This window comes from Symphalangus syndactylus, chromosome 10, assembly GCF_028878055.3.
Source record: "Symphalangus syndactylus isolate Jambi chromosome 10, NHGRI_mSymSyn1-v2.1_pri, whole genome shotgun sequence".
Lineage (NCBI taxonomy): Eukaryota > Metazoa > Chordata > Mammalia > Primates > Hylobatidae > Symphalangus > Symphalangus syndactylus.
Window position 1 is genome coordinate 110,144,669 of NC_072432.2, and position 288,358 is coordinate 110,433,026.

Here is a 288,358-nt window from a genome sequence, read left to right on the forward strand (position 1 = left end):
CGTTCCTCCTTTATATTTAAGATGTCTGTTGTATTTTTATATTCCTACTTTGTTTTGATTCATTACATTATTCCATTTTAGAATTCTTTAATACAGAATTAATTATGTTTTTATTCTCACTTTCTTATTAATGTATTATCTAAGAGATACATTTCCTTTTTAGTACATTTCTGCTAGCATCTCAGGCTATTTAAATTTGTTGTTACTATAGCTTTACATAAATTAATATGAAATATTTAATTTTTATCTCTGTGTAGATTTGTTTCTGTGGAATTCCATTTTTCCTGTTTAAGTATAATTATCTTGTCATATGAGAATATGGTTTCATAGGTTTCATGCTATTGTTTCTTGCATTAACTCAAGTGCATTTTTTCTCTCCCAGTATATGATTAATTTGTATAAGTAGAAAGAATCTTTACAATCTCTTGCCCTATGATTCCATGGTTTCCATAAGTCTATTTTTCTACTTTATTCCTAATATTTGTCTGCTGTAGTTTCTCTCTTATTTGAGCACAGATTCTGCCATTAAAGCTTTAGTACTGAGAGCAGTAATTATAATTCTATGAGTTTCTTTTTATACTTGGCCAGCTTCTCCTAGACATGCCTTGAACAAGGACTGGCTTCAAGGGTGACCCTTGTGGTCACACGGGGTCCTGCTCTCAGAACTCGGTTTAATGCTCTATTGTTACCTTCTTGAAATTCTTAATAATTTCTGAACAAGAGGCCCTGAATTTTCATTTTGCAAAGGACTCCTGCAAACTACGTAGCTGGTATGTTCTGTGACTATGCTGAACTCATTTTTATCACAGGCTGATTGGAGAGGATTTGTTGGGTTTTCTAGATAAGTCATTGCATCATCTAAAACGCAACCCTCTTCTAGCCAGGCAGCTTTGAGAAAGTTCCCTGGTGAGCTCTTCACATTTCCTCATCCCCAGGGTGAAATCGCTGCTAAAAGTTCTCTTCTTGTGTCTCCTTCACTTCGTGTCAAGTGTTCCTTTGTTGCAGTAGTCCTCCCTTATCTGAAGTTTTGCTTTTCTCAGTTTCAATTATCCATGGTCAACTGCAATCCAAAAATATTAAACTGAAAATTTCAGAAATAAACAATTCATACATTTTAAATTTCACAACATTCTGAGTAGCTTGATTAAATCTCTCAACATCCCCCTCCATCCATCCCACCGGAGACATAAATCATCCCTTTGTCAAGCATACTCACACTATATATGCTACCTTCCCATTAGTCACTTAGTAGCCTTCTCAGTTACAAGATTGAAAAAAAATGTGTTATATATAGGTTTCAATACTATCCGCAGCTCAGGCATCCACTGGGGACTTGGAACATATCCCGTGAAAATAAGGGAGTACTACTGTTCTTCCAGGGGAGCCTGAGGTCAGGTGTTAAACTGATGAGACTCCCCTCAGGCTCCACTAAGGCTTTTGCCTGGAGCAGCAGCAGGAGCAAAAGTCAGCTCTGCCCCAACCTCTCTCCCACAGCCAAGAATCCTCATCCCCCTCAGCCTCGTAACACAGAGGACTGGGTTTGCTCCTGTGCACTGCATTTAAGGCTTACGACCTTTTCTCCCATACTCCTCTCTGCCTTAGCTTGTCTTCACCGTGGTTAGATCTTGCGCAAGTCACTTCACCTTTCTGTGCCTCCTTAGCCTGCCCATCTGTAAAATGGAGAAAATAAAATTAGCTGTTTATCAGAGTTTCTGTCAGGGCTAAGTGAGGTAGGTGAAGCATGAGAAGCTCTTGAAATCGTGCCTGGTGCATATTGAATGTTCACTGATTCTCCACTGTGGTACATGGTTAACCCTCAAGGCTACCCCAAGATGGTGGTACTACTTGAATACTCTGATGTGTTTTTTTTTTTGTCTTTTTGTACAGTGACCTCAGGAAGAGAAGCAGAAAGGAAGGGATTCGTGGAGTGGAATTCTCCAAGCCCAGGTGCCCCTAGCAAAGGAATAGCTAACCAGGATGACTGAACTGGGTCCCAATCTGCTGAAGATAATAGAGACATAGAGGTGTTCACATAGCTACCATTCCTTTTGGGCTGAACTTTCCAGGAGGGTGTCCTGGCATTTTTTTCTCCTCAGTATTCCACAGTGGTAAAGTTAATGGACTTCGGAGCAGTACTTGGCCCTGAGCAAGTGATATAACTTTAATTATGCCTCAGTGCCTCATCTGTACAATAGGAATAAATATGTTCAACCTGCTCCTCCTTCTCATCTCAGCATGGCATTCCTCCTTGCCTCTCACTCACTGAGGGAGACAATCTGGCTCAGAAGAAGATGAGCGTTCTTTGTTATCACTGATAGACCCGATATCCCTTGCTTCACTTTTCTATCTTCAAACTGGCCTTCTCTTTTTTAGTATAGCTGCTGCTGAAGACTTAAATTACACTCACAGGAATCCCACCTCCAAATCCTGGAAACAGAATTTTGATGAAATAAGTCTGTGAAACCTAAATCTCAAAGCAGGCCCACCCCTGTGTACTCCCTCTGAAGGGCCTGCATTCAGGGATGTGAGGCTACATCTCTGATACTCTGCTTAGCTCATGATGCCCGCATGTCCCATCCTGAGGGCTGGAATTACTGTAAATTGACTCACACAGGGAAACAAAATAAGTTTTTGTTATTTCATCTCTGCCCCCTATTCCATGCATGCCAGAAACAAGTAGGGCTCCCAAGCCAACCACACAAGGGAAGCCCTAATTCTTCTGACACTTTCTTTAATTTTAATACTTATGAATAATCTTATTCCCAACCCATGACCTCTATTACTTGCCCACCTGTCTGGATTCGGAAATGGTTTTCCCCATTACAGTCTCTGGTTGCTGAGCTACCCCGGCTCTTTGTTGATGAGATTATGATTTAGGTTTTGTATTCTCGATGTTTTACGTTTCTTTCTCTTCAGAATTATCAGCTTGTATTTAAAACTAAGACGTTTTATAACATGCTGTGTGCTGAGGGGTGAGTGGGTATACAAACAATCCCCAAGTCAACATAATACACAGGAATCAGTTGCCAATAGCACTGCAAAGAGAATGTAATTTGTATGTTCCAACAAATATCCATATTCTGTGATTGAACAGACATTTTATTATATTCAGAATGGAAATAAGGGGGTCACTGGCTGGGGCTCTGGAAAGTGGGTGCATGGACATTTTTGTCATGAAATATTTATGGCACCCCAAACTCTTCTTTAATGGGACCAGGGAGAAGGGAATTACATTAAATATAGATGAGGCCGATACTTCCTGTGTATGCCAGAGATATCTTGTGGGTCTAATTGACCTTTGGGGAAATTATTTGTGAGCTCCAGTTGCTCTCTTTCCAATCAGCATTCATATTGTCCGTTAAGGTTTGCAAATGTTGGTCTGCATCCACCCTGGCAGGCAGATCAGCAGGCAGGTCAGGAGACAGGTCACCATTTTTATCCCTGTGTGACCAAGGAGGAAAACGAAATGGCTAAGGTTTAAAGGATTTGTCTTATGCCAAGCAATGACCAACTGGCAAGGGTTCTGATCCATACTCTCAGCTAGAGTATCTCGGGTCTGGGGGCTAAGTTACACAGCCAGGCTGCTTCCTAATACCCAAAGTTAGACAGAAGTTTTGAATTTCCCTACAAGTAAGAGTGAGAACAGTAGACTGCTGGAATGAAATGTTTACTCACCACTGCAGAGAAGAGAGCTTATGAAAGACTTAAGATTTAAGCTGAGTGTTTAAAAGGGAAAGAGAGACAGAACAGAGGTGGTTGAGATCATTTTTATGGCTGAAATGTCACTGTAGATTAACAAGGTCTTCTTAGAGGAACAGATGAATAAAATAACATAGAGATGGTTCAATGCACAAAGTATTTGTGGAAGCAATAATGCTGAGTTTGACACTGGAGAATATGATGATTAAAAAGAAAAAACCCAAACACTATTTTGGATACACCGTAGAGTTAAAACCCCAAGGCACCCATCATCAGAAATAGAGATTGAGGGAGATTTAAAATTTCTCCATGTACTCTAATAGCATTAATATTGTACTCTACCAGACACTTTAATTGCCCCTAACTATTACAAACACAGCAAGTGTACAGCATCAAAGAAGTTACCATGTTAGGAAGAGGGTCATTTTATAATTCTTCAAGTAGAAAATCTACCCCAAGCAGAGAACATCCTGAGATCTTTGGCTCCATGATAAAAATAAACTAGTGAACCTAATTTAAAACGTAGAAAAATGAACCAGCTAGATGAAACATGTGAACTCAAACTGCAGGAATATATGATTACAAAGATATTCCATTTCAAAACAGTAAATAGGCAATTGAACACCCCCGTGAGAAATAAGTGTTTGGAAGAGGGCTGAAACATTTCATTACACTACACCAAATAGTAATTCCATGAAAATGAAGACTAAGAAAACTGAAAAAAAAAAAAAAAAATTAACATCTAATTTGACTTCAAAACAGTTTTTAAAAATCTGTGATTAAATACCCAGAATCAGCAGGTCAAAGGGAGTCATTCATTATGACCTTTGCCTTCAGGCTGGAACTGCTTATACCATCCCTGTAGATAATTACCTTCTTAAGGTTCTTGTGAAAAGGAAATTCCAAGGCCTTGTTGGTAATGCATATCAGTGCCTGATGTCAGAGCAGGGACAATTTCCTTTCTGTGGCACCCAAAATCCCTGTGGCTACAGTTTATCCACTTCCTCTAGTTCTTGTCCTTGTCCCAGTTGAGTTCAAGATCCTCTATTTACACGGTCACATGATTTTAAAAGAACATTTAAGGCCTCTTCTTCTTCATCGTGTCTTAACTAAAGTTTAATAGTGCAAGAAATATTTGCATAGGGACTAGTGAGTAGAAGAGGAACTTGGATGTGTCTTTGCTTGGGCTGCCCATCTTCCCTGGAATGACCTTCTGACCCCTGTCTAGCAAGCCAGCTCCATCCCTTCCTCCAAGGCCTAGGTTTTCTCAAGTCTCATTGCCCTCCCAACTCTTCTCTTAGGTGTTTCTCTGTCTCAGGGCAGACATCGAGCCAGATTATAAAATCACAATGTGGCTCACAACCTCTCCTCACTTGCCCAAGCCGCCCTCTAAGGTTTTTTGGAGTAGGGGATGGAAGGGAGCCCCCCTGAACCTTGTCCTGCCACCTTCTGGGTAGCAAGATTAACCTGTGTTTTCTCTCTCATGTGAGTGCCATATGTCTCTGCCAAAAAGAACAGGGTGACATTTAGCTCATTTTTTGCTAATAAGCGTAAGTGGGAGCTGTCTAGGGAAGCTTCCTTTTGCCAGGTAATTTGTACATTTTAACAGCAACCTTCTGGAGATTGTGTCCTCTCTTGTGTTGTGTATTGTTGATGGTTAGAATTTCCAACTAATTAAGAAAGGAGTCGGGCAGTGTGCCAAGCTGAAGGGGTGATGTTTTCGGTCTGGTAAGGTTTTGTTAATCTTACGTCTCAGAGATAGGTCACAATTTTTACTAACCATATCAGGGCTGGGACTGCTCCCTTTATTATTTTTAACTACTTTAAAAATTGGAACTGTAATGCATACATAATGAAAAATAAGCCTCCCTTTTCCTACCCCAAACTCCCAGTCACCTTCCCCCCACAGCATCAAATACAGTCCTTTTCACACAATACATACATAATTCATAAATTCTAGCAACATGATGAACTAATTTGTATTAGTTAATAAGGAAAAATAGGAAGAAAAGTTGGAAGGCACAGAATAAAACATCTTCACTTGAACCAAGGAAAGAGGCCTTATGAAATAAGAAAGGGTTTTATAAGCATATGAAGGGCAAAGATGGATTTTAAAACAGGCTTCTTAATTAAAATCAACAAATGTATGCAAGATATATGATATGTCAGGTCCTGGGCTGCTGCAGAGAGTTTGAGGATTAATCCTATGTAGTGTCAATCTCTGATGAGTTCATTTAGTATGGAGAAAAGATTTGTAAGCTATGCTCTGCTGATCTCAAGCTCATGTGGGGAAAAAGACTCATACATAAATAATTGCAATATATTATAATGAGGGCCATTGTCGAGGTATGTACTAAGTGCTTTAAGAGCCTAGAGGAGCAATTAATTTTCTGGAGTCAGAAACATCTTATCAAAGGAGGAAGCATTTGTGTTTTCTTGAAGGATGCCTCTAAGTTCTTCCGATGGAGAGAGGGAAACAGGAATTCTAAACCTAGCAAACACCATAAGCAAACACACTGAGGGTGAGACTGCATGGCCTTTTCAGGGAAGTAGATCAACATGACTAGCATTTATGGAGAATATCTAGGTAGGAGACAATGCTAGAAAGGAAGATTGGGCCAGGTTATGATGGAACTTGTGCATCTCCTAAAGGGAATCAAATTTGTTTTAAAGTGAGCTGTTAGAGACTTTGGGGTTGAGCAGTGATCCTCCAGGACAATGCTTTGGTGGTTTGAGAAATAGATTGAAGCTGGGAGGGAGTAGAGGCAGGCAGGGTTGGGAGGCTATTGCAGAAGTCCAAGAGACAATAGTGCAATGAGACAGTAAAGCAGACCATTCTGGTGGGAATGGGTTTGAAAGATACTTCTCAGTTGATTTACAATGCATCGACGGTTAACTGGAACAGGAGGCCTTGGGAGTGGAAGTTGATGCTGAGTTCTTCATTCAGTTAGTCTACAGAATGGATAGCAAAACAAAACAGATGTATAAAGGACAGATTCAAGGAATTAAAATGAAGGTATGTTGAGTTTAAGATTCCTAGGGCACAGTCAGGCCAAGAATCTCATCAGGGAAAGAGAGAGTTTCAACAATAAAAGGAGAGTTAGCAATACTAAATGTTCCACAAATGCCAAGACAGGTAAAGACTAAAAAGTAGCCATTGAATTTGTTGATATAGGATTTTAACCATGATCTTTGGGAGGACAGTTTCCGTAGAAGGGGATGGAAGCCAGTTACAATAGGCTGGTAACAAAAAGAACAGTGAACATCAGAGAGAAAAGAATATTTTTTTTTGACAGAAATTTCAGTGTGAGGAGCAAGGAGGGTGAGAAGGTGTAGCTTGAGAAGGAAAGAGAGTTGAGGAAAGATTTTTAGGAAGGGATGTCTAGAATGTATGTGTATGTGGAAGTAAGCAAAATGCATAGAGAATGGACCAAGTGACGTGACAAAGCAAGGTAGAAGAATTGGAAGAACTGCCTCAGTGCTTCAAGGTTTATGAAGGAAAGAAAAGCTCCCTGAGGGGTTGGTCTACTCTGCTTACCACTTGCCTCTTTAACTCAGGGACTTACTTTCCCCTGGAATCTCACTCATGGCTTGCTGCAGCCATCACACTGGCTGTGGGGGTGAGAGTAGGAGTAGCTCTGTCTTTCAGAGGCCATCACTTTATCCATGATAGTACAGTTGAGAGGAGCTATTAATACTAACCCTTCTTTACTAACAACTTGGGGGAATTAGACCATAAAAAGCACATTTAAACACAAAGTCCCTATCCTCAGAGCCCACAGGCTCAGCCTCATGGGGTTTCTGATGAAGGCACCTTCTTCTCCTTCTGGCTCCTGGAGGCCCTAGTCTTCTCCTCACTCCCTTGGAGCACCCATGAAGACTCAAGGCACCAGACCCGAGAGAAAGTGGTCTAAGGCTGTCTTCCAAATCCCTGACTCCTTCCTGCCCTTGTATGATTGAAGTTGGGATTGGCCACTCACTCAGGGAAGACCCCATTCCAGCTTCTGCCAACTAGAGGGTAACAAAACCCCCTGGTCTTAAACGATCAATCACATCACAGCAGAAGAGTCCAATAAGCATAGAAAATATACATAGATGGTTTCTGATTCAGGGTTAGCCTTAGACAGCTGGGGTGGTGGGTGAAGTAAGGATAAGTGGAATGGAAAAAAAGTTAAAGCAGTTTATTTTTTGGTGCATTTTGTGAAGTAGAATCCTAGGACAACTGCTGAGATTGAGAGCTAGTGGGTTACTTGGGATTTGAAGAGTAACAGTTTGGAGAATAAAGATTTATGCCAATTAGCAAAGGGTAAAATATTGCTTAATATACCAGAGGCTCTGCTGAAGATGGAAATCATACACATGTAACACAGCCTAGCTATATGATTTTTTTTTTTTCCACAGCAGAGTGGCAGCTGGGGGCATGCATGGAGAAAGCCATAGTTAGATTTATGCAAAGCTGTATATTGTCAAGGTGGGCACAGCAGAAGGACAAGAATGTGAAGGATCTAGGATGCTAGTGAGAATGTGGTTTAATTGAAGGTCTTGGTCATAAGGCCCAGGCTAGGTCAGGGGAAAAAGTATAAAAAGGGGTGCTGATAGACTAAGGGATTGGGAAGGGGTGGAGGAAGTACAGGTCTTGCTAATACTGGCAGGTGGGTTTGGGGAAAGTAAGAGAATGGGACTGATGAAAGGGCAGAGTTTCTGGCTAGACAATGAGTCTCTGAGTTTCAGATTTCCGAGATGAAATATTCTTGGGGTTGGGATTTGGGAGTGGGTAGATGAAGGGAAGTAGGTTGGGTGCAACACATCACATATTGGGATGTGTAAATGATGTGGTCATCAGATATTCTGACTTCCTAAAACTCATGAAAATAAACATGCCAATAAAAAACAGATTGACAAGATCCAAAGAAATGCAGACTTTGGAAGACATTTGCTAAACTTTGCTTATCATGCCGTTTGGAGGTGGGATAGGAAAAAAATAGTCTCTCTGCAGACTTCATAAAGAACAATACGTGAAGACCTCAATTTGTGGATGTCCTTCCCTTAAGAGAATGAACTAACTAACTAAATAACAAGTTTTATGTTCCGGATTTCTGGCTTCTCTAGAATAGTAAGATGGTCTTGGCAGCACTGAGCCAAGATTCCCTCAAGGTAGCAATAAGATTTCCTCACCAGAGTACCTGAGTCTAACATTCCGTGTTGCCATACTACACCTGGCTGGGTGTCAGTTGCTATTTATCAGCATGTTCACACATCTTTTTTAGAGTTAAGAGGAAAGTGAAATATTTCTTGTATCAAGGCCCTATCAAAATTAGAAAGCCAGAAGTGAATCAGGAAGAGTATTACTCTGATATGCAAAGTATATCGTTGTTGAAAAACATGACGAAAAACATCATGAAAAAACATGAATTATGATGCTATTATGAAACAAATCCCTCCAAGTTCACTCATTACATTACCTACCTGGCCCCCGTACACATTTGAGTTTGCAGTGACTCCTGTAATAAAATAGTGGTAGACATACAATCATACACATGAGAGAGAATTTATAAAACCAGTGTAATAAGTAACAGTTATTTTTAAGGGACTCATATTAGTCTACAATATTGTATCCTTTTGCTGATAGAATGATCTTATCAAATTCCCACTGATTAACAGATTCCCTCAAAATGCTACCAATAGCCACTGAAAAAACTTAATGAACTCACAAAGTAGTTCCTCAGTGGCTGAAAAGCATAGCTGTAATTCCCCGAGTGCCTAACTTCTTGGCAGCCATATACACTTGTGGAAGATGGATCCAAGGAAAATGGGTGAAGAATCTTCAGTGTCAGAAGAGAGGAAAATATGGAAATGAAAGCTTTTGGCAGGGCTAACTTGCCACATTACTGCTCAGGAAAAAAGGCAATCAATCGCTACATATTTCTTGTTGTTGAGGATCATGATAAAATAAATATAATTTAAGCTGTAGGCGCATAATAGATTAAAATCAACCCCTTAGATTGACTCAGGAAGCAAATGAGTAGCCAGTGTGAACTAGTACATTGATATAATCTGCTATTTCCTTAAAGCATTTTGGTCATCTACTTTCTGCTCTAGTTAGCATTTATGTTAAGCATATGAACAGCAGTTGAATATGAAGGCTCAGAGGTTGGACTGCATCTTTGGAGAAATACAGGAAATAACATGTGATTGAGGTTTGGGAAATGAAAATTGTCATAATACATTAAGGAAGAAAATAATCTGAAGGCCAAGTACTCACTGAATCAGAAAAAAAGTTGGAGAGTCCTAATATTGGAGCCTGTGAACTGGAAACTAGATATGAATTCATAACCTACAAGGGTATAAATGATGGCAAGAAGTCAGTAAACTGAGTCAGTGTTATTTTGAGAGACTGAAGGAAGGTTCTTATGGAACAGGGAGTCTGAATAGTTCGAGTTCTGGGCATTAAATTGATGATACAAATAGAAGACAGTTTGGTGAAGAGCGACAATGATTAAAATCTGAGATGGATTGAAATATGAAGAAAATTTAAAAGAGATAAAGCCATGTATTGCTGGCATGATAGAATGAGATTTTAAAGGTATCTACTTTAAATATTACGAGCAGGTTACTCACCAGACTCCAACTATTTGCATATAGATAAAATAAATTGGCATAAGCATCATGGAGTTATTTAGAATGGGCATTTTACTAATGTCTTGCCTATCTTTTATTGCCCTGCTCTGAAATGTAATCTGAGGGAACCATTAGACAATATTTGCTGAGGAATGACTATGATATTTTGGCTTTTTCTAACTCCAACTTCTATGAATTTCAAAATGCCATGAAAACACTTCAGCAAGAATTTTGGCAAAATATTTACAATTTCTTCAACAATATTGCTTGTGGAGTATGAGGAATGGACAGCAACCACTTAGTGACTGCAGAGAAACAGGCAGGAATGAGGAAAAACAATTACTTACTACGCTATTTGTGATGAAAAAATCTGAGTTTAGCTTATTAAAAAACCTACTGGGAGCCAAGCATTGCACATGTCAGAGGAACATGCTGCTTCCCTTCACCATGTCTGAGATATGGTACCTATAGTTGGGCTGTTTGTGGGATGAAGAAGTGCTGCTATAACATCAGCAGGCGTGTGACCAGCGGCTTGTGGGAGACAAGCACTTATGGGAATAAAAAGGAACCTGGCACAGGCCTTGGGCCTCTGGCATCATTAGTTACAGGTCTGCCAAGATGCTTTGGGAAACATTTTAATTTAAATGCCAAGTCTATTTCAACGAAGCTCCCTGGTATGACCTGTTGGGAGTCCAGAGTGAGATGGATAGGTGCTCATTTTGGAGGGCACTGGTGAATCAGCTGGTGCTTCTATAAAAAGCATACTGGGGGTTGAACCTCACTAAGTCCCTACTCAGCCCAGGAAACTCACAGTGAGAGCCACGGGATCTATGGCTGTCATAGCGTTTTACTAGTGACTCGTAAATGCAAGAAAGATTAGATACTAACACACAAAAGGCAGAGACACCTCTGGGTGTTTATTCAAAATATCAAAATTAGAGACTTGAAGAATAAAGATCCTAGCATTCTTTTTTTCCTCTCCCGAAGCATACTCACAGGCTACCGACTATAAATTTAATAAAGCAGAGTTAAGAGCCTGATTTGAATTATTTCAATATTTTTTTCCTCCAAAACTATCACAAGACAGAAAAAATAAACATTTTGAAACACAACTAGAAAAAAGAAAGAAAAGAGATAAGACTGAATAAAACACTAAAGCATTGTCCTTCGATGTAAAACTATTTCTGTTAGTGTGTAGGCCCAGGTTGGAAAGAGATGTACAAAATCTTGTCTGATGGGTTACAAAAACACGAATTCAGAGGATCTGACGAATTAAAACGCCCCCAAGAATAACATGAAAGTATTTGATGTTGCTTCAGGGGCAAGGGCGAGTATGTATATGTACGTAAAGCCCATTTCCTCAGAGGCTCCTTGGCAGTCTGTTACAACACCACGCTAATGAAAGCCAGGTCTAAGTTCACCCCCACCTCCGGACTATTAGTTTCTCCTTCGCGCCCTGCGGGGACTGCATTCCTGGAAATGAAAGCATACGAGTTGGGGAAGGGCTTGGGTGCTAGAGAGGGTAGGAGGCTGGAGCCCACGGAGCCTGGGATGGAGAGGTGGGTGGGCCCAGGCCTGGGGCGTGGGGTGGCGCGGGGGTGGTGGTGGAAGGGCTGGGGTCTCACCCTTCGGAGTTTTGGGTCTTGTCTGGCTCCAGGGAGGGAGATCCAGGGGAGATATTTGCGAGCGGAAGCCACACGATCAGCGTGGACTTTTAGGCCAGTCACACCGCCTTAAGTTGGTGCGGGAGAACTAGCGGAGGGACTGGCTGTAGCGCTGCAAGTGGGATCCTGTCCCAAAAGATGAGCCTGACCTAGGCTGGGCCCCGCAGGCCATCAGGGCCAGCCGGCATCCCTGGTAGGGGAATCGGGAAGGTCTCAGTGATAAATCTCTGTGTGGAGACTCAGAGGGCACGAAATAGGCTCTGCTGATGTCCTCTGCCCCTCATAGCCTGCCAGCCACCCCAGCCCTCACCCCTGCCTCAGCATCCTTCCAACTAGTTGAATCAATCAGGAGCCCAAGGGAACGGAATTGGTCCCAGTGTATGATATAGATCTGACCCACTGGGGAAGCCAGAGACCAGCGTCCCGAACTGGGTGGGAAGGAAACGAGTTCCGTGCGCGGGGCTGGGGCAGGAGTGAGGTGCAGCGGCCAAGATCCTGGGCCCCGGGACCCTTGTTCCGGGCCCCGAGGCCTGCGCGGTAGTTGCCCCTCGGGGTTCCGGGCGGGTGACTGACAGTTGCAGCAGCTCGGGGGAGGCGAAGGATAGGCAATGACTTGGGGCTCCCGTCCACTCGGCTTTGAGGTCCCCGCGGCCCGATGACCCAGCCTCGGTGACAGCAGCCGCGACGGCGGCACTCTCGAGAGGGAGCTGGGCGGCTCGCAGTGGGTCAGGGGGCGATCGAGGAGGGACCACGCGGCCTGCAGGGGGCAGCGCCGAGCTCGGGAGGAGACAGCAGCCGGCGGGTGGGGTGGGTCTGGGCTGCCCCCTCCGGGAGCTGCCCCGGGGCCGCACAGCGATTGTCATACCCGGCCGCTCCTGGTCGCCCCTGCCCGCCGTGCGCTTCCTCTCCGCGCCGCGGGCCTTAACGGGGCTCTGAGGGGACGTAACAGAGCTCGGCATGCGGCGGCCTCTGGGGAGTTAGGGTCCGGAGAGACCCGCGCGTCGACCCCCGCCCGCCCGGGGCCGGGAGATCCTCGGGAGCCGCCTCCGCGTGGCCAGAGAGCGTCGGGGCGGCCGCCACTTCCCCTCGCCCTTCGCCGGAGGTGGGCGCCTTTTCCTGCGTGGCGGGTGCTCCGACCCCAGTTGCTCTGAGCCCCGGGGGAGCGCGCCCCGAGCCCCTGACGTGGGCGCCCCGTTACCTCGGGGTGGCTGCCTGGGGCCCCTGAGGTGGGCGCGGGTTGCCCCGGGGTGGGCGCCCGGCCCGCGCGGGTTATTTTTGGCGCCCGCAGAGGCGCGTGTGTTGGGGCGTGTTTTCCTTCCCCAGGTGCCGAGAGCCGGGGCTCCGCCGGCGCCCGAACTGACTGGTCTCTCTCTTCTCTCCCCTGCAGGAATCTTCCGATAATTCTGCCGCGGCGACTTTAACCGTGCGCAAGGCGAGAGCTCGAAACAAACATCACATCTAAATTAAAAAAAAAAAAAAAAAAAAAAAGCGGAAGAAGCGGCCGAGGCGGCGGCGGCGGGAGGAGGAGAGGAGGAGGGGCCGCGCGCGGCGGCCCGAGGCGGCGGCGGGGACGCGGGGACGCGAGGACGCGGCTTTGTGCAGGCGGGTCGCGGGGCGCCCATGGCGGAGTGCGGCCGGGGGGGCGCCGCCGGCGGGGCCCTGCCCACCTCCCCGGGCCCGGCCCTCGGCGCCAAGGGCGCCCTGAAAGCCGGAGTGGGGGAAGGCGGTGGCGGGGGAGGTCGCCTCGGCCACGGGCGGGCGCGCTATGACAGCGGCGGGGTTTCCAACGGAGACTGCAGCCTCGGCGTGTCCGGGGACGAAGCCCGGGCTAGCCCTGCCAGGGGACCCCGCAGCGTTGCGCTCGCCCCGACCCCCAGCGCGGTCGTCTGTACCCTCCCCCGGGAGAGCAAGCCGGGCGGCCTGCCCCGCCGGAGCAGCATCATCAAGGTAGGTGGGAGAAGGGCGCTCATCGCCCACCCTCAGCCGTCCTTGGGGTCTGTTTTCTCCCTGGGGGAGTGGTGGTGGAAGGAGGAAGCCCACTGCTAACAGGAACCACTGGAGCATGGGTGCTTGCGTTGGTTGAGCGGGGATTGGATGCAAATGGCATGTGGAAAGAATGGAGAGGTGATCCCTAATGTGCAGGGGGAGCTGTGCTCAGACATCCTCAGTTGAACTTGGGGCTGTCACCTCTTCCAGGATTGGTCTGGCATTAGGGCCTTGTACCTGCCTGGGTAGGGCATATTCTTATGTGTAGCCTAGTCTGGTTAACAGACTCCCTATAAGATTTCTATTGTATCTTAAACACAGATAGGGATTATGTGAAATGCGAGAACATTTTCTTAAAAATCCCAGGCGGCGAACAGAGGGTGAACAGAGATTATTTAATATGTTTCTTCTGATCTGTATATAGTTAGTTGGCTCTTACAAATGTTTACACTTCGAGGGTGCAAAATCTCTTAATCTCCGGTCACTCAGTCACAAAGAAAAATAGAGTAGATTTCTGAACATAAATGCAGATTTCCGCTTTCTTAGGCTCAGAAGCTCTTAGAGTTTACAGTTTCACACGATTTAATCTTTTTCCTTGCTTGCAGTAGGCAGGCCTCGTGTTCTGTGGAAGTTCTTTTGGGCAGTTTGCTTGGTTTTGCTTGCACAGTGTTAGCGGAAGAAAGCCAGCGATTGTTTTGAGCATTTTAAACTCAAGAAGTAATATTAGGAACTCCCGAGTTTGTGTTAGTTTCATTCTAATGTTACATTTTGGTCCGCAATGTAAAAATATTTCTCGTGACATGAAGTGCAAAAAAAAAAAAAAAAAAATAGTTGATGAGCTAAGAAGAGCAGAGCCTTAGGCAAGACCAGCTCATTTGGCTCGCTCAAGTTTGGAGCAAATGAAAACATTGCTTTCTGAAAATCAAGGAGTTATCAGGACAGGGAGCAGCAAAGCAAATTGACAGGCTGCACCCACCCTTCCTGTGGCTGATAACTGGTGGGAGAGAGGGCAGAACATGCCACAGTGAAGAGAGTTGGCAGTGGTGGTATCTGAAATTTTATTGGACCTACAGAAATCTCCCAAGTACTGTGAAAATGTCTGATGGTGTTATCAACTTATGCAGTAATCTAGTGAAATATACCATATTGCTACTCTATGTAAGAGGCAATTGTGAAACTGCATTTCCCTTTGTCATCTGTTTGCACAGTTTATGTCTGGGCAAGGACACAATTTGAAGGGCTTGGAGATCAAGTATATTAACTACCTGCAGCACACACTTAAGAGATAAACTAAGGAAAGTAAAGTGTCTTTTTGCTACATACATAGCTTTTAGTGACTTACGTTTTCTTTTACTCTGTAGCTTATGTTTCAATGGAAGTTCCATTCAACTGTGCATCATAATCCTATTGACAGAGTTATGTGACATTTCTGTTTTTGTCATAAAATATTTGTGGTGATTTTGCATTGTGGTGTTAATAAAATTTGAGGTGAAAATTGCAAAGAAGATACCAGCCTACCTAATTTTAACCCCTTTCTTTTAATTGTTTTGAATACTTGTTTTTGAATTAAAAACAATCAAACTTTATTAGTGTCCATAGTGAGATTCATAGTGTAACTTACTGAATTACAAAAACATTTGTTTTAATTTTACATTAATGGGCGATAAGCAAGAAGGATGATTTGTTAGTATTTCTGATATATGGAATTGGGAACTTGTCAATAGATACCATTTCTTCATTGAAGGCTCTAGAAGTACATGGGGGAAATGATTAATTGTTCAAAAATCACTGATTTTAGAAATGATATTGATACTTATGTTGAATTCTGAAACTTTTAAGGATATTTTGTCATTTTTATTCTTTGTAAAGAAGGCATTTGGCTTCTTGTTCACCAGTGTAACCCTAGATATAAAGTGCCAGGAATGTAGTAGCAGCTCAATAAATTGCTTATTGAATGAATGGAGAAAGTACATGTTATCTCTGAGTTCTGTTAATTTATATAACAATTGGTTTTGGGTTTATCAGTCCCATATTTTGTTCATTGTATTGTACCTCCAAAGAAGGCTTGACATGCTCCTTTTTCTTGCCTCTTTTCACTTTGCATTTTCTTAAACTTTCGAAAATTATGGAAGTAGTGCTGAAAGTTGATCAAGACTGGATTATAGGAAAGAGAGGATGCCATATTTAAATAGGCAACTACTTGGTGTATTTCCCCTTGAATTGGTGCCTTGAAGCATCAAGATTTTTGGAATGTATTGTGGTATTTTCTAAAGATAACTTGCAGCATCAAGACAATATCCTAATAGAAAACAAAGTCTTTTAACATCAAACTTCATAAAGCAACGAATACTGCACAGATAGTTTTGTCATGTGAATGGCAGAAATTGTTTCCTTTTTGTTTAAAAAAAAGAGAATAAAAAGCTAAAGCAGAAACACATGTGAAAAAGCACTAGTGACATCTTTTCTTGGTTTCCTTATTTTTTTTTTTAAATATAAGGGATGAATGCAGTCAGGTGGTCTCTGAGTAGAGGCAGGAGTAGATTAGTAAGCAAGGTGATAATTGGGGACTTGAGGGAATAGCAGGGAGTGAATGCTACCTGGGGAACTGAGGCCAGTATTTATGGGGTTGTATTAGTTGAAATGTTGGGCTTCTGAACTGTGCCTCTCTCCTAGTTTCCATCTTCATTACAGTCTTGACAGCCCTCTTTGATGGAGATCCTTAAATCAGAGGGAGAAATAATGGCCTAAATGTGTTATAAGGTGGGCAAAGAAAGGGGGACTATTGCTAAAGTGAAGGGCATATGCAGAAATGCACTGTCGGCTGACCCGAATCTTATTCCTCATTTAAAATAATTTATTTGGTGCTCCATCTGTTTTGTAAATGTGGTGTTGAGTAAGAAATTGTTGTAAAACAATATTTTCTGCCAAAGTAGATGCACAGATCTATACTAAAAGAGCTCTTTGGTTATGTTAACAGTGTTGATTAAAATTCAAAGTGAGCAGCCCTGTAGAACCTTTTACAAATACCTTGAGATGATAAATAAATCATGGAAATCATCACCAGACTTTTCTACTTTTCCTTAGCTTATTGAAAATAACGGTAGACTTTTGAGATTATTTACAAAGGCCCATTACTGGATTTTAGAGAAGAAGCCGTTATGTTTGTCATGCTAAGTAATCTAGTAAATGAAAACATCACTTTCATTTTCTCTTTCCATAATTCATTTCATCACTCTATTCAATATAATCTATGTTTTATTTTGAAACAGTTAATTTGGTTAATTGTTCAGATGGCATCCATTATTTGCAAATAGCTCAATCCTTTAATTCAAGAGCTTGGTCTAAAAATATGAAGTAGCATTTTAGGCCTTAGATTTCTGTTTAAGTTTAGAAAGAAATGAAGTTAAAATGTCTATTGCTGTGGATGATTTATTTTAGTCAGAACTAGTTAAATACTTTGGTTGATACTTTAAAAAATGAGGTATGATTTACTTACAGTAAAATTCACACTGGTTTGTGTCCAGTTCTGTGAACTTTGACCAATACATTCAGTCATATAATCACCACCATCATGAAGATATAGGGCACTAACATCACTTCAAAAAACTCCACCAGGTCTCTGTGGTCTTCCGCTCCCCTCATCTCCAGAGAATGGCAATCTGTGGTTCTTTTTTAATCAGTAGGAAATTCGGCCATTGCCTTATCTTGGTATTTAGAAGTAATAATAGTAGCCAACATTTATTAAACACTCACTACATGCAAAACACGTGAAAAGTGCTTACCGTAATTCTCTGACTTGGTCCTGTGCTAACCACAGAGACAGGAGGAAATCAGAGTTCAGAGAGGTTAACCCTGTGCCCCAGGTGCTGGAGCTACTTGTTGTATCCCGCTTGGGTATATGGCTGCACTCCATTGCTTCCCCACATTACAGTGGCAGTTTGAATTTTTTGTGTAGTTAAGGCAGCATCAGTGGTTTCAGACATTGGATTTGATTGTCCTCTTTAAATGTAGGAGATATTGGAAGAAGGAAAACAATCTCTGTTTCTGCTGGTGGAAGAAGTTGGCAGATAATACAGCCAGGAGGCTTAGTCACCTGTTGTGACTGCTTGACCAGGGCTTGCAGCTTCACAGGGACCAATGATCTGACCTTGCCCAAGGTGGCAGCCCTTATTTTTCTTAATATCATTATTGCCATTGTCATAGTATCATGTTGTGTAGGAGAAACACTTTTACTATCTTTATACTACTATGTTCACCTATGTCTTGACACTGAGCTCTCCAACATGGACAACAAGCAGCCTTTTCACATCTATTATACACATTTAAATGAAATAAAACTTTTATATGTGTCTTGACCCATGGTTTAAATAAACTAGGCTCCTTGCAGGCAGAAGTTGGGCTGTATTTACCAGTTCTGCACAGGTAACAAACACTCAGTAAACATTTTTTAATTGGATCTTAAAAATAATATCTGCATTTGACTTTAGACATTTTTTTTTGAATGGGGGGAAACAAAGATACCGCATGCCCAGCAAACCTGTGGGCACATCATAAATAATTAAACAGTAGCTGGATAACAAAGTGAATTTGTCTGGATAGATAGGGAACCTGGATCACTTAGGTCAGAAAAATCTAATGGCCAATCAGCAACTCCCGACTTTATTTTGTGCTAATACATTTTAGACCACATGAGATAACTATTGAAAGGCCAAAGCATGGTGGCTTGTTTTAGCCTGCTCAAAGAGCTTTTGTCACAATTCAGTTTAGGTTTTCAAAAGCAGAGTATATTAATTTTCATACCCTAACATCTACTTGCTCCCTTTGGCTTTCCTCCTCCTCCATTTTCCAGCCTCCCCCAAATGGTTGTATTTGATTTGCATTGTTTTTCATCAAATCCAAATAGGCAACTGACAGGAAATTGTTTATTTTATTAATTGCTGATATTGGCCACTTAAGTTATTTTCTTAGAATGCTCTATCCCAGAATCTGTTCACTTCCTTTTATAGTTCTTTGTGCTCTGCAAGGAGCCTAAACTAGAATGGTATTTACTTTCTTTTTTATGCTTAAGTTACCCAGGCTTCAATAGTCAACAAAATAGGGCAACATTATTTACAGCCTAAATGAAGTATGAACATTTTTAGTTTTTCTTCAGACTTCATACTTTTGTGTTCAAGAATAGTTTCTTTCTTCCTTCTTAATACTGTTTTGGATGCCAGTTATTTACTTATCTACGAGAATTCTGGATTACTTTAACTTCTTTTCTGTTCTATATTGGTGGGATTCAAATGTTTTTACCAGTGGGCCACAGGATCTGCGACTGTTATGTTTGTAAGCTGCCTGCTCAGCTTTTTTCTACTGATAAGATTGGTGAATTGAGAGGGTTGTGCTTAGCATGAGTGTCATTTGTGACTCAAACTGAAGTCAGAGCCACTAGAGCCAGCCACTATTCTTTGTATCAGAGTAATTCCATAGCTTTAGGGTGCCCAAAGTATATAACTCATTGCATTGAGCTTCAGCAACAATTATGGGAATGGTCCAGCCTTCTGGCAGGACACTTGGCACCTGCCCATTCCAGAATGACAAACCAGGGCAGGTTGTTAGGCCCTCTTACCACTAGCGCTTGGTCCCATGGCAGGGGTAATTAGGTAAAACGTGTTTTAGCTACTAATCTCAGCTAGGCTGCATCCTGGGGTTGAGGGCTGCCCCCAGGCCACATGTTGCATATCTGGATTATTCAGGAGGCAGAATTGTGGTGGGAACAATAGAAAGTCTGTAGTTAGGGGCTTGGATTAGATCCTGGCTTCCCTGGTTCCTTTCTTTATGGCCTTGGGCAAGATACTGAAGTCTGTATGTCTAGTTACTCCATCTCTAAAACAGGTAGAATAAAACCTCCTCTCATAGGATTGTTGTGAAGATTAAAGGAGATGATGTGTGAGCAGTGTGTGGCACCTAATAAGCATTAGTGTGTTTTTCTGATTTTTAGTTGAGCAGACTCCTTTAGAGAGGTGAGCAGACTAACATGGCCATGCTCGTTTTGAAAGTTTTGTCTTTTGAAATATGCAGAATGTGCCTAGGGAAATTTCTCAGACATGTTCCATAAATGCTCTCAATAATTGTTTTGGTGTCTTTCTAAATCTGATACCTCAGTACAACTGGGCACACATGTAAATAGCCCCAACTATGGGATCAAAGGGTATTGAACATACAATTTCATTGTGCCAAGCACCCACGTCTTGCTTTGCCCAGGACAATCCAGGTTTACATCTTTTGCTGTGACAAGATTATTAATAGCGCCTCCTTTAACTCTCAAAGGCATCTCAGCTTGGACGATAAATAATATGGTCATCTTACTTGTAATCTTCTTTTCACAAACTGCCTTACAACCTATGCTGGAGCCCCATGAGATTCCCCTCTGTGCCTAAACTTAGCCTTTATGGTGATGCCTCTGTTTCCTCAGGTTTCCTTCTCTCTTAGTCATCTTTAAGGTTTTCCCCAGTTAACCACTTCCCGGTTAGAGTAAATTATTTCTCCGCCTTCCAGCCACCACTCTCCCTGTATCTCCATACAGTCCTTCTGCCTCTTAGGCAACTACATCTTATTCATCCTGAATTTCTGAAAACACCTAGTTTAATGTCTTGTGAAAAGTTTGTGTTTAAGTATATATTTGTTGAATAAATGTGTGAATGGATAAATAAGGGGACAAGAATGAGTCTTAGGAGTTGGATGAAGATGTTATTTAGACTTAACTCCAACTGGTTTTGATTGGAATATAAAACTCACTGGGATGTGTGCTTCAAGAAGAAATTTATTCATGTACATAATTTTGAAAACAAAGGAAATACCTTCATTTAAAGTTGGATCTAGGAATTTGGTTGATTCTATAACTGTTCTGTAAGATGTTAATATAAATGATTGCTCCCTTTTGTGCCCTGAAATAAGAATAGGCGTTTGAAATTTTCTTTTGATTTATATTCTGCTGTCAAAGATTAGAAGGGATGGCAAGAGAGCAGTATTGTTTGCTAAGGGATTTAATCTCTTTTCTGGTATTTGGTTTCTTTAAGTGATATCTGTAGTTTTTGCTTAGTTTTTGTTTATTTTTGAGGAACTAAATTACTTAAACTTCTATTGTCATTAATATTTGCTAGTCACATGGTATTCATTGGAAATGAATAAAATTAATAATTAAAAAGAAAATACATAAGGAATCTGGAGTACTGATAGAGTTGTAGGAGTGCGATCTCTAATCTCTCAGCATGTTTTGTCATATAATGGTAGAAATTCTGCCCTTTGTTGTAGTGCGAGGATTGGGTGAAGAAGAGATACTAGGAGATGCTTTGTATGCATCATCTCATGCAAGTCTCATCAGAACCTGCAAGGAGACATTATCATTCCCCTTACAGACAAGGAAACCCATTCTACAAGGTTTGGGAATTTCCAGGCAAGGTTAGAGAGCCTGTAAGAGGCAAAGCCAGCATTCCGACCAGGTTTGACTGTCCACGTTTTGAATGGCTCCATCACCCTCTCTCCCACTCCATCCTCTGGATGACTTTGATTTTTTCTTTCTTCTCCTGCTTGCCCAAGCCATTCTGACTTCTTGATCTTAGCAGTTTCTACCAGTACTAAAATAGACAACTAATTTTTAATGAGAAAAGTTTGGCTTTTTGTGGCTGAATCTTGTGATGAAACCAATGTGTACCTAACCAACATGAAGCCATAGCCATAGTCCTGCCCATCGTGCCTCAAGTTTCTGTCTGATCCACAAACCAAGACCTTGTCTTTTTCCTCTCTGCTCTCCTTTGATGGATTAGAAATTCTTTTAGGGGGGTTAGTTTCCATTTTTATTTCTTTTTTAACAAAAAGTTGATTTATAGTTCTATGCATTTTAGGGTCCTGGAAGGTAAAGCAGGTAACAATTAGTAACGGTTTGTTTTTTAGGTGGGCTTCTTATAGTATCTATTCCTATTATTGTTTTGGAATTGTCAACTAATTATAGAATTTTAGAATACAATAATACAACACATTACTGTGTAGTCAATATTGAGTATATTTTTGGAGTGTGCTAAATGTACTGATTTGGATATTGCAGATATTAACATCCCAGAAACCAAGCAGCTGGGTTTCAAAGTGATTAATCATGGAGATTTCATGAGATTTTCACAGCGGAAAGAGATCATGTAAAATTCTTTTGTAGTTAGAGATACCCAAGGCCATACTGATTAGTACATTTAGCTCCTAGCTATGGTTGAATTCATTTATTTGCATATTAGCATAACAGAATTGGAAAAATTTGTTATGTAATACTGCAGTATGTGAGTATTAATAGAACAAGATGTGGTCTTCTAGATAAAAAAACAGCTATTTTTTGTGAATTTGTTTTTTGCTATAGATAGCTGCATGTGTACACATGCTATACTTGTGTATGCATATGCCCTGAAGACTGTTTATAAATAGAAAAGATGAAGAGCAAACCAAATAATGTAGTGCTAGGTTGACACAAATCCTGTGTCTCTCTCTCAGAGCAGGTGTATGCTCTTTAAATTGAAAATGCCCAGGAAGGGGTAGGCTGTTCCCCATGAGCATTGCTGATGAAGCCTCTGTTGCTTTTGACCAATTAGTGTGGTCATAGAGGGTTAAGTGACCTCATTTGCAGCTACCACCAGAATTACGAGCCATATGACTCTCTTCATATGGTTTCCTGCTACCTTTTATTTTTTATTCTAAACTCTGATATTCTGTAGGCATAGTAAATTTATTTTTTCAAGTTATTTATATGGTTTAATGTTTATTATTGAATAAAATAAAGGATATTTCTTAGATTTTTATTTCTTTCTATCAATCCATGCTAGTATATTAAATGCCAATATAATTATTCAGATGTTTTCATATTGAAGCTAATAAAATTCCTGTTGAAATACTGGTTTTGAGAATGTCTTCATCTGTGGAGTATTTGATGATTTGTTGAAAGAGATCTGTATGCTCTTTCAAAGCTTTCCCTGGTTTATGTATATTTCCAGAAATAATTTTCTATACATTAAAAATAATATTAGCAGTAGAATTACTATATCATAGGACAGACATGTGTATATTCAGCTTTAGTAGATACTATTAAGTGATTTTCCTAACTGGTCCAGCCAATTTACACACCTACCAGGTTATATGAATGCTAGGTGCTCTAAATGCACACATTTGGTATTATCAGTGTTTCTTTGTCTTTTTGCTTTTTGATTGTAACTATTGTGACGGTTATGTAATGGTACTTTACTGTGGCTTTGTGGCTGAATTTCTCTCATGGCTAATGATGTTGAGCATCTTTTTATATGTTTTTTGGCCATTTGAATGTTCTCTTTTGTGAAAATACTTGTTCAAGTCTTTTGCCCATTTAAAAAGTCGGGTTGTTTTTATTTTAAAAAAAATGGTATGTAGGACTTAATTTACATTTTCTGAATATGTCTTTTGTGACATACATATATATATTCAAGTTGTTTATATGGTTTAATGTTTATTATTGAAGAAAATAAAGGATATCACTTAGATTTTTATTTCTATCAATCCGTGCTAATAGCTTATATTAAATGCCAATATAATTATTCAGATGATATATATGTTTTGTGATATATCACAAAGACATTTTCAACATATATAGATATGTTGAAACATGTATCTATATAGTTATAGATATATGTTGAAAATGTCTTCTAGTATGTGACTTGCTTTTTCACTGTCTTAAAGGGTAGATTTTAATGAAAATTCTTAATTTTAGAGAAGTTCAGTTTATCAGTATTTTTCTTTATGGTCATTATTTTTGAGTCCTGTTTCAGAAATGTTTACTTAGCTTAATTCTATGAAGATAGTCATTTATTTAACCACTAGAGTCATATTGTTCTATTTTTCATGTTTAGATCTGGATTTTATTTTATGTGTGTTGTGTGAGGTAGGGTTAAAGATTTTCTTTCCATATAAATATCCAATTAATTCAGCACCATTTATTTGAAAATAAAATCTCTTTCCCACTGTACTGCATTGGTCTTTGGTCCTAGATCAAGTGGCCATTTATGTGTGGGTCTGTTTTTGGAGTCTATTTTGTTATATACACATAAAGTCCTTATGTACTTACCACACTGTCTTTCTGGCTAGGTATATACCTAACAGAAGTTACTCCATATGTATATTGAAAGACATTTCCAAGAGTCCTTAAAGCAGCATTAATTCTAACAGTCCCAAATTGGAAGCAACAACTCAAATGCCTATCTTATAAAATAGCATATCATACAGTGGAATCCTATGAGGAAAAGGAAGAAAGAAGAACAGAAACAGCAGATGACTGCCCCATGCACTGCTTGAGTCTCCCAAGCATAATGTTAAGGGAAAGAAACCAGCCACAAAAGAATACATATTTTTGATTATACTTATATAAAGTTCAAAAGCAGCTAAACTAATTTGGAGTGGTAGAAGTTATAATAGTGGTTACACTTGGGGATAATAATTTAGGGGGGAAGCAAGGGACCTACTGGCTGCCAGTGATGTTTGGTTTCTGCATCTGGTTGGTGATTCCAAATGTGGGTTCACTTTGTAAAAATCCATTAGGTTTTACACTTAGGATTTTTTTTCTGGAAGTCTATCATACTGCAACAAATTAAGTTTATTCAAACAATTAAATTGTGAACATTAATCAAACTCAGATACCAATTGGTTACTTCCTCCTGCACTGTTTAGGGCCGTGCCTTTTACAGTTTTTTGCTGTCTGTGGATCAGCATGTGAAACGTTTCTGCTGCTGTGGACACTTGTACGTGGTGAGACCTGCTAAATCCCTGTGCTGGTTGATGGCCTGGAGAGGGGGTGGGTGGAGAGAGGGGCAGCTTGCTGGAAGAGCCTGAGGACTGGATCTTCCTTGGAATATACTGAAAGCACAAAAGGAGCTGGGCCTGGGTGGAAAGTTGACACATTAGTGAAGAGTGTGTTGGTCACTGCAGTCGTCTTACCCTGCAGTCGTGATTGCTTGGAGTTTTTAAGATTTGTTTAGTGTAGTTTTGAGCCTCAGGGGCACTCCAAAGTTTTAATATTTGAAAATGTGCTGTTCATGATAAAACTTTGAGAACTACTCATTTATGTAGCACCTGCTCTTCACATAACAGTTTTCTAGATAGAGCTTTTTGGTCTTAAAAGCAGTTAACAGACCAAAACCAGTTATCCAGATATATGGACAAAATGGAGAGTTGTTTGATCACCACTGAGTAATGGCATACCTAGGATCTCAGGTGGTCGGTCAACAGAGAGTTTTAGTTCTACTGAACACTTATTCTGCCTAATCTAAATATTCTTTTGGGTAGGAAAGGACGAAGGGAAAATAATAAATCTTCAGATGGGTCATTTTAAGACACATTGGAATTACCTGGATTCTAAAACATACTAATGTGAAGACCCCACCTGGCTGCAATTGAATCAGAACCTCTGGGGGTTTCCTAAAGGGCCCTGGGAGATTTTAAAGTATAGCCAGGGTTAACAACATCTGTGAAACCTTTCTTACACGTTGGGTTCTCGACTTCCCTGTGTAGCTCTGTTAGATATGAGAGAACAAACAGCTCCCGGAATCCTGCAGATGATAGTTGGTGAGCATGTGGCTGGTGGGGTGTAGGGGGCAGGATTAAACCTTAACTTGCCTCAGTGGAGTTTTTCTTTAAGGGAGTCAAGCTGCCCTTTTTTGGAGGGGATATAAAATGTCAATGAAGAGGAATAATTCCTTAGTAAAATTTGGAGAAATAGATTTTATATGTGAAAATGACAGTCTGCCCTATGTGTCTTTTTTTGATCTAGGTAAAGGTGAAAATTATGTCAATTACAAAAAAAAAAAAAAAAAAGAAAAGGCCCTGGGTTGGTGCCTTAATCCCCCTTGATTAATCATTACTGTGCAGCTCCTAGTCCCTGTAGTTCCTGGCGAGTCCCTGGGCTCTTGTCCATCCCTCACAAGAGAAACTATTATCGGTGTACCCATGGCATTCTGCAGCACGAAGGAGGAGCCTGCCTAGGAGAAATTGTCTTTAGAAAGAATTAGTTTGACAGAGGCACGAGCACTATTTCTAGAGAGAGGTGATTGGATGTTTCACTTTGCTAAATGGGTATAGTAAAAACGCTGTTTACTCACAGAAGATTATAAATCTGCACTTGCCAGACAGGTGTCTGTTTGTAAGGGTGATTTATGCGGGGAGGATGTGAACCATCTGGTGATGCTCCAGTGCCCCTCCTGAGGGTGGGCTGACAGCCTGGGTTGGCACGTCATGACCTTTGCGTGAACATGTACTTTCTGAATGCTAGAACATTTTCCTCTTGCCATGCCGACCTTTGCGGTAAGGAGGAATGAACATTGAACTCCTGAGGCATCTATAAAACATATTTTATTGGTTGCAAAGCAGTAACATGAAGATTTCAGTCGTTACTTATTTGTAACCTTAGTTATACAGTGTGTACTCATTTTCTCCTCAACTGGACTGCACAAGTTATTAGAGATTGTCATTCCCATTTATTTTTTTAGGTCATTTTTTTTTCTCTTCCACATTGACAAGGATGAATCTTCTAGCCAAGAAGCTTGTGCCCCTCACTTGTCTTGAGTAGGCACCAAGGAAGAGTAGTGACCTGCAGGGAAGGCCAAGTCCTTGGAGACCCCTGTTTAGAGGCTGGAGAGGCACCAACAGTTTGGCAGCAGGAAAGTTTTCTCAAGCTGTCCCTATCTTGATTGTGACACAACTGTTAACACATATACCTTTGACAGGCAGTTTTATTTACGTATTCTAAATGGGAGGCATAGTAGAAATGAACTTTAATATTCTTTGGGGAGAGAAAATCTACAGCCTTTTTTTTTTGGAACATTCAGTACTCAGTAATATTTACCAAGTGAAGAATAAGAGAGGTTTCCTTTCCTACAGCATAATTAGCCAGATCTTCTTACCCGTCTTCATTGTTAGGAAAAAAAGTATTGTTGAAAAAGATTTTAAAATAGTTAAATAACCCGTATGTCCTAAAAAACAGCTGCCGGATATGAATGCTACCCGGAAGGGTCTGGAAGCAAGAGAGTGAAATAGTGCGAGAGAAACAGGCACATAGCCACATAGCAAGCGTTCAACTGGGCTCCTTACTGGAAAGTTGGTGAGATGTGTGGCCTCTGTGGCAGTGGCCCTGACCTGTCCTCATCATTACTGGTTGCCAGACAGTAAAGTAAGACAAGGTGGAGGATGGCTTAGAAGATATCACCAAAATAACAGGGCTTGATGAAGCTCCTGTCCCCAGATACAGTTTGGCAACTCTCAGGGCCATCATTCCTGGGAACAACAGGGACCACGGGATCTATTAATTATGTCCCAAAATGGCACTTAAACCTTTCCACACCAGGTCACACATGGAAAATGATACAATTGTTTAGATAACATGAGGAGATTGCTTGGGGTCAGGGGCCCCAACCAGCTGTGGCAGGGGTTGGAGGGTGGAGGGGGAGGGGGTTGCGGGGACCCATGCCTTGGCAGGCCAATTGGCAGTAATACTTGGCGATAACCACTAATGCTGTGCTGGGGCATGCTTGTCAGGAGGTTGTGCTTCAAAAGGTGGTAGAGAGAAGAACGGAGGAACAAGGAAAGGTACAGTAAGCTGCAGAGTGCTGTGTATCTGTCACTATCCAGGGGATGCCCTTCGCACCATGATTCCAGTGGCTAACTCACTTTAGTGGTGAGTTGAATCTTGGCCTCAAGGCATGTCATGGAGCTGTGGCCACTGTGGAAACACCACCAGCAGACAGGTTAGCCTGTATATGGATGGAGCGTCTCAGCAGGGAGAGGAACAGTTGAGCATCTACCTTCACAAGAGGGCTGCTTTCCTACATAGAGAGGACTGTTAGTCCAGCCTTAGGCTTTTCTGCTGTATCTAAACAGCAGACCATTGGGGTCATGTTTGAAAACAGCAACAACAGAGTATCAAGTAGGTACGGAGGCTGAATTCCCTGAATTTCTGTGCAGAAGTTCACACCAGAGACCTGGACACTAGTCGGGGAGCTGGCCTGTGGAGACCAAGAGCTGCAAGTTGAGAGTCGTGAGTTCTGATTCGGGTCTGCACCTCTGCTTGGTTAAAGTGTTAAATGTGTCAAGAAGACTGTGATTTCTCCTCTTTTTTCCATAAAAAGTGTGTGAAATCTTGTCTGCTTGATTTCTTGTATGTCTTTTCGGGACCAGGGCAAGTACTTTTTGCATGACTGACATGGTAAGTAAAACCTGTATGGATCTTAGGAAGAGATCTTGGTCTGAATGATTCAGTTTTTGCTATTTTACTGTTGATTTGATTATTTATGTGAGAAAGATCTGTGCTCTTCCTGAAAATTTGCTAATAAATCATCCATTAAAATATCCCCCCGTCAAAACACCCTAACAAGAAACTCTATCCTATTTTAGAGGGCACGTTTACTTTTTCCCATCTCTTATTTGAAATGCTGTTTTCAACATTCCCTGCTTTGCTTTTTTGAATATCATGTTTTAGTTTTTTATTTTTATTTTGGTTCACTCTGGCTTTGGTTTAATTACCCTTTTAAATGGAAACATGTAACTGCAGGCCCAGTCCATCATTTGTATTAGTTTTCAGCACTCTGAACTTGGGTGGGTTGGGCACGATTGTTTTAGTTGCTACCAGGATAAGACTGTTGAGATCTTAATCTCAGAGTCTTGAAGAATTCTGTTACTGAGGTAGCGGCGACTGTGTTGCTAAAGAAAATAACCTTCATTTTTTCTTCTTGACAGAGGTAAAAATTCAGAGAAGAATTCAAGAAGTCAGGGCAATAAGATTAATTTAAACAGTTATTTCTGTATGTTTAGTATTGTCACTAGACTTAAAGAGACAATAAAAATTTTAACCGATGAAATTAAAAATCATCCTTGTTTTCCTCATAGAGCATATCAGATTCAGAAGAAAGAGGATATAACCTTTATATCTAGCATGCATTTTGACTTTTAAGAAAATCAATTAAACTCTATATCTCACTGTATTCTCTCTACAGTATATTGAAATAAAGCTATATGTTGATTTGCTCATTTCATTAGGATTATTATCCTAATGTTTTAAAAGGTTTTTAAAGCTCCTGAAGCAAGATGTTATAAAAATGCAAAAAATTTCATAACCGAAAAAGTCTGGGAAAGTTAATTTGTGTGCTAATAACACCTCAAATTTGCATAGCTCTTTTATCCCTACAGGCCACCTTTAACATCAACTCAGTGGGCTCTCACAATGCTCCTGTTTGGTGGACATCATCAGTGGCCTCCATTTTACAGGTGAAAAAGTTGAGGCCCATATAAAATACACGTGGTCACACTAGACTTTGGCAAGCTTGGGCTTTGGACTCAGATCTGCTGGTTACTCTCCACACCACTTGGGTACCTTCTCACATTTTATATGTGTAAATTGGGAAGGTAGCAGTTCATTTCTCTCTCACTTCAAAAATAGAAACTCAGTATCATCAAAAGATAATCTTGGGGTGGCACTGTTTGAGGTGGTGAATTGTTTGCTAGTTGAGAAACCAAAGAGTTGTTTTTCTTCTGTGAAAGGAACTGAAGTTTAACGCCTTGATCGTGTGTTGCTGGCCCACTGTTACTTAGAAAAATTAGCTGCTCCACTGCTTATTTTGATAAGGCAAAGCATCTGTTTGTCCTTGAAGTTTCAAAAAATTATATTTCTGCACTAAATTTATTTGGCAAGTCAGACCTGTTTGTTCCAATAAAGCAGCAGTGTCTCCCCTGGCCATTCTGGAAGCCACCTGTTGCATTCAAGAGTTACATGGAAGGGGCTGCTCCTGAGATATTAAAGACTCTTCAGAATGTGGGGGCCACATACTGGAGCCATGTGACCCAGTGGGGAGCTGGTGCTGATGAGGTCAAGGTCCCAGGCTGTCCTCCTCTGTGCAGGGAGCTTTGCAGAGAGCAAGACTCCACTCCATAGTCCAAGTGTGCATCCTCGACTTGGGCAGTGCCCACACAAATGGGCAACTGTTGGCAAGGGCATCTATGTATGTCCATCCTGTCACCACCCCCTCACCGTCCTTAGCATACAGTCTTAACCACTTGTGTCTTAGAGAAACCCTTTAGCCTTTGTCTTGAGACCTGTACACTGGTCCTCTTCTGTTAATTAACAGGCAGGGAGCTGCCTCTCCTCCCAGTTGTCCCTGCACTCTGGATCGCATCCTCTCCCTCCCGTGTCTTTAACTTCTCTCTCTGTGCTGTGTTTCCCCCATCAGCCTGTAAGCATTCTCAGGTTCTAAAAAACAAGAAAGGTAGCAGTAGCCTCCCTCCACCCTTCTCAGCTCTCTCTTCAGCTGCCTCCTAAACTCTCTTCTGCCTGTTTTCAGCTGTATCTAGAGTGTCTGTGATCTCCTTCTCCGTTTGCTTTCCTTCCATTCACCCCTCCACCCTGCCCCGCTTATGAAGATCATCAGGGCTCTCTGTGCCACACAGTGAATAGGCCTGCTTCTCTCATTCCATGCCTCGTTCTGGACAACTGTTCCATAGCCATAGCTGCAGTTACCCATAGATTCACTGGTGACTCTCACATTGATGTTTCCAGCTCACATTTGCCGTCTGAGCCCAGACACTGCTGTCTGCTCAGCATCCCCTCTAGCATGCCCTCAGCCATCTCAGTACAATATATTCACATCCAACCTTCCCTGTCTTATCCTGCCCCCTTCTCCTATCTGGTCCTTTTCTGAAGTTATTTAGTTTGGCAAATGACACCACCATCCATTCTCCTTTCTTTATGGCCATTGAATCAGACTGGATGAAAGAGTATTTTTTTTTAAGGAATTGGCAAGGTTAAGAAATTATATCAAGCTCTTCTTTCATAAGAGAGTGCATTTACCTTTTTGAAGAGAAATGATCAGTTCTGATAGGGGCTGCTATTAAAATTAAACAGTTGCATGATTTCCATGCATTTACCTTTTTCTAAGAGAAATGATCGGTTCTGATACATGCTGCTATTAGAATTAAACAAGTGCATGATTTCTATAGCAAGAACATGGGCTGAACTGAATTAAAGTGACTTAACTCTTAAGTGTAACTTTCTCTCTAAAATGCTTTGGGGCCAGGCACGGTGGCTCATGCCTGTAATCCCAGCACTTTAGGATGCCAAGGCGGGTGGATCACTGAAGGTCAGGGGTTTGAGACCAGCCTGGCCAACATGGTGAAACCCTGTCTCTATTAAAAATACAAAAGTTAGCTGGGCATGGTGATGTGTGCCTGTAATCCCAGCTACTCAGGAGGCTGAGGCAGAAGAATCGCTTGAACCCGGGAGGCAGAGGTTATAGTGAGCTGAGATCATGCCACTGCACTCCAGCCTGGGAGACAGAGCTACACTCCATCTCAAAAAAAAAAAAAAAAAAAAAATGCAGTGCATATGTGTGTATGTGCTTGTGTGTTTGTGTGTGTGTGTGTGTGTGTGTGCATGCTTTGGAAGGAATCATACAAGTATGTAGGTGTTAGTCTGCCTCTACCCTCAACCTTCATTAATCTTTGAGTCTCTTACCATCATTTGCCATGCACTGGTTCGTTTGAAATACAAAGCAAATGTAATTGGGATCTGGCTCAGAAGCATTTGTTTTTCGTAGGAAAGGTGTTATAAGTTAGGAATTGGGCATATTTGCATGGCAGAGCGGGACGATTTTTAAGTATTTTGAAAAGGAGTATTCAAGTAAAGCAATTATTTTCTTTTAAGGTTTCAATTTCAACTGTGATCATCTTTAGACTGGGATATCAGTTCTTATCCTGGTATCCACGATTAACAATTTTTTCCCATTGACTTCTTTCTTGTTATTTTGAAGTTTATTTGAAAAAAATTATTTTTTATGCCAAAGATGTTACTAAGGTATTTTGCTGCAGGCGAGTATTGGGTAGGATGCATTGACACTATGCGTGGTCTGTAAGTTGCCATGGGGGTGACTTTCATGTTATGGAACTAGTTTAGTTCCTGTTCGATAGGCACTGAAACAGGCCTATCCTATCATGTGATCACAGACATCTGTCTCTTATATTGGAAAAATACTAAGAAAACAAAGTACACTGGAGCTCCTGCCCTTAAATTTCACTTTCATTGCTCAATATGATAAGGCACAAAAGCCCCTGTGCTGGTTTTACAGCAGGGCTCTTGCCAGTGAAAGTGTGGAATCGGTAGGAGTTCTGATGTGCCCAGCAGTGGGTGCTCAGGTGTATGAGAGGGCAGAGCCCCAAAGGTTCCGCAAAGTCGTGTGTTACATGGTCAAGTGGGAGAAGTCACACCTAATTGGAGAAACCCTGTGAAGCTTTATTTTTGGGAAATGGTCAGGTTGGTTTTGTGGCTGAGTGTAGAAGGGAAAGGTTTGAAGCAGTTTCTGGAACATGGTATCATACACACTCAAGGTTGCTGACATTTCTTCTAATATTCTTAAGCAGGTTTTGGCAGACAGGTCCCTTCAGCCTGCACCTAGATGAGCCCACTGGCATTCTTCATTACAACCACGTTAGTTTTCGTTAATTATGCGCATATGGAGACTATCAAAAAAATTCAGCTTTTGTGATCTTTTTTCAGGAAGTACAGTGGCAATGGATATCTTTGAACTCTAACATTGTGATGGTAAGAAAACTTTGGTCCTGTGAAGGAGGAGCACCTAGATGTTGGGCAGCTAATCTTGCTTTGCTGTTTTGGTGAAAAAAGTCCCATGTGTTGTGGCAACTTGGAGCCTTCTACATCCCTGCTTAGTTTTGTCAAGCCTGCTGGCCAGTAATCCTGAAAACATTTGATGCGTTGACTGCCCACACAGTTGTCAATTTGGCCAGAGTCAGAAACATGAATTTCACTCCTTAACCTTTTCAAGAGATCTTGACAAAAAAAAAAAAAAAAATAGAGCAAACTTTGGAGTTCATTTTGTTAACACTTAGGTTTACCGGTTTCCTAGAGAACCGGTTTGGGATATGTGTGTGTGGTGGGGGTGGGGAGAGAATGTGTTTGTGTTTTAAAAAAGGGAAAACTGTTTTCACAGGGAGGAGTTTACTGGTGAGTTGGCTTATTTGATGGCTCTCTGCCTTTGAATGAGGCCTGTCTTTCAGTTCAAGGCTTTGCCGTCAACATGATGTATGCTGCTGAAAAAGTAGGAATGCTTTTGCCTGGCTGCCATCCTGGAAGCACAGCCTGGAAGCAGACAACCAAGTACATCTGCTGGCCAGTCAGGAATTGATATGGTTTGGCTGTGTCCCCACCCAAATTTCACCTTGAATTGTAGTTCCCATAATCCCCACATGTTGTGGGAGGGACCCGGTGGGAGGTAATTGAATCATGGGGGCGGTTAGCTCCATGCTGTTCTCATGATAGTGAGTGAGTTTTCACGAGATCTGATGGTTTGTAAGGGGCTTTCCCTCACCTTAGCTCTGTACTTCTCCTTGCTGCCGCCATGTAAAGAAGAATGTGTTTGCTTCCCCTTCTGCCATGATTGTAAGTTTCCTGAGGCCTCCCCAGCCCTGCAGAACTGTGAGTCAATTAAACCTCTTTCTTCTATGAATTATCTAGTCTCAGGTATTTCTTCATAGCAGCATGAGAAAAGACTAATGCAGGAATGGTACAGCTCTGGCAGTCTTTTAGCAAGCAGAAGCCTGTATACTCCAGGAGAAACTAGAGAATGCTTTTGAGGGTTATTTTGGTTCTGACAGTCCCATTAAAACGTGGACTGAATCCTCTCCTTCATGATGCAGACAGCATCAGTGGTGCTGTCCTTGCCACAGAAGGCCCCAGGGTGTGTGGGCACAGCGAGTGATGCAAGTGATGTAACCAGAAGAGGTTTTGGGGGATTTTCACACTTCTTTACACATGCTTATCCTAGCCTGGCAAAGTGGTCTGTGATTCCCCACTCAGTACTACCTCTCTGTCTTTTATCATTAAAAGAAAAACTAGAAGTCAAAGCTGATTGGCTATCAAACACCAGGCTCCAGTTTCAACCTCTGTATCAAACCAAAATAGCAGCCTTCTAATGGAAATTTTCTTTTAGTATAAAATGTACTTTCTTTTTATCTGCGCAATTTACATTCATTTTAATTTTTTGGAAAGCAGCCAGTTGATTTTTGCATTTAAATGAGAGTGAGAAGTATAATTATTTACACAAATTTAAAATTTTCTATGTAAAGGAAATAAATTTCCAATGATGAAATTGTATACCAAAAAATTAATTGCAAAATTTTGTAGGTATGTGCATATGTTTCTGAGAGGTTTTCATCAAATTTTCAAAGGGATCTGAAATTAAACAAACAGCCAAACAACTGATTCAGAGCAAGCTTCTGCTGTTGCAGCAGCTCTAGCTCACTGTTTAGACCTCCTCAGAATAGCGACAGCATACAGGGAGCCTATTAGTTGTGTACCGCAATCTTTGGTGAGCCTAGAGGGAGGTAATTGAGAGGAAGGCAGGGGCCCTGAAAATGGAGTAGGTGTTGATGAGTGCCCATAACTCTCCAGGCCCAGTCAGGGCACCATTAACCATCTTCTGCTTTGGCAAGAATAATCCAGATCCACCTGGAGAGGCTTTTGGGCTAGGGAGGACTTTATATGCAGCAGGACTGCGTTAATGACTTTCAGGCCCTTTTCCTTTGTTGGCTCCTTCCTCCATTAAAAAAAAAAATTGAAAATTATATTTTATGACTGTGTTGGTCAAATCTGTTAATATTATATATTAAAACTTTTTATCTGAGCTAAAGGTCCTTTTTTCCCTTCTGATTTTAAAAGAAATTAAAACATTTGTGTGAGCCTCTAAAAATATTGTGGGGCTGTAAGCATTGTACCCAGTGAATAAGTTGGCCCTGAGGTATGCAGATCATCCCTTGATTTTTTTTCTAAAATGTAAGGAAGATGTGGAATATACAAGCGAATATGTTCTTTTTACTCTCAATCTATTATTTTTGAATAAAGTTGAGAGAAGTCATTAAGCATATTATTAATTTACATTTTGAAGAAAGAATTTTGAATTAGTTAATATGGAACTTATATCTTTGATAATAGATTTCTTGTATTGTTAATTTTTGCAAAGATACTCATTTTCAAAATTTTAATCAAATTTGAGTTTTTAAAACTAAAATTTTACTGTATTAATATCAATAATGAATATTCTACAGAGTTTGAAAAGATTTACTCTTCTGAGTGTATTTGCAATGAAAAATATTTTAAGCATTCTTTCCAGTTTATTTATTTTGTGAATATATGTAATACTTTTTACATAATAAATTATTTTTTAAAATAAAGCTTCATAAATTAGTTTTATGTAATAACTTCTATGTCTTTTCCTGATTCTGAGAAGTTTTCTATGAATTCTTTGAGTAAAAATCTATTTTAAAAGATAACAGGCAATAATTTGTGACTAGGAAATTTCATAGTGGCCAGGAAAAGCATGCTAAAAATAGAAACTGTTTGTTTACTCTGTGCTCCACCCAGTCTAAAACACTGCCATGTGGTTGCAGACTTGGGGAAGGCCCTGTGGTAACTTGGAAGGTGTTTTTCCCCCCTGAGTTGCAGAGTTTAAGAGATCATTCTTATAACTTCTGAATCCTGTTTCCTTTCTTTAGCAACTCAGATAAATTATTTTTGCAAGCTGTTATCTGAAAATGAGTTTGACCATGTTCGTTTAGTTTTTAGTTTCTTATCATCCTCCTTTCTACTTATATATTTAATTTAAGCCCTGTTTCATGAAAGGAAATTTTGAGATTGGAGGTTTTACTAATAACTTATACTCTCAAAATTTGTCAGTTTATAATTTAAACTTTCTGGTGTTTTTCATGATAGTCTAAAAATATAGCCACTTATTTGTTCATTTTGTTACAAAAGGGGCTAGATTATGAATTTAGTTCTTGGGTAGGCTTATCACCTAGGAACAACACAACTTTACAAGACTGAATGTTAACCAGTCAAGCCTGTGATTTGTGTGCACAGATAACAGAAACCGTAACCACCAGAAAGGCAGCCAAGTGATACCAGAGGACCACACATTTTATTAGTCAGATGCTTGGAGCACCTACCACTATTCAGGACTCCTTGCCCAAATGCTGCTGCTTTGTTAACTCTGTGCCAAGGTGTTAGGGCATTGTGATGCCCAGTTCCCCAGAGCACTCCATTAGGAGCTTAGGCTTTGGAGTAAGCTGGCTGGTGTGAATCAGACTTGGGGGTCACCTATTGGCCTTAGTTTCCTTATCTCTAAAATGTATATAATGACGAGATTAGCCTCATTAGGTTTTTGAGAGAATTAATTGAAGTCATGCAAGTAAAGCACAGCTTTCAATAATTATTAGCAATTTTTTTTTGGTATTAACGTACAGCATAGCAAAAGTTTAGATTGACTTCAGGAGTTGTGCCCTTGAAGTAGAATTTGGTTGTTTGCTTTACCTGCCTTCATAATGACTGCACCAAAGAAATAAATATCAGTTCATTTCATTGTATTCAATTTGTTTTATTCAAAACAAGTTAAATGAACCTTTAATTTTTTTCCAATGATGTCTATTCATGTCAATATTTTATTCCAGATGATGTTTAAGCAAATATAAGTGAAAATACTGTGTGGGCTGATTTGATACTGTTTGTCATTCCTATTGTATGTTTGACTCCCTACCTCCCTTTCATGGGTTTTCTGTCTCTCTGTTTAAACTTTTTATTATGGGAAATGGACACAAATAGAGAGAATAGTGTGGTAAACTCTTACATACACATCTCCCACCTTCAGCAGTTATCAGCTCATGGCTACTATTGTTTCCTCTGCATTCCTATCCACTTATCCCCATCCTGTGTTATTTTAAAGCAAATTCCAGATACAATATTATCCATAAATATATTTTTACCATCCACAATATTATTATATATGTAAAATAATAATTCTTCAATATCATCAATTATCAATAGTGTTCCAATTATTTTTAAGAGGCATAGCTTTAAAAAATTAGTTTGTTTAATTTAGGGTCCAGTTAAGATCCCATACATTTCAATTGGTTGACGTGTCTCTTTTTTCTTTTAATGTACCCTGGCCAGTTCCTCATTGCCTGTGGGCAGGAGGATATAACATCCCTGGATTAGCTGAGAGCTGTTAGTAGCTGCAGGGATTTGGACAGGGCACCCACCACATCCACTGGTTGAGGAGGTGGTGGATAATCTTCAGGCACAGGGAACAGCATAAGCAGGGACCCGTGAATGCACAGCACAGCATGTTTGGTGGAGTGACAAAGGTTGGCAGTCTGGGAGGTGGGCAGCTCAGGTTGGGGTGTTGGGGATTGAGGCTGTGTTCCAGGTGGTTTATTATACGTTTTTGATGCTGGGCTTAAAAATAGCTTGTTTATTCAGATGAAGATGAAATTAATAAAAGTGTGATATGAGTAGAGACTATTAGAAATATATAATGTATCAACATACATTTATTTTCTGAAGATGTGTAATTTGGAAAATTATGGTAGTATGTGAGAAGCATCGTGACATCTTAAGTTAACTAGATATTTGGAACAAAGTATGCTTCAGCCTTCTTTCTATTTTTTCCCTTATTATACAAGTAGTGTTAGTATATGATGACATCCCAGAGGGCAGACCGTGGTTATCAGTGTGTCTCAGGAGTAATATAGAAGAGCTTATGTTATCTGCCTGCTGCACTTATGTAAAAGAAATATTTTGCTTATTCAAGAGAGCAGTATTTTAATGTTTTTTTTCCTAGTACCTTTGAAATATTTGAAATTGTTATCCTTGTTTTGAGTTTCAGTTCTTGGTGTGGTAACTTAAAATGTACACTCTCAATATGCAGGTTTTTGCTGTTTCTTAATAGCAAGGACCTGTGTTCAAATTTTAGCTCTGCCACTTACTGTTTATTGAGCAAGTTACATAACTTCTTGTAGCTTCCTCATCTAGGAAAAGGGAATAATAATAGTGTTTCTACAGAGGACTGCTGTGCTGATTAAATGAGAGTGAATCTATTACATTTAGCACAGGGTTTGGCACACCAAAGCACCCAATGGTTTTAGATATCACTGTTTTTACTATTAGTGTTTTCTTATTAAATATATTTCAGGATCGTTGATTTAAGGTACACTAAGCAGATAATGACTAAGGTATCAGGAGGATTAGGAACAAGAATATTAACTTGTATGTGTCCTGGGATTGAAATTTGCACACCACAACCCAGATATTATTTTATTAATATATTCTGTAACTTACTTTCTATTCTATAACTGATATAATGTTTCTCTGGAGTCCCATTTCTGTTCAGCAAAAGCCAGAGAGATGCCAAAAATAATTCTGTCTTTTTTGATTTAAAACAACCTCCATTAGCTTAAACGCCATCTTTTTTGAATAATTCAGAAATTTAAAGATCAGGGTGGTTTCTTCGTACTTTAAAGGCTCTTCCCTTCCCATCCCTAGGAAACAATATAATTGGTCTGACTGATTACCATTATTGTTATTTGGCTATGGCCCACTATGATCACATCACACCCACAGATTCTGCTTTCTGTCACCTTACCAAGATGAACTAGCCTGAATCCTGCCCAAAGCTGGTCTCTCCATTCACACGGAAGGTCTCAATCCTTCTTCCCTCCTCAGCTAATTCATAAGCAGCTCTCCCCACCTCTCCTGTAGCACCAGTTTTCACTGTCTACTGGATTATTCGCATCAGCATCAAACATTCTGAGATTTCTTTCATATTTTCTTGATGCAACTTCTCCTGCTGGCTACTGCATAATTTCTTTGCCCCCTTTGCAGCAAAAAAGAATTAGTAGTGAGCACAGCTCTGATTTGAATACAGGTCTGTCAGGCTCCAAAGTTTTCTCCATGGTTTTGCATTAATATATTTTTAATTTTATATTTACAAAGTTATTTTTATTTTAATATCATAGCTTAGTGGGAGAGTAGGGACACTATTTAAAACTAAGGAGCAGAAAAAGAATACTCCAGAGTATCTTTAGAATTTACTTAGTCCTAGTTCTAGGAAATCTGAATCTAACTCATATATTAGATTATATTTTCTTTGGAACAAACCCAGATCTTTAAGAAAGAGGAGTTCAGTGCCTCCTTTCCCAATTAGGTAATCATCTATAAGCTTTACTTTTGTCATACAAAGGTGCTGGACTCCCAGAGTTCATGCAGTCACAACTCAAATGGTGAAGAGGAAACCTGAACTGTCTCTAGTTATTTTTAGGTGTTCCTGACAATCAATTTTCATGCAAAATACAAATTATCATTTATTTGTCCCTTTGTTTTCATGAATACAGGCTGAGCATCTGTAATCCAAATATCCAAAATGTTCCAAAATTTGAAACTTTTTGAGCACCAACATGATGCCACAAGTGGAAAATTCCATACCTTACAGCACCTTTGCTTTCAGTGTACATAAACTTTGTTTTGTACACAAAATTATTAACAATATTGTATAAAATTACCTTCAGGCTATATGTATAAGATGTATATGAAACATAAATGAATTTCTTGTACAGACTTGGATTCCATCCCTAAGATGTCTCATTAGGTATATGCAAATCTTCCAAAATCCAAAAAAATCTGAAACGCTTCTGGTTCCAAGCGTTCCAGAGAAGGGATCTTAATATGTAGTAGTATATGGATGCCTTGCCTCATAGTCACCCTCCCCAGTGGTTTAATGCAACCATTAAATTATTTTTGTTTTAAAATATTTGATCTGGGTTTGAATTTATGGAAATACTTCACATGTCAGTTTTTTTTTTAATAGCCAAATAGTGTTTCAAAATTGTATCAAGATTGTGATTGGTCTTTAACCTTAGAAGCAAAACTGACATGGAAGGATGAAACAAGCAGGTAAAATGGTGAATTTTGGTAATGATGTGTTTGGACGTCTGTGTCCTTATCAAAAGAAAGAATGTATATAGTTGGACAAAATTGAAGGTCCATGTGGTATATTTAGAAAATACTACTTGTTAGTGGTTTAACATGCGTATAGTGGTTTTACTTCAAGCACTTTCAAAGATTTGAGTTTGTTTCTCCCCTCGTAACACTTCAACAGTCATATTAGTTTGCTTTACCATTTTTCTTTGAAGGGAACTGAGACTGATTCAGTTGTGCAAGGTGATGAGCAACATTGCTCAAAAAGCCAGAAATAGATTTGTGGGCTCCTGACTGTGAGACCAGGTGCTCTCTCCACTGAATTATTCTGCTTTCTTTGACTGTTTTCTTTGCTTTAAAAAATATTAACGCACAATTCTGAATTACTATTGACTGTGAGATAAATTCATGTTAGATCTATAAGTAATGCACTTTCCAACCAAACCAGCCAATGGAACAAAACCCTTTTTGAGACATTGGTGTTAGAAGATGGCCTCCTCCCACCAGCTGACTGTATTCTCATCATCCCCCACATCTGTCCCATTGTTTCTGATGCTGGTGCCAGGCTCCTGTCTCCAACACGTGCTTAGATAATTACAAGAATTAACCTCCCTTCCTTCTGTTCTTCTCCCTTTCCCCCACATCCTTTTTCACAGTTTCCAGATTAGTTCTCCTACAGCACTACTTTGTGAAATTCTCTCAACATGTTCTATGATACCCTTTGCTCTGAGGCTGAAGCCCTAACCTTCCTCTTGGTTTCCAGGACCTCCCATGTATCATCAGTGCTCCTCTAGCATCTTCTCCTGCTTCCCACCAACCTCTGTCTTGGCCAGACTGGGCCTCGCAAGCTGACATTACTTCACCTCCCTTGTAGTCTTGTAATCTGTACCCTATTCCAGAATTACTCTCCCTCTCTTTCTGGTTAGCAAGCCCAGCTTTCCTCTAGGGACTTTTCTTACCCATTCACTGGAAATTTGGTTGTAGGTGTGCCCTGTATCTTTCATCTGGTAAGACTCTTCTGTGGGTTTACTAATTTTCATTTAGAAAGAGGATCACTACCTAATGATGTAAGGTGTGGTGTAAAATTTTTCTCAATTATGTTTTCAGATTATTGCTGGGATTCTGTTATGATTAGTAAGCAAACGAATTAATATTTTAATGGTTGCCTTCTGATATGTTTACCTCAAATTATATCATTTTAAATTACAGATTTAAATTTTAAGACAAACATTTACATTTAGTCAAAGATTTTGTGAAATGACCTTGTTTTGAGAAAGAGTAATGAAGTCCAATTACTGAATAGAATATGAATATATAAATATATTTATGTATGTATGTATATGTAAAAAATAACTGTCATGTAGTCATTATTTTTGTGACAGTGTATTGCTAAAAAATCTTCATAATAATTTTGAATAGAACACTGGGGGTGCCAGATTTAGAAATTAATGATTTTATGGAAGAAAGATCTGCCTGTAAATTTTGCTCCTATTATGAAAAAAAGGGAGACCCTTATTTCAGATTATCGAAATACAGGGACTGTAGCATTAATGTAACACCCACTATAAAGTGTTTCTTTTAAAAATGTTTTCTTCAACACCCTGTGATATATGACTTGCCAGATTCTCTGATCCTAGGACCTTTAGCAACCATGCTATGTGTTGTCATAATGTTTTAAATTTGTGGCTCTAAAATGCAATTCAATTGTGTTTAGCCAGTGTTGATCTTTTTCTTCCTCCTTGTTTAATTTGGGACTTTCAGTGTATGCCATTACTTATGAGAAATGCTTTAGTTATGAGTTGTGGAGAGAGAAAGTAGTTGGAGAGAAAATTAAGGTAACTCTAACATAGATCTTAATATAATCTATAAAGTTTTCATGAGGATAATAGAGTGAGTTTTATATGTGGAGAAATACATAGAACAGTGAGTGGAGGAATTAGGGAGCAACATATTCAATTTAATTGTCTTAAACACTAATATGATCTAAGAGAAAGATCATAAGAAAGCAAGTTTTCAAGTTTTCTAAAAGAAGGAAAGTTTTCAAAAGATGTATTTCTCAAATTCATCTGTCATTAAAATTAGTATGTTGAATTGGATTCTCAGCTTATGAATTAAAATATAAGTGTACTTACATGATAAATTGAATTTAAATTTCAAGGTTTTTTTTTCTCTTGGTGGTCCAATTTCATTGTATTAAAATATGTAGGTATCTATCTTTTTGAGTAGATTTGGTAAACTTTGGTTTTCATGAAGTTAAAATGAGTGATTAAAAATTTGTGTAGAATTTGTTAGAGTCTTCTTATTACAGGATTTAGGGGGTATGTGTGATTTAAAGATTAATTCATAAAATATTTCTTTATTTTATGTATTTTTTATTGTTTTTAGAGACAGGGTCTCACTGTGTCACCCAGACTGGAGTGCAGTGGCACTAACATAGCAGCCTCAACCTTCTAGACTCAAGTGACCCTCCCTCCTCAGCCTCCTTAGTTGCTGAGACATACAGTCAAATGCCACAATGTCCAGCTAATTTTTAAATTTTTCTGTAGAGAGGAGATCTTGCAGTGTTGCCCAGGCTGGTCTTGAACACCTATCCTCAAGTGATCCTCCCACCTCAGCTACCCAAAGTGCTGGGATTATAGGCATGAGCCACTGCCTCTGGCCTAAAATATTTGTATAAATTGAAAGACAATACTTTTGAGTTTAAGGAAATGAAGATTTGATCTGCTTATAAAGCTGTCTTAGTAGATGGATGTTGGAACAAATAAAACATATCTTTTATAATGTGGTAAAGAAAAATTAACATAAGTTGAGCAATGCATAACATTAGTGAACATTCTTCTCACTGTGAGGTTCATGCTTTTGATCAAGGTCTAGAAGTTGCTTCAGACGTCATTGAAATTTTTATATTTACCCTCACCTTGCCTATTTGTTTATTTATTTACCTTGCAGCCTTTTTTATTTTTAAGGTGAGAGATTCTGGGTACTAATATCCACACATTCACTGTATACTGATATTTAGCCAAAACATGAAATAGAAAAAGCTGGCATATATTTACTGTTAGAATCTTTGAAACTTTTCAGTGTGTATTTCCTGTTATAGTTATTCATGCTCCATAATTCATGGGTTTTCTTGGCACTGGCAACAGTTACTTCCCTGTGGTTTAGATATATTTTTTTGTAGTGTAGGTAGGTTTCTTTGCTGCTCTAATATTTTTTCTTTTAATTTTATTGTTTTTTTTCCTCTTCTTATTCAGATAGTGTTTCATCTCTGTCATTAGGAAACTACTTCTCATTGATTTATTCTGTTTATGCAGTTTTTCCTTCCAAATTCATCAACTGAACTATGGGAAACTTTGTTTCTTAAAAGGTTATTTTGACATTATTTGGGTCAGGCCAGGTTTGACATAGGGAAAAGGACAGTGCTTCTCCTTTGCCTTCCCATCCACCACTAACAGCTTTGTGAAAGGAGAGAGAAGTAGAAGGAAAGGATAGAGAGAGAAGGAGGGATGTCTCATTCAGCTTACATTTCAGAAGCAGGGAATGCAATAAATAACATGAAGAAAGTCCAGGCTCGACTCGCTCACACCTCAGGAGGTGATTCAGGAGCATGTAACGCAGCCTGCTAAGGTTTCCATTATTCATAATTAATTAAATCAAAGCATGCTTAGTAAGGGCCCATAATCTTAAAAAGCATTCTGTGTTTTCATCTGACTAAAAGTTTTTCCTTTGCTTGTTGCAGATGACAGCCTACTTTAATATTATAGCACCAGCACAGCACGGTTGACTCAGTAAACCTGCCACACTGTGGAACAGAGGTTTGGGGAAGAATGTGGAATGTGAAATATAAGATTATTCAGTCTCTTAAAACAATGACTATCCAAATGTTTTGCTTTTGAGCTAGTAGTTTCTTACCTATTTTGGTTAAAAAAAATTTAACATCCTTTGTTGGGTTATAGGTTTCACTGAGGCTGATGGGTTTCTGTAGTGAATTAGTCCCTACATCTACTGAGAGTATCTTCCCTCCAGCATTAAAGAAGGGAAATAAGAAAATGGCCCATAGCATAGAGGAATGGTCAGGTGGGAAGTAGCTTCTCCTTAAATTATTTCTGATGGAAAAATATATTCTGGAGCTTGGCATTTGAGTTCATTATTGCCAAAACTCCAGGAATAACTTTCTGCCAAGAGCACCCAGTATGTTAAAGAAAATATTCTGAAAGAAGTAAATTAATACCATCCATGTAAAGAATCAGTGGCGTTGTGGCATCAAATGAATGTGCTTCATATAATGCTATCGTCTTTTTAATTAAGAGGAAAAGTCCAAATAATTGATGATGAATGTTTGCAATTATTTTGATATCAATTACTTAAAGAGACTTAAACCATAAATATATTACAGAATTTTGAAAGATAAAAGATAAAGATAGTTAAAATCCTTGATTTTTCCTCTTTGGTATTCAAGGCTGTATGGTTACTTATATCTTTGGCTTCCTTCTCTCTTTTGTGGTCGTACATTATCCATGTGTCATCCTATACCTCAAAGGGTGGAGGAACAACTTGTGTGTTCTTTATCTCCCCCCGCCCCTTGCCTGTGTTCTTTGTCATACGAGCCCCTGGGAGACTCATAGTTTCCTCAGTAGGTTGCCTGGCAGTAACTGGAGAATGAGATAGCTGTGCTATAAAAGGCTCTTCCTTCCCTGGCCCAGCCTTTTCCTGGTACTTAGCCCCTTTCTGTCCTTCACATCCGGATGTACATAGGACACGGTCCCATTTTGTTAAGGACGCACATCCTCTGTGTAACAGTGGATTCCTCTTCCTTTCAATTAGAGTCACGTCTGAAGGATCTTTTTAGCTTTCTGGACTATCTGGTTACCTAACCAATAAATTAGAATAATTAGTCCTATTGCTATGTTCAGCAGTAGTGTAGAGTCTTAATAGCTTTTGTTTTAGGTCAAAACATGCTCATTTGGTTACCTACAAACTATATAACAAACCACCTCAAACTTAGTGGCATAGAACAGTGACCATTTTATTATGATCATCGATTCTGTGGGTTGACAGTTTCAACAGGACACATCAGAAATGTCTTGTCTCTGCTCTCTGATGTCTGGGGCTCCAGCTAGCTGGGGGTATTCTGATGACTAGAAGCTAGAGGGTTCACTTCCAGGATGGCTTCCATACTCATATGTTGGGTACCTTTGCAGGGATAGCAGGAATGTTGGGCTCAGCTGAGAGTGTCAGCCAGAGTGTCTATGTGTAGCCTCTCCACTTGATAGTTCCAGACAGTTGGATGTTCCCCAGAGTAAGCCTCCCAGGAGAACTAGATAAAAGCTGCACGGCCTCTTTTGACCTAAGCTTAGGAGTTACACTGAGTCACTTCGACTGCATTCTTTTAGTTACAAGTGATTCATAGACCAGCACTGATTCAGAGAGATGGAAATGAGACCCCACTCCTTGTTGGGGGAGTGGCAGGTGCACACTGAAGAGGATCATGTAGGGTGCAATATTGTGGCGGTCATCTTGGGAACTTATGCAAAAGGGAAACTCAGTCATCTTGATGTTTTGATTCCATAATGCCAGACTTCTATTTTCTTATGTGAATCATTCAAATGTCTCATTATCTGAAAATTTGATATTATGTAGAAAAAATGTGGATGAGTACCTGAATATTCCCCTTCTTACCTAGGTATATTACCATCTGACAGATAACTTTTGCATGACTGAATCAAAGGAGCACTGTTCAACACAGTCTTGGTCCATACCCTTAATCTGAGAAACTAAAGTTAGGCTATAAGATTGTGCCAGGTTATTATAAGGAAGAACAGATTATCACTGTGAACTTTACAGTTAGCAAGGCATTTAAACCAGGAAAATAAAAGGAGAGAGATGTTAAAACAATAGATAGTTTTTGTGCTTTATATGAAAATCTCATTTTTTTTTTTTTTTTTTTTGAGACGGAGTCTCGCTCTGTCGCCCAGGCTGGAGTGCAGTGGCGCAATCTCGGCTCACTGCAAGCTCCGCCTCCCGGGTTCACGCCATTCTCCTGCCTCAGCCTCTCCGAGCAGCTGGGACTACAGGCGCCCGCCACCAGGCCCGAAAATCTCATTTTTAAGTAGCTGGTTATTGAAAAATTATATATTTATGACAGAGAAGACTTCAACTATTAATCACAAAATTCAATTTGTGTCTCAGTGATAAAGTGATTTCCTCCTTTTCTCCTATTTATGATATATTTTTATATATGAAAATGCAATTAATTTCAAAGAATAATAGGTGATTCTGGGAACCAAATAGGAAAATAGTCTCTTTATGCAATGTATGGAAAGTCCCCTAATGCTAATGACTATACTGGCTCTAAATAGTATGCCACAGAGAGATGCATTTTGGGGTTTGAACAATAGCTTCATATTACTGTAATAGTTAAGGTAATGGGACAGAATTATGTTCCACAGGATGTAGAATTATCATAACTTTATGTGTTGAAGGAAAAAGTCTAAGCCAGTATAATGACCTGGGCAAGGACTTCACTTTGCCGGGTCTCAGTTTCTTCATCTATAAAGGGCTGAAACCTCGCCTAGTTATATAGTTGATTTTGTTGCTCTTTGTGCTCACATAGCACTGGAATAAAGCAGTCAAAGTTAATGTTAAATATAGGAGTACAAAGGTCATTCAGCTAAGTTTCAGAAAGTTAATAAATCCTAATCACTTTACACTTGACAGCATATATAAACTTGTATCCACTAATCCCAGAAGTTAAACAGAAGTACTTAAGGAAAACTCTGGATTAAATAAATTATTTAAAAATATATGGACATCATTCTTAAACTTAGAGCAGTTGTTAACCATAATACTTAGTTGTGAAATATTTTAATTAAAATTTTTAATTTTATTCGTTTGAACCAAAAAACTGAATTCACTCATTTGGAGCCAAAATTTAAATTACTAAATAATAATTTAATAGGAAATAGTACAGTTGAATTTCTGAAACTTGTTCTTCTGAGTTTAATAGTGCCTTTATATACTAGCTAGTTTGAAGTCTAGGCACTGCATTATTTTTGTACTATTTGGTTATAAGGTATTAGGAATTTGTCCATTTCACCTACGTTTTCAAATTTATTAGCATAATGTTCATCAAATTATCTCGCCTTTTTGCAACCCACTGCATATGTAGTTTTGTTCCTCTTTTCCTTACTAGAATTGTTTGTCCTTTTTTACTGATCAGGTATGCCAGAGATTTATCAGTTTCATAATCTTTTTAAGCATCAATTTGTGGCTTCGTTGATTTTATGTATTGTTCTATTGTATCCCTTTTCTGTTTCATTAATTCCTGATTTTATCTTTATTATTTCCATTATCCTTATTTCTTTACTTTTTCTTTCTTTGGGTTTATTCTTTTTGCTATTTTTCTGACTTTTACAGTTGTGTGCTTAGCTCTTTAATATTTAGCCTTCCGCTAGCTTATGAATTCTGCAGCCCATATAGTTGGCTTACAGAAAAAGTATACTCCTTATGACTGGCCTTTTTTGGAGTCTGGTTGAGGGGACACCTATTTTCTTGGAGGTGCTTCCATCAGAGTGAGGAAGAGTCACCTGAGGTATTGGCACATGAATAAGTGTTCTTCTTGGGATTCCTCATTGCAAAGATTCTGTGAACATGGACTTCTGAAATGGCATTTCTGTAAGCTGTGGGGTCAGAATTAACAAAGCAGTTGAAAATTCACTGAGGCAAATTATAGAATAATGAATATCCATATATGTACCACATACATGGCATCTGTCTAAAACTTAATCACTGGAGTATAATCTTGTCAACCCCAATTTTATTTTCCTGACTGCCTCTGAGAGTAGAAATCAGTGAGGCAAATATCCTGTGTGTTTTTACACAAATTGAAATTATTTTTCCATAATATTTTGTTAATGGTACTGTTTGTGTTTGTAGTTGAGTTACTTTGTCACCTCTAAAGCATCTTCCACACTGTAGCCTGTGAATGGAACAATAGTTACTTGAGTCACTTGATCATGGATTCCAGATTCTGGAACAGCCTCTTTAGAAGGCAACTGAGGATATTATTTACTGATTTGAGTGGCTTTAGAATATCATTTAACTTTTTAAAATTATATTTATTAGATATGATCTTAATCTTTATATATTTTTCTTTTATAGATGATATAATAATATGGCATTATTAGTATTATATAATTCTCAAGGGTATTCCACATAAATATTTAAAGTTAATTTATAAAAGTTAATTTTATTGCTTACTATGATTATATGATAAATTCTCACTTATTGAGAATCTGAACTGGAAAGGTCAACCAAAAATTTAAAAGCAGATACATAAATTAGGGTGAGAGATAACAAGAGCAAGTGCTTTGAGCCCTGTGAGTGGCTATTACACACTAGCATGGCTATTGATGAGGATGGAGAGGGCCTTTAGGGAGGGCATGCTTAAAGAATGCAGGAGTGAAAATGCTTGCATGGTGTTTTATTTCATTTTAAAACTATATTTTCTTCTCATTTAACCATAGGCCACTCAGTTCCTCAAATACTATGAATAAATAGGATTTTATTGGATTGATAACCACTGTATTACAACCACTACTACATGAGAATACAAGAAAACAGTTTGAATACTAATTTCTCGCACCAAATCATAATCTATACATGTGTTTTGGTAATTCCACATTTATAGCTTTCCTTTATTTTTGTCCTTTAAAGGAAGTTTGGTGTGGTAATGGCCATTAAAATTATTTCTCATTTCAATGAAAGTTTGAATTAGGAATTTTATGCACATGAACAAAATAGATTAAGGCCATTTTTTGAAAAGGTGCTTAACATTTTGACTGAAAAGCGTCTTTAAACATTACAAGCTTTATTTTATTTGGGGGCCTAGCTCATATGGTAAGTTTTCATAAGGGCATGGAGCAAAGCTCTCAGCTTCTTAAGTGTGTTTATAGCAACAAATACATGCTGCATGGTAGGGAGAGAGCTAGTCAGATATTTTAGCCATATATTTTTAAAATGGACTGTTCCAGAATAAGGTTGACTTTGAAAAGAGTCTTTCAAATAATTAGTGTCAAGTAGATTATTTTAGTTTTAATTTAATCATCTGTTTCATCATGTAAGAAAGCTTTCAATATCGTGACCAAGGGATTGGGGTGGTCTGATGTATTGGAAATGTGACTTACTTGCTCCAGACACTTTGAGAAAGTGTGAATTGGTGAATTTCACATCCATTCTTGGCAAGCTGATAGCGTATCTAGGAAAGGGTAAGATTATTGAACACATGAGCTGAGAATAATCTTTTGAGGAAAACAGTATCTAGATTTTCCTAAAAGGGGATCTTATTTCAACAGACTTTCAGCATTCTTCAAAGGTTGGGTGAGGATGTGGATGAGAAAAACAGGAGATGTACTGCTGCCTGTATATTACAACAATGTGAAATAGAAGTATGGCAGACTTTGAGGGAACAAGATTCTAAATTCCCAGAATATTACTAATTTATTTTCATATACAAGTGCAAAATTTTTTTCTAAAGACAGGTGTAAATCATTTTAACATGATCTTTATAACCACCGCCTTTCTATTAATCAGGCAGTCATCAAGAAAGAATTTGATTGTGAAGGGTCCAGATTGAACTGTTCTTTAAGTAAGGACACAGGAAATATTAAGATAACTGTATGGAAAAATCTCATCCAAGAAACTGGAAGCTATGGGAAAAAGAAAACTAAAGATTCTTTGATTTTAGTAGGTTGGTTGAGTTATACATATTTTTAGCAGAGCAAAAAAAAAAAGGAGAGAGAAAAAAGTTGCATGCAACTATTTAAAAAGAATGTGATACAACAAAAGCTATTTTTAATCTATGTCAGGGTAGGAGGAAAATTTATACTTTTAAATAGTTATGAACTTTTAAAATTCCTATGAAGCAGAATCTTTACTGCTAGAAGAATTTGGCTCTGCAGTTTTTGTTATGTTAAAACTTATTCAGGGTCAGGCGCGGTGGCTCACGCCTGTAATCCCAGCACTTTGGGAGGCCGAGGCGGGCGGATCACGAGGTCAGGAGATCGAGATCATCCTGGTTAACACGGTGAAACCCCGTCTCTACTAAAAATACAAAAAATTAGCCGGGCGCAGTGGCGGGCGCCTGTAGTCCCAGCTACTCGGAGAGGCTGAGGCAGGAGAATGGCGTGAACCCGGGAGGCGGAGCTTGCAGTGAGCCGAGATTGCGCCACTGCACTCCAGCCTGGGCGACAGAGCGAGACTCCGTCTCAAAAAAAAAAAAACAAAAAAAATAAAAAACTTATTCAGGAAGAATTTCAGTATTCAGAATTCAGCACTCTGATTTAGAGTTTTAATAGGAATGCTAAGTCAAACCTATTTTAAGCATATTACCTCCCTCAAAGCTTTAAAACAATTCTGAAATTTTATAAAGGTCTAAAATTGGTAACTTTAAAGATTTAAAATCACTTAATGCTTTTCTAACTGGATGGAACTTTCTTTGATGCATTGTGTCTCAACTCTCATGAAAGATTACTTCCTTTCTCAAAAGAAATAACTCCTAAGATCTCATAGTTCCACCATATATAACTATGGAGGAGGCCAAATTAGGGAAATATGTCTTCCTATGCATGTATGCGTTTATACTCTTCCTATGCATGTATGCGTTTTTAACAGAGGGCTTAGAAACAATATTAGGTGCTGTTGAAGATATCCTGTATGGGATATTTCTGTCAGTATTGTACCAAATATCATAATTGGGAATGAGCAAATGAAACTCTACCTGTGAATGGGCATAGAATACTTTCCTAGCCCATAGTAATTAAAATAAAAATATTATTAAGAAAAATATATTAAGAAAAAAATAATGTTAGAGACAGCTAAATATACCACCTTAAAAGAGGGTAAAGTACAGGATTTAATAAAAGACAAGCCTTCCCTCACCCACCCTCCATCAAGGCATCCATTAATACCTTGGACAAACAGAAAAGCTTCTGAAGGCAAAATAGTGCATATCAAACCTCGATTTCCCTATCAATACTTACTGTCAAGGTGAAAAAAAGGATTCATTTGAGAAAACAATAACCCCTCTATAATACATATTTAAAATACAGTAACCTCTTTCTAAGAATGAATTTAAAAGATCACTAAGTGTAATAAAATATTTTTAAGTGTCAAAATAAGCTCGGCTCCACCACAACCACCAACCAGCCATTAAAATGTGATTGTGTTGGAATACCTGAACAGAGTGACTCAGACTCTACAACATCTAGGCTAGGGGTCTCAGTCTTTTGTCTCCTGTTGGAGGGATAAGGGAGAGCTCTGTCAATAACAGTGGCTGCTCACCACCCTGGTGATTTGAGAGTGGAGGTGGGGGCAGGCAGCTGGTCAGCTGGAGGGCAGGTATCACATCAGGTGATCTAGCAGTGAGGAGAGGGGAAGACCAGGGAGGCTGCAGCACAACTGCAAAAGGAGCAAGAGAGCAATGACAGCAGAAGGCTGAAGACCAGTGAAAGTGGCCAGGGTTGCACAGGCAGAGGCTTGGATTTCTGCCTGCCATTTCCTCTTGCCCTCTTCAGAGTCTTTAGCACAGCACCCACCTCTCAATGGACTTTTATTGACAAGGAATTCTATTCTTTCAGACTTTCATTCTTCTTGTGTCAGAAACACCTGGTGGCATGGGGCTTGGTTCATTTGCCCTTCATAACACTCACATAACTGCTTCGGTTAATTAAACATTATTTTTCATTTGTCATCAGATTTGGGGAGTTTTCAGCCATTATTTCTTCAAATATTCTTTCTGTGCCTTTCTCTCCTCTCATTGTGGAACTCCTATTATGCATATATTGGCATAATTAATGGTGTCCTACCAGTTTCTTAGACTACTCATTTTCCTTCATTTCTTTTTCTTTCTGCTCTTCAGATTGGGTAATCTCAATCGACCTATCTTCAAGTTTGCTGATTCCTTCTGCTGTTGAGCCCTTCTAGTGAAATTTTCTTTTAGGTTATTATACTTCTCAACTCCAGAATTTCTGTTTGGCTCCTTTTAAAAAGTCACTTTGATCTATTTATTGATCTTCTCTGTTTGGTGAGACGACATTCTCATGATTTCCTTTGGTTCTTTGTGCATGATTCCCTTTAGCTCTTTGAGTGTATTTAACATGGTTGATTAAAAATCTTTGATTAGTGCATCCAATATGTGGTTTCCTCAGGCAGTTTTTAGTAGTTGCCTTTTTTCCTGTGTATGGGCAATACTTCATTCCTTTGCATACCATGTAGTTTTGTTGAAAACTGTAATTTTTAATATTATAATGTGGCAACTCTGGAAATGAGATTTCCCCCACTCCCCAGGGTTTGTTGCTGCTTATTGTAGTTGTTGTTTTTGATTTGGTTAGTGACATTTCTATACTAATTTTATAAAGTCTATATTCTTTGTCATATATGTCCATTGAAGCTTCTGTTCCATTAGCTTAGCAGTCAGTGATTGACAGAAATTTCCTTAAACACCTGGGACAAAATACCACAAACAACTCCTAGTCTTTGTACTTGGCTTCTGTGTATATGTTGAAACAGATTTTAATACTGAACCAGCAGTTTACAACTCTGCCTTAGCCTTCACTTCCTATTTGCACAGAGCCTGGAGGTCAGCCAGAGGTGAGAGTTTAGGGGTATCTCAGGTCTTTCCTGAGCATGCACTCGGCCCTAGCAAGTGAACCTTTTCTGCAACCTACAGTCACTCTCTGTTGGACTATACCAGTTAAAGGTCATTGGCAGAGAAAATGCGGAGTGATAGATTTCTCCTTTCACTCTATAAGGGCCACTGCCATGTTTCCAGCAGCAGCATGGAGGGTAGTTTGCCAGCATTGTTCAGTATAAGTCAGTGATTGCAAATAACCACGATATTCTTAAAGCAATGATTTTTACTAGGTATTAGAGTATACCTCTAGGTCAGGATTTTAGATTTTATTCAGCTTGATTCCATGTATATGGAATTTAAATCTACAGAATACAGGTATTTTTTTTTTTTGAGACGGAGTCTAGCTCTGTTACCCAGGCTGGAGTGCAGTGGCGCAATCTCGGCTCACTGCAACCTCTTCCTCACAGGTTCATGCCATTCTCCTGCCTCAGCCTCCCATGTAGCTGGGACTACAGGTGCCTGCCATCATGCCCCGCTAATTGTTTGTATTTTTAGTAGAGACGGGGTTTCACCATGTTAGCCAGGATGGTCTCAATCTCCTGACCTCGTGATCCGCCCACCTCGGCCTCCCAAAGTGCTGGGATTACAGGCGTGAGCCACCGTGCCCGGCCAGGGGTTTTTTTTAATGTAAAATGATTTAGGTCAGTATGGTTAACCAGCATGTACACTTAGAATTCCAAAATTCTGTTTGCACATATATTTATCTTAGCCAGTTCAAGTTACAAACATGAGCTCTATTGCTCATTTTCTTTATTGCTGCTATCTAATGTGATGTTTTTAATTTTTTGAGATGCAATTCTCATACCATACAATCTATTTTTTCAGGGCATACAATCCGTTAGTTTTATTGTATTTATAGTTATGCAACCATTACCACTATCTAATTGCAGAACATTTTCATGTCTCTTTTCATACCTTGCCCAATAACAGTTACTCCCAGTCCCTGGCAACCACTAAATTACTGTCTCTCTGAATTCGCCTTTCCTAAACATTTTATATAAATGGAATCATACATTATATAGCCTTTTCCAACTGGCTTCTTTCACTTAGCATAATATTTTAAAGGTTCATCCATGTTGCAGCATGTATCAGTACTTCATTCCTTTTTATGTCTGAATAATATTCCATTGTATGGATATGCCACAGTTTATCCATTCATCAGTTAAAGAACATGTGAGTTATTTCTACCTTTTGGCTATTATGGACTATGCTGCTATGATCATTAGTATACAAGTTTTTGTGTCGATGTATATTTTAATTTCTCTTTGGGTATATATCTAGAAGTAGAATTGATAGGTTCTATGATAACTCTAATTTTTTGAAAAACTGTGAGATTGTTTTCTAAAGCAGCCCAATCTGCTTTTAGGTGACAAGTTCAAGTTCACAAAGAAAAGGAGTGGGCCATATTGACTTATACTTCTATAAATGAAATGTTTCAGATGCTGACAATTTGCAAGGAGAATGTCTGCATGAAAACAGTTAAAATTATTTTTTTTGATCAGTTTCTCCAGGGCTTCTGAGTATTACTGCCATGCTCATCAGAATTAAGTCTTTTGCTGATTCTTCATGATAATTGACATTTCTATTTAATCAGCTTTAAGTTGCTCTCAAACAAACAAAAAAAGCCCATTATTCATAATCAAATGCTCCAGAATCAGACAGATGCAAGGGCTGCCTTTACTACTTCCTAGCAGTGTCACTTTGAGGAATAATGCCTTTTCTTGAAGAAAAACTTCATTTTCCTCCTCTGTAAAGTGGGATTAACAGTATCTACCTCTAGGTGTTCCTGTATTAGAATGAGGTCATGTATGCAAAGCAGTTGCCTGGCATTTCCTAAGTACTAAATAAATGTTAACTATTGTTATTATTATTAGTGTTATGTCATTATTTAAATGTAATTTTTTGAAAGATAAATAATGTCTTAAAATACTCTCTGAAACTACTTAGAGACAAAGCCTATTTTATGTAGTGATCAGATTTTTAATCTAGCAAACAAAATCATTTATAATCAAAAACTTTTTTTTTTTTTTTTTGAGACAGAGTCTCGCTCTGTCGCCCAGGCTGGAGTGCAGTGGCGCAATCTTGGCTCACTGCAGGCTCCGCCTCCCAGGTTCACGCCATTCTCCTGCTTCAGCCTCCCGAGTAACTGGGACTACAGGCACCCGCCACCACGCCTGGCTAATTTTTTGTATTTTTAGTAGAGACAGGGTTTCACTGTGTTAGCCAGGATGGTCTCGGTCTCCTGACCTTGTGATCCACCTGCCTCGGCCTCCCAAAATGCTGGGATTACAGATGTAAGCCACCGCGCCTGGCCACATTTTTTTTAAGGCGAAGGAAGAACGGGAAGTGGGTGGCTGAAAAAAATCAATTAAAAATATTTATTTGCTAGTTATTCATTTTGTCCTTGATATGTATTTAATGTAAAGCAATTTGTTTTTCTTTTCTTTCTTCCCTGAAGCAAATGTAATTTGAACACAGACTAATTTTTTTATAGCTAAAGTGAAATGTTAAACAAAATTGTCATCCCTTTTAGCACTACCTTTAAGTTATTCTTTAAGGAAGAACTGGGTAAACCCTTCACAGAATGTTTGCAAAACATCTGATTGCACAATATGGTGTAAACTGTCTCGTTTCTCTTTAATTTTTTAATAGTGACCAAAGTGAATTTTTTCCAGTGATTGCTCCATAATATTATGCTACAAATGTGTTGTAAATAAAAGATCGATAATAAAATACAAAAAAAATGAAATAATAGAAGACAAATATGAAAATAGGCAAGAATGGTTAGCAAACATTCTGATCAAACCTTTTTTGTTAGTTTAAAAGGAATGCGTCATTGCTTAGTCCTTGTTCTAAATGAGATGTCCCATTATCTGTATCTGGGGCATCAACAAGTTTTTATGGCTTGGTGGCATCAGAAGTTAGCTGGAAGGGACTTTAGTCGTAAAGGTTGGTTTAGCACAGGGTTTCTCAACCTGGGCACCACTGACAATTTTGCGTTGATAATTATTTGTTGTGGGGGCTGTTCTGTGCATTGTAGGATGTAGGCTCTACCCACTAGATGTTGGTAGTGCAGGGTTCCCCCTACCTGCCCTTTTTCCCCCACCCCCACCACACACAATGAGAACCACTGATCTGGGGTTTGCCAAAGTGTACACTCCATGGAGCACCACTCATGTTGGAGGGGCTGGGATACTCCAGGAAAATATTCTGTTGTCAAATAAGTTTGGGAAACCCTATTTAGACAACAACAAAAAATTGTCAGAGCTTTCAATGTGTTATCTAAAGTGAATTGCTAAGAGGCGAACATGCAGCATGTTTCAGCTTGACAGCAGCCCGTTTTTCAAAGGCAGCTTGCAGGGTGGAACATACTCCCATTCCTGTCCTCCAACTCTCATTTTCCAGGTGAGGAAATTGAGGTCTAGGGAGGTTGCATGACCAGCCAAAGGCTCTGCAATACCTAATTTCATAATTGCTGTGTGAGCATGTACTGCATGCTAGCTCCTATGTTAGGCACTGGGGAGGCAATGGTGATACACAGGATAGGCAGACAGATCCAGTAACTACAACACAATGTGGTTAGTGCTAGGAGGGAGGCCCTCCAAGAGGCTGAAAGAGCATCTCAGAATGGGCACTTCATTCGAATTGAGTAGATGAGCTGAGTCCATGTTGTACATGTTTTAGCTGAGGCATCTGTGGAGGTAGACCAGTTTGGGAGACCAGGCAGTAGACTGCCTACAGAGGCCGATTTTGCATTTCTGTGTGTAATAATTGAGGCAAGGGACTGTATGAGAGTCCTCCAGGGATGAGAAGCTGAGGGTAGAACCTTGGGGAAATTCATGTTTAAGGGTGCACCAAGGAAGAGCAGCCCCAGATAGAGACCAAGAAGGACATAGGAGAAAGTACAGAGCCAGGCAAAGGGTGCAGTCTGATGCTGCAGAGAGGAAGCCACAACCTGCAGGGTTGAGGGCCTGGGCTCTGGAGCTGAGCTAGTGTTTGAATCCTAACTGCCTAGCTTGCAGGTTGTGTGATATTTGTCACCTGTTGCATTACTTCGCAAAGGCTCAATTTATAAAAGCGTATAATTGTAAAGCCTACTTCATCTACTTGTTGTGAGAAGTATGGAGTACTGTGCTTGGCATATAAGAAATGCTTAGTAAATATTAGGTGATGCTATCCTTATTATTATCAAATGACATGAGGACTCAGAAACATTCATGAATTTGCTATCGTGGAGGTTGTGGGTGACCTTGGCAAAAATCCATTTCAGTGGAGGGACAGATGGTTTGAGAGTGAGTGGGAAGTGAAACAGTAGAGGCTGTGAGTTTAGAAATTTTCTCAAGGTTAGTTGTGAATGGGATTGGGCAGGGGGGTGGTGGTGATTGCTGCACAAGAGACTTGGAATTTGAGTGCTGGGTTAAAAGAGTGCCACAGGAGAGGCTTGAGAAGTTTAAATGCTGAGGGTAAGACACCAGGAGAGATGAAGATGGTGATGCTAAGCAAGGAGTGAGAGACGACTAGGAAAGCAAGGAGCTTGGGAGAGAGGGGAGGAGGGAATGGGGCTCAGGGAGGAGGAAAGAAACTGCTCTGCACTAGGACTTGTCTCAGAGCCTATAGAGGCTACCAGAGTTAAGATTCGTAAGTTCCTGAAAATGAGGGTTTAGTAGACCATTTTGACCTTCTCTCCATAATAACATATTTTTAAATACTGAAAGGCAAGAAAAGAGAAGTTTCCCGGAAAGACTTCTCGGAAGGCAGGCAGGAATCAGAGCTTCCTGGTGAAGTTATCAGACACTCTGGGAGTTGGCTTGGAATGCATACTCAACTCACTTTGCAATCATTCTTAACTTTTAGAGAAAGCCTCCCAAATCTAACTTTATTGAACAGCAGCCATTGGCTCTTTTCCTGATTTCTCTGTGCACAGATAGAACTTCCCAGCATCTCCTCCTTTTCTGCTGACCGTTGATGTGCTGTTTTTCTGACCAGGAATAGCAAACTTTCCTCTTTCCCCATCTCCTGTACTGGGCAGGAGGATTTCTCACCATCTCCAAATCTTGGAGGCCTGGGGAAGTTGAGTCCTTCTGAAACTTGAAGAGAGGAGAATGCTGTCTATATCCTGACATAGGAACTATTTGAGTATAAAGAAGGTGCTGCATGCATACATTCAAAGGAACTAGTGAATAGCTGGCATGCATTTTGATACTGTACTAATTGGTAGCCCTGAGGTCTTTGGGCTTTGTTTATAGACTTCTCCCAAGACCCTCCTAGTAAGGCCTGCATGTTACTTCTCACAGGCTCTCAGAGAGTCTTGGGAAGACAGAGGCCTCTCTTTTAGACGTGGAGAAGTATCGTGGGAGGTGAGTTGCCCAAGGACACACAAGACTCCTGTGACTTTCAAGTTAGAGTGGTATTGTGCAGCCAGAATTCGCCTGGTGTGGCTTCTGTCTCAGAACCTAGAACAGTGCTCTTCTGCAGTAAAGATTCCTAGTTTATTCCCTTTTCTCTTAGTATAAAAAATTTAATGTGGGTTAGAGTATGTTTTTTATTATTTCTCCATTTAACTTGAGAAAGCAACCTCATGGGTTCATATTTTTGTTTCCCTCGTTTTTTTTTTTTTTTTTTTTTTTTTTTTTGGAGACAGAGTCTCGCTCTGTCGCCCAGGCTGGAGTGCAGTGGCGCAATCTCGGCTCACTGCAAGCTCCGCCTCCCGGGTTCACGCCATTCTCCTGCCTCAGCCTCCGAGTAGCTGGGACTACAGGCGCCCGCCACCGCGCCCGGCTAATTTTTTGTATTTTTTTAGTAGAGACGGGGTTTCACCGTGGTCTCGATCTCCTGACCTCGTTGATCCGCCCGCCTCGGCCTCCCAAAGTGCTGGGATTACAAGCGTGAGCCACCGCGCCCGGCGTTTCCCTCGTTTTAAAGACAGGCGAGATTTCATGAGTAGATGAAAGAACAACCAAATTTGAGGGAGCGTTCCAAGTTCATAAATACTTGTGGCTGAGAGAAAACAATGGCCCTCCCTCAAATACTACGGGGAAGAACCAGCATTGGGAACAGCTGTGTTTGAAAGTCTCCTAATTGTTATTTATTCTCTCTGTAGATCTATAGTCCAACCAATGTATGAATAGGACCTTTGCTGATTATATCTCTGTTTTGATCAGAACTGCTATAAATAAAAGAGTTGTAGTGTACTGTTTTCTTAAACTCCTAGGGTTTTACCACAAATCAGAGTTGTTTCTCGTGATACCGCCTTCTTCAGCCTCTGTTCGTCTCTAAGAAATTGAACCTAGAGTAGTAAACAAGTGATACTTCTGTAAACTCCCTAAGGATGACTCCTCGGATCTGTGAACCCCATCATCCCTCCTAATCTCAAGTTGCTTATTTTCTTATGCTTTGTGGAGCTCTCCTACAAGCACCTGAACTCCAGCATGTCTCAAATGTTATTCATGATTTTCTCCTTGTCTGCTGCTCCTGCATGAGTTCCTATGTCCATTAATGGCATTCTTTATGACATGAGCAAGAAATCTTGGCACCATCTTTATCTCCCGTTTTGCTTACTCCCGTGTACATTTGACTACTCCATTTTCCAAGATGATATTGTAGGCATGTCAGTCTTCTATTTTTTCCTCTGTAAAGGCAGGTAGTAGGGTAGGATCCATATCTGTACCTCCAGTGCCTTCTGCTTGGAAGATAATGCTTCCTGCTGGCTAGTTCCCATTCTTCAGCCCAAATACTACATCCTTGGCAAGCCATTCCTCTCTGAACCTCCTTTCCAGGAAGATGCATTCACTTCTTCCTCTGGATTGCCATTTATTTTTTTTTTTTTAACTCTAATGCTCATGAAACTTTGTGGTAAATTTTTATTTGAAGGTCTGGCTCTTCTGCTACATTCTGAGATCTTTGAGAGTAGGAACCCAGATTGTACTTAGATCCATGTCTGGCACATATGTAAGCACAAAAGCTATTGACTATATTTAAGTGACATGAATTAGAAAAAGATGTATGAAATAGAAGAGGAACAATTAAATGCTTATTTGTATTTGATCTCATTTTAGTCTTTTTCTCTTCCCATTTCATTCTCTCCTCTCTCTTGGAAAAAAGCACGTAAATGTTCTGTTCCTATAAAAACAATTTAAATAGAGACTTTCTTTATCAGCAGACAGAATAACCTGGTTGCATTGTCAATGTTCTGTCTAAATGAAGTTTAACTAACAACTGTTGCCTTTAAGGGATAGAAAAGAAAACCTCACAAATATTATTTATAGAGAATAGGCATTGGTCTTGGAGTCTGAGGGTCCAGGTTCCAGTTCGGTTGCTGCCATTTATTAGTGAATAACCCCAGGCAAGTCTCTTTTTTTAAGGTTCAGTTTTCTCCCTTGCAGTGAGAATAATACCTCCCTGACAAGGTTATTTTAAGAACTTGATGAGGTATTAGATGTGAAAGCATCTTGTATAGTGTAAGACACTAAGTTCTGACACAGAATAAACTTATGATTGCATGTTTGTGTCCCCCCAAAATTCATACATTGAGATATAATCCCCAATGTGATGATTTGAGATAATTAGGTCATGAAGGAAGAGCCCTCATGAATGGGATTAGTGCCCTTATGAGAAGAGGCCAGAGAGCTAGCTCACTGTCTTTCTGCCATGTGAAGATATAAGGAAAAGGTGGCCATCTGCAGCTTGGAGAGGGCCCTCACCAGAATCCAACCATGCTGGCACCCTGATCTCACACTTCCAGCCTTCAGAACTGTGAGAAACAAATTTATGTTGTTTTAAGCTACCAGTCTATGGTAATTCGTTATGGCTGCCAGAATTAGGATAGCTCTTAATTTTTAGTTGAATCTGAATTTATATGTATTTCTTAGGCCTGGATTTGAAAACCATTCTGCTATGTGGTTTAGGTAGTATCAGCTGTTAGCATACGCATTGTCTCAAGGACTAACTTTTCAATATCTATCTTTATTTCAGGTAAGTAACATCCTTTGTTTGGTAATAACATGCATTTTATTTCACCTGATGTTTTCCTAAGACAATTAGATTGAATTTTTTTCTTCTCACTTAAGCATTTTGGAGTACCATTAGTCCTCTTCCAGGTTTCAGATACTATTGAATTCAGGGTGTACTTTTTAAAATCTTGGTAATTAAATTTAGCAGTTTTGTTTGGAGGTATTTATTTTCATCTTGGTAATAAGACAAGAAGTAAGATGTTTCATAATTATCATATTTTGTTTGGGATTTCTGCTGAATTTTCTCTCTCCATTGCAGTTCTCTTTTGGGAGAGGGCCTTCTCTCTACAGCCATATGCTGGTAGATAATGCATGGTAGCTGGTCGGTGCTAGAAAATACGGGAGATCCAGAGCATATTACTCCCTTGAACGTATCTTTTAGCTGCAGGGAAAACAAATCTAAGGCATGAATTACAACTTAGTTGTAGATGGACTCTGTAGCCCAGTACTGATTAAGAAGAAACAGCCCCACTCTGTCCTGCCATGTGGCTGTTCCAAGTCAAAGGAAAAGAAGTCTGTTGGAGAAGATTTTCTTTCTTTTTTCCTTCTTCTTCTTTTCTTTAGTTCATCCATTCATTTATTTTCTAATATTATGGGACACAAAAGCAGAATTTGTAGTTAGTACTCTTGGCTGTAGAAATTCGTAGTTTTGCTTTTCCTTTAAGGCTGATTCCAGTACCACTTTGTGAGAAGAAACTGTCATAGTTTCACATTGCGTCTAAGAAAATGAAACGTACCTAAGTATTATTGGACAGCAGGAGTATTTTACAGTGGTTGCTGCTCAGGAAATTTGAGTGAAGGACTGCAAACGAGGAGCAAAACAGACCCGAGAGAGAAGGCAGCAGTGCTCCCCTGTGACATGCTCCATCACCGGTCAGGGAAGACACCGCTGCCACCTCTCCACAGCCTCGTTCAAGAGCGCTGGAAATTGTAAGGTGTTTGTTTTGTTTCATTTTGGGAGTGGTGGAAGATTAGCCTTTGTGCTTCTCCTCTGAAGAGTTTTGTCTAAAACACTTACGACTACTTAGTTAAACAAAAATCCAGAGTAAGCTATCATTGAAATATGAAATATACTAACAAAGCCAAACAGTAAAAGATTATACAGGGAAAGGCCTTTCTCCCCATTTTGACTTCAGCCACTCAGTTTCTCTTCCCACAAGTGTGTCCTTCCAGAGGTATTTGACTTATGAACCAGCACATATATTCATGTGCCTGCTTTTTCATACACTGTAGCAGCATATTAGAATATTGTTCAGCATTTTTCTTTCTTTTTTTTAACCTTACGCTATTTCCTGATGTTTTCCAAGTAAATATTTTATTTTTTTCTTATGGTTGTGCAGTAATCCATTGTATAGGTGTGTAATTTATTTAGCCAGTTTCTTGAGGACTGTTTAGGTGTGGTGGCTCATGCCTGTAATCCCAGCTCTCTGGGAGGCCGAGGGGGACAGATCACCTGAAGTCAGGAGTTCGAGACCAGCTTGGCCAACATGGTGAAACCTGTCTCTTCTAAAAATACAAAAATTAGCCGGACATGATGGTGGGTGCCTGTAATCCCAGCTACTCAGGAGGCTGAGGCAGGAGAATTGCTTGAACCCAGGAGGCGGAGGTTGCAGTGAGCCGAGATTGCACCACTGCACTCCAGCTTGAACGACAGAGTGAGACTGTCTCAAAAACAAACGAACAAAAAAGGCTTGGTGTATGAATAAGGAAAGGAGCCCTAGATATTGGGCATGCAGAGGCTTTTGTGTTCTCTGAAAAGGTCATGCAATGATAGAAGTGACCTGAGACACCTGTAAACTAATGACCCACAGTTAAATCCGCGTAATGTGGCCAGTGCTGTGGTTTTGGGTAAGTGCAGGATGTTGTGGACAGTGGGTGCCTAAGAGCTACACTTCACTCAAGTGCTGGAGAAGCAGGAGAGGTTGACCCTGAGGAAGTTCCTGCTAAGCTGAGCCCTGGAGAATGTAAGGAGCATAGGTTAGGAAAGGGTAGGATAGTGTGAGGAACTGTGTTCTAGGAGAGGGAACAGCAGCATGCCCAGAGATCATCATGGCCCGTTTGAGCTTCAGAAGTGTGTCTGTTGGCGGTCCAGAGAGGAGACTGGCAAGGTAATCAGGCATTGGAATCACCATAGCTCTCCACCAGTGTCAAGGAGGTTGGACGTAAGGCTATGGGAGGCCAGCGAAGACCTTTATCAGGAGTGGGAGGTTATTTGATTTGTGTTTAAAAATCTCATTCTGCCTGCCAGGTGGAGAGTGAACCGGAAAGGGGTGGGATGCTATGTAGGAAGCTATTGCAGTAATCCAAGTGAAAGGTGATGGTGGCCTGACCTAGGAAATGGCAGTGCAAGTAGGAAGAAGTAGACATATAAGAGCTCTTCAGACAGTGGAATCAACAGGAGTTAGCAATTTTGAGACGTGGGCATGGAGGCAGAGACCCTCAGCCCTCTGGTTGTTCACTTTTAACAAAAAGATTATGTGCAATGCATTTAACATATTATTCTTGCATCTTTATGAAACCATCCTCATTATTTCTTTTAGACAAATCCTGGAAGTAGACTTGCTGAGTCAAAGGAAAGATCTTGAAATATTTCAATAATGTAGTCAAATTGCCGCCAGAAAGACTAATACACCAATTGTCCATTACCAATTAGGGCACTAGCTTCAGCCTCACTGAACATTTATCGCTTTGAATTGACACCAATCTGATAGGCAGAGAATACATACCTTTTCTTTATTTTAATTTGTATTTCTGTGAGTACTGGCAAAGTTGAAGTTTTTTTCATGCTTATTAACTAATTATATTTCCACAAATTACATATTCATATTTTTGCTTATTTTCCTCCTGAGCTGTTTATCTTTGTCTTTTTTATTTCTAAGAGCTCTACTACTATTTAGTTGCTTAACCCTTTGTCTTTTCTATTTGTTGCAGGATTTCTCTCATTTATTTATGCTTTTGTTTATGTTTTGTTGATCAGAAAGATTTTTTAAATGTAATAAAATATTTTGTTCATGCTTTATGCCTGTAGTTCAGTGTGAAGAAAATTCTTCCTCAACCCCAGGTTGAGGTATAAATATTGGGATTTTTATAAATATTCATATATTTATTTTCATTTTTTACCTTCGGGTCTTTAATTCATCAGGAATTTTCAGATATGTGTTGTAGGAATCTATCTCTTTTTGATCCGAATAATAATTTTTTTTTTTGAACCAAAAATCGGGACAACCTAGTCTATGTAACAAATAATTTTTATGCATTTGTGTGGCAGAAGCAGTCTTAGAGAGTAATAATATTGGAATTTCTGGGACATTTGATGTTATATATGTTGATAGATTATAGAGGGATAAGATTTAAGGACTAATACTTATACCTGGGCAACATCAGGGAACCTGTGCCATTGTTAAAAAATAAAAAAAGAAAGAATGGCTCCCAACACCCATTCAGAATAGAATGTTTGAAATCCAGAGCGCATGAGAAAGTTCAGGATCCAGATTGTAAAATATTGCCAATGGTTTATGTAGTGCAACCTGCATTTCACTGATAGCTCATGTTATCCTTCCTATATGAAACACTAGTTAACATCAAAATGACTTTTCAGGTCCGTGGTGGCTCTAATCTTTGTATGTTGGTAGGTTCCTTTCTATGCAGAACATCCAAAGACAAGCCATTCTCTTGAGGCCATCAGAACAAGACCAAAGGTTGTAGGGCCTTGACCACAGTACTAAAGCAAAGCCTCTAAATGACTTAAGGAATCTTAGGAAATAAAATGCCACAGTCCTGGACATTTATCATTTGGCAGCAAGCTAAACATTTCCGAAAACTTTTAGAAGTAACTTAGGTACCTAATGGAAATTTTTTGTTTTCAAATTCTGGAATTGCCTAAATTGTTTAGGAGAAATTTAGCTGGAGTCTGGCGATAGGACTGTTTATATGTGTTTGGCTCAGAGTGGCTGTGTTGTCCACATTAGCATGACCATGGGCTCCTTATCGAAGCCCTGGTTCCCAGTAATTGCTGTTTGCAAGAGTGAGGTGGAGTTTGGTGGCTTTCAGGCCACCCAGAGTGCCATGTGTATCTGTTTGATAAACTCTGTGGTTTGTCTGTTCTCTGTGTTTTTTGCCAGATTGTTTAAAAAAAAAGAAAGAAAGAAAAAGCAAACAAGCAGGCATCATATGTTAAAAGTTTATCTTTTTACATGAATTTTTGGAAAATCTAAGTGTAATTTTATTCCTGAAAGAAAAAAAGTTGTTTCCCTGGGGAGATAATTTTGGGGTGCATAGATATTTTTAAGGCTGTAGATATTAACTATGAAAATGAATATATACTTTGTCAATACTTTTTTCATCAGGCTAAGCCATATTTTTTCAAAAAAGCGAGGCTGGAATCAACTACTCTTGGCATATCAGAGATCAGGAAAAAATGGATATTGGAAGCCGTTCTTTTTTTTCTTCATAACAGCACAGGCTTTCTGATGTTGTCCAGGTGTACGTATTAACCCTTCAATCTTATCTTTATAGTCCAGGATTTTTCGGCCTCAGTACTACGAACATTTTGAGCTGGATAATTTTTGGCGGGGTGAGTGGGGGCTGTCGTTTGTGTTATAGGATGTTTAGCAATATCCGTGGTTTCTACCCACTAGCTGATCTCTACCCACTAAATGCCAGTAACACCCCCATCAGCCATGACAATAAAAAAGTGTCCCCAGCATTGCCAAATGTCCCCTCAGGAGCAGATTATCCCTGGTTGAGAACCACTGGCATAGCCAGTGCAGAGGAAGCAGGATTGGTCAGATCGGAGTTTGTATTTGACTTCTATATGGTCTATTTTCAAGTAATTTGTCTTCAGAGCAAGAATAGGCTACCGGGAGGAACCCTGTAACTAAACTTCATGAAAATATAATTAAATTTCATAGCATTCCAAGGCACTAACTAAATTTGTTATATTGAAATGAAATCAGTGAACTGAGACCTGAGGACAGGTTGAGAACCTGGGAGGTTATTTTCTAGAAAGACTGATCTCAGTTGATTTCAAGCAAAGGGCAGGAATCATGGTATTTCTATGGTGAGTCAGTTATGGTTGTTAAATTTAGTTATTTGCTGTGCTAATAGCACAAATCAAAGAACAGGAAACTTCCTTCCTAAAATATCCGCCTGCCTTTCTAGGTTGTGCTGGCCGCATAAGATTTGCTGTTGCGGCTTTCTATGGATGCTTGACCAATTCAGATGAAACACCCACCTGCTGTGGAAAATCTGGAAAATCAGCCAAAGTTTGTTTCAAAAACCTTACTTGACTACATATTTTAATGACTCCAAGTTATATACTTGACTAGAAATTAGTGGTGTGTGTTTTCCTCGCATATGGTGAATTTCCCCCTCCCTGTTGCCGATTTTAAAAAGATGTTTCTTTTTTATGAACACTGAGAGTACAAATCAAACAAAAGCCAAAGGAGCCACATCACTTACTCAGTCTCTAGCAGCAAATGTTGTACTTGCATTAATTTTGGATAACAGGTTACAGTTTTAAATTGGATTTTTTGGTAATGCAACAGAAATTACTTTATGAAAAGTTGGTTTGAAAGGTGGCAATTTATGCGTAATTTGATGTTCCATATTAAAATATACATGTCTTACATAGTTTTTAGTTCTGCTTTCAAGCATAACTACCTATATAGTGCAATTGTGTTAAATCATTGTTACATGTATTTTTACTAATTACTGAACTGGAGTGAATTATAAATCTCTGCCAAAAACATTGCCTTGCTTATACTGGGCAAGCAGTTAATCATGTTTAGATCTGTTCTTTAAAATTTTTGATGATTTTATAAAGCTTTTGGATAATTAAATTAAGATGAACTACTTCCACACTGTATAAATACCTTGTAATGCAGTTTTAAAGGGCTATAAAATAATAATTAAAACTTAGAATTACCAGCTTCCAATGATCATTTCAATAATCATTGCTGACAGAGGAAGAAGAGGTATTATAGAAAACAAGAAAGAGTTTGGAAAGAAATACAAGAAGCCTCAGCCATCCTCATTTTCTTTCGGTCCAGCCTTACCACGTTGTATCTGCAGTGGGAGTTGACTGGATGGTAGAAGGGGAAAGCCATAGGCTAAGGGAAGACAGTACACTTATGGAAGATTGTGTATTAACCATTTTCTTTCCCTAACAGATTTTGATTGTCCCTTATTTAAATACATTTCTATGTGAAACCAGGAAATAGTTATCTTTTTTTGTTGCATGTATAGTGCAAAGGTAGCTTGAGAAGCGGTATGATAGGATGGACACCAGGATGCCATAGCTGGAAGCCTTCTTGGAAATTCGGGGAGCACAAAATGTCTTTTGAGCTTCTTTTCCCTGTACCTTTTCTCCTTTTGTTTATGCCCCACCCAGGCATGAGTTCTTTAAATCAAGGATTTCTATTCAGTTTACTGTTTTCATATTTGTACCTGAAACAGAGATGGCTAACACTGTTACTCCAAAACTAGAGCAAAAGAATTCAGAAATATGAAGAAAATTTATATAAGTGTTTGAGGGAGGATATTAGTTTCGTTTCTGACTTTTATTCAACTTTAAAAACTTAACAGCTAGCTGTATAGTTTCCTTGAATCATCTGCATCTGACCTTGTCTTCACCTAAATATAGAGATTCTTAGAAATATTATTGTGAATCCATGCTGTATGTTTTGGCTTCCTGAAAATCAACTAAGGCCCATACATGCTGTGCAGATGTTGAAAGTACAATTCTCCCTGTAGATAGCGAAGGGTAAGCGGGTAATCGCACACTCTTTCTTGTCATATTTTCTTTTAGGGTGAGAGTCTAGTAGCCGTTGGAATTTGGACTAGTAGTCCAAACTACTAGTGTTTAGTCTTCTAGAGTTTAATAGGTCGATTGATATAGAAACAAATATAAATCTTTAGTCTGTGCATTATTATCTTTAAATGCTTATTTTAGAAAAATCTGTTGGTTGAGTTTATTGGGACATGGAACTATGAAAGTCATGGGTATGAGCTCTGCTACTAGCACTTAGCTTTGCCAGATTGTATGATTATATAGACTGCCTTGAAAGAGGTGGTCTTCAAGGGAGCAGGTTTAAAGGGAGAATCTTTCATTCCGCAGTTATTTGTGAATGTTGTGCTGGACAGACACCTGTAGACAAAGCAGACCACAGACACATAAATAAATGTGAAAACTATCAGATATGTGCATGCAGAGTATTAAAATTGGGTGAAACAATAAAAAAGTAGTTATTTCTAGAATAAAATCTATAAAGATGGATTAAGCCTCAGTGGAACAAAAATGAGGATAGAGTTGTAGAGCCTCTGAATATACAAAAATCCGGGTCTCATTCTGTTTACACTGCCCAAAATATTGGGGACAGCTTTTATTGGGGAGATCCTTTTCATTATTTCCACTCCATGTTTTCTTGTGAAGTAACATATTTAGAAAACTTCAGAAAAACGTTTGTTTCTAGGACAGCATAGAAGAGGAAGAAACAGTCTATTTTCCTTCCGGGCGTTGGGGGAACAGAGGGAAGACCCAGGCACATGAGTGGTGGGTGGTACCTGAGGGCTTAGGGTCTTAAGAAGAAGAGTCATACTATTTAAAAAAATCCATATTTGAGACAGTGGCATTCAAAGCCCTAAATGAGTGGGGTTTGGAGGAGACCATGAAAAGTAAGAAAAGGACACATGAAATGACAGGAAGCCATGAGATGTCTGGATTACCATCTTGTGTGAAGTTCCTAGGCAGCACCCTCCCTCGTCCAGATGTCCCTCCCGGCGGGCCAGCACCTCCATTGAGTTCTGACTCCTGCCCTTCCCCATTGTCCTTCCTGCCTCTTCTTGAAAAAACTTTCACTAGAATGACTTTCCTTGCAGCCTCTGAACCTGTTCACTTCTCACATCTGAAACCAGCCCTTTCTTCCTCTGTTTAGTTTCCCTCTTGTCCTTTTTCATCAAAAAAAGTTCAACTCTCTCTCTCCTTACTATCTCTTTTCCTGTGTTCCTACAACTGTGTAATCTTGCATTTGCTTTTGCAAAGGCCACAACTAAGTTCCATGTTGTAAACTGAGTTATTTTAAATAGACCTTGCAACAGTAGGTACTGGGGGCTAGTGGGTGGAAGAGGGGTGTGGGTTGAAAAACTACCTATCGGATACTGTGCTCACTACCTGGGTGACAGGATCAATCGTGCACCAGACCTCAGCAACGTGCAATTTACTCATGTCACAAAATGTACTCCCTAAACCTAAAATAAAAGTTGGAAAAATTAAAATAAAATAAAATATTATAAGTCTTGGCGTCAGATAGGATAGAGGTTTGAATCTTGGCTCTGCTACAAACTGAGTGATATCAGGCAAGTTATTTGACCTGTCTAAACCTCATAAGATATGATAATAGCTTCTTTTATTATAAAGATCAAATGTGATGAATATGTGATATATCATAAATTGTCCAATGCACTTAGTGTGGTGCCAGCCCACAGGAAGTGCTTCATGAGGGGTGGCTGCTGCTCCTACTTCTACTAAACAGTGCTGTTGCAGTTACTACTACCGGACCTGCTGCTGCTTTTAATTTTGTAGGCCAGCAGTCCTCTTTATGCTATGAGCCCTTGGCTTCCACCTCTGTACTCTGTAGGCTTGCTTATTCTAACCCTGCCTGCAGCTTTCCTCTCCTTCTGACCTCTTTGGCCTTTTCCTACTACTAAGAGAAGGGGGCTCCCGTGGATTCAGTCCATGGCTCCCTGTTCTCACCACTTTGCCGTCCATACTCACAGCCCTAACTCCCTGCTGTATGCTCATGACTGTCACGTTTATCTCTATTGCCTGCTGACATCATTACTGGGATATCTCATGTCTCCTTCACTCATCACAAGTTAAAAACCCCCATCACCTCTCAATTCCACTGTTGCATTAGCCTCTTGACCATTCCTTTTTCTTCCATTTTTGGCCCTTTTTAAACTAAGTTGCCCCATAGCCAGAGTGATTTCTGGAAAACGCCAATCAGATGATTCTCTTTTAAAAACCCTTCAGCCAAGCACCCCACTCCAGCCCCAGCCTCAGCAGCACCAGCTACAGAGTCTCTCCATGACAGTCACGACACCCCTGTCTACTTAGCACCCCATGTATCGCCTGTCACAGTATGTGCTGTGAAAATATCCATGCCAGTAAGACAACTGAGTATACTGCATGCTTTTTGCCTCAAAGCCTCATGATGTTGGCTCTGCCTGGAATATCTTTCCTCCTCTCTGCTTAGCTCACTTTGATTCTTCTCAGCACAAACTTCATCTTCATAATCTTGGCTGGGCTGAGGGCCCCTCCTCTGTTCTCCCACAGCACCGCAACTATCTCTGAGCCTGTAATTGTGACCCATTTTTTTAAGTTAAATAAAACCGAACAGTATAGACTAGAAGAGAAAATGCTGTTTTGTATGTTTGTCTGTACTTGTATATAGGTGTGGTATAAGTTTTTTTCAAGGTCACAGTAAAAAAAAAAAAAAGGCTTGGAAAACAGATTTGTGATGCTATACTGAGATTATCTGTTCATGTTACTCCATGAATTGTAAACTCCTTAAGAACCAGGACCATTCTTATCTTTTTAGCCCTAGTGTTAAGCAAAGCTTTAGTCAGTAAAAACTTGTTAAATGGAATCTGCTAATTCTTGAAAAAGCAAAGGTGAGGAGAAACCGTGAAGTATGTGAATTCCTAGGATGAAATAAATGATTTGTGAAAAGTTACTTCTCTGAGTCTAAGTGAGTTAATAACTGTGGGCCCCTAGACTGAGCCTCCTTGTCCAGTGGACCAATAGAACCCTATATAGGAAATCTGGAGTGAGAATCTGCTGAGGAGAGTGCCTTGTTCTCTTTTGTCAAATGTGTACGTGCAGATTCTGCAATTACATAGGCGAAAGTGAGCTCTTTTTTATTTGTTTAGGGAAACCAAGCTCTTACCACATTAGGCTATGTGAATGGTGAAGGAAGGAAAGAGTGGCAGGTGAAAGGTTTCCTATCAACTTCCCCTTACCTTTTCCTGCTGGCAGGCTAGAAAACAAGCCCTGAAAGAGAAGGAGTGCGTCCTTCCCTCCCAGGTGCTCACTGATGCATTTTCAGCACCGAAGCACATGGCAGGAGATGCAGGATGCTCCTTTAAGGGGTCACCACATTTCTTCTGTCCTAGCAGGGAGCCAGACATGACTCTATCATGCTTGCCACTTTTCCATTCTTCTCATTGTCCTACTCTTTTTCAAATTTTTATTTGTTCTTAATACTTTTATTGCTTTCTCTCATGTTTTCACTGCTACTATGCCTTTTTCTTCCTCATTTCATCCCATTCCTCCCTTCCACCTCCTTAAAAGCAAAGGATAAAAGAAACAACTGTAAACAACACTTGTAAAAGAGAAATTAGTTATCAAATGACTTCCACTTAATTTGGGGACCTCCACTTAATACAGGGAAACAAGTTTTAGTGTCATAGACCACGTATCTAAAAATGATAGTGTTCCTTAAGGGAGCATGCCTAATTTATCTTTATCCCTGTAGGCATAGCATGGTGCTGTGCATAGAAAAATGAGCTAAATAATTGTTTGTTGTCCAGCTAGATTGAATTAATAAAGATTAAGTGTGATGCTACAACTACATTCTGTTTTACTTGCCCTGAAGCAGTTTCCTTGCTCTCCCTTTCATGTCCTTATCTGCCTCCTTCTTTTAAACATTATTATGAGTGCTTTATTTTATACTCCTGACACATTGACATAAATGACAGTCTTGACAGATTTGATATTATTAAAAACACTACTGAATAATATACGTGTGCTTCTTAAAGTCAGACACTTCATTTGTGAAAAGTTGATTCTCTGAGTCTAAATGAGTTATTAACTGTGAGAACAATTATCCTCTGCACAAACTCTAAAACCCTTCCATTGACAAATGGCCTCCCGAGTGTTGCTTTAGGTATAGTCAAAGCCACCTAACAGGAATTACCCCAAGAAGACTTGAGTGCCAGCCTATCCTGAGAGCCCCAAGCTGGGAGGAGTTTGAGCAGCAAATTATAAGGGAAATAGTTTTCAAAGAACTTTCTCTATTGGCAATAGCATTATTATTTTTCAGATTTTACAAACAATGCATATTGACTATAAAAATCAGACTGCAGAAAGGCTTATAAAAGAAAGTGAAAATTACCTACTTTGTTATGGTCTGTCCTTTTTAGTCTAGAGTCATCTCTGTTTTTGCACATATACATAACATATGTGTTTTTAGAAGATTGTTCCGAAATGTTATTATCTGCTTAAAAAATACAACACAGATATCCATCCATGTAATCAGTGTAGCTCTGTATCATTGTTTTAAGGGTTGTATGGTGTTTTATTCTAAGGTTATTCCATAATTTTTACACTATGTTTAGGTTGTTTCTATTTTTTTAGCATTATAAAATAATTTTCTAATTAAGGTCTCTTCTAGGCAGCTTGATTCACCCTTTGGATCCTTACGTTCTGTGAAAGGTGGAGTTGAGCTTGATGATCTCTTGGGTATTATGTCTAAGGTCACCTTTTATTACATACGGTTTCATGCCTTCAGCTCATAGCTTTCCCTGGTAGAAGTGGAATAGGCAATGGTTAAGGGCATGACTGTTGTAATCACAGTGCTTGGATCCAAATTCTCTTTATTGCACTTACTAGCTATGTGACCTTGGGAAAATTGTATAACCTTGTTGAGCCTCAGCTTCCTGATCTGTATATGGAGATGATAATACTAACATTTTAATGATGTTGTAAGGATTCAATGAAGTGTAATGCACATAAAGTGCTTAGCATGGTGCCTTACATACATACCAAACACTCAATACAGGTTAGTCAATCTTTTTATTATTAGGATTTCCACTTCTAACTTGCCAGAAGCCTACCCATTTTTCAGTGGGGAGCCAGATGACTCTCCATCTTTCCAGGTGGTCAGGCCAAGAACATTGGAGTCATCGTTGACACCTGTTAATAGGCTGAACTGTGCCCCCTCAAAATTCATCTGTTGAAGTTTTAACCCTTAGTGCCTCAGACTGTAACTGTACTTAGAGATAGGACCTTTAAAGAGGTAATTAACATTAAGTGAGGTCATTGGGGTGGGCTCTAATCTAATATGTGTCCTCATAAGGGAGATTAGCACAGGCACACAGAGATAAACAGACCATGTGAAGACACAGAGAGGAGATGGCCATTGGCAAGCCAAGGAGAGAGGCCTGGGAAGAAACCTGGAGCACCTTAATCTTGGACTTGCAGCACCAGAACTGTAAGAAAATAAAGTCATGTTTTTATTTTTTGAGTACTTTAGTTACTAAAAATGTATTGTATTCCGGGTTTTTGTTTTTGTTTTTGTTTTTTGAGACGGAGTCTTGCTCTGTTGCTCAGGCTGGAGTGCAGTGGCGTGATCTTGGGTCACTGGAACCTCCACCTCCTGGGTTCAAGCAATTCTCCTATCTCAGCCTCCCGAGTAGCTGAGATTACAGTTGCCTGCCACCACACCCGGCTAATTTTTGTACTTTTAGTAGAGATGGGGTTTCACCATGTTGGCCAGGCTGGTCTCGAACTCCTGACCTCAGACTATCCACCCACCTGGGCCTCCCAAAGTGCTGGGATTACAGGTGTGAGCTACCGTGCCCAGCCTATTCCGGACTGTTTTAAAGCACGCATTGCTGTGTGCTTCCCAGTTCCCTCTGCCTGGAACACTCTTCCTGCAGATAGCTGTGGTGCTCAACCTCACCTATTTCAGGTCTTTACTCAAAAATCATCTTCTCAGCAAGGCTTTACCTTATCACCTGTTTAAAATTACAGACACAAACACACACACACACACACACACACACACACACACAGACACAGCACTTGTCTTCTCTTTCTTGCTTTTCTCCATAGTATTTATATTATATGTCTTACATGCCATGTATTTTACTTGTATTTTTAAATATTGTGTTGGTTTTTTATATAAGTGCCTTGAAGGGTGAAGTTTTTTTCTGCTTTGTTCCTTGTATATCCACAGCACCTAGAACATTGCCTGGCACATGTTCAGCACTCCATAAACATGTTTGGAATGAATGGACGTGTATTTTGACTCCCTTCCAGTCTCCTACTCTCACTTTGTGCTCCTATAGCACCACCTCTCTTGTGACTTTTCATATATTCTGGATTTACTATAGTGTGTTGTCTGCCCCCACCCCAGACTGCAGAGTCCTTGATCAGAAACAATTCCTCATATTGCTTCTACTGTCCAGTGGCACACTCTATATAGGAAGTGCTCAATAAACAGTCTAATGAATATGTTAACATCAGCAGTCAGCGGTCATATAGCCACTCCGTTTCCATTTCTTTCCCCACACACAGCAAATCTGTAGACCCTGGGGTCATGGTTCCACTTTATGAATGAAGTAGAGACCTTTCTGACCCGAGCACCATTTACCCATCACTTCCTTTTATCTTCTACATGTTTATTCACATCCTCTCTACCTTTCCCTCCTTTCACTTTCTCTTAGAGTTATGTCATACGTTTCACTACTTTTCTCTTTTCCACCCACACATCGGATCCCTTTGTTAGCCAACAGATGCCTATTACTAAAAAGAACAAGAACAGTGGCGGTCCATAAACATTAATCACCAGAGAAACAGTGTAAACTTGTGAGAGCAGCAGGCTTTGAGTCTAAGTCAAGAATCTTCCAGACTGAGGTAGCCTTTGTGGAAATAGAAAGACTTAAATTGAATATTGGAAATGGGAAGGATTTGGATAGAAGAGAAGAAGGGGAAAGGTGGTGTCAATAGCAGGAAATGAGAAGCAAAAAGGAGGCAGCGGAGAGCGCACCTTGTTCACCAGCTTTCCCAGTGCTTCAGTGGGCCTAGTGGACCCTTCAGAATTCCACAGAAGAGAGTTTCCAGTCTTCCTTCTCCTTCAGTTACTATTGTTTTTCTTCATATACTAGATGGAGTAGGAGGATCAAAATGAAAGCTTTAAATATTATTTTTAATGGAATTTAAATTGTTTTCTGTTTGGTTTAACTACTAGTATTTCAACAGTAATTTCCCCTTACTTTTAAGTTGTCTGCCTACATTATTTCAGTTACATCGTGGATTAAATAGGCTTTTCTGGGTTGGTCTGAGATTATAAGGACTATTTATATTACAGTTATTATGGGAGAGTGAATTCAGGGTTGTAAACAACTGACCTATGTAGAAACTTTTGGAATGCAACTTAATGGTGGACTGTCTTCTTATAAGTGTTTTAAATTTTGTTTTGTTTTTTCATTTTGCTTTTCTAGTCTATAAATGGAATATGGTGTGTCTTCTTTCCTTTGATTCCATTGTTACTCTGTGCAGCTAATTAGAAAGTTTATAGAAGTTATAAGTCCTGTCATAAGTCATTTTACTTCAAATTTCTTGTAATATTTTAAAATTATTAATAGTTACTTTCTTTCTGCCTTTTAATCAGATAATCAGGGAGAGCTTTTCTTTTATATTAGCTTTCCCACATAAGAGTAAATGAATGAATATAAAATTAAAGTTTTATTCTTTTTTTTTTTTTTTTTTTTGAGACAGGGTTTTGCTCTGTTGCCCAGGCTGGAGTGCAGTAGCACGGTCATGGCTCACTACAGCCTCAACCCCCTGGGCTCAGGTGATCCTCCCACCTCAGCCTCCCAAGTAGCTGGGACCACAGGCACATGCCACCACAACTGGCAAATTTTATGTTTTTTAGAGACAGGGTGTCACTCAGGCTGGCCTCAAACTCCTGGCTTCAAGCGATCCTCCTACCTCAGCCTCCCAAAGTGCTGGGATTATAGGTGCAAGCCACTGCATCCAGCTAAAGTTTTATTCTTATTAGTCATCATTATTTTGTGTGGGAGCACAACATAAACTGCTAAAAGAGCAGTAAATAAAGATTTTCTTAAACTCTTACAGTTGTGAGATTGGACAACAGGAGATTTGAACCCCTCAGGAGAAGCAATGGTGCAATTGTTCCTAGAACCACACTCAGAAAATGGGGCTGAAGGAATAATGATTCCTACTGCGACTGTCAGAAAGAAAGACTCATCTGCAAAGCCTTTGGGTTGACACTTCCTACCTGTTTGGTGTTTTGCACTTTTGGGGAGTATTTCATCACATCCATGGGGTGGAAGTGTTTTAGAAACAGAATATCCTCTGCTTTTCAACAGTTTTGTCTCTATTTATTTTAGTATTCCAAATAATTATAAAATTTACCCCAAGTCAGAGAAGAAACTACCTTTGCCACCAAAATGTTCATAATTACCTCAGTGACTGGCAATATTTTAATCCTCTACCCACCCCACTTTCCAGAAAGCCCTTTCATTCTTTCTCTTGATAAATTCTAATCAAAATATTAATTGCTGGTTGAGAGTATTTCTCCAGTTACAAAAACTTATTTCTTAAAATTTAGCATTTAAGAGAGGGTTAATTTGAAAGTTAATTATGGTTAATATGACATCAATAATTATTGTCTTTTCATTAGTTTTATAAAATAGCTCATTTGATTCATTAAGGATTGTTTGTTAGGAATGAATAAAGAAAAACACGTATTTTAATTGTCCTCCTTTCTAAATCATCCAGCAGATATTTACATTGAGTTGTTTTTCTTAAAAAGCATTTGAATTATGCAGGAATGTTCATAGCAGCATGATTGTTAATATCTCAAAGGTAAAAGCAGTCCAAATATTCATCAACTTATTAATGGATAAATAAAATGTGGTACATCCATACCATGGAATATTTGGCAATAAGAAGAAATGAAGTACTGATGCGTGCTACACAATGGTTAAACCTTGAAAACATTATGCTAAGTAAAAGAAGCCAGACACAAAAGGCCATATATTTATAAATCCATTTATATGAAATGTCTACAATAGGGCAGATCTGTGGGGCAGAAGGTAGATTAGTGGTTGGCTAGGGCTGGGGTTGGGGGTTGGGGGGACAAGGGGAGTGACTGCTAATGGGTGTGGAGTTTATTTTTAGGCTGATAAAAATGTACTAAAATTGATTATGGTGATGATTGCAGAAGTCTGTGAATATACTAAAAGTAATTGAATTGTACACTTTAAATAGATGAATTGTGTGGTGTGTGAATTATATCTCAATAAAAATATTGTTTTTAAAAAGCATTTCTTAGTATTCATTCACTACTTTCATTTAATGAAATGGATGAGACTTTAGAGGTACAGAGCATGGTCAGTGAGAAAGGTAAATACACAGTGAGTACATGAATTTACTAATCTGAGGAAAGTTCTCGGCATCTCTTTGAAACTCTATTGAGGTGGGAATTAATAGAGAATAGATTCCCTATTCCATTAATTTGAAAATATCATTGTGCTTATCTACCAGAGAGAAAATCCCAGAGTTCAAATATACTGAGAATTTTTATGTAAAACCTGAATGAAATGTTTGAAAAAATCCAGTATGTTTAATGAAGGTACATAAACTATTTCTGCATTTGATTTAGAGATGACCTTGCTATGCATTGTCTCCAGGTCAACTATAATATATCATAGTTTGCCATAAGTCATAAAAGGCAGTTCGGATAACACAACTGTTGGGTGCATTTTGGACTGCTACATAGCATTTGTTATATGCATGTATGACAAATAATATGTATATATCGTAATTTTTAACCATTCCCCTATTTATGGTCATTTAGGTTTTTTCCTAATTTGGGCTATTATGAGTGGTTCAGCAGTAGAATCCTAGTACATGACTCCTTGTGAACATGTATGTGCAAAGCTCTTCTCTATAACAGAAAATGAAAGATAGAATTGCTGGGTAGGTGTGTGCATTTCTACTTCGATACTGCCAGGTTATCCTCTCACAGGTGCCAATGTGCTCTCCCTCTGGCAGTTTCCCTACACACTTGCCAACGCTTGATATTGTCAAACTTTATCTGTGGTATAAAAAAAAATTATTTTGATTTGCAATTGCCTTTGCATGAGTATTCATGAGCTTGTTTAAATAGCACTTTAATTTCCTCTTCTACAAATTATCCTTGATCTTATATCCATTTTTAAATATTTGTTTATCTTTTTCTTGTTGATTAGTGGGCATTCTTCATATATTTTGGATATTAATCTTCTGTCTCATAGGAATTTTAAATGTTTCTTCCTCTGTGGCATGCCTTTTGACTTTGTTTATAGTATCTTTTGTCAGGCAGAAGTTTTAAATTTAGATGTAGTCAAATTTATCTTTTCTTGTGCTCAGAATCCCTTCCATCCTCCTCCCACTTTGTTTAATTCTCTGCTGTTGCCGTCTTGAAAGTCGAGCATTTTCATTTTTCACTGGGGCACACAAATAATGTAGTCATTTCTGCTTATTTGTTATTTTAGGCTTAGGTCTTTAATTACTCTGGAATATTTTGGGTGTGTGTGACTTTTGTGAAAAACAGATATAATTATTTTGTATTTTTTGCAAATGGACAGCCAGTTATTTCAATACCATTTGTTTCATAGTTAATCCCTTTCCCATCGTTTGGAATGCCACCTTTCTTATATTTTGAATTCCCTTGTATTCATTGGACTGTCTCTGGAATATGCATTTTGTTCTATTAATCTGGTCATCTATTCCTGTACCAGTATCATGATGTTTTAATTGCTGTAGCTTCACAAGGTTTTTCGATATCTGGTAGAAGACCTTTGTTCTTCTTTTCTAAGATTACTTCAACTATCTTATATTTATTTGCTTTCCTTTTTGGTATCAACCTCTCAATTCCTTGCAAATTCCATTTGGGATTTTGTTAGGGATTATATGAAGTTTATAAATTAATTTTGGGGAAAATAACATCTTCATAGTATTGAGTCTTCCCATACAAGGACGAGATATGTCTCTTCTTTAATTACCTTACGTCCTTCACTAAAGTTTTATCTATTTTTTCTTAACAGGCTTGCATACCACGCATTTTAAATTGTTATTTTGAATGGGATTTATTTCTAAGTTTTTTAAATTGGTGTATTTAAGAGCTAATAATTTCTGGTTTAGGTCTTGTATTTGATCTCCTTGCTGACATCCTTGTAGATCTACGGTTGATCTCTTAGCCTGTTGATTCTCTTAGCTCTTCATGTAGAGATTTTAAAATACTGACAGTGTTGTGCCTTTATTGCTAATATTTGTTTTATTTTGCTTTTTTTTTTTTTCGATACTGCTTTGGCTAGAATAAGTCTTATTCTTCTATTGGGAAGCTTCTACCATCTCATCATTAACTAAAAAGTTTACTATTGGCTTCTCATAGATTCTCTTTTTCAGATTAAAGAAAACTTCTATTTCTAGCATGTTGGAGTCTTACCATGAATGTGTTTTGCATTTTATCAAATCCTTTTCTCTGCAATAATTAACACAATCATATGGTTTTTATCTTTTAATTTGTTAATGTAGTAATGACCTTCATAGATTTTTTCTCTTCTAAAACCACCATTGTATTTCTGCTTGTTCTAGATATATTGATTAGCCTGGATTTTATTTAGGCCTTCTGAATCTTTGTTCATAAGTTTGGATGATCTGTGTTTTTCTTTTTTTGTTTTGTCATTGTCTGGTTTGTGTATGAGGGCTATGATAAACCAAACAATACACATGACAGCCTCTCTTCCACCCCAAATAATGATTCTGTCTAAAATGTCAACAGTGCTGTTTGAGAAACCCTGTGCTAGACTCAAAATAAACTGAGTGGCTTTCTGTTTATTTCCTGAGTAGTTTATGTAACACAGAATTTACCTATTCTTTCAGAATATGGTATAATTCACCTAAAATGACCTGAGCATTGTGCCTTTTTAAGAGGTAGATCTTTGAGCACCTTTTCTATTTTTGTTTGGATATCCATCTCAATGGCTTTCTTCTTGAGTTAATTTTGGTAATTATATCTTCCTGGAAAATTGGTTATCTTTTTTATTTTTTAATTCATTTATATTAAATTTTAACATATTATCTGAATTTTGAAAGTAATAATTCTATCCTTTTTCTTTTTGAAATTCATTTTGCCAAATATTTGACTGGCTTAGGTGCCTTTGAAATCACCAGGTTTTGGTTTTATTCATTAACTCTACTATTTTCTGTTTCTTGATTTCTCATTCATCTTTTTATGGCTATATTAATTTCTCTTTTATATATGTTTATTTTCTTTCTCTTGTTTTTAACTTTTTGAATTGAAATTTTTGGCGACTTACTTTTTATTGTTCTCATTTTCTAAACCAGCATTTAAGGCTATACATTTTCCTGAGTGCTACTTTTCCAGTAACACATAGGATTTAGTGTATAGTGCACACATATCATTCATTTTTAAACTGCTGGTGATTTTCATTTTCACTTTTTTACTTTGACCGAAAAGTTTTTGAAGTGTTTTTAAATTTCTACATGTATAGAATTCTTTGAGTTGTTTAGATCTGTCAGATAATTTGGCCTGTATGTTTTCTATTTGGGAATGTTTTTGAGTGCTAATCTGTGGCCTAATACAAGATCATTTTTTTTGTGAATATACAAAAAATTAAAGCTTAGTAAATTATTATTCAGATTTTCTCATCATCTGATGAGACCCTGGTGCCTGCTATGGCCTAAGCGAGAAGCCATCTATTTAGAAGGGGTTCTATGTAACAGATGATAGAAACCTGAGGACTTACAAATATATCATCCATTCATTTAAAGTAAAGAAACAAACACTGCATGTTCTCACTCATAAGTGGGAGTTGAACAATGAGAACACATGGACACAGGGAGGGGAACATCCCACACTGGGGCCTGTCAGGGGGTGGGAGACAAGGGGAGGGAGAGCATTAGGACAAATACCTAATGCATGCACGGCTTAAAACCTAGATAACAGGTTGATAAGTGCAGCAAACCACCATGGCACATGTATACCTATGTAGGAAATGTATACCTATGTAGCAAACCTGCGTGTTCTGCACATGTATCCCAGAACTTAAAGCAAAAAAAAAAAAAAAAAGAACCTGTTCTGTTCTAACCACTTTTAGGAACCTGTTTAACTCAAGGAAATAAAAATACAATCAAAGATGCTTTTATGCATTATCTGTAATAGTGAAAAATCAGAAGTAAATGTCTAGTGGTTAAACGAATGAATAAATATGTGGGCTTTAAAAAATCATATTTTAAAAAGAATATTTAAGATTATGGGGGAAATTATTCCTGGCATCTTTATTTAATAAGGCAGGATACAAATTTGCATATGGTATGATCACATGTTGAGAAAAACAATACATGTACATTAAGTATATGCATATAATAAAGGGTTATTTTTGAGTTATTTCTTGAGTGATGATGTAATTTAATTTTTTCTTTATATTTGTGTTTCTGAATTTTTACAATGATTATTTACTTTATAATAAAATATATGTAGTTGGAAGCATCTTTCGCGAAATAATTTTTTTTGTCTAGCTTGTATATAATGCAAAATTGCAACTTACGGGGGGAAGCTTAACAGGATGTGTTAAAATTTTGAGTATTTATATTCTTTGACCCAGAAAGTTCACTGCTATGAATTAATCAGAAGTTCCTGTAAAAGTACAGAATGATTTTACTATCTTGTTTATAATAGTGAAAAATTTTAAAAAGTGTAATTCTAATACTCAGTATAAACCTAGTAAAATAAAATTGCTTTATATTTATATATACTCAGTATAAACCTAGTAAAATTTATTGCTTTATAAAAAAGAAAACATTAAACAAGTCTTAAAAATAAATTAGAGCTTTATGGGTAATGACATGAAAAACTGACCAAGACGTATTATGTGAATGAAGCAAGGTGCAAAACACTATGCATAGTATGATCCCATTTGTGTAAAAATGGGGTGGTTGTGCATACATCACATGTAATGTGTTATAATTTTCTGGAGTAATACATAGGAAATAGCAATACCTACCTGTGAGCAAAGGGCTGAATATATATGATTTCACTTCATGTCTTTCTGTCATTTTGAATTTGTACAGAAAACATTAAACAAACTTTAATAAAAATTAAATTTAAAAGGTAGAAAATTATATCACTGTAATACTATTTATGTATTTCCTTTCTGTGTGTGGTAGTAGGCCCACCTGTGTAATAAGCATGTAAAATAGATAGGATCACTGCCCTTGAAGAGCTTGTTCTCTAAAAATCTCTTTTTCATGGATATAAGACATTAATGTTATTATTTTTGTGATGGTAACATGATAATTTGCTAGAAGTCAAATGGTTGGAATTTAGTCATTTCTGACTTCAGTGAACTAATGCTGATTTCACTGAAATTGATCGTGTACAAGCTGGATAATCCCAAAGTGGGTGTTACTTGTCTGAGAAAGGAATTAGATGGGTTAAAATTAGTACCATTAGTCCAGACGTTAAAAAACTCCGTAGTTTTTTTTTAATCAAACATAATAGAACTTGTTTGTACCATTGTATCTTTTATAGTAGACGTAGAAATAAGTTTTAGGAGAATTTGTTATTTATGATGGGTCATAAGTATCATATAAAGTTAAAAATATCCAGTGTAAATATTTCAATTTTGAGTCGATTTGATGTAATGTAACTGATGAACTTTAAAATGCCTGCTATTTCACACAATATTAAGATATAATTTTTACTCAGTGACATATGCATTTTTGAGCAGTACTGTTATCCTTTCTTTAATGTTTAGCTACCATAAAACTGTAAGTGAAAGCCAAGCTTAGAAAAGGATGAACAATGAACCATTAATTGTAGATAATTATGAAACTAGATTTTTAAAACAATGTTTGTAAAAATGTCATATTGATTCAGCTTATATACCCACCATTTGCATGTTTCCTCATTTTATTTCTGGTATCTGAAAATGCATTTTATGTACAGTAAATGTGGGTGGGTACAGCATTCAAAATAAGACTGTAATAAAGCAAAATAAAAGTGCAAGCAAAAAAACCCCATCTGCTATTTAACTTGGTAGATAGGTTAAAACCATTGTTTAAGATCATTGGCATGTAATTGAAATGAGTGACGTTTTGGATGACGATACAAATATTAGAAGAAAAAAAACTAATGGACCAATTTAATATGTCAATCTCTTATATATAACAAATAAAGTCACTGTGGGTAACTGCAAACCTTCCACTTTTACTCCCTTTCAATTCATACATTAGATTTTATCTGACTCTCTTTTCCACACCTGGAAGCTCTACATTGGTATTTGTTTTCTATAAGTGTTTGTTTAATAAACTGTTGAGAATGCACAACTGTTTCAGGAGCAATGATGAAGGCTGGGTTTGCAGAACTGCCAGATCAGGCTTCTGGTTCCCTTTGGCTTTGCCCTCCATGGAGCTGGATCCTATGACTGTTGTAGACCTTTCCCCCTAACTCGTGTCCCTCTTTTGGGATTAGTTATCTTTGCACTCTGTTTTCCACTACCAAACCTCACCAACACCTCAGACCATCTTTGGTTTTATATTATCCTTCCAGCTTCCCAGCCAGTCGCGGAGCAAAGGATGCCCCAACTCGGCTCCAGTGCTAACCCCTTCGCCTGTGTTTGACAGTGTCGCCCTTTTCCACTGCAACTCCTGCTTCCACATTTATCCTCACCCTCAAAGATCTCTGGCCCATTCCCTCTAAATTCTACCATACACCCAGGCTTCCCTGTCATAATATCATGTGCCTCTTGCCTCTTAGTCTCTTTTGCTCCTTTTTACTACAAAACATGTTGAACAGGTGGTCCACGCTCCTATCTCTGTGTCTCTCCAAACCAATTTTCATTTCCACCAATTTACTGAACAACTTTCTTCACTGTTACCCTTGATCTTTATTTTACGAAATTCAAAGGTCTCTTGTTCATTATTTCTTGCGTTGGCCTTTCCACAGCACTAATGTTGCTGACTCTGCCCTTTATGATAATTTTTTATTCCTTGTGGCTTTTCTTGCATTATCTGTCTCAGTTCTCTTCCACCTTTCATAGTCTTCCTAGCCTTCCTTGCTGGTTGCTTTTCCTTCTCTCTCACTGCATGCATCACAGACCTTCCCTTCTGTCCATGCTCTTTTCTATCAATATGTTCCCCCTTGGAGAGTTCTCACAAGCAGCAGGTATCACCTCTCGCTGATGGCTTCCTCATTGTGGTCCTATCCTTGAACACCTACTTGGCCATCAATACCATATCCCATCTGTGTTCAGAACTTTTTCAACCAGATGTCCCACTACAATGTCTCTTCCAGCTTGAGAACCTGTAATTCTTTTTTTTTTTTTTTTTTTTTTTGAGACGGAGTCTCGCTCTGTCGCCCAGGCTGGAGTGCAGTGGCGCAATCTCGGCTCACTGCAAGCTCCGCCTCTGGGGTTCACGCCATTCTCCTGCCTCAGCCTCTCCGAGTAGCTGGGACTACAGGCGCCCGCCACCACGCCCGGCTAATTTTTTGTATTTTTAGTAGAGACGGGGTTTCACTGTGGTCTCGATCTCCTGACCTCGTGATCCGCTCGCCTCGGCCTCCCAAAGTGCTGGGATTACAAGCGTGAGCCACCGCGCCCGGCCTGAGAACCTGTAATTCTTTAGGTGTAAGAAGGTCGGCCTGGTGCTATGGCTCATGCCTGTAATCCCAGCACTTTGGAAGGCCGAGGCGGGTGGATCACGAGGTCAGGAGATCGAGACCATCCTGGCTAACATGGTGAAACCCCGTCTCTGCTAAAAATACAAAAAATTAGCTGGGTGTGGTGGCAGGCATCTGTAGTCCCAGCTACTCAGGAGACGGAGGCAGGAGAATGGCATGAACCCGGGAGGCGGAGCTTGCAGTGAGCCGAGATTGCACCACTGCACTCCAGTGTGGGCGACAGAGCGAGACTCTGTCTCAAAAAAAAAAGTTCATCTTCTCCATAAAACTAGTTCATCAAAATTCCTTCCTTCAGCATATCACCATTATCATTCAGATCTCTGTAAAAAGGACAACCTTTATTAGTGATTTAGCTGAAAATCAAGAAGCCTCACATAAATCAGCCCACTCCATTGTCCTGTATAGAGTCACATGCTGATTTATGTCAGCTCCCCCAGCACAGTGCTGCCACACTGGTCCATCTTACCTTGCCTGGCCTTCTGCCTGTTAACTCCTGTCCCAGTCCCTCAGGGTCATCACTGCCTAGTGACAATTTCTAAACACTATAGGAAAGCACTGATCATCTAGCTGTTCCTTATTTGCTTTGACATTTGCTTAGCTCCTGGACCTGACTCTCAGGGCCCTTGGGAATTTGTCCCTCCCTCTGTCTCCCACCTACTCAGCACCACTTGATGTTTGGTCAGCTGCATTCTTTCTTTTGGTAATTTTAGTTACGTAAGTCCTTCTTGTTTGTATTGCCTGCTTCATGCCATTCTTAGTCCTACCCACCTTTCAAGGACCACCAAAATATCTCTGAATCAACAACATCTAAAGTCAGTCCTGTAATTGAGTATTTTTCATTTATGTCTTGTATGTAGATAAATAAATGGTCCCCTCACTTTGCCTCAGAAGCCTTTCCGTATACTACCACTTCCTAAAAAATATTATAGTCTCCATTTTCCTAACTGTACTTTAAGCTTAAGGGTGAGAATATATTTCATCCCCTTCTCTGTCTCCTGTGGTGACCAATAATATACAAAGAATAATTTCAATAACTACTTCATGGTTATTAATTGTTGAGTATCAGTTTGAATACTTAGCAAGTTGAGAAAATATAAAGAAAATAAGATTTCAAACAATCCAATCATCTATACTCAGCAAAACACAAAAAGTTTCTGTTAGATATGACAGGGCCTAGTGTTTATGGAATTAAAGCAATGTTTCCTAAATGAAGTATATGCTGTTGAGGTATATGTCCTCATGTTTCAGTGGAGATGGAGACCCCACACTTTCCTCAGGATAACCTTCTAACATTTAAAACATAAAACGACTTCATTGTATACTCGTGGTATTTAGTGTATACCACTAGCAAATGTTGAGACTGGTACTTGAAGTTGAAGTTCTTATATCAAATCCAAAGACCTTTCCACTGCACGTTTCCATATATTCGATTCACTCATTTATTTGTTCAGCATATACTTAGTGAGCACCTACTTACTATGTATCAGGCCATGCTAGGCAATGAGATAGAGCCTTCAAAGAGCTTAGTCTACCGATAGAGACTGACAAGTCAACATAAAGTTGAAATGCAGTGGGACATGAAGTGGAGGAAAACTTTATCTTAATGTTTTGTTTTCAGACAAGGGTTTAAGGAAGTTTAATCCTGAGGGAAAGTGCTAATAAGGGAGATGATAAAGATTCAGGTGAAGGGTAACTGGCACAGTGGTGTCCCTTTGAAGGCTGTGTGAAGGGAATGGGGCCCAGGGCACAGGTAGGGACATTAGCTTCCCACCAGAGAGGAATAACATTTCCAACCAGAATGGGACTCAGAAAGCAGCACCAGAAGCAGAGGAAGCATTCTCATTTGATGCCTTCTATTCTAGGCGAAGTAAGAGACAGGCTCATTGAATGAGAATGAGAGTGGTGGGATAGGGAGGAAGGTAGAGTATGTGAAACCCCCATGTAGGAATTAGAAGAGTCTTGACCTTCCCAGGACCCAGGAGGGGCAAAGGCGGTGAGGGGAAAGGGCCTGAGACAGCTCTAGTGGATACCCAGCAGAGGAGCAACACCAGGTGGATAAGGGGTTTGTTTGGTAAGAGGTGAACCCTCTCATGTTCGGAGCACTGCAGGGTGCCCAGCATCTCAGCTCCTGCCAGGAGGAATCTGGGACTGATGAGCAAGCTGAATGGCAGTTGAAAGATCCAATATCCACAGGGATTATGGGGAAGCTCAGGGAGCATGGAAGCCCAGGAGTAAGGTCAGGATAGCACCAACTACAGGGATAAGTAGACATTTTCCTCTTATGGCAGTGGATATGTAAGGAATAGACAGTTGAAAGAATAAAGAGAAAGGGATATTAGAGAACAGGTTATTTTTAAAGAGGTTTATTTTGAAAGGGGATGATCAGTTGATTTAGTATGAAATGGAGAGCTGAGCTAGCAGAGATATCCTAATAAGTTCTGGTCAGTACAAGATGCCTCTCCCCTTGAGTGATGACCAACCTTTGCTGCTTAGCCTGCCCCATGACCCACCTGTTAGGTTCTCTGGATTCTCACTGCAATCAGGAGCCCCATCCAGGAGCTTTCTTTTTTTTTTTCCCAAGGACCTTTCATGTTTGATTGTTATGCTATTATAGTTCTCAATATTAATAATTCAGAGTCAATTGTTTTTAATAACCTAACTATAAATAATTAGTGAAGAGAATTAAAGGAATGGATATACTCATTGATATTTTCATAATCCTTACCCTGCCCTGTGGCATTGTCTGTTACTGATAAAACTTGATATTGTTAAAATTTTATATGATGAAATTCAAATCAGAGGAGAGCAAAAGAATTACAACTGCTTTGAAAAATAAAATGAAGAGCACAAAAAGGAATTACTAGGGCCTTTCTAAACCAAAAAGAAAAATTAATGAATAAAAGATTTGGAAAAAAATTCCTCAGAGTATTAAAATCTCCTTCTTATTCCTAAAGATAATTGGAGCTAGTAGTGAAAAGCAAAGAATATATGTGTGTTTTTACATACACATACATACATATGTACATACACACATATGAATACGTAAACACACTTGAAAGTATTTGAACCAATATATCTTTTCAAACTTAAAAAAAGTAATGGGAAATTACAATCAAGATTAAATAAAAATAGCTTCTTTTGAATTAATAGTATATTGGGTAGATGCAGCTAAGATATTTTTTCAACCATGAAAAGCAGTAAGGAATAGTTTGGAAAATAATTGGTTTAGATTATTTTACATATTTATGTAAAGATTTTCATTATCACAAATTTTAAATACTATTAATTTGCAATATTAAAAAGTTTCGATTATTTAGTGGTAATGCTAAAAGATTTCTATTTGTCTTCAGATTAATTACATGAATTTAAAATGGATCACACATCTACATACATATATACATACACACATATGTTAGTATTTTAAGCAATATATTTTAAACTTTGAAAAATGTAGCAAGCCATCATAATCATGAAGATGAAAAAATAGCTTGAGAAGCTACTGAAATATTTAATAGCTTATCTTGAGAGAAAATGTATATTAGTAATTCATGAATTGTTAGCAATTCATGAATAGATATTATAAAATCAAATAATAAAATTGCATGTTCTGATCCTGTGCCAGCAAATATACATACCTGAGTGTAGCATTTATGACTTTCGATTAAAATTATGTTTATTAATCATTTTCTCATCCTTGTGACTGAATTCTTTGAAAGTAGAATAGAGAGCAATCTTATTTAACCCCCAGCATATACTCATAAAAGTACTCAAAAGGCCCTGTGATTATAATGCTTACACTTAGAATATCAACTCTTAGAATAACCTATGACCATACTTTAATTATCATCACCGTTCTACAAATGAGTTAATTGAGGCTTGAGAAGGTTAAGCAACTTTTTTTTTTTTTTTTTCAAGTCACCCTTCTGCTAAGTGGCTGGTCAGGAATTGGAACCTAAATGCTGGAACTCCAAAGCCCACACTGTTAACTACTGAGCACAGGCAGGAAATGTGTTTTTCACATTTTATTTTCTAATACCTGGCACTGTGTTCAGACACTGTAGTCAGTCAGTGAGAGTGTTTGAAATAAAGAATGTAAAAGTTATAATAATTTAAGTTACCCAGGATTAGCAAATGATGATGATGATTATTATTACTATTTTATTATACTTTAAGTTCTAGGGTACATGTGCACAACATGCAGGTTTGTTACATATGTATGCATGTGCCATGTTGGTGTGCTACACCCATTAACTCCTCATTTACATTAGGTATATCTCCTAATGCTATCCCTCCCCGCTCCCCCCACTCCACATCAGGCCCCAGTGTCATGTTCCCCTTCCTGTGTCTAAGTGTTCTCATTGTTCAGTTCCCACCTATGACTGAGAACATGCGGTGTTTGGTTTTCTGTACCTGCGATAGTTTGCTGAGAATGATGATTTCCAGCTTCATCCATGTCCCTACAAAGGACACAAACTCATCCTTTTTAATGGCTGCATAGTATTCTATGGTGTATATGTGCCACATTTTCTTAATCCAGTCTATCATTGATGGGCATTTGGGTTGGTTCCAAGTCTTTGCTATTGTGTATAGTGCTGCAATAAACATACGTGTGCATGTGTCTTTATAGCAGCATGATTTATAATCCTTTGGGTATATACCCAGTAATGGGATGGCTGGGTCAAATGGTATTTCTAGTTCTAGATCCTTGAGGAATCGCCACACTGTCTTCCACAATGGTTGAACTAGTTTACAGTCCCACCAACAGTGTAAAAGTGCTCCTATTTCTCCACATTGTCTCCAGTACCTGTAGTTTCCTGACTTTTTAATGATTGCCATTCTAACTGGTGTGAGATGGTATCTCATTGTGGTTTTGATTTGCGTTTCTCTGATGGCCAGTGATGATGAGCATTTTTTCATGTGTCTGTTGCCTGCATAAATGTCTTCTTTTGAGAAGTGTCTGTTCATATCCTTTGCCCACTTTTTGATGGGGTTGTTTGTTCTTTTCTTGTAAATTTGTTTGAGTTCTTTGTAGATTCTGGATGTTAGCCCTCGGTCAGATGGGTAGATTGCAAAAATGTTCTCCCATTCTGTAGGTTACCTATTCACTCTGATAGTAGTTTCTTTTGCTGTGCAGAAGCTCTTTAGTTTAATTAGATCCCATTTGTCAATTCTGGCTTTTGTTGCCATTTCTTTTGGTGTTTTAGACATGAATTCCTTGCCCACGCCTATGTCCTGAATGGTATTGCCTAGGTTTTCTTCCAGGGTTTTTATGGTTTTAGGTCTAACCTGTAAGTCTTTAATCCATCTTAAATTAATGTTTGTATAAGGTGTAAGGAAGGGATCCAGTTTCAGCTTTCTACATATGGCTAGCCAGTTTTCCCAGCACCATTTATTAAATAGGGAATCCCCTCCCCATTTCTTGTTTTGTCAGATTTGTCAAAGATCAGATGGTTGTAGATGTGCGGTATTATTTCTGAGGGCTCTTTTCTGTTCCATTGGTCTATATCTCTGTTTTGGTACCAGTACCATGCTGTTTTGGTTACTATAGCCTTGTAGTATAGTTGGAAGTCAGGTAACGTGATGCCTCCAGATTTGTTCTTTTGGCTTAGGATTGTCTTGGCAATGCAGGCTCTTTTTTGGTTCCATACGAACTTTAAAGTAGTTTTTTCCAATTCTGTGAAGAAAGTCATTGGTAGCTTGATGGGGATGGCATTGAATCTATAAATTACCTTGGGCAGTATGGCCATTTTCACGATATTGATTCTTCCTATCCATGAGCATGGAATGTTCTTCCATTTGTTTGTATCCTCTTTTATTTTGTTGAGCAGTGGTTTGTAGTTCTCCTTGAAGAGGTCCTTCACATCCCTTGTAAGTTGGGTTCCTAGGTATTTTATTCTCTTTGAAGCAATTGTGAATGGGAGTTCACTCATGATTTGGCTCTCTGATTGTCTGTTTTTGGTGTATAAGAATGCTTGTGATTTTTGTACATTGATTTTGTATCCTGAGACTTTGCTGAAGTTGCTTATCAGCTTAAGGAGATTTTGGGCTGAGACGATGGGGTTTTCTAAATACACATGTCATCTGCAAACAGGGACAATTTGACTTCCTCTTTTCCTGATTGAATACCCTTTATTTCTTTCTCCTGCCTGATTGCCCTGGCCAGAACTTCCAACACTGTGTTGAATAGGAGTGGTGAGAGAGGGCATCCCTGTGTTGTGCCTGTTTTCAAAGGGAATGCTTCCAGTTTTTGCCCATTCAGTATGATATTGGCTGTGGGTTTGTCATAAATAGCTCTTATTATTTTGAGCTACATCCCATCAATACCAAATTTATTGAGAGTTTTTAGCATGAAGGGCTGTTGAATTTTGTCAAAGGCCTTTTCTGCATCTATTGAGATAATCAGGTGGTTTTTGTCTTTCGTTCTGTTTATATGATGGATTACGTTTATTGATTTGCATATGTTGAACCAGCCTTACATCCCAGGGATGAAGCCCACTTGATCATGGTGGATAAGCTGTTTGATGTGTTGCTGGATTCGGTTTGCCAGTATTTTATTGAGGATTTCTGCATTGATGTTCATCAGGGATATTGGTCTAAAATTCTCTTTTTTTGTTGTGTCTCTGCCAGACTTTGGTATCAGGATGATGTTGGCCTCATAAAATAAGTTAGGGAGGATTCCCTCTTTTTCTATTGATTGGAATAGTCTCAGAAGGAATGGTACCAGCTCCTCCTTGTACCTCTGGTAGAATGCGGCTGTGAATCTGTCTGGTCCTGGACTTTTTTGGTTAGTAGGCTATTAATTATTGCCTCAATTTCAGAGTCTGTTATTGATCTATTCAGAGATTTAACTTCTTCCTGGTTTAGCCTTGGGAGGGTGTATGTGTCCAGGAATTTATCAATTTCTTCTAGAGTTTCTAGTTTGCAAATGATTTTTGTTTTTACTTTTATTTTAAGTTCAGAGGTCACAGGAGTTTGATGTGCAAATTATTTCATTACTCAGGTAATAAGCATAGTAGCTGTTAGGTAGTGTTTTGATCCTCACCCTCCTCCCACCCTGCACCCTGAATTAGGCCCTGGTGCCTGTTGTTCCCTTCTGTGTATCCCTCTGTACTCAATGTTTAGCTCCCACTTATAAGTGAGAACATGCAGTATTTGGTTTTCCTGCATTAGTTTGCTTAGGATAATGGCGTCTGGCTCCATTTATGTTGCTGCAAAGGACATGATCTTGTTCTTTTTATGGCTGTGTAGTATTCCATGGTGTATATGTACCACATTTTCTTTACCCATTCTACTGTCGATGGGTATTTAGGTTTATTCCGTGTCTTTGCTATTGTGAATAGTGCTGCAGTGAACAAACACATGCATGTGTCTCTATGGTAGAACAATTTGTATTCCTTTGGGTATGTATCCAATAATGGGATTGCTAGGTTGAATGGAATTCTGTTTAATTTCTTTGAGAAAACGCCAAACTGCTTTCCACAATGGTTGAACTAATTTACTTTTCCACTAGCAATGTATAAGCATTCCCTTTTTTCTGTAACTTCAACAGCATCTGTTATTTTTTGGCCTTTAATAGTAGCCATTCTGACTGGTAGGAGATGGTATCTCATTGTGGTTTTGATTTGCATTTCTCTAATGCATTTCTCTATTGTTGAGCATTTCTTTCATACGCTTGTTGGCCACCTATGTATGTCTTCCTTTGAAAAGTGTCTGTGTCCTTTGCCTACTTTTTAATGGGGTTGTTTTTTTTTTTGTTAATTTGCTTAAGTTCCTTATAGATTCTTGACACTAGACCTTTGTGGGATGCATAGTGTGCAAATATTTTCTCTAATTCTTTAAGTTGTGTGTTTATTCTTTTGATAGTTTCTTTTGCTGTGCAAAAGTTCTTTAGTGTAATTAAGCCCCATTTGTCAATTTTATTTTTTGTTGCAATTGCTTTTGGTGTCTTCATCATGAAATTTTTGCCAAGACCTATGTCTCAAATAGCATTTGTTAGGTTATCTTCCAGAATTTTTATAGTTTTAGGTTTTACATGTAAGTCTTTAGTCCATCTTGAGTTGATTTTTGCATATGGTATAAGGAAGGGATCCAGTTTCAGTCTTCTGCATATGGCTAGCCAGTTATCCCAGAACCACTTATTGAATAGGGAGTCCTTTCCCTATTGCTTGTTTTTGTCTACTTTGTTGGAGATCAGATGGTTTTAGGTATGCAGCATTATTTCTGGGCTCCGTCCCATTCCATTGATCCATGTGTCTCAAGACAGCCAGTACCATGCTGTTTTGGTTGCTGTAGCCTTGCAGTATAGTTTGAAGTTGGGTAATTTGGTGTCTCCAGCTTTGTATTTTATTTGCTTAGGTTCAACAATCACCTTGGCTATTCAGGATCTTTTTTGGTTCCATATGAATTTTAAAAGAGTTTTTTTTCTAATTCTGAGAAGAGCATCATTGGTAGTTTGATAGGAATAGCATTGAATCTATAAATTGCTTTGGTCAGTAGGGCCATTTGAATAATATTGATTCTTCCTATCCATGAGCATGGAAGGTTTTCCATTTGTTTTTGTCATCTCTGATTTCTTTGAGCAGTGTTTTGGAATTCTCATTGTAGAGATCTTTCACCTTCCTGGTTAACTGTATTTGTAGATATTTTATTCTTTTTGTGGCTATTGTGAATAGGATTGTATTCTTGATTTGGCTCTTAGCTTGGTTGTTGTTGGTGTATATAAATGCTACTGATTTTTGTACATTAATTTTGTATCCTGAAATTTTGCTCAAGTTGTTTATCAGATCAAGGAGATTTGGGACAGAAACTATGGAGTGTTCCAGATATAGAATGGTATGTCTGGAAACAGAGATAGTTTGACTTTCTCCCTTCCAATTTGGATGCCTTTTATTTCTTTCTCTGCCTGATTGCTCTGGCTAGGAGTGGTGGGAATGAGTGTCCTTGTCTTATTCCAGTTCTCAAGGAAGGAATTCTTCCAGCTTTTGCCCATTCAGTATGATGTTGGCTGTGGGTTTGTCATAGATGGCTCTTATTATTTTGAGGTGTATTCTTTCAAAGCCTAGTTTATTGAGGGTTTCTAACATGAAGGATGTTGGATTTTATCGAAAGCCTTTTCTACATCTAATGAGATGTTCATGTGGTTTTTAAGTTCTGTTTATGTAATGAATTGCATTTACTGATTTGTGTATGTTGAACCAACCTTGCATCTCAGGGATAAAGCCTACTTGATCATGATGGATTAGCTTTTTGATGTGTTGCCGGATTAAGTTTGCTAGTATTTTGTTGAGAATTTTTGCATCTGTGTTCATCAAGGATATTGGCCTGAAGTTTTCTTTTTTTGTTGTGTCTCTTCCAGGTTGTGGTATCAGGAGGATGCTGGCCTCATAGAATGAGTTAGGAAGGAGTCGCTCCTCCTCAGTTTTTTGGAATAGTTTCAGTAGAAATGATACCAGCTCTTCTTTTTGCATGTGGTAGAATTTAGCTGTGAATCTATCTGGTCCTGGGCTTTTTCTAGTTCATAGGCTTTTTATTACTAATTCAGTTTTGGAACTTCTTTGGTCTGTTCAGGGATTCAATTTCTTTCTGGTTCAATCTTGGGAGGTTGTATGTTTCCAGGAATTTATCCATTTCTTCTAAGTTTTCTAGTTTGTGTGCATAGAGGTTTTCATAGTAGTCTCTGAGGGGTTTTTTGTATTTCTGTGGGGTCAGTGATGATATCCCCTTTGTCATTTCTGATTGTATTTATTTGGGTCTTCTCTTTTTTCTTCTTTATTAGTCTAGCTAGCAGTCTGTCAGTCTTATTTATTCCTTCAAATAACCAACTCCTGGATTCATTGATCTTTTGTATGGTTTTTCATGTCTCATTTTCATCCAGTTCAGCTCTGATTTTGGTTCTTTTCTTCTGCTAGCTGTGGTGTTGGTTTGCTCTTTTTTTCTAGTTCCTCAAAGTGTGATGTTAGGTTGTTCATTTGAGATCCTTCTAATTTTTTAATGTGGGCGTTTATCTGTGTCCCAGAGATTCTGGTATGTTCTATCTTTGTTCTCATTACTGGCCAAGAATTTCTTGATTACCGCCTTAATTTCATTGTTTACCCAAAAGCCATTCATGAACAGTTGTTTAATTTCTATGTAATTCTATGGCTTTGAATGATTGTCTTGGCTTTGATTTATATTTTTATTGTGCAGTGGTCTTGAGAGTGCGGTTGGTATGATTTTGGCTTTTCTGAATTTGCTGAGGTTTGTTTCATGGCTGATTTTTGTTGTGTGGTCGGTTTTAGAGTACATGCCATGTGCAAATAAGAAGAATGCATATTCTGTTGTTTTGGGGTGGAGAGTTCTGTAGATGTCTGTTAGGTCCATTTGGTTAAGTGTCAAATTCAAGTTCTGAATATCTTTGTTAGTTCTCTGCCTTGATGATCTAACATTGTCAGGGGGGTGTTGAAGTCTCAGTGTTGAAGTCTCCCACTATTATTGTGTGATTATGCAAGTCTCTTCATAGGTCTCTAAGAAATTGCTTTATGAATCTGGGCGCTCCTGTGTTGGGTGCATGTATGTTTAGGTCTTCTTGTTGAATTGTATCCTTTACCATTATGTATTGCCCTTCTTTGTCTTTTTTGATCATTATTGGTTTGAAATCTGTTTTGTCTGAAATTATAATAGTAACTTCTGTTTTTTTCTGTTTTCCATTTGCTTGGTAGATTTTTCTCCATCTGTTTACTTTGAGCCTATAGATGTCATTGCATATGAAATGGGTCTCTTAAAGTCAGCATACAGTTGGTTTTGCCTCTTTATCCAACTTGCTACTCTGTGCCTTACTTGGGGCACTTTTCCCATTTACATTCAAGATTAATACTGATATGTGCAGATTTGATCCTGTCATCATGTTGTTAGCTGATTATTATGCAGGCTTGATTGTGTGATTGCTTTATAGTATCAATGGTCTATGTTTAAGTGTGTTTTTGTGGTCACCAGTAAGTCTTTCCTCTCCATCTTAAGCACTCCCTTAAGGACCTCTTGTAAGGCAGGTCAGGTGGTAATAGATTTCCTTAACATCTGTCTGTCTGAAAATGATCTTATTTCTCCCTTGCTTATGAAGCTTAGTTTGGCTCTGATATGAAATTATTGGTTGGAATTTCTTTTATTTAGGAATGCTGAATATAGGCCCCCAATCTCTTCTGGCTTGTAGGGTTTCTGCTGACCTGCCTTTAACTTTTTTTTTTTTTTTTTTCATTTCTACCTTGGAGGATCTGATGACTGTGTCTTGGGGATGGTTATCTTGTATAGTATTTCACAGGTATTCTCTGCATTTCCTGAATTTGAATTTTGGCCTCTCCAGTGAATGATCTCTTTAAGCTACATAAATTGCTAGAAATCTCTGTATTCCTTAAATACTTTAAAATTATGCTTTAAGATAGTAAAGTGGAAAAAAATGAGTTTTAAAGAGTGTTGCTCATGAAAACACTGAGAACCCTACAGTGTGATCAGGAAGAATCACCAGGGGAGTGAGAAGACTGCTAACTTAAATACCTCTGCTGCTGCTGTCAGTATTCTGTTGTGACCCTGGACCATTTACTTTCATATACTCATTCATTCAGCAAATTTTTATTTAGATTTGTCAGTTTTCATTTAGGTCTATACTGGTAAGTAGGAATAGTCATGATTTTGCTCTCAAGTTGCTTATAATCTAGTGGGAGAGACAGAAATTCATTATATAATGAGAGAAATAGATATAAAATTACAGTGATGGTAAGTATTACACAGAAGAGGTATATGGTATTGTGAGAACATATAGTAGGAGAGTTAGACCTTATTATGGAGATCCAGGTAGCGACAATTGTTCTGAAATCTGAAGACTGAGTAGGAGTTGAACTAAGCAAAGAAAGGAGAATAAGGAAAGGGCATTCTAGGCAACTAGAACAGAATAAGCAAAGGCTCAGTAGGTGATGGGCCTTGGGAATTATCAGGGAGAGTGGTGGGGAGAGTGAGGCAGGGCATGAGCCAGGACTTGGGAGGTAGGGCCAGTCCTTTCAGGGACTTGTGGGCCATCTTAATGAGGGTTATCTCTATCATGAGAAGGGAGGGAAAACGTTAAAGAGTTTTAGGCAGGCAGGAGTCAAGATCAGGTCCCACAGCTGCAGTGGAAAGTGGACCAGAGGGCAGGACTGGGTGACAGTAGCAGGCTAGGAGGCCATTGGATGACCTCAGAGACATAACGTGGTGGTGGAAAGGATAGAAGTGGATGGGTTTCAGCGGGATTTAGGAGGTAGTGTCAATGCAAGGAACAGAAGGAAGAGTGGGTTGGTCAAAAATGCGCCTAGGCTTTAGAAAAATGGATAGTGGAACTCATGCTGAGATGGAGAACTCCACCAAAGACCAGCTATGTCTAGTTTGCTACATCCTGAAATTGAGGTGCCTTTGAGACTAACAAAAAGAAATGTCCAGAAGGCAGCTTAACATACAAGTCGGATGCTCTTGAGAGCTCCAGACTTATGTTTCCCAAAGGGACATGATCTCTCCTGGCTGGGTCTTCACAGCACTTTGTATGTCTCTTGCTGCCACCATTAATGGTTTCTGTTTTGGATCATGATTATCTTTCTCTGCCATCTATCATTTACCAAGTGAAGTCTAAGTCCAAAAGTGTTTTCTCAATAGCACTAAGATTTAGTACCTTTGAAAATACAGTTATGTCTCACTTTACATAATAGATGAGTATTGGGTTGTCTTGAAATTGACCTTACAAAATTGAGTGTATGTAGAGGGGAAGGGCTTAAATCCATGGCCCAGACACTTGGAATTCCTCTGGAGTCTCCTGCTTCCGTTTAGTTTCAGTTCTGGTACTGGCCCTTTTTCCCAATTACAGGCTTCTAAGGTGAGCCAGTCTGCTCAATTAGAGGAAAGGGTGCTTACTTCGGGTCTGGCCTTTCTAGAAGGGGCAGTAAGGCATGGAGAATTCCAATCTGGGCTCCAAGACTATTGCCTTCCTCTAAAATGTCTCAAAGAACAAAAAAAAGGTTCTTCCCTTGAGCTTCAGATTACACTAAGGCAGAGATAGAAAGATGGACCCTTGACATACAGACTTGTCATAGGATTTATTTGGGGCCAGCTCCCCAGGGAAGTCTTGGTGATCGTTCCAAGTAATAAGGGAGAGTGAGTCTATGATTTGGTTCCTTATTCGCTTACTCATGGCATAGCTCAGTGAAGCCCAGAATCACTCAGATTTCAGGCCATTGCTCTTTTAGTTAGCAGGTTCAGCTGCTTTGAAATATCTAGCGTAGAGCAAAATAGCGCTTATTAGGTGCCTTTATTATAACAGTTTGGGACCCTTGTGAGGGATCAGAATTCCTAATTACAGAATCCAAAGGATGTAGCTTTCTTGACTGTTCAAACTGGCAGAAGGGTCTGAGAGGCCCAGATGGGATAAGACTTGTTGGTAGGGCTTCTAGGCCATGGTGATGCTCAGACACAGGCCCATACTGGAATTATACCGTGGTGGTTCTTCCAAGTGGTTGGGAGGTGGGGCAGCAGGAGTGTGTGTGTGAGGAGGTGTGCCGTTAGCTGAAAGGCTGGAAGACTGGTTGGACAGAAGTCCAGGATGACTGCATTGGGAAAAGGAAGTCGCTGGACTGAACTCCTCTGAGTGCATGGGGCATAGTTCATCCTGAGTGCCATTGTGACCTGCCTGAGACAGCAGGACTCTTCTAGGCCCCATTTGCCAGCAGGGAGGCTTCTGCCAATCTCTGTGGAGGCCTAGCACTCTTTGGCTCAGGTCTGGTGTGATGGGGCTGCTGGTGGTACTCTGTATTAGGTTGGCTGAGGCAGACAGTGCCTGCAGTGCCTTAATTCCCATTTTAGAAAGAACTGGTAGGACAGGGAGGGAAGAGTTCAACCTTGCCCATCCAGGTGGTTGCTTCTGAGAAGAAGTGGGCAAGGAAACAAAATGGACATCTCAAACAGCTATTGAGAAAAGAGGGGATGGCTCTAAACGAAGCCACAGTCCAGATCACAATTGTATTAGTCAGGGTTCTACAGAAAAACAGAACCAATATGATATTTGCACGTGTATATATGTGTGTGTGTCTGTGTATATGTGTGTGGAGAGGGGTTTGGGAACATGGAAAAATTTTTAAGAAATTGGGCCAGGCACGGCGGCTCACTCTTGTAATCTCAGCACTTTGGGAGGCCGAGGCGGGGGGATCACGAGGTCAGGAGATTGAGACCACGGTGAAACTCCGTCTCTACTAAAAATACAAAAAATTAGCTGGGCGTGGTGGCGGGTGCCTGTAGTCCCAGCTACTCAGAGAGGCTGAGGCAGGAGAATGGCGTGAACCCAGGAGGCAGAGCTTGCAGTGAGCCGAGATTGCGCCACTGCACTCCAGCCTGGGCGACAGAGCGAGACTCCGTCTCAAAAAAAAAAAAAAAAAGAAAGAAATTAGCTCATGCAATTGTAGGGGCTGGCATCTCCAAAATGTGTAGGGAAAGTTGGCAACAGCCTAGAGATTCAGGTAAGAATTGATGTTCAGTCTTAAATCCAAAGGCTGGAAACTCAGGCAGATTTTCTGGATTTCATCTGGAGGCAGAATTCTTTCTTCTTAGGAGAAACCTGTTTTTGCTCTTAAGGCCTTCAACTAATTCGATGAGGTCCCATCCACGTTTATGGAGGCTAATTTGCTTTACTTAAAGTCAATTTATTTACTGTAAATATTAATCCCATCTAAAAAAATACCTTCACAGCAACATCTAGACTAATGTTTGACCAAAAAACTGCACACCATACCCTAGCCAAGGTGACACGTAAAATTAACCATCACAACAACACCCATGGAACATTGTCATCTCTTAAAGGAAGAAGGGTCATTAGGTAATCATTTTACCCTTGAGAGAGTGGGAGATGGAGGGAGGGGCAGTGTTGTCCTTATTTCCTTATTTATGGGGCTTATTTGTTTCAATCTTTAGCTACTTCTTGAACTTTGAGTCTTCCATTGGCCCACACTAGGGTGGCATTTGGGTGGCTGGCCTATCATAGATCATTCCCTTCTTAAAGGCTTCTATCATTTGTATTAGCCAGAGTCCCAAACTCCTGGTCCTTGGTTGGGGCCCATCTATACACATGAAAACACCTTAAGGATAGAATCCACATCTGTTCATTTTGGTAGTCCATGTTGTCTAGTACCTCAGTACTGAGTCTTATATATAATGGACATTATTCATTAAAAAAATCAAAGTCTTCCAAGTTCACACAAGGCATTGTGATAGGTGTTGGAGTAGCCATTGAATACGCACACACACACAATACATTTACATATATATACACACATACACACATATATATATACACACACACTTATATATTTACTTATTGAGTGAATTATTTCACACCACTTTATGTTATGATTTGTATTTTCTTTTTCTCCTGAGTAGTGGGGAATGGTTTCAAACTAGTATATCCTAGAACATAGTCCTGTAAGTACTTACTCCCTGGCTGGCATTCATAGTTCCTGTGATTTGCCTCAGGTTACTTTTCAGCCCTCACTGTTCCCCTCCCACAGCCTGAACTCAGACCACACCACACTAGCTTCCCTTCATAGTCACTCTGGAAGCATTTTCACTCTCATGACATTCCTTTTACCTGAAATGCCTTTTCTTGCCTGTTCCTTCCTCTTTTAATCCATTCAGATCTATTATTCCATAGAGGAGCTCAGGTCCCCCACTCTGTCTGAATTCTGAACATCATAGCCCTTTCAGAAACCTCTTTTACTTATGGTAGACCACTTAGGTATTTCTTATAGCCTCTATAAGCTTCTAGAAGACAAGGTCTGTGTCTCATTCCAGATGGTAGCCTTGCCCAGTACTTTGTACTTGGCAGGTATTAATGAAGTAAAACTCATTGGAGCCTCCAGTAGTCCTTGTATTATGTTTGATACATGCTTAGTTTGCCCAGGCCACCATTACAAAATATCCTTGACTGGGTAGCTTATAAACAATGAAAATTTATTTCTCACAGTTCTCGAGGCTGGAAAGTCCAAGATCTAGGTGCCAATAGATTTAGCAGAGGTTAGGACTGCCCTCTGCTTCATATATGGCACCTAGTCTTGCTGCATCCTCACATGGTGGAAGGGGCAAACAAACTCCTTCATGCCTCTTTTATAAAGGCACTAATCCCATTTATTAGGGCTCTGCCCTCATGACCTAATCACCTCCTATAGGCCCCACCCCTTAATATTATCACATTGGGGATTAAGTTACAACATCTGAATTTTAGTGAGACATAGACATTCAGAACATAGCAATACGTAAGTTAGGAATCTATTCAGCCAATACATATAATTTTAGGCTGATTACCCAGTTTCTGGACTATCTTAAAGTTTGCTTTTCTTTGTGTATTTAAAATGTAGTAAAAGGACAGGAGAAGAAATAAATACCCTACCCTTTTTATTGTTGAGAAGTGGACAACTTACAAAAATTAATCAAAGATTTAAAACAAATGATGGCAAGACAGATTAAAAGATAATGTGAGTTATTTATCTGTGGTCCTCCATTTCATCAACACTCACAAGTTGATTAAGATGCTTTGCTCTGGAGGCTGGTAACAGCAATCCAAAACTTTATTTTTCTTATTACTCACAGTTCTGTTTCAGTTAGCTGCTACTTAGGAACTCCTTGTCTGGTGAGATGAGAGAAAGAGAAAGGCATATAATGGGAAGTAGCAAAGGGGTGGACTGAAGCCTGCCTTCATTTCTTTTGCAGTTCAGTGGGTTTGGGTCAGACTAGATATCACCACTGAAAGGGAGATAACTGTTCTAACTGTGGAGAAGTTCTGGTGTCCACAATGTTCTTGAGGATGTAACGACGTAAGGACATTCTTACAAGCTCATTAGTTTTCTTCCCATAGAGGCATTGGCATGCTCAGATGCCAGAGGATATTGTGTCAGCGCAACAAGCCCAGAATCCTGGCAACAATTTTAAATGTTGGAACCTTATTGAAAATGACTCTTTTCACATTAGGAAGTTTTGTTGGCAGAGAATGAAGCAGACTTTGCCCTTTGCCAAAGCATAGGAAAACTTGTGCGTAATTTTCTTTTAGTCAGCCCTTGTTGTTCTTTTAGAATCTTTGGTGGATACGGAGATACTTGCCCAAAGAGAATAATTGTGAAGAAAAGGTAATTCTAAGGAATGATGCCTTGTTTTTGGAATGTTTACTCATGCACAGCACCAGCAATTTGTTTTTGTTATTGTTGTTGCCTTATTGACTTTTGGATGGTAAGCCACTGGACCATTCTAAGCCCAAGTAGGGATCTCTAAATTTGATTAGTATTTCAAAATCACCTCATGATGTGACTTATGTATTATAGGCCACATGTATTTTGTGGTTAAAAGCCTCAATTAAATCTACGGCATGAACTGTCAGTTTCTTTTAATTCTCATGGCTATGTTCCCCTCATCCCCCAGGGTATTTTGCATATATGAACCCTATTTAAAATGTGGTTTAATTTGAACTACCACTTTGAAAAGTAAAGTTTATCAAATCACTTTCAACCATGATTGTTATAATTTATATTTACTAGAAATATGTTCATTAATCAATAATATATTGATCAAGTAGCAAAAATGGAAACAAGTACATTTTCCCCCAGGTTACTTTCCATTTTAATTTAAGTGAATTTTATATCAGTTAAGTTTTTTTGTTTCTCTTTCAAAATCACAACATACGTCAAAGGTTTATATTGATGGTCTAGAAAAAGAATCAACAGTGATCTAATGACTAAAATTGCAAATCCATCTTCATTTTCACTGACTAGGAGAAATGTGTAATGTCATTGTTAATGGGGCATCATATGGAGTTTAAAATAGTAATCAAGTTTTCTGTGAGTTTGGTTATTTGGTTCAATTGTAATTGTTCTATCTTTGTGTATGTATCTATAGGGGCATCTTCTGAAAAATTCTTATTTCATTTGCAGCATGGGCAAAAACTGTATTTGAAGATTAATTACTAACGTTCACATCTTAGGGTTCCCTTTCCTTAGTACAAAAGTAGTTGTGGTCCACTTTATTTCACAGTGCTTTTATACAAGAACCATGTGATGAATTGCATCTTGAATTTAGTTCCTGAAAGTCTCTGCAAGGACTGTTGCTTAATTTTGCTGGTCAGTAAAAGATGTGTAACCCTGTGTATTGCCATTTGTGACTTTTCTGTCACAAAAATTTAGTATCTGACTATTGCTGTTTATTCACATCAGGAGTATGGTGATATCTTATCCCAAAGCTCCTTTTGGATGTTCTATTTCCTTCATCTTAAATTATCCTCTTTTATATTATGCTGTGACCATAGGCCTCTTCAGATTCTTTGTAAGTAGGCTGGGTACATATTTCTAAAAATATGTTTTCTGGTTAATAGTTTGCTTTCTATGGAAGTGGTGCAAAGGAGAAATATCTGAAGCAGAGAATGCATTTGCTTTATATCCAAAAACCTAGAGTCCATTAGAAAAATGTGTGGCAGGGGGTGGAGCCAAGATGGCCGAATAGGAACAGCTCCGGTCTCCAGCTCCCAGCCCCAGCGACACAGAAGACGGGTGATTTCTGCATTTCTGCTTGAGGTACCGGTTTCATCTCACTAGGGAGTGCCTAACAGTGGGTTCAGGACAGTCAGTGAAGCGCACTGTGCGCGAGCCGAAGCAGGGCGAGGCATTGCCTCACTCGGGAAGCGCAAGGGGTCAGGGAGTTCCCTTTCCTAGTCAAAGAAAGGGGAAACAGACGGCACCTGGAATATCGGGTCAGTCCCGTCCTAATACTGCACTTTTCCAACGGGCCTGGAAAACGGCACACTAGGAGATTGTGTCCCGCACCTGGCTCGGAGGGTCCTATGCCCACAGAGTCTTGCTGATTGCTAGCACAGCAGTCTGAGATCACGCTGCAAGGCGGCAACGAGGCTGGGGGAGGGGCGCCCGCCATTGCCCAGGCTTGCTTAGGTAAACAAAGCAGCCAGGAAGCTCGAACTGGGTGGAGCCCACCACAGCTCAAGGAGGCCTGCCTGCCTCTGTAGGCTCCACCTCTGGGGGCAGGGCACAGACAACCAAAAACTCAGTGAGGACCTCCACAGCCTTAAATGTCCCTGTCTGACTGACAGCTTTGAAGAGAGTAGTGGTTCTCCCAGCACGCAGCTGGAGATGTGAGAACGGACAGACTGCCTCCTAAAGTGGGTCCCTCACCCCTGAGCAGCCTAACTGGGAGGCACCCCCCCAGTAGGGACAGACTGACACCTCATTCAACCGGGTACTCCTCTGAGACAAAACTTTCAGAGGAACTATCAGACAGCTGAATTTGTGGTCTCACAAAAATCCGCTGTTCTGCAGCCACCGGTGCTGACACCCAGCCAAACAGGGTCTGGAGTGGACCTCTAGTAAACTCCAACAGACCTGCAGCTGAGGGTCTTGTCTGGTAGAAGGAAAATTAACAAACAGAAAGGACATCCACACCAAAAACCCATGTGTACATCACCATCATCGAAGACAAAAAGTAGACAAAACCACAAAGATGGGGAAAAAACAGACCAAAAAAACTGGAAACTCTAAAAAACAGAGCACCTCTCCTCCTCCAAAGGAATGCAGTTCCTCACCAGCAACGGAACAAAGCTGGATGGAGGATGACTTTGATGAGTTGAGAGAAGAAGGCTTCAGACGATCAAACTACTCTGAGCTACGAGAGGAAATTCAAAACAATAGCAAAGAAGTTAAAAACTTTGAAAAAAAATTAGAAGAATGGATAACTAGAATAACCAATGGAGAGAAGGGCTTAAAGGAGATGATGGAGCTGAAAGCCAAGTTTCGAGAACTACGCAAAGAATGCAGAAGCCTCAGTAGCAGATGCGATCAACTGGAAGAAAGGGTATCGCTGATAGAAGATGAAATGAATGAAATGAAGAGAGAAGGGAAGTTTAGAGAGAAAAGAATAAAAAGAAATGAACAAAGCCTCCAAGAAATTTGGGACTATGTGAAAAGACCAAACCTACGTCTGATTGGTGTACCTGAAAATGATGGGGAGAATGGAACCAAGTTGGAAAACACTCTGCAAGATATTATCCAGGAGAACTTCCCCAATCTAGCAAGGCAGGCCAGCATTCAGATTCAGGAAATACAGAGAACGCCACAAAGATACTCCTCGAGAAGGGCAACTCCAAGACACATAATTGTCAGATTCACCAAAGTTGAAATGAAGGAAAAAATGTTAAGGGCAGCCAGAGAGAAAGGTCGGGTTACCCACAAAGGGAAGCCCATCAGACTAACAGCTGATCTCTCAGCAGAAACTCTACAAGCCAGAAGAGAGTGGGGGCCGATATTCAACATTCTTAAAGAAAAGAATTTTCAACCCAGAATTTCCTATCCCGCCAAACTAAGCTTCATAAGTGAAGGAGAAATAAAATACTTTACAGACAAGCAAACGCTGAGTGATTTTGTCACCACCAGGCCTGCCCTAAAAGAGCTCCTGAAGGAAGCACTAAACATGGAAAGGAACAACCGGTACCAGCCCCTGCAAAAACATGCCAAACTGTAAAGACCATCAAGGCTAGGAAGAAACTATAGCATCTAATGAGCAAAATAACCAACTAACATCATAATGACAGGATCAGATTCACACATAACAATATTCACGTTAAATGTAAATGGGCTAAATGCTCCAATCAAAAGACACAGACTGGCAAACTGGATAAGGAGTCAGGACCCATCAGTGTGCTGTATTCAGGAAACCCATCTCACGTGCAGAGACACACATAGACTCAAAATAAAGGGATGGAGGAAGATCTATCAAGCAACTGGAAAACAAAAAAAGGCAGGGGTTGCAATCCTAGCCTCTGATAAAATAGACTTTAAACCAACAAAGATCAAAAGAGACAAAGAAGGCCATTACATAATGGTAAAGGGATCAATTCAACAAGAAGAGCTAACTATCCTAAATATATATGCACCCAACACAGGAGCACCCAGGTTCATAAAGCAAGTCCTCAGTGACCTACAAACGGACTTAAACTCCCACACAATAATAATGGGAGATTTTAACACCCCACTGTCAGCATTAGACAGATCAACGAGACAGAAAGTTAACAAGGATATCCAGGAATTGAACTCAGCTCTACATAAAGTGGACCTAATAGACATCTACAGAACTCTGCACCCCAAATCAACAGAATATACATTTTTTTCAGCACCACACCACACCTATTCCAAAATTGACCACATAGTTGGAAGTAAAGCTCTTCTCAGCAAATGTAAAAGAACAGAGATTATAACAAACTGTCTCTCAGACCACAGTGCAATCAAACTAGAACTCAGGATTAAGAAACTCAGTCAAAACCGCTCAACTACATGGAAACTGAACAACCTGCTCCTGAATGACTATTGGGTACATAATGAAATGAAGGCAGAAATAAAGATGTTCTTTGAAACCAACGAGAACAAAGACACAACATACCAGAATCTCTGGGACACGTTCAAAGCAGTGTGTAGAGGGAAATTTATAGCACTAAATGCCCACAAGAGAAAGCAGGAAAGATCCAAAATTGACGCCCTAACATCACAATTAAAAGAACTAGAAAAGCAAGAGCAAACACATTCAAAAGCTAGCAGAAGGCTAGAAATAACTAAAATCAGAGCAGAACTGAAGGAAATAGAGACACAAAAAACCCTTCAAAAAATTAATGAATCCAGGAGCTGGTTTTTTGAAAAGATCAACAAAATTGATGGACTGCTAGCAAGACTAATAAAGAAGAAAAGAGAGAAGAATCAAATAGATGCAATAAAAAACGAAAAAGGGGATATCACCACCGATCCCACAGAAATACAATCTACCATCAGAGAATACTACAAACACCTCTATGCAAATAAACTAGAAAATCTAGAAGAAATGGATAAATTCCTCGACACATACACCCTCCCAAGACTAAACCAGGAAGAAGTTGAATCTCTGAATAGACCAATAACAGGTTCTGAAATTGTGGCAATAATCAATAGCTTACCAACCAAAAAGAGTCCAGGACCTGATGGATTCACAGCTGAATTCTACCAGAGGTACAAGGAGGAACTGGTACCATTCCTTCTGAAACTATTCCAATCGATAGAAAAAGAGGGAATCCTCCCTAACACATTTTATGAAGCCAGCATCGTCCTGATACCAAAACCTGGCAGAGACATAACCAAAAAAGAGAATTTCAGACCAATATCCTTGATGAACATTGATGCAAAAATCCTCAATAAAATACTGGCAAACCGAATCCAGCAGCACATCAAAAAGCTTATCCACCATGATCAAGTGGGCTTCATCCCTGGGATGCAAGGCTGGTTCAACATACACAAATCAATAAATGTAATCCAGCATATAAACAGAACCAAAGACAAAAACCACATGATTATCTCCATAGATGCAGAAAAGGCCTTTGACAAAATTCAACAACCCTTCATGCTAAAAACTCTCAGTAAATTAGGTATTGATGGGACATATCTCAAAATAATAAGAGCTATCTACAACAAACCCACAGCCAATATCATACTGAATGGGCAAAAACTGGAAGCATTCCCTCTGAAAACTGGCACAAGACAGGGATGCCCTCTCTCACCGCTCCTATTCAACATAGTGCTGGAAGTTCTGGCCAGAGCAATCAGGCAGGAGAAGGAAATAAAGGGTATTCAATTAGGAAAAGAGGAAGTCAAATTGTCCCTGTTTGCAGATGACATGATTGTATATCTAGAAAACCCCATTGTCTCAGCCCAAAATCTCCTTAAGCTGATTAGCAACTTCAGCAAAGTCTCAGGATACAAAATCAATGTACAAAAATCACAAGCATTCATGTACACCAATCACAGACAAACAGAGAGCCAAATCATGAGTGAACTCCCATTCACAATTGCTTCAAAGAGAATAAAATACCTAGGAATCCAACTTACAAGGGATATGAAGGACCTCTTCAAGGAGAACTACAAACCACTGCTCAATGAAATAAAAGAGGATACAAACAAATGGAAGAACATTCCATGCTCATGGGTTGGAAGAATCAATATCGTGATTCAATGCCATCCCCATCAAGCTACCAATGACTTTCTTCACAGAATTGGAAAAAACTACTTTAAAGTTCATATGGAACCAAAAAAGAGCCCGCATCGCCAAGTCAATCCTAAGCCAAAAGAACAAAGCTGGAGGCATCACGCTACCTGACTTCAAACTATACTACAAGGCTACAGTAACCAAAACAGCATGGTACTGGTACCACAACAGAGACATAGATCAATGGAACAGAACAGAGCCCTCAGAAATGATGCCGCATAGCTACAACTATCTGATCTTTGACAAACCTGAGAAAAACAAGAAATGGGGAAAGGATTCCCTATTTAATAAATGGTGCTGGGAAAACTGGCTAGCCATATGTAGAAAGCTGCAACTGGATCCCTTCCTTACACCTTATACAAAAATTAATTCAAGATGGATTAAAGACTTATATGTTAGACCTAAAACCATTAAAATCCTACAAGAAAACCTAGGCAATACCATTCAGGACATAGGCGTGGGCAAGGACTTCATGTCTAAAACACCAAAAGCAATGGCAACAAAAGCCAAAATCGACAAATGGGATCTCATTAAACTAAAGAGCTTCTGCACAGCAAAAGAAACTATCATCAGAGTGAACAGGCAACCTACACAATGGGAGAAAATTTTTGCAACCTACTCATCTGACAAAGGGCTAATATCCAGAATCTACAATGAACTCAAACAAATTTACAAGAAAAAAACAAACAACTCCATCAAAAAGTGGGCAGAGGACATGAACAGACACTTCTCAAAAGAAGACATTTATGCAGCCAAAAAACACACGAAGAAATGCTCCTCATCACTGGCCATCAGAGAAATGCAAATCAAAACCACAGTGAGATACCATCTCACACCAGTTAGAATGGCCATCATTAAAAAATCAGGAAACAACAGGTGCTGGAGAGGATGTGGAGAAATAGGAACACTTTTACACTGTTGGTGGGACTGTAAACTAGTTCAACCATTGTGGAAGTCAGTGTGGCGATTCCTCAGGGATCTCGAACTAGAAATACCATTTGACCCAGCCATCCCATTACTGGGTATATACGCAAAGGACTATAAATCATGCTGCTATAAAGACACATGCACACGTATGTTTATTGCGGCACTATTCACAATAGCAAAGAGTTGGAACCAACCCAAATGTCCAACAACGATAGACTGGATTAAGAAAATGTGGCACATATACACCATGGAATACTATGCAGCCATAAAAAATGATGAGTTCGTGTCCTTTGTAGGGACATGGATGAAACTGGAAAACATCATTCTCAGTAAACTATCGCAAGGACAAAAAACCAAACACCGCATGTTCTCACTCATAGGTGGGAATTGAACAATGAGAACTCATGGACACAGGAAGGGGAACATCACGCTCTGGGGACTGTTGTGGGGTGGGGGGAGGGGGGAGGGACAGCATTAGGAGATACACCTAATGCTAAATGACGAGTTAATGGGTGCAGGAAATCAACATGGCACATGGATACATATGTAACAAACCTGCACATTGTGCACATGTACCCTAAAACCCTAAAGTATAATAAAAAAAAAAAAAAAAAAAAAAAGAAAAATGTGTGGCAGCTGGGAGACACTTTGTAAATATCTGTCCAGTTGAAGTGAATATACCACATAAATCTTTCTTCAGATTTTAAAATTAAGACCTGTCCTGTATTGGTGCCTCTTTGCTTCTTATAGCCTCTGCCCTCTTTTTCATCTTACCAATTTTAAAGCAGGTTTTTAGGAACTGTTGTTCATGCCCCGGAGAATTCTGTGAGAGCTTCTGAGCCACAGTGTTCAAGTGACTTGCCATTTTTTTCTTTCCCTGTTTGGGGGTGTATGTGTTTTCAGGTGGAGGAGATGGTATCTGTCATCATCAGTGCAGCACATTCATCAAATCTCATTAATACAGCCCAAAGCCAAGACAGAAATACACACTTCTGTGTAAAGGACTCTCCAAGATTTTTGAACTGAGAAGCAAGTGTCAGAAGTAAATAGATCCTAGGACGGTGTGTTGCCTGGGCCTGCCTGATTTGATACAGTACGTAGTGTCTAGCGATTATGTCTCCTCTTTTTCCTCTTCCTTAAGAGCCCCTTAACATAGTGGGATATGACTTCCTTTTTTAACAGCATTGACCACTCTTGTGTCGTAGCCAAATTTTCTTCTCTTTCCTTTACTGAAAAGAGAGAGGCTGTTCTACAGCTACGTATTTTCTTATTTGAAAAAAAAGGAAAAAAAAGCTATATTCTTAGTTGTTTCGAAAAATTAAATCCCTTCTTCCTTCTTTAATGGCAAAAATAAATTTACTTTAATTCATGAGTATATTTTTATTTATATATAACTGTAGCCTCACCCATATCTACATTTCTGTATTTTATATAAATACTAATCTGTTATCTACCATTAGTGGGCTTTTGTTTTGAATTGTTTTTCCATGGCAATAGTATATTTTTGTCTTTAAGTTTTTTATATTAATTTAAACATGATATAAAGTATATACTAAATAACATTTTGAAGAAAAAATCCCACTAGGTCTAATTTCTCCCACACTGCTAATTTCATTAGTGCATATTACCTTGTACACATATTGAGCATAGTTGTTACTGAAGGATGTGTTTTGTTTTCTTTAGGGTTTGACTTGTCATGATTCAGCAGTCCCTAATACATTCTCCTTTGGATTTACAATGCCTAACCAAGTTTAAACGTCTATAATTTGTGGCCATGGTTCAAAGCAGAGCTAAGTGACTCTTGTGGGAGTAAAGTCACCCATATGGGATATGAGCTTCAGTGTCTTTAGACCTCTGCTTGAACTTGGGCCGGGCATGTGGCTCATGCTTGTAATCCCAACACTTTGGGAGGCTGAGGTGGGTGGATCACCTGAGGTCAGGAATTCAAGGCCAGCCTGGCCAACATGGTGAAACCCCGTCTGTACCAAAAATACAAAAAATTAGCTGGGCGTGGTGGCGGGCACCTGTAATCCCAGCTACTCAGGAGGCTGAGGCAGGAGAATCACTTGAACCCAAGAGGCGGAGGTTGCAGTGAGCCAAGAAGAAAACTCCATCTCAAAAAAAAACAAAAAGAGAACTCTGCTCTAACTCTAACCAAATGAGGTAGTGAGAATTGTCCACTACTAAGTCAATTTATAATACTAATAGTGACCAATTTAAAGTCAGAAGCCTTAAATAGGGACAGAGAAATTCTCATTGTAAAGACCCTTTCTACTTTATCTAGAAAAGTATCCTGAAACATTTGTAAGTTATCATTTGAGCACATTCTGATTGTTAATTAATGTGGAATATGCCTAATGCTTTCATTGCATTTTGCAGTCACATTTTCAAATGTAATGGTTTTGTACGTCAAAGTGGGTCAGCAGCAAATTGTATTTTACTATATATTATGAAGACAATCAAAATATGAAAGATACTTATTTTCAACCATTTAGGTAAATTGTTCTTTACACTCAAGACAGGAAATGGGATAATTCTATGGTTCTGCCAGAAGCTATGTTATTATGTCTTTTGGTTCATGAATGCGTGGAGGGTATTTCTTTACTAATATGCAAAGCTTAAATAACATAGCCCCAGTGACAGGTGTTGTTACTTGTTTTTAGCAGAAATGAGGAATAGCCTAAACAGAGTTAATTTGGTTTTTAAAATTCTGATATTTTTAGAGAAGAAATAAGGCTCTAACAATTCTAAGAATAACTTGCCACTAGCTATTTTCACTGGTTCTTCCTTTCCACTTCATTTATTGATTCTGCTTAGTAGACTTATAATTGGTTGTAAACTTCTGGAATTTCAGAGAAATAAGGTTTTATTAAGTAATAAATCATTTCTGTGTCTTTGATTAAAAGACTTTCAGTGTGGGCAGAATTGTTAGAATTTGTTGTTTTTATATGGATCTTTTCAGGATTTATCTCTTTGTATTAATCTGCATGGTTTCTAATCTCTGTAAATTAGAAAATGAGCTGATGACAAATCATAATTGACGTGGAAAGTCAGAAAAAAGAGGATGTCACCAATAGAAAAAAAGGATTATGACTTAAGGGTTATTATTTAAGAATCAGACCTGGCCAGGCACACTGGCTCACACTTGTAATCCCAGCACTTTGGGAGGCCCAGGCAGGCAGATCACGAGGTCGGGAGATGGAGATCGTCCTGGCTAACATGGTGAAACTCCGTCTCTACTAAAAATACAAAAAATTAGCCAGGTATGGTGGCGGGCACCTGTAGTCCCAGCTACTCGGGACGCTGAGGCAGGATAATGATGTGAACCTGGGAGGCAGAGCTTTCAGTGAGCCAAGATCACACCACTGCACTCCAGCCTGGGCGACAGAGTGAGACTACGTCTTAAAAAAAAAAAATCACTATTATTCCTAACACTAACAATTTCAGGAATAAACAGATTACTTGAAAGAAGCTAAGATAACTGTTTTCATGAAGTATAAGCACAAGAAGTTTCATTCCCTGATTTGTGGGCATAGGATTGTTATCATTTTCAAAGAGAACTGTTTGTGGAATTCTTTACTTCTCTTTGTTCAAGTACGTAGTAGCTTGACCTGTATGTTTTAGTTATTTTAAGGCTCAGGAGGCCCTGGGAAGCATTCTCTGAATTTTAAGGCTCCACTCTGGGTGCCTATAGCTCCCTGGGCATACCTCTGTATTAGCTTCTAATCACATGGTTTTGAAATTATTTATTTCTTTCATCTCCACTACATGCTTTTCAAGTACTTCCATAGTACGTGGCCCACAATGCTTACTCATTTTTTATTGAATTGAAGTAAACTAAAGGCCAAAACAGAAAACATAAAATAGGCTCTCTCATCTCTGAAGTTAACAATATACTTGATCAATGTGATATTCGATATTACACACATAGAAACATCAAAGGGTAAAAGAGAGGGAAATTTTTAGCTTATTATTCTTATCTGGTATCATTTTTAGTTTATTTCCTTAGGGAGCTGAGAGGCCTGTGTCTCTGTCTATGCTTGATTTGTATACTCCCTATACTTTTGTCTCCAAAAAGGGACTCTATGAGGAGGACATAGTGTTATTGCCTCTATATTACCTGTGCCCAGGCACTGCCAAGAGAAGTGAAAACTGTGCAGTGCCTAGGAGACCACTTTTCACTTTATATTAACTTATTCTCAGTAGAAGGCATAGGTGTACTATATTCACCTTTAGTAAGAGCACATGGGAATTAAGCATGGGATAGTGTACAGTCGTTTCCAATGGCAGCTGCTGAGGGCTAGGCAAAAGAAACAGACTGGTCATCAACATTGAGGGAAATGGGACAGTTCTCAATATTCCTGGCAGCCCCTTGGAGATACCAGGAGGAAGAGAACAAAATAACAAGCTAGTTAATGGAACCATGACGTAAGAAGCCCATGAGTCCGAGCAGCTTTGGGCATGTTATTGAGAGTGGCTAGTGGAGCCAAGACATAGGGAACTCTTGTCTAGGTGGGAGACACCTTGTCCAACCAATATGAACAGGCACAAGGAGCTGTAGGGGGAAAGCAGCCAGCCATCAACCCAGATGAGGAAAAAGAAAAGTGACTAGAAATGATATTGGACTATTTATAGCTTTGTCGTTGTGGACAACTTTCTTAGCCTCCCTGAGTATTGGGTTTCTTTGTAGAAGGTAGAAGATAGTATCAACATCTCAGAAGAGTTGGGTTCACACAAGGTAATGCATATGGTTCCCCTAGTGCTGGGCCTGGCACACTAATTATTCACTATGTTAGTTCCTTCCGGACCCTACAGTTCTAGGGTGAACCACCCCACAGATGAAAGGGCCACATCCCTAGAGGTTCTTTTTTTGTTTCTTGAGAGACAAAGTCTCACTCTGTCATCCAGGCTGGAATGCAGTGGCATGATATCGGCTCACTGCAACCTCCACCGCCCGAGTTTGAGCAATTCTCCTGCCTCAGCCTCCTGACTAGCTGGGATTACAGGTGCACACCACCACACCCAGCTAATTTTTTGTATTTTTAGTAGGGATGGGGTTTCACCATGTTGGCCAGGCTGGTCTCGACCTCCTGACCTCAAGTGATCTGCCCACCTCAGCTTCCCAAAGTGCTGGGATTACAGGCATGAGCCACCTCACCCGGCCCCCTAGGGATTCTTTAGCTCCTGCATTAGGATGGTAGAACTGCTTTTAAAACTCTAATGGAGGAAAGGCAAATGAGAACCTAACAATTGACCAAAAAGAGTGACCTATTAGAGAAACGTGGGATGGGGATCAAGCTGACGATAGCCCGTCAAGTGTACCAGGAGTCCTTGTTACATACAGCTCCTAAATATTTGGTATACCTAATACATGTTTACGATTTACAGTTCATCTATCTCTTTGGTTTATAAATAGAGAAGCCGTTTGATATAGAAAGCTATGTATTTTTAAGAGGAACTAGAGGAAGAAGTCTGGCACCCAGACCCCATAAATGTCAGACTTTTTTTTCCTGTACCTTCATTATTTTATTTGACTTTCACAACAACCTTGTAGAATAAATTATTATCCTTGTGTAATGGAAGAGGAAATCGAGGCCAAGAGAGGACAAATGAGGTCATCAGCTCCTAGCAGGCAGAGCCAGACGTGGACCCAGGTCTGTCAGGTGTTACTGACAGTGCTCTTTATTGGCTCACATTTGCTGAAGTTCAGAAAGGCTTCCTAGCAGGAGAGGTTTGAAGAGCAGGCACAGCAGCCCCTCTGCACTGTGAGTGCTTGGAAGGCCAGGGCTGTGTTCTGCTTGGTAACCCCAGAGCCCAGGAACATCTGGCACATGGCAGTCTTTTCAGTAAATATTTGCTGAATGAAAGTCACAAGTTAAGGTAGAAAACTATTTCAGACAGTGATAGATTGTCAGCAGTATGAAATTTATCATCTTTACAACATTGTTGAATTACTGAGAAATATGTGACATTTATTAATACAGGTTCTACTCAAGTGGCTCTAAAGCATTCAAAGATCTGTGTTTAGAATTGGACAATACGTGAAAAACTGACACTAAATAAGATTCAAAATATGCCAGTAAGTTTTCTAATGACTAAAGAGACAAATGCTGCCTTTGGAGAAAAGTAAACTGATTACAAGCCTAAAAGTGTATTTTAAAAAGTAAAAATCAACATGGCACATGGATACATATGTAACAAACCTGCACATTGTGCACATGTACCCTAAAACCCTAAAGTATAATAAAAAAAAAAAACAAAAAAAAAAACAAAAAAAAAAAAAAAAAAAAAAAAAAAAAAAAAAAGTAATGTGACACAAATTTTGATTCATGTATTCTCTTCTTTTCTCTCAAAGTTTAAATGTTTGAAAGTTACCATTATGGAGATTCTAAAAAGCATTATTTATCTTTTAATAAATGTAAAGGACAGCACAAACAACTTTCAATAGATGGAAAATTAAAGTAAATGTAATAATTTAAAAGTAAATATACTATGCCAGTTCTTAGCCAAATAAATGAAGCTATTAGCTGTGTGCTTTATAAGGATTTTGATGTTAAAAATATAAATGAACGAGCAAGCTGAACATTGGTATTTCGTTAGTAACCAGAGAACCGTGAGTTTGTCAAGCCCGGGATCCGATGGAAATTCTACTAGGCTAAAGAAACCAAGCTGTAGTCAAATGAAGATTTTTTGCTGAAAGTAAAAAGGTCATGGAGTGTCTCCGCTCTGCACAACTGTATTGGAATTTGTTGAATAACTCAGTTCCTCCTTCCCCAGTAGATAGGGGCTTCAACACAAGCCAGATACATTTAAAAGCAAAAGACATCTTTTTCTTTTAATTTGGTCGGGGTATATTTAGAACCAACAGAAACCAGTTCTGTCATGGTGAAGGAAAAAGCACTTTAAGCACCCTTCCATGTTAGTGCCTTTAATGCTAGTTGACTTTGCCTTAGAAATTCATTTCACAATCTTAGTGAAGATACACCAAGTATTTTGCAGTTTCATACAACTTTTGTTGAGATTGACCATTTCCTTTTCTTGAGGGAAATGGAATCCCTCTTGAGTTTTATGAAGCCATTGCTGATGGTGGCTGCGGTCTGGGTAGTCTTTTCAGTGGACAGTGGCATCGGTTGTCAAAAGGAACTTGACATTTATGATTTCTGTACCACAGGTTGAAAGAAGCTACCATCTTTTCTTTGGCTGTATCTGTATTGCAGTTCTATAAATGGTATAATGTTGTGGCCTTCAGGAACTACAAATTATTTTTTTTTTTTTTTTTTTTTTTTTATTATACTTTAAGGTTTTAGGGTACATGTGCACAATGTGCAGGTTTGTTACATATGTATCCATGTGCCATGTTGATTTCCTGCACCCATTAATTCGTCATTTAGCATTAGGTGTATCTCCTAATGCTGTCCCTCCCCCCTCCCCCCACCCCACAAATTATTTTTAAGTGGTTATCCTGACTGAGCAAGCTGATTTGTATCAACTAGGTAGCTGAAAGTGAAATGTAATTTGCATCTATTAAGCCTTTAAACTTTCAAGCAAAATATGCTTTTCATAACATGGAGGGAAAAAAAAGGTATTCATCATTTTCATAAATTAACCTGGTTGTAATATTAGTTTTTAATTCCATTTCAAGTTATGTTTGTGTCCTAGCATACATTATAGTTTCTTAGATACTATCAGGCATATGAGGTCATTTAAATAGTATTTGATGACTTATTTGGTCAATTATTATGGAGATCTATAATAGATCTCTATAATAGAGCTGTTTTTGTTTTCTCTCACTTTTTTGAGAACAGTTGTAACATTGCTTTCTCTTTATGGCATTTGGGGTGATTTGAGGTGAGTGAACACTGGGATTTTTAGCAATTATGTTCATTTGTAATTTTTAAAGGTGTAAGACCCACAAAATGTTATTCTTCCAAAAAAATTTATATTGGCCTCACTTACATATATGAATGATAGTCCCTCTTTCCAGATACTCATTTCTGAGTTCAATGAATATTTGGCGAGTGCTTTCTTTGGGCAAAGCACCACATTAGAAAAGTCAGGGTGAATTTGGTATTAAAATATGACAAGTCCCTGCCCTTAAAAAGCTTATCATCTAGACCTGCACTGTCAGATGCACTGGCTACTAGCCCCCCTCTGATTACTGAGCACTAAAAAATGTGCTTAGTCCAAATTGAGATGTGCTGTAAATGTAAAATATGGTGGATTTCAAAGACTTGAAAAGAATCCAGGTATCTCCATAACTTTTATATTGATTACATGTAGGTATGATAGTATTTTGGATATTTTGAGTTAAATAAAATAAACTATTGAAGCTTATTTTACCTGTTGCTTTTTAGATTTGTTAATGTGACTAGTAGAAATTTTCATTTACATATGTGGCTCTCATACATTTTTGGACACCATTGATGTAGACATTGTCTTTGCTTCCACCCAATACTGTCACTAAGGGAGAGTATTCATCTACCCGAAGATAATTCAGTGTCCAACCCATAAACACAAATGTTTATAACCATAACAAACAATAGCAATAGAAGCATTAGCCCTTTAATTGGCCCATTATTATGTAATGTAATAATGTAAATAATGTAAATATGTAGCTAGATAGCATAGTTTTTTTTTCACTGTATGATAAAAAATAGTAGTAATGCTGAAACCAAGGTTCGTAGGTGCTCAGACAGGATAGGAATAATAAGAAAGGAAAGAGGGGAAAGGATGGCCATTCTCATGTAATAATGATTGCCTGAAGCATGTACAGATGTCAAGGAAGCGTATCTGAGATTGTCACTCGACTGGGAATGACATAGACAGAGGAGATAGCTCTGATCAAATCCTCAGAAAATGCATTATAGGAGAGAATGATGATGATGATGATGACGATGATAGCAGTAATAATGTCAACCACATTAATTACACTTGACATTTATTGGGAGCATCAAAATCTTTAGTGGGCATTTCTACATTATCTTGTTTAATAACAACAACCCTAGGATACAGTACTATTATTGTAGTCCCTGTTTTAGGGTTAGCTACACAGGAAGGGCTGGTGCAGAAGACAGACCAGAGCCCGACACCCAGTCTTTTTCACTTAGGTGCTCTATAAAGGGCTGCCTGAGTTCATGCGTTTTAACTCCCTTCTGCATTGGTGGTCAGAGGCCCTGCAGAAGCATTAGAGGCATCAGCCAACCAACTTTCCTTTTATGAGAGAGCAAAGTGTTTGTAAGCTTGCAATGAGCTCTTAAAAGGCAACTTTGTGTAGTTTTTACTATTTAGGTCCAAGGGATTAACTTGGAAGTTAATTTCAGTGAACTCCTTTTTGCCTGTCCAGTAATTCCAGTAAATAAGACTTGAGGACTTATAATGTAAAAATCTTAGTTAGGTCAGCCTCTACAGCGCTTTCACATTTATTATCTCCTTTGTGCCTTATCAAACCCTTTAAAGTAATTAAGAACAAGTAGTTATTTTCTTCATTTTATAAAATAGCAGCTGAGGTTTGGAGAGGTTTATTGACTTCCCAAGGCTGCACAGTTTGAGCATTGAGTCACTCGGGGTCCAACTGGAAAAAGAACATTTAAAATAGAGATAATTTAATCTAAGGAATTATTACAGGTAGTGGAAGAACCAGGAGGCCAAATGAGATTGAGATTGGTGATGCCACCCAAAGGTTGTCAACAGCAGATAACTATCCCCACCCACAGGATAGAGAGACAGGGAGCAGGTGATGGGGCTTTGGGAACTCAGAGGGGATGTAGCCTTTGCTAGAGACACTCACCTTGCCCTGCAGAGAGAGGAGGAGGGAACCACCCATTCCTCGGCTTTGCCCTGTTTCTTACCCAGCCTTCAGTCTGCTGCCAGAGCCTCATGTGCATAACCCAGTGAGCATCCAGCTGAGTTGGGATCTAAAGAAGTCTTCCATGAGGGCTAGCCCTGTGGCTACCGAACAGAGCAGGGGAGGAGGAGGAGGAACTGACCTGCCTGGGCGCTATTTAACCTCTGAAATGGGATGATAGGTCCTGCTTCACAGAGTTGAGGATTCATAATAGTAGCTCAGTAAAGGTTAGCTCACCTCCCCTTTCCATGGGCACAACTGCACTTAATGGCAGATAGTAGTTACCATGTGGCTTGAAAAGCTGAGGTATGTGGTGGTGAGAATTATTAGGATTCTGATCACCTCTCTGAGTGCTGTGAGCTACTATGGATTTTTCTGGATCATGAGTTTTATTCTCCATACTTTATTCTCTTCATTCTTTTTGAAATGTTCTTTTTAATTCTTAAAGAAAAATTAATTGATAAAGAAAATCCATTATATCTTCTAACTCAAGGAACCTTCCAATTTTATCTGGAAGTATGGGGTAGTGGGCCACAAGACGAGACTGCCCCTGGAGAATGGATACAGGCCATGGAGAGGGTTGGTTTTCCCATATTCCTGGTTGTATCTTATTTTTTATAGCCTGTGTTTTCAAGTTTTAGTCTTATTAAATTAAAAACTGTTCTACAGCAATGCTTTAAAAAGTACAACTAAATTACTTGAAAAATAAATTTATAGTTGGAATAAAACATGGTTTAGCTAAACTCCAGCTCTTTCCAGAGGACAAAATGTAATTTCTGTGTTGCCATTATAATTTTCAGTAAACCCAAGTGAATTTTACCATCATATTTAGATTGAGGGAGGAGGGGAGATGATTCAAATTAGATTAAAAGATAATCTAATTTTTAGATGCATTTCTTAAGTGCCATGAGCCACAGACTCAACTCAGCAGCCCTGCAAAGAATTTCTGAACTTGAAGAGTTGAATTTTCAGATGATGGAGGTATATTAGAGAGTCCAAGATTGTCAGTGGTGACATATGTGATAGTAGTGATGTCGTATGTGTGTAATACATTAATGTTTTGACTTAAAATGAGAGGTACAATACACATGCATATGAACAGGGCAGAGGGATTGGGTGGTGATCGGGGTGGAGTGGTGATGGCCCTGATTCAATCATCAGAAAAACTTACCAGTGATCTCTTAAGAAGGTCACCTGGAACTGCCCAGCCATCAGCGCCTTCACCCTTCCTGGCACCTCACCTCCTTTCTTTAGCTCTGAGAACTCACCTTTAGCTTCTAACATCCCCCTTCTACCACTGTGTTCCCTTTGTGAAGGGAACCACTAACTGCCCTCCACAGTGCTCACCACACCTCCGTTATCACATCCAGCAAATAACCCCCATTTGCATCTCTTCCCCATTTGTGGGCTATGCAGGCATCGTGGTGAGATAGGTGAGAAGGCCAGAGTATGGGAGAGGCAAGAGCTGAGATTGGAGAATCTGAATTGCAGCATCCAAAGGTGTGTGGTGAGCACAGGCCAGTGCCTGCAGACTCCCCTTCCTGGAAGCCAAGCAAGAGCAGGATCCTGCATAGCTAAGCAGGTGGCCACATTGTCCTCCCCACAAGATCCATGCCCATCAGAAGGAAATTCCAGCCAAGGGCTGGGCAAGGACTCAGTTCTAGCCAGGCAGGCTAAGGATTGGATTAAGGATCCATGCCCATGAAGGGGCAGAGGGTAGGGAGAACTGTAGCCAGCCTCAGGAAATAAACAAAAAGCAGTCATAAGGATTCAGCCACCATGCCCAATGATACACATGGCTGTTCATCTCCTGGGTTCAAGGCAGCAAGACTAAGCCAGACTTCACAAGCAGGTAGAAGTGGGTTCCTGGCCTGGGTAGCATGGACTCCCAGACTGGACAAGGTGAAGCCTACAGGTTGAAAGATGAGGAGACCTTTGGTGAAGCCTACAGGTTGAAAGTGTCCAGACAGACTAGAACCAGGAACCTGCCTGACTGCCAGTCAGGATGAGAATACTCCTGTAGCTGAGATTATACTTTGATTGTACCTGCATTCCCAGTGCCTGGAACTTAGAACTTAACACATTATTAATAAGGTCACTTTCAGGTAGGATGATCATACATTTCAGTTTGCCCAGGACAGTCCCTGTTGATGTGGCATGTTTATTGACACCCACTTTCACTCTTTTTAGCTGTCCCACTTTAGATGTCATTCTACCTTGGGGAATATAGTTCACCAGTTGCTGGTGGTTCCAACCATTCCTGTGGTTTGCAGGTGCTGGGGACCTCATATGTTCCCTCCTGTCAGAACCTTCTGTTGGGACACCATTTCATTCCCAGTGCTCTCTCTCCAAAGGTCTCCTCTCTAAGTAGCTTGAACTTTAGTGAGTCAGGATAGAGTTGCGTAATGGACTGAAGGGTCAGCTTCAAAACTCTGGAATTAAAGCCTTTTTAGAATTGGTAATTGGTATGGCAGGCTGACTCTTGGAATAAGGATAGCATCCTGCTTATTAATCAGGGGATTTGGTAATTAGCTTGCAGGTAGAATTTGTCCATGTTTTTACTTCTGGATAACTTTAATGAAATAAAATACAGTATAATTAGATGTGGCATTTTAAGCTTGCATTATAATACTTTTATGTAAAATCTAAGCATGACTTATAAATGCCTATATTTTATTCTCACAACAGCATCCATATTAATGCAAGGCCCTTCCAGTTCCAACTCTCAAAACTACTCTGCAGTGTGTACTTTGTAGGATTGCCTGAGCTTCTTGGTTTTATAGTCTATACAAAATGGTATAGAGACCCTCTTAATCTTATGTTCTGTGCCATATTATTTAAAACATGAGCTAGGTTCAGGAAGCTGTATTTAGAATGAATTTGATGCCTGTGTGAAATTAATTGTACATTTACCGCTGGTAATTTTCTCTCAGTAGTTGGGACTTAACAGCAGTGAGGCCTGGTAATGGTGACACAAGATTCATTGAAGCAGTTAAATTGCTTTAGTCACTGGCAGCATATGCCATTTAAAATACATTAATGATGAGATTTTGCTGGTTTTTAAAACTGCTTTTTATTTTAGTTTGATGAGCTGATTAATTTGGAAGGGACTTGTGGTTTTAGAAAGGTATACAGTGATTCAGGAAAATGGCAGAACTGGACCTTCTGCAGTCCAAATTCGCATTACTCTATTTTGCAAATGCTTTAGATTAATCACTTGAGTCTTCTGGATTTGGGCCATGCAGATATTGACATTTTTATTGATTTCTTAACCCAAGCATGGCTTTTAATAAAAAAAAAAAATGGAGCTTACTGTTGCTCTCTGCCAAGTAGATACAAAGACTGTGAGGCATGTCTGTGCCCCTTCAGCAGATGTTTGTGTTAGGAAATCTTTCATTTGCATATAACACCTCTAAGTAGAAAAGCAGTGGATTTGAGATTTGCTGCAATTTTTAAATTATTTATTAATTTTGCAAAGTGGATTTACAGCAATGTATATTGTAACATTTTGAGATAATTGTAATTATTTTAAAACTTTTTAAAATATATAGATTTCTACTTGGTGTTTGAAATGGTGATCCTACAAGTGGTACTCTTTGAGTTCCTTCATTCATTCATTCAGGGGATCAAGAGACTTGATATTTAGCTTCTAACATCCCCCTTCTACCACTGTGTTCCCTTTGTGAAAGGAACCTACCTGCTCTCCACAGTGCTCACCACAGCTCCGTTATCACATCCAGCAAATAACCCCCATTTGCATCTCTTCCCCATTTGTGGGCTATACAGGCATCGTGATGAGATAGGTGAGAAGGCCAGAGTATGGGAGAGGCAAGAGCTGAGATTGGAGAATCTGAATTAGAGTGTCCAAAGGTGTGTGGTGAGCACAGGCCAGTGCCTGCAGACTCCCCTTCCTGGAAGCCAAGCAAGAGCAGGATCCTGCATAGCTAAGCAGGTGGCCACACTGTCCTCCCCACAAGATCCATGCCCATCAGAAGGAAATTCCAGCCAAGGGCTGGGCAAGGACTTAGTTCTTGGGAAATTAATCCCCTGCATGAATTGTTCCAGCCAGAGGCTATTTAAACATCATATGTCCTTTAGTGTAGCTTATTTAGGGTGTTAAGGCAGAAACAAACTAAATGCCTACATGTATAAGCTGGTGATTCTTAGTGTGGTAAAACAAAAGAGACTTCTTCCGTTTGTTGACCTTTTAAAACAGGTGGTGAGTTGTATTTGCACACAAAGGGGAAATGCAGATGATTATCAGTCTTGTACATATTTGTATTTGTTCTGCCTGCAGCCCAGGAACGTGCATTCTCAGGCCGCAGAAGCCTTCTCTAAGGAGGTGCTGGCTCCGCTCACGACAGAGGCAGGCTAGCTGTGCTTCGCAGTGTTGCCCCGAACTCATATCCAGCCTCCTTTTTCCTGATCCTTCCCCCAGGCTCACGAGCTTCTTCTGACATTGCAGTCTCTTTACTACCTCAAATCCATGTAATTGTTCTCTCTGATTGGCTTTCTCTTCTCCACATAACATTAAAATCTAATATTTTAAGTTTTGTATTTTAAACCATTTTGATTTTAGCATTTTAGCTGTAGACTTTGGATCGCATTACCAAAATTGGGCTTATTTTTTTTTCCATTGACAAGTATAATTCTACTCTTTTTTATGATGTATTAGACAACTCTATGTGTATTGTGGCCTTAGGATCAGTGGAGGATTCAATAAGCCAAAAATAAATTTTTTCAACGTGAATTCTGCTTCTTAAAAGTGTATGCTCTGGTTGGGAAGGTTTACAGATTTTACAAACACGTGTTGTCTCTATGGTACTGACTTTAAGCACAAAAGGATTTAAGAGAGGTTAGCCACACTCAAGTAAAGTAAACCCTTTCACCGAAGGCCTAGGGTTTCAGCAAGACCTCTAGGATGGGGCCACATTTGGAGATGAAAGGATAGGACAGAGAATAATATGGGCAGGGAAATCAGCACTGGCCCCAGAAGTGGCTGAGGAACGTAGATGTCCTACTCTGGGAAGCTGCAATCTAACCTGGAACATGAAGGTGAGCACACCTACTGAGTTGTTTTGAGGAATAGAAAGAAGCAAAACACTGAGTCCCAGGCTTAGCACATGGAGAGCACTCAAGAACTGGCAGAAGTAGCCATTGTTACAGGAATAGTTATAGTGAGAGGAGTGGGCTGCGACTCAGGGCATGAGGAGACTTAGGCCTTCCCGTGGGCGAGACTGACACCATGTCCTGCCCTGGACTCAGGGCCTTCCCGGGTAGACCACTCTCTTCCTTCCAGCCTCCAGCTGGACACCTGTAGGCAAGTTACCTTATCTCTCTGGAACTGAAGATCTTGATAATACTCATGTTATAGGATTGTTGAATACATAATAACTGTGTAATTAATAAATTTGAGCTATATATGATTCCAAATTCCCAGGCCAGAAGATTCAGACAGTGGGACCATAAGGGAAATGGGCCAGTGACGTAAGGAAGCTGGTCAGGGAGCCAGGGTGAATTTGGTTTTACAGGAATTTGAGGAAAGAGCTGAAAAAGAGATATGGTAGAGACCCAATTTATAAATCAGAACACAGAGGATGCTGTTATAAAAAAAAAAAAAAAAAAGTTTTCTTAGCAGATTTATCTCTATGTGGCCCTTTGGTAGGCAGTGAACATTTTGTTACAGAAATAGTCATTTGAACATTGACTGGTATTGCTATAGAATTGTAATTATTTGTTTTTAAATAAATATTATAGATAAAACAGCCAAAGTTGAAAAATCTTGAAATTTAATCATTTACCTATCTGTCCTTGTACTATCAACTTTGTCTTTATACTATTTTACATCCAAAAGACCTCTTGTACTGAGATGTTTCGAAAAATTCTTTTGAAGATGCTTGGTATAAAAGTTATATGATCTGTCACCCCTCAATTGAAGAAACAAAAAAATGACTTACGCTTCTTTTAAAAACACATATACTTTTCATAAACAGTCATTTTGATAAGTTAAAGAATTAGCTTATTTTGTCTTTCTGTTAGTTCCAAGGCCATCATTGGCTTTATGAAGATGACCAGTTCATTGAAAAGAGTTTCTATTCTGACTGTCAAAATTGGTCTGGCCAGAGGCTATAGAAGATAAGGCCCATTCCCTTTAAAAGTTTACCTTCTACTTGAGGAGATAAGACTGACCCACATAAAACAATTAGATAACTGAATAACACTGTAATTAATTATGCTAAATTACAGGGTAGACACTATAAATACTGTAAGAGTTTAGAGAAGAGAGAACGCTGAGGGCTGAACCAGGGTGGCTCAAGAATGGTTTGGAACTTATGAGTGTTTTGTAGAAAGCTGAGTTTCTCTTTTATGTAATTCAGTAATTCATTATTTAGTTTCTTTTCTTATTTTTCCGATCTAATTGTCCCCCTTCACACACACATTAATTTCTTTTTTTTTTTTTTTTTTTTTTTTTTTTGAGGCGGAGTCTCACTGTGTTGTCCAGGCTGGAGTGCAGTGATGCAGTGGCACAATCTCAGCTCACTGCAACCTCCACCTTCCCGGTTCAAGCAATTCCCCTGCCTCAGCCTCCCAAGTAGCTGGGATTACAGGCGCCTGCCACCAGGCCTGGCTAATTTTTTTGTATTTTTAGTAGAGACGGGATTTCACAGTATTAGCCAGGATGGTCTTGATCTCCTGATCTCATGATCCACCCGCCTCGGCCTCCCAAAGTGCTGGGATTACAGGCATGAGCCACCGCATCCAGCCACGCACATTAATTTCATATGCAGATAAACCATTCGGTTAAAAAAGGCCCTAGGGAGAAGTTACTTTCCTACAAGACAAGATAGGAAATAATAAAGTGATCACATAATAAATTGTCAGTGGGGCAATTCTCCTTAATTTTAAAATAATTGTGGAATTATTAAAATTTCTGACTAGAAGAGTTACTATTCTTTGTTTGCTCTGGTGGATGTGATGTGTCCTAGGGCAATAGCTTTGCCCCTGCATGCTGATGGATCTCTAAGAAACTTTCCTTCTAACTCCTGCATCAACCCTTGGATTGCATTTTTTCCCTCAACCCCAAGCAGTGCCGGAGTTAAAGATTAAAAAATGAGGAAAATAATTTTTTTCTTCAAAGTTATCCTGAAACAGTGAGGAACCAGCACAGTGTAGGGGAAAGAAAATTAATGATTGAGAAGTTACTCTTAGAATTGATCATATTTTTCACATTATGTGATTCAACTTGCATATCTTTTAAAATTCAATGCAATTTACTAGACAGTTATTACCAATTAAAGTTATATAACTACATCTTTAAATAGCTCTGTAGTATAGGAAGTCAGCAGGCTCTATAATGTGCTGAATGTGAAACTACATATCCACAGTTGAGAAACACAGTTTTCACACCAAATTTTGCCACTTAAGTACCATTATAATAAATCATAAATTAAAATTTATTACCATCATTATTTTCACTAGAATCTAAAGGATCACTAGTGTAATTTATAGGAGCTCAGTGCTTACCATTAGGTTTTTCACTACTGGAGAAAACTGATGAATTTTATTGCAGTTTGCATTGGACACAGATGTACATTGTGGCTTTATATATTTACTTTCAGGAAACATTTTGGTAGTAGTGAAAATACTTTGCCAAAAGAGTGTTGTTGTGAAAGCAGTATTGTATGTCATTATGGTCCTATGATTTCACAATTAGAGACGCCATTGTTTTAAAGGCAGATGTAACCCATTACATTGAATTATTTGGAACCTTTAACCTGACTTTGAAAGCTTCATTTTACAGAAATTGGAAATTTGTTTTCTTCACATGTAGCTGTTTTGGGTGCTGTAGGTTTATCCACATTGCAAATAACAGGAGAGTGTGAAATAGAAGGAATCATCTGAATAATTCCAGTCACAAAGTGCTATGAGTGAGGTCATTTGATCATTTTTTAGGTAAAAATATTCTGGAGATTATGGGGATCATTGCTTCAAATTTGTACTCTTATGTGAATACTTATACAAGACTTAAATTATCATTTTAATTAAATTGATGGGCTTTAAAATTAACACAAGACTTTGAGAAGTGGTTTTTTTCCCCTATGGGTGTGGGGATGCAGCCTTCTGAAGCTTTTTGAGAGGGCAGCTGGCTATCTTTGACAGTTTCCCAGTATATCTTGGGCATCACATACGTTTGGTCGTGCATCAGTTAAACAAGACTCAGAGAGGGTGATGTTCATTCTGTTTCTTCTGTGATAGGATTATCTTTCGACAAATCCTAAGTGTTTAGAGTATTGCAGTGACACATTTATGATGGTATTTGTCTTTGTTGTTCTTCCATGAAGAAATAATTTCAGCCTGAAATGTATTTATTGAACAGGATCTAATGTAAAGTGTACAAAATTCCAGGCAGTGTTTAGAGCAGTTTTCAAATATGAACTCATCTTATCATTGTAACAACCCTGTGATGTAGGTACCATAAATAACATTTGGGGAATAGGTATTATTTTGATGGCTATTTTACAGGTGAGGAAACTGAGGCACAGAGGACATGCAGTGCTAGCTCACATCTTGTGGCGCATAGTATTTCTGTGGGTGATTCCTAAACTAGAAAGTTGATAAACTATTGAATTATTTTGTTCTACTCTGGTATAAAGAAAACCATTTCACAGCTATCAATAAAAGTTCTTTGTGTGCTTGATTTTGCTGTTTTTATTAATAAAATTGTGTTACTTATATCTATAAATTATGTAGTTTTCATTTCTTCCCTGTTTCCCAGATTGTCATTTCTCTTTTGGATAGCCTTAAAATTTCCTTCACAACTCTGTAAAACATTTATCCTCTGCCTTTACTCTGGCATTTAAGGTTGACATTTTCTCTTAGGAAGTGATAATCTTCCTCTTTGTCTTCTAAAGTTTATGTTAATAAGGCCATGATTCTAAACTTCTTAGAGGAAGGGAGGTGAGTTTGCAGATCCCTTGGAGAATCCAATCACAGTCTTGTAGAGCCTCTGAAACTCACCTGTGACTTTTCAAAGACTAACATCTAAGTTAGAGATGCCTTTGTCTTTGAAAGCACAGGTGAATTTAGCGACTACAGTCCTTTAAAAGAGAATCACTTTTCCCATAAAACTATCTATTATACGTAGTACATTTGCAGGCTTGTAGAAATAAGTGGATCAGCTGTAATCCATCTGAACTAGAATTATCTTTTATTTTTTCAATTGATACATTATAATTGTATATATTTGTGGGAGTACTTGTGATATTTTGATATATGCATGCAATGTAAAATGATCAAATCAGGGTAATTAGGACATCAGTCACGTCAAACATTTATAATTTCTTTGTGTTGAGAATATTCCAAATCTCCTCTTTTGAAATATACAATAAAGTATTAATAACTATAGTCAACCTACTGTGCTGTCAAACTCTAGAACTTATTTCTTCTGTCATTTAGTACCCATTAACCATCTTCTTTTTATTCCCCCTCCTTCCTGCCCTTCCCAAGCCTCTGATAACCACCATTCTACTCTCTACCTCCATGAGTTTAACTTTTTTAGCTCTCACATATGAGTACATGTGACATTTGTCTTTCTGTGTCTGATTTATTTCATGATGTCCTCCAGTTCCATCCATGTTGCTGCAAATGACAGTATTTTGTTCTTTTTATGGGTGAATAATATTCCATTATGTATACTTACCACATTTTAAAAATCTGGTCATCCATTAATGGACTCTTAGATTGATTCCATATTTTGGCTATTGTGAATAGCACTGTGATAAACATGGGTGTGCAGGTATTTCTTCAATGTACTGATTTCCTTTCTTTTGGATATATACCCAGCAGAGGGATTACTGGATTATATGGTAGTTCTATTTTTAGCTCTTTTGAGAAACCTTCATACTGTTTTCCAAAATGGCTATACTAATTTACATTTCCACTAACAGTATACCTTTCTTCACATCTACACCAGCTTCTGGTTTTTTGGTTTTCTTTGTCTTTTTGATAATAGCCAATTTAACTGGGATGCGATGATATCCTCATTGTGGTTTTGATAAGCATTTCCCTGATGATTAGTGATGCTGAGCGTTTTTTCATATACTTGTTGGACATTTGTCTGTTTTTTTAAAATATCTATTTAGATAATTTGCCCATTTTTAATTGCTTTTTTTGCTGTTATTAATGCCTCATTGGACAAACAGATTGCACATATTTTCTCCCATTCTGTAGACTCTCTCTTTTCACTCTGTTGTTTCTTTTGCTGTTTTTACAAATGTAATCCCATTTATTTATTTTTGTTTTTGTGACTTGTGCTTTTGAAATCTTATCCTAAAAAAAAATCTTGCCCAGCTGAATGTCTTGAAGTATGAATTGTTTCCCCAGTGTTTTCTTCTAGTAGTTTCATAGTTTCAGGTCTTACATTTAAGTCTTTAATCCATTTTGATTTGATTTTTATATATGGTAAGAGATAGGGATCTAGTTTTATTCTTTGCATGTGGATATCTGGTTTTCCCAGCACTGTTTATTGAAGAGACTGTCCTTTCCTTAATGTATGTTCTTGGTGCCTTTGTTGAAAATGAGTTGGCTGTAAATGCATTGATTTATTTCTGGGTTCTCTATTCTGTTCCATTGGTCTATGTGTCTGTTTTGATGCCCGTACCATGCTGTTTTGGTTACTATAGCTTTGTAGTATATTTTGAAGTCAGGTAGTATGATGATGCCTCCAGCTTTGTTCTTTTTACTCAGTATTGCTTTGGCTATTTGGGGTGTTTTGGGATTCCATATGAATTTGTTTATCAGTTCTAAGAGTTTATTGATGGAGTCTTTAGATTTTTTAAAATATAAGATCATGTCATCTACAAACAAGGACAGTTCGACTTATTTCTTCCCAATTTGGATTCCCTTTCTCTGTTTCTGTTGCCTAATTACTCTGGCTACAACTACAAATACTATGTTGAATAAAAGTGGTAAAAAAATGGACATCCTTGTCTTGTTCCAGATCTTAGAAAAATCGACATCCTTGTCTTGTTCCAGATCTTAGAAGAAAGACTTTCAATTTTTCCCCATCATCTGAACTAGAATTCTTATTGATATTTTTCTATATGTGACTTTCTTTTTTCTTTGGCTGCCTCAAAGCTTTTCTCTTTAATTGGTTTTCAGCAGTGTAACTATGATATATCCAGGTGTGTGTGTGTGTGTGTGTGCGTGTGTGTGTGTTTGATCCTGCTTGAGCTTCTTATTCTTGAGCTGCTTAACTTGGAAAATTCTAGGACATTATCTCTTCAAATATTTTGTTGCCCTATTATCTCTCCTGTTTTTCCTGCAGTGACTTTGTTTTCACATATGTTAGACAACAGCTCTTAGATGCTCTGTTTTGTTTTTCTAAAAAAATATATGTATATACTCTTCTGTTTCCTTGTATTTTCATTTGGATAATTTCTGTTGACCTATCTGCAAGTTTACAGATTCTTTTCTTGACTGTATTTAGTCTGCTTATTACCCTATCAAGGAATTCGTCATCTCTGATGTGGGTTTTTTTTTAATAGTATTTCCTTTGGACCATATTTTATCATTCCCATCTTTCTGTGGAAATATACCATCTGATCATGCATATTGTCCACTTTTTCCACTAGATCTTTTAACATATTAATCATAGTTGTTCTAATTTTCCTATTTAATAGTTTCAGCATCTTCTAAGTCACTTCTAGAGTCTGGCTCTGTTGATTGCTTTATCTCTTGACAATGTTTTTTGTTGTTGTTTTTGTTTTGTTTCGTTTTTCTTTTTACTTTTTTGGTATGACCTGCAATTTTTATTGGATACAAAAATCATGGTTAATAGAGACTGAAGTAAATGATATGCTCAGAAATGGGCATGTCTCTTCTTCCAGGTCATTAGTGTTGGGAAGATTGAGTCAGTAATTGAGCCAGGTTTGGGATTTGTGTTGCCATTGTTACCTTCAATGTACCACTGGCTTCAAATTTCTCCACTGGTGGGCCACTGTCATGTTGTGTTTTGTGTGAAGGAGGCAGGTAGCGTACTAGAGGGTTTACTCAGAGTTCCTGCTCTGCCCTCAGCTCTCAGCTGTGAATGCCTGTGTCAGAAAGGGTCTCTTCCCATGTTCTTGTCCCTGCTGTAATGGTAGACTGCTTGCATTTTGGTGCTAGGCTTCTGGTGGGGTCAGGAAGAATTTTTGGTCCTGCCGATCCAGTTTCAGCCTTAGGCAGCCCTATGCACCTGGGCCTCAGGAATGGGCCTTCTCACCTGTCCTAACCTGCCCTGCTCCCTGTGGCAGCCAAACTCTGCCTGTATCTGTTTTGAATTTGGGCAGGTGATAGTTTTCTGCCACTCTTCTGGTCATAGCAGAGCTGTGCTTTTGTTGATGCAGGCTCCTGATTACAAGAGGTTCTGCTACCCCCCGGGGCAATGGATCTTTGCCTGGTTCCAGAGGTGGATGGGTTCTGCTTCCATCCTTTTCCCAGTGGCCCTGCTTTACCCCCAGTTTTTCTCAGGAGCACCAATGGAGAAGATTTACAAATGAGTGCAAACTCTTCCTGTGTCTGGCACTCCCGGTTACCCTAGATGGATATACTGGGCCACACTTGGCTTTTAGGAATTCCTTAAAATTTTATCTGATTTCCTCTCACGTGCTTCCATGGTGGCCACATCTTCTTCCCATGCTCTACCAAACCCAGAACAGTTTCTTGTGTCCTATTTCTCCTTGGAGGGGCATGTCACTCTTTGAAATTCAGTTCCCTTGGTTTCTATGTGACCGTGGCTCTCTGATGGATACAAGAACAGTTATGATTTTATAGATTATTGGGCTTTTTCTTGTTAGGGTAGAAGTGATATTCTATTTTGGCTTTCTGCGTTGTAAACCACCATCTAAACTTTACTTGCCCCTACTTCATGACTTTTTAAGTCACCCATAGGCTCCTAAGCCATTAGCAGATCTGAGCCCTCATAGACTCTGCCAAGCTAGGGCAGGGGTGAGCTTTTGGGATACAGAATACAGTAGAGGGCATGACAGAAGAGGAGCGCCCATGGAGGAGAGGCATCCACAGGCCAAGGAGTTTTTGTTACTTGCAATAAAGGGCCTTTCCACATGAGCAAGAAGCAGCATTTAACTGTGCCTAGCTTTCCTTTATGTTATTTTATTCTTTTTCATTTCATTTTATTTTATAAAATGACCTTCAGAGTGACTGTCTTGCTCCAAATTCCCCCTTTTCTTCTTTTTTCTCATCTTGGAGAGCACATCAAAGTTTTAAAGAGGTGTGAAAAACTTTGCAAGGTAGTCCTTATGTGCCTGGCATGACTTATTCTTTCAATTCAGAGTTATTGTTATTGAGCTGAAGAAAGGTCAGGCCTTGCTGTGCTCGTTTAATGGACCTCAAGTTCTTTCTTGGGTTTTTTTGTTTAGTTTTGTATTGTTTTGTAAAAGAGAAATTTTTCTAACCCCCAGTTTCTCAACTTTCTAATTCTAGATCCCCCTTGATAAACATGATGATCCTCTGCCTTTCTTTAATGTTATTTATATTTCAGATTAAATAACTTGATTCAAGCAAACCAGACAGATAAACAGCTACTTTGTTTTCATACTACACCCTCTCCCCATTCTGAGCCACCCCATGCCCACACCCTAGCCCCACACCAGAATGACTGCTTAGACTTGATGACTGTTTTGCCTGGATATTTGAAACACCTGGATATTGAAACATCATTTTCTCATGATGTTTTTTGAGGAATAATCAAACAGAAAATGGGAACAAATGAGTCTTGAAAGGCAGGAGTCTTTCAAGTGGAAGTCTTTCAAGTCTTTCAAATGGAATAGGAAACAGGAGGTAATTTTCTTCCAGCAGGGCATTAACTATCTGTGTGCCCTTAGACAAGACTGCAACTCCACAACTCGGTTTCTTGTTCCTCTTCTCCAGAGCGAGCTAAATCGATTGAATCAGTGCCAGACGCTTTGTTGCCAGCAGAAGAAATGAGGTTCACCTATTCCTTATCCCATTTCAGGATGAGAATTTATGAAATTACCCATGCCCATTTATGAAATTGCCACTACTTAAGTATCCCAGATGGTAATTTTAGTGGCCTCCTATTTTTAGTGACAGCCTTCTATTAAGGCTATTAAATAAAGTAGGCAGTTATGTTAGAAAGATGTATGTTTTTCCATAGGACTCAAACTCAATATGGCTATTTATATTTTTAATGTTAAATATGAATTCTATAAACATTTTTATTTTTCCTGAATTTGCTGTGGTGCAGAATGTTTCCCTAGCCTCTTTCTAGTTCATTGCTTTACCTAAAATCATTCCTGGTATGAAATTGTTATTCTGTTGGCTAATGTACAAATGAACCTTTGTTTCTTTCTAGTTCTAAATTTTATGATTGTCAAGAAATGCAAAATTTCAGGGTTGATATGGAGGTAGGTTCTTTGGAAGCTGGTTTTCTTCCAGTCCGGACATTGTTTGTGTGTTCTTTCTCTTGAGGTTACTAAGTGCTAATAGAGTAGCAGAATTGCACCAAGTTTCCCTTCTGTTGTATTCACCACTCAGAAGCTTTGGGTGATGAGTAATCTTCACAATATAACAGCCAACTCTGAGAAATAGTTTATACTATTTTTTAAAAGTATTTTGAGGCACAAGTGTCTCAGCAGAAACCTGCATTTTTTCCTGTGGTTTTAGATGGTTAATGCATGTGAGTATTATGCATTTAGTGTTCTTCCAGTTAAAAAGGTATATGTATAGCACATGTAGGTTGAATAATTTTCATTATTTAGTTTAAACTAACTTGCATTACAAGGCAGCATAAATAATAGATCCCAGCTCTCTGCTTCTGACCAGCTACTTAGCTTAGGCAAGTATTTGATCACTGCCAGACTGAACAATGAAAGCCAAGTTGAAATGAGTAAGAGTGGGATAAGGATTCCAGGAATTAGGCAATTTGGGGCTCAATCTCCTGCCATTGAACACCAGTTCTCCTTCCCTCCCACACAAGTGCTTCTGTCCTCCCCTTCCTTTTCTCCTGGCTGTGGAAGACCATTTCACCAGCTTCTCCTGTATTCACATCCACTTGTTGCTCCCAGCCAGAGATTCTGGTCCACCCATTAAGGAGTGCAAGCTCACATCTGTTCTGTTTCTTATTGGTCTCTAAACAAGCATACTCCTCTATCGGTGTTTTCTGAACACTTTATCTGCTAGTGAGGAAGGAGAAGCAGATTCAGGCCTTGGTGTGCTATGGAGAGGACAGACGGTTCTAGGCGACAGCAGATGGAGGGAGAGGAAGAGACAGGAAGTCTCTGCTAAGGGGTGTCCTTGATGTCATTATATCTGCCCGTGCTTGGGTGGTCATCATGTTCATGTGTCTGCAGTTGATGACCAGAAGTCTCCATTCAAAGCCTGGGCTGGTTTGTGAAAAGCATGGCAATGTTTTTAAAGCCACAGTATGGTGTTTAAGCTGCTGCCTGTTCCACATACATGGGTATGTGAGCATGTGGATATGTTATTAACTTACTTTGCTATTAGGCCTTTTCCTTCTTAATGAAAAAGAAACCTATTTATCTGAAATGTATCATTTATAACAAATTAGAAAGTGTAACAGAATATTAATCAGCCCATAAAAATGAAAGAATAAAAGATTACAATGTTGAGAAAATACTACATATTTCTTAATGGATCAGTGGATAAACACCTCCATATATTTTTGTAATTGTTCTACTAGTGTCATCGTTGAGACACGATATATAAAGATTATAAAATTCCCTAACTGAATCAGTATGTTGCCTTTATCAAAGGTAAATGTGTCTCTTAAAAACTAAAGACATCGGTTGGGCGCGGTGGCTCACACCTGTAATCCCAGCACTTTGGGAGGCTGAGGCAGGCAGATCACAAGGTCAGGAGATCGGGACCATCCTGGCTAACATGGTGAAACCCTGTCTCTACTGGAAAAAAAAAAAAAAAAAAAAAAAACTAAAGACGTCATTCTGAAAAATAGAAAATTATACATTTGTTTCATGTCCTTATGCATGGCTGATTACAAAACTGATTTCATGCTAACTCACTCGAATTGATATAATACAATCTATGCTTTAGGGATTTGAAATGACTTTAATATAATGTATCTTACAGATACAATTACCACAGTTTTTATGTATTTTGCACTTTATTGTTCTGAGGATATAATTATAAAGAAATATTCTACCTTGTGGCTTTTATGTTTTGTCTTGGCACTCAGATCACAAGAGCTTCTATGGTTCGTTTTGAAACTTTGAGGAAAATAATCCCCATATGATTTAAAGTTTAAGTTTAATTACCTTCTGCAAATTGCTTTTGGAAGTATAGGTAGTTAGAAAGTAAAAGTGGTTTTAAATTTCAGAGATAGAGTATAGCATAGTAGCTTTTTAAAATATAGATATTTTCTATCCAGAGCAGGAAAATTAGAATTGCCTTTGGATAATATTCAACAATGTTCTTTTCTTTGTCATGAAAGTGATATAATTCTAACTCCCATCCCTATTTCTTATTTGTGAATACAATGAATACTGAAAATTTGTCATATATTTTATACACATACTGAAAGGCAGTATCATCTTTTAGGTTTAAAATTGTGAAAGATCTTTTGAGGTAATTTGAGCATTTTTTTCAAATAATAAAGGTCTCCATACAAGGAAGGACTTAAATACACACACAGATGTGGATGTCAGCCCCTTAAGATGAGAACATGTTACCTTAAGCAGTAAAGTTGAACAGTGCCTTATTGGTGATGCTAACTTCTTTAGAAATAAATGCTGCCTGAAGTTTTAAACTTAGTCGTTTTAATAATCTATTAATATTAAGGTACAAGGTGACATGGTTCTAAGCATTGGGGCATAGTAATAGGTTTTAATAAATCCAACTTTACGATTTTAGGAGCTCCAACAGCTATAATCTAGCCCTTCATCTCAGACTTACATGTCTATCTGATGTATACTGATGACTGATCTAGTATGAGACTTTGGAGAGAGGAATTTCTGCTGGAATTCCCATTTAACAGATACTTAATTGGTTTGTACTTAGCTATTTCTCATCGTTTGGTGCAAATAGTTTCCAGAAGTAGTCTAGACGTCTTAGCCCAAGTAGTCAGGAAATGGTTTTTAAACTTTAGTGTACATCCTCCATCACATGGAGTGCTACCTTGATGTAAATTCCTGGGCACCAGCCCCAGGGAGCTGGTTCCACGGGCCTAGGAATCTGCATTGTAACCAGGTAACCCAGATGATTCTGAGGCAGGTGGTCTGGTGACAAGCCTTTGAGAAGTGTTGGTGTAGGAGGTGTACATAGAAACAGGGCCTGTTTCGTGGTATATGACCTGTACAGTTGCACAGGCTTCACACTGACTCAGAAGAGCCCTGGTCTTCACTTAGCTCTTCTGTCACCTTGAAATTCTTAATAATTTTTAATCAAGGAATCCTGCATTTTCACTTTTCTCTGGGCTCTGAAAATTGTTTCTTTCTTTCTATTTTTTTGAGACAGGATCTTGTTCTGTTGTCCAGACTGGAGTGCTGTGGCAAGATCATAGCTCATTGCAGCCTCAATCTCCTGGGCTCAAGCAATCTTCCTGTCTCAGCCCCCTGAATACCTGGGACTACAGGCATGAGCCACCATATCTGGCTAATTAATTTTTTTTTTTTTTTTAAGACAGATTCTCACTCTGTTGCCCAGGCTGGAGTGCAGTGACACAAGCTTGGCTCACTGCACCCTTTGCCTCACGGATTCAAGTGATTCTCCTGCCTCAGCCTCCTGAGTAGGTGGGATTACAGGTGCCCGCCACCATGCCCAGCTAATTTTTGTATTTTTAGTAGAGACAGGGTTTCACTATGTTGGCCAGGCTGGTCTCAAACTTCTGACCTCGGGTGATCTGCCCCTTCTTGGCCTCCCAAAGTGCTGGGATTACAGGCATGAGCCACTGTGCGTGGCCAAAAAAAATTTTTTTTTGTAGAAATGGGATCCCACTGTATTACCCAGGTTAGTCTCAAACTCCTCGCCTCAAGCAATCCTCCTGCCTTAGCCTCCCAAAGTGCTGAGTTTATGGGTGTGAACCTCCGTGCCTGGCCTGAAATTGTTCTTCTTGATAAATATGAATTGTAATTATTCAATAATGATTTCATACCTGTTGGTATTAGGCTGTCAACTCCAAGGCCAATTCTGAGCTTTAGAGATGAATGAGTATCATTCATCACAGGAGCCTAGAATAGGAAATCTTAATAGTATGATTTTTTTCAAGGAAATTAAATTTCTATTCATAATCTTGAACATAGAAACCTGTATTTATGTTATTCTAATATACGACCTTTTTTTTCTCTCAGGATGGTACAAAACAGAAGAGGGAACGGAAAAAAACAGTCTCATTCAGCAGCATGCCAACAGAGAAGAAGATCAGCAGTGCAAGTGATTGTATTAATTCAATGGTTGAGGGTTCAGAACTCAAAAAGGTTCGCTCCAACTCTAGAATTTATCATAGGTACTTTTTACTGGATGCCGACATGCAGAGCCTAAGGTGGGAGCCATCTAAGAAGGATTCTGAGAAAGCCAAGATTGATATTAAATCCATCAAGGAAGTGAGAACAGGAAAAAACACAGACATATTCCGCAGCAATGGCATTTCTGACCAGATATCTGAAGATTGTGCGTTTTCCGTCATATATGGAGAGAATTATGAGTCACTGGATTTGGTTGCCAACTCCGCAGATGTTGCAAACATTTGGGTTACGGGACTGCGGTACCTAATTTCTTATGGAAAACATACGCTTGATATGTTAGAAAGTAGCCAAGATAACATGAGGACTTCTTGGGTTTCACAAATGTTTAGTGAAATCGATGTAGATAACCTTGGACATATAACTCTGTGTAATGCTGTGCAATGTATCAGAAACCTCAATCCTGGTTTAAAAACGAGCAAAATTGAGCTTAAGTTCAAAGAATTGCATAAATCAAAGGACAAAGCTGGTACCGAGGTCACAAAGGAAGAATTTATTGAGGTTTTTCATGAGCTTTGTACTAGACCTGAAATTTATTTCCTTTTAGTTCAGTTTTCAAGCAATAAAGAATTCCTTGATACCAAGGACCTTATGATGTTTCTTGAGGCAGAACAGGGTGTGGCACATATAAATGAGGAAATAAGCCTTGAAATTATTCACAAATATGAGCCATCCAAAGAGGGTCAGGAAAAGGGATGGCTCTCCATAGATGGGTTCACTAATTACCTTATGTCACCTGACTGTTATATATTTGATCCAGAACATAAGAAGGTCTGTCAGGATATGAAGCAACCTCTGTCTCATTACTTTATAAACTCATCTCATAATACATACTTAATAGAGGATCAGTTCCGAGGTCCCTCCGACATCACAGGATATATTCGAGCTCTTAAAATGGGTTGCCGGAGTGTTGAATTAGATGTATGGGATGGGCCGGACAATGAACCTGTAATTTACACAGGCCACACCATGACCTCTCAGATAGTTTTCCGCAGTGTCATTGATATTATTAACAAGTATGCATTCTTTGCTTCAGAGTATCCTCTTATCTTGTGTTTAGAAAACCACTGTTCCATTAAACAGCAGAAGGTAATGGTTCAGCACATGAAGAAACTTTTAGGAGACAAGCTCTATACAACATCACCCAATGTTGAGGAATCTTATCTACCATCCCCAGATGTCCTGAGAGGGAAAATACTAATTAAAGCAAAGAAGCTGTCCTCAAATTGCTCTGGGGTAGAAGGAGATGTTACTGATGAAGATGAAGGAGCAGAAATGTCTCAGAGGATGGGAAAAGAGAATGTGGAGCAACCCAACCATGTGCCTGTGAAGCGATTTCAGCTTTGTAAAGAACTGTCTGAACTGGTCAGCATCTGCAAATCAGTTCAGTTCAAAGAATTTCAGGTGTCATTTCAGGTTCAGAAGTACTGGGAAGTCTGTTCCTTTAATGAAGTGCTTGCCAGCAAGTATGCCAATGAAAATCCAGGGGACTTTGTAAATTACAACAAACGTTTCCTTGCTAGGGTTTTTCCCAGTCCAATGAGAATTGATTCCAGTAACATGAACCCTCAAGATTTTTGGAAATGTGGTTGCCAAATTGTAGCCATGAACTTTCAGACACCAGGACTGATGATGGACCTGAATATTGGCTGGTTTAGGCAGAACGGAAACTGTGGCTATGTCCTCCGGCCGGCCATCATGAGGGAGGAGGTCTCCTTCTTCAGCGCCAATACAAAAGACTCTGTCCCAGGGGTCTCACCTCAACTTCTTCACATTAAAATCATCAGTGGGCAGAACTTTCCCAAGCCGAAAGGATCAGGTGCCAAAGGTGACGTGGTGGATCCTTATGTCTATGTTGAAATCCATGGAATCCCTGCTGATTGTGCAGAACAAAGGACAAAAACAGTGCACCAGAATGGAGACGCTCCCATTTTTGATGAAAGCTTTGAATTTCAAATCAACCTGCCTGAACTGGCCATGGTGCGCTTTGTAGTGCTGGATGATGACTACATTGGGGATGAATTCATTGGCCAGTACACAATTCCCTTTGAATGTTTACAGACGGGCTACCGCCATGTCCCCCTGCAGTCCTTAACTGGAGAGGTCCTTGCACATGCTTCTTTATTTGTCCACGTGGCTATTACTAACCGAAGAGGAGGAGGGAAGCCTCATAAAAGGGGCCTTTCTGTGAGAAAAGGGAAGAAATCCAGGGAATATGCATCTTTGAGAACATTGTGGATTAAAACTGTGGATGAGGTATTCAAGAATGCCCAACCCCCTATACGGGATGCCACAGATCTGAGAGAAAACATGCAGGTGCGTGCTTGTGTTTAATTATTTACTCAGTGGTTCTCCTACTTAGTACACGTCCATAGTTTATAAATATATTGGTTTTTTAATAATGGTATATTTAAGTAGTTTTTAAATTCCGATTAGTTCTTAGAATGTTTGCCACTAGTCTCTTTTTTATCATTTAAATTCCTAAAGGTACAGTTGATATTGAAAATGTTGATTACATATTGGGAAAAGTAAGTCTCGTTGCTGTGTTACACACCTTCGTCCCAGTCCCTGTTAATGACTGCTGAACAGCTCCTTGTTTTTTCTAATAGTATACATGGGAATCTCTGGGATTTCTGAATATTCCTTACCTGGAACACAAATTGATGATCTATTAAAATAAAAAGGATATAGGTCAAAGTAAAATGAATGTGATCCAGTCCTTTCTTAAGGAGCTGTAATGCTGAGGAGATGGGAAACCTTTAAATGAGCCATAAATATATGTGTATGCATGGTGAGCCTTCTCTTGATTTGAGAGGTTAGCTAATTCTATAAGTAAAAGAGATGTCTGTATTTATTAGAAGTTTAAGATAATGATTATCTCTGAAATATATAATGGCTAAAAGCAATCAGTTAGGAATTACATATTTAATTAAGGATCGCCCACACATCTAGCCATATACTAGGACCCCTGAGTGACACAGAGCTAGACAGCAAGGGCCTGCCTCATGCAGACAGCAGCCCTAACCTGTCATACTGTGTGAGAAGTGGTATGTGTGTGATAAGTGCTCCATGTCTGCTTATTTTATATTTAAAAAATTATATTTTAAAATGACCAATGAGAATGATGCCAACAAATAAAATCTGACTGAGAAAATTCAACATTTTTTCCCTATCAACTAATTCTGTGTGTACTTCATGAATAAAAAGACCTTCCCACAATAAGGAAATTTGTTTCCTTTCTCTAAAAGTAAAAGCATAGCAGACATATGAAGGGCTTTTCCCTGTTTCTGAGGGTGAAAGTGGTTTGGTAAACCCTCAGCTCTGAGCAAGCGCATTGTCCACTGCCCAGTGGCTGCTGTGGTGTGTGTGACACAGAATTCCTTTGAGGATTTGTCAGAGCTCAAGCATTGTCTTTTTCAAAGCCTCGTCTGCACTGAACCTGACAAAGCAGTCGATAGTGATACTGAATGAGCACCTGCCATGCACAAACAGTCTAGGCCATGAAGATGCAGTGGTGAACAAACAGATTGACTGACTGCCTTCAACGGGCTTCCATGCTAGTTGGGGGCAGGCAGTGGGAAGGGGAAACAGACAGGAGGCAGGCAGATAAACAAATAGAACAACTGCAGATATGAGTAAGTGGTGTAATAAGAGTGACTGGGGAACTGCACTTTAAATATCACAGTCATGATTGATTTCTGTAACGTCAATATCAAAGTGATTTGAGCCAATGATCTATATTTGATGTCCATATTTAAAGCAATATTAATAAAAATGAAATGTTTAAATTTAAAACTAAAGTGTTGTTCATTCCCAAGAAGCTGCATTATTTGAGAGCAGAAGGCACAGGCCTGCAGGGCCTAGGTCCACCCCCTCTGCCCACATGCCCAGCCCAGACCAGGACCCAAGTGTGCCTCAAATAGCCCACCTGACTCTTATTATGATTATAATTGGCCTATTATTACTCATGGTGACTCAAAGCATGGGCCTTAACATCAACAGCTTTCAGGTAAAATCTTGACTCCTTCACTTACTAGCTGTGTGACCCTAGACAAACAGAGAGGGATTATAGCTAAGGCTCAGTGTTCTCATCCATAACATGGCTTGCTGTGTGGATTAAATGGAAGTAATGTGTAATAAATATGCCTAGTATGGCTTAGCACTTAGTAAGTGTTCATAGAAGGCCAGCTCATGGCATTTTACAGTGTTGAAGGTTTTTCTTTAATGGATATTTAAATGGCATATCTCTGGTGATTAGAAAAAAGAGAGAGAGAGAGGAGGCATTGAGATCAGCAGTGACACTAATAGGGGAAGGTCACAGGTAACCAAGGTCCCTGCTGGGCAGACTCACCAGAGAACAGTAGCATCCTCAAAGGTTCTTTAGATTTTGAGCCAGCAGGCATAAATAGATGAGAGATTCAGGTTTCTACCTTGCAAATATTTCTTTCCCTTTTGTATGGCTGGCATATTTGATACTTATTTTAAATCAGATTTGATTTTTTTTCTCCTAAATCTTTACCCTCTTTGAATGCAGAAGCTATTCTCTCTGTTTGCTAATAGTTGCATATCCACATCAGCACTACTATGAACTTTGGGCTGAAAAGAGGCCTTACCCTTCAGAAGAATTTGACTTATTTGCATTCTCAGTACTTTTGATAAATTGGTGTTACAAATGTCCATAACAGTATTTACTTTGGATAATAGCCATTTTTCCCAGGATAAAACAATCGTTAGCCAATTCTGTTATAACACTGCTAATAACTGTTGTACCAGGTGGTTCAAGCATAATCAGATATATCAAATATAATATCCATGAGAAATTAAAATCCCTAGTTAATTACAAATGCTCCTTTCATTCCATTTAACAGAATGCGGTGGTGTCATTCAAGGAGCTGTGTGGCCTCTCCTCTGTGGCCAATCTCATGCAGTGCATGTTGGCGGTGTCTCCCCGCTTTCTGGGGCCCGATAACACACCCCTAGTGGTCCTGAATCTCAGTGAGCAGTACCCCACAATGGAGCTGCAGGGAATTGTGCCAGAGGTTCTGAAGAAGATCGTAACAACTTATGACATGGTGAGTTGTCATTTGTCCTTTTACATAGCCTGGGTGAGAGAGATATCCTAAGACAACACAGCAGATGTACTTTGGAGCTTTTGCTGAAGTGCGCTTTCCTATTTCATGCTTCATTCACCTATGCTGGAGAAGTAATTCCCCTGACCTTGCTGTATTTGAAAGAGATTAGTGTTTTGTTGTTTTTGAAAGCAGAATTCAGAGACACTCACCTCAGTTGGATTAAACATCAGTTAGCTTCTCAGCTATATCTGAATTGATTTTTAAAGGATGCACTATTTTCCACACAGATATAGGAACGAGTTTTTAAAAATCTTATCCTGTAGCCAGTCATTGATTTATTCGTTTTCATTTTATTTTCATTTTTTCAACTGGTAAGGGCAAGAAATTTAACTTAAAAATGTAATGCCATGAGGGACAGGTGACTGTATCACATGACTCCGCTCTAGGCCGTGGTTTCCTTTCTTACAGGAGCTGCTCTGTGATACCCGTATTTGTAATCAGCTTAACCCTAATGGGGTATCCTCAGGACACCTAGAATATTACATTTTTCTACTTAAGATTTACCTTGCATTTTCTTAATCACATCCTGCTCTTACTGTAATTTTTTTATTTATCATAACTCTAAGAGAGAATTTATTGGGTGAAGGACACCCATTTCAAGTGTATGATGTAGTTGAAGCTGTCATTGACTCTTCAACCTATCAGGGTTAAGGGTGGTGTTGAACACTCCCCTCCCAGATGGGCCAGGCTGTCTTCCAGTACTATTTAGAGTACTTGGGGGTGAGTACCTCATCTGCTACCTCCTCCACTCCAAAAGCACAAGCTAAGACCACGAAACTCTAGGCTTCTTCTGATGTAGCTTGCTGTGCTCAAGGGCAAAACAGGATCGGCATCATAAACCTAAACAGAAATATTTTTGACTGTTTCATAAGTTGTCTGAAAGCTGTAATTTAGAGGGATTTATGCAGTTCAAGGGAAAGAAAAAAGACGTTGGGCCAGCACTTCTCAATTGTGACTACTTCGTAGGTTTCTTAGGATGTTAGTAAATATCACACAGGGGAAGGGTTTCATAGGATGTTAGTAAATATCACATGGGGGGAAGGTTCCTTGATTAAATAATTTTGGGAAATACTAGTTTGAACAAAAGTAATCAGATATCTTTACTGCTTAAGTAAATAAAAGGTTCTTAGAAACTTTTATTTGCTATCACCATGAGTTCCAAGATAGTGATAGAGTATTTCCAGTTTCACAAATTGACTTGCCCATTGGAATACTATTTCTAAAAACAAAGATTCTGAAGAATATATTTTGGAAAATGCTTCTTCAGTCTTTGTATGAATAAGTCTATCTTCAGTCTTTGGATGAGTAAGTCTAGAAGTACAAGTCAGAAGAATGCAGTGTTTTAAACAGCTTATGAGTTCATTACCTTAAAAAAAGTGATTATTTGCGCATTTCGTAGATTCCTATGAAGTAGTCACACATTGTAGTGGGGGCTGTTTCCTTCTTAGCATTCATGGTAACCTTAAGAGACACCAGGAACTGAATATTGGACACTGCAAGCAAACTACATAGAGTGGCACCCTCCTGCAGAGAGGAGGGAGGCCAGGGTCAGGTGTCTGATGAGCCTCAGGTGCTGAGTGCCACTGTGCTGAGTGCCAAAGGGGGCCACAAAGACTCATATGAACAGCCCCATCCTCGGGGAGCCATGAAGTCCACTAGGAGAGAAAACGAGGCTGGGGACCAACATCAACACAGGAAGCATGCTGAGATTCCTTTGGTGGGGAAATAGAAAAAGGGGTAAAAATGGAAAAGTCTGAAGATCTTTTACATGCTATGACCCAGACTGCCTAGATAGTTCTTGACTTAAGTTTTATGAGACAAAGCCAAAAAAAGTAGCTGATATTTGTAAATGCTTTTAAAGCATAAGCCACAAATAAAATCACATACCTATTTCACTGACCAAAATCTAATATGATTTACCCCCTAAGACATTTCCTTGATTTCTGTGACAGTCATACAGTGACATTTCTTCGTGGCGAGCTTTTTAACAGGGACTTCTTGAGAGTGGGGTGGTAGTCCCCCGTGGAGGTGATAACAGCATAACAGGGCAGGCCAAGTTCAGGGGCTGATTTCTGCTCTATCAAGAGTGTGTGATCATATCTGGTTTCTCATGGTCTATGTTAAAAATCCTTATGGCCACCAGCAACCTTTATGGCACTCACAGCAATATTCAGCTCAGGAATGGCTCATTGCTCCTTGGTTCCCTGCCCCTTCCTCTTGGACTGGTAGATGCTAGCACTTAATATGTAACTCTTATTTGCATCTAACTGTATCATTATATTGTTATAGAATTGACAAGACAGAATATGCTAGCTTGCTTAAAATTTTTAAATTATAAAATTACTCTTTTATAATGTATAATTGAAATAGCTGTGCAGCCTTATACCGCCTAATTTATCGATATGTTCTGTTAATTCCATCTGATAAAATAAGCTAATAAAATATTTAAAATTAAATTTAAATTATGGCTGCAGCAATATTATAACTCTTGTAATATTTTACAGTTCTTTTTAGTGACTTAATGGTTTCTTACCTTGTGACAATTTATTAAAGCTAGCCAGAATATATTAAATATTGATGGGAAATGTACTAAAGGTCTCGGACAGCCCGTAACTCTAAATACAGCTCTTTATTTTTGTAATGTTAGGTTGAGCTTGACCCAAAATTAACCTTAGAAATAAGATCTTATTTCATTCTGTTGACTTCCCGTGTATAATGTGTGGAGGCGAATGAGAAGTAAAGGCAAGTTGAGAAACTCCTCCAGAACTCCTGTGTCATGGCCAGTCTACATACCTAAAGTGTGTCTTCCTGTGAGGACAGTGCCATGGTACCTCCTAAAATGTACAGATGTGTATTTATGCTATCAAGATTGTGATTACTTTTCAATATCTAGACTCTATTAATAAAATAGTATTTCAGAAGTGTGCCAGTTTCTTTGTGAAAACGAAGAATGCAGATTGTTGTCCTAATGGCTGCTATGATTACTACCAGCAAACAAGCCTTGAAAACTGCCAGAATTGTGCTTATGGTGCTCTCATGGCTCCTATGGCAGGGTGAGCCTGGGACCTAGCTCAAGAAGGCAGGTATCAGAGCCATTCAGGAGTGGAGAAGAAGAGAAATTCACAGACCTACTTAGACTAGGCAGATTAAGGGAGTTTTAGTAGGAACTGGACTGGGATGGAAAGTGGGAATGACCCTGTTAGCAGTGCTGGAGTCAGAGACATGAGTGTGGGATAGAAGGCACCTGCTGAACTTGTGCCTGGAGGCCTGGGGCACACAGATGACCCTTCTTCCTCCCGATGGTGAGCAAGGGCCCTAGAGTCCTCTCCCGCTAGAACCTAGAGCACGAAAGCTGCACATAGCAACCCTAGGTAGGGAAATTGTAGCAGGGGTGGAAGGAGGCCTCATGCAAATGGAGGCTTACAGGGCCTTTAAATGAGGCATCTTTGTCCCCTTAAGCTCAGTGTCCTTAAGTACTTCATCCCATGATTTAGGGGCTCAACCTGTGAGGGCTCATCTTCCTCCAGTCAGCTTGTCCTCTCTGCCTCTCTTAATGGAAGTGACCCTTGAGTCCCTTTTTTCATACCTATCTACTTTTTTTCAACAGATGGGGGCTGGGCTCCATTATTAAGCCATGTGGTTGGGCTTTTGCTCACAACCCATTATTTATTGCATTGAACAGCATGTATTATTATATCATACATCATGACCATAAAGTCAGAGGGTCAAACTTTTGAACCAAATAATTGACTTGCTTTAAAGATGTCACGTTTGGTTGTTTTGAAGTGGCATATAATAGAAATTTAATTGGTTTATTTCAATAAAACAGATACAAAATAAGTTACTGCATTTTTGGTGATGAATTCAACACCCATTTATAAGCTCTTAGCACGTGCACTGCTCACTCATCAACAATAAGTATTTATTGATTGCCTACTGTGTACCAGTGACTATTCTAGGCAACATGAGGTAATATAAAGATGAAAAAGACTTTTTTTTTCCCTTGAGGAGCTTACAATTTAGTTGAAGAGATGCTGCAGTATGTTTATAGATAACTGATGAGATGATAGACAATAGATAGTACATAGATATTTTAAAATATTTAAATGAATTATTTGAATCTTCAAAGGAGAGAATGGTTAGTTTCAGGTTCAGAGATTAGGAAGACTTCAGTGAAACATCAGCCTTGAACTAGACTTGTAAGAATGAGTTGGAATTAAACTGGTAAAGAGGAGGCTATTGCAAGATGAGTTCATAGGGTGAAACATGCTCACAGGTGAAATATGCTCAAGCACATATTCTGGGAAATCCAGGTTTGGACTGTAACAAATAGTAGGGAGTCCTTGCACATTTTCGAGCAAAGGGCTATGCTCAGAATTAGGCATTATGGACTCTGGGAGGCTTGGAGTGAAATAGAACTCAGAGACCACCTATTGAGCACCTTTATTTTGCAGGTGAGAAAATGGAAACCCTGTAGCACAACAAATTAATGGCAGAACCGGGGTTGGCACCCAAGTGGTATCTCTGTCCAATTTTTTTCTGCAATCCAGATCAGAAAAATTAACTGTGTAGGATGTGTAGATGAATGATCAATATAGCAATAAAGCCCAAGTAACTGTAATAATAATAATATACAGTTATTCATGTGGGGCTCTTGAAGTCACAGGCACCTTATTTTTCTTGTGCCCCATAAAGGTAGAAAATTCTTCATTTTGCATTACTTAACATATATTAAAAGGCAGATTTAATGCACTTAAAGAAAACTGTAATCAGTAGATCAAATTCCACTCAGAGAAATTCGATCATAAATGTCTGAACACATTGTTTATAATTTCAGAAAACAAAAGTTTAAATGTTTTACTTAAAATATATATAAATGAGCTTGAATACACCCACTATTGGCAATGAAGATCAAGATTGAGCTTGTTCGCTCATGTAATTAAGGGCTGGTAAGAGAAATAAGGAATATGTAACCTGAGTTTAAGAGATTCTAGTGAATATCTGGATACTCGTCATAGTACACAGTGTTCTTAAGAATGGATTTGCACTGGCATTTCGGTGCATCTCCCCTCCCCCATCAATATAAGTGATCTAATTCATCTTTTTAAACTGAAGTGACTTTTACTGTCCTTTTTATGTTGAGAGTGATAATTCCATTCTCTAGCTATCTTTATTAGATGCAGATTTACCACCTGTTTTAAACTTGAATGTTTAAAATTGTTATGAGACCTGTACTAACATATAGAGACCAAGAAGTCAACATTCTTCCTCTATAGAGAGAAAACATTGAACATTTAAATATTTTCTGACGTATTACATAAAAAGAAAATTCTTTTCTAAAGTTTTTTGTTAATTTTGCTGCAGTTTTTCTGTCATGGACTATGCTTTAGTCATTGTAATTAAATTGAAGTCGTAGAGAGGAAAAAGGAGAGAAGAGGAAAAAAATAAAGAAAATGAAGCCCATCTCTCTCTTACAGGCAGTACAGTGGTTCATATACACAGCAAATGGGCAGCCCCCACCTGTTCAGAGATTATACATGAATTCATTCTTGTCATTGCAGTTCCATTCTCTGTACTTTCCCTTTGAAATTAATTTTTTCAGTAATTTTTTTGCAACTTCACAAAAGTCTTGATTTTAATTGCCTTCAGGTTTAATTAAGAAAGCATACTCTGAGGAATCCATTTCCCCAGTAGAGAATAGTACTTTTTAAAGGGAAGAACAAGATGCTTTGTCTGGGAGGATATTATTTGCTGTCTATGAGTGTTTTTATATAAGTTGCTGAGTAGTCTCTTCTAACACGACTTTAAATTTTTCTTAAATAAAACAAGGTTATTTAAATAAAATATGTGAAATGAAGGTTTTTTTCCTTACACAGAAATGTTGGCAGTTGACATGCAGCATCATGAACATTCTGGGTTAAGTTGTTGGTATGGTGTCATATACTTTTTCTTGTTACTTCTTAATTAAGTGAAGAGATAAATCACACTTCGTAATTAATGGAGTCTGCTGGTTTGGACCAGCCAGAGATGATCTGTAATAAGGTTACTATTGATCCCCATCTCCTTTGTGGCTTCTTTTAATTAGAGGTGTCGCCACTACCAACTTTTATAACTGTAGAAAAAAGACCAGATGGAATATTGTGTTTTGGGATAAGAATAAGCTAAAAATGAATGAAAGAAGGAAGGGAGGGTGGAAGGGAGATTTGGGAAAGGTAGATGCATCCTACAGAGTGACGATTTGAAACCCAAAGGCTATTGTTTAATTTGATGACTGGAGAGGTCCAGCCAATGTTTCCAAAATCAGTTTATCTGAAATCATCAAAACCATTGATGAGCCATTTTGTAATGGTTCAAGTTACCAAGCCAGTGGAAGTGAAAATAAATGTTTAAACGATACAGTGTGCTGGTAGCATCACATGTATCATCAGATGAGAAGTACCAGGCCGCCACACAGTAATCAGGAGCTGGGAGATTGGGAAACCTTTGGGAGATTGTGCTTCAAGCATGTAAGTAGCGGTAATTGTAAGATTTTCCTTCCGATCCAGTTTTCTAGCTTAACATGTCTCCACAGAAACCACTGAGGAACACATATTTTAAAGTATTCTTACACACACACACACACACACACACACACCAGATACTAAGCAAGGAACAGTTGAGGAAAGAGTAGCACTTTAGGGGATGGCAGTCCCCTTGAAAGAGACTTCATCACATAGCTCACAGAGCAGCTTTTATCCATTAAGTTTGATATCCAGCTCTAAACTCTCTGGGAGGATGACTTTAATAGAGTTCAACGTGTTGTCAGATGGTGTCCTCAGACAAGAAATGATAAATGCTATTAAGCAAGCCACTATGTCATCTGACATACTAACAGTCTGATTTAAAATTGCCAAGTAAGCAAGGAAACGAGCTGGGGTACCGTCCAGCCCTATTGGTGAATGAGAAATGGGACCCGGCTGTTAGCGTCACTTCAGTTCCTGGATAGATTTCATTTGAGCCATCACCACCTAGAGAACTGTTAGGGGGCAATGGTTTAGGGCCATGTATTTGATAGGGTCTCCATGGTTTTACTTTTCTGTTTAGACCATTTTTATTGTGTTTTAAAGGGGCAAAGGCAGATTGCTTATTTTTCAAACACTGTATTTCCCTGAATCTGGTAGAAAATGTGAATATATCTGAAACCCAAAGCTCAAGAAAAGTTAGGGAACTTCTTTGTAAACCTATGCTTTATGCAAAAGAATACTACTACATTTTTTATAAAACTAAGATATTCGAAGTACTGTAGTCTTTTTTCTTCCTATGCGAAAGTAGAGGAGTTACTTCCTATGTTCCCATCAAATTCCACATCAAATATTGGATTTTGCTCCTGTATAATTTCTTCAAGGCTATTTTTGATACTTTTTCGATAGTTTCTCTGTGTTTCTGTAGTGGCTGAAGGTGCCTCCTAAGTTCTTTGCTAAGTTCTTCTCTCTGTCAAGGACCCTTATAGGAAATTTAAAAAAAAAAGAAAGAAAGAAAAGGATTTTATATATCTTTAAAATTCTGCTGGTGCTCTGGAGATAATATACACAGCTCTTTTGGTCAACTGGCAGTTTCCAAAGCTGTGAGGAAGCACTTAGCTTCCTTACCCCCCCATTTATTCAGTAAACTTTTTGTCATTACTAGACTTTGAATAAATAAACTTTAATTGAGTGGAGGAGGCAATGCTGGCTGACTTCCCATTTCTGTGGCCCTAATTCTAGTTGAGCCTTTCATCACCTTATGCTGTATGGCAGAGTTTGAGTTCAAACTTCATACTCATCCCAGGTGAAAAAGAAAATGTAACTTTCTTACCTCTCTTATGAGGGAGATAGATGTCCCTGGATTTTAATTCTGTTGGTAAACTTCATCTATTGCATTCATTACATTATTTGTTTTGGACTGTAAATGCTCAGCTCTTTAGGTAAAATGCTCAGTCTTTCTGACTTTCTCTCTTTCCCCCTCTTCCTTCACAAAGCGGCCACTGGTTGCCTGGAGAGGGTGTGGTTGCAAAGCCTTCTTTTTGTGTTCTTGGCAAAGAATGTCTAAACATCTAAAGCCACCATCCTCCCCTCCACTTTCTATTCACCTTGAGGTGGGTGCATAGTGGGGGATTTCCCAGCTCCAACATGAGTCACTCAATACTGCAAGAGGCGGTATTTCCTCCTCTCTCTTCTCTCTGTCAAGAAAGCTGCAAGAGCCAGCTCCTTTCCTCCTGCCTCAGAGCTGCAATTCCCTTGACTCAACCTTTGTATTTGGAAGGAAGTCTCCACCACCTTAGGGGATAACACTCTGTGATCTGTGGGTTGTTTCTCCATGATATGGTTTGGCTGTGTCCCCACCCAAATCTCAACTTGAATTCTATCTCCCAGAATTCCCACGTGTTATGGGAGGGACCCAGGTGGAGGTAGTTGAATCATGGGGGCCAGTCTTTCCCATGCTATTCTTGTGACAGCGAATAAGTCTCACGAGATCTGATGGGTTTATCAGGGATTTGCACTTTGCTTCTTTCTTATTCTCTCTTGCCACCACCATCTAAGAAATGCCTTTCACCCTCTGCCATGATTGTGAGACCTCCCCAGCCATGTGGAACTATAAGTCAAATTAATCCTCCTTTTCTTCCCAGTCTCAGGTATGTCTTTATCAGCAGCATGAAAACAGACTAATACACTTGATATGTCAAAATAATTTAGAACATAGTTTGATAAATCCTGATTTTCAAATCTATCATTTTGGTGGGAACCTGAGCAAAAATCTAATTTGATCTTTAAAACTGAGAAATGTCTCTGTGTTCATAAGGTAGTTGCTCCTCATCCAAGCTCTGAAACTTGTCCTTTGAATAGGTGGAAAGCTCCAGGGAAAACATGATTCATAAACTATGGCAGCATCTGTGAAAAGAAATAACTTATTGACACCATCCCCATCACACTTCTGAGACTGCTGAAGCCACCCAGCCTGCAGCCTTTCCCTCTCTGCTGCAGTTCATCCTCTGGTTTGCCTTAAAGACATTCTTCCTGAAATATCACCCAGAGAAAAGCCTAGGTATTTCTGGGAGGGTCCAAGAGGTAGAGTTAGAAGTATGATGTGATAACTTTAAGAACTATGCCAGCTGGAAGGATTATATTATGATCATCAAGAACAGTGGAGCCAAATTGCTCTGTTACCTTGACTATTTTTGTTAGGTGGATAACATTTTTTCTTGGAGCATCCTGGAAAAGTGGCATCCCTTTGGTGTGTTGAGATTGATGAAGAATTTGAGTTAAGCCTAATAATTGCCAAGAGAGAGAAAAAGGAGGGTGAAGTGTGAGAGGAATAAGTTTAAGAACATACACTTCATGTCTATTTTCTTCTAGCAATTGAATCTTTCCAGCATCAAGATTTTTTATTTACTGTTGATACGTGCATCAAACACTACTGGCAATAGTGTAAAGCCCTTTTTAAAAAAAGTTTTTATAGCATCTAGGATCTGTGCAATATCTTAAATTGTGTAATTATTTTTGTAGTATTCACAGAATAGTATTGTCTCTACGTTCAGTTTTATGGATTGCGATTGTCCTCTTTGTGGAAATTCAAACAGAAAAGCAATGATCAAAGAAACAAAGAGCTTAATTGGCTTTCCATGTGTGGTAATTTGTATGTCTTTATGCAGTTTGTGAGTTCCAAATCTTTTCAGATTGATGAAAATGAAGACTAGCTGACCTAGAACATGTGACTCATAGCTCATTAATGCATTCAGCCTTCTTCTCCCTTTGAGTTGGGAACCTCCTGCTCCCCGTTACTTGGGACCCAGAGGAGAGCTATGTTGCTCCTTGATCCTTCAATCTGTGCTGTGGGCATAGAGGCGGCTGTGCCAGCTTGTGCTGGCTACTTTGAAAGAAAAAAGATGTGTTCATCTTCATCCATATGTTTACGGAGACTAGTGATAGAAACCTGGGCACTTCATGAGTGTGGGCACCATTTGAAACCCCAAGTACTCCTTGAGCCACACCCTATTGGAGGGCACGGGACACACACCTTTACTGTTGAATTTAATTGGTTGTCCTAATGGTGGCAACTTCTGACCAGTAGGATGATGTGAGCCTGTCGTGGTTCTTCACTGCACCTGTGAATGAAGGTGGAACATATTCAGTTTAGAGTTTAGAAAGTGTGTAAGTTGCAGTGATAATACAATTTTATTGTTTAGAATCTTTATGTTCTTGATATCCTTCCTTGGCTCTATAAATGCAAGATCCATTCATCAGGAATTAACTCAATCTATTGCCACCCATTCTTATGTAGTTTAGAGAGGTACATACTTTTTTATTTAGAAATTTGTCAGTGTTACATGTCCGGTGGAGCTGAGTTGGGAAGACTGAAGTTATATCAGACACTTACATCAAATTGTTAGTGGTGAGACATGGGTTTGTTTGTAAGTGCCATGATGAGCTGCTCTGTATTTGTGGACATGAGCTTTTGGGATGTACAATCACATTTTATAAGAAAAAATGGAATAATTTGGATGGAATATACTCTATAAAATGAAGCTATTGAAATAACCAGTTTATATGAGAAATCAGATAATTCAGAATTGTTTTGTAAATGTGATTGTTGACACCTACTTGGGCCACCTTCTGGCAGTAAGGTGTGCTAATTTCTGACCCTTTTTTCTGTCTGTTATGTCCCTGGTCATGACCAGGAAAAAAATTCTAAGGTATTTCTTCACAACCTTTTGAATAATAAGGTAGTGATTTTTCTCCACAGCTGATGTATTTCTATAAATAACATTTGACATTTCATAAGCTTTGAAGCTCATATTTTGTTGTTATGTTACATTTGACCTCTTGTTCATAAGAGATGCAATTCAGCATTGCCTCTTGTTTTCACATGAGTGGGAAGACTCACCGTCACCCTCACCAAACCTCTCAGAGCAGCGCACGTGTCTGGAGGGTGAGTCCCTTCGGCACAGTAACTGTTCTGTCAGTGGGGACTATGGGAACTGTCACTCGTTAGTTTATTTAACAGCTCCTGTTTTTCATTCTCTTCACTTCTATTCCTCCAGATTGCTGTGAAATAATTAATGCCACTCACCCCACCAAAATAACTACTTTTAAGACCAGTAAGCTGATTTTACTACCAGACAAATTTATCAGGAATAAAAATAGCATTTAATAATGGTTTTAAGCCTTTTCTAACTTAATTAGGGCATTTAAAATTCTGAGCCATAAGAAAATTACTCTCACACAGTGGATGGACAATATGATGTGTTAAGAGTTAAGTTTAACTCTACAAGCTTAATTACCAATTAGCTTAAAACTAACATGTTAAGTAGTTTAAAACATTTGTTTCCCTACCACATTAGTATTAGTCAGATCTTTAGGGCTAAATGTTAGGGATTTTTATATGGAGATTTTATATGAGATTATTCATCTACTTACAGAAATATTTAATTCAGGTATTTTCTTTGAAATCAGTCTTGATCATTCTGGTTTTCTTTGTAATTATATTCTGACACTGGAGAGACATCAGATGGAGCCATACCATCATTTATGTAATTCTGCGGCATGAAATAACTTTAGCTTTTAAATCACTTGTTTGGGGCAGATTACTCATGCTGTAATCCCAGCACTTTGGGAGGCTGAGGCAGACTTAATCTAGGAGTTTGAGACCAGCCTGGCCAACATGGTGAAACCCTATCTCTACTAAAATTACACAAATTAGCCAGGCATGATGGTGCATGCCTTTAGTCCCAGCTACTCAGGAGGCTGAGGTGGGAGGATCGCTTGAACCCAGGAGGCAGAGGTTGCAGTGAGCTGAGATCACACCACTACACCCCAGCCTGGGTGACAGACTGAGACCCTGTCTCAAAAAATAAATAAATAAATAGATCATTTGTCTTGTATTAGAAAAAAACAAAACAAAATAAATTCCATGTTTGTGAATAGAAACACCTATTTCATTATTTAGCTAAATATAACTGGGATGATATGAATTTTAAGCTGTTTTCCTAAAACTAAGCCCTGTCTTTATTGTTAAACGTTAGAATTCTCCATAGCCAAAATTTTTTGGCCAACATATATCATAATATGTGTTTATTCTTTTAAAATACCAACTACACTTGATTTTTCATGTTCTTTCCTAAAAAGTGCATGTCGCATATCAAACTATATTATCTCAAGTACTTTTAGTCCAGTTTTACCAAGTGATGCATCATGTAACATTTTAGAGCAGGAGCTGAGAAGCACATGTTTTTGTATAGTCTGAAAGCTGAGAATGGTTTTTACATTTTTAATTGATTGGAAAAATAAAAAAAAAATCTTGTGATATGAAAGTCATTTGAACTTCAAATTTTGCTCTCCATAAATGAAGTGTTTTTGGAGCACAACCACCTCCATTAAATACTATCAATGACTGCTTTCTCACTACAGTAGCAAAGTTGAGTAGGGTAGTTGTGACAGAAACTAAGCCTAAGCCTAGCAGCCTACAATGTTTACTGTCTGGCTCTGTATAGAACAAATTTGCCAACACTTCCAAAAGTGGATTGGGTAAAAGTCCTTAGGGTATTTTGATACAGTGATTTTCAAAGTCACCTTTGCCAACCTAAATTATGACTTTCTCTTTCTTTCTTTTCTCTTTTTCCTTTCTTTTTCTTCCTTCCTTTCCTTTAAAATGTACTCACTGCATTTTGAGTTTTGATCCATAAGAATGGGATTCTAATTGTTAACCTGGAGGGAGGAGAAGACTGTTATCATTGCCTGAGCACTCCTCTGCTGGAAAAAGCAATGAGCCGGAATGTGGTCCTACTAATTGTTACGGTCAGAAACCTAAAGAAACAAGAGGTGGAAACTAAAAGGAAAAAGCCAGTGGAAATTAATGTTTGCTCTGATTTTTATAGTGCCCGTGAGGCAAGCATGCTGTCAGTGGGAAATGGTGACAATCCACCTGAGCTGTGTGCTATAACTCAATAACATTTGTAACTGATTTAACCTCACACATATTTAGTGTTTATATATAACCATGGTTGTGCTGCTTGATAATGACGTATTAAAAATGAGCCAGTCCAAGAATTGAGTTTAAATAGTACTCCTTCTCTCAGCCAAATCAAGCATTTCTTGCTGAGGGGCTGAAGGGCTGGGTGGAGAGAAGGGAATTGGGTAGAGTTAGTGAGCAGCTCTGCGTCGTCTCTGAAAACCCCTCGTTTCCTCTCACCCTTTCCTAAGGCAAGGAGGAGGACTTTCTCTCAAACCGTAAAATCCAGGCTGTGCTAACCACACTCAATTTAAAGGAAGGGATTATAAAAGTGCTGGAGGTGGAGACTAATCCCATGAAACCCTCTCCCACCTGAGGAATGGGAAAGATACTCTGAAGCCTCTGTGGATTCCCACACCTTACTGTTGTTTATGCTATTCACCTCCTTCTTACACTCGTCACAACTTATAATTATACATTCATTAGCTTGATCCTTTTTTTTTTCTTTTTTGAGACAGGGTTTTACTCCTGTCACCCAGGCTGGATTGCAGTGACAAACTCTTGACTCACTGCAGCCTCTGCCTCCTGGGGTCAAACAATTCTCCTGCCTCAGCCTCCTGAGTAGTTGGGACTATAGGTGGGCACCAGCATGCCTGGCTGATTTTGTGGTTTTGTTTTTTTGCAGAGTTGGGGTTTTGCCATGTTGCTCAGGCTGGTCTTGAACTTCTGAGCTCAAACAATCCACTCACCTCAGCCTCCCAAAGTGCTGGGAATTCCTTTTTTAAAAGTACCTCTCTTCCTCTCCCTGAAATCTGAGCTCCAGGATAACAGGGCCCATGTGTCCTATTCAACATTGTGTTCTCAGCACCGACCGCAGAGCCTGGCACACAGCAGGTACTCAAAATCCATTTTTAGTGAATGAATGAAAATAACCTTGATCTCCAGGACACAGATATCAGGTGCCCTTCTTACACTACATGTCTTTCCCATATGTCCCTGTATTCCCCGAGCTTTGTTTTTATTTCCATGCACACAAAATGCCTCGGGGCAGGGGGAGCACAGGGTGGAGTGGCTGCTCTTCCAGTCTTAGGTCTGTATGGAAGCACTCACATTCTAAGGCAGTGAGGGCTGGCTTTGCTGGTCCAAGAAGAGGAGGATGCCTGAGGTGCTTGGACAGCTCCAGAGGCAGAAGAGACCGGTCCTGAGAAGGAAGATCTGAGCATCCCAGCTCCTGGATCTTTCACCTCTTGCTCAGACCCTAGATGTCTCCCCAGCTTTTATCAGAGGATCCTTTATCCTATCTGAAATTCCCTCCTTAAAGATTCGTATGCCCTTAAAAAAAAAAAAAAAAAAAAAAACTATATAGAAGAGCTTAGTGCAGAAGAGAGGAGGAGGAAAATGTGAGGGCCCCTAGTTATTCACCTGGCTACGATAGGAGAAAAACTTGGTTCAGTTAAGCTGCCTGAGGTGGGAACATCCCTCATATGTGTACAGTATTTTATGATTTTTTCCCAAGCATGCTCATAAATCAATTGTTACATGAGCTAATAGTCAGAGGCTGTGGTGTACAATGATGTTAGCACATGGACTGGGGTCACATGAGAAAAGGGAAGCCTTGGTTAGGGATAGGCTCCATTTGAGCTGAGCAGAGAAATTCTTGAAAGCCAGATAGCCACTTTCCCCCAACTGCTACAGGCCCCCACTCTCCAACACCTACTGACCCTGGTGAGTGAGCCAAACCACATCTCCCAGGGAAGAAAGCCTTGGCTCCCCTTCCCCTTAACCACACACAGCATCCACCAGCTCCAGCTCCACCTTGGGAAATCCTTGTCTTCATCCTTATCTCACCTGCCACCATGAGCTGGCTCCCAGGGCAAGAGAAGATATGCCGTGGCATGTTTTGCAAAGGGCACATCTTAATAAGAACAGTGGTGTATTCACAGACTACCCAGGTAGGTATGCATGGAGTATGAACACATATGCACAAGACTGCACCCTGGGAAGTAGATGAGCCCCTGCTAATGAGCTAGCTCCTGCACTAGTGCTTACTTGTGTGACTGGGGGCAAGGCTGTTTCTCTCATTTTTTTAAGAAATGGGGTCTCGCTATGTTACCCAGGCTGGTCTTGAACTCCTGGCCTTAAGCGATCCTCCAACCTCAACCTCCTAAAGTGCTGGGATTACAGGTGTGAGCCACTGTGCCCAGCTCAAGCCCATTTTTTAAACTCTACAATGGGCATTAGATCACAACCCCAAAGGATTATAAGACTATGTACCTGTAAATAGCCTAGAACATAATAAATATTCAATAAATCATAGTCATTATGATTGTCATTATTAGTTTTCAAAGGCTGGATGCATATAGCTCCTAAAGCTTGAAGACCTTTGTGTGAGTTTAACATCACTCCAAATTCCAGAGCAGCACTTGTCATGCCCCACTTTGTTATTTATACAGAGCATGGTTACTCCATTTCATAAAGTCAGGTTTAAAGCTCAAAATGAAAAGCAAAAGGTAAGTTCTCCCATCATCTTGCTAAGCAAGTTGCCTCTCTGCTCTGAAAGGGGAAGATACCAGAACATGTGAGTTATGCGGTCAACATCAGGAAGAACGCCACGCCTAGGTTTATACAGTAAATACTCTAGTAGCTGCTCAGATGCATTCTTCCAGCTCTGTTATTCCTGGAGAACTGTGGACACTCTGCTGTGTTTAAAAAAAAGTATTGCTTTTCATCACAGAGAAGTCTTCAATTGCTTTCCTCTTTTAACGAACATCTATACTTAGTTATCACAGACTTGAGAGAAACTAATGATACTTTACAGTAAGACTATGATTAAATTACCTTCTGTTAATTAGGAGTTTCTAAATCACCTTCATCCCCTTGGAGAAAAGACTTCATGTAAATAGGCAGTAATAAAAGTGGTACTATGTTTAATTCAAATTGTATCTTTTTAAATTTAATTAATTTACTAGTAATAGTTTTAAATGAGCATGTCAGAACTAAAGGGTCCTTAGTGACTTGAAAGAGTTAATGTAGCATCCAGAAGTTCCTAATGTACTCTTCAGAAGTAGCTTGCTCACTGAATAACTGGGTTTAACCAGCTCAAGTTCCCCTTTCCTCCCACGGGAATGATTCAGAGCAGGTTTTGAACCATTCTCATCAGTTTTTTGGAGACACTACCCTCCATTCAGGATGTAGCCTCTGAACTCACTATCTTTAACATTTCCAAGACCAAGGGAGAGACAGTGAGGCCCTGGGCCCTCTTTCCAGGCACTTACTAGAGAGTAAGCCAGCAAAGTGGCTGTGGACTACATCCTCACTGGACTGCACCTGGCTGCTCACAGTACCTGTTGAAAGTTCCTTCTAAGTTGCTAAATCCCTTCACCTACCCACATCCCTTCCTCCTTTCATGTCCGTAGAGAATACTTGAGCACAAGGCACACATAAATTTCGTGCTGTCTGGGATGGGATAAGGATGTCGTGTAAGCACATCATTAACGTAGCTTAGAAAAGCTGAAAAGTGGCTGGGAGAGGATAGGGTTTGTGTATGAGTACATCCTTGAGGTGACCATGATGCAAAGCAATTTATCATGTGCTATAAAGTAGATTGTTTAATGTGAGACTATTGTATAAGGCTTCCCACAGTAATCATGTACAAAGTGATGTATAGCATACCAAGTTCTCCCATAACAAGACTTCTGGTCATGTAAGGTTGATAATGAACTAGAGAAGTAAAAGGATTATTATCATTTAAATGCATGTGGACTTAGTGTGTGCATGCTGTTCATATAGAAAAGTATAGCATAATAAATTACCACATAAACTGGTAGAAATTATTATATGGCTTTTCTGGATAGTTTTATAATTGCAGCAGAGTTCCTTTGCAGGGTAGTTTAGGTTCTGTTTTGTTGCTCAATTTTCACGTTTTTTTTTTTTTTTTTTTTTGCTTTTCCTATGAATATCATATTGTTCAGGACCAGAAAGTAAAAGATCAAATTCAGAACTCCTTCCATTTTTTGAAATTCTGTTTATTTCGTGAAATAAGATTAAATAACTTACATTTCTTAACTTAAAGTTTTGGTTAAAAACTAAAATTTGAAATTTAGAAATTTTAAACATTTTCCAAAAATTTAGAGTAGGATAAGTATTTAAAGTATATTCATTGACTTCATAACCAATCTTTTGGTACAACTGGAACCCCTCCAGCGCCCTTTTCAAGCTATTGCCTCTGGTCTATTTAAATGTATTGGGGACCACATGGAGACTTCTGGTAATGCTAAATCTCAATTAATCTAGAAATAGTAGTGAGTGCCTTTTAAATCTAAGTTTGGTTGTGACTTTATGGCTCATTCACTTGTCTGCATAAAAATAAAAATTTCTTATCTGATTTAAAAGCACAGTTTTTGGTGACATAAACCACCCTAGTGCATTCATTGTTTTGATTCACCCTAAGCTCTGCCTCTGTGATTTTGTCGATTTTTTTTCTTTTAATCCTCTAGATGTGCTTTTTTATTTTTTGCCCACTGTCCTCTTTGTGCTGTTTTTCCTTATCTTTGCTCCTTTTTCCTCTCCTCCCAGCCTAACAAATGTGTATTACTAAGGACTTCTAGTGGCTAATGTGGGAAGTGCCTCTCAGAAATACCCACAACTGTAAACAGTAGGTCCATGCAGTGCTCATCGGACACACAGCACCTGTGGAAAGTAGGAACCAAAGGCAATAAACTGGTTCTTTTGACTACATGATACTATTTATTTCATGAATGTTATGCTGAATCCAAATGGTTATTGAGTGAATGCAGAAGACACCCATATTACACTTGTATATGATAAGCATATGCCTGTATCTTATGTTCGTATGGTGATTACGTTCAGAAACTGCACTTAAAGTTTAACCTGTGAAATATGGCCCCCTTCTAAGTGTGTGAATATGATTATGTATTAATTTAGGCTGAGAAGTGATAGAGACATTGATTGTGTCAGAGGAGGCTTTTTATAATTTGAAAATTCAACTAGATACCTACAGATAAGATGGGATGTTATTTTATAGGATTTTATCTGAAATGTAGTACAGAAGAGGTTCAGACTATATCAGGGTTTAGATAAAAGTTATGTAACAGGAAAGACACATTGATCCCTTAGGTACTACCCTAGCTCTGAAGTGAGCTTTATGAAAAGTTAGAGTATATTGGAAAAAGTTAGAGAATAGTTAGCTTCCTACATGTGGGCCCCGGGTCACTCTTAATTCATAATTCATTCCAGATTTATATAGCATTTGGTATCTGTTCTCTGGCAAGAAATGATCATTAAAATAGTTGAATACAGTGTTCAGGCAGACTTATATATGCCAAAACCATGCTTTGAATGTGGTAGAAACTGAGAGTTTAACTTAGACTTCAAATAAAATTGCATAGAAGAATTTTGTAAACAAATTTTTTGGAAATATTTTGAAGTATTCTCCCTTCTATAGTAAGTTCTACTACAAATACTTGTTTTGAAAATTCAAACTTGCTTGAATGCAGTTTATATGTTAGGTAACAATTTGAGCATACCAAAAATTTTGCATTTGCATGTGCAAAATTTTGTGTGAACTGAAATTACACACACACCCCTCAAACATCCACCATATTCTTCAATTCACAAAATGTGTTATGAGCTACACCCTGTATATCTTGTGTTACAATTTTCTGTTAGATTTCAGATCACCCTCCTTCCACCACTTCACAGTGACTCACAAGCTGCAACTCTTCCAACACCCACTTCCACCAGCAACCTTCAGGTCTTTTTCAAGGTTAAGTGCCGTGTTTATTGTAGTATTTTTTCATTCTTTAACCGTTTAACATATGCAGAACTGTGATGTTGTTTTTATTTGATGTCTTTTTTTAATGTGTCACTGCAAAATTTTTTAGTGTTGTGCCCCTAACCCACTTTCCTTATAAGCCCTGTGGTTTTTATTGCATAAATTTGTATAGTGAGGTGAGTTTTAGGATTGCAGAACTGTCATACTGCAGTTACAGCAGGTCCTTGAATAATGTCATTTTGTTCAGCATCATTTCGTTATAACACTGAAGAGGAAAAAACAATTGATTCCCAGCTGGGGCCACTTGTATGGAGTTTGCATGTTCTCCCCACGTCTGTGTAGGTTTCCTCCAGGTACACCAGGTACACCAGTTTCCTCCCACATACCAAAGATGTGAACTTCAGATGAGTTGGACAATCTTCAGGGTCTCAGTGTGAGTGAGTGTGGATGTGTGTGTGAGTGTGCCCTGCGATGGGATGGCATGCTGTCCAGGGTGGGTTCCCCCTTGTACCCTGACCTGCTGGGATAGGCTCTGGCCACCTTTGATCTGGAATAAGTGGGTTGGAAAATGAATAAATAAATGAATGAATGAATATAAGTTATTGGGAAATAAAAATTTATCAGGTATTTGACAATCATCCAAATGCGCGGCAATATTTGTTAACTGTTTTTGAGCTGTGTGGTAGTAGGAGGTTCCTCTGAAAATTTTCATTTTGCAAACATTTGTTGATTTAATACACCGCCACTATGACTACTGTCACGAATTCACCACAAATTGAGTAAATAATGATCTTACTTGTTTTCATTAATCTTTCTTAAATGTATGTATATTCACATTTATTTCAGCATTTAAAATTAGAAGTGTTTTGATCTTTGTTGAGAAGTTTGATGACGTTTTTGTGACCAGAAATACGCTGTGGAAACTTAACCCTTGTTTATATCAGTTAGCCTAGGGTAAAATTGGTTTCATTGTACCTTGTTCACTGAAAGTCACAGTTTCCAAGAACCTGTCCATGTTAAGAGAAGACTTACTGTATATTCTCCACAATTACTCAAGACCACCAAATGAGCAGATCTGCAGCTTCCAATACTGTGGACTCACTCTCCTTCCAGCACCTCTCTCTGTAGACGTCTGTAAATGTTTAGCATCCTTGTTCTTTTCCTGCCCTCTGACCACTCTTGCACCTGTCATTACTAGTTATTATTCTCTCTGCTTATTCCAGTGATTCTGGAGCATCATGCAATGTTCATTCATCTTTAAAATTCCTCCCTCAGAAATGTAGACATTCTTTCATCTCAGCTACTACCTCTGTGCAGAAAATTTTCGATTATCCAGTGCCAGAACCAAGCTGTCACATAATTTCTGGTTGCTACTCGAGATTCTTAGACTTCCCTACTGTAACCACCAGTTCAATTCAACTAAGCTGGAAGTTCACATCCTAAATGCGTTAACATACTTAAAGGAACTGTAAAGCACTCTGGAACTGTGGGGTGTGTAACATGTTTAGCTGTAAACTGTAAAACACTCTGTAATTGTAAGGTGTGTTACAATTTTTCTTATCCTCACCAGTTTTCATCTCTTATCTTGGCTCTTCCTTCTGTGCCCACAGCAAATCAGCCTTGGAGTCATCCTCCATGTAATGTCTTCATGTCATCCTTTCTTTCCCAGCCCCTCTGCTGCCTCTCATGTCTCTCATATAGCAGTGGTCCCCACCTGCTTCCTGTTCCCACTTTTGTGCCCCCATCTGCCATTTCTTCCTCCATACTAATGCTTGCTTGTTCATGGTTCTGAAATTTTACTTTGTTCATAACACCTCTGCTTAAAATTGTCAAGGGTTTGTGATTAAATTCAAACTCTACAGTGTAGAAGTTCATATCTTACCAATCTGGCCCTCACTCCTTTTCTATCCATGTTTCCTTACATTCTCTAATATGAGTTGAGATGCCTAGAAAGTTTAACAATATCTTACATGATTTCAAGTCCTGGCCTTCTGCATCATGCCTGCAGCGGGGTCCTGTGTGTGGCAGCACCCAAATATGCTCCTCTGTATGTTTGTTAACAGTTGAGTAGTGCTTTTTATCAAGCACATCTCAGGTTCTTTCTATAACTTTCTTTTATAGAGAGCTTTTCCCCCCTATAATTTGCGTAGTGGAAGATGTGGTAGTGGAAATGAAGTTTCATAAGAAACCTAGGACAAGTTACTCTGGAAACAGTTTGTTATTTAGAAAGTGTTTTCATAGTGACCTTGCTGGAAGGGAGGATGACCACAGCTCTTAATGATATGGCAGACCTCGGCCCCTGGATGGGCACCAGCTCTCTGTCCTCCCTGCAGTGAACTGCAGCCACAATGCTCCCCCCATGTGAGATGGAAAGGGGAGCTGGGTTTAATTGTAGTGCACAGCTGGCCAAAGACCTCTACAGCAATAATCTTTTCGTATTTCAATTTAAATTTGTGACTTATGTTCAAGTATTTAAAAGTACGTTGTGTTTTCCAACAATAACTTTATAAATGGTGCCTCTTCCATTAGTTCAACTTTGTAACATTTTTCTGTACTTGGAAGCTTTAGTAAAGGAAAAACTTACCTCTGGATTTCGGTTGAGAAGTCTCAAATCCCAATGTTTTAGAATCAAACTAAAATTCTTCACCCACACAGTAATAATTATTTTAAAGTGTTAAAAAGAGAGATTATATTGTTAACTCAGAGAGGTGTTTATTTCAAGAGTGCAGAAAAAAGCACCAAAGCTTACAAATTCCTGAGGGCATCTTGATCTTACTTTCTGCCCCATTCACAGCATTAGTGAACTAACTGGCTTTGCAGGGCCAAACAGCACAAGGCTGACCACACACCAGGGACGTTGAGCTTTAAGAGGCTGTTTTAGTCCATTTTGTGCTGTTGAAACAGAATATCACAGCCTGGGCAATTTATAAAAACTAAAATTTATTTTCTCACAGTTCTGGAGGCTGGGAAGTCCAAAATCAAGGCTCAGTATCTGGTGAGGGTCTTCTCACTGGCTCCTCACGTGGTGGGAGACAGAAGGGCACACTAGCTGAATGCTGTGTGAAACCTCTTTTATAAGGACCTTAATCCCATTGACTAGGGAGGAGCCATCATGGCTTCATCACCTTTTAAAGTCCCTGCCTGTTAATACAATCACATTGGCAATACTTGAATTTTGAAGGGGACACGTTTAAACCATAACAGAGGCTGCCATTCAGAAAATTCTGACTAGATGGGAAAAAATTACTTTGGATTGAATGAGTTCCTATTTTTTGAAAACCTTATCCATGATCACATTTGCTCTTCTGTATTCATCCCTGGAGTCCAGAGAAGCAAGTCCTGCTTTGGTCCAATCCTCCCAAGGTCATCCTGAGCCTGGTGCTGCCTGAAGCCACATCTTGCCACCTGGGCGTTTACTGGTCCACTGAGGCCTATCTTGGATCCCCAAGGTGGTCATGGCAGTTTGGGGGCATCCAGTGGTTAGGGCCAGGTGTATACTGCGTCATTTTTCTAAGTCCATTGGCATGTTTGAGAATGATAATCTTTACATTTTTTGAGTTTGGAAAGATACTTCCCTGTTATGTGTCAAGTAATCATAGAATCCATGTGAAAGAACAAAGTTGTTTTTACTATCTAGCCTTTTTCTTTTATAGCACCTTTAAGACTTCTCAGACTTTGTAACTTCATTAGAAACAGCTACAACAGAAGATGCTGCACATCTGTGTTGAGTAGGACAGGCAAAGAAAGGAGTTTAGAGGTTGGGATTTTCTATCTGAAACTGAGATTCAAAACAAGATAAAGGGGAAAAAATCTAGAATTCAGAAGATGTTATTACTAAAATTTATTTCACCCAAGTATTTAAAATTATTGACAAACTACTTTTATAATTATTAACAAAATCTGTGTTCTTAAGATGAAGGGCAATTCAGTGAATTGTCTGAAATCAGACACAGGGTCCTTATATAAAACCACAGACTTGCTTATTCTGAAAATGGAATTTTCCTAGTTGATAAGCAAGTTTCAAAACAGAATATGAAAGAGCAGTCTATAGAAATCTAGTAATATATAATATATTTATATAATAATAACCCTTCTCATAGCTGTATCTATAAACAGAGAAGTTGACTTTACACTAACATGGGAGTTACTTTCAAAACATAGCACTCTGATGAAAGGCATGTCTGGTTTCTTTCCAGCTTAATAAAATATAAATTTTAATTTTTACTTTGCCTTTAGTTGAAATTTCCTGCTTTTCATCTGCTCAAATTCTGTATTAAAATCTTATATTAGAGGTGATCAAATTTATGAAATAGATTTCTAGGCTATGTTACATCCATAGATTTTCCAAACACTTTAGTTCCAGAAATGTAGGAGGTACTGGTAACAGGCCAGTGATATAAAATCCATTAGCAACAACTATATAAAAGCATCTTGCCCTAGAAAAAACAATATAAGCATCCATGTGGCGAGTTACTCAGGCTGGCAGCAGAGTGTCTGATTGCTGTGCCAAGACTTACACCTGTGTGTTTATAGGGGCTTGATGAAATTCATGCATTTGCATTAATGCAAATAATGCTTATATAATTAACCACTCTACTTGGCCTTGCGTTGTAGTGACATATCAGTGTAATATACACAGAGAAAACAAGATAAAGTAGTTTTTTCCTTTGGCTCATTCATCGACATCACTACCCGCACATCTGCTTTTGTCTAATCTGAGATGCTTATTCTAGTAGTTTCACATTAAATATAAATTATTTATTATTTATAATAATGAATTGTAAAATAGAGCCAAGTAATTTATTGCTGTCATTTTAAAATGTTTTCTCAAAGTGCTTTATAGAAACATTATTCTAAAAAACAACTTTGGGTCAATGTTAGTAGCTGAGATATTACTATATTGTATGTAGCACCTTTTAGGAGTTACAAAATTTCCTCTGCTTTTGTGCTTTCTTCGGATTGGAACGGTCTTTCCTCTTCACTTGTGCAATTGCCACTCATGTGTCAAGACCTATAATGGTTCTGTGGGAAAAGCAGAGGCTTCAAGACCAAACAGAATACCAGTTTCATGACTTACTAATTACAGTTATTTTGCCTATAATACCAGATTACCTTGAAAGGTTGCTTATGTTTCAGGTAGGTCTTCAGTGTTCACGTCTGTAAAACTAACCTCATAATTACTCACCTCACATGGATAATGTGATCAGTAAATAAAATAGAAAGCACCAGGTACATACTGATGCAGAGATGTTGAATTACTTTCATCTTGATTCATTCAACCAACACTTGTACTATTTATAATCACAGCTTGTTATAAAGTAGCAGACCCAGACAGAAAGTGGCCCCTGCTAGATCAGCTGGTGGCCCCACGTTGCCTCTGCTGCATCCTCAGTGCCATGTGCACTACATTCAATCATAATTGACGGCAGAATGAAAGGGAAACATCAGCTTGCTGAGTAGGGGCCTGAAGGCCCATCGCCTAACCTGTCCTCTAAGCCTGCTGGACTCTACACCTGGTGTTGCTATAGGAGCCCACAGTCCTGAGAGCTTCCTTAAGAGCACCTAGAGGAGCTCTTAGACTCAAGGAGAATTTATGCAATACTACAAAAGTTGAAGATTAATATATGCCTGTTAAGAACAAGAGCTATAAACTGTTAACCATACATTAATTTAATTATAAATATGTACCCCAAAACTATAAAAAGATACTTCCTTCTGAAGCAAGTAGTACAAATATTTGATAACAGGTGTGACAATGTGAATCATCTCTGCTGAGGTCTGGATATGTTTTCTGCCTGCCTTGTCTAAGCTTTGCTCGTTGTTTACTATGGGCCTACCTTCTCCTAGGCTGGTTCCCTCTGGAATTCCCCTCTAATACAGTCTGCAAATGCCTCCTGCTGTTAACTTTCAAACCTAAGAGGAATGGCTTCTCACTATTTGTGTTCTCCACCCTGATGTGTTAGTCATCTTCATATTTTATATACTACTCATGAGTGGGGGGACGATAGTCACTGTCATTATCAGCAGAGGAACTTCCTGTATTGAAATCTAAGCCACAGGCAGATCCTTCTGTGGGTGTCAACATGGATACCATTACACCACAAGTGCTTCACCATTAAATATCCCGCCAAAGGGCTGTAGCTTCAGAATATTGGATTTTATCACATCCAGTAGCTCACAGGTTACAATAGCAATCCCACCTTTTTAGTTATTGTTTGTGCATCTGTTTTATTTCCGTACCATAGTCCCAGTGCAGCAATTGTTCTTTTTTTTTATATATATACTTTAAGTGCTAGGGTACATGTGCTTCATACTCAGCCCTTAGCTCAGGGTCCCACACATAGAGGGCCTCAGTAAACGATTGTCCCAAGAATAAACAAATGATCCTCCAAGTGTTACAGAGTTTAGGAGGCAGATGAGCTTCTATATCTGGACTCTTGAGATGGATGTGCATTTATTCAGCCTTACGTATATTTTATAGCTGGAAGATGCATAATTATTTATCCTTTGGTGATACTTAAACTGGAAGATGATTCTAAGAATCATAATGCAACTTGTTTCTCTGAGCTTCATCACACCCAGCTTTTCAAGTGGAACTAAAATTAGTCATGAGTATTGGAAACATTGCCAGTGAACATATGAAAAGAGGGCATTCAGCTAATTTGGGGCTACCAGAAAATGCTCTGCCAGGCCTCCTGGATAAATGGGGAGTCAGCCGTGACAGCTGCCACTTGCAAGTGTCTTCATTGCGCCAGTCGCTTCTCACACATCCTTTCATTTAATGCTCACATTATAAGGTGTAATGTCTTTAATAAGCTTATTTTATGGGTAGGAAATTAGGGTTATGAGGTTAAATATCTTGTCCTAGATGACAAAGCTAATGAGTAATAGAACCAGGATTGGAACCCATGTAAATCTTTGCTCTTTCTGCCGCTACACCACTCCCAAGATGAGTTTCTCATCTGCATGTGTGAGCCTCTGCTTAACGCTGCTGTTTTGTTCTCCTCCACGCCTTCTGCTTTTGCTCCTGTCCTCATTTGTTTAATGACTGGGTTCATTTCCTTGATCATATTTTTTTTTCCTTCTCCTGTTTGAATGATGGGGGCACAGTTGGCCAGTTCTTTGATACTAAGCTGTAACAATCACCATCCTTGCTTGAAGAAGTCCTTGCTTCTTTGTATCTCTCATTTGGCTTGACATCAAAGCTGAAAAAGGTTACTGATGACGGTATGAACCTTTTCAATATGCAAATTATGTAGTGGTACAAACGACTTTATATCAGTATGATAAAGTTATTAACGATTCATTTTTATCACTGCCTGTTCAATATGTCAAGCTGTAAAATAGAATATTTTAATTTACAGGAATGACTCAGATCTTGAAGAATGAATGTGAAAATACTGAATTCCAAAGTGCAAACTCTGCCATAGGCTGTGGACTTCTTGAGGACAGGGGTTGTATCCTGTAGGTCAGGTATACCTGGTTTCCACACAGGGGCTGCCTGCAGTAGACCCCAGCGATGATTAAAGATACATTATGAAGGCGTAAATAAATGCCTGCCTTGGCCTTTAAACTTTTGATGTTTACCGGGTTTTTAGAACTGTGCAAGTTGATAAATACTATCTGACTAACCTTAAGAAGCTAATACACTTTTTAAGAGACATGTTATTATATTTTAAATAAGTGTAACTTACCAAAATATGGTGGTTTTTGAATTACGCAAATAATCCAACCTACATGTATTTAGTTACTATAAAATAATTACTATGGCAATTAGTGATAAATGCTATAAAGAAAAATAAGGCAGGCCAGGTGCAGTGGCTTATGCCTGTAATCCCAGCACTTGGGAGGCCAAGGTGGGAAGATCACTTGAGCCTGGGAGTGTAAGACCAGCCTGGGCAACACAGCAAGATCCCATCTCTACAGAAAATTTTAAAAATTAGCCAAGCCTGGTGGCACACACCTGTAGTCCCAGCTACCTGGGAGATGGAGGCTAGAGGATTACTTGTGCCTAGGAGTCGGAGAGTGCACTGAGCTGTGATTGCGCCACTGCACTCCAGCCTGGCTGACAGAACAGACAGTGTCTCTTAAAAAAAAAAAAGAAAAAAAAATGAGGCAGAAATGAAAGGAATGGATGGGTGTTTATTACTTAAAATATGATGGTCATGTAAAATAGATGAGTAATATTATAATGCAAAATATTTGAATATTTAAATACAAATATGTAGAATTTATACTAAGGTAGATATCATAATTGTACCCATTTGAGCCATGAGACTTGTTTCTGGTTATCCCATTTCCTTTTCATACTGATTTTAGAGCCAACAAGATTACTTCAGAGGGATCTTTTCCTAGCATTTTGGTGAGTAAAATAATGGATCAACTGTTCACTGATTCTTTCTCTTCTTCAAGCTTGGGCTCTTAAAACAAGCACATGCAATTTGGAACAAGAATTAAAATTTGAACATTTTAAAAACCATTAATAGGAACATAAAAATACTAGTTTTAGAGGTACTATTAGTGATGAATGGTATCAAATAAATGCTATTTTTTAATTCTCATTGTATGTTTTAAACTGAATTTCAGATGAAGACATTTTGGCTGAAATGAGTGAAGTGTGTAGGTGTTGAAGTTTTCTATAAGATGAAGTTGAAAATTTTGTTAAAATGGATAACCAAAAATACAATTTAAAACTCAGATCAGATTTGCACACATATTTGTAGCTTTTCACACTGAAATGAACTCAGTTCAGTATATTAGCTCAGGGTTCAAGTTCAGTGTTGTACTAGCCTCACTGCACTTGGAAAGTAATACTATTCACATCTTGTTTTAACCATTATGTGGGGATGCATGATTTTATCATTTTCACATGCACATTTGAAGTTGAGTAGTGGAAAGTCAGATAAAAAAAGTGTTTAATATCATCACATCAGCCTGTTTTAGGAGAAGAGCCTTGTGCATGAATGCAGGAGGGGATCTAGTTGTCAGGTATAATCTCATGTCTGGATGTTCCCTTTGCAGATGATTCAGTCCCTCAAGGCGTTGATTGAAAATGCAGATGCTGTATATGAAAAGATCGTACATTGTCAGAAGGCAGGTAAGTGAAAGTTTGTTTCCTCTCTTTCAGATAAAATTAATGGCATCATATACTTTGCCCCAAAACTATTTCATTTTTTGGATGCCATATCAAGAAAATCAAATAAGAAAATTATTTTTCTACGGCTAAAGAAAATACCAATTCAGTGGTTCTCAGCCTTAGGTAACAAACTCACCTGTGGGGACCATTCAAAGTACATCAACATTGGTCTGAGGTGTGGGGCTGGGAATTAATAACTATTTTAAATTCCCAGGTGTTTCTAATGTGCAGCCCAAATTGAGAAACTCTGCACTAATCTCTTCTTCAGTGTTAACTGTGTTGCCAAAGCTCCTGCTGGTCACCCATGACTCTGGTACACAGTAGGATAGGTAAAGCTTGAGTAGAGGGAGAATGGCTTCTTGTAAAGGAGACGGGTACCAGTTACAACCTCCTGACACTTTTTAGTACACTGGCATTTTCACGTGTTGATAAATTCATTAATTTAACATCAAAATGTTATACCAGATTATAAAATTCTTCTTATATAAACAATCATCCGGTTAATTTTAGCTGTGGTAAAAACCAAAAAATTCAGTAGTCTGCATTGTAATAAAAATACACAAAATGGAGTTATTTTAGTTTTCTAATTTTTTGAGTGTTGATTTGGGAGATTCTAATATGGAGAATATTTTCAAGTCATAAAAAAAAACTGTCCTGACTTTCTAAGGTTTTTTTGGTTGCTGTTCTTTAAAACCAAGAAACTATATTGCCTACCCTGAAAAAAAAAATCCCTTATCTCAGAAATGAACTTGTTTAAAATAGATCGAAGATAAGGATATGTGTGACTTTTTTTTTCTAGTATCTATTGAAAGAGTATTCATATTAGTGACTAATCAACAAACTCCACAATCCCCATCTTGTTTTACTCATCTTGTCAGCAAATGTTGTTAGCAAAGTGGTCTTTCTACTTCTAGTCCTTTCCAAGCTAACTCTCCCTACAATCTACATTTAATTATTCAAACACAGTTTTTATCTACAACACAATCTACAAATTATTAACACAATCTACAAATTACTGAACAGGAGATATGGAAGTAAACACAGTAAATATATTGAATACTTACCGTGTGTTGCTCAGGAGTCTCAAGTTGGTGTGTGAGGCACTGGGGAGACATTGGTGTTTGTGTAGAGCAAGAGAGGGACTGAGCTTTCAGGTACTGACCATAATAGCTGTGTGCAGAGAATGTCCATGGGCAGACCTGATGGGAAGCAGCTGGCAATAGATAAGGAAGGTGCTTCTGGAGAGTGAGGGAGGAAGGGAAGGGATGGTGAGCCATCTGCCCTCTGCTTCGGGCTGCCTGTCCCCATTCCCTGTGTTTCTACATAATCAGATTTGCACACACCACTCATCTGCTGAGACTTCTATCTCTGCCCTCTCTGCCAATCTGTACTTTCCTCTTTTTCAATTATCTCAACAGTCTTCTAGGAGACCTTTCAAGATTCCAGGATTTATGTTACCTAAAGCATTCTATTCAGCCCTTTAAACCTTTAATTTGCTTCAGTTGGTAGGGCTTCTTCAGTTATTGTGTATTTTATTAATGCATTCCATCTTGTAAACAGGATAATAACCTCCTAAAGCACAAAGATTATATATCAAGTTGCTCTCTGTATCTTACGCATGACATCTGTTCTAACATTCTGCGCAGAGTAGTTGCCCAAATATTAACTAACTAAATATGATTTGATTTTAATTATTTGATTCCATTCAATGCATGTATTGCTATGAAAATTGTGGACTTTGTGGAATTTGAAAAAAAGAACTGTTTATCAGAAAAAAACTATTCAACAATTTGAGTTATTGTCAATTAACTGGTTTATGAAATTTGATAATTTTGAGTATAATGTGGCCTTCTGTTTATGTTTATTTCAGTAAGGGATACATGTGCTTGTACTTAAAAAGCTGAAGAATTTTATCTATTAGGGATTTTGATTAGGATGGGGGGAGAATAACCACTGTGTAATAGTTCAAGTTCCTCTGGGTTTAAAGATCTTTAGAAGCACGTAAAGATTATCTTTTGGTTTCACAGTTACTGCTGAACGCCTACACAGCCCTTCTGTTATCCCAAGTACTTATTTTAGAGTCCCTTGATCTTTTGTTTCTCATGTTTACAATTATGGTAAGGACATATAGTCATTAGTCATATGAAGAATTGCTAATTTGTATTGGGCTCGAAAGACATTTGCATAAGATCTTACTTTTGATAAGTAATTGTTATTCTGCTTGCCAACAGATATAGGTCAACAAAGTGCTGCAAGAGAGGATTATTTTAGATGTATTTCAAATTTTAAAGCACAAACGTATATTTTTATTAGTTAAAACCTTGTTTAAATAATTGAATGGAAATAAAGAGTCAGACATCCACCCCCAAACACATGTTAAAAAATGTCGCCAGTTCACAAGGGTTCGGGCTCTTGGCTATGTAATCTATTTTTTACATAGGGACATGCTTATGCTGATGTTAGTACTGGGAAGAGGAAGCATGGCAGGAGAGGAATGCTGAGAAGTGAAGACCTCCAACCAAGGTAGGCTAGGAACCTATGCATCCCAGCAGTGGAGGACCCAAAGGGACCATGCAAAGAGCAGTGGAAACAACTCGGAGATGCGCAGTTGGAGGCAGTCTGCCTGCATAGTCTTCTCTGTTAAGAGAATGCAGTAGCACGGAGAATTGGGGTAAAAGAGAAATTTTAATAACAAAACCATGTTGCTAGGAATATATAAACGACCCAGTGAAGAGGAAGACATTAATAGATGAGACAGAGATTCAGGATGAAGGATGTGAGGTCAGGAATGAAGTACAGTTGTGAAACACTTGACCTTAGAAAGGGAGAAAGGTTCCTCGTCTGAGATAATACAGAAAGCCGTGACATTTAGAAAAATTCTGACGCATTAGGAGATACACCTAATGCTAAATGACGAATTAATGGGTGCAGGAAATCAACATGGCACATGGATACATATGTAACAAACCTGCACATTGTGCACATGTACCCTAAAACCCTAAAGTATAATAAAAAAAAAAAAAAAAAAAAAAAAAAAAAATTTAAAAAAAAATTCTGAAAAAGAGAGGAGTGTTTTCCATTGACGAGGTAAACAGGGAAGTAGTGTCATAGGAGAACACCAATTTTGGGGGTGAGGAAGTGAAAGCGGGGATTCAAGACAGGGGCAAGAGTATGGGGACTTTGCTCAGAGTCAGAGATCAGCAGTGCCAGTCAAAGGGACTGATTAAATATCAGATCCTGCAGGGGTGATATGGGATGCGTGAGTCTGGGCCGCCATGGGAGTGAGAAGTGATGTGGCCGTTCAAGAATGGGTCTCTATAATTCATAAGCCCAGGCAAACACATGCATACACATTCTCAAGTAGGAGATTGGTAAGGAACACCAGCAGCAGAGCTGAACAGGAGTCTGCAGAGGGAGAAACATCATAAAAGTTAATTTGTTAGAAATGTATAAAAGTTGGGAAAAGATTTGTCAAATTCTTTCAGGGCCAAAGTCTTTTCCAATTTCTAATATCAGGGCAAAAGTCTTTTCCACTTTCTAATGTCTATGTTTTTGTCTCTTTAAATGCCAAAACTGTAAACCATTTTTGAATTATAATTTCTTTCTAGTCACTGAATTGGTATGCTTAATAAAGGATAGGAAGATGATCAAGAAGGAAACCCAAACTGCTTTCCCTCAGTGAGCTAGGTGTTTCTATCAGGTAATTTTAAATGGAAAATAAATTGTTCTCTGGAGGAGGAAAAAACCAAATCAATGACATCCTGTTAACGATGGTGAATTAACAAATGCTTTTAATCTCTACTCTAAAACCGCATTAAAATGACAGTAAAGGGTTTGTTTTTTTTAAGCCACAAACCCATAAGGACAAAGAAAACGGGAGCAACAAAATTCTAGAAACTGAGTAACAGCTGAACAAGTGATAATTGGCTTAGCTGCCCACTCAGGAACCTGAATTTGAAGCTGGTCTTGGGGGGCCTGACACAGCCTGACTCACAGACCAACCACCAGCTCAGATCTAACCTGGTGACCAGGTACCTCTGCGAACTGGGGTAAAGCTAGTGATAAAAGAGAGGAACTGTCTGGAAGCTGGATTAATTAACACTTAGATCTCTGTGTCCTGACAGTGGGGAGGTTAAAAATAGCAAAATTCTCGTTCTTCATATGGGGAATTTAATAGATGATGCTTGAAAAACAATGCTAAGTAAACAATGTAAGCATGTTACTTGGAAATATGAACATAAATACTAAGGAAGGGAAACAATCAGCTAAAGGCATTGAATGTGACTGCTTCTGGGGAGGGAGAATTGTGGACGATTATTTGGTTCTTTATGTACGTGCATAATTCTAGAAAAATAAAAACTAAATTCGAAGAAAAAAGAAGGAAGGAATCAAGGGGCAAAAGCTGCCACAGGAACTGAGGATGTTCCCAAAGATGTGATCCCACACCCACAAGGCCTGGGACAGTGTTAGATTGCAGAGGCGCAAAGAGCCTGCATAGGACCCCTGCTGGCTTCCCCACTTTCATGGGCGTGCCCCAGGCAGAGGTGATGCCTGCATGCCTGGGAGGATGAGAGCATGTTTCCTCTTCTGGCAGGAGAATCTGTTCTGTGCACTTTCAGAATGACTGTTAGGAGGGAGGATCAAACTAAATGAAAGATGACCCAGCCCTCTCCAGACCTCTTTAAATGGAAGGTTCTTTGCTAAAAGCTCCAACGTATTTTCATGCATGGCCAGGGTTGCATCATCACTGAGTAAAGTGGGATCAAAGAAAATAACTTTCCAAATAATAAAAACTGTAATTACCCTTTATTTTAATCAATTTAATGGGAAATTTTCAGTGGATCTTATCCATCCCTGCTTTCTTACATTAGATTTGCCAAAAATAATTTGAACATTTGTTTTGAAGACCCAGGGTCATCTTGAGATGCTGCAGTTTAATGCAGTGATTTCTTGGAGGCTTTAAGTTTGGAGGCCCCTTAACCTGCACACACAGCAGCCTGCATGCTGTGACTGTTCGGATCTGGACGTGGTGTTAATAGTTTAATTCCATCTCCTTTCATTAAACTCTCACTTCCTACTGCTTTGTACTGTATTTCCAACTGTCTGTTTGTATACCACTCTTTTTTTTCTCTTATATTTGCTGCTTCCAGTCTGCTGAGCAGTTGATATCTCCCCTGTGACCAAGCGATTTAGCCTAAAAGAGGATGAGGCCCCGACACACTCCTGCATGGGGAAAACCAGCAGAATGTCAGGCCAGACCTACATGACCTGGATTTAATTGCTCAGAGACTTTTTTTTTTTTTCAAACTCCTCAGATCTCAGTGTGCTCCTAGCAGCTGAGGTTATCAGATAAGTAAGCCATCACACCATCTGTCACTTGGTTCATGCACATCATCTTGCCCAACATAGTAAAGAAAATCATCTGCGAGATTCATTCTTAAAGCACTTCACAAGTGTTCTGTTTGAAAGTACAGTTGACCCTTGGACAACACAAGTTTGAACAGCATGGGTCCACATATATGTGAGTTTTTTCAGTAAATATACTGAAACATTTTTTGGAGGTTGGCAACAATTTGAAAAAAGACAGATGAACCATGTAGCGTGGAAATATCAAAAAATTTAGGAAAAATATAGGCCACAAATGCATAAAATATGTGTAGGTACTAGTCTATTTTATCATTTACTGCCATAAGATATGCACAAATCTGTTATAAAAAGTTAAAATTTATCAAAACTTATGCACACTTAAAGCCCATACATGACATCATTCACAGTTAAGAAAAATGTAAACAAATGTAAGATGCACTATTAACTCATAACTGCTAAAATTAACTCCAAAATATACTTTGCTACTGTAGTAATTTCATAGCCACCTCCTGTTGCTGTTGTGCTGAGCTCAAGTGTTGGGAGTATCTGCTTAAAACGCTGTGTGATGCTAATCATCTCTGACTGAGCAGTTTATCATTGCAGTAAATTGCATTCACAGTAAAAAGTGATCTCTCACAGTTATGGCATATTATTCATCATGTTTAGTGCAATACCATAAACCTTGAGTAACACCATGGGACCTATATGAAGTGCCACTGGTGATACTGTAAGTGCTCCCAAGAAGCACAGAAGAGTCATGACATTACAAGAAAGAGTTGAATTGCTTAGTATGTACCATAGATTGAGGTCTGCAGTTGACTGCCATTTCAGGATAAAGGAATCCAGCATAAGGACTGTTCTAAAAAAAAAAGAAAAGAAAATTAATGAAGCAATTTTTGCAGCCATACCAGCAGGTATGAAAACCTTGCACTTCTTGTGCAAAGTTTTTTTTAATCTCACATTGAAAATACAACTTTTAGGTGGGTACAGGATTGCTATACAAAAGGCACACCTGTAGACTAATATGATTCAAAATAAAAAGTGAAGTCATTATATGACAATTTAAAGTAAAGGATCCAAAGCTGGAGAATTTAATGCCAGCAAAGGATGGTTTGATAATTTTAGAAAGAGGTTTGGCTTAAAAAATGTCAAGGTAATAGGCAAAGCAGCTTCTGTCAACCAGCAGGCAGCAGACAAGTTCCCAGATGCCATTAAGAAAGTCATTGAGTCAAATTATCCTTGTTTGCAGATAATATGATCTTATGTTTGGAAAAGCCCAAAGACTCCACCAAAAATCTGTTAGAACAGATAAACAAATGCAATAAAGCTGTAGGATACAAAATCAGAATGCAAAAATCAGTAGCATTTCTATATGCCAACAGTGAATAATTTGAAAAGGAAATTAAAAAAGTAATCCCACTTAAAATAGCCCCAAGTAAACTTAAATACCTAGGAATTAACTTAAAGAAGTGAAACATCTCTACAATGAAAACTATAAAACACTAATGAAAGAAATCAAGTAAACTTAAATACCTAGGAATTAACTTAAAGAAGTGAAACATCTCTACAATGAAAACTATAAAACACTAATGAAAGAAATTAAAGAGGGCACACATAAAAAAATGGAAAGATATTCCATGTTCATGGATTGGAAGAATCAATATTGTTAAAATGTCCATACTACCCAAAGCAATATACAGATTCAATACAATCGCTATCAAAATACCAGTGACATTCTTCATGGAAATTGAAAAAAAAATCCTAACATTTATTTTTATTTTTATTTTTTTTCTTTTTTTTTTCTTTTTTTTATTATTATACTTTAGGTTTTAGGGTACATGTGCACAATGTGCAGGTTTGTTACATATGTATGCATGTGCCATGTTGTTTTGCTGCACCCATTAACTCGTCGTTAAGCATTAGGTATATCTCCTAATGCTGTCCCTCCCCCTCCCCCCACCCCACAACAGTCCCCGGAGTGTGACGTTCCTCTTCCTGTGTCCATGAGTTCTCATTGTTCAATTCCCACGTATGAGTGAGAACATGCGGTGTTTGGTTTTTTGTCCTTGCGATAGTTTACTAAGAATGATGTTTTCCAGTTTCATCCATGTCCCTACAAAGGATATGAACTCATCATTTTTTATGGCTGCGTAGTATTCCATGGTGTATATGTGCCACATTTTCTTAATCCAGTCTATTGTTGTTGGACATTTGGGTTGGTTCCAATTCTTTGCTATTGTGAACAGTGCCGCAATAAACATACGTGTACATGTGTCTTTATAGCAGCATGATTTATAGTCCTTTGGGTATATACCCAGTAATGGGATGGCTGGGTCAAATGGTATTTCTAGTTCTAGATCCCTGAGGAATCGCCACACTGACTTCCACAATGGTTGAACTAGTTTACAGTCCCACCAACAGTGTAAAAGTGTTCCTATTTCCCCACATCCTCTCCAGCACCTGTTGTTTCCTGACTTTTGAATGATGGCCATTCTGACTGGTGTGAGATGGTATCTCACTGTGGTTTTGATTGGCATTTCTCTGATGGCCAGTGATGATGAGCATTTTTTCATGTGTTTTTTGGCTGCATAAATGTCTTCTTTTGAGAAGTGTCTGTTCATGTCCTCTGCCCACTTTTTGATGGGGTTGTTTGTTTTTTTCTTGTAAATTTGTTTGAGTTCATTGTAGATTCTGGATATTAGCCCTTTGTCAGATGAGTAGGTTGCAAAAATGTTCTCCCATTCTGTAGGTTGCCTGTTCATTCTGATGGTAGTTTCTTTTGCTGTGCAGAAGCTCTTTAGTTTAATGAGATCCCGTTAGTCAATTTTGGCTTTTGTTGCCATTGCTTTTGGTGTTTTAGACATGAAGTCCTTGCCCATGCCTATGTCCTGAATGGTATTGCCTAGGTTTTCTTGTAGGATTTTAATGGTTTTAGGTCTAACATTTAAGTCTTTAATCCATCTTGAATTAATTTTTGTATAAGGTGTAAGGAAGGAATCCAGTTTCAGCTTTCTACATATGGCTAGCCAGTTTTCCCAGCACCATTTATTAAATAGGGAATCCTTTCCCCATTTCTTGTTTTTGTCAGGTTTGTCAAAGATCAGATAGTTGTAGATATGTGGCATCATTTCTGAGGACTCTGTTCTGTTCCATTGATCTATGTCTCTGTTGTGGTACCAGTACCATGCTGTTTTGGTTACTGTAGCTTTGTAGTATAGTTTGAAGTCAGGTAGCGTGATGTCTCCAGCTTTGTTCTTTTGGCTTAGGATTGACTTGGCGATGCTGGCTCTTTTTTGGTTCCATATGAACTTTAAAGTAGTTTTTTCCAATTCTGTAAAGAAAGTCATTGGTAGCTTGATGGGGATGGCATTGAATCTATAAATTACCTTGGGCAGTAAAATCCTAACATTTATATGGAACCCCTAAAGACCCAGAATATTCAAAGCTATCTGGAGCAAAAAGAACAATACTGGAGGAATCATATTATCTGCCTTCAAATAATACTGCAGAGTTATAGTAATCAAAATCGCATGATAATGGTATAAAAGCAGACACATAGACCAATGGAACAGAATAGAGAACCCAGAAAGAAATCTACACACCTACAGTGGACTCATTTTCGACAAGGGTGTCAAGATTATACAGTGGGGAAAACACAGTGTCTTCAGTAAATGGTGCAGGGAAAACTGGGTATCCATATGCCGAAGAATGAAACTAGACCCCTATCTCTCTCCTTATACAGAAATCAAACCAAAATTTAAATCTGTGACATCAAACTGTGAAACTACTACAAGAAAACACTGGGGAAACTTTCCAGGCATTGGATTAGGCAACGATTTCTTGAGTAATACCCCACAAGCACAGGCAACCAAAGCAAAAATGAACAAATGGGATCACATCGGGTTAAAAGGCTTCCACACAGTAAAGGAAACAAACAACAAAATGGACAGATAACACACTGAATGGGACAAGGAGTTAATAACCTGAGTATATAAGGAGCTCAAACAACTCTGTAGGAAAAAAAGTCTAATAATCCAATTTTAAAATGGGCAAAAGGTTTAATAGGAATTTCTCAAAAGAAGACATACAAATGAAAAACAGGCATATGAAAAGGTGCTCAATATCATTGATCCTCAGACAAATGCAAATCAAAACTAAATGAGATATCATCTCACTGCAGTTAAAATGGCTTTTATCCAAAAGTCAGTCAATAACAAATTCTGGCGAGGCTGTGGAGAAAAGGGAACCCTCATACATTGATGGTGGGAATGTAAATTAGTACAACCATTATGGAGAGCAGTTTGAAGGTTCCTCAAAAAAACTAAAAATAGAGCTACCATATGATCGAGCAATCCCACTGCTGCATGTATACCCAAAAGAAAGGAAATCAGTATATCAAAGAGATACCTGCACTCCCATGTTTATTGCAGCATTGTTCACAATAGCCAAGATGTGGAAGCAACCTAAGCATCTACCAACAGTTGAATGGATAAAGAAAATGTGATACTTACACGCAATGGAGTGCTATTCAGCCATGGAAAAGAATGAGGTCCTATCATTTGCAACATGGATGGAACTGGAAGTCATTATGTTAAGTGGAATAAGCCAAGCACAGAAAGACAAACATCACATGTTCCCAATTATTTTTGGAATCTAAAAATCAAAACAATTGAACTTATGGAGATAGAGAATGGAAAGATGGTTACCCGAGGCTGGGAAAGGCAATGGGAGGTCAGGGCGGGGGAGGTGGGGATGGTTAATGTGTACCAAAAAAAAAAAAGGAAAGAATGAGTAAGACCTAGTATTTGATAGCACAACAGGGGTGCTGTGGTCAATAATAATTTTATTGTACATTTTAAAACAATGAAAAGAGTATTATGGGATTGTAACACAAACGATAAATGCTTATTAAGTGGATAGATATTCCATTTTCCATTATTATGCATTACATGCCTGTATCAAAACATGTCATGTACCCCATAAGTATATATACCTGCTATGCACCTATAAAAATTTAAAATAAAAATAAAATTTAAAAAAACCATTGAGGAGAAAGGATATCTGCCTGAACAGGTGTTTAATGCAGCTGAAAGTACCCTAGTACCCTGTTCTGGGGGAAAAAAAATGTCACAGAGGACTATTGTTAGTAAGGAAGAGAAGCAAGCACCAGGATTTAGGGCAGGAAAGGATAGGCTAACTCTACTGTTTTGTGCAGATGCAGTCAGGTTTATGGTCAGGACTGCCCCCATCTATAAAGCTGCTAATGCCCAAGCCTTAAAGGGGAAAGATAAACACCAGCTGCCGGTCTTTTGGTTGTACAACATGGAGGCCTGAACAACAAGAGCTTCTTCTATATTAGTTTCATTGATGCTTTGTTCCTGAAGTCAGGAAGTCCCTTGCCAGTGAGGGAATGCCTTTTAATTTTCTTTTGATATTGGACAATGCCCTTGGTCACCCAGAACCCCATGAGTTCAACACTGAAAGTGATGAAATGGTCTCTTTTCCCCCAAGCACAGTGTCTCCAAGTCAGCATGTAGATTAAAGGGTATAAGTACCTTTAAGGCTCATTACAGAGGACGCTATATGGAAAGGATTGTTAATGCTGTGGAAGAGAACCCCTGATAGAGAGGACATCATACATGTCTAGAAGGATTCAAAATCCTGTTGAAGATACCATTGTTGCTACAGAAAAATCCGTGAAAGTCATCAAGTCCAAAACAATAAATTCCTGCTGGAGAAAACTGTCCAGAGGTTCACAGGATTTATAACAGAGCTGCTGAAAGAAATCATGAAATAGATTGTGAATATGGCAAAAAAATAATAATAATAATAATTGTGGGGGGTGAAGGGTCTCAGGTTACGGATTTTGGAGAAAATCAAGAGCTCATGGACACCACACTAGAGTAATTAACAGAAGATAACTTGACAGAGATGAGTGCTTCCAAACCAGTGCCAGACAATGAAGAATATGTAGAAGAAGCAGTGTCCCCAAACAGGAAGAAGGGTTCCTACTATTCAAGACTGCTTATGACTTCTTTTATGACAAAGATCCTCCTATGATACTGGCACTGAAACTAAAGCAAAAAGTGGAAGCAGTACTGGTACTTTATGGAAGCATTTTTAGAGAAGTGAAAAAGCAAAAAAGACAGAAATTGCAATGCATTGCTGTAAAGTTACACTGAGTGTGCCTGCCTCCCCTGCCTTTCCTTCTGCCTCCTCCGTCTCTTCTGCCTCTGCCACCTCTGAGACAGCAAGACCAACCCCTTCTCTCCTTCCTTCTCCTTAGCCTACTCAGCTAGAAGATGATGAGGAGGATGAAGACCTTTGTGATGATCCACTTCCACTTGATAAATAGTAAATACATTTTCTCTTCCTCATGATTTTCTTAATGTTTTCTTTTCTTTATCTTACTTTATTGTAAGAATATCGTATATAATACATATAATATACAAAATATGTGTTAATCAACTGTTTATGTTACCAGTAAAGCATCCATCAGGTCCAAAGTAGGCTATTATTAGTAAACTTTTTGGGGAGTCAAAAGTTACATGCAGATTTTTGACTGCATGCAGGGTCAATGCCCCTAACACCCCTGTTGTTGAAGGGTCAATTATATTTGCAAAAGGAAGCCCAAGAGCCTTATAGCTTTTGGTTTTGTATTAGTCTGTTCTTGTACTGCTATAAAGAAATAACTGAGACTGGGTAATTTAGAAAGAAATGGGCTCATGGTTAATTGGCTCATGGTTCCACAGGCTATACAGGAAGCATGATGCTGGCATCTTCTCAGCTTCTGTGTAGGTCTCAGGAAACTTACAATCATGGCTGAAGGTGAAGGAGAAGCAGGCCCATCTTAATGGCTGGAGCAGGAGGGTTGGAGGAGGTGATGCACTCTTTTAAACAACCAGATCTCATGAGAACTCAAAAGGGGGGATGGTGTTGAACCATTCATGAGAACTCTGCCCCCATGATTCAGTCACCTCCCACCAGGCCCCACCTCTAGCACTGGGGGTTATGTTTCAACATTAGATTTGGGTGGGGACACAGATTCAAACCGTTTATTCTGCCCTGGCCCCTCCCAGATCTCATGTCCTTCTCACATTTCAAAATACAATCATCCCTTCCCAATAATCCCCCAAAGTCTTAACTCATTCCAGCATTAACTCAAAAGTCCAAAGTTTCATCTGAACAAGGCAAGTCCCTTCCACCTATAAGCCTGTAAAATCAAAACAAGTTACTTACTTCCAAGTTACAATGGGGATATAGGGATTGAGTAATAATCCCATTTCAAAAGGGAGAAATCAGCCAAAAGAAAGGGACTACAGGGAGCAGTGTCCAGGGGCTGTACAGAGCAGCTGGGCCCTGGACCTGGTCCATGAAACCATTCTTCCTGCCTAGGCCTCAGGTCTGTGATAGGAGGGGCTGTCAGGAAGGTCTCTGAAATACTTTTCAGGCCTTTTCCCCATCATCCTGGCTACTAGCATTTGCCTTTTAGTTATAAAATTTCTGCAGCCTGCTTGAATTCCTCCTCTGAAAATGGGCTTTTCTTTTCTACCACATGGCCAGGCTGCAAATTTTTCCAACTTTTATGCTCTGTTTCCCTGTTAAATATAAGTTCCAGTTTCAGGTCATTTCTCTGCTTGTGCATATGAGCATAGGTTGTTAGAAGCAGCCAGGCTACATCTTGAACACTTTGTTGCTTAGAAATTTCTTCTGCCAGATATCCTGAATCATCACTCTCAAGTTCAAGGTTCCACACGTCCCTAGAGCAGGGACACAGTGCAGCCAGGCTCTTTGCTAAAGCATAGCAAAAGTGACCCCTACTCCAGTTCCCAGTAAGTTCCTCATTTCCATCTGAGACCTCCTAAGCCTGGACTTCATTGTCCATATCACTATCAGTATTTTGGTCACAACAATTTAACAAGTCTCTAGGAAGTTCCAAACTTTCCCTCATCTTCCTGTCTTTTTCTGAGCTCTCCAAACTGTTCCAACTTTTGCCTATTACCAGTTCCAAAGCTGCTTCCACATCTTCAAGCAATGCCCCGCTTCTCAGTATCAGTTTCTGTTTTGTGAGGCTTCAGGAAACTTACAGTCATGGTGGAAGGCAAAGCAGGAGCAGTCATCTTCACATGGCCCGAGCAGGAGAAAGAGAGTTGGGAGGTGCCACACATTTTTAAACAACCAGATCTTTTGAGAACTTACTATATACTACCAAGGGGGGATGGTGCTAAACCATTTATGAGAATGCTACCCCCATGATCTAATTACCTCCCACCAGGACCCACCTCCAGCATTGGGGATTATATTTCAACATGAGATTTGGATGGGGACACAGATCCAAATCATATCAGTTTTCATTTATGTCAGAATGTTTCTCAGCTCCGTTTTACAGAAGTGAAAGGTTCTTTCCTGGGAATTCAGAGACCCATGTTCTGGTGCCCTCTGTACCATGTCTTGCTGTGTGACTTTAGTTTAGTCACTTGACCCCTCTCTGCCTCATTTTCCTTCTTCTAAGTGGCAGTGGATTATGTGATTCCCTGATGGCCCTATGCCTTCTAAATTGCAGTGAACTAAGATCAGTTACATAAACAGCAATTTGGGAATGGCTGGATTACAGTTACTGAAAAAGATTAAAAGATTAAACAAGTCATCCCATACAGTGTTACAGGACACATAAATTGTAGCCCATCATCATTAGTTTCAAGGAGGAAAGTTAACACTTTGAAGATGAGACACAGGAAACCTGCATCAGACTCCCAGGCCCCATTTGAAATCCACAGCATCTTTTCTCTTAAAGACTGGATATTGAACCACCATATCTTCTTCTAGGCATTTACTAATTAATTAACTAATAATTAGTGAATTCAAGGGAAGAAAAGAAGTAGCAAGGTCCTCAGTGGCCTCTTTCTCATTTTAATTCCCTCACAAGGGACCTTCATCACTGATAAGGGATGGCAGAGGAAATGACCACAAAGACAACAACTAGGCCAACTCATTCAGAGCAAAAACTTCAAAATAAGCAACTGGTCTCTAGAAACCCCTGTCTCACCACACCTCAACCGTCCCTGTAACCTTCACCCTAATTCTGCTCTAAGATTCCCACATCATATATTCACAGTCATGCAAAGAAAAGAAGGATTCCCACACCAACTTTCACATTAATGGTATTTTTCATACGTGTGGTCAGAATCTCCTGGGAATGCTTGTTGAAAATGCAGTCTGTTTACTTCATTCCCAAAATATTGACCATCTGGGAGTGAGACTCAGAAATTTGCATTGTGGTGAGCACGTTCAGGTTTTGAGAACTTCTCTTTTGAGGGTAGAGCAGAGCAGGCCCTCTTCTGAGTTCATGCTCTTTCCCTAAGCCTCTCTCCTCTCTCTCACAGGGACAGTGTGAGTGACTGCTCAGACTCAGACATGCACCAGCTGTGTGATTGAGTTAAAGCCAAATTATCTTTCTAGAGAAGCATAGAACATAGCTTTCACCAGTGACATTTCCCCAGTGCCACAAATGAAGGGGAGGGAAGTTTGGGGGACACTTGCCCTTCCTGGGGTACCTGTTCTGTGATTAAATCCCAACACTGTGCTCTCTTGTCACATCTTCCTCCCTTCTTGCTTTGTAAACCCATAGAGTCTCTGAAAGCATCCCCTTGTATTTAAATAGCAACTCTCAGGGTCATCTCAGCAGTTGTTCTGCTGAAGAGGGGTCAGGAGTAACTCTCAGGCTGTTTTTAACTCTGGCACTTGCATAAATAAACCACTTGGTTATGAGAATTCCCATTATAATTGCTTATTAAAGCTGAGAAGAACTACAATTCGAGTAAAGTCCACAGACAAAATGAATCACCTTTCTCATACAAATACCAGAAAGTTATATATATACACACATGTATGTGTGTATATTAGGTATCCTTAGGTTTAATATAAAGTGATTTGGCCCAGATTATCTCTAAGGCTTTTCCAGCTCTCAAATTCTATGCTCTACACATCCTATACTATATTATAAATATATAAGGGATTGTAAAAGGGAATATATAAATAATTGAATAAAAGTGAACAAATGCATTCTAAGAATGTTTTAACAGTATTTAGAGGTAAACGTTCTTGTAAGAATAAGGAATATAAAGCAACTTTAATTAACCCATGTTCTTTTATTATAGGTCACTGTATTCTCATTATAGGTCAGTGCCGTGTCAATAACATATTAACATATTAAAGAAAAAACACAGTCATGCATTTGTGGAATTTGTTTCATGACAAGTTATTATACTAATTACTTATTGGAGATGGAAAAAAAGGATGAAAATGTCTGTACCATCATGGAAAGTTATAATAAAACACAACCAAGTGAGTGGTATAGATAACAGGTATAAATGAAATTTGAAGAAAGGAGCAGTCTCAGAGGCTTTTGTTATTAGGAAAGGAGGCGGAGCTTGAACTAGGGGCTTGAGGAAATGCAGGATTTGTGTAAGTTAAGCAGAAGGAACAGGGCATTTTAGATGGGCCAAAACTAAGCAGACTTTATCATCAAGGTGTACTTTCAGTGCACATGAAATATGTTGTCCTGGCTGAAGGGAAATATTTGCTTCAGGAAACAGTAAAACTTAGGGTTGGAAATACAGGCTGGGCCCAATGATGGAAGCCTTTTAATTCAAGTCTAAAACATTTGGGATTGATTTTTTTTAAGCCAACATTTTCTAAAGCCTAATTCATGCAACACTAGTCATGTTCCTTGGGCAAAGGACTTCATCATCAAATTTTTATAATGCAACTTATCCCCTTTGGAGATTCTCAGTACACATTAGCATGCTAAATATCCTTCATTTTTAACTCAGCATTTCTCAAACTTATTTGGTGATAAAGCCCTTGTCTCAAGTTCTGTCAGTGTCTTAAATACTTCAGGAAACTGTTACAAGCAGTGAGGTCACTAGATAGTTTAGGACTCCCTCGGAGACTCAGTGACTGCTTCTGTCTCCTCTGCCCTCCATGTTCGTATACTACTCCCAGCAACAGAATGTGAATGCCTGAAGTATTCGTTTAGGAAGAAGTTGATTGTGAAGATCTGTTTCAGGTTTGACACATATGAGATCACAGTAGGATGCTCAAATGGAAATAGCTAGTAAGTTGTCAAAACAATTATAGTGAAGCTTCGGATAGAGATGAGGCCTACAGATAGAATTGGCTATCATCCAAATAGAAGGGCCACTTGAGTGGATGAGTTCTCTGTAACAATTGTTTCCTTGTAACACCCCATATAATTTACTTATGCCCATCACTTGTTGTCTGTGTTTCTCCTACTAGACTGGAAACTCCTTGAGGGCAAGGGACCTTTGTTTGTTCATAACGTTTCCCAAACACCAAGAACAGTGTTTGGCACAAAGCCAGCACTTGATAAATATCTGTTGAGCTGAATTGAATACAGAATGCTGCATATTTATTTGTTCAACAAACGAGCTCTTACTCTCCATCTGACCAGGAGCTGGAGATTCCACAGAAAAACGGGATATGGACCCTCCCCTAAGAGGGCTCCTGGTCAAGTATTGGAGACAGGCGTCTAAGCCACACATAAGTGTAAGTGCAGCCTAGGTTGTAAGTGCAGGAGTGAGTACGCACTGCCCTAGAGCCCTGATCACACAGAGGAGGGGTGGGGAGGTCTGTCTGTGGGGATAGTTGAATCAGACTTTAGGGCAGGAGTTAAGTCAAGAAGGTGGTTTGTCTAAGAGCCAAGGCAAGTGGGCACAGACATTCCAGACAGACAGAAGAGCATATGCAGGGCAATACAGCCCAGGCCAGCAGCAGCGGTGAGCAACATGGAGTATCACAAGGGAAAGACAGGAACAGCAAATGAGGTGGAGATGCAGGCCAGGAACTAATACAATCCCAGAAGCTTTAACATAATATTAAGCAAACAAACTTAGTGTTAGACTGCATGTAAAAGAATTTCGTATGGCAAAAACAAACGTTCTGAAGGTTGTGCTAACAGTACTTATTGATGGATTGAATGTGGCATAGGAGGAGAGAAAGAGATGATTTTTGGCTTCATCTTGGAAGGATGGAGCTGCTATTTACCAAGATGCTGAAGACTGGGGCAAGCCTGGTCTTGAAAGGGAAGATCAGGGGTTTGTTTTTGGACAAGTTAAGTTTGATATGTCTAGTTGACCTCGAAGTCTAAAGTTTAGAGGAGATATCAAGACTGGAATTATTAAATTTGGGAGCTATCATTGCAAAGGTGATCTTTCAAGCTGGGAGACTGAGCTCATCTAAGAGATGACCATAGACATAGAAGAGGGATCCCTGGCCCCTAATGTTTCTATGTCAGCAAGATGCAGAAGAACAAACAGGAGGTTAAGATATGGCAGCCAGAGAGGTGGGAGGAGAACACTGATCATCTGGAAGTCTAGTGAATGAGGTATTTCAAGGAGATACCATTTTTCAGATGTTTGTATTGAAGACCCCAGAATTCCATCACATATAAATCATGATGGATTGGTAAGCATATCGGGGAAACTGATAACTCAGATTTGGGGGAGGGAGGGCACGTAAATTGGGTCCATATCTAGGGAAGCCCATATTGCAGTAAATTTCAGAATTTCAAATTCTGTACTTTCAACCAATAATTCCATTGTTTCAGAGATTATTCTATAAATATGATCAAATACTTAGGGAAAATCGTATGTGCAAAGGTTTTTGTTGTAATATTGAGGACAACTTAAATGCTTACCAGGAGGGCCCTGGGACACACATTATGATACATCCTTATAATGGAACATTATGCCACTGTATAAAGAATAAAGAATTCAAAAATTATCCAGCTGTAATGGCACGTGCCTGTAGTCCCAGCTACTAAGGAGGCTGAGGCATGAGAATCGCTCGAACCTGGGAGGCAGAGGTTGTAGTGAGCCGAGATTGTGCCACTGCACTCCAGCCTAGGAGACAGAGCGAGAATCTGTCTCAAAAAAAAAAAAAAAAAAAAAAAAAAGAATAAAGAGGTATATATATGTGTATGTGTGTGTATATATATATATATGTGTGTGTGTGTGTGTATATATATACTTGTGCATATATGTGTATATGTATTTTTGTATATATGAGTGTATATATATTTGTGTGTATATATACACATATATACATATATATACTTGCCTCCAGACATATATATATGAAAGATCTTACATACATATATAGATATATAGATAGTTGTAAAAACAAGAGAAACCATGTGTGTTATTTGCTAACATTTGCTTTAAAGAGGCAGGGAGAATATGCCGTTTGTGCTGTGTGTGCATCTCTCTGGAAGGATACCTAAGAAGGAATAACAGTGGTTGCCTGAGAAGGGGAGGGAAACAAGGAGGCTGGGAGATGGGGAAAGGAAAGACAGTTCCCTGTATTTCAGTTTATACTTTTAAAATTGTGGAACCATATGACTACATTATCTGTTGAAAATAAAAATCGGAAGAGGTGTCAAAAAGAAGGAGAAACATGGACAGGCTGCAGTCTGCAGTCACGAGGGCCTTGTGTGTTATGGTAATCATGCCAAACTGTGGGAGAGCAGGAAAGCATTGATGTGAAAGTGGCGATCCAAACAAAAATGTTCTAGGTCTAACAGAACTCCTCTGTGCATAATTGCGGTGAAGAAGACTCTTTATTTCTCAGTGAAATGAAGTGAAGAGGGTCTTGCTAAGCATATTATTCTTCGTATTATCCCACCCAGGTGAGTCACGTGGTTGTGTGTTTAGAATGGTGGCGTGGTAATTAGATTCCACAAAGGGCTGAAAGTTATGCAACTTCATCTCACCTAGATCTACCCAGATGGAAAGTGCTGGCGAAGAAGAAAACCTCCCTCATATAATTCATTCACAAATTGTACTGCTGTGGATTTGGCATTGCAAGGATCTTGTCATCCATCTGGGTTTCAGGCATATATTTTAAGAGACCTGATTTGTCTTTTCCATCTCATGTGGAATGGGATTTAACAGTTCAAAATCCATCTTAAAATAATTTGGCTTTTGTTAATGCCCAGATTGTTTGGGAAGAAGGCCAAGAAAAGGAGGCTACCAACTGGAACTATCTGAAAAGCAATTAGGCATTTCCACATCTCCACAAGGATTAGGATGTAAACACCCACAGGTCGGCCGCACACCCAAACTTCAGACCTCTGGAGTTTTCAGGCAGAGCATATAGTTTACAAAGGCTGTACATTTAAACAGGTACTATATATAAATTATACATATTCTTATAAAATTACCAGATATCCATGTTTTGTTCTCTAAGTAGTGTGATATCATACCGTAAGTCATGTACAGACCATGTTATGTTAAGGTACTTTTAATACTGTTGATATATCTACCTCTTGAATGAGGTCCCAAACACACCTGTGTTATGTGGTATTCCATCTTTCAGGAAATATTCCACTACACCTAATTTGGGGAATTTGAAATAAATTAAAAATATAAATATATATTTTGTCACCATTTAAAAGATTTTAGCTTTTGCTTTTAATTTCTGTTTTTTAATCTACACACAAAAATTTTTATACTGGTTGTGGTTGTGAGAAAAGAGGTTTTTGGGACAGCAAAGTAAATTTTCAGTTGAAAAACTAATCTTTAAGTGTATCCGTTTAAGATCAATATGTCTCCTTATGAAGAATTTTTAAAACTATATTTGCTTCTAAAATTTTAGCCATGTGCTACATGCTATATTTTATTTTCATATCATTTAGATTGGTAGAGAAAATCCCAACCAGAATGTTTGAAAGGTCGTCTGCTTTACGTTTGGCAAGAATAAATGGCATTCATTTCATCGAAAAAGGAGATGATGCCATGTTTCTGACTTGGCCCTCACTTCCTTGCAAAGCAAAAGCCTCTTTTTGATATCTTTTTATTGTATATATCCTATTTTTATTTTTAGGGCTGTTGGGTTTTCATCTAAGTTTGTTATCTCTGATGGGAAGCAGAAAACTTGATAGAAGTGGAAATTTCTCTTCACTATATCCCAGTATAGTTGTATGCAGTTGTGCTAAATATTCTGGGGTTAATTTAATTATGCCATCTTGAAAATTTTGCACCCATTTATTAATTTTTATAAAACCTGACATTTTATCAGCATTATAATTCATTTTTTGTCATTAAGCTTTTAAGCGCTTCAGGAAAAAAACTATTTAAAATATTTAAATTATAAAGTATTTTGAAATAATAGTTGGAAAATTATGTGTAATCAACACGTACACATATTAAAAATCCTAGCTGTTTAGATTTTAGAGATAACACGACAGAAGCAATAAATTTCTAAAATCTGTTTCTTTATATAAAAATTCAATAATGTAATTTTGTGTGGCCATTCCAATTTTTAAAATTTAACATTATAGCTATAAAGCAAAGGTTACATGATTTGGGCAGTCCTCACCATGAACTGATGGCTTCATTCTGTTCTTTGTTCACACAGCCTCTATCTTCCATTCCCTTTCGACCAGAACTGAATTAAACTCTCATTGACATCACCTAAGGATTTTCCATGTGTCCTTTCTCTGCTGCTTGATGACCTACTATTTATACCCTTAGTTCTCAAGTTCATTATCACAAAGAAATTGCGGCAGGTTTCCTCGTGGTTAACATTCCAGAAGAAAAATAACCCACTGCTTTTCCCTAGGAACAGAAACTTGGGGTCATGGAGTCAAAGCAACCTAAGGGTTGGTTCTTTGGAACAGAGCAACTGAGGCTCAAAGACAATCATTTTGTTGAAAGAGCAGCCACACCAGGCCAGCCAGGTCTGTGTATGAGACACTGATGATTTGCTGATCTCTGAACATAATTTACCCCTAAGCATTAATCGGTATTACTGCATGTTTTATTGGATTCATGTAATATGCTCACAGCCTTCAAACTTTGATGTCTTTAAACATACTGCGTATTCTGACTGTGAAATATATAGCACATAGCAATTGTGTCACACTTCCAAAGGACTGTTTACCTACTTAGTGTTGGTTTTCAAATGAAGTTTTTTCCATTTCTTTGGCTAGAATTAACTGTTACCTCTTGTCTTACTTGGGTGGCAACATGGTTGTAGAATCAAGGAATCCAAGTTCTTTCCCCTCTGTCTTTAATAGCTGCCCCAAAATGTTACGTTTCACCTTTAAAGAAAACATGGATGAAGCCATACTTTATTTGAGACTTCTATAGTGCCATTTAGTTTAAATTAGACTGGTATATGCGACATTGGCTAATAGAAAAAATACAATTATTTTGTAAAACAATTAACTTCAAGATAATGTGAACAACTATACTTGGCTCTAAAATATACAAATTTAGGATGCAAATGTGTTGGTATAGTATTTGGAAGATATTGGAAACATACAGGGAATGGAACTTGTTTTTGAAAGAGAAAAAAATCCTACTTCTTATTCTCTCATTATTATTGGCCTGGTTTCTATTTCTGAACCGGAAGATTGTTTTCACAGTGGGAATTCTTGTCACTATCCCTAAGGAGCAGCGGCAGCAGCAACCTTGACACCATCCTGAATCTGATGCCTTCCTGTTTATTCTCCCCAGTGTCTGCCTGGTGGCTTTCCATAGGTCCAGCAGGCAATGCTCTGGCCACATAAGCTAAGAGCCACACTCTGTAAGAATATTAGGACTCTTTTGGCTTAAATCCACAATTTAAAAATTTCTAAATATGACCTTCTAAATATGCAGATGATCATCACAACAGAAATTTTCTCAGGATCAATAAAATTCCAATTATTTTTATTAAGTATGTAGGTTTTTCTTACCTATAATTCATCAATGAAAAACACTTGTCTCTTTCTCTCTTCCTTCCTCCCTTCCTTCCTTCCCTCCCTCCCTTCCTTTCTTCTTTCTTCATTCCCTCCTTCCTTCTTTTTTTTAGGATAGACAGTCTTATAGTTCTTAGATTTTCTGAAATACCCCTCTAATAATGACCCACTGATACTTACTGAACATGGACTTTGCATCTCTCAGTCCCATCTCCCCATCTTCCTAATCGGATTTTCTTCAAAATGATCCCAAGTCCTCTTGCATGGAAATCTGAAAATGTCTGTGGCTGGGCCCACCACAGACCTCCTGAATCAGAACCTCCAGGGAGACACAGGAGCCTGCACTTTAAACACACACCTCCAGTGATTCTGTTACTCGTTGAGGTTTGAGATGCACTCTGTAGCCTCCACGTGACTTCTCTGTACTGCCTGTCCCCACCATTCTCTGACAAGTTCCCCCAGACCCTCCCCACATGCTCTTTAAATTATCTGGATTACTGTAACAGTCTCCACTTTTGCCTGTTCAACTGCAGTCACAGGTTCACACAGCTGCTTGCCCACCCACAGCTCTTCCCAACACTGGGTCATGCTCCATTCGCATCCCCATAGTGGGAGTCCCACATCTCTTCTCTTCCTGTAATTAAAGTGCAAGGAGTTTTAAAACAAAACCAACTTGACTTCTTGGGGGAGTGGAGAGGGCGTGTGACCTAGTCTTAAGCTTTTTACTTCTTACCTGATTTTTGCCAGCTACTTTAAAATTCACTCTATCTAGTCTTTAGACAGAATAGTATGACTTACAGAAGGAGAAGAGATGCTACTCTTCAGCTTTTTAATAAGAGAAGGACTTTTTCATTGGGCTAATGTTTCTTTGCTGAAAATAATTTGAAAAATGAGGTGGTTACTTAACTTCTAACCCAGAGAAGTTCTTTATACACCACTGTTGTTGTAAAGAACTCTGAAGACTTCCTGTGACATGCTAGGAGTAGATTTCCTAGTAATTTAGTTCCAAGGAAATAATGCAATTTGCATCTTAGATATCTTAATGGATTTCTTTTGTTTTGTATAGACAGACTGATCCAGTTCAAATGTATAATCTCATTCTCTCTCTCTCGCTCGCTTCCCTTATAACTGGTACCTATGCAATAGCCCTTACAATGTTCTGCCCACAGAATAATTATTTTACACAGATGACTATATCAGACAAACCAAGATTAAAATCCTTCTTCACCACTTCCTTAGGAAAGTGCTGTAGCCTCTGTCTGCATTTCTTACATAGTGTATGTGAATTGCCTGCAAGTTGCCTTGTGATTCCCTTGGTTGTGTTATCTTTCATCCTTGCCCTGGCCCTCGCATGTCACAGGGAGACAGTGAAAGGTCAAGGTGAGAACCCTTTTCTTAAAAAAATAAAATCAATATATGCTTCAAATTAGTTGATTAGCAAAATCCACTCTGGTGGATTTTGTCATTTCTGGTGGATCAGTCATTTCTTTTTTTTTTTTTTTTTTGAGACGGAGTCTCGCTCTGTCGCCCAGGCTGGAGTGCAGTGGCGCAATCTCGGCTCACTGCAAGCTCCGCCTCCCGGGTTCACGCCATTCTCCTGCCTCAGCCTCTCTGAGTAGCTGGGACTACAGGCGCCCGCCACCACGCCTGGCTAATTTTTTGTATTTTTAGTAGAGACGGGGTTTCACTGTGGTCTCGATCTCCTGACCTCATGATCCGCCCGCCTCGGCCTCCCAAAGTGCTGGGATTACAAGCGTGAGCCACCGCGCCCAGCCTGGATCAGTCATTTCTAAGTTAATAACACAGAAATGTTTAAACGACCAGCCTGACCAACATGGTGAAACCCTATCTGTACTAAAAATACAAAAATTAGCCACGTGTGGTGGCGCGTGCCTGTAATCCCAGCTACTTGGGAGGCTGAGGCAGGAGAATTGCTTGAACCCAGGAGGCAGAGGTTGCAGTGAGCTGTGATCACACCACTGCACCCTCACCTGGGCAACAGAGTGAGACTCTGTCTCAAAAGAAAAAAAAAAAAGACATGTTTAAAAGAAACGTGTTATGCAGTAAATCAAATAATTAAATAAATGACAATGGGATTAATAGTCTCAGTCACTTTTTTGGATTCTGAGTTTTTTATTTTTAACTTAGTATTTCCAGCGTTCAATTTGTCACCTTTTTGCCTGTTTTTTCAAAGAGCTTCACTAATAAAACATTTTACACGGCCCTGTGAACTTTTATTGGGCTAGAGGTATTTTAAGAGGAGTAAGATAAGGGAGAATGGTCTTATCTCATTTTTTTAATAGACTTGTAAAATATGAGCTTTTTAGATAGCAGCCACGTATGCAGCTACACCTGTTTCTTTAAATGTTTCCCCATTTCTTCCTTATCTATATCATTTTTTATCCTTTCAACTCTGTTTCATCTTCAAGTCCCCAATCCTTCTCAAGGCAGCCTGTTCTATAACAGCCTCTGGCCCTAGGCTCATACTTTCTGAAGTTTCTGAAAGCTGTTTTCTTAAGACCTAGAGTAGCTGTTTGTCTAAGCTCAGCATTCCCTTCTTCTGCTGTTCCATACTTACATTATGTGCGTTGGAATTAAGCCCAGTATACCAGTTCCTGTCATTGCCTCATTACCTTACAGGTGATCAAATATTCAGCAAGGCACCATAAACAGTTTGCCCCTAGCAGAATGAGGCTTCCATGCAGATACCTTGATGTTAGAAAAATCCCCCACTATTATTGTTGCACCTTTTGCCAGTTTTGAAATGCCATAAAAACCATTGCGAAGAGTCCACATCCGGTCAAGCAATTGTAATATGTGGCCCTGCGTTAGTTGACATCACTTCCATTTTTCCTCCCAGTTTCTTTTCCTGTTCATCTTGCAGTCCATGGAGTCATATTTCTTGTTTGTAGAGAGCTGCCCCCTCCCTCCCACTCTTGTGTCTCTTCCCTTTCCTACAATTCCAGTCATGGATTCCATTCTGCAAGCCTCAGTGATAATTATGAGAATATGGTACCTCCTGACTGCCAGAAACATAATGAGTATTAATTATTCCTGTTTGGAAATCCAGAACTCTTGCTGAAGTCCAATATTAAAACTTAGAAAAGCCAAGCACATCAGTCTTATCATTAGGACCCCAATGGGTGGATCTGAGTCATGCAGCACACTCCAGGGAGTCTCCCGGATGTGAAGAGTGGGGAAAGTGTGTGTGTAGCATTGGGGTGGAGGGGGCTTATTCAGTTAACCAAGTTGAGATGTTCTCAGGTACTATCATCAGCAAAAGAGAAGTTGGAGAAAAGGGGAGTGGTCCATGGGTTAGTTCCCTGGAGAGTGGAATGAATCTTACTAGTTACTGTTCTTTCCCAAAACCATCGAGGCTCCCATACCTTATTAGCATAACAGGGAGTAGGACCACAGCTCCTGGTTAGGTAGGAAAAAGAAACACGAAGTAAAAAGACTGAATTGGCCATTTATTGTGTTTATCATATGTGCGTCAGCTTTTGCTTGATATTTAAAGACACTAAGGAATAAAGTTGTTGTCAATCACCATATAAAGAGTTGCTTCGAAATGGTGTTGCATAGAAATTGGAATGCCCAACTGAAGAGTAAAAGTGTGCAAAAGAATGTACAAAATGTCTTGTAAAATTTACAACAGTTCTAAATTATATGTAATAGCAAAAGTTTTTAAACAATGCAACGTCCTTCAGTAGGGGACTGGTTAAATAAATGCTAGTTCATCTACACATTGGAGTCTCTGTAGCTGTCACAGAAAAGAGTGAGGAAGAGCTCTATACACTGACATGGAGTGAACTCCACTATGCAATTGTGTGAGAAAAAGAGAAAACAACCAACATGCAGGACACTGTACATAGTATGCTACTTTCATGTAAGAAAGGAAGATTATGAATAATATGTACACATTTGATTATATTTGCAAAGAGAAACAATACAATAAAAAACTAGTAAGAACATATAAGGAGAAGAAGGATCAAGGTAGAGAAGACCATAAAGGAGGCAAGACTTATCTGAATTCACCTCGATATGTAGTTTAATTTTGGAATTATGTAACATTTTGATATAATCCGTAAAACAAATTACATCCAAAAAAAGCACCCCCCTCCACCACACACATGTAAAATGAGAAAAAAGAAACACATGACCTAATTGTACATTGTCAGTAACATAACCACAGAGAGAAAAGAATTATTCCGGCTGACCCTAGAACATCATATTTTTCCCTGAACATTCTCAATTACATATACTCTTAAGGACAGAAATATGCTAAGAATGTTTAAATTGGATTCAGCAGTCTATTAGCGGTTATGTTGGTGTGATTAGGAATTAAGATTTTTCCACTTAATGGAAAAAAAGCATAAAATTTTTAAATCTGTATGAAAACCCTGTAAACTAAATTTGAATTAGAGGATCTACAGATCTTGCAGAAATTATTTTGAACAGCAGTAGGGAATATTTATTTGTTATATGAATTCTGGTGTAGAATTATAGCATAAATGCAGAGTTCGAGTTCAGGGTCTTTCTCCACTCCCATCCTTGTACTTTGGGCTTGGCCTCTGACCTCAGACTGACCCTTTCTGTGACAGAAAATCCATTACTTTGCGTTCTTTCTATCCCTGGTCTCCGCTGTGTCCTCAGTGGAGCTTAAATCCGCCTTCTGAGAGTCCAAACCCAGATGCTGGCCCCAGCACTTCTTTCTGCTCCCTTGCAGCCTCCTATCTCTGAAGCTTGCTGAGCTTCCCTTCTCTAAAATAAGAATAACAATGATCATAGGTGCCCTGTTTCCCTTCAGAGCAATGAGGAACAATTGCCGACTTCGAAGATGCCTTCTGCCTTGTTGTTGCCATAATTTTTCAGTGTTTTGTCCCCATTATTACATTCTTACATGGACACATTTATGAAATTCCACTGGAGGTTGGAATCATTTTAGCTTTACCTAGAAAAAGAAATATTTCCAGTTCATTACCACAGATTGGATGGGAGGTAATATACTTTGTCTTTTTTATTTCTTTCAGCCATGGAATTCCATGAACACTTGCACAGCATAGGCACCAAGGAAGGTTTGAAGGAAAGAAAACTACAAAAAGCAGTGGAGAGCTTTACCTGGAATATTACCATCTTAAAGGTATCTACAGAGTTGTTTCTGATGCTGGTGATTTTGCAGTCTTTTTCAGCATGCCTGCCTCTCTTAGTATAACATTTCCTGCATGGTACATGGTCAGCCACTGATATTGTAGAATGGATGCAGAAATCACATGAAGAATTCTGCCCTCCTAGAGTCTGTAGGCACAACAGTTTGACATTGCGGATCAGTTGAAGAACAGGGGAACTTCTATGATTGGCACATTGTAAGTTCTGATAGACAAAGGACTTTGTCATTTTATACTTGAGACATTTTAAAGTTCATAAATGCCAGTTGCTATATGTAGAATAGAAAATATTGATTACAGAGGGATGATTGGGAATTTAAAGATTCTAGTTACTCAAATTTCATTTAACACTTTAAAGTATAATTATAGCTATAATGTTCATATGATCCCAGAAATAAATAGAAAAGAATTATATGGAGCATAATCAAAGGAAATACATAAAAGAATTGCTATTGAAAGAAATATTTCTTGAAGGGAAATGCCATCTCTATGCATATCTATTTTGGCGTAACAGTTTTTAAAAATTAACTTTTTTTATTATAAAAATAATATATTTTCATTGTCAAAAATGTCAAAAGAGCAATAATCAAAAGTAAACACAGTCCCATCATCCAGAGACAATTACTGTTGGCCTTTTGCTGTGCATTCTCTCAGGCTGATTTTCTATTTTATATGTAATGTGACATAATTTTAAAAATAATGCTATGTATGTAGCTCGAAACTTTTTTGAGCTTTACCTCAATAGTTCTTCTCAGTGTTATTCGCAGAGCATAAATAATAATAGCACAGAGGTTATTTCATTCCAGGTCTTGGACAATTAATAAATGTAAAATTACTCTCTGGTGTTTGCCTTCCAAACTTTATGCTCAGCTAATTTGTAGGGAAGAAAGGAAGGCTTCCCTTTCACCCTCTGAAGCTGCCTTGAAAACGACCTGACAATTGACAGATTAGCAGGCATAAAAAGGCCTACATATTATATTTATTTAAGGTGCAGAAGCATGGGGAATGGCAGGAGGATGATTACCTAAGAACCCAGTATGGTCTTGATGCTTACAAACCCTTCTTCATAGTGGAGGGACATCAGGGAAATGTGGCCATTTTTGAGGGGTAGTAAATGAATTTTGGGGGAAATGAATGGGCCCAGTGCTCAGAAATGGGATAGTAAATGATTCTCTTTGGGAACTGAAGGGTCTGAGAAGGAAAAATAGTTTGGGAGGAAGTTCTTCTGTGCTGTAGTTGTGGTGTTTAATTTTCAGTCTCCTCTTCTGTAAATTTTAATCTTCTCTGGTTAATGAAATTTCAGAGAGGAGATCAGAGGCATTTGGAGGAGCCTCCTTGGTGGGTCCAGTTTCTAGTTAGATAAGGGAACTTGAACAGCCTCATCTTTGGGAGACAGAGGACTGAGATATGTGGTGGGGGAGGTCAGAGAAACCGTGAGCCTGCTTCTTTGGTTCCGCATATCAAAGTGTCATCTTTTGGGGTATTGTTTTCTGAGCCCCAACAGGTTCAAGACCATAAAGACATTATCACAGCTGCCTTTTTAAATTTCCTCATTCCCCCTCAAGTTAAAAGCTCCATCCCTGGAGCTGACAATAATTTTCAGATTTGATGTAATAAAAGGTGTCTTCCAAAGCTAGTCACCATTTGCATTTTTCTCACGTTAAACCTCTACTTATTTTTATAATTAAGATCATTTTCTTGACTTCTTCAGACATTTCCCTTTTTACTTATGTACTTTTCTTATATACCTATTTTGCTTAGAATTTAACCCTGATTGTTTGCAGATCAGTAAACAGCAGACATAAAAATTTACAACGAAAAGGGATTTGGCTTTACAATTTGCTGACTCACTCCTGGTCAGAGGTGGGGGGTATACTACAAATTTCCTGTAAGCTCAGGAAAATATAGCACAGCAGATTAAGCCCTGTGGTAGGAACAAATGCTCACTTTGCTTTAATTTTATTAGAGGCAAATATAGACATAGGGACCAAACTTTGGCCTGTCAAGTACCCTTGCTACTCATGTGTGGTCCGGGAACCAGCACCCTGGGCCTCAGGGGGGAACTTGTTAGAAATTCAGAATCTCAAGTCCCACCCTAGTCCTGCTGATTCAGAACCTGCATTTTTACAAGATCCCCAGGTGATTCTTAGGCACATGAAAGTTTGAGAAGCACTGGGCTGAGAGCCACCAAAAATGGGAGCCTGATGCACATATTAATGAAAAACAGCTGACATAAAGCAGTGTGCCATATTTTAGAAGTAATTGGACCAAATAGATACACTGAAGAAACCTACTTTCTTTTGAATTGTGTCCAGGAGAGAGAATTAACACCTCAGACTTATGTTCATATGGAAGTAAACGTATAGGATGGGGTAATAGGTCTTTTTTTAATTTCCAGGATAATATTTGCTACAGATGGTGTTTAAGGATGGTAGAACGTAAGTGAGGGATGAGGAAGAATTGGAGAGATCTGTGTGTCATTTCTGTAGAATGGGGGGCTTTTTTCATTCCTGTATGTCACTGGTTTAAACTTTCTTTAGAAGAATGAGTGCTGACAGGGAATCTTGAACGTGAATTTAGGTCTGAGTTGAGCTATCAGTATTTTCCTGGCGGGTGGGCATGGGATCTGAGTTCCTCCCATCACTTTTTCTTTGCAGTGAGCTAGGAGAGGTGGCAGCGCTCCAGGCAGATGGCCAGCAGTAAACACACAGCAGGAGGCTCCCAGTAGCACAAATGCTTAGGGAGGGTTTCAGATGACCCTGGAAATGCAGAGAAGAGGAAATGAAGGAGGAAGCCAGGAAGACTGCTGAAGGAGCTCTGAAACAGGCCAAGGCTTGAGAATTACCTGGGATGCTTAAACATGCCCTCTCCTAAGCCTCACCCCAGACTTCCCAGACCAGAATCTCCAGGCTTAGAACCCAGGAATCTGCTTATTTAACAAGTTTCTTGGGGGATTCTGAGGCACACTAAAAAAAACATTATTATTATTGTCCTAGAATCAAAAGCTTTCCTGATGCATCACCATAGTCATTTAAACCATAAGGAAGTAGGGTGGCCAGCCATCCCAGAAGCAAGACATTCAGTGCTAAAACCAGGACAATCTGGGCAAACTGGGACCATTGATCACCCTGAGAGGAGTTCCTGCCACTAAAAATGTCCTTTCTTTGAAGGACGTCTGTCCCAGTTTTTATGAATCTTTACTTGCTTAGTTTGGTTTTTCTTTTTTTTAATTTTGAAGGTTCTTTTAAAATTCAGAAATGAACAAAGAAGAAATAAAGTCATCTATGACTGCCACACCCAGAATTATCTACTATTAACATCTTGGCGTACTTACTTCCAGTCATTTTTTTCTTGAATAAAAAAGCATTCATTTGTTGTTATAAATCTACCTTTTTTAAAATAGAAAAATGTTTTTAAATGACCCAAGATTCTCCCTCTGATAAATAACCATTATTAGATGTAGGTAACCTTATTCCAGGAACCTTTCTATATGAATATATCTGGATGGATCAGTATATATTTTATTGATTCTAAGTCATACTATTTTTCACACTTTTCAGTATCTTTGAAATTAGCGTATATCTTATAGTCCGTGGCATCTTTGCATTATATCCTGGTTAGATTGGCAATGATTTTTCTTTCTTAATGCTACATAAAATGCTGGCACATCTCACAAGCACTAACGTCTCAGATATTATGAAATAAGTTATGGCAGTAGATATAATTCTTGTTTTTTTTCTTTTTTGAGATGGAGTCTCGCTCTGTCACCCAGGCTGGAGTGCAGTGGCACAATCTCAGCTCACTGCAACCTCTGCCTCCTGGGTTCAAGTGATTCTCCTGCCTCAGCCTCCCAAATAGCTGGGACTATATGCATGCGCCACCATGCCCAGCTAATTTTTGTATGTTTAGTAGAGACAGGGTTTCACCATCTTGGCCAGGCTAGTTTTGAACTCCCGACCTCAGGTAATCTGCCCACCTCAGCCTCCCAAAGTGCTGGGATTACAGGCGTGAGCCATCACGCCTGACTGATAGAATTCTAATATAATTGTTCTTTAAAAATTTTTTAAGAACTAAATTTCATTTTATTTAACCATAAAGATGCTAAATGAATTGGTGAGCAATTTCTACCATAACAAAGATTTATTTCCATTTCCCAAAAGATCCCTTTGAGGTTAAGAAAAGGGATTATGAAAAATGTTAATAGAAGTCATTTTGTCGGGTATTTTTAAAGCTACATGTTTTAGTTATAAGTATTGTTGGTTGACCTGCTATGAAAGATGACAGTATGGGCCGGGCATGGTAGCTCACGCCTGTAATCCCAGCACTTTGGGAGGCCGAGCTGGGTGGATCACCTGAGGTCAGGAGTTCAAGACCAGCCTCGCCAACATGGCGAAACTCCATCTCTACTGAAAATACAAAAACTAGTTGGGCATGGTGGCGGGTGCCTGTAATCCCAGCTACTCGGGAGGCTGAGGCAGGAGAATTGCTTGAACCCAGGAGGTGGAGGTTGCAGTGAGCCAAGATCGCGCCACTGCACTCCAGCCTGGGCGACAGAGCGAGACTCTGTCTCAAAAGAAAAAAAAAAGAAAGAAAGATGACAATATGCGCATTCTCTAATATTACTAGATAGAGCATATTGTTATTTTTTAATTGTCCATGTTAAAAGTATTCATATTTGGTCTTAAAACTATAATTTCCATGTCACTTGGAGTTCAGTATTTAAATTGGTTCACTGTCACCATCAATCCGAGAAGTCACCCATGCTTTCCTGCAGCCTACAGGAATAGCAGGGAAAAGAGATAAAGCAAGCAGGTGTCATTGCCAGGCTTCTTATGATATTGGACCTAGCCTTCTCTTCTCAGAGTTTGTAAAATGTCCCATTCTAGGGTTTCTGCTGCAAACTAGGGAGAGGGTGTAATCCATTCCCACAGGCCTCCAATTGCTTCTTTGATTTAGAAGCCAACTTTCAAACCTCCTTCCATTAGATAGTCAGCATCATTCTTTTTTGTGTGTCAACTTTGAGACATAATGTTTGTAAAATAAAATTCACCAATTTTGAGCGCAAAATCCTATGAGTTTTGACAAATGTATATACAGGCATACCTTGGAGACTGCTTGTTCAGTTCCAGACCATGGCAATAAAGCAAATATCACAATAAAGTGAGTCACATGATTTTTTTGGTTTCCCAGGATATATAAAAGTTATATTTACACTATAATGTAGTCTATTACGTGTGCAGTAGCATTTATGTCTAAAAACCAATGTGCATAGCTTAATTTAAAAATACTTTATTGCTAAAAAATGCTAATAATCATCTAAGCCCTCAGTTAGTTGTAATCCTTTTGCTGGTGGAGGGTCTCGCCTCCATGTTAATGGGTGATGACTGATTAGGGTGGTGGTTGCTGAAGGCTGGGGTGGCTTGTGGCAATTTCTTAAAATAAGACAATGGAGCTTGCTACACTGATGGACTCTTTCTTTCACCACAGATTTCTCTGTAGCATGCAATGCTGTTCAGTAGCATTTTACCCACAGTAGAACTTCTTTGAAAATTAGTCTTCTCAAACCCTGCCATTCCTTTATCAATTAAGTGTATGTAATATTCTAACTCCTTTGCTGTAATTACAGCAATGTTCACAGCATCTTCACCAGAAGTAGATTCCATCTCAAGAAACCACTTTCCTTGCTCATTCATAAGAAGCAACTCCTCATGCATTACTGTTTTATGATGAGATTGCAGCAATTTAGTCACCTCTTCGGGCTCTAATTCTAGTTCTCTAGCTATTTTCATCCCATCTGCATTTACTTTCCCCACTGTCATCATGAACCCCTCCAAGTCAACCATGAGGGCTGGGATCAACTTCCTCCAAAATCAGCTTCTTCCAGACTCCTGTTAATGTTGACAGTCTGACCTCTCCCATGAATCATGAATGTTATTAATGGCATCTTAGAATGGTGAATCGTTTCCAGAAGGTCTTCAATTTACTTTACCCTGATTCATCAGAGGAATCACTATCTATGGCAGCTATAGCCTTATGAAATGTATTTCTTAAATAATAAGACTTGAAAGTCAAAATTACTCTTTGATCCATGGGCCGCAGAATGGATATTGTATTAGCAGGCATGAAAACAATGTTAATCTCCTTGTGTGTCCTTATCAGAGTGCTTGGATGGCCAGGTACATTGTTGATACGCAGTAATATTGTGAAAGGAATCTTTTTTACTGAGCAGTAGGTCCCAGCTGTGGGCTTAAAATATTCAGGAAACCATGCTGTAAACACGTATGTTCTCATCTAGGCTTCATTGATCCATTTATAGAGCACAGGCAGAGTAAATTTAGCATAATACTTAAGGGCCCTAGGATTTTCAGAATGGCCAATTAGCATTGGCTGCTACTTACAGCCACCAGCTGCATTATTCCCTAACAAGAATATCAAACTGTCCTTTGAACCCTTGAAGCCAAGCATTGACTTCTCCTTTTGAGCCATGAAAGCCCTAGATGGCATCTTCTTTCAATAGAAGGCTGTTTCATCTACACTGAAAATCTCTTGTTTAGTATAGCCACCTTCATCAATGATCTTGGCTAAATCTTCTGGGTAACTCACTGCACGTTCTACATCAGCACTTGCTGCTTCGCATTGCACTTTGATGTGATGGATATGGCTTATTTCCTTAAACCTCCTTAAACCTATGACCCAACCACTGCTAGCCTCCAGCTTTTCTTCTGCAACTTTCTTACCTTTCTTAGACTTCATAGAATTGAAGAGCGTTAGGGCCTTGCTCTAGATTAGGCTTTGGCTTAAGAAAATGTTGTGGCTGGTCTGATCTCCTATTGAGACCACTCAAATTTCTCCGTATCAGCAATAAGGCAGTTTTGCTTTCTTATCGTTCATGAATTCAGTAGAATAGCACTTTAAATTTCCTTCATAAACTTTTCCTTTGTATTAACAACTTGGATAAATATTTGGTGCAAGAGACCTAGCTTTTGGCTCATCTTGGCTTTTGACTTGAACTTGGCTTTCCTCAGTAAGCTTCATTATTTCTAGTTTTTTGTTTCAAGTGCAACTCTTCTTTTCACTTGAACACTTGGAGGCCTTTGTAGGGTTATTTTTTTGGCCTAATTTTCATATTGTTATGTCTCAGGAACTTTTCATGTCATTAGGGAGGCCTGAAGAGACAGAGAGAGATGGAGAGTGACCAGTGGAACAATCAGAACATGCACAACATTTACCAATTAAGTTTGCTGTCTTATAAGGAAGGGCACACTTTATGGTGCCCCAAAATAATTACAATAGTAATATCAAAGACCACTGATCATGAATCACCATAACTGATACAATAATAATGAAAAAGTTTGAAATATTACAAGAATTACCAAAGTCTGACACAGAAACACAAAGTGAACACATGCTGTTGGAAAAATGACACTGTAGACTTGCTTGACGCAAGGTTGCCACAAACCTTCAATTTGTTTAAAAAAAAAAAAAAATATGCGGTATCTGTGAAGTGTGATAAAATACAGTATGTCTGGAGTCATGCAACCCCCAGCACAATGATGATAGGGCATTGCTGTCACCCTACTCCTCCAAATTGCATTGTGCCCCTTTGTAGTAAAATCCTTTATCTTGGCAGCCACTTATTTCTATCTCTATAGTTTGACCTGTTCCAGAATGTCATATAAATGGAATTACATGGCATACAGTCTTTTCTGCCTGGCTTATTTCATGTAGCATAGTGCTTTGAGTCATACAAGTTAATGTAGGTTTCAGTACTCCATTCCTTTTTATTGCTAAATAGTATTCTGTTTTATGGATATAACACATTTTATTTATACATGCACCAATTTATGGACATTTGTGTTGTTTCCAATTTTTAGCTATTACAAATAAACCTGCAGTGAACATTCACATATCAGTCTTCGTATGGACATGTTTTTATTCTTCTTGGGTAAATATGAGTGGGATTGCTGGGTCACATGGTAAATGTGTGTGAGACTTGATAAGAAACTGCCACAGTGCTTTAAAAACAACTGATATTCCATTTTGCATTTCCCCAGCAGTGTTGCAAGGGTTTTAGTTGCACCACATCCTTGTCAACACTTGGAATTGTCAGTTTTGTCATTCCAGTAAGTGGATGGGGGTTGAGCATCTTTGTGTGTATGTGAGTTTTAAAAAATATCTGACAGACTCTAATGTGGTTTTCTTTATGTTTCTTCTGCTTGGGGTTTGTTGAGATTTTTAGATACGTGAATTTATAGTTTTTAACAAATTTGGAAACTTTTTGGTGATTATTTCCTGAAATTTGTTTCTGTCTTACCCTTTCTACCATTTCCTCCTGTAACTCCAATTATATGTATAAATATACTGCTTGATATTATCCCACAATCACAGATGCTTATTCATTAGTTTTTAAGTACTTTCTTTGGTTTAAAAAAAATTTTTTTTTGAGGCAGGATCTCACTCTTGCCCAGGCTGGAGTGCAGTGGTGTGAACACTACTCATTGCAGCCTCAACCTTCTGGGTTGAAATGATCCTCTCATCTCAGCCTCCTGAGTAGCTGGGACCACAGGCACGTGCTACCATGCCTGGATAATTTGTACATTTTTTGTAGAGACTGGGTTTTGCCATGTTCCCCAGGTTGGTTTCAAACTCCTGGCCTCAAACAGTCCTCCCATTTCAGCCTCCCAGGCTGTTAGAATTACCACCCTCAGCCGTTTCCTTTTTGTTTTCTTTTTAATTCTTGATATTTTTATTGCCATGTCCTTGAGCAATATTGCTATATTTTCAAGCAACACTTCTGTCTTCTGTAATATCTAATCTGCCATTAATCCTATTCAGTTTTTTAATTTCAAATTTGTCATGTTTCTGTTCATGCTAATCATGTCCTCTACCTTCTTGAAGACATGTCATATATTCACAATAGCTGTTTTCCAGCTCCTTCCTCTCCACTCTTGGCCCCTCATGTTTTAGCCACTGTTGGCTCCCTAAACTCCACACTCTTGTCTTCTCACCCCAGTGGGACTGCTGGGCTCTGTTTGAGTTCCCCTTTCCTGCACTGCACCTGGAAACTGCAAGCAGTAAGCTGGACATGGTTGTTTGTATTTCTTCTCTCAGGATCACTGTGTTATACTATCTGAAAGTCATTGTTTTCTGCATTCTGTCTGGTTTTCTAATTGTATGCCAGCCACATTTCCAACTTTTCCTGGGTCATTTCTTTCTTCCCACCCTCTGCCCCATCTGCTACTCCATGAAATAGAGAGAATATTCGCTCCGTTTGCATCTCTCTGGTTTGGTTGTGTTTGAGATAGAACTTTCAGGACTTTTATGACTTGCCAACATGAGTTCTGTGAGTTTTAGTTCACAGAATGATTATACCCTTTTTTGAGTTTAGTTGCTGTTTGTGGCTTTTTGCTTGGCTTTATTTTTGCTCATTTCATCAGGAATGTGGAATGGAAATTCTGTAATGCATTTTCAATCCACCAGCTTAATCAAGACTTCCTCTACCTTTATTTTCCAGTTGCCAAAATATTCACTGTACTGGTGGTAATTTTCACTGTGTCAATTGATTGCCATTCCTCAAATGGTAGAATCTCATACTAGAAGAGTCCTGTTTTCATTGGTCTGTTTTGGTTACCAAGAGTAGAAACTCACTCTGGCCAGCTCATAGAGGAGTGGCCACAGATGCTGGCTCACACAAGGGATCATGAGAGCGACAGGGACCTCAGGGAACTTGGAGACCGGAAACTGCAGTCCAGCCTCATGACAATAGCAAGCTGTTTGAAAACGTGGCAGCCCCCGAGGTAGCTGCTCCTCTCTGTGGAACAGGGGTCTTTCTGCTTATCTTTCTGACTCTTCTCCATTCTGCTTCCTCTGCTGGCTGGCTCATTCTGTTCACTCAGAGTTTCTACTGCTTTATAACTTTTTCTGGCCTTGGTCTGTTCTTTACCATATCCTCTAAGCATTCATTTCAAGTACTCAATCTATTTGTATTTCCTACCTCAGCCTAGCCTTTTAGCTCCAGACCAGTGGTCCTGATAAACCTCCTCTTGTATTAAGTGTCCTTGGATCAGGTTCTCCCCCTGCTTTAATCCACTTTGTCCAGGAAGATATTGTCAGATGGCACAAAATATGGCTCCCTTTAGTGGCTGTTTCAGTTATCTATTGCTGTATAACAAACCACTGCAAAACTAGTGGCTTAAAACAATGACTTCTGATTTCTCATGATTCTGTGGGTTAGCTGGGCTCAGCCAGATTGTTTTCCTGCTCCATGAGGTATTAGCTGGGATCACTTAAGAGATTTTCTTCTGCTGGGAACTATAGCATCTATATCATATCTTGGACTTGAATTAAGCTTGTTACAACCCAAGATGTTTTCCAGATGAATGGCTGCCAGGCTAGCTCTCGTGACCTATGCCACTCTACCATCAGAAACAAGACTATCAATAAACCCTAAAGGTAATTAGAGATTCATTCTCTTTAGGAACCTAAGACTTCTGCCAAAAAATAAATCAATAAACCAGATGGTTTTTGCACCTGGTAAGACATTTGTCTTGATTTTCTTCATTTTTACCTGAGGTACAGTGCTTATCTTGAAGACTTAAAGACTGGCATTTGTTTCCTTTTTGAAATTACCATGATGGTTGATGTATGACTCCTTTTACTGGGGCTCACATCTCTTAGTTATTTTTATTTATTATAGGTAGTATAGTATGTTGTCTCTTTTCCTGAAAAGATATAATTGACTGAAAGCCATTTCTCTATTTAGTGTGTGAAAATTTCTCAGAATGGCTCAGAAAATCAAACTACAGTAGCGTTTATCATTAGGCAGGCTGTTCTTTCTGGTCCATTTGAAACACAGTAAAACCTCAAACATTAGGACCCCACTCATGGAGTTTGTGATTACTCAGCTAATGTTTGACTGTGTAAATGGTGTGCTTGAAAGATTAATAGTGCGAGGGAGGTGCTTACGTGCGCGCTATTTTCCCTGGTGTTTCCAAGGGCTCTCACGCCCATGACCCAGCCCCACTTGCCTCTCAGTGTCCCCTCGCTCTCTGCGTCCTCTCTCTACACAGCTGGGCCACCCTCCGCTCCCCTCTGGCCCTGGTCCCTGCCTGGAACCCTCTCCTGACACCCCACCTTCTGTGCTTACGTCATGGCTCACCTCCACTGTCTGGAGACTCCAAAGGCTGCTCCTGAACGCTCACCCTACCTCTGCCACCAGAGTGGCCAGCTCTGTGCCAGACGAGGCCACTGTCCTACTGCATGGTGGACTTTAGCCCCTCCCATGGCCAGGTCTGTAGCAGAGGGAGATGTAGTCAAAGTCAGAACCTAGAAAGCTTTGTAACATAGAAATCATGCTGCTAAATGGTTGGGCTCCAGAGGCGCCATGTGTTGGAGTCACGGTCACTCCTCTGTGGCAGGCAGCATCAGCCCCTGGGCCTGCTGCCATCCTTTCCTGCCCCGAGTTTCCCCAACTCAGACACCGCCTCCTCCGTGGTGCTGCTGAGGAGCCCCCAGCCCTCCGTCTTTGGTGAAGGAAATGTAAAATTGTTTCTAAGGAGGAAGGCATTCATTCTGAATTTAATAAATTGAATCTTATATTTAAAATTATTAACTTTTGTACAAACCTCCGAGCACAACCATGGGAAAATTGGAGACTAACTGTAAATGTGATGACAGCCCAAATACAGGCAAAAAGTGTGGCAGGCAAAGGGAGCCTCATGGATAGTCAGATCCATGCAGCCCACTGTCCCTTCATCATCAAGACACTGCCTCAAACCACAGAAACATCTCTTCGGATCCAGCAAAAACCAAGGGCGGGAGCTGTGCTTAGAGGGCTCTCCTTTCTGCTCCTGCACAGAACCCTTCATCCCCCTCCGGCAGCTTCTTTGCACCCTTTGGGGTGGAGGTCAGGGTGGAGGGAAGGCGGTCTTCCTGCTGTGGAGAGACAAACTGATTTGCAGCTCATGTTCCATGCCCATCAAACATGTGAGCGCACATACAGGAAGCCAAAAGGACAGAAAACATCACGCACTCTTAAAATGAGCCTAATGTCCTGTACAAAAGCCTGTGTCCTGTTGCTGTAGGTTTAGGTGACTCTGATGATTAGGGAGTCTTTTCTCAACCGTAGGGTTTATTGAGACCTCAGTGGGAAGTGGACCTGACCAAGCTAGGAGGCCTTCCTTAATTCTGATGAATGTGCCGCGATCTCAGCCAGCCACAAAAGAACTCTTGAAAGGGGAACTATCAATGTATAATAATGAGAGGCGATTTAGAATCCGTAGCCAAGACTCCTACAATCCATTCATTCTTTTTTTTTTTTTTTTTTTTTTCCAGACGGAGTCTTTCTCTGTCCCCCAGGCTGGAGTGCAGTGGTGTGATCTTGGCTCACTGCAACCTCCACCTCCCGGGTTCAAGTGATTCTCCTGCCTCAGCCTCCCAAGTAGCTGGGATTACAGTCGCCCGCCACCATGCCCAGCTAATTTTTGTGTTTTAAGTAGAGACAGGGTTTCACCATGTTGGCCAGGCTGGTCTTGAACTCCTGACCTCAGGTGATCCACCCACCTTGGCCTCCCAAAGTGCTGGGATTACAGGTGTGAGCCACCACACCCGTTTCATTCTTTTGTTCACTCATTCCTCATTCAACAAACACACATTGGAAATCCATATTTCTGTTTCTGCTTTTAATCACAGGAAGAGTGAATTGTCTACACAGTTGTTGATGTGCTGGGTACATGAAAAATGTAGTGGATGTTTCAACCTGCTTACTTTAAAATATTGCATGCAGTCTGTGGGGTTCAACTCTTTATAGTTTTGGCCTCACAGTTTAGTTTATCCAACAGGAAAATAAAACAAACATACCAGAGAGAAAGGTGTGTGTGTTTCAGTTTGATTTGCTGTTCAGACTCTACCCATAATCTCTCTAAACTCAGTGTCCTTTTTATGAAACGAGAATGGTAATAGCACTTCCCTTGCATCCCCTCTTTGTGGAGCAGGTGGTATCAGTGAAGGTACCTAAATTCTGCTGTGTTCCTCTCTGCATTCCCAAATAGATAAGAAAGACAGGAAGGAGGAGTATTTTTGTGCCTCAGACTCCCATAATGGTATGAGTACCCTCCTTCTTCTCCTCCCTCACACTGCATGTGATTTGGAAGAAAAGTGTCTGCTGACCCCCAGGGAATGGCAGGTGCTAATCTTTGCTCTCTTCAACATCCAAGCATGTGGCCATTACACAGGTGGCAGAGGGCAGGGGAAGTCTTAGCTGCCGCACTGGATCCCTCACCTCAGAAGTAAGACAACTGTTTTTCTCTAATAGATAGTTGAACAAAAGGACTTTGAAAAAATTAGCCAGATGTAGAATCCCTGTTGTTTTGCCCCTAGGTCTAAATAAAAGCAATGACTTGTGATTGTTAATTTTGGCTCCCAAAATGTAGCACTAACAGATGTGTCTTGAAATATTTTTAATATATTAAAAACTAGAACATCTTTTGTGGTCATACAGAATGTATGGTGATTAGCCGAGGGCTGAGCACAGCTGGGGTGCGGTTCTGGCATTTGGAGCTGCCATCATTCTTTTCCTGGCTGCTCCGGCCTCTGATCCAATCCCAGGTAAGCCACAGGCTCAGCCAGAAAAAGCACAGTCACGCCAGACTCGCAGCAAGAGCTGCTGGGATCCAGCCACTGCCCTTAGTTACATCTTTTAAAGATTACTTTCTGGGCCTAAGTAAGAACCTTAAATATTTTGACCTAAGGTTGTTACAACTCTTTCAAGATGAAAACAAAATAGAATAAGTTAAAAAAAATTCAAACCAGAATGTGTGAAATCAAATGACATTTGAGTTGTTCAACTGAAAACATTGCAAAGCCAGCTTTGTGGAAGGAGTCTTCAAAACCAGACACCCTGTGTCAGTGGGTGGCAGTGTTTTAAGTAACCTTTGCTCTTTTCAAGTCTTTTGAAGCAATGAAATATGAACACTGCTACAACGAACACCCCCACCTCTTTCAGAATTTTTTTTTTTTTTTGAGACAGTTTTGTTCTTGTTGCCCAGGCTGGAGTGCAATGGTGTGGTCTCAGCTCACTGCAACCTCCGCCTCCTGGGTTCAAGCAATTCTCGTGCCTCAGCCTCCCAAGTAACTGGGTTTACAGGCACCTGCCACCATGCCAGCTATTTTTTTTTTTTTTTTTGTATTTTTAGTAGAGATGACGTTTCACCGTGTACTCCTGACCTGAGGTGATCTGCCCGCCTTGGCCTCCCAAAGTGCTGGGATTGCAGGCATGAGCCACCGCGCCTGGCCAGAATTGTTCTTCACTCACGCTACATGCCTTACCTCCAAGACATCTTAAACATGTAGTTTTAGACACATAGAACAAAGTAAAAGTGATGTGGACAAAGTTGAGCAGCTCCTCAAGCCCAGATGTATTGCCTTTGGGAGTCCTTTGTGTCTCGCCTTGGTAATGTCCAAAGGCCTATTCTGTTCAAGATACCATGATGACTTATCTGAAGTTGAGAAACATAAGATTCAACCAGATGAAGAATTCTGTTATTACCACATTAATTATCGTATGCCATCTGGGGATTTTTGTTTTTAAATATCTGGTCATCATGTGGTAGATCTATATATGCTGACACGGAAAGATCACTAAGACATAACTTTGTGAAGAAAAAAGGAAACCAAAGAACAATATAGATTGCTTGATTGTATTTACATTAAAAGTAAAATAAAATACCTATTTGTAATATATATATAATGCCGAGAAAAAGACAAAACTCATTGTTTAGGGGGCAGCTGTGAGATTAAAGGGGAGACTTTCACATTTTACTTTAATTACATTACTTTAATGGCATTCAACAGATGGTGATGGAGCCCTTACTCTGTACCTGGCACTGTTCTAGGCACTGAGGATACAGCAGTGATCAAAGACAAAAATTCCTGCCCACGTGAAGTTTACATTTAGTGGAAGAGACAGACAATAAACCAAGCAGTAGAGTACGGCAATAAGTGTTATAGAAAAAGCAAGGCAGAGAAGCCGTAAGGAGAATTATGGACAGGAAGTGGGAGTTCTAATTAGACAAGATGGGGCTGTCAGGAAGGGCGCTGCTGTGAAGAGAGCATCAGAGTTAAGATGGCATCAAGGGGAGGGGAGGGAGCTAGCTAGGTGCATTTCTGGGGCAAGGGCATTCCCTGCAGAGGGGAACAATGAGTACACAGACACTGAGGCTGGACTAGAGAAGACCTGATGGGTTTGAGAAACATTTAGGAGCGTAGCATTTCAGAGGTTAAGTGAACAATACAGGGTGGGTAGGTGGGTGAAGGAAGTCAGATGAGGCTGTGGGCAAGGACTTTGACTCTCATTCTAAGTTATTTGGGGAGCTGCTGAAGGGTTTTGAACAGAGGGAAAGGGATGTCCTGTGTTTTAATTTGAGCTCTCTGGCTGTCAAGTTGAACATGGAGAAGGAAGACCAGTCAGAATAAACTCCAAGAAAGATTATGGTGGCTTAAACCACATTGGCGGCAGTGAAGATGGTAAGAAGTGGTGAGAAACTTTATATATATATGTTTTGAAGATTGTGACAATAGGACCTACTGACAGGTGGGATGATAGATGGAAGAAAAAGGGAAGAGTGAATAATGACACCAGGGTCCTTGGTCCAGGTCACTGCAAGAGTGGAGTTGCTTTGACTGAAGAGTAGCTGGTAGCAGGAGTAGTAGCAGGATATCAGAAACTCAACTGGACATGTGATGTCCGAAAGAATGATGCCTAGATAGGCATTTTGGTAGGTACTAATTTTTATTAATAAAAATAAGAGCACACATCAATGAAATTAAAAACAGAAAATGCATAGAGAAAAATAATTAAAACCAAAAACTAGTCCTTTGAAAACCTTATTAAAATCAATAAGTCTTTAGTCAAGCTAACTAAGAAAGAGATGATACAAATTACTAATGTCAGAAATGAAATAAAGGATATCGCCACAGATTTTATGGACACTAAAAGGATAATGAAGGAATATTATGAACAATTCTATGCCCACAAACTTGAAAACCTAGATGAAATAGGCCAATTCCTTGAAAGGTACAATCTGCCAAAACTCAAATGAGAAGAAATATACAATCTGAATAATTCTGTATCTATTAAGGAAACCAAATCAATAAGTAATAAGCCTCCAAAACAAAAAGCACCAGCCCAGATAGCTTCACTGGTTTCTGCCAAACATTTAAAGAAGAAATGATACCAATTCACTACAATCTCTTCCAGAAAATAGAAGCAGAGTGAATACTTCCTAACTCATTCTACCCAGCCAATTTCATCCTAATACCAAACCAAAGACGTTACAAGAAAACAATAGACCAGTATCTCTCATCAACACAGATGCAAAAATCCTTAACAAAATATTAACAATTAAAATCCAAAAATGAATAAAAAGAATTATTCACCATGATCAAATGAGATTTATACTGGGTATACAAAGCTGATTTAACTTTTGAAAATCAACTAATGTCATTCATCATATCAACAGGCTAAAGAAGAAAAAGCTCATGGTTATATCAGTAGATGCAAAAAAAATTTGACAAAATTCAGCTCCCATTCATGATAAAAATTCTCAGTGAACTAGGAATAGAGAGGACCTTACTCAACTTGATAAGGAACATCTACAAAAATCATACTGCTTACATCATATTTAAAGGTGAGAAACACAAAGCATTCTTGATAAGATTAGGGACAAAGCAAGGATGTTCTCTGACACCACTGCTTTCAAGATTGACCTGGAAGTCCAGTCCTAGCTAATGCAAAAAGACAAGAAAATAAAATAAAAGGTATATATCTTGAGAAGGAAGAAATCAAACTGTCTTTGTTCACAGATGATATAATCATCTATGTAGAAAATCCAAAAGAATTGACAAAAAAATCTCCTGGAACAATATAATAAGCAATTATGGCAGGGTTGCAGGAAACAAGGTTAATATACAAAAATCAATTGATTTCTTTTTTTAAGAAAAAAAAAAATTTTGAGGCAGGGTCTCACTCTGTCACCCAGGCTGTAGTATACTGGCATGATCATGGCTCACTGCAGCCTGGACCTCCCTGGGCTCAGGTGATCCTCCCACCTCAGCCTCACAAGTAGCTGGTACTTCAGGTGCACACCAACATATCCAGCTAATTTTTGTATTTTTATATAGAGATGGGGTTTTGCCAGGTCGCCCAGGCCAGTCTCAAACTCCTGAGGCTCAAGCCTTAGCCTCCCGAAGTGCTGGGATTACAGGCATGAGCCACCACACCCAGCCAATTTCTTTCTTTTTTTTTTTTTTTTTAGGTGGAGTCTCGCTTTGTGAGACAGAGTGTCGCTCTTGTTGCCCAGGCTGGAGTGCAGTGGGGCCATCTCAGCTCACTGCAAGCTCAGCCTCCTGGGTTCACACCATTCTCCTGCCTCAGCCTCCTGAGTAGCTGGGACTACAAGCGCCCGCCACCATGCCCAGCTAATTTTTTGTATTTTTAGTAGAGACAGAGTTTCACCATGTTAGCCAGGATGGTCTCCATCTCCTGAGCTCGTGAGCCGCCCACCTTGGCCTCCCAAAGTCCTGGGATTACAGGCGTGAGCCACCATGCCTGGCCCAATTTATTTCTTATATACCAGCAAAGAACAAGTGGAATTCGAAATTAAAAACACATGACCATTTACATTAGAACCCCAGAAATAAAATACTTAGGTATAAATCTAACAACATATATATGACTTATATAAGGAAAACTATAAAACTCTGGTGAAAGGTATCAAAGAATTAAGTAAATGGAGAGATATTCCATATTCATGAATAGGAAGACTTAATATTGTCAAGATATCAGTTCTTCCCAACTTGATATATAGGTTCAACATAATCTCAATCAAACTTCCAGCAGGCATAAAAATAAATAAATAAATCCACCAAGTTATTTTGTGAATATTGACAAACTGATTCTAAAGTTTAAAGAGAGAAGCAAAAGACCCAGAATAGCCAACACAATATTAAAGGAGAAGAATAAAATCAGAGGACTGACTTTATCTGACTTTAAAACTTACTGCAAAGCTACAGGAAATAAAACAGTGTGAAAAGAATAGACAAATAGATCAGCAGAACAGAAGAGCCCAGAAATAGACCCACATAAAATAGTTAATCAATCTTTGGCAAAGGGGCAAAGGCAATACAGTGGAATAGAGACTTCATCTTTTCAACAAATCGTGCTGGAAAAACTGGACATCCACATGAAAAATTCAATCTAGGCACAAATCTTAAACCCTTCACAAGAATTAACTCAAAATAGATCATAGACCTAAAGATAAAACACAAAACTATAGAATTCCTAGAAGATAACACAGGATAAAATCTAGGTGACCTTGGATATGGCAGTGCTTTTTCAGATACACCACCATAGACAATCCATTAAAGAAAGAATGGGTAAGTTGGACTTCCTTAAAATTTAAAACTTCTGCTCTATAAAGACAATGTCAAGAGAATGAGAAGAGAAGCCACAGTCTGGGAGAAAATATTTGCGAAGGGCACGCCTGATAAAGTACTGTTTTCCGAAATATGCAAAGAACTCTTAAAACTCAGCAGTAAGGAAACAAACCTGATTAAAAACTGGGCAAAAGTCTGAACAGTCAAAGAACTCTTAAAAAATGCAAAGAACCCTTAAAACTCAACAGTAAGGAAACAACCTGATTAAAAACTGGGCAAAAGTCTGAACAGTCACCTCACCAAAGAAGATATACAAATGGAAAGTATATTAGCATCACATGTCACTAGGGAGTTATATATTAAAACAACAATGAGATACGAATACACATCTATTACAGTAGCCAAAATACAAAAGTAACATCACCAAATGCTGGTGAGGATGTGGAACAACAGGAACTTTCATTTATGCTGGTGGAAATGCAAAATGGTGCAGACAATTTGGAAGAAACTGTCAAACTTTCTGTAGTTCTTACAGAACTAAACCTACTCTTACCATATGATCCAGCAATCATACCCCTTGGAATGTACCTAAATGAATCGAAAACTTACGTCCACACAAAAATCTGCATACAGATGCTTATAGCAGAGTTATTTTTAATTGCCAAAATTTGGAAGCAACAAAGATGTCCTGCAATAAATGAATGGATAAATAAACTGCAGTGCATCCAGACAGTGGAATATTATTCAGCACTAAAAAGATACGAGCTATCAAGCGATGAGACGACATGGAGGAAATTTAAATGCATATTACTAAGAGAAAGAAGCCAATCCAAAAAGGCTACACAGTGTGATTCCAACTATATGACATTGTCGAAAAGGCAGAACTGTGGAGACAATAAAAAGATCAGTGGTTGCCAGGGGTTGGGAGTGGGGAAGGATGACTAGGAAAGCACAGAGGAATTTTAGGGTGGTGGAACTATTCTGCATGATCCTATAAGAGTAGATAGATGTTGTTATACATTTTTCAAAACCCATGGAATACACAAAACCAAGGGTGAACCCTAATTTAAGCAATAGACTTGAGGGGATGTGGCAACATAGGTTCATTGATTGTAACAAGTATACCACTGTGGTGCGGGATGTGGCTACTGGAGAAGGTTTGCGTAGGGAGACAGCATAAGGGAACTCTGTAGTTTCTGCTCTGTTTTTCTGTGAACCTAAAACTGTCCTAAAAATTAAGGTTTATTAATTTTAAAAAAATAATATTTGGAGTTTTAAAACACAAAGACTAGTTACAGTCTATTAAAACTGTGAATGTGTGTAGCAATTCCACTTGTGAAGGGAAATACACTATTTAACATGAAATTATACTTCTGACACAATATGCTATATATACAAAGACCTCATAACTAGTAAATTTTAAACATGTGAGTTCAGTGACTAGTAAGAATGAATAAAAATGAAGCTCCTTTAGTTAATCTACGCAAGGGAACATCTATTTATAGTGACTAATTAAAGGACTCTGTAAAGCAGGAAAACCATGCATGGTAAGTGGTAAGCAGCAAACTGTTCTGTGGATTTGGGCCTCATGATGGTTTAAAATTGCCTTGCAATTTGATCTCACCAGTGGCTGACATTTGACTATAGTCCATTTGCCAGCCAAGGTAAGTCCCTACCCATTGCTCTCTGCAGCTGGCGCCAAGCTCTTGCTGGACAGGAATGCCTTAAAGGGGACGCACACTGGCAGGCAGTTCAGAAAGAGGGAAAGGGGGAGGAGGTGTAAGTAGGACAAAGGAAAGTCAAACTACAGAGGAATCATAAAGAAAATAATAGAATAAATTGAGAACCCAAGGGGATGGGAAAAAAATAGCAAGCAAGGAGAGTAAGAAAGAAGAAAAGGTGGCCGGGCGCGGTGGCTCACGCTTGTAATCCCAGCACTTTGGGAGGCCGAGGCGGGCGGATCACAAGGTCAGGAGATCGAGACCACGGTGAAACCCCGTCTCTACTAAAAATACAAAAAAATTAGCCGGGCGTGGTGGCGGGCACCTGTAGTCCCAGCTACTCGGAGAGGCTGAGACAGGAGAATGGCGTGAACCCGGGAGGCGGAGCTTGCAGTGAGCCGAGACTGCGCCACTGCACTCCAGCCTGGGTGACAGAGCGAGACTCCGTCTCCAAAAAAAAAAAAAAGAAGAAAAGGTAATAGTGTAAGTAGAAAAAACTGTTAGTGGAAGGCAGGTTAAATTTGGAAGGAAAAATAGAACAAAAAAGCAAAGTAGGAGTGTTGGAATTTACAACAATAGAGCACCACATCATCTCTTCTGCTTGATAATTTTGGAATTGTTGGCTGATGCATTAGCCCAGTGGTTTTCACCTGGGGGTATCTCACCCTCCCACTCAAGAGACAGTTAGCAATGTCTGCAAACATTAGGGTATGCTAGGGGTGCTGCTAGATATCTGAAAATACACAAGACAGCTCCCCACCTCCAAAGAATTCTCTGGTCCAAAATGTCAAGAGCAAAGAGGGTGACAAACTTCATTGGCCCATTGTCAGCACCAATTCCAGACTCCCAGTGACCGTGCTTCAATTCACCCACTGTTTTCTGACCTACATCGTGTTATACTGCATATAGATCAAGTTGGTGGTCAGACCTCAGAAAAGAAATTAAAATTTGGCTGAGAAAGTATATCCAGAGTAGAGAATCCTTTGCTTCACTCTTTCTTTCAGCAACTGCTCAGTGAGGACCTGCTCTGTGCCCACGGCTGCCAGCACTTACCAAAGGCTGTGTGGGCTTCAGAGATGGAGAACAGGTTAGTGGTTCTTCAGAGATGGAGAACAGATTAGTGGTTGCCAGGGTTTAGGGATGGTGGAGAGGAGGCGGTGGGTGTGACTTCCTGGTGGTGCTGGTGCAGTGCTGTGCCTTGGTTGCCATGGTGGTTACGTGAACCCACACATGTGATGAAGTCACACAGAAGCATAGGCACACTTTGTACCCCTGTCGGTGTCTTGGTTTTGATACTGTGCTATAGTTATGTGAGACATAACCATTGGGGGAAATTTGGGAAAGGGTATACAAGACCTCTCTGTACTATATTTGTATCCTTCTTTGAATTTATACTTATTTCAAAATAAAAAGTTTTTTTTTTTTAAATCAAACCTTAAAAGAGAAAAAACAAGATTGGCCAAACAACTAATGAAAGATATAATTTTAACTAGGATAGACAGAAATAGTCCATGCACACAGAACCCCATGCAGATCTATAAATAGAAAGGGCCAGAAAGGCAACATACTCTTGGAGTGTGGTGTTGAAACTGGGAAAACAAACTCACTTTTTATTAAAATTGACCTATTCAGATGCAGTGCCAATAAGAAATAATTATGCCCTCTTGTGGAATCAGAATACTTCTATTTCAGTGAAAGGTATATATTGTTGAAGTGTAACACTAAGTTATGTCATATCTAATACTGTTTAATTGCATGTTTTGTTATAGGGACAAGCAGATCTTTTGAAATATGCTAAGAATGAGACGTTGGAGAACCTGAAACAAATCCATTTTGCTGCTGTTTCATGTGGACTGAATAAACCAGGCACCGAAAATGCTGATGTCCAGAAGCCACGCCGGAGCTTGGAAGTCATACCTGAAAAAGCAAACGATGAAACTGGAGAATGAGGAAACTTAACAATAAATCATTATGGAGTTTATAACTCTAGGACCAATTGTAGTCAGATGGGACATTTGCTTTGCACTCACTAATGAGAATAATATTCGGGATTTTAAAGCACAACTGGAATAGCTAATTACAGTCTATTAAAACTGTGAATGTATGTAGCAATCCTGCGTGTGAAGGCAAATAAACTCTTTAACAAGCAATTATATAGCTGGCCAAAATATGCTATATTTGTATACAAAGACATTCTAACTCAGTTCCGGTATGAAGAAAAGATTATTCACTTTAGCTCCATTGAGAAACATTTTCCTAAGTGAAAACAATTTCTTAAGATGGAAATGGATTGGATTCACAAATTATTATTTATTGGAGAAAAAAACCTGATCTACGCATTTTTACTTACGTGGGGTTGCCAGAGTCTCTGGGTTCTAGATGATTTTGGTGGCATGCTTGCTGAGCCATAATTACTAAAGAGAATGTAAGTGGACAGGTTCCCTGAATCCCCGGGGTCCTTGGAGAGCCGTCGAGGAGAATGTGCAATTGGACTGAAGCTCCCTGGCTGAAGACACATGCCGAGTCAGCACATGGGTGGAGATGATGGAAAAGCAGCCAATCTGGAAACAATACATTGTAAATAGTTTTTCATTGTATGAAGTAGTGTTCACATTAAAAAGATGTTTTATGATATTTCTCCAATAGCAGTACATGTGTTTAACGAAGCCTTAACGTTTAAGATTTCTAGTTCAAAATATTCTACTCTTAAGTGTAGCCACTTACTTGTTGAACAGCTTTGTCAAAAATAAGCTGCTTGTCGGGGCTGACCTTATTTTGCTTTTGGTAAGGTTTCAACAGCTTTAAGCAACAGCAGCTGACTGTAAAATGAACCGAGATACCCACAGCTGCCCTCTTGATGCTTCTGAACTAGGTCTGTAGTGATGTGCACCTCAGAATCTGGCAAAGAGTGAGTCAAAAGTGGTTAGAGGGGTAGGAGCAGGTGTAGCTTTCCTCCAGTTCTACTGGCAACAAATTCCTTCAATTTATGTTTGTCTGAGAAAGTCTCTGTTTCTCCTTCACTTTTGAAAGATAATTTTCTGCCAGCTGAGTTTTTAATCCAAGCTTTTATTTTGCAAATCAGCGAAACTTCGTGCTTTCAAGATACTGAACACTGCAGCCTAATTACTGCTTCTCTCAAACCAAAACTGCTTTCAAATTTTGGAAGGGTAAATATTTAAATCTTCAAGAATCCCTTCTTTTCTATTCAGTGACTCAGGTATGCGAGCCAGATAAGTATATGTAATCTTCAGCTGAGTATCTTATTAGTGATTTCCTCACACTTCAAGAGATGCTTAGGTGCTGATGTTGTTCATTTGTTTCTGCCCAGTCTCCTCAATATCCTCTTAAAAAAACAATTCTTTGCTCCGTTCTTGTCATTTGCATTCTAATAATGTGCTTAAGTTAAGGTACCCATCTCCACTGTCCTTCTCTGGGTATAATTCGTTAGAAAATAAGCCTGTTACTTGGATAATGGTGCTATTCCCTGCACACCCAACTAACCACCAGCCAGTAGCTTAGGCTCTTAGCTCAGAAATGGACTCTACATGGGGTAAAAATGAATAGAAAATAGAGAACTAAAAGTAAACTTACAGAATGAGAAATGAAATAATGTGTAACTTAGATTATTGTTAAAAATACTTAGCTGGAAGTAAATAGCAATATTCAATTTAAAGTGAAAAATCCAGAAATGAAAAATTTTTATCTTTTAAAGTATAATGAAATTGGAAAAATATTTCTACATTTCTAGTAATGACAGGCATTATCTAATATGTGATTTGAATAACTGATAGCAAGACACATGTAATTTATTGTAGTTTATACAGGCTTAGAATCAACAATTTTACAGTTGAAGGAGTCTGAGAGATCATTCAGTCCTACACTTTCTTTTTCAGATGCCGAAGTTGCAGATGAAAATAAAAAATGCATTGCCTGATGTCAAAAAGTCTGTTAGAGGTAGTGTTGGTGCTGATCCCAGCCCGGGGTTTGCTCCACCTTTCCATGATAAAATGTCAACCTTTTGACCCATCTCATCAGAGGAATAAGCCAAGTGATGGGAATAGCAGGCATGCCTGTCGGGAGTTGTTCCCAAAGCCTCAGCGTTTCTCCTGTTTATCTAGATCCTCCCCCAGTAAATGCACCATCCTTCCTCGAGGATGATGACTCGTATCAGCAGAGCACAAATTCACAGCCAATTGAGGTATTCTGTTCTTTTTTCCCATTCATATGGAAACAGAAAACATTCATTAAACTGGCAAGGGCCAAGGTTATGATTTATGGACCTTTATAAACAGCTTTTTCTTACAAAGGACTGACTGAGCCACTCTGGACTGAACCTGTGGAGGCCTTATTATAACCCCCGCAGTTCAAATAATAGTGAGATCCCTGCTCCTGGATTGCATAAGTTGTAGCAACAGCAGGGGTAACATGCTTGCTTCCTCCCATTATCTGCATCCCATAAATGGGTGGGGGGGGCATCCATATAAGTTACTCATTGTAAATACCAATAATTCCTTGTGCATTTGACTAATGCATACATAGGGCATACTATAGACACACACACATTCACACAAACTGCATTATTCCCAATTAGGAATATATACAATCAGAGGTAGCATGAAAACAACTGGTAAGTCTCTGCTGAGGACACAGGAAAATTCAGATTTGGACAAAAATGCACAGAAATCATGGAAAACACCTGGTCAATTCAGTAGGAAATGAAACATCACACTGCAATCAAGCCCAGTGTCACATTTCCAACAGTTATGTTGATGTCAGTCCCACAGAGTAAATCCTGAGGCCTCTAGGAACACACAAAGTACATTCTGCTTCCTCTTTGCGTATACATATTCAGTGTATCCTCTCAGCTACTTAAACTCTTGCAGGCATTGGTCTATTTTCTGCCTTTAGCAGGCATGGCTTCTAAACAATGGGAAAGAAGCCATCTAAACACAAATGCTTACCATCTTCGGGCAGGTGTGACCCAGGAACCAGGGCATGGGGCAGAGTGCTTAGGCAGGGTGGTGGGCAGCCCCTAGGGAGGCTGCTCTTCCTCACCCACATGGAGTTGGTCTGTGAAGCACTGAATGGGAAAAGCCATCCAGCTTGCAAATGTTTCCACATGCAGTCTTTGCCATGTGGCCTCATTTAGTATGTTGTGGTACTTTGAATTTGTTGAATCTTCAGTCAAGCATTTTAAAAAGTTATAAATGCAAATTTAGTGCAGTTACAGCATAGTTCTGATTTACCCATCCAATGAGGAAGAATACTTAAGCTGGATATATCTGTCTACAGGTTCAGTGGTTGCTCATGTCTCGGCCAATATTTGCTGTGAACAGACCTAACATTTGCTGTCAGTTGTAAGAATTTTCTATTTCTAATATTTGACAGTGGGACTCTTTGTTGGGGCTGTGAGCCGAGGACTGTGTCCAAGACACTTTGTACATACCATTTCATCTTCTCAACAACCGGCAAAGTACTTGTCTGATGTTACAGATGAAGAAATGAAGACTTTAGACAGGTTAGTTAACGTAACTAAGGCCACGGAGTGCTGAAGTCAGGCTTTAAACTCAGCTTTGCCTGCTCCAAAGCCTCTATTCCCAACCATTCTTCTGAATTCCAGATATATATATATATATATATATATCCTCTAAACTACAAGATGGGTACTATCTTGTAAAGCATAATGAGGCAGTTGGCATTTTCTTCTTTTTTTTTTCGAAACAGTCTCGCTCTGTTGCATAGGCTACAGTGCAGTGGTGCAATCTCAGCTCACTACAACTCTTGCCTCTCAGGTTCAAATGATTCTCCTGTCTCAGCCTCCTGAGTAGCCAGGACTACAGGGGTGCACCACCACTCCCTGCTGATTTTTGTATTTTTAGTAGAGACGGTTTCACCGTGTTGGCCAGGCTGATCTCGAACTCCTGAACTCAAGCGATCCACCCACCTTGGCCTCCCAAAGTGCTGGGATTACAGGCGAGAGCCACTGTGCCCAGCTTTATTCTTCTTAAATGCGATACATGAACTCTCTAGAAGCCACTGAGACTCTGATTTTATTTAGCACATTTTAGACACCAGGGATTCACTCTGGATAAAAACAGGCATGGTCCCAGCCCCCATGGAACTCACAGTGTAATTGGGAAGAGAGAGACATTTATTCAAATAATTCCAAAGGTATAGGTGCAATTAAAACTATGGAAAGTGCTATGAAGAGGCCCCACTGAGAGGCTGCCTGGGTTCCATCCCATCACTTCATAGCTGAGTGCTGAGGGGAGGTGTGCTTAACCTACCTTACCTCTGTAATTGTGGAATTATTTTGTTTAGTGCTGCTTTCCTTTACAGGGTCTTATGAGTTGTTTGTAAAGCACTTAGACCAGCACCCAGCTGGCAGTGGACTTGTTGTAATGTTGCCATTCGTTATTGATAGGTGGGACCATGAGGGTGTTTAACGGGGCCTCACCACTCTTGAGAAGATGGAGGGAGTATTTAGTGCTCTGTAACCCAACCTCTATAACCTGAAACAGTCATTTGTTCTCATGTCTGGGGCTTTGTGTGTCGACTGGGCTCACCTCAGTTTTCTTACTTGGGGTCTCTTGTGCAGGCGCTGGCAGATGTTAGCAGGGGCTTTGGTTATGTGACTGGGCTGAACTGCCGGCTGGCTCACTAGCTAGTACAGCCACTGCAGGGAGCTCATCTGGGGCTGTGGACCAGAGCATCTGCATAGGTCTCTCCATGTGGCTTGGACCCCTCACTGCAGGACACTGCGTTCGGAGAGGGATTGTCCCAAGGGCAAGCATTCCAAAGACCCACGTGGAAGTAGCTTTTCTTCCTGAGGCTCCTGGAGGCCTATCCTCAGAAGCCTCGGCATGTCCCTGCTGCTACATCCTATTGTTTAGGCAAGTCGCTAGGTCCTGCCCAGGTCCAAGGGGGTGGAGAACTCGACCAGAGGGTGGCAAGGTCACATTGTGGAAAATGATATGGGATAGGAGATGTTAAGACTATTTTTGGAAAATACAGTCTACTGTGGAAGCTTCCCTGAGAAAGCGGTATTTGAGCTGAGACCTGAAGGCAAAGATGCTCTCCCTACTTGCCCCACCCCAAAAAAAAAGGGTCAGCAGTAGGGGATAGAAGAGTGGAAAGCAATTAGGCAATTTAGACCAAGAGCCCAGCATTCTGCAAAGGCCGGAGGCAGGAGGGAGCGCAGCCTTGCTTGAGGACCTGAAAGGACAGTGAGACTGGGGTGCAGAGAAGGAAAATGAGAGGGTGTGGAGGGAGTTTCAAGGGCACGGGGCCTCTCAGGGAGGGCTTGGCAGTCCTTGTTAGGGAGTTTGTTCTTGTTTTCCTAAAAGATTAGTGCCAACCATTTAGTTGTATTATATTTAACCCACTTTGCATTCATTTTACTTAATTACAAAAGAAGTACATGCTCATTGTTACCAAAAAAAGTCAAATGCTGACAAATGTAAATATAAAAAGTGCATGTGCCCCCTCACACTGCCCTTCTCCCACTCCCCATGGGAAACAGCATGGCCAACGCCTCCTTACATGGCGATGTTCAGATGCCACCAACAAATGCCCTCCTCCTCTCCCTGAGAAGTTCTGACTTTTACTGTCAAGGAAACACTTAGCTGTTTTTAAGGATCAGAGAAATCAAAGCATAGAGTACTTAAGTAAAGGCAATGAGCAATTCAGCTTTATCAACTAGAATATTTATGTATTTATTCAAAGCCACAGATGTTAGATGTTAGGTAGAAAGTAGGGATCAACAGTTTAACAACTTATGTTTAGATGTTACTATTCAAATGTATAAGAACAAGTGTCTCCCCTCTAAAAATATTTTTAAAATCTCACACGAGACTCTAAACCAAAAACCATTGTAAAAAATCCTTTGGAAATGGACCATTGTAGCCATTGAGATGACAGGTAAAGGTGAGCATTCTGAACATATAACAAAATATAAGATAGGTAATAAATATTCAAAGCATGAAGGAGGTATAACATGAAGAGTAAAGTCCTCCCCTCATCTCCCCAAGCCTCAGTGCTAAGAACTTATAATGTGTAATTTCTGGTTTTGATTCTTCTGATAATTATCTCACAAACTCTGGACCAGTGCTGTAAAAGAGAATTTTCTATGATGATAGAAACATCTAAATCTGTGCTCTCTAATATGATAGGCATGAGCTACATGTTGCTATAAATTTAAATTTTAATTAATAAAAATGTAATACAATAAAATATGTAGTTTCTCAGCTGCACTTGCTGTATTTCAGTAAGTCAGTAGCCCCATGTGGCTAGTGGCTACCACAATGGACAGTGCAGTGATTGATAATATGTTTATACCTCTGCTTTCTGCTTTATCAACTTTAAAAAGACATAGTGACATCACATGAAGGGAGATGAAAAATGTGGCTCATTTCACTACCTCTTCTCTTTGCTCTCCTTCCATTCCCAATCCCTATTAAGAACATTTTCATTTTAGTTCTACTGGATTACCTTAATAACTTTTAATAATATAATTAAAATTGCTTATTGATGCATCAATTGTTGACTTTCATACTTTGATCCACCACCATGTTAAATCAGAAAATTCATGTTCTCTATTGTTTCCCTCCAAAACTTCTGCACTTTTAGCTCCCAACCACCTGCTACTCTACTTGCCACATCGGCAGTCTCTAGATAGCATTAATATTCTCTTCTGTGACTATAAACTCTCCATGCTTCTCTAAGATTGGTTCTAAAATTGGAAAGTAATAACCAGCCTTTATAATATTATAATTGCATAAGAATTAATTTGTTACACAAATAGTGTGGCCAAACCTGCAAAAAAGGAGACATTTGTGATCCTGTGCCACCAAACTTGTACCATTCAAAAGTGAATATGCTAACTTCCGCCTTCAGCCAAGGTAGAGAACAGATTTTCCACATAAAGCAACCCAAAGCAGAAAAAATATATATGAAACAATAGTTTTCATAACCCCGGACCCTTAGCATAGAAAGACAGTGATGACTTAGAAAAGGGAAACAAATGGGGTGAGCTCTATGATTGCCCCAGCTTATAACGTGGAGTTTCCAGGCCACAATGCAAGAAGGAGAAAGCCAGGCAGAGCCTAGAAGACCCCCTGAATTGAAGCAATGGAGGTGAGATACCTGGGAGACCAAGGTGGCTAGAGTTTTCAGGACAGAGCACCCAAGAGGAGAGAGCCACACAAAGAAAGAGCAGGCATCTGTAGAGTGCCCCTCTGGCATCCAGCAGAGTACTGATCACCACACCTGTGAGAACACTACCTGAGGCAAAGCACAGAACCACTCAAATAACTGGAGCAACAACCAACCTTTTAACAATTATCAACCCTCATGGAAGTCATTTTAGACATTTTCATAATCATTCTCCCCCATGAAATTTTTATGCCATGCATATTAATGTATATGTGATACATTATGTATATGATATATATATGATACAAATATTATGTATACCTTTGCTTTATGCATACACAGTTAAATTTTTTCCCTAAAAACTTAATTTTGTCCCTTTGGGAGCAATATTGCCATCTTTGAGAATGTATGGATTAGAGAGAACAGTACACAGTACATAGGGCCAGGATAGAGTCAATCAGAGATCCTCATACTTCAGAAGGGTCTTGTCTCAAGTAGGTAATAATTGGCCCCAAAATATACACTGCCCTGGTCCTACCTAAAACGTTTTAAAGCAAGACCTGAAAAGATCAAACTGTTTTTCAGTAACTAAATTGCTTGCCTGATCAGGACCCAAAATGGTAAAATTCACAAATGTTTCCAAAAGAGAATTACTAAGCATGCAAAGAAGTAGAAAAATATGACCTATAATGAAGAGAAAATTAAAACCAACCCAAAACTGGCATAGATGTCAGAATTAGTAGACAGGAGTGTTAAACCCTTACTATAGCTGTATTTCTTATGTTCAAAAAGTTGAGTAGTGACATGGATAATATTTCTTAAAAGGCCGAAATCAAACCTCTAAGGATAAAAATTTCAATATGTGAGATAAAAAATACAATGGATGGAATTAATGACAGAGTAGATTTTGCAAAAGAAAAGATTAAACCTGAAGACATAGCAATAATACAAAGTATCCAAAATAAAGCACAGACATAAAAGAAAACATAAAACAAAAAATGAACGACCATCACTAAAAGGAAGACAAGAAGGAAGGAAAGAAGGAAGAGAAGACCAGAAAACAAATAACAAAATGGCAGGCATAAATCACTACTTATCAATAATTACATTTAATGCAAAATGGACTAAACTTTCCGATCAAAAGACGTAGAGTGGCTGAATGGATGAAAAAATAAGACACAGTGATCTGTTGCCTACCAGAAACATGCTTCACCTACAAAAATACACAGACTGAAAATAAAGAGATGGAAAATGATATTTCATGCCATTGAAAACCAAAAAAAAGAGCAGGAGAAGCTATACTTATATCAAAAAAGTAGATTTCATGACAAAAACTGTAAGAAGAGAAAAAGAAGTCATTAAATGATAAAAGGGTCACTTCAACAAAAGGATATGGATATTGTAAATATATACACACCCAAAACTGGAGCAGCAAGCTGTATAAAGCAAATATTATTAGAGCTAAAGACAGAGATAGACCCCAATATGATAGCTGGAGACTTTAACACCCCATTTTCAGCATTGGCCAGATCTCCCAGACAAAAAATCAACAAAGAAACATCAGACTTATTCTACACGATAGAACAAATGGACCAAATAGATATTTACAGAACTTTTCATCAAATAGCTGCAAAATTTTTCTCTCCAGACCATGGATCATTCTCAAGGACAGACCATATGTTGGGTCACAAAACAAATTTAAAATATTCAAAAACATTTAAATAATATCAAGCATTCTTCTCTGACTACAAGGGACTAAAACTACAAATCAACAGCAAGAGGAATTTTGGAAACTACACAAACACATGGAAATTAAATAATAGGCTCCTGAATGACAAGTGGGTCAATGAAGAAATTAAGAAGGAAATTGAAAAATTTCTTAAAACGAATGATAATGGAAACACAACATACCAAAACCTATGGGATACAGTAAAAGTAATACTAAAAGGGAAAGTTATAGCTGTAAATGCCTACATCAAAAAGGAAGAAAAACTTCAAATAAATGACCTAATGATTCATCTTAAAGAACTAGAAAAGCAAGGGCAAACCAAATCCAGAATTAGAAGAAAAAAAGAGGTTTTAGTAAAGGTCCGAGCAGAAATAAATGAAATTGAAATGAAGAAAACAATACAAAAGATCAATGAAACAAAAAGCTGGTTTTTGAAAAGATAACAAAATTGACAACCTTTAGCCAGACTAAGAAAAAAGAAAGCAGGCCAAAATAAATAAAATCAAAGATGAAAAAGGAGACATTGCAACCAATACTGCAGAACCTCAAAAGGTCATTAGTGGCTACAATGAGCAACTATATGCCAATAAATTGGAAAATCTAGATGAAATGGATACATTCCTAGACAAGTACAACCTACCAAGATTGAATCAAGAAGAAATCCAAAACCTGAACAGAAAAATAACAAGTAACAAGGTTGAAGCTATAATAAAAAGTGTCCCACTAAAAAAAGTCTGGGACACGGTGACTTCACTTTTGAATTCTACCAAACATTTAAAGAAGAATTAATACCAATCCTACTCAAACTATTCCGAAAAATAGAAGAGGAGGGAATACTTCAAAACACATTCTATAAGGCCAGTATTAACCTGATACTAAAACCAGACAAAGAGATTTCAATAAAAGAAAACTACAGGCCAATATCTGTGATAAATATTGATGCAATCATTCTCAACAAAATACTAGCAAACCAAATTCAGCAACACATTAGAAAGATCATTCATCATAACCAAGTGGAATTTATCCATGGGTACAGGGATGGTTCAACATATGCAAATTAATCAATATGATACATCCTATCAACAGAATGAAGGACAAAAACCAAATGATCATTTCAGCTGATGCTGAAAAAGCATTTGATAAAGCTTAACATTCTGTCATGATAAAAAAAAAAACCCTCAAAAAACTGGGTATAGAAGAAATATCCCTGAACATAATAAAAGCCATATATTACAGAGCCGTGTATTACAGTATGGCACTATCTGTTAGTGCCAAAAAATGGAAAAGTATTCCTTATTCATGGATTGGAAGAATCAATATTGTTAAAATTTCCATATGGCCCAAAGCAATCTACAGATTTGATGCAATCCCTATCAAAATACTACTGACATTCTTCACAGAAATTGAAAAAAAAAATCCTAACACTTACATGAAACCACAAAAGACCACCCAGAATAGCCAAAGCTATTCTGAGCAAAAAGAACAAAACTGGAGCAATCACATTACCTGACTTCAAATTATACTATGGAGTTATAGTAACCAAAGCAGCATGGTACTGGCATAAAAGCAGGCACATAGACGAATAGAACAGAATACAGAACCCAGAAACAAATCCACATACCTACAGTGAACTCATTTTCGACAAAGGTAGTAAAAAAACACTGGGGAAAACACTGTCTCTTTAATAAATGGTGCTGGAAAAACTGGATATCTATATGCAGAAGAATAAAACTAGATCCTTTTCTCTTGCCATATACAAAAATAAAATCAAAATGGATTAAAGACTTAAATCTAAGGCCTCAAACTATGAAACTACTACAAGACAACATTAGGGAAACTCTTCAGGATATTGGTCTGGGCAAAAATTTCTTGAGTAATACCCACAAGCACAGGCAACCAAAGCAAAAATGGACAAATGGGATCACATCAAGTTTAAGAAGCTTCTGCACAGCAAACAATCAACAAAATAAAGAGACAACCCACAGAATGGGAGAAAATTTTTGCAAACTATGCACCTGACAAGGGACTAATAACCAGAATATATAAGGAGCTTAAACAGGTCTGTAGAAAAAAATCTAATAATCTAATTTAAAAATGGGCAAAAGATTTGAATAGACATTTCTCAAAAGAAGACATGCAAATGACAAACAAGTATATGATAAATTTCTCAGCATCATTGATCATCAGAGAAATGCAAATCAAAACTACAATTAGATAACATCTCACCCCAGTTAAAGGTGTGAGGATAAAGGACTTTATCCAATATCAGACAATAACAAATGCTGACAAGGATGTGGAGAAAAAGGAACCTTCACACACTGTTGGTGGGAATGTAAATTGGTATAATCACTATGGAGAACAGTTTGGAGATCCCTCAAAGAATTAAAAACTGAGCTACCGTATGATCCAGCAATTCTACTGCTGAGTATATACCCAAAAGAAAGGAAATCAGTATAACAAAGAGATTTCTGCACTCCCATGTTTATTGCAGCACTGTTCACAAAGGCCAAGATTTGGAAGCAACCTAACTGTCCATCAACAGATGTATGGATAAAGAAAATGTGGTACTTATACACAGTGGTATACTATTCAGCCACAAAAAGAATGAAATTCTGTCATCTGCAATAACATGGGTGGAACTGGAGGTCATTATGTTAAGTGAAACAAGCCAGGCACAGAAAGACAAACATCACATGTTCTCACTTATTTGTGGGATATAAAAAAATCAAAACAATTGAACTCTTGGACATAGAGTGTAGAAAGTTGGTTACCAGAGGCTGGGAAGGATAGTGAGTGGGTGTTGGGGGAGGCGGGGATGGTTAATGGTACCAAAACTAGACAAAAGGAGTAACATCTAGTATTTGATAGCACAGCAGGGGACAATAATAATAACTTAAATGTACATTTCAAAATAACTAAAAGAGTATAATTAGATTGTAACACAAAGGATAAATGCTTGAGGGGATGGATACCCTGTTTTTCATGATATGATTATTATGCATTGCATACCTGTACTAAAATATCTCATGTACTCCATAAATATATACACCTACTAGATGCTCACAAAAATTTAAAATATTTTTTTTTAATGAACAGAGTATTGGTGAGCTGTGGGACAACTTCAAGTGGCCTCACGTAAATGTAATTGGAGTATCTGAAGGACAAGAGTGAGCAGGACAGAAAAAAAAGTTGAAAAAATAATATCCAAACATTTTTCACATTTGGTGTACATTGTAAACCCACAGATTCAAGAAGCTCAACAAACCCCAGGAATAAGATGCATGAAGAAAACTACACCATGGCACATACCATAGTTAAATTGTTTAAAACCCATAGTGATAAAGAAAAAAAAATTGTACAGGAAGCTAGGGGAAAAAAAAGACATTTCATATAGAAGAGCAAAAATAAGGATGGTAGCAGTTTGTCTTCAGAAACAATGTAAGTGAGAAGGTAGTGAAGCAATATCTTCAATGTACTGACTCCAAGAAAAAAATTCTTCCTAGATTTCTATACCAGCAAAAAATGTCTTTTAAGAGTAGAAAAATGAAAATCAGTTTGTATGTACAAAAGCTGAAGCAATTCATTACCAACAGACTCACATTAAAAGAACAGTTTTCTTAAGTGCTTAGGAAGTAGAAAATGAAACCAGATAGAAATATTGATCTGCTCACACAAAAAAAGAAGAGTACTTGAAATGGTAACTACATATATATTAAATAAATGCATTTTAATTTTTTTCTTATTGCGTAAATCTCTTCAAAAGATAAGTGACAATGTGGGCTTTATATGCATACATAGTATGACAACGATTGCACAAAGTCCTGGAGGGGAGAAATGAAAGTATATTATTGCAGGGTTTTTATGCTAGGTGTGAAATGGTATAATTGCACTTAAAGTAGGCTACTATATGTTAATGATGTAGACTATAAGCCCTGGGAAACTACTAAAATAACAAAATAAAGAGTTATAGCTAATAAGCCAACAAAGGAAGTAAAATAGAATAAAAAAGTACTTAAAGCAAAAAAAGAGGGCAAAAAAGGAGCAAAGAATACATGGGACAAATAGAAAAATAGAAAACAACTGGCATTATTAAATACAAAAACTTCATAAATTTGATTTTAAAATAAACTTCTGACCTTCAAATGACACTATTAAGACAAAACTCAAGCCACAGACTGGGAGAAAGTATTTGCAGCACTATATTTGATAAAGGACTTGTTTCCAGAATATTTAAAGAACTCCTACAACTCAACAGTCAGAAAGCAAACTCATATGATAAAAATCATAGATAAAGGACTTAAATCTAAGGCCTTTTATATTGTTAAAATATAGCAATAGCCAAAAAGCACTTGTAAAGATGCTCAACTGCATAAGTTATTAGGGAAATGGAAATTAAAACCACAACATATGTCACTCCACACTCACTAATATGGATAAAATTTTAAAGACTGATGATATGGTTTGGCTGTGTTCCCACCCAAATCTCATCTTGAATTTCCACGTGTTGTGGGAGGGACCTGGTGGGAGGTAATTGCATCATGGGGGCAGGTCTTTCCCTTGCTGTTCTCATGATAGCAAATAAGTCTCACAAGATCCGATGGTTTTATAAGGTGGAATTTGCCTGCACAAGCTCTCTGCCTGCTGCCATCCATGTAAGACGTGACTTGTTCCTCCTTGCCTTCACCATGATTGCAAGGCCTCCTCAGCCACTTGGAACTGTGAGTCCATTAAACTTCTTTCCTTTGTAAATTGCCCAGTCTCCAGTATGTCTTTATCAGCAGTGTGAAAATGGACTAATAAAACTGACAATACTAAATGTTGGTGAAAATATAATTCTTATACATTACTGTTGGAAAGAAAATGGTACAACCACTTTGGAAAATAGTTGGACATTTTTAAATATTGTTAAACATACACCTGACCTATGAACTAACAATTCTAATTCCAACTTATATCTACTGTAAGACTCACTCAAGAATATTTGTAGTAGCTTTATTCATATTCATAGTATTCAAAAACCTTAAACTACCCAAATGACCATCAATACAAAAATGGAAAAATGAATTGTGCTATATTCAGGAAATAGATGTATGTTCAACTATAAGAAGAAGGTGGTACCTGCAACAAACATGGGTGACTCTATAAAACCTCTTGCTGAGTGAATAAGTCCAGACACTACAGACTACATACCACATAATTCCATTAGTTCTAGAATAGGCAAAACTAAGAGATAGTAATAGAAATCATGTGAGTGGGCCAGGCGCGGTGGCTCATGCTTGTAATCCCAGCACTTTAGGAGGCCGAGTCGGGCAGATCACGAGGTCAGGAGATCGAGACCACGGTAAAACCCCGTCTCTACTAAAAAATACAAAAAAAATAGCCGGGCGTGGTGGCGGGCGCCTGTAGTCCCAGCTACTCGGAGAGGCTGAGGCAGGAGAATGGCGTGAACCTGGGAGGCGGAGCTTGCAGTGAGCCGAGATTGCGCCACTGCACTCCAGCCTGGGTGACAGAGTGAGACTCTGTCTCAAAAAAAAAAAAAAAAAATCATGTGAGTGGTTTCCTAGAGTGGGGTGGGTTGTAGTGGGAGTTGACCCCAAAGGGAACTTTCTGGAGTGACTTACATGTAATATAGATGTAGTAAGTCAAAATCATGATTGGTGTAGTACACCTGGTTGCAACTGGTATACAACTAGTACAAATAGTACAACTAGTGTACCTAGTTATACTTACAATGTACATGACATCTGTCAAAACTCATTGAATTGTACATTTGATATCTTTACATTTTATTGTATGTAAATTATACCTTAATAAAGCTGATTTTACATCTTAAAAAGAAAAATATACCAGAAAAAATAGGAGAAAAACAATTGGAAGTAGGAGTGGAGTGGGGAATATGCTGTATTATTATTACTATTATTTCATGCTTTTCCCTTATCAGTAAAATTTTCCTTGTTTCTTAATCATATAACATGTTACAACTTATTATTATTATTATTTGAGACAGAGTCTCTCTCTGTCACCCAGGCTGGAGTGCAGTGGAGTGATCTCTGCTCACTGCAACCTCTGCCTCCCGGGTTCACATGACTCTTGTGCCTCAGACTCTGGAGTAGCTGAGATTACAGGCAGCCACCACCATGCCCAGCTAATTTTTGTACTTTTTGTAGAGACACGGTTTTGCCATGTTGCCCAGGCTGGTCTCGAACACTTGAGCTCAAGAAATCCACCTGCCTCAGCGTCCCAAAGTGCTGGGATTTCAGGCGTGAGCCACCACACCTAGCCTACAGCTTATTTTCTTTTGAAGATGTTTTCTTCTCTGAACCTTCTGATTTCTTGTTTTAATTTGGACAAATTACTTGTTAGGCATGCTGCACAGGTTTAATTTTGGGATTCACTTTTAGTTATTTCCATGCTGACTTAATTTGAGTATATATTGCTCTTTCTTGCATTCTATTTTCTTCTTTTTTATTTTCTTTTTTTTCTGAGTACATTTGTGAGTCATTCTTTCATAAAGTGTTTATAGAAGGCAGATTTTCTGAGTCCACATTCAAAACTTATTTACTGTTCTCATATCTGATTGAAAGTTTGGCTGGGTATCTAATCCTAGGCTCAAAACCATTTACTCTTGGAACCTTGAAGTAGCATTACTTTTTTTTCTAGAACTAATATTGCTTATAGGAAAACAGGTAGGTTTCTGATCTTGTTCCTTTGTAAGTAATCTGTTTCATTATCCTGGGAACTTTCTGGATTTATTCTTGCTTTTTTGCTGTTCTAAAATGTTGTGATGATACATATAAGTTTATTCATTCATTCAACAAATAGTTATTATAGGTATTGATTGCTAGGAACCCTAGAGGCTGGGAATGAAGCCATAAGTTTCCTGTTCTTATGGAGGTTACATTCTAATGTGGGAAATAAACAATAAAATATGAACAAATAAGCAGATGAGAAACCTTCAGATATCAGTAAGTACCAAGAAAATACAACAGGAGAATGGAATAGGTCACAGTAAACTGGTGCAGGATGAGGGGGTGATTTCGATGAGGTGCTTAGGGGTGGGGAGCCTCTCTAAAGTGACACTGAAGCAGAGCTCTGAATAATAAGAAGGAGCCACGTAGCAATCTGGAAAGGAGCACTAGCAGAAAGGGAACACGACCCCAAAGGACCAAGGCAGGAACGGACTGGATGTCTGGAAACAGAAACATGCCAGGGTGACTGGATAATTTGTAATCAATGCTTGAAAGGGGTAGGAGATGAGGTCTGAAAGCCAAAAAGGAGATAGACCCTGCAGAACCTGCAAGGAACTCAGATCTTATTCTGGATAAACTACGGAGGAATATGATCTGATTTCCACTTTAAAGATCACTCTCACTGTTGTATGGAAATTGGGATTATAAAGGGTCTAGAGGAGGAACAGGAAGATCTGTTAGGAAGCTATTGCTGTCAACCAGGCAAGCAATGATGGTGGTTTGGAATAGAATGTGGCCATAGAGATGGGGAGATGTTATCAGATGTGGATCTTAATTGGATGCAGGAGGAAAGGAAATGAAATCAAGGATGGCTCCTTGGTTTTCACCTGAGCAACTAGGTGAACAGCATGCCATTCAATGAAAGCATCAAGACCTGGGGGAAAGCAGGTTTGGAGAAAAACGTTAAAAGTGCTGTTAGGACCTATCTAAATTGATGTGCCAGATAGACTGATGGAGCCAGTGTATAGTCAAATGGTCTAGGCAGCGAGACGTCAGGGACACAGGTTTGAGAGTCTTCAGTGTGTCAGTGATGTTTAATGTCCTGCTTGATCACTGATAGGCCCTTTTATTATGAAATCTTGTGTGTCAACTCTGGAAATATTTTTCTACTGTTTATTTAATTACAATCTCTCTATTCTGACTATTCTTTCTTTCCAGAATTCCTATTACAGCCAGCCTTTTGTATCCATGGAATCCACATTTATAGGTTCTACTAACAGCGGATAGAAAATATTTTTGTAAAAAAGATGTACCTCTAATTAATGGTGTCCAGCAAAAAAAAAAATTAAAAATAAAAATAAAAAATAAATGAACAAAGGATGGTTGTGTCTGCACTGAATGCGTACAGACCTTTTTTTCTTGTCGTTATTTCCTAAACAATAGAGTATAACAACTATTTACATAGCTTTTACATTGTATTAGGTATTATAAGTAACCTAGTGGTTATTTAAAGGATACCAGAAGATGTGCGTAGATTGTATGCAAATACGACACCATTTTATATACAGAACTTGAGCATTCATGGATTTTTGACGTCTGCGGGGGGGTCCTGGAACCAATCCCCCACAGACGCCAGGGGACGATTGTAGATGGATGTTAAACCTCCTAGATCAATCCACAGGGTCCCTTAACTGTCCTTCATTTTATTCATCTCTTTTGCTTTTGCTCCATGTCTTAGGAGACTTTCTTGATGCTTTCTTGTTCAGTTCTTAGATTGATTCATATGATGCTGGCTTTAATATTTCCTGTTTTTAAGACCTTTTTTCTGGTGATTACTTCTTTTTATGGGAACTATTCCTGTTTTGTGACTGTAATTAGGACCCATTTAGATCCTTCTAATTTTTTTTCTCTCCATTATTACCTCTGTGGACAGTTGTTCTGTGTGTTTTTCTTGGTCCTCCTCTCTTTTACACTAGTATTTTTCATGGTGTGTCAGGAAGTCCATAGAACTCTGTTCCTTTTTATGAATGCAGAACTGCTTGCTTGATGTTCATGGCTGGGAAGGTTTTCATGCAAGTGTGTTGTCCTCTGGGTCTTTCCCCTGAATTGGGGAACTGGTGTAGAGGATAGAATGTGTCTACTCTCAGGCCTCATCATAGGGGCACAAGCAGGAAATGGCAGTCAAGCTGACATCTCGAGTGCTTTTAAATTTAGAGGAGTATGAATTCTTCTGAGAAATCACATCATTATTATTTAAATAAGGAATAATGAATAACAGTTACCCCTCCCTGAAAACTCATGCCCAGGTAAATATCACTAGCTGATAAAGTCCTTCACGAGGCATTGACCCATCAGTGATGTCTGCCATGGGTGTGGGAGGGAAGGCTCATAGCAAGAGGCTTTCACACATCCTTCCTTCTTCAGCCCACACACCTGTCCAAGTCATAGTTCAGACCCAGCCTGGAGGAGGTGGATTGGGCTGGGGCCTATATGATAGTCATTTCAGCCAGTGGTAACTCATAGTTAAAATTATGTAAACTTACCTTACTGTCTGCTGCTGGAATGCTGACAAGAGGGCAGCCCTGAGAGAGAATTAGCTTGAGCATGAAGTAGCCACATGCATTATCCTTAAAATGCATGTGCATGGTTAAGTGAGTGATTATATTCCAAGGTTGATGCAAGTTATTTGGGGAATATCTATACCTCTGTTACCTCCACAGGCATGGTTCATCAGAGTTCACTGCATGTAACCCTATTTTAATAGCTGATAAGTCAGACAAATATATTGGCCCTGCAAAGGAAACCAAACAGGATGTTATCATTAGTAACTTGGAAGGACAGATTTAAATATTTTAAGACTTTAGTAAAAGGGGACATGTATCAACAGATTTTACATCCACAAGGATAAATTACAGCTATAAACACAGGAAGGACAAACAGTCCAAACGCAAGATGGGCCAGGGCTGATTCATCCAGGGTTAGCAGAGCACCCACTGCAGAAGACGTTAGTGCATCACAATCGTCATGAGTCAGTGAGGCTAAATGTCACTCAGAAATATTCAAAGAGAAGTGTAATGGTGGGATAAATGATGATTATCATCATTGGGAAAGGGAAATGGGCAAGAGTTGTACACAGAAATGCTTTCAGGAGCCAGGCTGGTGATGTAAATGTGTGAAACTGATGGGAGTACAATCAGGAGCAGTGAGGACTGTGGCCAACTGGAGAATAAATGTCACTCTGAAGACATTCTCATTAAGATTACACACACACACACACACACACACACACACACACACACACACTGGCCAGGCAGAAAGAAATTTCTCGGAGCCCACAGTATCTTTGGCATTGTGAGCGATGAGCAGCCCCTCCCTCCAGAACTGTTGCATTAATGATTGTGGCAGTTGTCCACTATTGAGGTACTTGTGAATGGTAATATCACTTATAGTTACCACACCACTGTTGTGTTGCAGGGCTGTGTTTTTACTTTCTCACAAAGGAGAAAGGGGCAGTCCTTAAAATTTCTGTTCATGGAGAAACATACCCGACCATATAAATATATTGAATGTAAATATATTCTACCAAGTGATTGCAGAAGAAAACATTGAGAACGCTCTTCTGTGGATGTGAGTGTTCATCTCTGTTTACTGTGGAGATTCTTTCACCTAAAGCATAAGAGGAAACTGAGGAAGAGCCCACCCAAAGTAAGCAGATGGGAAGGAGCTTTGGACACAGCTCCTTGGGCTATGTTAGCCAAGTGAAAATAACTAATGGGTTAGCAGCTGAGTAATGTCAGCCTTCATGTCAATAATGAAGCTGCTCTCTGTTCTCCTCAAAAACAGGGAACATGGTGGTTCAGAGCCAGAAACTTCCTGACCCCAGGAAAGCTGCATGGCAATGGGTTATCAAGAGACAGTGGAAGCCTCATGTCCATGCAAGCTGAAATCAAGGTAGACAGTGACTTCCTGGGACAACCCTGAAAGCAGCCTGTTTTCAGGTAAGAGTATAATACAATAACCTTCCATCTTCTCTTACAATTCAAGTGTATATATATATATAAAATCAGAAATCCATTTTCTGAATTTTCTATTAATTGTGTAGCCTATATTATATAGGTTATAATATATTATATATAACATTATATACAATATAGGTTACATAATGGAAAATTCAGAAAATGGACTTTTGACAATTGTGGAAACTAGTTAAGACATGGAAAACGCTCCTAATAACTAGAGCTTAGTAGAAGTAGAATTTGGAGCACCTTCTTTTCTTTTCCAGCAAGGGGAAGTCATATAGATTGATTCAGAGAAAGAGAAAGGGACAAAAATTTGCCTTCAATATAAAGAGCATGAGTCTTCATTTAATTGGCAGGGACATATAGGAGAAGGAAAAGAATTGCCCTGGTTGAAGTACAGGTCTTTTTCCTCTTTTCTTCCCACATCTGCTGTTGGATCATGCATTTTCTATATCTCAGAAATTTTGAAAATCAATACGTATGATAATTAAGTGAAAAAGACAAATCAAAGTCATATTCACAGATTTAGGTGGTCTTGATGAGGCTTGAGCCTTGGAATTTTGCAGTCTCTGTAGGAATATATCAGGAGTTAAAATGTGTCTCCTTTGGGCTTAGGTAAATGAAATGGTTGGCATAATAGCATTTCAGACCTAGCAATGTCCATTGGGATGATCTAATTCAATATTTGTTTTAAATATTTAAAATGCAGAAACTGAGGCAAGAGAGGTTAAGGTAAGAAAAAGTTCTGCTTAAGGCAGAGAACTAGCCAGGATTTAAGTGTAAAACCAGACTCCAGGACTTCTGATTCCAATTTCAGTACTCTTGCAACTCTCTTCTTACCATTTTATTTAATGTTAGAGATTATGCCTAATAGTAATTGTATGTCCTATGAAAATGATGCCATAGTATGTATAGGTTGGCCATCTGAAATGTACTGGTTAAAGTAATATCACATGTCAGGTGGAGGCTTACGTATTTTTCATTCTGGTTGTTCTGAACCCAGCAGCTGAGCAGCAGGGGTAGCGATGGTGTATTGTTTGGTGTGTTAATCTGTTCTCATGCTACTATAAAGGACTGTCCAAGACTGGGTAATTTATAAATGAAATAAATTTAATTGACTCACAGTTCTGCGTAGCTGGGGAGGCCTCAGGAAACTTACAATCATGGCAAAAGGGGAAGCAAACATGTCCTTCTTCACATGGTGGCAGCAAGGAGAAGTGCTGAGCCAAAGGGGGAAAGCCACACATAAAACCATCAGATCTCGTGAGAAGTAACTTGCTATCACAAAAACAGCATGGGGGTAACTGCCCACATGATTCAATTATCTCCACCTGGTCCCTCCCACAAAATGTGAGAATTATGGGAACTGCAATTCAAGATGAGATTTGGGTGGGGACACAGCCAAACCATGTCATTCTGCCCAGGCCCCTCCAAAATATCAAATGTAAATATGACACAGGGCTCAGATTCTGCATTTACAAGCTCCCAGGGCTGCCTGTTGCCTGCTTGAGATCCACACTTTGAATAACAAGAGTCTAGATAATATCCTGTTCTACTAAAAGAGTTACAAAAATGAATTCTACCAATAATCTATACAAAGCATTTAGATTTGCCTCATTATTTTCACAGGAAAAATTGAAAATTTCAGGAAAATTGAGTGGGTTTGTAAGTGCCAGTATGTGACATTTATAATCATTTACTATCGATTTAAGATAATTTTTTGTGATATATCATACACACCATAATTTATAATAAATCAGGATTGGATGCTCATTTGTACCCTGGATTTTTCCTGGTCAGAAAATCTTAGCATTGGCTCACATGAGCAAGAGAAGGCTCCTCTCATTGTACCCATACCTGCAACCAGAGAAGTGTTCCCCTTTTTGAGAGGGGCCCTCAGGCAGATCAGACTGACCACACAGAAGGGTTGACTGGAGCCATCAACCGCAGGACCCCTTGGGTCCCATAGAGGTGACTTGGGTTACCATGGGTGTAAGGGCATAGCTCCAGGAACCCACCCTTGTTTCACTGTAATCCTCCTAACACATCAGGGTTCTGCGTCTAACAGAGTTTGTACTCCTAGGAATTCACCAAAGAAAAATGAAAACATATGCCTATACAAAGATTTGTACATGACAACCTTATTCATAGTAGCCCCAAACTGGAAACAACCCAAATCCAAATGTCCACCAACAGGTGAAAGGGTATACAAACTGCGGTGTATTTAAACAGTGGGTGTTATGGGCTGGATGTTTGTGTGTTGAGATCCTAAACCCCAAGGCGATGGTATTGGGAGGTGGGGCCTTTGGTAGATGATTAGGTCAGGAGGGTGGAGCCTTCATGAATGGGATTAGTGCCCTTATGAAAGTCTCCCCAGAGGGCTCTCTTGCTTCCTTCCGCCATGTGAGGACACACTGAGGAGTCAGCAGTTTGCAACCTGGAAGAGAGCTCTCCCCAGAAGCTGACCATGCTGGCACCCTGATCTCAGACTTCCAGCCTCCAAAACTGTGAGAGAGAAATATCTTGTTTATAAGTCACTGAGTCTATGGCACTGTTACAGCAGCCTGAGCTGAGTGGAACAATGGGCTTCTACTCAGCAGTGAAAAAGAGCAAGCTACTGATGCACGCAGCACCGTGAGTCATCTCAACCAGTGTTGAGCAAAAGAGGACTGATTGGATGGGGACACAGAACGTGTGGGAATTACGGAAAGGTGCCATACCTTGAGTAGGGTGGTCATTACATAGGTATACACACTTATCAAAGCCTTGAACTGTCTACTTAAAATGAATTAAACCTCAGGAATTTTTTGTTTTTTGTTTTTTGAGACTCGCTCTGTCACCCAGGCTGGAGTGCAGTGGCACAATCACGGCTCACTGCAGCCTCAACCTTCTGGGCTCAACCAATTCTCCTGCCTCAGCGTCTTGAGTAACTGGGACTACAGACATGCACCACTATGTCCAGCTAATTTTATTTATTTATTATTTTATTTTATTTTATTTATTTATTTGTTTTGAGACAGAGTCTTACTATGTCACCCAGGCTGGAGTGTAGTGGCCCAATCTCGGTTCACTACAACCTCTGCCTCCAGAGCTCAAGCAATTCTCCTGCCTCAGCCTCCCCAGTAGCTGGGATTACAGGCAAGTGCCACTACCAGGCTAATTTTTGTATTTTTAGTAGAGACGGGGTTATGCCATGGTGGCCAGGCTGGTCTGGAACTCCTGACCTCAAGTGACCTGCCCGCCTCAGCCTCCCAAAGTGCTGGAATTACAGGTATGAGCCAGCACTTCCGGCCTAATTTTTAAATTATTATTTATACAGACAAGGTCTCACTATGTTGCCCAGGCTAGAAAACCTGTTTTTAAAGCATATATAAAGGAAGTTTGGGAACCATGGCTTTCATATTCGGAAATTTAGGCCTAAAGAAGTCAAGTGACTTCCCCAGAGTGATAGATAAGTATTAAGCCCCATTTCTGCCAACACTCTGTGTAACTGTCCTCACAGCACCTCCTTCCTTAAAGCCAGCACCCCATGGTTTCTTTTCATCGTTATCCTTTTCTTTCTGAAAAACAGATGCTCTCCTTGTGGTGGGTCCTGCCCCTCACTGCCAAGTGTGAATTTGGACCTCGGTCCAGAAGAAACGGGTTTTGTATCCTGGAAACAAGACCAGGGCTCTGCCAGGAAAGGTTCTTTGCTGCCACAGGCCCTAGGTAATTTAGCTTATCTGAATTGCATAATTAAGCAGGGGTGAGCACTATAATCACACAACAGACCTTTGTAGATGGACCCGGTATATCCAGCCCAGCAAGGCCGTCATACACAGCCGCCTCCCCGAGGGTCTCTGGTCCAGAGTTTTTGTCTTTGTCAGCTAAGCAGTTCTTTAGAGCCCTATCACTTTTGATATTTTTTTGACCTAAATGTGATGCATCACATAGGAAATACACGTTAGCAAAAAAAGTCTCATAAATAAATTATGCCTCACATATGTATGCTTTTGACAGGATTTTGTTCTTTCTAATCAGCAAACAAATGAAGGCATTATACCATCTGCATTCATTCTACACTTAATTTATCAAGCACTTGTATGTGCCAGGCACTGTTCTACATGCTGGGGAAAGAGAACTCCAGCTAACTCCATTAAGGCAGCACAGGCAACAAACAAACAGACCTGTAAATGAAATTACACAAGTTGTAATATGAGTTTTACAGAAACAAGTCGAGTTCCAGCAAAGAACAGCAGGAGGGATTCTACCTCAGATACTTATGTTAAGGCCGCTCTGAAAACATGACACTGAAAAGGTGGGATTCACTTATATGAAGAGGGTGGAAATAGCATTCCAGGCAGAGAGAGGAGCATCTGCAAAGGCTCTAAGGCAGGAAGGAGCTCAGTTGGGTGGAGACTGGGAAGAGACAGGCAAAGGGAAGAGTGGCACTAGATGAACCTGGAGAAATGGGCAGGAATGGATAATTTGGAACCCTGTAAACCAGTCAGGGTGCTGACGCAATCATCCATGGCGAGGGGCTATGACAGTCTAAGTGACAAAGGTTGCAAGAGACATGGCGAGACAAGGGTGATCCAAGCTATGTTGGATGCACCATCAAGTAAGATGGTACATCTTAGTCCCACCCTTCAGGCCACCTGATCATCTTCTACTTGATGCAACATCAAGCTGTGGATTGGTGCACCTTCGTCTCTCAACAAGCTGTCACTATGTTGGGGATAAAGACTTTCCAAGCAACTGGATGAGTAGGATGAGGAAAACAAGGAACCTGAGATAACATCTGAGATTCTGGCTTGAGAAATGAAGCAGGGAAGTTTAGGGAAAGAGCACATTCCAGGGAGATCAAGAGCTCTTCTTTGGACATGCTGAATCTGAGACCCTATTAACCATCTACATGGAGATGCAAAGTAGGCAGTTCGATATATGAGTTTGGAGCTTAGAGGAGCAGTCAAGACTGGCAAGACACATTTTGGGGGTCATTAGCACATATGCATGGAATTTACAGCCAAGGGAGCTGATGAGAATGTCTGGCTGGAGAGAGGGTGTTGATGTAGTAAGGACCCAGGACAGCAATTAGAGCTGACAAGCAGCTTGTTCTAAATTCTCACCGTTGGCTTCACTGTGTTCTTTCTTATGGTATTGTGTGACATTGCTGTGAGTAAGGTTTCACGCATACTTTTAAACAGCATGGGAGAGAGTCATATGAAGAACCATATGCAACATGTTGGAGGCTGGCAGGAGATGGGAAAGAACAGAGGGGCTCACGTCAATGGATCATTGCTGACACCACTTGTATTTTCAGCCACTGTCCTCATCACCGTTGCTGTATGAGAGGAAATGAGGTGGAGCAAGATGTGTAAATCAAGAAATCACTAGAAAATAGCATGCAGTATGTGTCTCCTCCAGAATAAGGCCCAAACACCTCCGCAGGCAGCATCCCCACGAGTGCTCGCCCTACCCGGCCTCCCACCACACGCTCTCGCACCCTTCCCTCCACAGCACTGGTGGAGATACTGATCCACCCTCTGGCATGTCCCTCTCCCTGCCTGTCTCCCACCCTTCAGGCCGCCTTGCTACCCTCTACTTGTCTTTTTTGTTTTTGAGACAGATTCTCGCTCTGTCACCCAGGCTGGAGTGCAGTGGTGCAATCTCAGCTCACTGCAACCTCCATCTCCCAGGTTCAAGCAATTCTCCTGCCTCACCCTCCTGAGTAGCTGGGACTCCAGGTGTGCACCACCACGCCGGACTAACTTTTGTATTTTTAGTAGAGACGGGGTTTCACCATGTTGGCCAGGCTGGTCTTGAACTGTTGACCTCAAGTGATCTGCCCACCTTGGCCTCCCAAAGTGCTGGGATTACAGGCATGAGCCACTGCACCCAGACTACTTACCCTTTCTTTATACCCCTCCTGTGTACCCACCTCAGAGTGAGGTTATGAGGATTAGAACTGTGCCCGGAATGTGGTAAGAGCTGAGGAACATTAGCTCTAGTTAGCCTTATCATCATCTCGATTGTGGTTATTATTACTCTTGTTCTCTGTAGCCTTGCTATCAAGGGTCAAGGCTAGCCATCCAAGTAGCTCTCACTCCAACTGCCTGAGGGAGGCAGATGTGGTATTCTCAGTGCCTAACAACTGGCACACTGCGGTGTGGACAATGCAGTAATGTGAGTGGCCCCAGCCTCAGGGGCTTCTGGGTGTCACGTGTCTGCCAGCCAGGGTGCGAGCACTAGGACAAGGTGCCTCTTCCTCCCCCCAGGTGGAGGCCTGCTTTGGCCAGAGGGGTAGTCTGGGGCATAGAAGCTGTGGTAGCCTGGCAGGGCTAGTGGATGCCCAGGGAAGTCCCAGGCAGGGCCTGGGGGGTAGGAAGACGGGAGAGAAACAGGGGGAGTTCCCACCAGTGGCTATTTTCCTAATCTTATGAAAACTCTTCAACATTCCAGGACAGGTGTGGTTGTTTCAGTATGTGTCTGCTGAACCAAGAGTGGGGTTGAATGAACCAAACCAAGAGTAGAAAGCTCCCCTCCCGCCACCCCATCCCCACCTCCACTGTCTGCCTGCCAGGCTCAAATCTGGGTTGTTGATGCTCTTTATCTGAAATAAACCAGAAGCTTGGAAGAGTGGAGAGCTGGGCCAGGGCTTGTCAGGGATTCACACTCGAAAGCCCATTCCTCCCTGTCTATCAGGACCCACGGAAGCCACTGTGGGGCCCTAGATCCCCTAGAATCCCAGCACCAGATGCTGACCCAGGGCCTGCCTGGCTGTGGGACCAAGTCTGTGTCGCAGCATCTGAATTCAGCCTTTGAGGCCTCCTAGGTACCCATGTACTCCTTGGGATGTAACTAACAGAAGAATGCATAAACAAGTTGCGATGTAGTCACACAATGGCCTACCTTAGAACAATGATGATAAACCTAATGCCACGACTCACAAAAGAGGTGCCTTGCAGGTATAATTTTAGAGAAAGAAGCCAGACCAAAAAGACTCCTTTTATTCAATACAAGGAATATGTCTCCTCCTCCTCCTCCACCTTCTCCTCTTCTTCCTCCTTCTCCTCCTCTTTCTCCTTATCCCCTTTCTCCTCCTCCTCCTCTTTTTTCCTCTTTCTCCTCCTCCTTCCTCTCCTCTTCCTCCTTTTCTCCTTCCTCCTCTTCTCCTCCTCCTTCTTCTCCTCCCTCTTCTCCTCCTTCTCGTCCTCCTCTTTCTTCTCCTTCTTTTTCTTCTTCCTATCGCCTTCTCCTTCTCTGTCTTTTCATTCTTCCTCTTGTTCTTCTATTCCTCCTCTTGCTCTTCCTCCTCCTTCCTCTTCTTTTAATTCTCTCCTGGCCAGCCCTGCATAGCATGAGGACACTCCTGGATTCTGTTCAGAACATCAGGGGGCCCTGCTATAATTCAGCTTATTATTGATGCAAAGCCCCAGATCAAAGTCATAAACATGGACCTAATAAGGACATATCCGTCCTTAAAGTGGCAATCCATTGTACCTGGAATCAACTTGAAACTCTCTGCCATGACTTAAAACAAAGGCAACCTATGGGCCAAATCCTGCTTGTCATCTGTTTTGTCAATAAAGTTTTGTTGGAACACAGCCATGCCCAGTCTTTGCATATTGTCTATGGCTGCTATCAGCTACAAGGGCAGAATTGAGTGGTTGTGACTGAGACCCATAAAGGGCCATAATGCCTACAACCTTTACAGAAAACATTTGCAATCCCTGATTAGAAGTCCCATGCAATCTGGCCCATGCCCACACGACTAGCCACATTCCACGCTCAGTCCCCTGAGGCATGTGCCCTTGGTCTTTCTCCTTCATCTCACAAGGTTGGCTCCTTCTCATCAGCCCAGTCTCAGCCCTAAGGCCTGAGGTCTCCCTGGCCTCCTCACTCTCTAGCTCATGGACCTGCTCCATTTTTTCCAAAGATTATTTGTTTATTTGTGTACTGACGTCTCCTCTAGTGAGAATGTCAATACCATCATGGCCGGGACCCAGTTGATCTTGTTCACTGGTGCATACCCACAGCACCTGTGCCGTAACCCAGTGTAAGTGCTCAGTAAATACTGTTTGTTGGCTGGGCACGGTGGCTCACGCCTGTAATCCCAGCACTTTGGGAGGCCGAGGTGGCCAGATCATGAGGTCAGGAGATCGAGACCATCCTGGCTAATACAGTGAAACCCTGTCTGTACTAAAAATACAAAAAAATTAGCCGGGCGTGGTGGCGGGCACCTGTAGTCCCAGCTACTCGGGTGGTTGAGGCAGGAGAATGGCGTGAACCCGGGAGGCGGAGCTTGCAGTGAGCTGAGACCGCACCACTGCACTCCAGCCTGGGTGACAGAGCGAGACTCCGTCTCAAAAAAATAAATAGTTTGTTGAACAAATGAATGAAGTGATGAACATTTTCTAAGAGACAACACTTACATTGAGGACCTGGTGTGACATGTGACAGGGTACATCGTCTGTGATTTTTTTTTTTTTTTTTTTGAGACAAAGTCTCACTTTGTCACCCAGGCTGGAGTGCAGGGCGTGATCTGGGCTCACTGCAGCCTCTGTCTCCCGGATTCAAGCAATTCCTGTGCCTCAGCCTCCGCAGTAGCTGGGATTAAAGGCTTGTGCCACCACGCCTGGCTAATTTTTGTATTTTTAGTAGAGGTGAGGTCTCACCATGTTGGCCAGGCTGGTCTTAAACTCCTGACCTCAGGTATCTGCCCACCTCGGCCTCCCAAAGTGCTGTGATTATAGGCGTGAGCCACCCTGCCTGGCCCTGTGATGTTCTTACCATCATCCAGTGATCACCTACTCTGCAATTTGATTCCCTTCAGCAGCCTGTAGAGTGGGGAACATCATGCCCATTTTACAGATGAGAAAACTGAAGCCCAGAATGGCGAATCCGCAGTTAGTAAGTGACAGCGAGATCAGACCTGTCTGAATTCAGTACCCAGACTTTCTCCAGGTGCCCTGCTCTCAAACTCAGCCAAGACAGCTTTGACTTTTGCTAATATTTGGAAGACACTGTCCTCCCAGAAACTTCTCTCTGTAGGATGAAAGAAGGATGCAGAACCCAGCTGGCAGATAACGTTTTAGAAGTTGAGGCCAGACTGCACATATGTTATTGATCTGCTACCCTCATTCATTTTTTAAAAATCCAAATAAAAATGAAGCCCAGCAGTCAATCTGAATTAATTAGCTTTTCTGGCAGCTGCTATCTGAGAATTAGGAATTATCCTGAGCCAGTAAATTCTAACTGATTCTTTTTTTGTGGTGTCAGATTGGATTAAAGGAAATGTTGAGGGTAAAATTAAATACTACGCTTTTCTTATTGCTTCAGTTGCCCAAAGATAAGTGCTTTTCATGATGATAAATATACCATAAATTCTCATAACAATAACCGAAATTCAAATAAATAGGCTGTATAACCCCATGCGACTGTAATTTTCCTTTTATAGTCAGCTTGTTTACTGTTTATTGAAGAGAATGTCTGGTCCTTGCCTTTGAGGGATTTTAAATGCAGCATTAGTCCAGATTTTTTAAGGAAAGCCCCAAGCCAAGCACCTGTCTATATCTTTGATTGTTTTCTCTTTATTAAGAGACTACAAGGCCACAAAGTCCTTGATCCATATGATTGGGATGGGCACAGGGGTGAAATGAAAGGGAACAAGAAACATGTCAGCTAGAAGTCAGGAACCCTGGGCTCTGGCCCTGCACTTTGACGTTAACCAAGTCAATTCATCTGTTCATCTGATTTTCATCTCTTAAATGAGGAGGATTTGTAACTGCCCTACATACATCAGAAAGTGTTTGACCCATACCTGAGATATTAGGGGTGACTAATTTAAGAAAGACAGAACTTGCTTCTTAGGTTGACTCTTGGCATCACAATAGATGAGTAAGTTTGCCCAGTGACTGAAGGCCACCCGTGACACCAGATTCACAAATTAAAATGACAGTAATGAGAACAAACACCAGGCATTGGCAGCCATAAGCTAAATTATTCATAAGTCACCTGCATTAAATGAAAGATAAAGTTTAACCAGCAATCACATGTCTAGATATGTAACAGCATGCTAAGTTGGAAGTTTAATATATATAATAACTGAATTTCCAAAATAAGAAAGTTCAAATTAGGTGACACAGAATGAATTAACTTCTCAAAAATCACTGAAAATATCTGAAGTGATTGAAAGAGTTAAAAGGGAGAGAGGGTTTGTGAAGAAATATTTTTGGGGAGAGCCACTGCAGAGTTGGGAGTCTCACCCCACTTCCTCCCAAGCAGGTGAGATTCAAAGCCTCAAGCCAAGGGAGCAAAGATGTATCAGTTAGCTACTGCTGCGTAATAAATCACTCCAAAAACCAGGGCTTTAAATAACAAGAGTTTATTTAGCTCACTGGCTGGGGGCTAGCTGTTCTAGGATGAGCTCAATTATGCATGTGGAGTTGACTGCCAGGCCAGCAAATCAGTTCTGCTGATCTTGTCTGGGCTCGTTCATGTGTCTGAGATGAATCCACTGACCCAGATTTGCTCCGTGTTGTCTCTCATCCCCCCGCAGGCTAGCCTGGGTTTGTTCATACACAGTGGCAGAGGTCCAAGGAAGTGAGCAGAAGCATACAAGGACTCTTCAGGTCTAAGCTGGAAAAGGTACATCATTATTTCCACTGCACTCTATTGGCCAAAACAAGTCGTTAGATCAGCCCAGACTCAAGAAAGATTTCAACCCACCTCCAATGGGAGGATCATCAAAGACACATTGAAAAGTGGTGTGGCTACAGGAAGAATGGAGAATTGTGGCCGATTTTACAAGAGTCTTCAGGGAGTTTGAAATGGTGCAATTATGGGGGTCATTAGATTTAATTTCTTACATGTGACTGAGGAAATTTAAGGTGAGAGACTACAGCTTCCAAAATGAGTCACAGGGCAGAGAAAAGGAGGGAATCAAAGGCTGAGTTTGAGAAATAGCAGCACTGCCACCAGGTATATGTTTTTCATGAGCTAGAAGTGGGCCACCTAAGAGAGAGGACAGCTGGGAGGGGCAAATGGACTCCACCTAGATGTCTGTGCCGAAGGATCCACTCAAGATCCAGGAGTGGGGAAGGGAGTTGGATCTGGGGAAGGACTTCCCTTCCCCTCTGGAGCCATAGTTAGGACCCAACAGAAGAGCTCTATAAATCCAGGAATTGACTCATCAAAGAGTTAGCTCTAAAGGCCTGACCGACTCCCAGAGTATGAAAAATCATCTTATGACAGTATCAAACCAGTAAGAGCTTTTTTTCTTTTTGAGACAGTGTCTTACTCTGTCACCCAGGCTGGAATGCAGGGGCATGATCGCGGCTCACCGCAGGCTCAACCTTCTGGGTCAAATGGTCTTCCCACCTCAGCCTCCTAAGTAGCTAGGACCACAGGCTCAAGCTAACATACCCAGTTAGTTTTTGTATTTTTTTTAGAGACAGGGTTTCGCCATGTTGCCCAGGATGGTCTCCAACTCCTGGGCTCAAGCGATCCTCCCGCCTAGGCCTCCCAAAGTGCTGGAATTACAGGCATGAGCCACTGTGCCCAGCCAAGAACTTTCTATATCTCTTGTCCTGCATCCCTATCAGAAAAGGCCAGGGCCACTTTCTTAGCAAGTGAAGAGGAAAGATGAGGAAGAAGGAGTGGTGACCACGTCCCCTCCCAAGTTCACCTGGAGCTGTGCTACTCCACCTGGGGCTGAGAGAGGGAGGAGACTTAATTCTAAATCTAAATTCTAAAGTTTAGAGTTTGGCTGAATGTGGTGGCTCACACCCATAATCATAGCACTTTGGGAGGCTGAGGCAGATCATTTTGAGGCCAGTCCAAAGCCAACCTCGGCAACATAGTGAGACTTCACCTCTACAAAAAAATTTAAAAATTAGCTTGGCATGGTGGCATGCTCCTGTAGTCCCAGCTACCATGAAGGCTGAGGTGGGAGCATCACTTGAACCCAGGAGTTCAAGATTAAGTGAGCTGTGATTGTGCTCCGGCACTCCAGCCTGGGTGACAGAGTGAGACCTTGTCTCAAAATAAATAAAGTTTAGAGTTTTGACTATTCCATGGTTCTGGGCAACCTAACTAGGAAAGTAAGCCTATTTGTATAAATAAGACTGTCTAGTACCTAAGTATGAGCAGAAAAGTCACACCAGAGTTTTCATCCCAGGCGGGGTTAAAGCTTCTCCCACAGTGAGTACAGTTTAAAGAGATGGGGAGAAAAAAGATAAGTTGGACTTGTATTGTAGCCTATATACCAATGTGTTCACAGTATCAGTTATAGGTATTCATATATTATGCTTCTCTGCTGTGGCAGAAATTATTGTAGAGTGCTTGGTAGCACTGCATACAGTGGAATGCGTACTATACATATTTCCTGTTACTAATATTTTTGCTTGTTTTGTGTAAATTTCAGTCTCTCCAACTCTGCTGTTTCAGAATAGTGACTTCCAAATTTTCTATAGAATAATAAAATATCAGAAAAATGTATTTAGCATCACTACTAATCAAGGAGAGGTAAGTAAAAACAAAATACCATTTTTCATCTATGAAATAGGCAAAGGTTAAAAAACAATAATGCTCAGAGTTAGAGCAAGTGCTATGGAAGGAAAGTACAATATACTCCAGAAGGGAATGTGAGTTAACACTGTATTTTGGAAAAGCAACTTACAATATGCATCAGGAACCTTGAAAATATTTCTGACTCTTTGATGTAGCCATCCCACATGTAAAATGCATTCCAGGAAATAATCAGAGAGATATGCAAAGGTGTATGTGTAGCAGAAACCTGGAAACAACTTCAATACCTATCAATAGGAGTGATTGGTTAAATAATTACTTCATGCACTAGAATAATTTACAGCTGTTAAAAATATGTCATAGCAAATTATCGCATTAGATGGAAAAATACAATGCTTTTAAAGCAAGATACTATAGTGCATTTATAAACATGAAAGAAAATGTATGAAAATGTTAACAATGCATATCTCTGGGAAATAGAAATAATGGCAACTTTTTTTTCTTTTTCATTTAATTTTCTAAATTGTCTACAAAGAGTATACACTGCATTTGTTAACAGGAAAAGGCACTGTATCTGTGAGCCTCATCCACATTGTTGGGCAGATACCTAGAATTGGAATTGCTGGGTGTATGTACATTAAGCTTCAGCAGATACTGTCAGTTTCCAAAAAAATATATAGTAAATATGGCATATTTTTCTTAATTACTGTTTTTTTTAGAAGTTTAACACAAAATTTACACTCCCACCAGCAGGGTATGTGGATGGCTATTGCTCCACACCCATGTCAGCACTTGGTATTATCGGGTTGCTCATTTCATTTTCATTTCATTTCCATTCTGGTGGGTGCATGGAAGTGGAGGTGTCACATAGCAGCACCAAGCAAACCTGGGCAAGAGGGGCTCCTGCTCTGTGCCTCACACTCACTCCAGAGAGCCTCACATTTCTTCCTAACACTGTCAAGGCCTCAGGGAACCATTTCTCTGTATTTCTGGCCCTCTGTCCTCAACAAAATGTAACTCTGGCCAATTATCATGAAGGTGTGTGGGTTGTGCCACAGCCAACATCAGAGGCTGGCACTGCTTTGAGAGCTGACAAGGACTAGAGTGGAGGAAGCACTTAGCAAGGGAAAATACAAATTAATTAACTTGTTAAATCCACTCTCTCCTGTGGCATGGATGCAATAGATTCTTGCATATTGGAGTGCCATTTCCCAATCATAGCAAGCACCATTTTCTTGCTTTTCTTCATGTTCTAATTCATGGTTCTGGAGGTAGTCACGAATCACAGCTGAAGAACACTTAGTCATGTTAGCCAACCAATGACCTTTTTCAATTTGCATCTGTGCAAGTCTACACCAGGGCTTCGCAATCTTCACATTATTGACATTTGGGGCCACATAAATCTTGCATGTGTCTGTCCTGTGTATTGTAGAATGTTTAGCAGAATCCCTGGCTTCTATGCACTTAGATGTCAACAGGACCACCATCCTTAATGTGACAATCAAAAATGTCTCCAAATGTTGCCAAATCTTTCTTGTGGGGCAAACTTGCCCCCAGTTGAGAATGACTGATCTAGACATAAAAAAACATGATCTGGGATACTGGTCCTTTCCAGAAACAACTAGGTGGACATTGAATGCTGAAATTGTAGATATTTAATTTATAAAAAATTTAATAAGATTTAATTATTTAAAAAAATTAAAATTTCTTGGCTTTAATTAAATAATTCTTATTTAGAATTTTGATAGTCAATACTTACAAATTTTAGCTTGACTTTTAATTTTAATACTTTTAAAACTTTTAAGAGAAATAAATTTTTGAAAACATACCAAAAAGTTATTTTAATTTTTCATTTTTACATTTGTTTTCATTTAAATTTTTGATAAAAATTAATAAAATTGCATATATCTTTAAGATATATTTTAATCCTTTAGATTATTATTAAATAAATTAAAATTATGTGAAAGTGTTGATTACAACATAGCGATTTTGCTAAAATGAGGCAAGAAGAGTAACTTATGGAATAAGTACATATCACTTATGAATTATTATTTATTTACTATTCACCCAAATACCACAGGCCCATTAACAGAACACACAGATGTGCAAATATTAATTCAATTCAGTCTTCTTTGATATTTTAATTACTTTGTCTTATAAAAACTGTAGCTTTATATTTGCAATGTTGTCATTATGAAGGTATATTTGTTAAAGCAAGAGGATAAAACTTTTAAATCAGTTTTCCTAGGTCGATGGATAGCATTTAAATACTTAGCTGTAATATTTAGCATTAGATTTTTTTTTTTTTTTTTGAGACGGAGTCTCGCTCTGTCGCCCAGGCTGGAGTGCAGTGGCGCAATCTCGGCTCACTGCAAGCTCCGCCTCCCGGGTTCACACCATTCTCCTGCCTCAGCCTCTCCAAGTAGCTGGGACTACAGGCGCCCGCCACCGCGCCCGGCTAATTTTTTTGTATTTTTAGTAGAGACGGGGTTTCACCGTGGTCTCGATCTCCTGACCTCGTGATCTGCCCGCCTCGGCCTCCCAAAGTGCTGGGATTACAAGCGTGAGCCACCGCGCCCGGCCTATTTAGCATTAGATTTAATTAAAATCTAATTTTAAAATCTAATCTAAAAATCTAATACTAAACAGATTAATAAATTAGATTTAAGATTTTGCGTTAGAGTAGTGTGTGGCCTACAATTCTCACTCCCACCCCAAGCCACATAATGGCGGGGACAGGCTCTTCTTGTGGTCTTAATTTGCATCTTTCTGATTACAAGTGAATTTGAACGCCTTTTTTGTTTACTGGTCACTTGGATTTCCTCTCTTGTGGCATGTCGGATGAAGACATTTACGTATTTTCCCATTATGTTTTCTGCCCTTCTAAAATGGATTTGTTGACTTTATGTACTCTGAATATGAACCCTGATAATGGTTTGGCTCTGAGTCCCCGCCCAAATCTCAACTTGAACTGTACTCCCATAATTCCCACGTGTTGTGGGAGGACCTAGTGGGAGATAATTGAATCATGGGGACAGTTTCCCCCATACTGTTCTCGTGGTAGTGAATAAGTCTCACGAGATCTGATGGTTCTATCAGGGGTTTCCGCTTTTGCATCTTCCTCATTTTCTCTTGCTACCACCATGTAAGAAGTGCCTTTCACCTCCCGCCATGATTCTGAGGCCTCCTCAGCCACATGGAACTGTAAGTCCAGTTGAACCTCTTTTTCTTCTCAGTCTCAGGTATGTCTTTATCAGCAGTGTGAAAACAAACTAATACAGTTAATTGTACCAGTAGAATGGGGTGCTGCTGAAAAGATACCTGAAAATGTGGAAGCGACCTTGGAACTGGGTAACAGGCAGAGGTTGGAACAGTTTGGAGGGCCCAGAAGAAGACAGAAAAATGTGGGAAATTGTGGAACTTCTAGAGACTTGTTGAATGTCTTTGCCCAAAATGCTGATAGTGATATGGACAATAAGGCCCAGGCTGAGGTGGTCTCAGATGGAGATGCGGAACTTCTTGGGAACTGGAGTAAAGATGACTCTTGTTTTGTTTTAGCAAAGAGACTGGTGGCATTTTGCCCCTGCCCTAGAGATTTGTGGAACTTTGAACTTGAGAGAGATGATTTAAGATGTCTGATGGAAGAAATTTCTAAGAAGCAAAGCATTCGAGATGTGACTTGGGTGTTGTTAAAGGCATTCAGTTCTATAAGGGAAGCAGAGAATAAAAGTGTGAAAAATGTGCAGTCTGACAATGTGATAAAAAAGAAAAACCTATTTTCTGAGGAGAAGTTCAAGCTGTGCTATAAAAATTTGTATAAGTAATAAGGAGCCAAATGTTAATCCACAAGACAATGGGGGAAATGTCTCCAGGGCATGTCAGAGGTCTTCACCGCAGCCCCTCCAATCACAGGCATGGAGGCCTAGGAGAATATGGTTTCGTGGGCTGGGCCCAGTGTCTGTGTGCTGTGTGCAGTCTAGGGACTTGGTGCCCTGCATCCTAGCCACTCCAGCTATGACTAAACGGGGCCAAGGTACACCTCAGGCTATTGCTTCAGAGAGTGGAAGCCTCAAGCCTTGGCAGTTTCCATGTGGTGTGGAGCCTGTGAGTGCACAGAAGTCAAGAATTGAGGTTTGGGAACTTCCACCTAGCTTTCAGAAGAGGTGTGGAAACGCCTGGATGCCCAGGCAAAAGTTTGCTGCAGGGGCGGGGCCCTCATCAAGAACCTCTGCTAGGGCAGTGCAGAAGGGAATTGTGGGGTTGGTGTCCCCACACAGAGTCCCTACTGGGACACTGCCTAGTGGAGCTGTGAGAAGAGGCCACTGTCCTACGGACCCCAGAATGGTAGATCCACTGACAGCCTGCACCATGAGCCTGGAAAAGACACTCAGGGCCAGCCCATGAAGGCATCCAGGAGTGGGGCTATACCCTGAAAAGCCTCACGGGCAGAGCTGCCCAAGACCATAGGAACCCACCTCTTACATCAGCGTGACCTGAATGTGAGACCTGGAGTCAAAGGGGATCACTTTGGAACTTTAAAATTTGACTGCACCCCTGGATTTTGGACTTCATGGGCCCTGTAAACCCTTTGTTTTGGCCAATTTCTCACATTTGGAATGACTGTATTTACCCAATACCTGTACCCCCATTGTATCTAGCAAGTAACTAGCTTGCTTTTGATTTTTCAGGCTCATCGGCAGAAGGGACTTGCCTTGTCTCAAATGAGACTTTGGACTGTGGACTTTTGGGTTAAGGCTGAAATGAGTTAAGACTTTGGGGGAGTGTTGGGAAGGCATGATTGGTCTTGAAATGTGAGAACATGAGATTTGGAGGGGCCAGGGGCAGAATGATATGGTTTGGTTCTGTGTACCCACTCAAATCTCATCTTGAATTGTACTCCCATAATTCCCACGTGTTGTGGGAGGGACAGAGTGGGAGATAATTGAATCATGGGGGTGGTTCCCTCATACTGTTCTTGTGGTAGTAAGTCTCACGAGGTCTGATGGTTTTATCAGGGGTTTATGCTTTTGCATCCCTCTCATTTTCTCTTTCCACTGTGGTGTAAGAAGTGCCTTTTGCCTCCTGCCATGATTCTGGCCTCCCCAAGCCACTTGGCTATGTATTTATCAGCAGTATGAAAACGGACTAATACAAGCCCTTTCTTGATTTATGTCTCGCACACACAGCCCACCGCACTCTGTGACCTGAATTTTCTTCTCTGAACAGTGTATTTTGAAGAACCGATGCTCTCAATTTTAATGTAGTCCTGTGTATTAATCCTTCCCTTCATTTTTAGTGTTTTTTTTGGGGTTCTGCCTAAGAAATATTTTCCTCACTTCAAGGTCAGAAAGATATTCTCATGTGTCATCTTTTATAAGTTTCATTGCTTTCCTTTCTCTCATGATTCTGTGATCCACCTGGAATAGATTTTGGGGTATGGTGTGCAGTAAGGCATAGAGCTTCATTTTTTTTACATAAAGCAACCCAAAATATTTTACAGATAAATTATTAGAATTAATAGGGGAATATGGTGAAGTTGCCAAGAGCAATATACAAAGGAACATATTTCTATGTTCCAACATTAGAAAAATTGTTTTTATAGATACCATTAATAATATCAAAAACATCAAATATCTAGGAGTACATCTAATGAAAGTTAAGAAGACTCTTACATAGAAAACTATGTAACATGACTGAGAGAAATGAAAGAAGCCTACATAGATGGGAGAGGGGGGCTGTACCACAGTTATGGAGGCTGACTGAGGGTCTCCTTGCTTCTTCCTTCCAAACCACCTCTCCACTGTGGTATAGATTTCATTCCCCAGAGACCTCAGTGGGGGCTGTTCCCCTTCCCTGGTCTTCCCTCCATTCCCCTCCAATCTACCCTGTTTTCTTTTCTATTCTCTTTAGCCCTTCCCATTGTGAGATGGTAATGTTGGTCAAAAGGAGTGCTGGTCACCAAGGCTACTTAGGAAAAGGGTCATAAGTGCTTTTAGGAAGCAGGGAGTGTGCAGGACCAAGGAAGCAGTCGGGGTAAGACAACAGGAAATAAATAGCAGGGCTGGTGGTAAACTCCTCGAGAGCATATGCCTACACTAAATTTGAAAAAAAAAATTTTTTTAAAGCCATTTTGATCAAACAAATATTTGTAGACTAGACTGAGCCCACAAGCTGCTGGGTCTTAAAAATCTCTCCAGGTGAGTCTAATGAGCTAATCTGAGAGACACACAAGACCAGTAGAAGGGCTGTGTATTAGTCAGGGTCCCCAAAGAAATAGAACCAATAAGGTGCATGTGTGTGCACAAGTGTGTGTGTGTGTGTACACAGGCATGTGTGTAAAATAAGGAACTGACTCACATGATTATGGAGGCTGCCAAGCCCCAAGATCTGCAGAGCAAGTCAGCAAGCCAGAGTCCCAGGACAGCCGATGGTGTAGTTTCAGTCCAAATGCCAGCAGGTTCAAAAACACAGAAGAGCCAAGGTTTCTATTTGAGTCCAAAGTCAAGAAAAAACTGAAGTCCCGGTTTGAAGGCAGCCAGGCAAGGGGGATTGTCTCTTCCATGGGAGAAGGGTCAGCTTCTTTCTTTTGTGCAGGCCTTCAACTGATCGGATGGGGCTCACCCACATTAGTGAGGGCAGTCTGCTTGACTCAGTTTACTGATTTAAATGCTAATCTCATCCAAAAACACCCTCACGAAAACATCCAAAATAATGTTTGACCAAATGTCTGGGCACCCTGTGGCCCAGCCAAGTTGACACAAAAAATTAACTACCACAAGCTGTTTTTAACCAGCCTTACCCATCAGACTCTCCTCAAGAACATTCTCAAAATGGAGTCTCTGTTCCAACACTGGAGTATCTGACTGGTCAGAAATGGGGTGGGGCCTACAGAAGTGTGTTTTGCTTTCAAGTTAAAGGCTCAGCATAAACTGGGATGGGAGGCAGGAGTCAAATCTATATTTATAAATGGGCTGATGTCTGCACAGCACTTCCTAAAGCTGAGGAGCAGAAGCCAGGGGACTCTCCACTAACAGCTTACCCCTGGAATGAACTGGGAATGGAAAACCCAAAGACAGATGATCGGAGCCACAGTTTACAGAACTGAGGACAGAACAGAGTTGGGAAGTGGGCCACAGAGGGACTGCTTTTGGGAGGGCGGAGCTGTGGGCCAAGAAGGTGGACCCTAACCAGACAGGACATGGCCATGCTTGGGATGGGGAAGGCCCAAGACAGAAAAGCAGAAAAGGAAGGAGATGAGCTAATTCAAGACACAGGGACATCGATAGCAAAGTAGGAGGCCTCAAATGAGAGACTGCCAGGCCCTGAAGAGACTGACTTTTTAACTAGCCAATGGGGCTGGTTTATGAGAGGGGATAGGAGCCAGTTAAGGCTTATTTGGGCACCTCATTGTTTGGTTTGGCTTTCGTTTGTTTAGACCAGAGGCAGCTCACATGTCGGTGAGCCCATTGGCTATTTCTCATTGCTGTGTCCTGACCTGGGACTCTTAGAAACCCCTTTGATGAAACATCGTTCCTACAGGTGCCTGGGCACCCAGGGGCTTCTGCTGAGAAGATGCTCCCCCTGCCCCACTTCCTTCTGACACTGAAGCTTCCAGAAGTGAGTTATTTCTACCCCATTTTCCTCTACAGAAAACTCTCACTGACTTCTCAGCTCCTCGGCAGCTTTTCCCAGATAGGTGTTGTCTTCGTCTACTCACCCTGCCATGACACATTACCACAGACGGGGGCTTAAACAACAGAGATTTACTTCTCACAGTTCTGCAGGCTGGGAATTCCAACAGCAAGGTGCTGGAAGGGTAGGTTTCATTTCCAGGCATCTTCTCTTGGCTTGCAGCCGGCCACCCTCTTGTGTGCAGTGGAGAGAGAGATCTCGATCTCCTCCTCTTCTTGTAAGACACTAATTCCATCATGAGAGCCCACCCTCATGGCCTCATGTAACCTAATTACCCCTCCGCTATTGTCTGCTTGTGTCACACAACGTTTGCATGTTGAAACTTGATCACATATGTGATAGTTCTGAGAGGCAGGGCCTTCAGGACGTGATGAAGTTATGAGAGTGAAGCCCTCACGGTGGGGATTAGGCCCCTGATAGAAGCACTGGAGGCAGTGAGTTCATCTCATTCCATCTCTTCTGCCACATGAGGACGCAGTGTTCATCCGCTCCTGAGGATGCAGCAACAAAGTGTCACCTTGGAAGCAGAGAGCAGCCCTTACCAGGTGTTGAACCTGCCGGCACCTTGATCTTGGGCTTCCCAGCCTCCAGAACTGTGAGAAATACATTTCTGTTCTATATCAATTATCCAATCAGGGCCAGGCACGGTGGCTCATGCCTGTAAGTCCAGCACTTTGGGAGGCCGAGGTGGGTGGATCACTTGAGATCAGGAACACAAGACCAGCCTGGCCATCATAGTGAAACCCCGTCTCTACTAAAAATACAAAAATTAAAATTAGCCCAGCACGGTGGTGGGTGCCTGTAATCCCAGCTACTCAGGAGGCTGAGACAGGAGAATTGCTTGAACTCAGGAGACTGAGGTTGAAGTGAGCCGAGATCATGCCACTGCACTCCAGCCTGGGCGACAGAGCAAGACTCTGTCTCAAAAAAAAAAAAAATAATAAAAAAAATAAAAAAAATTACCCAACCAGGTATTTCATCATAGGAATACAAGTGGACTGAGATGCTCCTAAAGGACTCATCTCCAAATACTGTCACCTTGGAGATTAGGGCTTCAACTATGAATTTTGAGTGGACACAACTCAGTCCATAGCTGGCATCCTACTGGCCTCAGGATTTTTACCACCTTTCCTCTCCCCAAACCATTACTAATGTACTTTTAAAATTTAAGTGGGTCACCTTAGCTCACCTTTTAACTCAACTTTATTTTAAAGGAAGATTTAATCACTGTAATACAGAGAAAACCCCAGCTCATTTGTGTGTATAGTTGGGAAAGGCAAAATTTATTCTACCACTTTCTCTGAGAGGATTGGATCCCAAGAATCAGAGTAATTAATACTAGCTACAGTAACAGTAAGTACAAAATCTGAGTGGCTTCAGGCCCTAAAGCAGGGGTCAGCAAACTGCAGCCCATAGGCCAGATCTGGCCCATTGCCTGGTTTTTGCAAAGGGTCTTTCTCTGGGGCATAGCCGCACCCATTCATTTATGTGCTGTTTCTGGCTGCTTTTGCGCTGACAGCAGAGTTCACTGGTTGGAAGAACAATGACCGCCAAGTGACTGCGGACCGCCAAGCCTCAAGTGTTAACTCTTGGGTCCTTTTCAGGAAAAGCTTGCTGAGCAAGCTCAAAAGTTTACTTCTCACTCCTGTCACAGTCCTGCTGCATTCAGCAGACAGCCTTTACACGACATGTGAAGAGACTTGTGTTGGGACTTGGATTGCATCTGCCCAGGAGCAGATCCTGAATGACCCCAGGAAGCCCCATTAGGAGAGTGGGAAAGTGAAACAGGGAAAAGAAGCAAATGGAGGAAGTGTTCATGAGTGTCATCGCTGTGGGCACTTGCAGCTCCTTCCTGCTGGGGACCTGGGCCGCCGTGTAGGACACATGTCAGAGTCATCCCACTCGAGGGCAGTGGGAGTGGGGGTATTTATCCACCACTGGCTGAGGGGCTTGCACTCCCCAGCACTCTGGCCCATGCCACAGGCAGCTGGAGCCCGACCCTGCTGAATGAAAGCTCCCGGGCTGGGAGTTACGTTTCTTGGAGTAAGAAGCGGTGAGTCCAGGAAAGGGATCCCAAAGGCACACCAGCGGGCACCCACAGGGCATGCTGTCTGGTGCCATGGACCCTCAAGGCCTCCGTGGAGTCCTCCCCTTCCTCCTGTCCATTCGTCAGCTGACCAGCCAAGAGCAAGAGAACAGCCTTCACTCCCAGGACCGGAAGGGACTCACTTTCCTCCACTCCCTTTCCATCCATGGCAACCGCTACCTGCAAGGAGGCCGGGGAATGCAGTCAGCTTGCCCAGGAAGAGGAAATAGACTCATGAACTTCTAGCCGGTCTCTGCCTTAGTAACTTTTACTTAAAATTTAGTTTCAAGAAGCTGCGAGGGTGATCCCCAAAGCCTGTATTTCTGGATTTGTCAAGTAACTTAGCGGTGGAAAAGCATTCCTTACTTGGCGGCCATATCACACCTTCCAAATGCCTCTGCACAGGCTTTGAGATATTTTCAACTCATTCTCTATACAAGGGCAGATTGTTTAAAGATACCTGGTTATGGCTGAGCGAGGTAGAGAACTCACGGGAATCCAGCTTCCCTGGCTCTGGCACACTCCTGGACGAGGCCCCTGGCACCTAACTCTCCACGCATTTCAAACCCAGGAGGTCTTTAGGCCTGCCTTTGTGGTAATACTGAGACAAGAGGGCATCAATGGGGTGTCTGCTTTGTGCCAGGCACGTTGCTACATCATCTTGAGGTATCCATAACACTACAAACAGGCTCAGGGATGAAAAGTATCAACTAGTGGTTATTATGTGCTTATACATTAACTCATTTACTCCTCAGTCAAAATTCTTAGGCTCCTTGTCCTTCAGTTTTCTCATGTGTAAGATGGAGGTGAGAATAGCTGTCACTAATATCCATTCTTCCTGTCCTCCTTTGTATTATAATAGCCCATCTACTACCATCACCAATTTTTAGCTGCACACATAATTGCCTGGGATAATGCCAACCTTTCCCAGGCTTTCTTGAGATATGTGACTAAGTTCTAGACAATGAGACGTAAATAGAAATGTCCTATGCAACTTCTAAAGAGTGATCCAAAGGAGCAAGCCTGAATTTCTTCAACTATTCCTTCTTCCTACTGGCTGAAATATGGATGTGATGACTGGTTCTTGGGCAGCCATCTTGTACTATGAGGAAGACAATAGATATTGAGAAAGGATGAGGAAAAGGACACAATCAAACCACATACCAGCCTATGGCTCTCCCCTTTGGACATCATTCACCTGTCAGGGAAATTGATCACTATCTAATTTAAGCCTCTGATGCTTGATCAGCCACATTGGTATGATCTGGGAATTTGTTAGAAATGCAGAATATTGACCCCCACCCCAGACCTGCTGAATCAGATTCTGTATTTTAACAAGATCCACAAGTGACTTGTGTACAAAATAAAATCTGAGAGGCACTGGTTCCAGCTACTGTTATCTGAGAGAGGCCTGTCACTCAACAGTTGAACTCAGTCCTAACTAACGTCCCACTGCACAGCACTGCTGGGAGGATTAAATGAGTCGTGAAGTCAAAGCACCTAGCACAAGGCTCTGCCCAGCATGGGGAGTGAGAGTTTGTGGGTTAAATTGCCTTGGGGGTGGGTCTGTGATGGAGCACAGGTTTATGGCAACATTGCCATCTGCCCTATGGGCCCAAGGACATCCCCTAACTGTGTGAAACCTTGGAGACAGAGCAGAAGGGGTGCAGTATTTGTTGAATACCAACTTCAGAGGTTTTGTAGAAGCCATTAATTAGGGACCAGGGGAGGGAGAGGTCCTGGGATGGGCCTTCCAGAGCCAGCTGCACAGCTTTGACCCCAAATGGTGTAGACCTAGGGAGCAGGAGGGGAGGGAGGTCTTAGACCATTGAGCAGGGGTGGCATGTGAGGGACACAAAACGCCCTCTTCATACTGCCTGCGAGCATGAGAACAGCCACATGCTGGCCTGTCATTCTCGCACCCAGGCTGTGGAGGGAGAAAACTTCTGGCTGGGGAATGGCTCTGCTGCTGTACTTATCCCAATTTTCCAGCCAGCCAGGCTTTATCTCTCCTGTGATATGATTGATGGAGCTCTCCGCAGAGCCTCTCATTATGGTCTGAAGGACACGGTGGCCTACTTTTCGTGCAGGGATGCAGGGAGCCCAGTCATGCGGGACTGTGGCCTACTGTGTGGGGTGTTTTGGAGACAGATGGGACTTTTCTGACCAGGAGGTCATGGGGTGGTTCTGAGGCAAGGGCTCCTGTAAAAATACCTGTGCTCGGCTGAAGCAGAAGGTTCCTAGAATGGAAGGAGCAAGAACTGACGTGGGCTCCACGTCCCTTGCATGCTGTGGCAGGCCTGCCCTGATCCTGCCCTACTGTCTGCTGTCCACCACTTGTCTGGTGGCTGGAGCATGCCACACCCTGACAGCCCAGGAGGGCTTGGTGGGTATCCCTGCCAGGAGAGTCCACTTGAGTGGCTACAGCCACCTGGCAAAGCCTTCCCTTTAGCTGTCACAGCAAAACAGAAAAGGCCAGGGTTGAGTGAGAAGACCTGGCACCAACACTCACTGTGTGATCTTAGGAAAATGACTCATCCCCCTTGAGCCTCAGTTTCCCCAGGTGTAAAGTGGAGACAACATCGTCTTTGCCCTCCACACACCCCTAGGGCTGGCTGGAACTCAGAGATGACTCTGCCTCCTCCAGTCTGTGTTCTCCCTCCCATTCATGGGACTCTTCAGATGCCACCTGTGTACTGTGGCATTTACGTTGGTCAGGTTAGGTCAGGCTTGCCACAGTAACAAATTATCCTTGAAATCTGAGCTGGCTTCTTTCTTGCTAACACAGACTCTAGTGAGGGTCTGGGGACTCCCAGGGCAGCCACCTGCCCCATGGTGACTCAGCAATCCAGGTGCTTGAGTCCAGGCTGCCTCCTCTTCAACCTGGGGCTTCAGTCACCACAGCTGGGAAGGAGAGAGTGGGAGGGCTGCACGCTGACCCATAGATGCTTTATCCAGCAGTCCCAGGCAGCACTTCTGCTCACGGCCCATTGGCTAGAACCTTCCTGTGGCTTTGCCTTTCTTCGGGGAGGCAGGGCAACGCGGAGAGCACACCGTTACCCAGTAAGCAGCAAACATCTTGCCAAAGAATCTCTTTCCATCTTAACCTCTGCCTTTGTTTTCTCAGTGTCATGGGCCACTCAAAAACCTGCAGAGGAGCTCCAGGTAAAAATGGCACCATCCCGGGGCCACGTCCAGCTCAGAGGAAGAGTTGGCTGTGTCAGTACAAGTCAGATCTCTTCAAGTGTGGGGAGAATTTAATCACAAATCAAAGGTCCCACCAGGCCAGTGACCAAGTTCAGAGCCCAGGCCCACAAGCCCTAGACTTTGAAACAGAGTAGGGAGGGACCAGCCATCCGGAGGATGGACCTGCTGCCTGTAGTCGCCAAGTTTGGAGTAAGTCCCCAAGAGTCCCTCTTTCGTGAAATCCCCTTAATTCTATCCAGTTACAAACAAAAGGAGATTCTGTTTCTCCAGAGCCACCGATCCCTTAAGTGGCTTTCCCTGTTACTTGGGTTCTTATTAAGGTTACTTGGGACTGAGTCACGCGTCCTTGAGTGACAGTTCAACTTGAAGGCAATGTGTTGCAGAGCTGCTGCCCCAGGTGCCATCGCCAAGTGCTTTGCTTGTAGTAATCTCTTTTTAAATTACTATTTTTTGCTTAAGCCCATTGTTGCCATGTAGGTGACTCTGACGTTTTAGCTAAATGTCTTCTTGGGAGACGTCATCCTGTCTTTTAAAGCAGTAATTCTTTCAGAGGGATTTTACTCAGGGGCAGAGATGGTGAGGTGGGGGGACTGCAGAGGCTTGGGCTGGAGCCTTTCCCAGGCAAGCAGTGCCAGCAGCCCAAGCCGTTCCCTGGCCCTGAGGGGGCCACTTGTGCCTGAGGAGGAGAAGACAGAGCAGGGGACCAAGATCCATTCTCTCCTCTCCTAAGAGTCCTAGACACTCAGGGGACCTGTCTTGTCTGGGTTCCCCAGAAACAGACTCTGAGACAAGGACTCAAAAACAAGTAGCTAATCTAGAAGGTGATGCCCAAAAACTCTACCAGGTGTGGGGAGACAGGGAAGGGAAGGGCAGGGCGCTGTTTTCAAGCCCATCCGGGCGGCCAGCACCTGGAATTTCCTCCTCCTCCCTGGGGAACTCCTGGAGGTGGAGTAAAACCCTCTCGTCAGTTACCCCAGCCAAGAGATGTGGTGGTAAGGATTTATCCACACTTCTCCTCTCCTGCTTCTCCCCTCCTGTCAACTGGCTCTGTGCATTCTGGGCAGGGAGGAGCACTCCTGGGCAGCATGTCCCAGTGTTTGCGGCACAGTCTTGAGTGCAGAGGTGGATGTCCATGAGCTCTGAGCCAAATTTGATCCATCAACAGATTCCACGGCCCTGGCCACATGGTGGGTTCCTGTGCAGCCAGGTGACCTGAAGCAGGTCACTGGGTAAGGCTGAAAAGGCAGCTAGTTTGGGTGCCTAGAGGACAGCCCACTTGTGGACTGACTTGCTGAGCTGGAGGGGCTGCTTTTCAATGAAGTCACATTGTTATGCAGCAATTTTGTCTTTGAATATTTCTTCCTGGGCAGAGGGCACAACAACTGTGGTGTATTTTTCAGGGCTGCAGGTGCAGGTGTTTGCATGGTTGGATAGCAAACCAAAACGAAATCTCCCCTGGCCAAGGAGTTGGAAACAGACAAGCAACCACATCCTTATGGACTGTGTGGTGCTCCCATGACCTGCAACATGGGTGCCCGTCCACCCAGCCCTCGGCAGCACAGCCCACCTTGGCCTGTGTCTGTGACACAGCAGAAAACACTTAATCCCAGGCTCGGGACAGCACTTGGTGCTGCTGGTGGAACTACTCTTGCAGAGGGAACCAGCCTTTGTTCCAACCCTGAGATCATTCCGCTGTCTCCTCGTCTGGAACTTCTGTGGCTCCAGGTTTCTTTATGCCCATTGTATTTAGAAGCATCCCTTTTCCTGGCCTCTTCAGGGTGACAGCTGTGTTGAGACAGACACACACACACACACACACACACAGCACAGCCATTCCCTGATCAGGTGATGATGCACCACCCATCCCTCTCTCTGTTTGCGCTGCCTTTGCTGTGGAGCCCAGGGTCCTCTGCTGGGCCCTGAGAGGTGGGCAGGGGTCTTGGCGTTTCCCTGGAGACTCACCATGTGGCGGTGGGCAGCATTTGGTCGGCTCCTCACAGGGCCTCTGCTCTGCTGCAGAAGGTGAGGACGCTGGGGGCCCTGGTGTGGCCTTACTCTGGGGCATGCTTCTAGGGTGCAGCAGGGTGGGTGGGGGCATGCATTCCTGGCCATCACTCTAAGGCCTTTAATGTAGGTTTCTCAAAGTCCCTTCGGAGAAAGCCTTCTGGGGTTGGATCTGGGGCTGGGTGAAAAGGGTCTTAGACTCATGAAGAGCTGTGTGCATTTGATCTGTTCAGCGGTTCCAGAAGTTTGCCAGACACGAAAGGCTGGGCGAGCCTGGTGATTAGATCCCGGTTTCGCCGCCAAGGAGAGATTTTTGTCTTGTTTTTTGTTTGTTTCAGATTTTGTCTTCCCCCGCCCCCACCCCACTGTTTAGCTCTCTTTCTTTCTCTCTCGTCTCTGTGCATCAGCATGTCTCTCTTTGTATGTCTCTGCATCTCTGCGTGTCTCTACTTATCTCTTTGTCTCTGTCTTTAAATGTCTCTGCCTCAGTATCTCTAAGCCTCTGTCTCTATTTCTCTCCTCCTCTCTCTGATCCTATCTCTCTGTGTCTATCAATGTCTCTCTCTGTCTCTCCCTTTCTGTCTCCCTCTCTAGCTGTTTCCTCTGTCTCTGCCTCTTTCTGGCCCAGTCCAGAGCCCTTGGCATGAGGACATGGGTGAGTCAGGGCTGGCTGCAACTGGACACCTCAGGGAGACCAGCCAGGCCTGGTCCCTCTAAAGGGGAGCGATGTGTTTACTTTCGGGGTTGTCGGTGGGGGGCGGGTAGAAATCTGGCGGGACATTCTGTCCCGGCCCCTTCTGGGGACTTTACTCTCAGTTGTCCCACCTCTACCCTTACCCCTACCAGAGGGCTGTTCCTGGGCAAAGCAGAGCAGCTTCAACGTCAGGCACAGGACATGCCAGTTTTGAGAGACGTTTAGGATTTATGTGCAACCAATGAATAAGGCAAGTATTACATGGGACATTTGACTAGTTTATCTTGATCACTAAGTGTCTAGGTGGTCACAAGACAACCTGACAGACGTTACCGGGAGAACTTGATATTTGGAGGTCACTTATATTCGAGCAAGGGTAGCATTCATGTTCACCTGAGCATTTGAGGGGCATGGGGACTGGTGTGCCCAGAGCCTGGAGGGCCCCCACGTGGCAGCCAAGGGAGGCTAAGGACCCAGGTCAGTTTCCACTGTTCCTGGTTCTCTGCTGTTTCACAGCACTGGCTCCTCCTGGTCAGGGCAGACCTCTGCTGTCATAGCCTGAGCACCAAGTTGTGGCCCAGGAGAGGATCCAGGGCTCTCCTGCCATCTGGCCCTGCTCCTAGGTGATCACAAAAGTAATGACAGCAGAGGGGATGGGGCACATCCCGGGGACGGCGTGGGGGCTGATCCTCCCAGCCCAGGGCTCAGCAACCACAAAGGGCTGGGTAAAAACAAGCATGCGGTGTATCGTCGGGTGTGAGGCGGAGGAAATGACCATCTGTGGCCTGTGAAACTCAGATGGGCAAAGAGAACCCATGAAAGGCACCTGAGTGGTGGGCGACATGAGCAAATAATGTCTTTGTAGAAAGGCAAACCTGGCAGCTCTGCACTGGGTGGATAGAATTAGAGGCATGACAGGCCCTGGAAAAGAGGCTGATCTATGAAATGCAGCCTCCAAGTGCAGATCTGATCTGAGAGGATCCACAACTCCATGACCCTGCAGCTTGGTAGTGTGTGCACATGTGTGTGTGCATGTGCATGTGTGTGCATGTGTGTACATGTGTGTGTGCATGCATGTGTGTGTTTGTATGTGTGCATGTGTGTACATGTGTGTGTGCATGCATGTGTGTGCATGTGTTTGTGTGTGTGCATGCATGTGCGCTTGTGTGTTTTGACTTGTGTCTTCCACTAAACTTCCATCTTTGACCACTCACCTTCCCTCCTTGCTCCTTCCTGCAAATCCACTCCTGGGAGACCCTGAAGAAAGGTTGGGCAAATAACATGGAGCTAAATCTTTCAAAGCTGGGGGAGGGAATGGGGTCAGAAGACTGGGACCAATCAACCTTCTTTCCCCCACCCATGAAAGTGACCAATTAAGAGATTCAGCAAATCCCACAGGTGCTTGTTCATGCATCAGCCATATTCACGACAGCCCATAAACTCCTCAATTGTTCACACCAGCTATGGTACATCCACACACCGGACTGCCGCTGGCGATGAAAAGGCGCTGTTTTCATTGCAGTTGAGGACCCTGCCGGACTCTATTCCTGCGCGGTTCTGCAACCGGCTAAAGGCTCCTGGCGATAGAATGCACATCAGTGGTCGCCTCGGGGGAGGCCAGGACTTGGGGGAACCTGAGAGAGTTTTCTGGGATGATGGAATATTCTGTATCTTGACGGTGTGGTGTTTACACAGGTGACAACATCTGTCAGAAATCAGTGGGTTGAGGCTTTAATATCTACCTTATTGTATGTAAATTCTAACTCAAGAAAATAAAATAGGCTGCCAATTCAGAAAAAGAAAGAAAAAAGAGGGAGCAGGAGGCATAGGATGTGGCCTGACTTCTCGAGGGTCCCTTGGGGTAAATACAGACACCCACCAGACCCACATCAGGCCTAGCAAACGCGGAGCTGCTGCCTGAAGGGGTGGGCTCCTTACCTTGAGCCCCTGCGTGCCTCACTGGCTCACCCCGTCCAGCCCTGCTGTGGGCTCCACGGACAGAGCTTCCCAGGTGTTAAGAGAGGCATGCATCCCGATTTTCATGTGCAACCTCTGTTTTTTTTTTTTTTTTTTTGAGACGGCGTCTTGCTCTGTCACCCAGGCTGGAGTGCAGTGGCGCGATCTCAGCTCACTGCAAGCTCCGCCTCCCGGGTTCACGCCATTCTCCTGCCTCAGCCTCTCCGAGTAGCTGGGACTACAGGTGCCCGCCACCACGCCTGGCTAATTTTTTTGTATTTTTAGTAGAAACGGAGTTTCGCCGTGGTCTCGATCTCCTGACCTCGTGATCCGCCCGCCTCGGCCTCCCAAAGTGCTGGGATTACAAGCGTGAGCCACCGCGCCTGGCCGCAATCTCTGTTTTTTAATATTGGCTGCTAACACCTAAATTTCAAAACATGAAGTGGTCCTCAAAGACCACATCAGGCCCTCTTGCCACTTTACCCCCTTATCCTTAAAAGTTTTGTCCTCAAGAGTGTTTCAGATGGCCTCAGAGCTGCTGGAGGTTCCCTGGTGTTTTGAGCACATCACAAATTCCTGATGTTCTTTGATTCAAGTGACCAACTGAACAGGCTGGGGCCAAGTCAGGAAGAGGCCATCTTCCGCCAAGCTGAGAGGAATGGGTGCAGTGGGGTAGGAAGGGGTCCTGTGGGAGAGAATACAAGAAGGAACGTCCTCCCTGAGATGAAAGGTTTACTGGTGTGATTCTTGTGCTGCAGGTTGGGAGAAGGGACCAAGGCTCAGGTTCGACTGGATGTCAGTCTCCCAGTGGGTCACCCTGGGTTTGGATCTGTGTCCCCACTCAAATCTCATGTCCAGTTGTAATCCCCAGTGTTGGAGGAGGGGCCTGGTGGGAGGTGATTGGATCATGGGGGTGGATCCTTCATGAACGGGTTGACCCCATCCCCTCTGGTGCCGTTCTCCTGACAGAGTTCTCACGAGACCTGGTTACGTGTGTAGCACCTCCTCCTTCTCTCTGCCTGCTGCTCCCACTATGGAAGAAGTGCCTGCTTCCCCTTCGCCTTCCACCATGATTGTAAGTTTCCTGAGGCCTCCCCAGAAGTCAAGCAAATGCCAGCATCATGCTTCATGTACAGCCTGTGGAACTGTGAGCCAATTAAACCTCTTTTCTTTATAAATTACCCATACTCAGGCCAGGCACAGTGGCTTGTGCTAGTAATCCCAGCACTTTGGGAGGCTGAGGTGGGTGGATCACTTGAGCCCAGGAGTTTGAGACCAACCTGGCCAACATGGTGAAACCCTATCTCTACTAAAATTAGCTAGGCATGGTGGCATGTACCTGTAATCCCAGCTACTGGGAAGGCTGAGGCATGAGAATTACTTGAACCAGGAAGGCAGAGATTGCAGTGAGCCAGGATCACACGACCGCATTCCAGCCTGAGTGACAGAGTGAGGCTCTGTCTTGAAAACAATAAAAAAAAATAAAAAATTACCCATACTCAGGTGTTTCTTTACAGCAGTGTGAGAACAGACTAATCCACACCCCATGAGGAAAGCTGGGGTGTGTGAGGAAAGCTGGGGTGTGTGAGGAAAGCTGGCCCCACTGGGGGGCTCTCTGCAGAGTCGTGACATCCTGCCTTTCTCTCTGGGATACCCCAACGTCCTTCCACAGCCTCAGGGCCCAGGGCCCCCATCTACCTGAGCCAGGGCTACAGGTCTCCCTTCTTCCCTCCTCAGCCCCGAGGACTCCACTCCCAGCTCCATCAGGAGCTCATAGTGGTGACTCCCTCCCACAGGCTTTTGTCTTTAAAATGAGTATCACAGCAGCTATGGGGACTAAAGGAGGCAATGTCTGAAAAAGCAGTGATGGTTGTCAGCAGTGGAGTCTTCTGGAATCTCTAAGCCATCTGGTGATGGAAATGTCACTGTGGGTAGGACAGAGGAGGGGCTTTCCCCATGGCCTGGGCGCCACCAGAGTCTTTCACATCGCCATGGTCCCAGGGTCTCTGATGGGTAAGCACGGTGGTGACAGTGCAGGTTCTGGAGAGAAGAGAGAGCCAGCCTGGGTTCAGATCCCATCTCTAGGAACTTACGTACTATGAGGCCCTACATAAATTATTTAATCCCTCTGAGCCTCAACTTTCTCTTCTCTAAAATGGGAAAACAACAGTACCTGCCTCATAGGGCTGTTGTGAGGATTAAATGAGTTAATACATGTAAAACACTCACAGCCCTAGCCCATAAATGCTTGCAAAATAGGCCTTTCCTGGCTGGGAAAACAACTTAAGGCCAATTATAGATGGATGTTGATGAAAGACTGTCTTTCCTGTAAGTAAAAAGGTTGAGACTCATTCTCAATTGGAGTCACCACAGGGTAATTATGTGGAGGTAAAACAGCATGGGCCATGTCCTCCAAGAGAATGCAGGGTGCAAATCCCAGCCTAACTATACACCATCCTTGGCCAATGAGGGTGCGGTTCTAGCTCTTCACTCCCTCCCTAGTCGCAGGATCAGAGTTTGCAGTTGCCACTCTGTGGGCTGGTGTGCCCCCCGCTCCACCCCTGTCTCTGGGCTCAACCATAGGACTTGCCTTGGCCAACAGGATGTTAACAGACGTGATGCATGCAGAGGCCTGGGATGTGTGTGCAGATGGGCTCCATCTCTTGCACAGCTGCCCTCACCATGAGAAGAATGTGTCCCGCATTCCCTTGCTGCTGGCCCCGGTATGATGACCCTATACAGAGCCCTTTCATCAACCATCTTTGTTATTTCCCACCACAGTCCTAGGAGAGGATCTTGTCATCCTATTGCAGATAAAGAAACTGAGGTCCCACTGGGGTCACAGGACTTTTACCCTGATCACACTAGTGGTTGGTGGCAAGACCAGAAGCCTGTGTCCCTCTGACTTCACCACCTTTGGTCTGAGCCGAGCTTCTCCCACAGCAGGACTTTCTTACAAACCCATATCCCCTCCACTAGGCAGAAGAGGTTCCTGGTCAGCATTAAGAAACAGCACATGGGGTGCCCACATTTTCCTGCTCAGGTAGACTGAGGAACTGAGCCAGACTCACAAAGAAGACATTTGCCCCCTGAATCTAGTTAAGTGGTTTCTGTCCGGAGGGCAGTGAGCAGCTCCTGATTGTCAAGGGGAGGTTTAAAGTTGACACTTGAAGGAAGATAATTTCATCAGAAAAGGCTGCAGCCTTTATAGGTGATGCCCTGGGAGCCCTCGGATCTCTAGAGAGGACTGATGGTTGCTTGTTTGCTGGCGGATATGGAGAGAGGGAGGCGCGAAGAGGAAAATGGAGCCGGGGTGGTCTCCAGAGGCCCAGAGTCAAATTCTTTACCAGCCAGCCAGCTTGTCCCAAGTGCCTAGGAGCCAACCACGTCACAGCCTCTGGGGTTGACAGTGGCCGGGAATAGTGGATGTGATTCAGATAGGAGTAGGGACAGTGGGGAAACTGAGGCAGAAGGTGGCTGAGAACTGGCCCCATACATACTCTCGTTGAGGAGGGTAGAAAGGTTGCAACTGCCTCAAGGGAAAAATTTCTCACGTGAAAGTTGTTTTTCACATGACCATTCCCTGAGACCCTCATGTGCCACTAAGCCTTCGTCCTATTCCCTTCTCTTTATGACCCTAGCAGGAGGAACTGCAACTCCTGTTTTACTGATGGAGAAACAGAGGCTCAATGAGATGAAGGCCTTGAGCAAAGTCACCTCACTGAGAATCATGTCTGGGCATGTGTGACTTCAGAGCCATGCTCTGGGTAATAAGTTTGACCCCAAGCTGTGCGATATGGTTAGGCTTTGTTTCCCCACCCACATCTCATCTTGAATTGTAATCCCCACAATCCCCATGTGTCGAGGGAGAGACCAGGTGGAGGTAATTGAATCATGGGGGTGGTTTCCTCCAGGCTGTTCTCGTGACAGTGAGTTCTCACGAGATCTGATGGTTTCATAAAGGGCTCTTCCCCCCCTTCACTCAGCACTTCTTCCTGCTGCCTTGTGATGAAGGAGCCTTGCTTCCCCTTCGCCTTCTGCCGTGATTGTAAGTTTCCTGAGGCCTCCTGAGTCATGCTGAACTGTGACTCAGTTAAACCTCTTCCTTTATATATTACTCAGTCTCAGGCAGTTCTTTATAGAAGTATGAAAACAGACTAATACACTGTGTCTACCCTGTGTATAGGCATGGAACATGGGTAGGCCTAGTCTGCCTTTGGTTGGAATGTGTTCATTAAAATGACTCATTAATACAATGATACCTAATTTACTTAGCCTCAGAGTATGTGGTATTCTTCAAGTCAATTTGCTAGAGCATACTACTTGAAGCATTTTGATTTCTGTAACTCTCAGTAGTTTCAGGTGAAATCGCTCTTGACAATCAGTTGTTGCCTTGCTGAGGAGCATACTAAACATAATTCAGTCTTCTCTAGAGGACTCTGGTAACCACTATGAACAAAGGTGACTCTACTGCAGTAAAAGAGGTGCCCCTTGAGCCACTGAAGTAAATTGGATTATTCACCCTACACTGAATGGGCCCAAGTTTCTAGCATTATAGGACTGTTTTTAAGTCTCACCTCCACCGTCATATTATCAGTTGTAACGTCAGCTGCTGTCTAAGGCCATCTCCACCCCATGTGAATGGCTGTGGACAAGGAGACACTATGGCCAAACCTTTTAGGTGTGTGTTAAATATATGTAAATAACAGAGCAATGGCTGATGGGTCTCCTGCAGTTACTTGGTGACATTTACACACCTGTTATTGCTACTCAAGTTCTTCTCTGCTTTCTTCCCGACTCTCAGTTGTGTTATAGGCATTTGCGTTGCCCCATCTATTACATCCAGATAAGTAATGACTCACACATGAGGCTGGAGCAATATAAGGAAAATCTGTTTGCTGAGAGTGGGCGTAAAAAATAGATTCCGCGCTGGGCGTGGTGGCTTATGCCTGTAATCCCAGCACTTTGGGAGGCTGAGGCGGGCAGATCATTTGAAGTCAGGAGTTCGAGACCAGCCTGGCCAACATGGGGAAACCCCATCTCTACTAAAAATACAAAAAAATTAGCCGGGTGTGGTGGTGTGCCCTTGTAATCCCAACTACTCAGGAGGCTGAGGCAGGAGAATTGCTTGAACCCGGGAGGTGGAGGTTGTAGTAAACTGAGATTATGCCACTACACTCCAGCCTGGGCGACAGAGCGAGAAACTGTCTCAAAAAAAAAAAAAAATAGTAATAGATTCCATGCATCAAAGGCCATGTAAAAGCCTGCACACAGATGTTCTTAGCAGCTTTATTGGTAACAGCTAAAAACTACAAACAACCCAAATGTTCTTCAGTGGGGTGAGCATCAACTGTGGTGCCTGCATATGGTAGAATGCTGCGAAGCCATGAAAGGGAAAGAATTTTGATACACACAACTTGGATGGATTTCAAGAGCATTAGATGAAGTGAAAAAAGCCAGTCCTTAAAGGTTCCATGCTGCCTAATTCCATTTATATAACATTCTCAAAATGACAAAGTAACAGTGATGGAGAACCATTCACTAGTTACCGGGGGCTAGGGATGCAGGGAGGCCGTGACTATAAGGAGGGCACATGAGGGAGTTTCTTTGTGGTGATGGAACCTTCTGTATCTTGATTGTGGTGGTGGCTATACAAATCTATACGTGGGATAAAATTTCATAGAACACCAGAAAAAAAAAGTGCATGTAAAAATGAGCACAATCTCAGTAAGGCCTTCAGTTTGGTTAACAGTAACGAGTAATGCAGCAATTTCCTGGTCTTGATAATGGTACTAGGGCTAAGTAAGATGTTATCATTGGAGGAGGCTGGGTGAAGGGTACAAGATAATTCTCTGTGCACTATCTTTGCAACTTCTATGTGCATGTAAAATTATTTCAAATTAAAAAGTTGAATTATTTTTTAAAGCCTAAGACAGCCAATAGAAATAATTTTGGGATTATCTGGTGTTCTGAATTGTATCTACCATGGTTCCCTTCCAATTGTGAGTTTTCCATTTATGCATAATGTTACAATATAATTTAATATATCTTTGTGGCCTATAAAATAATTTTTCCCGGTTCTCTTTTCATTATTATAATGCTAATTAGTATTCATCATGACTCTGTCTGAACTCTTTTATTTACCTGAACCAATGACCCAGATTCGAAGCAGCTGTGAGAGGAGAGGAGCTGGGTAGGGAGGCACCTGGCAGGAATGGCGACACTAGACTGTCAGCTCCATAAGGACATATCTGGGTTTTCTTTCTTTCTTTTTTCTTTTTCGTTTTTTTGTTTTTTTTTTTTTTTGACTGCTGCTTCTCCGGTGCCTAGAACAGGGTCTGAAATGCTCAGTAAATATTTACTGAGTGCGTGTATATGGACCCAGAGGTGTGTGTCCATATGACCAGCATACACTAAGCCATAGGATGTACCTGTGCCGCCTTCTTGGCTATCACTAACTATAAATACTTGGAGACAGACTACAGTTTTATGGCCCTTCTGCATGGGGATGGGACACACCAGCATCTATCAGGCACTCTCCATTAGCCAGGCTGTACACTCACCCGCTTCTCACTCATGTCCTGAGAGGCACGAGATTGCCTAATGCATCCCCAATTTCAGGTAAGAGGATGGAGGTTCAGAGACGTTGTACAAGTTGCTTAAGGGCATGTAGCTTGTGTAAGGCAGAGGTCCTTCTTGCACCCAGATCCACTGGCTGCCCAGGCCTGCATTCCTCCCATTGCACGTCTTTTCCATGCAGACTCCTTGCTCTGGGTTTGTAATAGGGACAGCTGTATAAATTGTGATGCATGGGCCAAAATTAGTTGGAGTTTTTTTTTGAGATGAGATCTCTGTCACCCAGGCTGGAGTGCAGTAATGACTCACTGCAGCCTCAACCTCCCTGAGTTCAAGTGATCCTTCCACCTCAGCCTCCTGAGTAGCTGGGACTACAGGCGCTTGCCACCACACCTAGCTAATTTTTAAATTTTTTATAGAGATGGCGTCTCACTATGTTGCCCAGGCTGGTCTTGAACTCCTGGGCTCAAGCGATCCTCCTATCCCAAAGTGCTGGGATTATAGGCCTGAGCCACTGCTCCTGGCCTAGTTGGATATTTGAAATTAGATTTATGCAGGAGTGTCTGGGTTATTATTGACGTCTGATTCATCTCTTCAAAGAAAAGGGTCAGTGTCCCCAGTGTCACTTTGGGCCATACATCATGAACTGAGTCACAAGTTATGGGGCTATTTCCCAGGTGTTTCTGAGAGAAGAGTGCCAGGCCCAGAAGTGTTTTGCAGACCTGTCAGGGATCAGAGGACATCAGCAACAAGAATGCGGCAGAGCGGACCTTTCCAGGGGAGGCAAGGCGGGAGAGGAAGGGCGACCCGGGGACACAGAGGATCTTTCACAGCAGGTGCCAAGACTCTAGGTCCTCCTCCTACATTCTGGTGAATGATCATTGCCACCTGGCTGGAATTTGTGCAAAATTGGCTGCATTCTGGGAAAAGCACTTGTCAAATCCTCCCAGAAAAGAGCCTGGAGCCAACATGTCCCTCAGAAACTGTCCTTCTGGCCCCCCCCAGAATGCCTTCTGCCCCTGGACACCTGAGCAGTTCTTATGTCTTTGCATAGATTAGGAGGATATTCCAATTTATTCTGCATTAAAAGCCACTTTTCTTACATGCTTCTTTCTCTGAGTGACAGCTATGGCTTCAAGCAGTTCTCTTTTTAGCTAAAAAAGCTTATCAACTATGTGGCCACTGAACTCTATACACTCTACAGAGTTGGTTAGTATTATGGACACTTCTTTAAGGAATCATCTGAATCTTTAAGCTGTAGGAATTGAGATTAATTTAGTGGGTCACATCCAGCACTTATGAAAATAAAATAGAATCAAATAAAACAGGGGAGGTGGTATCAGAATGAGAAAGGTATTGTATGCAGTATGAGGATGTTTGTTTCACGAGCTTTCTGTTTCAGGGTGTGTATGGTGTGTGTATTCAGGGGTTAGGGTGTCGGGGTAGAGGCAGCTGACTAGCTAGCAAAGCTGTACTCCTCTCCATAGTATCAGTGTGTCCCTAGGAAGGGGCTGCCTTTGTGTCTAGGTGAGCCACTGGGTGACTTGCTTTCCCAGTGGAATGTGATTAAAAGTGACACTTTACTTCTGAGTCAAGGTGGCTCTGACATTGGTGGGAAAGGCCTAACGGATGGAGCCTCAAAGTGGCTGGGTCTCTGAATCACTGCATGGAGGAGAGTCACACAAAAACCAGGAAGCCTCACTTTGATACTTTTGTCTGTGAGAAATAGACTTCTCTTGTTTTAAGCAACTGTCATTTTGGAACCTGTGTGTTATATAGCAGCAGACATAATCCTATTTAATATATCATGGAATATATTTTTAAGCCAGTCAAATTTCATCACAAAATGTATTTATTACTGTGGGGTCTGGTCAAAAAAGTTTGAAAAAAGTGACTGCTCGGCTGGGCGTGGTGGCTCATGCCTATAATCCCAGCACTTTGGGAGGCCAAGGTGGGTGGATCATGAGGTCAGGAGTTCAAGACCAGCCTGGCCAAGATGGTGAAACCCCATCTCTACTGAAAATACAAAAAAATTAGCCGGGTGTGGTGGTGGGCACCTGTAATCCCAGCTACTCGGGAAGCTGAGGTGGGAGAATTGCTTGAAACCCAGGAGGTGGAGGTTGCAGTGAGTTGAGATCGTGCCACTGCACTCCAGCCTGGGCAACAGAGCGAGAATCGTCTCCAAAAAAAAAGAAAAAAAAAAAGCCAGCTGTACCCCAGCCTCCTTATTTTTCAGATGGAGTGTCAGAGAGAGTGGGGCCTACCTGCTGTCTCCTGGATGAGCTGGGACCAAACCCAGCCTACGCTGGAGGGGTGATAACGTGAGGCCTGGATCCGCTTTGTTCCCATGGAATCCAGCAAAGCGGATCCCCAGTTCTACTCCAGCAGGCCCGTCTCTCACCTGTCTCTGCCACGTCCACACTGCCACCAGGGGACAGAGCTAAATCTGGTTCTGCTTCATGCGGCCTCCGGCCCCAGAGCAGCTCAGGGACAGGAAGGATGAACTCTGCCTGGCCTTGCTGAGCTAGTTCTTGGGGCTCCCACTGCAAGCTCTGTGGTTAACGCCTCTGCTGACAGCGGACAGGACAGACTTTCTCTGAAAGTCTGAGTTTCTCTGAATCTCTGAGGTGCAGGATTCTCAGAAGCCCAGAGGCAGCCTTGCCACACACCACTGCTGTGACACTGGGTGAGTCACACACATACCCAGGAACATGCCTCCATATCTTGTGACAAGATGAGTTTGGTCCCTGGTGCTGGTGCTGCACGGTAGATGGAAGCACAGAGGCTGCTGCGATCCTGCAGAGCTTGTCACCTCTAGGAGTTAGAAGCCACCCAAATCCTGCCATTCAGGTGCTGGGGGAGGGGAAGTCCTGAGGGGCAGAGCTTTGGGGCTGCACACATGTGGCCATATCAGCCCAAGGCTTTGCCTTCCACATCACCGGCCCCCATGGGGAGTCTGGGGGGAGTTAATGCAGGTGACAGCCAGACTCAGGTCCTGGAGTTTGACAGGCTTAATCCCCTTTCAACACCCCTGGGAGGTGGCTAAGCTAGGCATTTGCCCCAGCCCCACCCCCCAATATATATTTTTTTTCTTTGAAGAGTTTTATATCTTTTTTTTTTTTTTTATTAAACTTTAGGTTTTAGGGTACATGTGCACAATGTGCAGGTTTGTTACATATGTATCCATGTGCCATGTTGATTTCCTGCACCCATTAACTAGTCATTTAGCATTAGGTACATCTCCTAATGCTGTCCCTCTCCCCTCCTCCCACCCCACAACAGTCCCCGGAGTGTGATGTTCCCCTTCCTGTGTCCATGAGTTCTCATTGTTCAATTCCACCCTATGAGTGAGAACATGCGGTGTTTGGTTTTTTGTCCTTGTGATAGTTTACTGAGAATGATGTTTTCCAGTTTCATCCATGTCCCTACAAAGGACATGAACTCATCATTTTTTATGGCTGCATAGTATTCCATGGTATATATGTGCCACATTTTCTTAATCCAGTCTATCGTTGTTGGACATTTGGGTTGGTTCCAAGTCTTTGCTATTGTGAATAGTGCCCCAATAAACATACGTGTGCATGTGTCTTTATAGCAGCATGATTTATAGTCCTTTGGGTATATACCCAGTAATGGGATGGCTGGGTCAAATGCTATTTCTAGTTCTAGATCCCTGAGGAATCGCCACACTGACTTCCACAATGATTGAACTAGTTTACAGTCCCACCAACAGTGTAAAAGTGTTCCTATTTCTCCACATCCTCTCCAGCACCTGTTGTTCCCTGATTTTTTAATGATGGCCATTCTAACTGGTGTGAGATGGTATCTCACTGTGGTTTTGATTTGCATTTCTCTGATGGCCAGTAATGAGCATTTCTTCATGTGTTTTTTGGTTGCATAAATGTCTTCTTTTGAGAAGTGTCTGTTCATGTCCTCTGCCCACTTTTTGATGGGGTTTTGTTTTTTTCTTGTAAATTTGTTTGAGTTCATTGTAGATTCTGGATATTAGCCCTTTGTCAGATGAGTAGGTTGTGAAAATTTTCTCCCATTCTGTATGTTGCCTGTTCACTCTGATGGTAGTTTCTTTTGCTGTGCAGAAGCTCTTTAGTTTAATGAGATCCCATTTGTCAATTTTGGCTTTTGTTGCCATTGCTTTTGGTGTTTTAGACATGAAGTCCTTTCCCATGCCTATGTCCTGAATGGTATTGCCTAGGTATTCTTGTAGGATTTTAATGGTTTTAGGTCTAACATTTAAGTCTTTAATCCATCTTGAATTCATTTTTGTATAAGGTTTAAGGAAGGGATCCAGTTTCAGCTTTCTACATATGGCTAGCCAGTTTTCCCAGCACCATTTATTAAATAGGGAATCCTTTCCCCATTTCTTGTTTTTGTCAGGTTTGTCAAAGATCAGATAGTTGTAGATATGCAGCATCATTTCTGAGGGCTCTGTTCTGTTCCATTGATCTATGTCTCTGTTGTGGTACCAGTACCATGCTGTTTTGGTTACTGTAGCCTTGTAGTGTAGTTTGAAGTCAGGTAGTGTGATGCCTCCAGCTTTCTTCTTTTGGCTTAGGATTGACTTGGCGATGCAGGCTCTCTTTTGGTTCCATGTGAACTTTAAAGTAGTTTTTTCCACTTCTGTGAAGAAAGTCATTGGTAGCTTGATGGGGATGGCATTGAATCTATAAATTACCTTGGGCAGTATGGCCATTTTCATGATATTGATTCTTCCAACCCATGAGCATGGAATGTTCTTCCATTTGTTTGTATCCTCTTTTATTTCATTGAGCAGTGGTTTGTAGTTCTCCTTGAAGAGGTCCTTCACATCCCTTGTAAGTTGGATTCCTAGGTATTTGATTCTCTTTGAAGCAATTGTGAATGGGAGTTCACTCATGATTTGGCTCTCTGTTTGTCTGTGATTGGTGTACAAGAATGCTTGTGATTTTTGTACATTGATTTTGTATCCTGAGACTTTGCTGAAGTTGCTAATCAGCTTAAGGAGATTTTGGGCTGAGACAATGGGGTTTTCTAGATATACAATCATGTCATCTGCAAACAGGGACAATTTGACTTCCTCTTTTCCTAATTGAATACCGTTTATTTCTTTCTCCTGCCTGATTGCCCTGGCCAGAACTTCCAGCACTATGTTGAATAGGAGTGGTGAGAGAGGGCATCCCTGTCTTATGCCAGTTTTCAAAGGGAATGCTTCCAGTTTTTGCCCATTCAGTATGATATTGGCTGTGGGTTTGTCATAGATAGCTCTTATTATTTTGAGATACATCCCATCAATACCTAATGTATTGAGAGTTTTTAGCATGCAGGGTTGTTGAATTTTGTCAAAGGCCTTTTCTGCATCTATTGAGATAATCATGTGGTTTTTGTCTTTGGTTCTGTGTATATGCTGTATTATGTTAATTGATTTGCATATGTTAAACCAGCCTTGCATCCCAGGGATGAAGCCCACTTGATCATGGTGTATAAGCTTTTTGATGTGCTGCTGGATTCGGTTTGCCAGTATTTTATTGAGGATTTTTGCATCAATGTTTATCAGGGATATTGGTCTGAAATTCTCTTTTTTGGTTATGTCTCTGCCAGGCTTTGGTATCAGGATGATGCTGGCTTCATAAAATGTGTTAGGGAGGATTCCCTCTTTTTCTATTGATTGGAATAGTTTCAGAAGGAATGGTACCAGTTCCTCCTTGTACCTCTGGTAGAATTCAGCTGTGAATCCATCAGGTCCTGGACGCTTTTTGGTTGGTAAGCTATTGATTATTGCCACAATTTCAGAACCTGTTATTGGTCTATTCAGAGATTCAACTTCTTCCTGGTTTAGTCTTGGGAGGGTGTATTTGTCGAGGAATTTATCCATTTCTTCTAGATTTTCTAGTTTATTTGCATAGAGGTGTTTGTAGTATTCTCTGATGGTAGATTGTATTTCTGTGGGATCGGTGGTGATATGCCCTTTTTCATTTTTTACTGCATCTATTTGATTCTTCTCTCTTTTCTTCTTTATTAGTCTTGGTAGCAGTCTATCAATTTTATTGATGTTTTCAACAAACCACCTCCTGGATTCATTAATTTTTTTGAAGGGTTTTTTGTGTCTCTATTTCCTTCAGTTCTGCTCTGATTTTAGTTATTTCTTGCCTTCTGCTAGCTTTTGAATGTGTTTGCTCTTGCTTTTCTAGTTCTTTTAATTGTGATGTTAGGGTGTCAATTTTGGATCTTTCCTGCTTTCTCTTGTGGCCATTTAGTGCTATAAATTTCCCTCTACACACTGCTTTGAATATGTCCCAGAGATTCTGGGATGTTGTGTCTTTGTTCTCGTTGGTTTCAAAGAACATCTTTATTTCTGCCTTCATTTCATTATGTACCCAATAGTCATTCAGGAGCAGGTTGTTCAGTTTCCATGTAGTTGAGCAGTTTTGAGTGAGTTTCTTAATCCTGAGTTCTAGTTTGATTGCACTGTGGTCTGAGAGACAGTTTGTTATAATTTCTGTTGTTTTACATTTGCTGAGGAGAGCTTTACTTCCAACTATGTGGTCAATTTTGGAATAGGTGTGCTGTGGTGCTGAAAAAAATGTATATTCTGTTGATTTGGGGTGGAGAGTTCTGTAGATGTCTATTAGGTCCACTTTGTGCAGAGCTGAGTTCAATTCCTGGATATCCTTGTTAACTTTCTGTCTCATTGATCTGTCTAATGTTGACAGTGGGGTGTTAAAATCTCCCATTATTATTGTGTGTCAGTTTAAGTCCCTTTGTAGGTCACTCAGGACTTGCTTTATGAATCTGGGTGCTCCTGTGTTGGGTGCATATATATTTAGGATAGTTAGCTCTTCTTGTTGAATTGATCCCTTTACCATTATGTAATGGCCTTATTTGTCTTTTTTGATCTTTGTTGGTTTAAAGTCTATTTTATCAGAGACTAGGATTGCAACCCCTGCCTTTTTTTGTTTTCCATTTGCTTGATAGATCTTCCTCCATCCCTTTATTTTGAGCCTATGTGTGTCTCTGCATGTGAGATGGGTTTCCTGAATACAGCACACTGATGGTTCCTGAATCCTTATCCATTTGCCAGTCTGTGTCTTTTAATTGGAGCATTTAGCCCATTTACATTTAAAGTTAATATTGTTATGTGTGAATCTGATCCTGTCATTATGATGTTAGTTGGTTATTTTGCTCGTTAGTTGATGCAGTTTCTTCCTAACCTCGATGGTCTTTACAATTTGGCATGTTTTTGCAGGGGCTGGTATTGGTTGTTCCTTTCCATGTTTAGTGCTTCCTTCAGGAGCTCTTTTAGGGCAGGCCTGGTGGTGACAGAATCACTCAGTGTTTGCTTGTCTGTAAAGTATTTTATTTCTCCTTCACTTATGAAGCTTAGTTTGGCTGGATATGAAATTCTGGGTTGAAAATTCTTTTCTTTAAGAATGTTGAATATCGGCTCCCCCTCTCTTCTGGCTTGTAGAGTTTCTGCTGAGAGATGAGCTGTTAGTCTGATGGGCTTCCCTTTGTGGGTAACCCGACCTTTCTCTCTGGCTGCCCTTAACATTTTTTCCTTCATTTCAACTTTGGTGAATCTGACAATTATGTGTCTTGGAGTTGCTCTTCTCGAGGAGTATCTTTGTGGCGTTCTCTGTATTTCCTGAATCTGAATGTTGGCCTGCCTTGCTAGATTGGGGAAGTTCTCCTGGATAATATCTTGCAGAGTGTTTTCCAACTTGGTTCCATTCTCCCCATCATTTTCAGGTACACCAATCAGACGTAGGTTTGGTTTTTTCACATAGTCCCAAATTTCTTGGAGGCTTTGTTCATTTCTTTTTATTCTTTTTTTCTCTAAACTTCCCTTCTTGCTTCATTTCATTCATTTCATCTTCCATAACTGATACCCTTTCTTCCAGTTGATCACATCTGCTACCGAGGCTTCTGCAATCTTCGCATAGTTCTTGATACTTGGCTTTCAGCTCCATCAGCTCCTTTAAGCCCTTCTCTCCATTGGTTATTCTAGTTATCCATTCTTCTAATTTTTTTTCAAAGTTTTTAACTTCCTTGCTATTGTTTTGAATTTCCTCCCGTAGCTCAGAGTAGTTTGATCATCTGAAGCCTTCTTCTCTCAACTCGTCAAAGTCATCCTCCATCCAGCTTTGTTCCATTGCTGGTGAGGAACTGAGTTCCTTTGGAGGAGGAGAGGTGCTCTGCTTTTTAGAGTTTCCAGTTTTTCTGCTCTGTTTTTTCCCCATCTTTGTGGTTTTATCTACTTTTGGTCTTTGATGATGGTGATGTACAGATGGGTTTTTGGTGTGGATGTCCTTTCTGTTAGTTTTCCTTCTACCAGACAGGACCCTCAGCTGCAGGTCTGTTGGAGTTTACTAGAGGTCCACTCCAGACCCTGCTTGGCTGGGTGTCAGCAGCGGTGGCTGCAGAACAGTGGATTTTCGTGAGACCACAAATTCAGCTGTCTGATAGTTCCTCTGGAAGTTTTGTCTCAGAGGAGTACCCAGCCGGGTGAGGTATCAGTCTGTCCCTACTGGGAAGATGCCTCCCAGTTAGGCTGCTGGGGGGTGAGGGACGCACTTTAGGAGGCAGTCTGTCTGTTCTCAGATCTCCAGCTGCCTGCTGGGAGAACCACTACTCTCTTCAAAGCTGTCAGTCAGACAGGGACATTTAAGTCTGTGGAGGTTCCTGCTGACTTTTTGTCTGTGCCCTGCCCCCAGAGGTGGAGCCCACAGAGGCAGGCAGGCCTCCTTGAGCTGTGGTTGGCTCCACCCAGTTCGAGCTTCCTGGCTGCTTTGTTTACCTAAGCAAGCCTGGGCAATGGCGGGCGCCCCTCCCCCAGCCTCGCTGCTACCTTGCAGCTTGATCTCAGACTGCTGTGCTAGCAATCAGCAAGACTCCGTGGGCATAGGACCCTCCGAGCCAGGTGCAGGACACAATCTCCTAGTGTGCCGTTTTCCAGGCCCATTGGAAAAGCACAGTATTAGGGTGGGACTGACCCGATATTCCAGGTGCCGTCTGTTACCCCTTTCTTTGACTAGGAAAGGGAACTCCCTGACCCCTTGCGCTTCCCGAGTAAGGCAATGCCTCACCCTGCTTCCGCTCGTGCACAGTGCACTTCACTGACTGTCCTGTACCCACTGTTTGGCACTCCCTAGTGAGATGAAACTGGTACCTCAAACAGAAATGCAGAAATCACCCGTCTTCTGTGTCGCTCAGGCTGGGAGCTGCAGACCGGAGCTGTTCCTATTTGGCCATCATGGCTCCACCCCCCCACCCCCCAATATTAACAATGGGGAAATGGAGGCTCCCGGAGCTTGTTTGTCTTGCTCATAGTCCCCTCTCGATTGGCTGACAGTGGGCTAGATGGACTCATGGCACCTTGAGGGTGGAGTCAGGCAGGCAGGGCTCAGGGCACTAGTGTCTGATGGACACTAACATCTCTGAATGAATTGGGGTTGGTTCTAAGTGACACTGGCTTCTATCTTTCCCCAACCTGTAAGCAGCCTGGGATTTGATCAGAGTTGATTATGACTCTTTCCCCAGGGGTGATGTTTGTGGGAGGGGCAATGTTTATGGGAATGAAAGCAAAGAATGACAAAGAGGTTTAGGAAAAACCTGGGACCGGCTGGTCCTCAAGATCTGGGGAGGTGGTTTCTGCGTTCTCCCCCACCCCACCGTTCTGGGCTCCCAGAGTCATCTACTCATCTCCTCCTCCTCTACATACTCATATTCACCCCTCACACTCCAGTGGCCCAAGCTCAGTCCCTTCAAGGGAGTCTGGTCTAGTTGTGTCCCTCCCCAGGGAGAAAGGGAACCGGGGCTTCCTGAAGGGTCTCTGCCACATCCTTCCCATCTGAAATTATCTCATTCATTCATTTACTGGGCATCGCCTTTCTCTCACACTGGACTGCAAGCTCCCTGAGGACAGGCATCTTTTTTTTTATTTTTAATTTTTTATTAAGAGACAAGGTCTTTCTATATTTCCCAAGCTAATCTCAAACTCCTTGCCTCAGGTGATCCTCCCATGTGATCCTTTGCCTAGTTTTCCAAAAATGCTAGAATTACAGGTGTGAGTCACCATGCCCAGATCTTAAAATAAACTTTAATGATAGTTTGATATTTATGTTCAGCGAAGTTAATAGTTAGATGAACTGCACTAAGAAACCAGTGAAGAAATAGTTTTGTTCAAGCCTTTTATTTTCAACTGATACTGCTTGACACTATATGTCATACAATAGAGTAAGCAAGCAACATGACAATGTATTTCAGACAGTTTATGCATTGGAAAAACATACACCCTTTAGATTGTTAAAGTATATTCGGTTCATAAAGTCTAGCTGCTATTTATAAATTAACATAAAAATAAGATACAATCTACTTTTTTCTGTGCTGATTTTCTTTTAAGCAACTAGAATTTTTATTCTTTCACTGGTATTTGCATTTTTTTATTTTATTTTATTATTTAAGTTTTAGGGTACATGTGCACAATGTGCAGGCTTGTTACATATGTATCCATGTGCCATGTTGGTGTGCTGCACCCATTAACTCGTCAGTTAGCATTAGGTGTATCTCCTAATGCTATCCCTCCTCCCTCCCCCCACCCCAAAACAGTCCCCGGAGTGTGATGTTCCCCTTCCTGTGTCCATGTGTTCTCATTGTTCAATTCCCACCTATGAAAATATGCAGTGTTTGGTTTTTTGTCCTTGTGATAGTTTACTGAGAATGATGATTTCCAGTTTCATCCATGTCCCTACAAAGGACATGAACTCATCATTTTTTATGGCTGCATAGTATTCCATGGTGTATATGTGCCACATTTTCTTAATCCAGTCTATCGTTGTTGGACATTTGGGTTGGTTCCAAGTCTTTGCTATTGTGAATAGTGCCCCAATAAACATATGTTTGCATGTGTCTTTATAGCAGCATGATTTATAGTCCTTTGGGTATATACCCAGTAATGGGATGGCTGGGTCAAATGGTATTTCTAGTTCTAGATCCCTGAGGAATCGCCACACTGACTTCCACAATGGTTGAACTAGTTTACAGTCCCACCAACAGTGTAAAAGTGTTCCTATTTCTCCACATCCTCTCCAGCACCTGTTGTTTCCTGACTTTTTAATGATGGCCATTCTAACTGGTGTGAGATGGTATCTCATTGTGGTTTTGATTTGCATTTCTCTGATGGCCAGTGATGATGAGGATTTTTTCATGTGTTTTTTGGCTGCATAAATGTCTTCTTTTGAGAAGTGTCTGTCATGTCCTTTGCCCACTTTTTGATGGGGTTTTTTTTCTTGTAAATTTGTTTGAGTTCATTGTAGATTCTGGATATTAGCCCTTTGTCAGATGAGTAGGTTGTGAAAATTTTCTCCCATTCTGTATGTTGCCTGTTCACTCTGATGGTAGTTTCTTTTGCTGTGCAGAAGCTCTTTAGTTTAATTAGATCCCATTTGTCAATTTTGGCTTTTGTTGCCATTGCTTTTGGTGTTTTAGACATGAAGTCCTTGCCCATGCCTATGTCCTGAATGGTAATGCCTAGGTTTTCTTTTAGGGTTTTTATGGTTTTAAGTCTAACATTTAAGTCTTTAATCCATCTTGAATTCATTTTTGTATAAGGTGTAAGGAAGGGATCCAGTTGCAGCTTTCTACATATGGCTAGCCAGTTTTCCCAGCACCATTTATTAAATAGGGAATCCTTTCCCCATTTCTTGTTTTTGTCAGGTTTGTCAAAGATCAGATAGTTGTAGATATGGGGCATTATTTCTGAGGGCTCTGTTCTGTTCCATTGATCTATATCTCTGTTTTGGTACCAGTACCTTGCTGTTTTGGTTACTGTAGCCTTGTAGTATAGTTTGAATTCAGGTAGCGTGATGCCTCCAGCTTTGTTCTTTTGGGTTAGGATTGACTTGGTGATGCAGGCTCTATTTGGTTCCATGTGAACTTTAAAGTAGTTTTTTCCACTTCTGTGAAGAAAGTCATTGGTAGCTTGATGGGGGTGGCACTGAATCTATAAATTACCTTGGGTAGTATGGCCATTTTCACGATATTGATTCTTCCAACCCATGAGCATGGAATGTTCTTCCATTTGTTTGTATCCTCTTTTGTTTCATTGAGCAGTGGTTTGTAGTTCTCCTTGAAGAGGTCCTTCACATCCCTTGTAAGTTGGATTCCTAGGTATTTGATTCTCTTTGAAGCAATTGTGAATGGGAGTTCACTCATGATTTGGCTCTCTGTTTGTCTGTTATTGGTGTATAAGAATGCTTGTGATTTTTGTAATTGATTTGTATCCTGAGACTTTGCTGAAGTTGCTTATCAGCTTAAGGAGATTTTGGGCTGAGACAGTGGGGTTTTCTAGATGTACAATCATGTCATCTGCAAACAGGGACAATTTGACTTCCTCTTTTCCTAATTGAATACCCTTTATTTCCTTCCCCTGCCTAATTGCCCTGGCCAGAACTTCCAACACTATGTTGAATAGGAGTGGTGAGAGAGGGCATCCCTGTCTTGTGCCAGTTTTCAAAGGGAATGCTTCCAGTTTTTGCCCATTCAGTATATTGGCTGTGGGTTTGTCATAGATAGCCCTTATTATTTTGAGATATGTCCCATCAATACCTAATTTATTGAGAATTTTTAGCATGAAGGGTTGTTGAATTTTGTCAAAGGCCTTTTCTGCATCTATTGAGATAATCATGTGGTTTTTGTCTTTGGTTCTGTTTATATGCTGGATTACATTTATTGATTGGATATGTTGAACCAGCCTTGCATCCCAGGGATGAAGCCCACTTGATCATGGTGGATAAGCTTTTTGATGTGCTTGTGTATTCAGTTTGCCAGTATTTTATTGAGGCTTTTTGCATCAATGTTCATCAAGGATATTGGTCTAAAATTCTTTTTTGGTTGTGTCTCTGCCAGGCTTTGGTATCAGGATGATGCTGGCCTCATAAAATGAGTTAGGGAGGATTGCCTCTTTTTCTATTGATTGGAATAGTTTCAGAAGGAATGGTACCAGTTCCTCCTTGTACCTCTGGTAGAATTCAGCTGTGAATCCATCTGGTCCTGGACTCTTTTTGGTTGGTAAGCTATTGATTGTTGCCACAATTTCAGAGCCTGTTATTGGTCTATTCAGAGATTCAACTTCTTCCTG

The 288,358-nt window shown here is 40.2% G+C and overlaps 1 protein-coding gene and 1 long non-coding RNA gene across 7 annotated transcripts; one reads left to right on the plus strand and one right to left on the minus strand.

The window, feature by feature from the left end:
- Window positions 1-13,247: 13,247 nt before the first annotated feature.
- Window positions 13,248-235,876, plus strand: PLCL2 (phospholipase C like 2). Of its 6 annotated transcripts, XR_008660523.2 has the most exons (7): window positions 13,250-13,928; window positions 136,266-138,752; window positions 141,305-141,508; window positions 169,347-169,422; window positions 196,624-196,733; window positions 218,681-219,488; window positions 222,300-235,876. XR_008660523.2 is itself a non-coding variant. In XM_055295536.2 (6 exons), the coding sequence occupies exons 1-6, from the start codon at window positions 13,602-13,604 to the stop codon at window positions 209,173-209,175; spliced, it is 3,288 nt and encodes a 1,095-aa protein (XP_055151511.2). In that variant the 5' UTR covers window positions 13,248-13,601; the 3' UTR covers window positions 209,176-209,626. The 6 variants fall into 6 exon arrangements, 5 of the variants coding, with proteins under 5 accessions (XP_055151511.2, XP_055151512.2, XP_055151513.2 ...); XM_055295536.2 differs by lacking the exons at window positions 218,681-219,488; window positions 222,300-235,876 and adding an exon at window positions 209,092-209,626 and having other exon boundaries at window positions 13,248-13,928; XM_055295535.2 differs by lacking the exon at window positions 222,300-235,876 and having other exon boundaries at window positions 218,681-219,545.
- A 12,919-nt stretch (window positions 235,877-248,795) lies between these two features.
- On the minus strand, window positions 248,796-260,170 carry LOC129491355 (uncharacterized). Its single transcript, XR_008660525.2, has 3 exons — window positions 256,753-260,170; window positions 251,163-251,298; window positions 248,796-249,121 (listed from the first exon to the last, which is right to left on the minus strand). It is a non-coding gene; the product is annotated as an uncharacterized lncRNA (long non-coding RNA).
- Between the last annotated feature and the right edge of the window lie 28,188 nt (window positions 260,171-288,358).

Bases quoted from the DNA above. Each gene is read 5' to 3' on its own strand.
- PLCL2 (XM_055295535.2), top strand. From the start codon at position 13,602: ATGGCGGAGTGCGGCCGGGGGGGCGCCGCCGGCGGGGCCCTGCCCACC. The intron at 138,753-141,304 runs GTGCGTGCTTGT...TCCATTTAACAG, and splicing joins ATCTGAGAGAAAACATGCAG to AATGCGGTGGTGTCATTCAA. The intron at 196,734-218,680 runs GTATCTACAGAG...GTTTTGTTATAG, and splicing joins GGAATATTACCATCTTAAAG to GGACAAGCAGATCTTTTGAA.